Source organism: Oenanthe melanoleuca, chromosome 4 (genome assembly GCF_029582105.1).
Source record: "Oenanthe melanoleuca isolate GR-GAL-2019-014 chromosome 4, OMel1.0, whole genome shotgun sequence".
Classification (NCBI taxonomy): domain Eukaryota; kingdom Metazoa; phylum Chordata; class Aves; order Passeriformes; family Muscicapidae; genus Oenanthe; species Oenanthe melanoleuca.
The window spans coordinates 46994926-47238718 of NC_079337.1; the positions used below are offsets into that span (position 1 = coordinate 46994926).

General features: G+C 40.2%; 2 protein-coding genes across 6 annotated transcripts; one reads left to right on the plus strand and one right to left on the minus strand.

Annotated features, from left to right (window-relative positions):
- Window positions 1-38389: 38389 nt before the first annotated feature.
- PHOX2B (paired like homeobox 2B) lies at window positions 38390-40750 on the plus strand. Its single transcript, XM_056489950.1, has 3 exons — window positions 38390-38921; window positions 39825-40012; window positions 40177-40750. The coding sequence occupies exons 1-3, from the start codon at window positions 38681-38683 to the stop codon at window positions 40630-40632; spliced, it is 885 nt and encodes a 294-aa protein (XP_056345925.1). The 5' UTR covers window positions 38390-38680; the 3' UTR covers window positions 40633-40750.
- A 19725-nt stretch (window positions 40751-60475) lies between these two features.
- On the minus strand, window positions 60476-233489 carry LIMCH1 (LIM and calponin homology domains 1). Of its 5 annotated transcripts, XM_056489811.1 has the most exons (34): window positions 233069-233488; window positions 170264-170334; window positions 159081-159150; window positions 133828-133934; window positions 130916-130946; window positions 127848-127958; window positions 123191-123386; window positions 118563-118812; window positions 117630-117902; window positions 112824-113114; window positions 111303-111548; window positions 109665-110009; window positions 108655-108981; window positions 107860-108093; window positions 106673-106915; window positions 105500-105535; window positions 100801-100927; window positions 97867-98021; window positions 97293-97692; window positions 93952-94173; window positions 84597-84690; window positions 82050-82216; window positions 81290-81395; window positions 78933-78961; window positions 77845-77928; window positions 76160-76252; window positions 75112-75216; window positions 73647-73783; window positions 72739-72869; window positions 70897-71020; window positions 69595-69672; window positions 66957-67065; window positions 65973-66075; window positions 60476-63555 (listed from the first exon to the last, which is right to left on the minus strand). In XM_056489811.1, exons 1-34 carry the CDS (start codon window positions 233162-233164, stop codon window positions 63530-63532), a joined length of 5217 nt encoding a protein of 1738 aa, XP_056345786.1. In that variant the 5' UTR covers window positions 233165-233488; the 3' UTR covers window positions 60476-63529. The 5 variants fall into 5 exon arrangements, with proteins under 5 accessions (XP_056345786.1, XP_056345787.1, XP_056345789.1 ...); XM_056489812.1 differs by lacking the exon at window positions 93952-94173 and having other exon boundaries at window positions 233069-233489; XM_056489814.1 differs by lacking the exon at window positions 233069-233488 and having other exon boundaries at window positions 170268-170286.
- Window positions 233490-243793: the final 10304 nt, after the last annotated feature.

Consider the following 243793-nt stretch of genomic DNA (forward strand, 5'->3'; position numbering starts at 1 on the left):
ACACCTCTTAGGACCAGCCATAAATAGATGTTTTAAGGGTGTCCAAGGTTGGGGTAGTCTGCTGGAATCAAGGTGGCCTCCCCATCTCTGCAAGTACCTGCAAGTCACTAACAGCTATCTACTCACAGTGGTGTCCTTGTAGATAGCACAATGCCTTGTTATCATGTGCTTGTGACAGCATCTGGTGGGTCTGCCAGCAGGGATGGAGCCCTTTCTGCCCAGGTGCTGTCCCAAGGCAGACAGAGGAAACTCACCTGAGATCACTGAAGTGTCTGTCCCAAGCACTGTCCATCCAACAAACAGTGCAGCCTATCCAGCTTCCACTGAGAGACTGAATACAGAGCAAAAGCCAGATGAGGAGAAGTCTTCTCACATAAGCAGATGATTTGATGAAGTAACAGGGAAACATAAGGAGCAGAAAGCTGGATATATCACAAAACATATCTAATATTCTGGGATGGGATGTTTTCTGATCAGCATACTCTTGACTAACATTGTGAATGATATCTTTTAGTGAGTTCTTAAAATAATCCGTTGACTAGAAAAAATCCTTTCTGTCTGAAAAATTCCTCTAATTATCTTCTGGAGAAGTAATGAAAAAGGAATGGGTCAAAATGACAAATGCACGTCTTCAATAATGCATCACCACAATGATTTACAATACTGAGGGGAAGAAGAATGGACATGTTAACATGTGCTATTCTCCATCTTCTATAGATAAGAAAAAGCAAAAGGGTGCTCCACCAAAGACTTTCACAGTCACAGAATAACAGAATCATAGAATTAATAATTTGGGTTGGAAGGGACCTTAAATATTACCTTGTTTCAACCCTTCCTGCACACAACATCACCCCCTAGACTAGGTGGTCAGATCCCTATCCCACCTGGCCTTGAACACTTCCAGACAGTCAGCCAATGCCCCATACCTCTCCCAAAGGCTGCAGCTGCAAGTACCTGGACTGAAAGGACTTACAGGCAACTGTGCCCATGCTGGAGCAGCTTCTTCCTGAGCTCTGAGCAGGCTTCTGTCAAAACCTGAGGAGTGACCCTGAGAGCAGGACACTGGACAGCTGAGCAGAGGGGGCTCAGAGTTAATGTGTGTGGGCACTTGTAGCTCATTAAACTGAGCTCTGCTTTCTTTGCTGCAGTGCTTTGTAAGAGTTCTCAAACCTAATTCTATCTCAAGAAAATAAAAGTACCACTCCTAAATGCAGTTGTCTATAAAAACCAGGCTGTGTGAGATCTAATCACACTGTGAGACTTGTCTTGGTCCTTAATAACCTAACTGAATAATGAGAGTATTTAGGTGAACACCATGAATAAACCAGTCCTGCCCTCTGTTTTCCTATAGCTTTTGGTCTGTGAAGGTTGAAACAGATTTTTGTGAGAAGTTCATACAAATAATAACAAGAGGGAAGCTCCAGTGCTGGGATAGATCAGAAATAAGTTAAAGGATGTTTATATAATGAGTTACAAAAGACAATTAAAAAGTTTTATATGACCAAACCTTTATATGGGGACCTGAGAATATTTACAATAGAATTTTTCTTAAAACAGAGAGAAAAATGGTCATACTTAAAATTAAATCCTTCAAGCTCACTGGAAGTAATACAGTAATACTCTCTTCCTTGTTGGACAGGGATTCTCAGAAGGGCCAGGAATTTTAGATACTTAACACTGTCAGTGATCAAAAAGCCTAAAATGGTCTCAGTGGTACTTTGGCCTACTTCTCTGTAGCAACTCCTATCTGTAGGAACAATTTCACATGATTCTGGTCTCCCTGATGAGGTAATCCAAAGGGACAGTTTCACACAGGATTTGCCACTTGTAAAATCATTTTACCAATGAATATTTCTAATGTTAAAAAACCATAAAGTTGTGATATCAGCAGCCTAGTAACAAGGTTAAGCAACAAGAAAATATTAGTATTGAGCACATAATTTAACTCATAATCCTAACTAAGTCAAAATTTGCCTGAGATCAAAGAAGTGAGGACTTCAGAATATGTCCCATCACTGCCCCTTCCATTTTCTTGCATGCCAGTGCTTACTCACAATCTCAGCACACAGGAGAGGGGGGAGGTGTGCTGGATGTGAGCACAACAGGGACAGAGACAGCATGTTTGCTGCAGAATGTAATTTAAAGTACATAATAACTGTAGATGTCTCACATGTGGCCAGACCATACACAAATTACATGTGCACAGTCAAAAGTTCTAATTGTGATTGCTGCAAAGAGCAGGCTCTGAGTCACTGGGAAGTGAGCTGGCTTTTGTAGATGTCTCTTTTGAGAATGTAAATGCATCTCCTAAAAAACCATCTTCAGGAAATAGCCTACATATACACACATCTATATAAATATATAGATATGTATATCCTACTTACTACATAAATGCAGTTGTTTGAAATAAGGAGGATTTTCAGTAATGCTGTAATATTTGTATATCTACACAGTCACTATCTATTCCATATACACAAACATCCGCCTACCCAGAAAATAATTGTGGATAATTCAATGTTCAGATTCGATAATGGATGCTCAAATAAATATGAGAATTCCAAGCAAATTTGTGCAAATGAAAAAAGATTTCCTCTGACATAATGGCATGGTGCAAGGCTGTCTGTAATGAGCTGTAATTTGTCTGGAAGAGCATTTTAAAGGGGTTGATCCATCCACTGGAAGACCAGCAACTGCTCTGAGACTAGAAGCAATGAGCCAGCCTGCCTCGTCTCAGAGGAAATTACACCACAAGCAGGCCAAATTTCTGACAACTTCCATAAATTATTTCAGATTTTCATATTTCAAATTTCATCTGCATTCATCATGTGAGTTTGACTGGGGAAAAATGTCTAGGAGGAGCTCTGCTAGCATTCAGTGCAGCAGTCCCAGGAGCCTGCCCTGGGACTAGATAATTGAATTTAGTTTTGATTAGATTATTCTTGCTGCAGTCTACTGCCAATCTGAAGTATTGTGCCTTCTCTTCTACTTAACCTTCCTGCCCCATGCCTGCTCCAGCCTGCATGCAGCTCTCTGTATTGCAGAATATATTTGAACAATCAAACTTAGGAGTTATTATTTTGCTTTCCATTGTCCATCCTTATAAAAGCACACATCTTTCACTGGGTTCCCTCTTCCCTGAAATCAGATTACTTCTTTTTTTTAAGTTTGTAATATTGTTTACCATTTTCAGTGGAAAGTGCCCTGTAATTTAGGTGGAAAATCTAAAATCATTACTACATCTCTGGATGATGCAACATACCATAAATAAGGATCATTTCTAAAACAGCTATAATCATCACTAGGCAATACACATGAGAATCAGAACAGGTAAATAATGAATTCATTCATCTATTTAACTAAAAATCTATTGTTAACCAAAGTTATTAATCAAACCTTTAGCTAGTGGTCAATAGAAAAACAAACAAAACACAACACCACCCCCACCCCCAAACTAGCTCCACAGTATTTCTTTGAAAGTAATCCATTAGAAACTCAAAACATGAACTTTGAGCAAAAGAAAAACCCAAGAACCATGAACCACAACAGCCCCTAAAAATGAAAAGCGTTTATGAAACTAGTGTGGCAGGAATCCAACAAAAGCCCCTCATATGAATGCAGCTAAATAGATATAACAATGTTACTAGCAGTAACAACACTCAATAAATGCTTCTTAATGTGTAGGCATTATTTTTCCCCATTTACAGAATATGACTGAAATTATACTTATTTCAGGAGCAAAATACTTGTAAGTCTCAAAGTCATAGTCTGGATTATTAGAAACACAGATAAGGTAAACAAAGTTAATGCTGTTCTTTAAGTAATATCTATCACTTCCCTGTTATTGAGTTATTTCTTTTAACAATATAGGTGTTTTTGATGCTATGTGTCTGAACTGAAGACTTTAGATTCTTTATTGTTCTCCATTTTGATGAAAAAAATTGAATTTGGGTCTGTTATATTGAGTTTTGTTCCGTAAATATACTGAAATCATATTTTTGTTAGAAACTATCAATAAATCCAGTATAAGAAAAGTAATAAGATACAAATATGAGCAGGACCTTTGCAAAGGAAATATTGCAAAGAGAGTGTGCCCATAAAATATATTAGGGAGTGTGCTTTCTCCCTTGTGTTTGAAGAAAATACAGAAGGAATTTCAGGGAATTGTGCTATTTTTAATACAGATACAACACATGGAATTGGATGACTGTAACTGCTGGGGGAAAATGTTCTAGCAAATAATCAAAAATTAAGTGCTAATGTATAGATTGTCTTAAAAGGTCATTATTTATTGGTTAGAAAATTTGTTTCTCATTGACACAATTTACCAATGCAAGGCATCTCACTCCAAAAAATGACTGTATGTGCACACATACAGCTCTACACACCCTCCACATGTGTGTACGGAGTCTTAGGTGTAAATGAACATGTGCACACACATGGTTATCTTGTGTGCACAAATGAACATCATTGCACAGGTGGGTTTGTATTTTTGTGTGATTCCTGTTAATCTACAGAAAGATTCTCCACCACAAGATCTGGGTAAAACAAGTGCTGATGAGAGGGAGGAAACATTAAAGACAGCAAATGAAGTGTGGAATGCCCCACAAAGTGCAGTTAAAGCAGAAAGAAAATAGCCGTGCTTGCTGCCTGTGAGTCCCACTCCACAGACCTATTATGCTGCATTTTTATAGTTGTAGCTGTGCTGTAAATAAGGAATTTGGTGTGCAAGAAAGGGCCCGTGGACTCCAGTGTACAGCAGCAATGGGCATGAGAAACCCAGAGTGGTTCCCAAAATGTCTGTGCCTCTTGCCGTTTGCTGAACCATCTCCAGGGTGGCACAGGGGAGGAATTCTTCTGACATCATCTGGTTTTGTCTACATTTTATCAAAAAACAATTTACATTCAGCAATGGGAGCTGCCTTAAAGACCTATTGTTTTGCCTTGTTTCGAGCAGCATCAATGGCTCGCTGCTGCTCTTGGTGAGCTGGGCGCCCTCGGCTCCAGCTTTGTGCGGCAGCTCAGGGCTGGGGGAACGTGCAGGGCTGCACTCAGAGCTGCACCTGACACGGACACCACACAGGGCAGCAGCAGCACTCACCCATTTCAGACACCCGCAGCAGTGCAGCCTTTGGAGCATTATTGTTGTTTATGGTTTTGTTTTACACATGGCACATATGAGCCTCGTTACACAGACAGCCCTTTTTCGTTATGGGGTGGATGAAAAAGTCAGTGTGTTCCCTTGAAAGAAGTATTCAGAAGTAGTATTTGCAAGATAGCCTTAAATATGTGACATATAACATATTTGTAACATCACTTGTTCTGTATGTGAATTACTGGTGGGAATATACATTATTGTTTAGAACCACATAGAATTTAATCTTTTCTATAATGCAAGAGAATGTTGTAGTGAGCATATTTAACTAAGAAGAGTGGTGACTAAGTTCAGGTAATTCTAATATAATTTATAGGTATTAAAATGATTAGGTTGTTTATTGTTTTTATGTTGTACACAATTTCAATTCCATTACAGGTTTGATCCGTGCCCTGCTGCTGATAAGGGACATTTCTGCCTCCCCTCTCTGCTGCCACTCTCTTCCTTTCCCCTTCTGCCCTTTTTTCCAGTGTCCAGATTCAGGTCAGTCTCCATCTGCTTTGCATTTTTTGCTTGATAACAGAATTAGGAACTTAAAGGTCTTCTTTCAATTTTCTAGTGTAGATGCACTGTTCTTGCTTTTTATTTATTTTCTTTATTTTATTTTTTTTGGGGGGGTGGGGGGCAGAGCAATGTGTGGGTTTTTTGTTCAAGATTTCTAGCTTCTTGAGAAAAGTTTCCTTTGAGTTCTTAACTCATGGTAAATTAAAAAAAATTGGGAGAGAGAAAAAGATCTGTAATGGCATGTGCTCACATTGCAGGTAGAAAAGATCACAACTTCACTTTGACTTATTGGGCCATGAAGAACATTGACCAAAGGAATGATTTAAAGCATTTTGTCTGTCCATGATACTGAGACACCTTAGAAAGAGAGATGGGCTGTGCCAGTGCAGGGCTTTCTTCGGGGTCTCCCAAACATGAACCTACAAGCAAGAGCCAGGTATTCAGGAAGAGTTGCCTTGTAGGGGAAAAAAAATAACCAAAAAAAACCCCACAGTAGCCAGTAGAAAAGATTGATAAAGCTAGGTTTTAAAGGGGTTTTTTGGCAATTGGTTGTAATTGTAACAGACATTTTTACTGAAGGGCACAACTTTGATTCCTGCACAGATTTGCATCATAATATTTATTTCCAAAAAGTCTAATGAGAAAAGGGTGACCAAAAGTACACTTTCCAAAGATACAAGCTTATACAAGTTTTTAACTATTTTTACTGTTAAAAGAAACAATACCTTTCCCCTTAAGACCTTGCCCCTTGTGATATGTGATGAATAAGTAATTTGATTAGTGGGATTTTTAAAAAGAATTATCCTTTATTAAGGGATGTCAAATAAAACAAAGACTCCAAGGATAACACATGTAACACTTGGGTAACAGATGTGATTTTCTGTGATAAATGTAAAACTCTGGAAAGAAGAAATGTAGCTTGAAATTTCAGAAGATAGGGTGATTTTTAAACCTAGAGTGAGTTTTTTTCAATATATGGAGAAAAACATGGGAGGAGATCTATTTAGAGATAATTTATTGTGAAAGCAGTGTATCCCAAAAAGTATCACCAACACTCCTACATCAGACATACATTGCCAATAATCCAGCTTCTCCCTAGATTACAGCCAACATCACCTGAGGAGAGCAAAGGGTTTCTGAGTAACTAGACACGGACAAGCACTTCTCTTCCTCCTGGTTAAGATATATAGCATAAGCAAATAGGATAGAAAACAGCTCAGGTTTTCCCTGTTTTAGGCTTATTTCTCTCAGAGGTTAGGAAAGGACCCTCAGCCAGTTGTGCCTGGGGCACAGGGCACCACAGGGAGAGCAGCTGGTGCCCGGGATGCTGCTCCTCTCTCTGCAGAGCCCGAGCCCTGCAGCAGCTCTGGCTCCTCAGAGCAGCTCTGCAAATGCTTCGGCTTTCCTGGTGCCAGAGCAGCTTGGAAATGAGGGAGCTGTAAATTATTTCCTAAATCTGACTTCTCTTTCTCCTCCCAGCAGGTCTTGGCTGAACGATTTGACCAGCTTTAACCATTTTGCAGATTGGCAGTCACTCCAATTTGTAAATTACTTTATATTTAGTATTACAGTTTTTCATCAGAGTGTGCAGCTGATTCCATTCTTTCCGAAAAGAAAGAGTCCCAAATCACACTGAAATCAAAGTAATATCAACATTTGTGCCCCTTCCTCAGAATTTCAGTTATGATTTTGAAAAAAATTAACTTGGACTGAAGCCAGCTTTTGCAGATTTCTAGAACTAAACAAATGGTGAAATCTTACGGCAAGTTTTGGATTGTTTAGTTTTTGTGGGACTTTTTGTTTGGTTGTTTGGTTTGATTTGGTGCAGTTTCTTCTGAATAAAAATGTGTATCTACATACAGACATCTGAATTTACTCAGTGACTGGAAGCAAAACAGATCTAACAACATGGGAAGGCTCATCTTAGTATCTTGTACCTTACTGGAAATTGAGAAAAGGACATCTCACACCAATGGAAAAAAAAGTCTTTACTAATTAGATTTCCACTTAAATTTTGCACTCTGAAGAGCATCTTGTTTTTCAGACATAAATCCAAACTTTGAAGTTCTGCATCTCCTTTCCTATCCATAATGTCAACCCACAATTCTGGAAGAGCAGATTCAACATCTCTAAGGCAGTGGCCTTCCTCCTTGATCTTCTTAGCTTAAACACTGAAATAGTGTTTAATAGTAGTGAGGCAGCTGTGTTGTCTGCCCAGCACAGATTATTAACTCTTCCAGCACCCAGAATCCTAAAATGTCTCTTTAGTGTCTTACCCTCCAGTCACAAAAAATGTCCCCAGCACTGAGTGGCAAACGAGCCCATCAGGGTCTGCACAGGTGAGCACACCAGCAATCTCTGTGCTCTGCATATTCACCACAATGGGATGCTAGCAGGAAATTTCCAACCATTTTTGTTCTAATGGTTTTTGGTTTCATTATTATGTATTAAAAAAATACAGTAAGCCTTCTAAGCAAAGTGACTTCAAAGCCTTCAAAGCTTTTCCACAGGCCAGTGGCTGACATCAAAAGCAATATGTGTGCAGATACAGCTATGGATCTGGATTCAGGAGCAGGAGTGCAGGCTCCAGTGATGTCCCAATGGCATGTAAAGGCAGCTCAGTATAGGGGTAATTAGGAGAAATCCATTGCTTCACTGGTAAAAAGGATGTTAGTGTTAAGTTGTATCACTGTATGCTGAGCTTTTATTTCAGACTTTGTGCATCCATTTTTTTTTCTGCTTGCCTAAGAAAATATCCACAAAGGTTCCAAAACTCAATCCAGGGGAGCTCTGTAACATGGAGGACTGATAATATTAAACGTTTTCTACTGGCTGGGTTTGAAAGGCTTCTGCAAAAAACATGGACAAACTGTCCTGCACGGTTCTAAGTATATTGTATAGTTTGGATACATGATTGATGAGCAGCAGGCAAATGATCCTGTTGATGTGCAAAGGCTGAGACAGTTTGATAGGAGCAGCATCCCTCCATGCATTTCACCTGTGAGTGGCCCTTCAAGGCTGGTGGGCTGCAGCAGGCAGCCAAAATCTGGCACAGGAGCACAACAGACATTGATTGAGGTGTTCTGCCCAAGGCTGCCTGACAAGAGAATTGCACCCTGTGTGCTGCATAAGGGATCTTGTGTTTCCCAGTTCAAGGGACTGCCCCTGTGTACAGCCTGCTTTCATTCTCTCCTCATACAGCTATGCTCTCAGGAAAACCCTTTGTTGTGGGAAAGAAAGTCCAAAGCTAATCAGCAGAGCTAACCACAAGAGGAGGTGTAATGCATATGATGATCAGTGCTTGGATGGCCCTTTGCTGCCCAGGAAGGAACTCTGCTGAAGGACTGAACAAAACATAGAATTAAGGCAACCTCTGTTCAGCTTATCCCTCAGGATTATCCTTACCTTTCAGTGCAGGTCAAGTCCCAGTAGCTGGTGTGCACTGCTGACAGCCTGGGTAGGCATCCTCCCTCTGCTTCTCTGCCTCTCTACCCATGCTGTCCTGCCATGCATCTGGGGGCCACAGTTCACAAAGTGTTTGATGGATGTTAAGCAATTAAATTCAATCTCTGACATGGGACACAGACTGTTGAATGCTCTATCATCAGGTCTCGAATTCTGAAAAAACATTGGACTCCTTTGACATAGACAATAAAGGCAATAATGACACATAATCTGGGAAATGTTTGTTGGTTGTTTTTTTTTTTAATACAGTAGCAGATGCAGGGCTGACTCAAGTCTTCCCAGTAAGCACAGGCAAAATTCAATTTTTCAGTCACAGCAGAGCAGTTCCTTGGCACCAGCCCTCTTGGATGACTCAGAGCACACGGCTGAATGTATTCCCATGGCTGCAATCTGCACATCCATCCCTACACTCCACCACACTTTCCTCCTACCCTATTTCCCATTTGCATCAGCTTCCATCCAGGGGCAACACAGTGCATGGGGGACAAGAAACATGGACATCTCCCAGCCCCACCTCTGACACCCTCAGCTGGCTGAGGAGCTTGCTTTGTGCAGCAGCCCCTCTGCCCAGGAGCACAGGCTATCCAAAACTCATGTGTGAGCAATATGAGCCAGCCAGACTCATGGCTCCAGGCTCCTCACATGGGCCTGGGGCTTTGCAAGCCCCTTCAGACCCTGGCCCTAGGTGAAAAGCTTGATTTACTCACTCCTGAAATCCATCTGGCTTCTCTTTTACTTGTAAGCCTTGCAGGCTTAGAAGGAGATGCTTCTGTCACTGCAGGTCTGAGAAAACTTTCTGCTTTATATACATCCACGATGGCATTATCATTAGTAATCACCCAGATAAAACTCACAGCCACAGTGCTCTACATCAGAGCCATCTTCTAGGAACTCTGATGCCCCTGGGGCAGCTGCCTGATCTTTAAATCAGTTTTTTGGGATTGTAGGTCTGCTTGCTCTTGGGAAAGGAGAGGCGAGGGGTACCTCAGCTCCAGACAGGAGATGGGAGAAGGTCTATTGTTCAGTGGCTCCAGAAGGGCAGGAAAACTGAGCTTCAGTAATTACTCAGTCTGGGCTGTACCACTTCCTGCAAGAACCTATTTCTTCCAGCAAAGACTATTAAGTTTTATTCCCAAGCAGTTTAGCAAAATGAGGGTTATTTTAAGCCTGAAACAGTGTTTCCAGATTTGATTCGCTGAAATTTATTAAAAAAATATGAAAGGTTAAATAGCTGATTATGTTTCCTCTCCTGAGATGGAAATGCTGCACACACAAGTGAATGCGTCACCATCATTGTTCCTGCCTGTGTGTTTTTCAGGGACCACAAGAAACACCTACTAAATGTCACCAGACATTGATCTCTGCAGGAAGGGCCAAGATAGATGCTGCACTTGTTTTCTTTCCTGTTCCTCCCCATTCCTTCCCTTCCCTCCTACATGTGCAATCAGTCATGGGCTGAGCTGATGGGGGTGGGTGGGTGGCCCCACTCTGCTATGCAGGTAATCCTGTGGGTGTTCCCCATGGCCTTTCTGGGGTAACTGCAGGGAGGGCAGCAGAGGGATGGAGGACTTAATGGTCTCCTTAGCTCCCTTCTTGCCTCCCAGGGAAATCTTTTTTCCTTCCAGCTGAATTTTTTCCTTCCAGTTTGGGAATGTAGGTCTCATTAATGAGATTAATGGGAGCTGACTGTATGTACAAAGAGGACAATAGGTCCCTAAGAAGAACCATGCCTCCTTTGGGGAATGTCAATACAAATGGGAAAGACATGGATTTGTTGTGTCTTTTTAGATGCCAGAACAACAGCATAGTGTGGAGGTTGCTGGCAGCCCTTGTAGTGGGAAATAATTATTGATGGTCAAGGAGCTGTGCAAATGTCTGAGTAAAGGTTGGTGTCCCTGTGGCTACCCAGTTAATAACACATCTGCAGGTAAGAAATTTGCTCTATGAACGCCATGTTCATAATCAGAAGGTAAAAACAGAGCTGGGACAATTTTTATGGGTAGATTGAGTAGGCAGGTTGGATTCAAACCTCTTTTTCTGTTTTGTTTTGTTTGTTTGTTTGTTTTTTTAAATTTAAAAAAAAAAAAAAAAATTGTTGTCCTGTCCAGAGAAAGAACTGCCTTAGTAAGACACAGCTGGTGGATTTTTCTCAAGATTCCTCAAAACCAACAGAGAATCCTGCCACAGTATGACGTAACAAAACCCCAAACAAACCTCTTGTTGTCTTCATGAGTCCCAAATTTTATCCCAAGATTTTCAATCTGGTCTTCCTTCCCAGCTCTCCTGGTTGCCATCTCACTTTGGAGCTGTCTGGAGGATCCCACTCCCCAAAGCTGGCTGTCCAGTATTTCACTAAAAAAAATTCTGCCACTAATGCAACACAAAACTGATCACTTTGATTGGCTTTTACAGCATCCAAATACACCTGTCCTAGCCAGAATATCAAATAAGGCCTGCCTTTGGTTAGCTTCATGTTTAAAGAAATGTCATTTTCTACTAAAGATGAAGTGAAATTTTGTCATTTCAGGCTTATACCAAGCTGCCTTTATTAGAAAATGAAGTCTACATTTGAATGAGAACCTATTACTTCTATTAGTCCCTGCTGAGCCATTGCAAGTAAATATTATATACATTATTGGAAGAGATGAGGAGACCAGACAGATTGGCTTCTTGATCAAGGTTATGCTGTACTCATTATGCATCAGCACATCTGGAATGGTCCAGTAGTACCATGAGAATTCCTAATGCATTAATAAGACTTACACCTCCTATAATTGCATTTGGCTGATTAACTTTCGTCCAGCTGGTCTTAGCTGCATAAAAAGGTATTTTATAAGCTTGTTACACGGAAGTAAATTCTGAACATCTTTGGCTTATATCTTGCCAACTTTTATTCTGACCTGAATAACTCACTTTCTGGCAGCTTTTAGCACAGATGAATTTAAAATATCCATCACAAGCATTAGCCCCCCTGAGCCTGAAACTTCCAGATGTAGAGCCATGACCATATGCCACAAAGAACTACTCCTTATCATTTTTGTATTAGTTATTTTAATATTCAGCCCTAGCTATCTTTCCCTACTTTTACTGAAAGTTCAACATTTACAAGAGTATAAAATTTGCAAAGCTAGATCTGTGGCTTTCTAAGGGCTGTGTTTTTAGTTTAGATGCTTTTGTTCCTGCAGCTGAATGCTTTCCAGATTGCAGCAGAGTGTGTTTGCTCTTTGAGGAGGGGGAAAGAATCCACACATTCCCCACCAGTTTAAAAAGAGACACCCCCCTCTTTGTTGCACAGCAAACAAGGCAGCTGGGGGGGTCAGCTCTGCTTCTCCTGCCATTAGGTGTCACTGCAGTAAATGGAAATTACTAGCAAGCTGTTTGAAAAGAGGAACCATTGCCAAAGACTATTCTGTGAAAAAAGAAAGAAATATATTAACAAAATAAATGATGGCTATATTCTAGAACAAGGCTTCATTGCAAGTTTTCTCAGAAAAACCCAGTTTTATTTTTTTTTTCTTTGTAGTCACCTAAATGGTTTAATAGTACAAATACCCTAAACACTTCCAGAAATTATTTAAAGATTTTGTTGCAAAGGCATAACCAATGTAATTCCAAATGTATAAACAGTTCTTTTATCTGTTTCATGTAATTCAGTTGTTTTGAAACTGTAAAAATTGCAAATTACAAAGAGCTCATCTGGATATACAGTCTGTACTCCCAAGTCTGCAGATAGGAAAAGAAAGAGCACATAAAGCAGTCAAAGTATTTCAGTCTAGTTCTCCAACTTCACTTTTAACAAATTATTTCCTTTTACTTTCACCCAGAGATTTTTAACATTTTTGATCAAAGTACCAGAAAACCCTGTAACATACTGTTGATTTTTTTTTAAGATTTGCAAAATACTGCTAACACAATCACCTTAATTCATTTTATATTTCCATAGCCATAATTCACACTGAGTGTATCTACTGTTGTTGTTAGGAGCAGATATTTATGCTTTTAACAGTGTCTTTGTTTTACTGATGATTCCCTCTTATGTGGGCTGATTTTACCCCATGTCTTAAACTCCAATCTGTGCAAAATCCATGTTTTCCTCCCCTCCTCATCTTACTCCCACTTTGAAGCACAGACCCAGATCCCACCCAGCATGACTTTTGATCTGCATGCAAGGATCAGGCTGCAGGCAGTGTCAGGGAAAACTTTTGGATTCCTGAAGAGCACTGAATCTGGTGATGATTGCTAAGCCACTTGTCAGTAAACACAACCATTGTAGCTCTGAAGAGCCAAAATGAGGAGTTTTCAAATAATTTCATTTTATTTAGGCTTTCTAATTGCAATGAAGTATGGTATCCTGTGCTTACACTATTAAATACATTTTATCAATTGAAGTAGTTAGTCCTGAAAGTAATATGTTGGTAAACAACCCTCTTCCCTCATTTACCCACCCTCCATGCAAAAAGATCATGCAATGGAAACATCTGGAGTATTGCTCAGGGCAGACCATCCTCTGCTGGCTCTGCTCATAGGAACACACCAAACTTGTCCATTGGACTGTCCAGGTTCATTTTAATCACCACAGCCTTTTGCAGCTCTATACCCAGTTATTTAATTTGTTTGCCCAAGGTTCTTACGTAGTAAGGAAGCCCATGTATATGCATTAAATAATGGTTTTACTTTTGGACCTAAGGGATGAAAGAGAATGCAGAAGTCTGTGGTTCATTCTCTGTATTTTTCTGAAACTGCAACAGGATTGATTTTCATAACCTGCTTCCTCCTGATCCAAATCAGTGTCTGGAAAGTTTCACAAGTCCTGAAATATTTTTTTTTCTTGCAAAGAGTCCCAGTAAGGACCTAATGTTAAAAACCAAAAAAAGGCAGATTTGTAAAAAAGTCAAAATATGAAATATTTTTGTAACATAATGACATATTTTTATTTTATATGCATACATGTGTGTATATATATACAAATATGTGTATATATGCATTATATATATTTTACATCTATTTTAAAATATGCACACTTTATACATATATACACATGCATATTTATGTATGTTCATGCATGTATGTGCTTTGCACCTGATGCTAAGTTTACTTTTGCATTAAATAATTTAACTACTCTCCTATTGTAATGGCTTACATTTTGGAAGATGAAGACAAACTGCTTAGACCTTGAAAAACACATGGGCTACTCAGATAGATGGCATCTGGGAGGACTCTGAACTCCCTCAACATTCTATAGGGAAAAACAGAGCCAGGTGCATTTCTTCCTAAATCAAATTAGCTGGAAGATGCCACATCCAATTGTAGTAAATTGATGTGAGAGTTTGTGATGTCTATAGCAGATCTTACAACAAAGGTCAATGTGCAGAGACATAGACAACAGGCTGGTATACAGCAACTTGTAGTGGGGCTGTTCTAACAAAAGCAAAGAAGATGTAAAATGCAATCAATTTTTTAATGTAGGAAAAATACAGTTTTAATGATATATTTTAATTAGTCCAATTCAATAATTTATGTTGTTAAAAATGTTAATATAAAACGGTGTTTGATAGAGGTATTTTGAGACACATGATTAGAAGATAATTTTTGCTTTAAAAAATAACAATATATTTAATGTAATCAAGCTAGAGAATGAAATAAACATGAATTATATAGAGAGGGAAGGCTGGAAAAGAAAACAGGTGTGGTTATCTAGTACATAAACTTATGGAAAAAATACTGACATATGTCAAATTTACCTATCATTGTCATAATTTTTAAACATTCTGCTTGACATCAACAAGTTTATATCGTGCTTTATGACACTTAATTATCCCTAAATTTATCTAATTAACTTCACAAGACATCTAAAGCAATTCAAATGTTTTCTTAAATAAATTACAAGAAAGCAGCAGCTAAAGGGAGGATACATGCATATTCTACTCAGAAAATTACAATAGCAGGTATGGTGAGGTAACAAAGGCAAACACTTAAATACTTATGTAAAAGCTGCCTGTGCAACTGTAAACAAAATCTTAAATTGAAAGAGAGAGACAGAAAGAGCTTTTTTTTTAACTTAATCATGCAGGTTTTCTCCAAAGATTTCTTGCCTGATGCAATGAACAATATAAATACTTATTAAAAACTTGCTGGTTTATATATCTTAATCCCCAAGCATTATTTATCACATATTGTTCAAAATCTGAACTGAAGATGTTTGTTTCTTCATGATTGCTTTTATATAGCCTTCATCTCAGTGCCTCAGTGGTTAAAAAATATGGATTTCTTTGCTATATCTAAAAACCCCTCAGATGATATCATTATTTCTATCTTGCAAATGACAACTGAGACTGGAGTCAAAATTGCTAAACCTGGGTGCCCAAGCTGAAACTTTTTGCAGGGTTTTTTAGCACTTGAAATGCACACTGTCCAAATCCACTCTGATTCCATATTATCTGTGATTTATCCACAAATTTCATGCCACTCTTTGGGTACTTTGACATGCCAAAACCAGGACAAGGTGTGTCAGAGTGTGCATGTGCAGTTTGTGACTCTTCTCTGTAGTAGAAATCCATGGTCTGCCTTCAGGGCTCACTCATTTGGGGGGTGCAGCATGGTCAGGTGAGACACCCCAAGGAACCAACCTGCTCTTCCCACCCACTGACATCAATAACATTGTGGATTCACTGTTTCTTGATAACTCCAAAGCAGGTCAAAGAAACCCAAATAAAACCACAAATACTGAGTATAATGAAAAACTCAACAGCCCATTACAGCAATTCCTTGGCTAGAGCAAGGGAGGAGCTGCCAGCAATGGTCAGAGCAGCACAGCCCTTTTGGGCCATGGGTACCCCCTTTTAGCTCACCACCACTACATAACCAGGTCAGTATTTTTTCAGTAATTTTGGGGTCAGGCTGTGGGAGACTGGGACTTCACACATATTTTTAACTTGTGGATTTGAATAGTTTAGCTGTGTTTGTGTTTTAAATAATGCTGCTACAGCAAAGATGAGAGAACTGCACTTTGCATTTCAAAACACCTTTCAGGGAACTGGATGACTCAGAGAATCGGGAACAGGCTCCGTGTCCTTTCACCCCTTCCCTGCCAGTTCTAATTCAGGCAGGCCAGTAGTGGACAAAAAGTCACTCTGGGTGTCACCACAGCAGGGTGAAGTGCTCTGGGGACTCCATCCTTCCCCCTAATGGCCACACACTCCTATCATACCCCGTTCCCTCCCACACCCACAGCCATTATATTCAGAACAACACCACAGAGGCCAAGAGGTGAATGAGCCTGAGTTAAATTACCTCTCAGCTACAGAGGGTAATTCCCCTAGACAAGAGGGAATGCACTGATGCAACAATAACACTGCAAGCTCTCCCTGCTCCTGGTTATCATCCTAAAGGCAGATACTCCCTTGTTTTTCTTTTTACTGTAGGAGATGTGTCATCTGCTGACTTGAGTACAGCACTGACCGCAAATAAGATGGTGAGGGGCCTGAATCTGCCAAGAAATGAAAATGTAAAAGCCCCAGTTTCTGTGTAATGGATGGTCTATTAGATGTGAGCAAAACCTAGGTGAATGGAAAAGTTCATGGGTGTAATGGGACCAGACCTGCAGGCAGCTTCTTCAAGCCTGTGGTGCAGTCCCACTGCTCATCCACAAAATGAGAGCCTGTCCTGAGAATCTGGGAGCCATGCGTGGACTTGGGTGCTCTGAAAAATCAAATTTCCTTGTAAGAGAGCCAGAGGAGTCTGAAGCAGCTGGGAAGAGGCTCCTGCTGGCACCAACAACCTGACACCAATGTGCACCCTGAATAAAGGCATGGCCATTGCCCACCAGGTGTGGTGGGGTAACCAGGAGCTGCCAGCAGCCAGCACTGTCATCACTAGGTTCTCACCTACCCAGATTAAGTAAAAAATAATTCTAAATGCTACAAGAATTTTTAGTAAATCCTATGTATTTTTATTTCAGTAGAATCTCTGCAGCAAACTTTGATACCAATGGCCATATTTTGCAGAAAACATGGGTCAAAAGTACATATAGAGAGAAAGAGCCAACAGTCCTGCACAGTGCTGGGAGCCCTGGCTTGCAGCACAGCATCTTCCTGGCATGAGAACACCACCCATACACTGGGCTGGTTTATCAGGGGGTTATTAAGACTGTTTTAGAAACAGATTGCAGCAGCTGTGGAAGTCAAACTGGTTGCCTTGCAGCAGATGTTTTGCCCTGACAGCTCATGCACATACTAATAATGCTGTCCTTATGCATGCTGAGGAGGAGCTGTGATGTTGAGGGGGAATGGTCTTGAGCAGCACACTGGAATTTCTTCCACATGACAGCAGAGCCTCAGTGTTACTTGCAATTGTTATGCATTAGTGTTCTGATATCTCTGTCTATACAAAATTAAACCCTGTGGAAAAATAACTTTTCTGCCTGGCTTCCTGAAGAAATGAAGTTCATTGCAGTAATGTTGCTGGCATGTCCATCTGGGTCCTTCTTTTTCCTTTCTATAGTAACTTCTGAGACCTTTGCCTGATTTCAACCAAGTTTGATCTATAACAGACTCAGTAGTAATTCTGTTTCCACATATTGGATGAAAATAGACAGGTAAAAAACCCAAGTTATCCCTGCCCCTTAGAAAAAGGCTTTAGCTTGAATTCACACTGGAAAATCCATGTCTAAAGAAATACCATGCCAATGTCCAACAGTGGAAAAAGGTTTAGTGAGACACTATGCCTTCCTAGAAAGAAAAGAAGCTCCTGGCAGAGCAGGGGGAAGAGGGAGAGGTGAACTGGGGGAAGATGGGATGTGGCTGTGGCAGAGTGAGTGAGTTGTTAGGTAGGCTCAGCCGAAGAGTATCGACAGCAGTAATTGCGTGTGCTGCACTAATTGCAGAAACACAAAATAACCAGCTGTGAATGAGACTGTTCCACACTGACTCCTCTGCATTTATTAGATTGTGCATGGAAATGAGCAGGTTGGTTTTTAACAGCGTGGAGATTCAAGCCATGACACAATGGGACAATAAGAGACCCTGAGGTGACATCTTCCTGGAGGTGACTTCCCCCCAGGCAGTGACATTCAGGTGCAAGAGGGGACACGATTTCTTTGATGCCTTTCTGGGACCTGGACTAAAACTGAATTAGTCTGTCTATGTTTAACAGTTATGAGAGTTGAAATATATTCCATGATGGTTAAACCATGCTCAGGGAGAGCACAGCTGTATAAAAGACCTCCTGAAGAGCTCACATAAAGAGCAGAAGAGTAAAAAAAGGAAGCAAGAATTCTTCTTATGCTGATACACACTGCAGTTCTTACACAAACCTGTGTTTAGTGCCCTTTTACAGCACTGAATATGCATGAGTCTCCCAAAAATATTTGTGCTAGGGCAAGCACTTATTGTCGACTACTTGGAACTACACACCTACTAAATATAATCAAATCAGTATTTCAGAGAGATTTCAGGCTAATGGTAAGCATTTTATAGCAGCATTTTGCAATCACACAAACTGTAGTCATTAAAAAGAGACACTTCAGTCAAAATGCCACCCACAAATTCTTCATGCTTTTATATATCTTCTAATGAAAAAAATCAGGATTTTTGGAAATCAAAACTATTCACTTGGTGAATGGTTCACTTTGGCATTTGTCAAAAATTATGGAGAAAAACAATAAGGAGGTCTTGTCCACTTGTCTGCCCAGAAATGTTTTTTTAAACAAAACTTGTGATTGTTTCTAGCTTCAAATTTTAACTGTATATAGATTTTGTCTAAGAGTCAGATGTGGATATTCAGTTATATTGCTGAGCCCTGAAATCAAGATAAATAAAAAAAAAAAAAAAATACAACCCATAACTTAGCAATTGCTTGTGGTCAGACCAAGAAACCAAACAAAACCTTTCATGAATCTATTATCTATTATTCTGAATGTCGCTTACTGAGGTGGAATTCTGATTTTTTTTTTTTTTCAGGATTTAGACAAATCCATTCTAGGAGAGGATTAAAGATTTTTTTCCCTCTGAGGTCAATGACAAAACTTCAGTGGCAAATCAGATGCTGGACCTGAATCAATACAGGAGCCAAGCACCATTTTCAGGTTATTAAAGGAGTTGTGAATTTTCCATCTTACAATTTTACTGTAGGAACTTTTCCTTTCTGCATTTTTTAAAAAAATGTGATCAATTCTGCTCCCCCTTGAAAATTCAGATGCATTTAGTGAAGCATTGTGCTGAAACAGAGCATATTTATTGACAATGAAATGAGAGCAGTACACTTCCAAGCAATTTAAAAATAACTCCCTTCGATTATTTTCAATGCAAGGATGATAGCACAGAGGATTATTTTTCTGTTGTAGTAAATTATTTATGTGAAAGTTGTTTTCCTTTTAACAAGTAAATCTTCCTAGACACAATTGCATTAGGTCTCTTGAATTTCATAATGGGGTTATCCACGAATGCACACAGAGTTTCAAGGTAAGCCCCAAGTGCAGATATGTTCCTGCAGTGTAGGAAATCAGCTGCAATATTTCTATGGGCACAGAGCTCTTCCTTGTCCCTTCCCCAGTGGGAGAGTGAAAATCAGAGCCTGGGTTTTGGTTTGGGCTTGTGTGTGTTTGGGTTTGTCACTTCCCTTTGTGGGAAATGTTTGGTCGAGCTGTGGGAGCACATTGCAGCCTTGCAGGGAGATCAGCACAAGAGACTTCACTGGGGCTCTGTTGGGAGCTGCATGTGCCAGGAGCCCTTTGCCTGGAGACTTCACCCATATCACTGCATCTCCCAAGCCTAAAGATTCTGCCAGGACATGATGGAATTGGACAGGGGGAGCCCCATCTCCCAGGTTCCACACCAAACCCCAACCTTCAGGTGTTCTGGTCCCTCAGGAGACAGCTGACAGCCTCTGCATCAACTATCAATATATTTGTACTTAATTCAGCACTGCTGTTTATCCTGTACAGCAGGAATTTCAATATTCTGGGTTTATTGGCACATTAAAAAAAATTTAAAAATTATGTATTTCTTCTAATGTCCCTTTCATCTTTTTAAGAATTAATGAATGATACAGGGGTAGCAGCCCCCCACTAGTCCTCTGTGAGCTATGTACCAATATATGACATTGGAAGCACCAGGTACTCTGCAGGCCAATTATTCAGATGATGCAAAGTCAGGCACAGTTTATTTTCATATCTTCCCCTGACATTTTTACATGCATGTGAGCTCTCTGAACAGTGCCAGGAATTAACTGAAATCTGTCCAATTTATGTGGCACTTGTGCAACTCCTGCTTCTTCCTACATAAAATAATATGACATCACAAGCAAACAGATAATATACACATCAAGCAAGAGACTTGTCTAATTCTAAACATTGGGGGCCTATTAAAGGATACTCAGGGAAGCGTGAACCCCAGACTGGCTACAGGGAAGACTGGGGAGAGTTTTGACTGCATTTGCTTTACAAATCAGCCATGAAGAAAAATCAGACTCCTTGATAAGGGAGAGCACTTTTCTGGCCATGTGATCAGAGAAAAATTATGCCCTTCAGAGATGAGAACAGGAGGAAAAAGGCCAGCAAAACCCCAGAGTGTGCTTTGAGGACCAGTTTGCCATCCAAGGGAGCCCAACAGCCTGTGCAGGTAGGGACCATGAGCAAAGAGAGAGGACAATGTCAGGGAGCCCCAGAATAGGAAATCCCAGCTGCTATAGTTGAGCAATGCCCAGGTAGAAAACCATACAGAGCCAGGACCTGCTCTGACATTCATATGGACTTCGTGAGCATACTGGGTTGTCTTGGTCACTGTTCCCATGCATATCCACCAAATATCTTGGTATCTACCACAGCAGAATAAATTCCCCCTTCTGTTCCTGACTGTTGCTTACTTCCCCACTTTAAGTGGAGCCTTGAGATGGCTGAAGAGACCCCAATTCTGCCATTTCTCAGGAAGCAGACAACTTCATGTGGGGGGGACAGGTGAGGGAACCCTGAGTGGACCCTGAGAAGATGTTCAAGTGATAGCCCAAGCAATGCCAGACCCCATTCCCTGGCAGGGTCCAGGAAATTCCCATTCCCCCAGAGTGTCCTGGCAAGGAGCAAGAGAAAACGCCAGGCATGCAGATGCAGGCATGACCATGCAAGCAGCCACATCCAAGAGCATGACATCTCACAAGCCAAGTGATAGCACTTTGGTAAATGCAGCTTAGCTGTTTTCCACTTGGAAAATACCTGAGCCCGTTTTCTGTATGGATCTTGCCCTTTTTCTGGCTGTGAACAACATAACCTTCTGCTGAGCAAGAAAAGCATAGCCCAGCTGTTTTTCTATTCTACTGCAAAGAGGTTCTTGAAGTGGGAGGGGAGTGCTTGTACCTAGTTTGCAAGTACAGAAAGCACCACACCAATTAGCTGAATCAGCAGGTATTTTTTTCAGTTCTGCAGTGTCAATGAACTAAGAAGGCAGCCTGAAGTGAGTGCTCTGGCCATTTGCAAAACATTCTGTATTTTCTCTTCTGAGGTACTCACTTCAGAAACACCTACCAAATATTTGAAACAGCACTTTATTTTGTAGGAGGGAATATCTTAACCTCAAAAAATATTTAATGATCCCCCATAAATAACAAGGGGTAAGTCAGATTTTGGGCAGTGTTTGTCTATGATGTTCTCTCTGTGGGGCTCATGAGGAAGATGAATATTTTAGTGGCAGGCAGAGCTCTTGCTGACCTTCCTGCTGCTGTTGCTGTGTGGTGATGCCCAGAATTTTGCTCCAGCAGTGCAGGAGGAGCACAGGGAGCAGCACCTGGCCCCCAGGGCAGCTGTGTTACAACACCACAGACCTCTGACTCTGCTGCACTGAAAACAGCAATTCTAGTAAATTTCCAGATCAGAGCTTTTCTCAGGACCTGGGGTGTTTGGTGAACTCTCTAAACTGCCAACACAATATATATGTCTATCAAAAATATTGGCTTGATAAAAGTAGACGGTGACATACTCTGCCCACAAGTGCTTCTCCAAATTTACCCTTGAGAATTTGAACTTTCAGATAATCACCCTTGAGAGTGTAACTCTTCTGAACACAACCATGGTTTGCATTTTTAACCTTTGATGGAGTATTTAGAGGCATCTTCCCTTTCTCTGCTCAAATATAAGCCAGAAATTGCATTCAGTACATTAATTTAGACTATTTAATCTCTTTTGCAGCTATGTATGTATTGTTTTTTTTTTCTTTTATGAAAGCCCAGCTTCATTTTTGACTGTTTTAAAGCTGTTTACAAAAGAAAAAATAAATTAAACAAACTAAAAAGAAAATAGAATTAAATAATGAAAAGGCTGAATACAAGTTAACATATTATACATGGTTCTATTGTGGTTTAGTAATAAACATGTTAATGCAATTAAACAAATTACTTTCTGTCATTCATAGAGATTCCCGTAATGAGATGATGTGTTAGGGCAAGAGAGAAGTTTGAACATTGTTTTTTTAATTATCTGAGCACAAAGTTTAGGAGCTTAAGAAGACCATATAAGATCCTTGTATTTTTTGAGTCATGACTTGGAGAAATGTTCTGTTTTCTTTCCTAAAGAAAAATAAATAATAAGTATTTATATATCACAGATCACCAAGAATTAGTGAAATGTTTGTGCCAAGAGATACTGATCTTTCTACACTATTTTTTCAGCAATATTTGCTTAACAGTCTACACTTGGGATGGAGCTGATCTAAATTACAGATGGGCCAAAACTGCTTCCCAGGGTCAAATTTGGCCTGATTTTAAAAAGCTTCTTATTGATTGAAAGTGGATCTGAAACCAGGCAGAGCTAGATGAGGCCCAGTTATCAGCAGGTCCATTATGTGGTGCAGAGGGAGCTGCAGCCGGAGCTCTGCGCGGCCCCTGGAGCTAAGCACACGCTTTAGTGCTTTGCAGGACTCGTGCCAGAGATCCCCATCCTTTACAGGATGGACTTACCAAGCTGATGGACATTTTCCAAAACAGGACAGAAAAAGTAGCAGAAGAGAAGCCTGAACTGAAGGCTTATTTTCTCCTGAATGGCCAAGAACAGAGTGGTCCTCCCAAAAGCACCCATGATTAAGATAGAGGGGATTGCAGCCACTGTCACTCAGAGCTGCCTCATGCAGTGCATCCTTTCTATTCTAAGAGAAACGAGATTTGAAATGCTGATAGACTTTACTAATTGATATGTGCTGCAGGTAGACTATTGCAGAGGAAAAAAAGCCCTTCTCTTATAACAGTCATGGCTGCCACAGCTTATAAAATAAGAATATATGAAGATCTTTCTGAGGAGAAAATAAAATCTTTATTTTCTGAGGAGAAAATAAAAATTAATAAAGAAGTAACCATAGATTGTTTCAAAACTAAGAATGTTAGACCTGTGAGGGTTCAAGGGTGACAAAGAGGACACAAACATGCAATGCCAGCTCAGCCCTGGAAATCCTTGTAACAGATTCTGATTTGCTCATTTCTCCTGCTTTCATTTTTCTCCTGTCTCGGGTGAAGGGTTTGTGTTTAATAACATCATTTGCATCAGTGTGTCCCAACAGACCAAAGTACCAGGGCTGGGAGAGATTAGCATGGTAATCTCATTCTGATGGATAAAATTAGCAAAGATATTCCCCTGAACAGAGGGCTGCCATTGGTGAGCTGCTGTGCTTAGAATCAATTACTAAATTACTTTGAGCTCTAAGTCGACAGTAACAGAAAAAAATTGGCATCGACCGAAGTGAAATAAGATAAAAAATACGCGATCATTAAATCTCTCGCTACTATTCGCGAATGTGACTCACAAGAACTGCACAAAAAATAAGGCAGAATTTAATTTTTAACAGTGGTCCCTGTCATCATTTCAACCAGAGCTGCTCAGTGCATGGGAGCACAGCTCAGCCTGGCTGCTGGAAGGAAGAGCTGGCAGCTCCCACCCTGTGCAGGGCACGGCGCCCTGTGGGGTCTGAGAGCCAGAGGAGTGGCCTCTGTGTGTGCAGGCACAGCAGGGTGGAGAAAGGCTGTGCCAAGGCACAAAACCTTCCTTCCTTCATCCTGGAGTTACCTGCTCTCTGTGCAAGCACAGCAGAGGTGCTTAGTGCTTTACAAACATAGAGAAGGGTAGATCCCTGCCTTAGAAGGCACAATCTGGAGGCTTTTCTGTGCATGCACACAGTGCACAAAATTCATAGCAGTATATTGAGCCTTATGTACTCAGCTTGCTGGCTGCAGCACAAAATTAAAAAAATTAAATAAATTCTAGTATTATTGCAAAATATCTCAAGAGCAACATGATAATGTTTATAGCATAGCCAGAGGGTTGTTCAGGGTTAAAATTGGCCAAAGTGCCTGATCTTCACTGTGCACAGACCATCACTACCAATTTGGGAAGGGCAGAAGTGCTCTGCAGTGACAGAGATGGCACCAGCACTTGCATTGTTACGACTGTGCCTTTGGAAGTACCTACATACTCCAGATTGCTGAGTTTTAGATGTTCCAGCTGAGAGCAATGACACACAGGTCTGTTTTTAAGCAGTGCAAGACTTTTGAATATTCTCCAGTTGAATACATACACTTAGAGACCTCTTAGATCACTAGCTGCTTTTACAGACCTTCTAGACTGAAGTCACAGCAGCTGTAAATAGATACCCAGCCCATCTTTTCTGGAATAAAGCAAATGTGAAAGAGAAAACTGAAATAATAGTGACCGTGTTGCTCAGAATGTAGGGTGTGACATCCTTGCTACCTTTGCTACAGTTATGGAATAAATGGGCTTCAGAATGAAAAATGCCCAGCTAGCACGCGATCAGTGGGGTAGCAGGGATGCAGAAAAAAAGACACGTGAAAGAACCTTTTATGAGCTTTACACACTGGGAATCACAGTAGCATAAGTAATTGATAATATTATTAGCACAGTATACATATCAGCTGTCGGGATGTTATGAGGACTGAATCCAATCTCTGTTGAGGGAGTCAGGGTCAACATCATTAACTATAGATCCTGTCCTGGTTTACATATAGAGCCCTCAGGCCAAGTGTCTGCCAGATACATCTCTATAGATGTGCATAGCTATAGGACATACAGGGGGCTAATCACACACATCAGTAATAGACAACAAGCTTTTGTTTATCTGAAGGTTTACTGGAATTAACTGATTAGTGTCAACTTGACACAATAACTTTTGTCTACAATGTAGTAGATCATTTTGATGGTTTTATTGATGGAGTGTTGACTAATGTAAATTGTAAGGGTAGTTGAATGAAGTAGGAAACATTTAAGTTAAACAGAAATTGAAAAAGCCACTAGCAAACATATCTTTAAAATGTCACATTCTGCAGCCTTACAGATGATATGATAATGATAACAACAACAGTAAATAGGGAGAATTGAAAACAAAAACAGACACCACCTATTCATAAATGTATCTCTTAACTTAATCTTCAGATGATATCCTGAGGTTAAAACTAACATAAGATAAATTTGGCATATGTCTTTCTGAAAATTAAATCAGTCTAGTAAAAGAAAATAGAAAATTAAGGAAAAAAATTATTTACCTAAAATCTATAGTGGTTCAATTTAAAACGAAAATATGAAAAATATTTAAGAAAAAAGTCTGTTGGGATAAAAATTCTTTGCATAAATTCATTAGGTTCCTAACATTACTTTCTGTTTCTTGTTAGGTATAATTATTTTCTCCCATGGTTAAAATGGAACACACTGTTTTCCTCTGCTGGGTGTCAAACAGCCTTTATGTACTAGCCTAGGCTTTCTGTTCTCATGTTTTCACAGTGTGGTTAGGAGTTCACTATTTAAAACTACACATGATCTTATTCATCAACAAACATAAATAACAATAGACTTCTTTTCTGGTTTAGCTATTGGATTATTTAGTGCAACTGTTGGGCAATCTCCTTTGAAAGTAAGTTCAGGATATACAATGATTATGTTGTGAACGCTTCAAAAAACAGAAAGATACTATATGTTCTACTAAATTTGTATTCTACTATAAGTATATAAAATATTTTATATATTTTTTTTCTTATATATATATATATATAACAAAAATAATTTACATTCTTTTGTAACTTCAAAATCACCTTCCTTCCCTTTCCAGGCAAAAACTATTCTCCTCACAACAGCAAGTCAAAGCCATTAAGCAGAGACAAGGGGGATACTGTGTGTCACAAAAAGAAGTAATTAAATTTAGGCAGTATTATCAATGATGCCCAATTCCAACCGTCCAAGCTGCTGTTAGTAACCCCGTCTGTCCCTCCATCAAAAAGCTATTTATTCTTCATTACTGGCCATCCCTGGGTTACAGGGATTCATTGTCATTTTAGTAACTTAGAGGAAGAACAGTTAGTGCAATGATATTATGGAAATAGCCATTTCATAGCTCATGGGCACAAAAAGTATCGAGTCACAGCTTTCCAGCAGTTGTCAGCAATGGTGAAATCTTGTCTGTATCATCACCCCTGAGAATTCATTACATTTGTTTGGATTATATCAATGTAACAGAGAGGGAAATCGTGTCACTGGAGAAAGGCACCCCAGCGTAGAGATCCCATCCATGCAATTCCTGCAGGAGTCTGTATGCAAGGTCTGCAAAACTGGGGACAGAGCGTGCTGCACCTTGGGGACACAGCCTGCCCAGTTTGGATTAGAAACCCCAAACCAACAGGGTTCCATCGGGCCATAGCAAAAGTGCAGTTGTGCATTCCTCTTGATCTGCATCAGAGCTGCTCCTGCCTCCTCACCAGACACCAGAACATGTCTGAGAGAGCCTAAATTCCAGTGCTGACATTGCAAAAGGTTTTCTCTCACATCTCTCACATCTGAGGGTGTGCAAAGTAACAAGAGCTTATGATGTGGAAGGCAATGAAAGTAAATGGATATTTAGATAGGTTGTGCCTTTTTTAAAGAAACACAAATTAAATTTATTAATTTTGGGTGTTTTTTACCAAAGAGGATATTGATGCATCCAAGAAATCATGGTCCTTCTCCAGCAACATCTAATTTAGCAGTTTTCTCCTCCATTCAAAAATGAATTTAAAACCCTAAAGTTTGATCAGAGCTTAGTGATACTTGGCTGTTTATTAGATATAAACATATTCAAATCCGTGTTTGTTTGAAACTGGTAATATGCATTTATAAATATAAATGACTCCTTACTAGAAAAAATAACTTTAAATATTTGGATATCTGGGGGTTTTTAAAGCTAGGAGAAAAGGCCTCAATTTTGGAAAGCAAAATGTTTCAGGTGGTTAACTCTAGCCTTAAAAATTTGCTTGAGCCTTACAAACAAAAGAAAGATGTAATTTTTATCCCACTTTATAAAGTAGGTCCCAGCCAAAGATACATTAGCTTTCTTAAATATTTTGGTTCATTTTAAACAGGAGATTAAAATATTTAGCTGTTGTTTTTCTGAGGATTTTATGTGCAGTTATTTATATTATAAATGTAGTATTATAAGATCAAGTCAGAAGCAGTTGATGAGATGCAAAACTAATAGAGTGCAACTTACTCTTGTGGAACAGCTTTTATGGGAAATGTAAAATAACATTTTACATGGAACTTTACACTTTCAAACACGATTCTCAATTGTGCAAGTAGTTCTTGGTTAAGCAGAAGTATGAAAAGAAATAAAAAACCCATTTGTAGTCTGTACAATGACCAGGCACAGCACACTATAGCTGTGGCATGGAGCAGGACACTGGCAGAGGGTGACATCACTTTTCCTGATGGTGCCTGGGAAAGGTGGGGTTTGTGAGGCTCTGATTCATTCCTGGCAGTGCCCAAATATCAGACATCTTTAGAAGATGCAGATGATGCTCTGTCGATGCAGGAACATGCCTTAAATGTGCAACTGAGACAGGTATCACATGCATACACCCAAATTGCATTTATCAATTTGTTGCTATTTCTATAGTGGAAAGAAGAAATCCATTTAGAGTTCATGCCATGAGACGTTTCACCACAAACTTCAGCACAACATCCTTTTTCTACAGGAAATCTCCCAGCTTCTACACAGTCTGCAGGGAGAGGAAAGCATTTGAGTTCTAGGGTCTTACATGAGAGAGAATTTATTTTTCCACTGATACTTCCTCCTCAACCCGATTTTGAATGCAGCATCCTCATAATGTCCTTCACTGGTTTTCATCCCTTTAGCAACTTGTTCTTTCTTCTGCCCTCTGCTGCCTCCTTGTTTCTTTTCCTCTGCATCTGTGATTTACAAGAGATGTCTGAGCACACAGCTCTCTCCTGCATACTTTTTGTTCTGCCTTAACTTTTTCTTCAAAATTGCTTTTGCTGTCTCTTTTCTCATTTCGCCAGCAACATAGTTCTTGACAGCTAAAGTCCATATTCTGATTGTTGAGTACCTTGTTTCCAAACACCACTGAAGAATCCTCTTGCACTTTCTCCTGTCATCCTGCTAGAGCACTGAAAAAGATGGGATATGTAATAATGGAAGATATTTCTTCCAAATTGTCAGTGATCTTACTGTGTGGAAGAAATACAAAGCAACTTTGTGTCCAGTATAAGTGTAGCTAGTGCAAAAGTTCAGCATACTAAATAATGTGAAAGTCACAGGTGATACCTCATTTAAATATGGAACAGTTATCTTGATCAAAAAATATTCTGCAATCATTAAGACCAAACGACAAATCTGAGTAAAAAACATTTAATGCACATGATTCTGTATTGAATAACAATCTTAAATAAGAATAACAAATTAAAAGGAAAGTGTCAAAATTGCAAATAGCTGTGAATTTAAAAGACTATTTATCATCATGATTGAATGACTTTTGTGGTTGGCATAAATAGAGAACTAATGATGAGAAACATGTCTTGCATCTCAGTGTAATATAAAAGATGCATATTATATAAAATGAGGAGGAACAAAAAGTTTTGCTCATCCCATGACTATAATAGTTGCCAAAATTTCTCATTGGTTTAAATACAAAGAACTTCATTCAGTAGCTAACAAGGCCTTCTTCAAGCAAATTCCTCTTGGTCTCATCATTTTGTCTACAGTTTTCACAGTGTTACAGGCAAATCACAGCTGCACAATAGCAAAATTCATCCATCATGATATACTATTAGATATACATTCAAAACCTTTGTAAGTATGTGGGGGAGTGTGCCTGTGATGTAATGATGTGTAAAATGCAGAATACACATCATTTAAAATATAAGATGAAAATGCTATTTCAATCACTGCTAATCTGCATTTCATATTCCCAAAACATCGTAATACTATTATAAGGTATTGATCCAAGCATGACCATTTGATTTCACATCAATACTAATATGACTTTTCTGTGATCTGTTGACATGTGGGATTTTCTGAGTGAAATACATACATACCAATATCCAGCTATTTTCACTAGTAAAGGTGGATTCAGTTGTTCTGTGTGAAAAACTGTTGGTAAAAATGCAAATTTTGTTTTTGTTTTTGTTCCAAAATTTGAATTAGATTTTACTGGTAGACTTAGATTTATGTTCTTACATCTTTCCCAAATCTCTTTCATTTACCTCTTTGCATAGTGGTGTCTTTCTGATACTGTTTTTTGGCTGGTGCTGTATTCAGTATCCTAAGCACAAAGTATGGGTAGCAAAAGCAGTTATGCCATTTAGGAGCAGGGGTCCCTCAAAATCTCATTCTCATCCTCACTGTGGTTGTTCAGGACCTGTCAGACATACTACTGCAGTAACAGCCTTCCACTGAACCTCTCTGAATTATGTAAACAATATAGTTAATTGTGAAACAGTTTTTTGTGGTTTTGCTCTGATGATTTTTGCATACAGATGCCAAAATCATATAGGTCCCATCCCCATAAGATTTCTTCTCTCCCATTAGACAGGCAAACTGAATGATACACAAATAGCCTTCAATCTTCTCAGCCATGCTGGGGCACTTCTTCCTACTAAATCCCTGTTTTCAACATTACCCAAGAGCTTCAGCTGACAACATTCTGTTGGATTTTCCTGGTGGTTGCCAGCTTGAAACTTAGCCAGGATCAAGGGTAATCATAGAATAGTTTGGGTTGGAAGGGGATCTTGAAGAATACCCATCTTCTCTGCAGATATCCATGACAGGAATTCCTTTCCTCACCTGTACACACACAGATGCCCACAGAGCCAACACAGTCTGTGCTAAAGACAATGCAACATCTCCATCCATTCACCTGGAGCACACTTGGATTGTAATGGCATGGAAAATCTGAAGGGAATAATGCAGCATGTCTGGGGAGAGTGCTATGTCCTGAGGATTTTCAGGCACCTTGCTATCACATAAATCAGCACATAGAATGCAATTCCTTTTGTGTCACCTGACTATCTACAGAATCTGAGTAAAAACTAGCAAAAAATTGATTTATCACAGATTTGTCCCAAAATGAGCCATCCCAGTTTCCAGGCAGAAGCCAAAGGACCTGAGGAACACACAGAGATTGTAATTTGTCTCAGGTGAGATGTGCTTCTTTCTCATCACCTGCCAAGACCTGGAAATGGTTTACAACTCAAAATCCAGCTAGAACCTTCTCTGCTTCAGCTCTGCAGGGTTACTGATGGGGAATTTTCTGCCTTTTGTTACATATGGCAGAGCTGTGACCTTTCTTGCCCACATGTTGAAGACTACCAAGAAGATGAAGTAAGGGTCCAGTTCCTGCAAGGGACAGGTCAATATGGTCATGACATTTACCTTCAATTCCAGGCACCATTTTCCTCCACATTTTCAGATGGAGTCCACATCACAGGAAGATAAAGCCCAAAGAAACTTCAGGCTCATCTGACTTCAAAACTTCCTTCCAGCCTCACTGGCCCTCTAAAGCAAACCTGGAGTATCAGAAATAATCAAAGCAAAACTAAATCCAATGAGTTTCCATTTCATATAAGCAATATTTTTGTACCCCCTCCCTCCCCGACCCTCCCCCAATTATTAGGGAAAAATTTAATCAAGGCTTCAGAGCTAATAGGAGACAAATTCTAATAGCTGACCCTCAGTAATTTAAATTACATTGTGAGTTAGTTAGAACCTTAGCATCTCCTGTTTTCTTCCCTAAATACACTGTGTATTAACATGATACATATTGGTGTGTGTCCTACTATCTGCTTATTTTCACACATCACTTTATCTACTTTTGAAGATACCAGCATGTTTTAGTATACAATTACAGAACCTGAAAACTCAAGTAATGTACTATTTACCTGAGTATTAACTAAAACAATGTATATAAATCCACTAGAAAAAATTTACTTACAGATTGTAAATGAATTCTGAAGAACTGACTCAGTCCTAATCTTTTCTGCACCTGTCTGGATATAGGCAATTATTTTAGTTAATGGCCCAACTCAAGGTCCCAGAGTACACATATAAACCCACACTTTCCAAGAGAAATTCAAGCAGGGATTACATAAAAAGTTTTAGTAAAAACTGCAGTTTTGTTCTCATTACGAATTATTATTAATTCATTTTTTCTGTGAATGTAAACATATAATTTACCCTTCTTTTAAGACCCCTTCTCATCAAACATAATAGCTTATGGAAGATATGTAGCCAGCATAAATAAAAAGAGACAGTTTATGTCTTACAGCTGCTTTTCATATGAGTTCAGCTTTGCCTCTACTTGTCTCCAACTAATGAAAACTTCTATATTGCCTTCCCTCTTCAGTAGTACTTGTCAGGTGCTTTTCCCCCTTTTCAGACATTCTGTTAAAAGGAGTCTATGTTTGACCACTGAGGATAAAAATGTCCCTCAACACCCTTCTTTCCATTCCTTAGCAAAAGATGGACCTTATATAACTTGAATTTCAATGAAGAAGGCTGTGAACTCATTTTGACTGCAATAAGATGAAAAGCCTGTTGATTATCAGGAAGGCATAGGTACAATTTCCACATTAGGACTTGTGGCTAACTAGTAATAATTTGGTTGATTGATTGATTGATTGATTGATTGAAATAATTTTTACTGGGAGGCTAAAAATGACCGGTATCAATATTATATCACTTTTATGTAGGAGCCTGTTGCCATCCACCAGGAATCATTTGCAAACTGGAATCCCACTTGGAAAAAAAAAAAACAACTAAGCAGAGGAAATGCAGTCAAGCTTTGATAAGGTGTCTAACAGAAATAATACAGCTGATACAATCAAAATAAGCAGAATAGTCACAGAGTGATGTAGCCAGGGCTGGATCCACAGTGGTGACACCCCAGACAAGAGCACTGGTGTAGCTGTGGCCCCAGTAACATCAGCTGATAGGTACCCAGGAATTGTCAGTGGGAATGGAGCTCTGACTTTTAGCCTGAGCAAACTCTTGCTATTTGAATAATGAAGGAAAACATCCCAGCCCATTTGACTTGGTGTTTCTTGCTCATCATTTAAGGCCAATTACCATTAGTCTCTAAGGCATGCAGCATTGCTCTGACCTGCTGCTCCTGACAGCCCAACAGGGCACATTTCAGTTATATCTGGGAGCTGCTCTTATGCTCCAGTTAGCCAACATGGAGACCTTTGATTAAACAGCTTAACAGTATTTCCTTCTGCTAACCCATTCCCTTGTGTGGGAGCTGGAAGTACCTTGCCTGAAGGCACAGTGCATCCCCACAGGCAGGAATTCAGGATTGTCTAACCCTGCCTCCCTGTCACTGGCTTCTTATTCTGAGAAGAGAGGCCTTTTAAACTTTCCAATGACCTCTTGACTTAGACATCGTTATCCTTCACTGTGGGAAGAACATACCTTTCCATCTTTTTTACTGTCTTGTTCAACCTCATTGGATTCATTGACAGAAACAGGCATAGATACATAAAATTGCTGTAATTGGGTCAGGCCATAGGTCTGATAGTGGCCAGTGATGATTGCCTAGAGAAAGAAAAGGATCAGTGCACAAATAGAAGGACCCTTCCCTTTGACAAATCTTCTCTGCTACCAGCAGTTTCAAGGCCATCAGAGAGCTGGAGTTTGCATCCAGACAATCAACTTATAATGCAAATAATATGGTACCAAATAACAACTAATACAAAACCCATTACTTTTTTTGAACTCACAGATATGTTTTTCATTAAACAACACAAATGTGTATATATCTGCAATTGTATGTGACACAGATTCTTCTGTGTGAGTCATCAATGTGTTTTGCTGTTCTTCTGTATTTGCAAGGAGAAAGATGGACTAGTCTTTTTTTTTTCCCATAATAAGCACACAAAGTATTTTTTTTTATCAACAGGATTTCCCTAATTATCTTTTAAGCTATTTCCATTGCACTCTCTCTCCCCCATCCTATTCTGCTTTTTATCAGAGGCCTCTCAATTTCTGTAATCCAACCCTCTTGTTCCTCAGCCTCATTACTGACAAAGGTGTCACATACACACTCCCTACCTTTGTAACAAAGATCAGCTTGCACAGGCAGGCTGCAGTCCTGCAAGATGTTCAGCACTGTGGACCTCTTCTGCACTCTGCTGAAATCACAGCCTAGTCTTTAAAAGGTTCTGTAGGGTTTGACCAACTTCATCAAGCTTAGAGGTAGGGCACTATGAGAGGCATTACTAAATCCACCCCAGTGCACAGCACATCACACTCTGCAACTTGCTGGTTTTGCAAGACAGTACATTTCTTCTACCCTTTGAAATATAATTCAGTCCTATTTCTTCTGTATGTTGCTCTGCAAGAGCATCAAGTATGGCTAGAGATAAATGTTCTAGGACTTTAAAAAAAGTAAAGCATGATATTCAATATCAGTATTCACGTAAATGGGAAAAGCATTGCTTGCAAAACAAATCATATCATTTGAAATGTGGGAGGTGTTTTCTTGCTAACCAGTGAATGCTGGTGCAGGTGAAGTCTCAGCTGGGTGCAGGTGGTTGGACAAGCACAACAAAACAGTGCTTGTGCTTTACCAAACATTCCCAAATTTAAACTTGTGGTTGTGAGTTCTGGTTTTTGTTTGCTTTGGCTTTTGTTTCATAATTAAGGGAACCAAAATCAGACAGCTGATAAGGCAAGCAAAGGCAAGGCTTCCTATATCCTTACTTTTGAGTATACCAACCTCCCTGTATTTATTCCATCAGGGAACAAAGAAAAGAGGTGTCCAGATCTGGGTCTCTGCCTAGCTGGTCAGCAGCAGTGGGAGGGCGTCTCTGCTGGTGCCCGAGTCCCCTCGGTACTCTGCTGCTCGCAGTGACAGAAAGCTTTGACCCGGCCACATCTCTGCTTCTGCAGGGAAAAGCAAAGCCTTCTCTTAGGGCTATTTCAGCTCCCAGGACCCTTGTGCTGCCCCGAATGTCCAAGCAGCTGCCCAACGAGCATTTCTGTCTTTCACAAGCTCTTCCCCTGCTTACACAATCTGCAGCTAGTATTTTCCTTTTCTCTTTTTCTCTTTTTTTTTTTTTTTTTTTTTTTTTTCCCTAATCGCAGAAAGGCCTCCCCGACTAATCTAATTCCCACTCCTTTGTCACAAGCAGATGTCACTTTTACATCTGTGCGTCTGCTCAATCGCTCCGTCTCCTCCAGCCCAGCAGATGTTGCCGCCGCCGCGGCCGCCGAGACCGAGGGGAAAAGCAAAGAGCAGATCCCTCTGCTGGCCGCCACCCGAACGCCACGGGGCTCGGGCCTGGAAAGGGACAGAGCAATAAGAAAGGATTGCTGCTGCTGCTGCTACTACTACTACTATTATTATTATTATTATTATTATTATTATTATTATTATTATTATTATTATTATACTATTACTATTATTATTATTATTATTACTACTACTAGTCCTTCTTCACTTCTTCCTCACCATCATCATTACTATTGCAAATCCCCCATCCCAACTGGGTAGGCAACAGCAGACCAGCCAGGAACGCTTCCTGCCTGGCATCCTAAACTAGGCGGAGAGGGAGGCCAGCCTGAGCAGCCACTGCGAGCGGGGCAGCAGGGACACAAAAAAAATGGGAATTATTTCCTCCCGGGAGCGGCAGGTAGCGCCGAGAGGCGTCGGGAAGAGGAATGTGTCCCCGCACTGTCCCTATGTGGCCGGGGGACAGCCAACACCTGTCCCCGTCCTGCCGAGACCCGCACTCCGGTGCGGACGATGCTCTGGCCGCTCCTTCCGAATAAAGCAACGCCCAAGAAACCCTCGTCCGTGTTTAACATTTTATTCCGGCGGGTAGGATGCTCGTGGCGCGGTCGGAGCGGGCCGGGGAAGCGCGTTCCCATGGTCGGCGGCGGCCGTACAAAGGCGCGCTGTTCCCTGTTTTGTTCCGCTGCCTCCGAGCATTCCTCCCGCAGCCCGAGGGGAGCGGACCGGGCCTCTCTCAGTGCTCAAGGAGGGGAAAGAAAAGTGGCTTTTATATACTCAGAGTGTTTTTCTCCGGCACCCGGCCTCGTCGCGCCTCCAGCCGCCGCGCATCCCGCGCATCCCGCGCACTCCGCGCATCTCTCACATCCAGCGCATCCCGAGCTGCCCGGCTGGGGCACAGTTTACTATAGAGACAAAAGGGCTCTTCTGGAAGGAGAGAAAGAAAAGAGGGGGTGAAGCAAACGGGAGGCTTTAATTCTATTTGTGTCGCCTGGAAATCAGAAGGGGTTTTTCCACACTTCGCCTTGATTTGATTATTCCTTGGAGATGGTTTCTCTGCCCCCAGCCAGACGCGTGGGGGAAGGCCGCTGAGGCAGTTGGCCTATAGTGGGAATAATCAAATTACCCATTTGCTGCAAGTTTTTCGGCAGAACCGCTCGCGTGTGGAAAGAACAACTGGAGCCCAAATCCCTCGGAGGGGGAGCGGGTGAAATCCCGGCGGAAAGGGGACGGGAGGGGCGAGGGGTGAGGCAAACCATCCCCCGCGGCAGTGCGGAGCCGGCCCCGCCGGGGCCAGCGGGGCAGCCGGGGTGGAGAGGCCGGGGACAGGACAAGAGAGGACAGGAGAGGACAGGACAGGAGAGGACAGGACAGGACAGGACGGGACAGGTGCGGGGCTGGGCAGCGGCGCTGCCGGCGCGGGTCGGTACCGAGCGGACCCCTGGTCCGGGCGGGGAAGACAGCGGCACAAAAGGTGCTCCCCAGAGGAAACGCATTCCACCTTTTTATTTTTTCTTTTTTCCTTTTTTTTTTTTTTTTTTTTTAAATGCCCTGTGTTGTTTGAGAGGGGTGAAGGCACCTCCTTGCCCCAAACACGTATTCATATTCATGAGAGCGCGGGTAAATAAAGACAAATCCCTGCTGTAGTAACACTTAGATTCACATCATTCTTTGGTGCCCTTTAGATTTGGGGGACGGAAGACAGATGTTTGCAGCGCTTTTCTCTTCTTGTCTGCTGACCATAAAGGGACAACCATTTAGAGCTCGCAATTTGTTTTCATCCTCGCACTAAAACCGTGTTCGCATTTATTTTCATTTCGACGGTGCACAAAAAAGTGTCCACGGGCCATCAAAGGCCGTTCTTTATCAAATACACATTGTACAACATGCAACTGCAATAAAACTATCAGACCTCGCCATAAAACTATCACCCGGATCCTCAGCGGCTCAAGAATCTTCTGCTTTGTTTTATTACCCACCGGTAACTCATAGTGACATGTCCTCCCTTCCCCACCCCATCGCCCCCCTCCGCCGCAAAAAAATAAAAGGAAACCTCAGTCATTGGTGTAATTAAGTACCGCTTTGGAGCGTTTTTAATGTATAATAAACCACCTCAAAGCGCAGGAGCCTGTAGATTCCCCGTGCTTATCCGCTGGCTTTGAATTAAACTACTTAGTCTGGCAAATAGTGTGGAAGCCTAAATGCCCCTATAAAGACTTTGTGAGTTTGTTACTTTAATTGTCGACTTGTTACAGAGCACATAAAGGGGGTAATGAATGCAATAAAACTAATTATCTACACATTGAAATCATAAAATACCCACTGTTTGTTTACACAACAGTGAGATACCACTCAGCATTTCCTATGCTGCCCACCCAGAGGAGAGATTTAATGAAATAGGACTAACGAAAGGAAAATTACATCATCGGCAAGAAAACTCGGCGGAGATGCCTGGCGCTCCGCTGCCCCTCTCCGCGGCCGGCGGCGGCAGCGCGGAGCCTGCGCGGGTGCGGAGCTGCCCGCGGCAAGAAGCGGTCGCGGCTCCCGAGGCTAGCGGAGGAAAACGCCGGAGCCAGGCGAGATCTTCCTCTCCAGCTTCGGGAGCTGCATCTGCCACGTCGTGTTTGGAAACAGGTTTCCAGAAACCCCCCGTCCCCACCGCCTATTTTAAGTGTGGCTTAGGTTTGCATCTTCTCCCCGCTCGCTTCTTTCCCTCTCGGAGGAAGAAAAAATAGGTACAAAATTGAATGTGCTTCATCGCACACACATCCCCCATACACCCTTCTCGATTCGCCTTTCCCATTCCAATATAAACGATAATAACGATCAATAACAATAACGACAATTTAATCCAAGCCTTACGTGTGGGCGAACAAATAAAACCGGGGACACCAAGCCCAACGAACGCATCTGTTTAGCATCCAGATGTTTTGCATTCGAGGGCTTTATTCGTTGTCTTGTGCCGAAAAAGAAAAAAAATCCCAGCACCTGGAGTGTCCGTCCAGATACCCTAGGAGAGAACACAAACAACGAAACCTGGTACTCCAGCCTTCGAGGAGAAATGCGATTTATAAGTTGCTGGATTTTTACCCTTGAACCAGGTGTATAGTAAAGAAACACTCTCTCTCTTCCAATTAGAAAAAAAAAAAAAAAAAAAAAAAAAAAAAAAAAGGCAGCCCACTGGCCGACTTACTCTATTTTACAGTGTGCCTGAGTCGGCTAATGTCCCAGTCCTTTATAGCATTTCATGCACTTCGGGGGGTAGACTTGTTGTTAAATTGAGCGTGTAACGCTCTTACAAAACAGGTTTCTCGATGACATCAAGGTTTCTCTCCCTAACCAAGTGCGCACACACAATAATAAATAAATAAAATAAAAAAAAAAAAAAAAAAAAAAAAAAAAGGAAGAAAAAAAGAGATGGGGGAAAAAAAGAAAAAAAAAAAAAAAAAGATCAGAGAGGGGTTGGGGGACTGTGGGGAACCACGCTATCTCAATTTATGCCTAAGGTATATGATCAGTTAAAAAGGCTTAAAAGCAGGGGCAAATTGGATCAGGGAGAATCGTCACCCAACTTTCATTATTTCCAAGTAGTGTGATTGAATTAAAGGGCAGGGAGCTGGTTAGAAGGGAGGATCGAGGGGCTCGGTGCGTAATGGTGTGGTATTAAATTCTAATTAGAGATGCAGGAATCAGCGATAGGGAGGTTGGACAGCTCGGTCCCCCAGTGCCAGCCCAATAGACTGATGAGTTATTGTCATGTAAAAAGCGCCAGCAATAAGACCAACCGCTTTGCTATTGTCCAAGTGGAAAGAGCCAAGTTTATTATGAGGACTATATGCTCTAGAGACCTCAGGCAAGGCATCTCATAGGAGGCTTTTTCATAAAACTAGGCTCTGCTGGTAGTAAGGAGGCCACTCTCGAAGCAGGCGTTGAGCTGTGCACATCTCCCCACCACAGGCACCTTCTCCATATATCCAGCTTTTATTTCATTTTTTCCACTTGGCTGAGCCATCCAGAGCCTTTTCAATGTATAAAATGGAATATTCTTACCTCAATTCCTCTGCCTACGAGTCCTGTATGGCTGGGATGGACACTTCGAGCCTGGCTTCAGCTTATGCTGACTTCAGTTCCTGCAGCCAAGCCAGTGGCTTTCAATATAACCCTATAAGGACCACTTTTGGGGCCACCTCTGGCTGCCCATCCCTCACTCCAGGATCCTGCAGTCTCGGCTCTCTTAGGGACCACCAGAGCAGTCCATACGCAGCAGGTAAGGACCTCCAGCTTTCTTAGCCCCGGCAGCCGCCTCGCTGCTGGTATATAGGAAGCCTTGATTGCATTTGAAAATGGAAATGTGTTTAGTATTTACCAAACGAAATTTGCTTACACAAATGAAAGAATTTATCACGTTAGAAGCGATTGCAGGGAGGGGTAATTCACTTACAGGGTTACACTATCCTAGTCACACCCGAACCGCCAACAAAATTATCTTAAGCTGCCAAAATGATAGGCATAATTTATTTACTTTGCGATGAGACGTAAAGCTTAGAAAATAATTAAATAACCAAAGAGTAAAGCTCATTACCGACACTGTCTTAAAAAAAAGGAAACCCAACCCAACAACAGCAGCAGCAGTGCAGATCTATTTTTCGTCGGTCATTATTTTTACAGCACTTTTTACCGAAACCTCTTTGAACAGGATCAGCTGGTAAAGACTAGAGAAATCCAAATAAATATAGAAGCAGTTTGGTAATATCATTACTGAGTGACAGCTAGCAAGCAGCCTGATGTTTCCTTCAATGCTTTCTGGCACTTTCAATCATTTTTCCCTTCTCCTATTGAATCTTTGGCTTTGAACAGGACCAGCCCGTGCTTTGCGGCTGGGTTCCGGTATTTTAACACTCTTAACACATCCTCACATTCAGCCTTTAGCGTACATATTTAGTGTTAAACTTCGCTCTCTCTCTCCCATATTTAACCCCCTCATCGTTTTCTCTCCTCAACGACTACTGGACTCCTCCGGTTATTCGGGCGTTTTAGGATCCCTCAGAAGGATGCGGCAGTTTTTTAAAGCACCGTTCGTCTTTCCGGAAAAATATCTTTGGGAAAGTCACCAGAGATTCACAGACTTTTTTTCCCCTTCTTCCTCTTTTTCCCTCTTTTCCTTCTTCAGTTCCTTACAAACTGTTCACCGACCACGGGGGTTTAAACGAGAAGAGAAAACAGAGGCGGATCAGAACTACGTTCACCAGCGCCCAGCTCAAGGAACTGGAGAGGGTGTTTGCAGAGACTCATTACCCTGATATATACACCCGGGAGGAGCTGGCACTCAAGATAGACCTCACCGAGGCGAGAGTGCAGGTATGTGCGGGCTGCGGGTGACGAGAAGGGGGTGGCGGCTGCGGAGGGAGCGCACCGAGGGTCGCGCCGCTGCGGGCCGGCGGCGGGGCCGGGGCGGGGGTCGCTCTGCGGGAGGCGGCGGCGGGGATGCCGCCGTGCTGCCCGCCCCTTGCTCCCCCTCCCAGGTCTGGTTCCAGAACCGCCGCGCCAAATTCCGCAAGCAGGAGAGGGCGGCGGCGGCGGCGGCGGCGGCCGCCAAGAACGGGGCGGCGGGCAAGAAATCCGACGCCTCCCGCGACGACGAGAGCAAGGAGGCCAAGAGCACCGACCCCGACAGCACCGGCGGCCCCGGCCCCAACCCCAACCCCGCTCCCAGCTGCGGCGGGGGCGGCGGCGGCGGCCCCAGCCCCGCTGCCGGGCAGGGGGCGGCGGGGCCCGGCGGGCCGGGGGGCGAGCCGGGCAAGGGGGCGGCGGGGCCGGGCGGGCTGGCGGCGGCGGGGCCGGGGCAGGGCTGGGCGCCGGGGCCCGGGCCCATCACCTCCATTCCCGACTCGTTAGGCGGCCCCTTCGCCAGCGTCCTCTCCTCGCTGCAGCGGCCCGGGGGCACCAAAGGCAGCCTCGTCAAGAGCGGCATGTTCTGAGCGGCGGCGGCGGCGGCGGCGGCCCCTCCCGCTCATTAGTATCCGCCGCCCGCCCATAGCGATGACCGGGGGCCCGGGCAGCGCCGGGCTCCGCGGGGCAGGGACCCCGCGCCCCCATGGGGGGCTCCCCTCGCCCCGGGCCGGCGGCGGGGCCGGCCCCGCATCCCCGGCCGGGGCGGGCGGGGCAGGGCGGCCGGCGGGGAGCGCCGCGCTGCCGGGGAGCGGCGGCACCGGGGACTGCGCCCGGCGGTGCGGGGGGCACCCTGCTCGCCCGCGGGGGTTTTTAAGTTCCTTTTCGCGGTCAGCCGGAGGGACAAAGTGTCTTCTTCCCCTCCTCCCCTGCTCCTCCGCCACCCTCCCGCCGACCGCGCCCGGGTGTGGTCCTCCCTCCGCCGTCCCGTGTCACTGTCCCTCCGTTGGGTCTCGGGTCTCTCCGTCGCCGCCGCCGCCGCCGGCGCCCCGCTGGGTTCAGCTCTGACCCGGCGGCCGCCGCCGCTTCCTGTACCGCGGATCCTGCAGGGCCCGCGCTCCTCGCGGCGGGCGGCCTGTATTTATTATTAATTAATTATTATTAATTATTATTATTACACGGTCTACGCAGTTTTTAGGCATCTCCGTTAGGGTTTTCTAATTTTATTTTAAAAGGCACAAACTATAGCTCTTAGTTGAATGTCGCCAGGTATGCTTTCTCTTTTTCCGTGTCTTTCTACAACTGTGTTCTGTGACTCAACTGTATAGTGTTAATATCAGTACAGACTTGTCTAGTTGACCGTATAAATAATGTTTTCCCTTCTCGTAGTCTCTATGGCGTGTCTTTATGGAGAAATAAGGTTCTCACGGGTTCGGTTCCCTTTGCGTTTAGAGAGACCAGGTTCAGGCAATTATATCTATTTTTATTATTGGTTGCATGTCGTCTCATTTTTTTCTTTTCCCTACCTGTTGGAATATGTTTGTGAGCATAATGGTCATAAATTATGTTCAGGGTTTCCAGATTTATTTATATGTGGTTAAAATGAATGCTTCTATTTAAAAGGGGAAATATTTCTACATGTGCATATAGTTTTCCAAGAGTGTACCATTAATTGATTGTTGATAATAAAAGCTAAAAGCAAACTTAGTTATGGTGGTCTTTCGACTTCTTGTTAGGGCTTTATTTGGGGGGAGGTCTCGGGGTTATTTCTGATAGAGACAAGGCGCATGTCGCATAACCTGAACTGTGTCATACAAAGATTTGCTCAGTAGCATCAATCTCCGTTACCATCAGGAAGACCATAACTGCCCGTCCCATCATTACTGTCTAATTGTGCCCTTATTAATTATTTGCAAACGGGCTGACTGGGAGGAGGAAGATGTGCCAGATTTGACCTTTTGTCACTACCTCGGAAACTGGAGATGGAAAATATCAAGCGATATCCGTTAAAGGGAAAACAAAAAGAGCAAAACCACCGGTTTGTCAGTGGGCTCAGCGTCTCGGAGAGCCTTCGCCTGGCACTCCACCAGCGCTTCTGCTGAATCCCCCTGCGACAGCGAGGGCAGAGAGCGGGGACTGCGCGGCCGCGGGCTCGGCTTCCACCAGGGCCAGGAGCCACCCGGCGGCCTCAGGCCGGGACTGGGTTGCGCTCAGCGCCCGGCCCGGCCCGACCCTGCCCGGCTGCGGTGCTTGTCCTGTTTGCGGTGCTTGCCCCGTTGCGCTCCTACCCCAATGAGCTCCTTGCCCCATTGCGCTCCTTGCCCCGGTGGTTCCCCCGCAGCCCAGCCGTGCCCGATGTGCCGGCCCCGGAGGGACACCGGGGAGCTGAAAACACCCAAGGCGAGCAGGCAGCCGGTTCCGCCGAAAGCTCTCAGGCAAGGACAGGCTCCCTCCCGGGAAGAGCCGGGGTCGCCGCCCGGCCCGGTGCCCCCCGCCGGGGCAGCTGCTGCAGCCGGGCACCCGCGGGTTCGCCGAAAGGACGGCGGGGCGATGAACTCTGTCTGACTCTGGCACAGACCGTGGAAAAAAAGAAAAAAAAAAAAAAAAAGGAAAAAATGTCTGTTTGTCGGTTTGGCAGAGATGCAAACTTTGCAAGGGCCTTGTCATCTGCAGTGTGCATCATCTGCACGGCTTGGGGGGGCTGGGGAAAGCACGATTAAAAACGTGGCAAATGGAGCAAGTGCTGTTTCACTACTAAAGTACTTGAATCATCAGGTTTAAAATGCTACAATAAAGTATGCAGTGTATTTTCTGGAGGAAAACCACTTGAATTCATTTTTTGAATATGTGGTTTTTTTTTAATGTGGGCAGATTTTGCCATTCTACTTTTTCTTCCAAAAGTGATTCAGTGATCTAAGAATATCTTTGTTAAAACAGACTGACTCTAGGAATTACCCAGTCGTGGACTGCAGAGCAGTTCTGCTAACAGTGATCTGTATGTAGAGGTTTTCCTGCTGGAGAAGCTGCAGTGCTTAGTCTGCTTTACCATGGCTGAATCAACCCCTGAGCTTCTAGAGAAGGTGAGACCTGTATTTCCAGTAAAGCAACCAACCAGCCGGGGGTGATTTCAAAATATTTCTCCTGGTCAGGCCTTGCTGTGTGAAGATGATGATGAGGTTAGATTTTATGGCATGCAGTTGTGATTTGGAAACATCAAGGGATGACAAGACACTACTGTTTTTTTGGCCAAGATCACTATTTTTTCTGCTAAAAATTGGGCTTTATTTGTAGTACAAAGGCTTCAGTTTCCTACAGTGGATCTAGCTGCCTATCTGCTAGACCTCTCTTTTCTCACACTGTAAACTGGTTTGCATTTTGATCTATCTTCTCCCTGGTAAGTTAGATGTGCTGTGTTCTTTATGTCTCCCACAACCCCTAAGGCTCAAACTTCTACAAATTTTTCAGATGTGGAACCACTTCTGTTTCTGAAGATGCTATGCAGAAGGGATACTAGGATAGTGCCAAACAGTGCAGTGCCTCTCTCATAAATGGTCCATACAGAGCTAAGATCACATCTGTATTTCTCACCACAATTTTCCACTTAGGTGTCTAAACTTATCATTAGTCCTTTTTGGAAACTTCTGTTCTGTCACTGACCCATAAATCCTTTCCCAAGCCACTGCTTTCTATATTTTGGTCACCCCCACAGCAAGGAGAGCCTGAGGCATATGGCACTTCTCATTTGTAAGGACCTGTGGGCCTGTGGCAGACCAGTTGGAATGGTTCATTCATCAACCTTCATGATTGCTCAGTCAGGTAGAAAGGGATGGTTTGAAAATATACCAAGTTTACTTCTCCTGCCTGTCTGAAAAGGCAAGGGTTTGAAAAGGAGTATCAGTTAAATAAATAACCTAAGGGCTGCTGCTAGAGGAAGGCCATGGGGTATGCAGCAGGAGCCCAGGCAGGATGAGGATGCCAAAAGGCTGCTTACCAGTGGTACCTGTGAGAGCTGAACAGGCAAGAGCATCCTTAACACTAAGAGGTGCTCTGGGGCTCACAAGGCAAAGAAGTCTGGACAAAAGGACCTAAGAAGTCAAAAGATGTTCCAGTAAAGAAATGAATTTAGGGGTTTTTGTGTTTCTTGGGTTTACTTCTCCATATTGTTCAAGTAAAGGATAATTCATTATGCAATCCAGCTCCAATTCAATATGAACATATTGCAGTTTGAAGAGTTCAGAGGTAAATTCACATTGTGTGTTTGGAGCAACTTGAGTGTTTCATTGTTTGCTCTTCTAAACACCAAAAGTTAGAATTCAGGTCTAATATTGAATTTGACTCTTGCACACACTCTCACTTCCTTCTCTCCAATACTTGAACAGAAAAATTAATTCCTGATTGCAGTATGAATCTCTTTGATGCATGCATGACAATGCAAACATTAATTTTGCTACTAAGGAATATGAGGCCAGCATACAGGAAAACTACAATTACTAAAAACAATCCCTATCAATCGTAAGTAAGTGTGTCTAAATAGTTTAATCCTTATTTATTTACACTGATTTAATAGAATTATCAAACTGTTACCAACCAGTAGGAAAAGGAGATATCATGAAAAGTGCCTATAGTCCAGCAGAATATATTTTTAAATACTCTTTTCTTCCCACCTTTTTTTGACACTGTTGAAGTGTACCTGGCAGGAATTCCCTGGATGAGCCTGACTCCAGTCAAGGCTGTCAGCTCACTGTTGTGGTCTGAAACATGCATGAAACATGAGCTCCTTCTGAAGTCAAAATCTGGGGTTTCTTTGCATGGAAAGCATCCCCACTGTACAGAGGGGGAATGGGACACAAAATACACTTTTAATTCCTTGGCACCTATGAAACTATTACCTGTGAGTAACTCTTGATGCACATTTAGCATGAATCATTAAGAGTCAAAAAACATGAATGTATAGATTAGTCTCATCATCTGTAAGGCAGATCAGCACTGTGAAGGCTACACATCAATTGGAGATGAAGCTTTCTTTTTCTGCCACCAATTAAATTTGTTTTTTTGCAAGTTATCATCCAACAACTGCTGTGAAATAAACTGGTGGCTTCATTCCAGGTGCTACCAAAATCTGGTTCCATCTTAGAAAAACACCTTTGTCCCTTGTGCTTCACACAAGAGCTCATCATATACACCAAGGAATTATTTAAGAGGAAAAGCATTTTTTAATTTGTGGGAAATTCATCCAGAAACAGCTCAAGAAATTTTAGCCATGAAAATAAAACTCACACTTTCATATTTTAGGATGAAAATTTCCTTTGGAGAGAGGAAACACTCTTTCGGGCTGATTCTTGTCATGACATATCAACAGGAAATAAAAATATTGCACTTCAAAATAAGCATTATTTCATACTAGTATGACAGGCTAAGGCCTATTTATTCCCATTTATTTCTGAAAGAGAGGTGGTAAGGGAATGCCAGTGACATCTCTTGGTGCTTCAAAGAGTGCTTAAATTACATTTGAAGTCCATCAACAGAATTAGATAAAAGTTCAAACCGTCTTGGAAAGTGAAAGTGGGCAAAACTATGCCTTTCCAGCAGTCTGAAATCCAATGTCAGCACTGAGGGCTCTATCATCAGGCTTAACACATGGATGGGGTCTTCAGAAGCACTCACTTCAGTATTGTTTCACAGAAAGATGTTTATACAGATAGAATCTCCTCTAAGAATAGCATAGCATAGCATAGCATAGCATAGCATAGCATAGCATAGCATAGAATAGAATAGAATAGAATAGAATAGAATAGAATAGAATAGAATAGAATAGAATAGAATAGAATAGAATATAGAATTTTCTCTAAGAGGAAAGCCTATCCTGGGAACAAAGCACACATTTCATGAATTTCTGTGGTTATTCATTAAAGGAAAGAAGTGAAGATTTTGAAACCTGTGGCTGAGAGACCTGGTCATCTAGCATGGACATGGTATTTGGGAAAGCTTGGGTTGGGTTGCTCCTTTCAGAGGCATGCATCACCCAGAACACCCAGATGGAATTTGGATACTCAATGCCTTTGGAAGATAATTCTCTTCCTGAAACATCCTGAGAGAGTGCCCGCAGCAGTCCTGCCCAAGGACATGGCCACAAACACTGTGCTTTCGGGGCTGTTCCATCCCTCCTATGGCTTGGAGAGCAAAGGATGGGGCTCATCCCCCTGGAGCCATTGCAGGGAGCAGCAGGGGGTTCCTGCAGCTCAGCAGCCCCAGCTCTGCCCCTTCCCAACCCACTGCCTTTTGTCCTGATGACAAGGGAGCTGAGCTACCTGCAGCCAGCTGTGGCACACAGCACTTACATTCTGGGGTTCATTTCCAAGAGAGACAGGAATTATTTCTTCCCTCCCCCTGCTTCTTTGTGAGTAACCATGGACAGGCTGGACTGGGCTCAGCTTTGGCCTGTGTTCCTTCTGTGATGCTCTGTGCAGCTTCCCACCACTGTGGCTTCCTGGGGCTTATAGGACTCTCTTCCAGAGAACCAAGAACAAAATTCAGCTCCAGTGAGTCCTTGTGTTCTTGCCTCAGCTTTCAGATGGGGAGCACAGCAGAGTTGGGACAAGGTAGAAACTTTCATTTTCATTGAGGTTTATCATAACAGTGTTAGTGGAGTTCAATGCAAGGTACAGATCACAGATACACTCCACAGGCTGCCACAAGCTGCAGGTTATTCCTACCTTTTTTCAACTTAAAAAGTCTGACATTACAGTTTGAAACAATCTCCAAACAATGTTGTCAGGAGAATTCAGAAGCTCTTGGCCCTGTATTTATTTCACAATATCAAACTGTTTCTAGGAAGAGCTACGAAAATATTTGTGCTGTATTATCTTTAAAAAGGTTACCAAAAGGGGTGAACTCTGAAAATAAGCAGTTCAGGAATCTCCATAGATAATATTGCAAACAAAATGCTGCCACAACCAGCATGCAAATATCTGAGGAACTCACTTTAATGAAAAAGTTATACATTTCATTTAAAAACTGTGTGTCTCTTCATTTTTAATAACAAAATCTCCTTACATCTGGAGGAAGAGGTAGTTAAAACTCTATCTGATGCTACTGCATGCACTTGTAATGCATTATGTGACAGCCTATCTTAGGGCAGTGATGCTTTAAACATCCCAATCTAATTATCACTAGGACTATCTCTATGGAGACAAAAAGTTAGATAAACATGGTGTGGGTGGTTTTGTCCTGCTGCAGGAAAAGAGGATGCTCTAGATGGATGTCTAAACCCATCACTCCTGTCATGATCTATTACCACTGGAAATGTAGCACTCCTGAAGTATTTCTGGCCTGATTCACTGACTGTCAAACCTGGTGCCATTCACAGAAAAGTGGTAAAAAGGATCAAGGGCACATATAATTCAAGAGAAGTGGAGAAGTTATTTGTATTTATAATTTCTATTACTCAGAGCTGTACTGTACAATACTAAGTATGAATATTGGAACACTGTAAAGACTGGAGAAATTAGACCAGACCCTTCAGGTGTTTACTGATTTCATCTCACCTTTCAGTGACTGCATCACTTGACTTCCTTCCTAAGCTGGTTAGGAGAAAAAAAGTAGGCTAATACATAACCGTGTGATTGTTTGATTCCTGACTTGACTTAGCTTAGAACCAGGAAAAGAGGAGACTCCCAGTCACTGGATAGCCAAACCGAGACTCATTGCCACAGGATTGGGTCGATGTGAAGATTTTAACTCAATTCTGAAAAAGCCTGAACTCTTAAGTAAGAATATCTGGGCAGTACAGCTTCAATTAATAAAATATTCTGAAATACTTCTGCTATAAACCCTCCCATTTCAGGGTGGAAGCCAATCTCCACTTCCTGAAGGTGAGATTTTAATGAAAATTTTTCACCAGCAAATTTCTTGTGTGTTCTTCTAAATCAACTGTTGCTGTTCAAATATAGAAATAGATTTAGGAACAGTAGATCACAAGTCTTAGGATGTATTCCACTCCTTATTTCAATATTCTAATAGCAGGTTAAAGTGTGCCCTCCCAGCTTTCCCTCATTTACATGTCTTTATCTTTTTGTTTGGTAATAGTCCCTGTTATATTCACAGGGTCAACTTCAGTCTTGGCCACAGCACATTCCACAGCTGAAGTCAAATAAATCTTCAAAAGTGATTAATTTTTCCTACTATTGCTGATTACTTTCACTGATCAATACTTTCACTGGTGTATACCACTAATACATTTAAATGTCAATGTAGGAATCAATTAACCTCAATTATTTCCTTTCAAAGATCATGACATTTTGTTGTTGTTGAGATTTTAGGATATATACAAACCTATGGCTACATTTGTCTTTAAAATCGTCCAGAATGATATGTACAAAACCTCATAAGTATAAAATGCTTTTAAAGAATTCTTACAAAATATTTAAAAGGAATAAAAGTGAAAATATTTAAACACATAAAAATAGGCAAGTTAAACCCCTTGTTAAACCCAGTCATATGTAAATTCTGAACAAAAAGGGGTTTCTCTAACTAATGAAAAATATTAATGATACAAGAGAAGATTCAATTATATTACGCTGTATTGTAATTCTTTATGATTTATAAAAGTCAAAATTCAGATATGCTACACAATAAATTATCATTATGGTGCGACTACAGTTTGGTCTAATAGAATCCCATTATTTAGAAATGGAAAAAGAAACCCCATTAGATTATGGGCTTAATTCCCTGCCAGTGCTGAGGTCACTGCTCTTTCAGGCTTGTCTATGTAAAAGCTGCTGGTACAGCTGAAGAATCTTCTTGAGCAGGCAGACGTACAGACAGGCAAGAACTCTGTGTTGATGTTAGCAGCCCCATGAAGGAATAAAAACAGCTCTAGTGGGTAAATCACCCCAATCAATAATTATAAAGAAGAAAACTCTGTTAAGATCTGGGGGACAAATATCCCAAAATGGCAATACACACCAGTATTGTCAGTAAATGAGGATTAAGGGTCAAGCCACAATAGTGCTCTGAAATGAAAGCAGTCCTGGCACAGCATGAAGAGCCTTGTAACACACCTAAGTGCATGAGATTTTTCTGGACCTACAGCTGTTGAGAAGTTTCAGCCAATACTGGTTTCAATGGGATCTACTCAGCATAACTTTTAAGAATAAAACCACACATTTGGAATCATTGGGAATCTTAGTTTTATCTCAAAGCTGAAATGAAGTAGGAGAAGAAAAGCTCTCTTGTAGGCATTTAATTGGGGTAGCAGAGATGAGAGATAGATACAACAGATGGATTCCCCAAAACTCCCCAGGAAAATTATAGCTGCTGTGGGCAGAACAGGTGAGAGACCTTTGAAGACTCTCCTTTCTTCAGGCAGAGGAGAAGGTCAGGGGGAGACGTGCTGCTATGTGTGTCTAGAGAACTGTGATCCCACTGAAACTCAGGTGTGCCAAAACCTTCACAGCCTGCAAGTGCAGGCTCAGAAACTCCTCTGTGTGTCTCTTTGCATTTCCCAGATCAGCTTAGGGTCTGTGATCTCCTTCCTTTCCCAGTGATAAATTAGCCACAAGGGGTGTGTTTTCTGAAGAGGCTTTTTCAGCACAGTAGTTTCAGGCAGAGGAGAACTCAGATTTCAGCTGGGAGTGTCCTGCTACCCAGGGGAGAGTTGTGTCTCCCAGACTGTTCTGCACAGAGGTAAAAGACAAGACGTGTCTTTACAAGTGTGTTTTTTTTTTTTTTTCCTCTTACAGGGGACAGGTGCACTAGAAATGTAATTTATTCTCCTCCATAATAACAACTTCTTCTGTCACAGCCATCACAGTCTCCACCCACCCACAAATAGCAGCAGGGCTTCAAACCTGCTTTCACTTGTCACTTTTTGCTCCTTGAGGCTGTGAATTGTCCCCAAACAGTTTTTCTTCCTGAAAGCCATTCATTTCTCTTTTCCATGAGCACCTGGACCCTCCCTTTCCCCCGGGAACCAGACTGCCACCCACTTCATGCTTCAAGGAGCTGTGAAAGAAAACTTTGCTTTTAGCAGGACTTCTATTTGTGCATCATTAAAGGGGATTTCTGACTTTAACAAACTGGGTATTAACCATGCTGCTGGCTTTTGAACAAAGATCTGAAAATTATTGCTTACTATCAGTGGCAAAGCTGTTGAGAGATAAGTTTTCTGTTACTATGTGAGGAGGCACAAATTGCTTAATCACTTGTGTTGTTGAGTGAGACTAACATTAGTTATAAAAACATATCAGATACTGCTAATCAGTGCAGCTCCATGAGCATACAGTATTCCAAAACTCACACCAATTTCATGCTCTAAGAAAATAGCTTCAAAATGCTTTTTTTTTTTTTTTATTTAGTTGTCAGAGTGTATTTTTTAATTTCTAAATTCCTGGGCTGAGTAGTTGACTCACTAGCACACAAACAAATGAGATATCACTGATGGAAAAGAAGATTTGAACAATTATTCAGAACAGATAAGCCATTAGCTTCTCCCAGGACCTAATGATGAGCTCTGCAGGATCATTCAGGCTACAGCCATAATTAAAACTTGCTCTGAGTCATCGTGTTGCAGCAGAAAACATTAACAAAAAGGGAATCTTTGGCAACCTGCATGCAAGGGAGGACTAGGATGAGACTGGTGTCTGACACAAGTGGGACAAATATTTTTGAAATACAAAGCTAAAAGAAAGAATTGGCATTTCATTACTATATTATTTAACAAGTTACAGTTTGGAAGCATAATCACAGCTGAATAAAGACTTGACAATATTTTTCTATCTCGTGTCACCTGTGGGAACCATTATTCAATTATGCTAAATGTGTTTTATTATTCTATTTATTCCATGCTTAAATTACTCAGCTGTTTCAACCACACTCTTTCATCCTGTTGCTTTAATTAGTTGATATAGGACATTTCTGTATTTGACCTCCTCTTGAGGAAGACACTGACAGCTGCATTTTAGCATTGGTTTCTTTTTTCCAATGGAGAAACATGATTTTGTGGTACATGAAGTGTGAATCCCATTCCACGTGGGCAGTTTGTTCAATCCATCTCAAAAGCTCCTTGGGAAATAAGAGCTGCTAGGTCTGTGCTGCCAAAAGGAAACATTTAGATTGTTTATTGCTGTCCTGGGCCACTTTACAATTACAAACACAATTGCTTTTAAACATTCCAATTCAGAAAGAATAGGCATACATGCAAAGGTGTTCCTAGCTCTAGGCTCATTGGTATTTAACAATCCCAACCACAGCCCTCCAAGCAGGCTGGCCACACCAGTATTCTCAGGAAACAGCTCAGTTCTACTGGTAGAACATTACACATAGACTTAATTGAGCTGCCCCCTGTTTTTGCCCTATTGGTCAGAGCTTTGCCTTCAAATTTTCTGTGTTCTGTCCAAAATTTCATCCTGAATTACCTTCCCAATGGCTTACCTCTGTGAAACATCTTCTTTATGTACAGTATTATGTAAATTTCACTGCTGTGGCCAGAGTTAAGAAAAACATGATTTTTTATGCCATTTTTCCTGTGTTTTGCCAAATCAAATATTTAACTAATTAACAGCATCTGTTAACATGCTAATAACTGGATAAATAAACCTAATGAAGGCTAAACATATTCTGTAATCCAGAGTACTCCTGAGGGACTTTCTGCTATCTTTAAAAGTGAGGAGGGGAGCATAAGGAAAAAACAAACATGAAATGGGCCCACCTAATGGAATGGTCCCTGGTCTAAGATATACTTTTGAAAGATAATATTTTTTAAATACTTAGATGAAAATATATGTTTCATTTCATTCTACTTGAAATAATTCAACTGGTAATCCTTTTTCGGAAAGAAAATTATTGTTGCTGCCTCACAGCTCAAATTATTACCCAAAGTAATAAGCTTGGCAAAAAAGCCTATTATTTCAATTCTTGAATAAGGACTCCGTTCACATGTCTAATGCCCTGTGTAAGAGAATTAGCAGAAACTCATCTCAATGTGGTCTCAAAAGAGGAAACTAAGCAGACAGCCTTGTTAATTTAGCATATAGACTTGGAATAAAGTACAACATCCATCATCTCTTGAAATTCAATTAAAAATTGGTCTTGTGTCCAAGGAGAAGGAGCCAATTTTCTGCTGGAAGCAGTGTCTTGGAAGATGACTAAAGCCCTTAATGGTTCTTTCATTGTGGGAGCCAATATGAAAGAAAAACCAGTTGGGGAGTTCAAATTACCCCTCACATTAAATGCTACAACATGTGCAATCTTCAGCTTGGGCCTGTTGCTGTTGATGCAATGCTTTCTGTCACCCTGGACACACAGGGAATTCCAGCTGTGCACCTCTCCTGGTCCTTAAACCCTTCCCAGGTGCTGCTGGATGCTGCAGCAGTGCTGAGGAGGTTTTGCATGCAGGGTGAAATGCCCATCCTTACCATATGTCGTGTATGGTTCTTGCTCTCTCACAGTAGGTTTCTATGTGTGATAAAAAGATCCTCACAAACACAGTGAGATTTAATATCTGGGGAAAGGGAAGCCTGAAAATATGTTAACAAGATTTTCAGCATTAAACACAATTTTGTTTCAGATTTCAGCTGTTAAACATCTTAATTTGTTTTGCTTTTTACTCCAGTAGCATAATGCTAATACACTCTGACAGCTTGTGACTCCACGCCGAGGAGGTTTCACAAACCAATCTCTTTACTTGAAATTTGATTTACAAAGTGCCTTAGTCCTTTAGCTGTGTGGCAGCAGTCACCCTCACAACACTTGTCATGACTTTAAGTAGGAGCATGATCTGGGCAGGTTTTCTTTGTTTATTTTGTCCTAGTGAAGGATTCACTGACATGAAAGAATCCTTTTAACTATTTAATGTTCTCACCCATCATTCTGCCATGCAATGTATGGCTAAGTCCAAAGGAAAAGTTGGATTTGTTTTTTTTTTTTTTGTTTTGAAACATATATTAAACTCCTGGTGCAAGTAGCATCTATGCAGTTTATTTTTACAATATTTATTTTGGATGAGTTGATCTAACAGTTAATGCACAAATCTTTTGGGTTCCATGTTCTCCTTCCAGCCCAACCTAGCTTTGGCTGCTGCTCTCCAGGAGAAGCTCAGGTTACATTCAGGGTGCATATCCTGCATACAGCTGCAGTCACTGCTGAGCCAACAGGATCACTTGTTCAGCTACTGGCCAGCCCCAGCCTCGTGTGGGCCATCAATTTTCTGGGAAATCAGGTTTTTAACATGTGAGGAGTACATGAAGTGGCACATCAAATCACAAATCCCTGCAGAACAGGCAACAAAAACAATAGAGGACCACAAACATTTTCTCTCAGAGGCAGCCCCCCAGGGTGCTGCCTGCCCTTGGCAGGGGTAGTCTGCCACGTGCATGTGACTTGTATGGAGCATATCCTGTCACATCCCAGCATCCTGGCAGGTGTGCTACACAGCAACCACCTCCAGAGGATAAACACCACGTGGACTATTCCTTTAAGTCATTTTATAATCAGCTGGAGAAGCTGATTTGGCACCAAAACTTAGGGAAATACTTTTCTTCATCTCTTCTCCAGCAAATAAATTTTTAGATTTAAAAAAAAATTATTTTACTAAGATAAAATATCTGTTACTGTGCAGGCAGAAGGTTAAGGGAACAGCAGTGTGGATGTTTCCATCTCTCCTTCTCCAGATGAGACATATGAATCCAAGGTAACATCATCCAGCTGAGAAGTCAGTCTTGTAAAGAAGACCAGAAAACAAACCAGAGTTGCTGCCCCACTATGGCCCCACACGACTTGCTTACAGCTTTTAAATCTCCTTTCTTCCAGAAAAGGAAGACCTTTTGCCAGGTTTTCTCTCAGAAGGTGCAGCTTGCCCCCCTGAGCTCTGGGCACAGGGAGGGATCTGCCAGCAGCTCCAGGTCTGTGCTCCCTGCAGAGCTCTGCTGGCTCCAGCCCAGCCTGCTGCTCCCAGTGCTTGGGTGCAGGCAGGGCAATCTCTGCTGCTGCTGCTGCTTTGTGTGCTGTGTTTCTAGACAGACTGTCTCCACACTGATGCCTTCTGGTGTTTCTTGCTGCAGTGCTCAGCCTGGTCCTTCTGAGCCCCACAGTCACTGTGCTGCAGTCACAGTAGCTGGTAAATGCATGCAAAGTGGTTTGGTTGGGTTTTCCTCTGAGTTTCAAGCACATTCTTTGTCAGGTTTTCGGTCAAATCAAATTCACTAGTGAAGACATTCTTTCTCTGCACAAATTAAACAGATCTGTGACCCATGTATCCATTTATAAATGCAGGTAAATAGTATTTTTCTGTCTCACAGTGGTGTTTTTAAATCTGATTCAACTAACAATTGAAAAGGGCATCACTGTTTTCTGGTGTTGATGAGCTCTAAAACCCCGAAAAGCCAAGGTTAGGTTCCTATGCTCTCAGGTAAGACCAGTGGCTCTGTACCTGACTTGGGACCTGATAATGATGTCTGCATATCTGGGAGCATGCATCAGATATCCTTGAAAATCCAGCTGTCTCCAAGTCTCTGACATTTTGTACTCATGCATTGTGGCATTCAAAACTGTTCAAAATCTAGTCCAAGTTATTTTACATTACTGCTATAATAAGGAAGTAAGTGATATTTGTATTTAAGCTGCAGCTCAGTACTGTCAAAAGAGACACATATTGTCTTAAAACTGTAAATAAATAAAACTGTATTTATTCCTTGAAAAAAAGTACTATGGCAGATTGTAGAGAGACATATCTTCTTACATTTGCCTTGCTAGCCACAAGGTTTTCATAAAGTCTCAGTGCAGCATGCACACATCTTTGCCACACTTGGGCTGCTCCAAGCATCCTCTTATGCACCCATTTCTGTCAGAGCCCTCCCCCAGCAGGCAGTGCTGCCCTGTTTGCAGGAGTCTTTCCAAAGCCCACCAAGAAGCAAGGTTGGTTATGTTACAGCCCTTTGTGCTGACTGCACATGCACAGGAAGCAGCTGGGAAATGCTGTATTGATCAACTGAGAAAATCTCTTGCTTAGAAAATCGAAATCCCCAGCATCTGAAGGAAAAAACCTGAAACTGTCTGTAGTAGATGCACTGCAAAGGTGCAGGGAGAGCAAAGGGGCACTGAGCCCAGTGGGGCTATGCTGTGCAGAGCTGGCTACAGCCAAACAAACCTCCTGGGAAGCTGGGATGTGCCATGGGGACACAGCTGGATTTAACTGGTGTGCACAACAAGGCTGAGAAACTGGTTATTTCCTAGGCTGAGAACAAGAGGGGAGAAGTGCTACAACTCCACCATTTAACTTTTGAGAGCTTGATCCTCATTGAAGTAGTTTTCCCAAGACAGATACACAATTCCTGGAAGTTAGGATGCATGCCTCCTCTGCATCCAATGCTTTATTTGTCTTTTCATCTTATTTTGCCTATATCTGGTAGAAATTAAAATTGATCACTTTTTGCATCAAAGTTTACCAAGTACAATATAAGTCTTCAGCTCCTGGGGCAACAACACATGAGCATTATTGTCAACTGGAAGTGTGTGAAAACAGCCACATGCTTGAAGACCCTTGATGCAGTATAGAGAAACATATCTACCTGTTTAACTGTATTCATGCTGTAAGCAGATTTTAAGCATTCAAGATAGAGATGTTGAGATAACCAAGTATCAAATGACTATATTCACCTATACCTTGTTCAGTTATTTAACTATTAACACACAGCCCCATGTGGAAAGATACAGCTTTGAAGTTATTGTACCATTTACATCAGTTTGAAGAAATTTAATGGCTATAAATGTCACTATACATAATCATGCAGGCTTTTTTCCCAGCTATAAACCCAACTGGATGAACAACTTGCAGTTTGTGCAAGTGAAAAGCTTTCTCCTTCCCCTTCATCCCCCACAATGAAAAGAATCACTGCAAAGGCACTGCCACCACCTGAGCTCCTTGAAGTTTGTTTTTTCCAAAGGTTTCTCAGAAGTCCATTGCCTGAAAAGATGATTTAATGAGGCAAGCCTTGCAATGAACTACAAGCACCATCCTTTTCTGTATAAAATGGAGCCCAGTGAGGGTATCAGTTGGCTGTGATGGTTTGGATTCACCACTGTGCATTGCCACCAGGTGGGATGTGCTGGCTCCCATGTTGAAGAATATTGTGGTAGATGGGCTGCCACCACAGGCAGAAAAGTCCATTTTTTTTTTTTTTTTTTTTTTTTTTTGATAGGTACTTTTAAGTTTTGATTATAAAACCAAATGTAATTACACTGGACAGTATAAATATTATTTTACTCAGAGAAAAAAAACCTTAAAATTACCGTTTGCTAATGACAAAAGGATATAAAAATACCAATCAACAGTTCCAGGAGGAATATAAGAAGAAAGCTACCAGAAAAGATTTTCAGGAAATAAAAACTTCTATTTCTCTAAAAAAATATTAGGAAGATGCAGCTGTTTTTCCACAAGGTAAACACAGCTGATTCTTCAGCAGAATCTTCCTATGACTTTCCACATTGCTGTGGGCAAAAGCACATTAGTCACTACTTTTGCAAGAGATAATGGCTTTTCAACTGCTGTGTGTCCCAGTGTATCTGTGACAAATGCTCTGAGAGATAACAGCTTTGGCAGAAGCAAAGTGGAGGGGATGAGGGTTCAGGATGGTTGATTGGCCTCTGCCACTGCTTCCCAGCATTGCCATTGTCAAGCAGATGCATGCTGGACATGTAGGTGGCATTCCAACAGAAATGGTTGAAAGTGGGTTTGTGAGGCTGCAAGTTAATTTTAAAATTCAGCTTTAGTCAACTGGAACAGATTAGAAATTATATCAGTTAATGGCATAGATCCCCTCTTCATGTAATCTGACCTGTTTAAAAATAATAAGATCAAAACACATTTAGGAGTATGGGTAAGATATGTGTTAACTGGCTTCTTTTTTAGAGTGCTGTCCTTTTACCCATCCATTTTAAACTCAGCTGAAGATCTGTGAGTACTCATAACAAGAAGACAGAATCCATTTCATAGTCTGTCCAACACTGCTGTTTAACCCATCTAAAGCCTAACTGGGACATGGCTGGGCACAGAGGGTTTGCAGGAGTCATGGCTTCAGTGCAAGGCTTTCCCCCTCCAGACTCTGTGAGCAATGTCTTTCACTCCCCAGAGACCATGGCAAACCATGACCACTTCCCTCTGTCCAAGAGTGGTTCTAGTATAAATCCATGGAACCAAGCAGGGCACCAAAAAACATCAAATATGAGTCAAGACAAATGAAAACCTCCAGAACATCAGTTCATGAAACAGTTCAGAGAGTTTCACCCTCAGGCTGGAAATGATCTGAGTGTTATCAGTGTATATCAGTCAAGAAAAACTTTCAGACCTGCATAATTGCACAAAGTCCAACATAGAAAGCCCATGCTGCAATATAGTCCACTTCAATGCATTAATATTAATTAATACACCACACAGATGCCAAATCACTCACTGGAATTCATTTTTTCCTAAGAAAAATTTGTAAATAGATTTAAGAAAAACCAACCCCTACATTTAACATCTTTTGGAAAAACAGCCACTGTGTTCTCACCTGGCAATGTTAAGATGTGGTCCCAGGAAAGTACATTTAGAGGTGACATCTTCAATTTGAATGATAGGGACATATTGCTATATTGAGGATTATTGTAACACCTCCTTTGAGCTGTGCACACTCACACAGTTTTATGACCATCCCAGAGACGACCAAAGACCACTTGGCCACTGAAAAAAGGGGACAGACACTGCAAACCCCCACGCCAGGTCCCTGGAACAGCAGTTCTACTGCATTACTACATGTAGTTTCCAGAGATGTGGATAGCATGTCTCTGTTTCTGTGCTTGTAATTGGAGTGGTTTTGTGTATAATCAGATGTAACAGAAAAAAGGACTTTTTTGAAATCTCACTTTCTTTTCCTGTTTGATAAATTCTGTTATTTCAAGGAAAGATTTGCAGTTTGGTTAGTTTTGATTCAGTTTCTAGACCCATGACTGGCTTCTGCAGGCTTTAACCAGGTCATCTGCTTAGGAAAGAATATATCTGTGGACTATGGATGTGGTATTAGCTAAGAGAATTTACAGTGCATCATCTGCAGTGAAGCAGATGGACTCTGTGGATGAGTTAACAGTGACTTGTAAGATTATCTTAAATAATAGAGGGTTTTTTTCCTAAATGACTTAAAATCCCATATGCTTTGGGGTTTACCTAGCTTCACTACCTATTCTTGCAGAGCATGGGCCTTTTAATGACACCTATAGAGCAGCAGCTCCCTCTTGTATGTTTAGCTCATGCTACATTTTATAAAAAACATGAACTAGAAAATAGACATCCCTCCAACCCCTCAAATAATAACCCCCCTCTGTACTGTGGAAGAGTCACATCCTGTCCTGTACCTTCTATCTCTTTTTTTGGGCTCTTATTACTTGAAAAACTTGAGCAGCTTCCAGTTTAGTCATTTCCCCTTATCAGGAAATTCAGATGAAATTACATTCCTACCGGAGGCTTTTAAAACTATATAGGAGACCTGTTAGCCTTTACAGGAGATATGTTTTACTGACATTTTTGTTTCCCCATCTAAGTGGTGGTCATGTGCTCATTTTGAGCATTCACTACCCCTTCTGATTTTCACTGCAGATGAGTCTCAGTCATCTTGTCATTTTGTCATCTTGTCATTTTGTACCCCAGTTACCCAATCTGGTAAAGGGGAGAAAAGGACAGGCTTCCACTCTGTAAATTTTATTGAGTAACTATTTGACCAGCCTTTCATTACCAGGAAGAGGTCATATCAAGAACTGTACCTAAAGCTAATTTTCTAAACAAAGTGGTAGCAACCTGCTTTTAATTATGCTCCAGAAGATATTTCTGGATCAGAATCAATGCTCACAAGGTAAGCAAGATACTGATGTTCATCACCTGTGCCTAGAGCCTCCTGCAGCTACCAGCACCTGTCTGTGCTCACTGATGACCTCTGCACCAAAACATCTGCTAAGGAGAGAAAAAAAAAGAGCAAAACAAAGCAGGTTGGATGGAGGATACTGAGCACTGGTCCCAACAGGCTGCAATGGGGGAAAGGAGAGGGAGGGAGTCATTGCAACTGGGCAGGATGTAGAGGAGGCACAAAGCTCTCCTGGGGGGTCATGCACACAAAACTCTTTGCATGTCCTCTGCTCCAGTGTTTGAACCTCAGCTGTAACACCCACCCCTCTCTCCCATCACTTCCAATTCCTCCCATATGCCCTCAGCTTCGTTCAACTGCTCAACAAGCCAGTGTCCCCTCCTGGGGCATGCCAAGGCCCTCTTAGCACCGTGGCTTCTCTAGAGGCCCTCCAGGCAGCCTTTGCTACCTGCAGGTGAACGTCCTGGGCAGTGACCAGGTGACACAACTTCCCATTTATAAGGTATTCAAAATATTTTTGTCCAGTGGTTCCCTTTCTAGGATCATAAATGACTGCACAAGTTACATTCACTAGAAAATAGTATTAATAAAAATATTACAAAAAATCATACCAGGATTGCACCCATTTTCCCTGGCTCATAAGGGTCACAAACAGTGTTTTGTCTGTGTGCCAAGCAGCCTTGGTGCAGAGTTGCTAGAGCAGGAACAGCTGCCTGACTGCTTCAATCCAGGCTGAGAGCAACCTCCAGTGGCAGCGAGCTGTTCCCGCAGACAGGGCACGGACGGCTCTGCCGGGAATCCCACCGTGCCTCTGCCAGCAGAGAGAATGCTGGCTCATGGACATGCAGGGACCATGTATGACCACCACACTGCCACTTGGGCACCAGGATAAAAACAAACGAATGAATGAATGAATGAATGAATGAATGAATGAATGAAATAAAAATTAAATTGTACATCCCCATGACTCATCCAACAGCCGAGATCTTCTACTGGCACAAACCCCAACTCATCATCCACTTAAGACCCAATTAAAAAGTAGAAAAAGGGGCTGTTATTAGTTTAAAATTTTGAGTGAACTTTCTGCTGGTGACTGGACAAGCCACACACTTGTTGCAATTCAAGAATTAGTGAGATACCCCAGCACATTCAAAACTAAGCACAGACTCCAGGATCTTTGCTACGTGGAAGTGGAATTAACCAAGCACATATTTGCACTGTCATATATAAAGTGCTTTGTTGAGTGAAGGTCTGAACCACAGCCCACCAACACTTATGAAAGATCTGAGGACTCTGGGTTTGCTTCTCTACAAAAAACCTCTTTTGTTCATCTTTTACCACAACAGGCACACATGCTCTTGTGAATAGAGGGGTACAGCTTACAGTGGCAATCCACATCTCAGCTATGTCTTTTTTTATCGTCATCTCATATACTAAGTCCTGGGGAACATAGCTTGGCTCAGCCAAACCCAACCAAGCAGAAGCCTCTACTCTGCAATCCAGGTTCACATAATAGAAATTAGTTAGAACAAGTAAAATCAACACCACCAAAGGTAATCAACATTTTATTTATAAACATACATTTACTATAAAAGCTGTTGAGTTTTAGACAAGTTTTCCTAATTTCCAGAGGCATTTTAGAATAAATAAAATAAAGGGAAGATTAGAATAATTGGTATTCAACATTAGCCCCAGCTAGGAGAGCAACCCTTGTCCCTGAATGGACATGCAGATAAGGATGGTCTCCTTCTGGTTCACCAACCCTTACGACATTCACTGGAAACTACAGGTGTACTGCATCAATAACACTACATAGCAAGAGTAAGAAAAAAATACACCATGAAAATGGGCTTGTAAAATACAGATGGGTTATGACATCTGCTCAGGTTCTCTGAAGTAGTAAGAGGCTAAACAAATTCCAAAATATCTAAAACTCATTACATATATTGTACTTGCTCAGTAATAATAAATCATTTTTTGCAACAAATACATTTACATTGCAGTTCAAATGTAAGAAAGCATTATTTTTTTTCTGTGCTCAAAGTTCCTGATTAGAAATGTATCATCTCAATGTGTTTAAACTGGAAAAAAAAAAAAACAACGAAAAAAAATCTTAGCCTGAATGAATTTGCTATGTAAAATTCCAGAGGGAATATAAAATCAAACATAAGAAGTTGGCAAGTACAATTTAGAAAACTGTTGAAAATTATGCTGTGCTGGTGAATAGATGTTCATTGGGGAAAAAATCATCATCGTCGAGCGCTGCTTCATTTCACTTCACATACAATCAACTTTGCTAAAACATGCATATACAAAACTATCTGAGAGACACTGGGATCAATTTCTAAGCAGCTCCAGAGACCCAGTGATGTGTCTGCAGTGCGATGAAATATCCCTCCCCCCTCGTTCATGCACTTTATCCCAGCCATGCTCCTGAGCCCTTTGGGCACTTACCCCTACATGAATGAGAAGCAGACCTGACCTCTGAGACAACCAACCCTTAGATACACTTGGGGACTGATTTACACATCTACTCTATCACATGGGTGAAGCAGTGCTAGAGACTCGTATCAAATAGATGCACAAGCATGCACAGTCTCATTTAAAAATTAGGTTCAGACATCATATATTTACATATCCTTAAAGCAGCGCATGGAGTTACACAGATGTACCACATCAGTTATGAAATCTGCTTTTTGAATTTCCATGTTGCACATTCTTCTTGGGAAAATGTTACAACAACCACAAGCAAAGAGTAAGTATCCTGGTTATCAAAACCCCTTAACAGCAAATCATGCAGGTGGTTGATTTAAATATAGGATATCACTTTTAGTTCCAAAACATTTGTCTGATTTATTTTATTTTTACTTAAAAATATTCCCCAGGTGAAGTCCATGAAGGACTTCAGCTTTTTGGATTTATTGCATCCATAAGTCATTGCTGACTGTGTGCAACAGCTTTGCATTTTCTAAGGCACAATATTTCAGAAGTAACATGTAACTTCCCAGCAGATAGTCACAATGTCCTCCAACGACATCACGTGTGTGTTTGATGACCCACAGTTTTGCATGGTTATGAAACTCACATGCAAGCAACTGTCTAGCGTTTCAATAAATAATTGCTACCTAGAGAACAACCCTGAATTATTGCTTCCCTAATAACCACTTCACTTCTATTTACTAATACATCAAAAGATGACAGATATGCACATAGATAGAAGAAATCTCTATACATTTAATTTTATAGTGGTTTTAAGGCAGAAAAAGATTTTTCCCCTCCATTTGAAGATATTTCCAGTAACTGTTTACCAAAAAGTGCTAGGATATTTTGCAGTTGCAACACATTCCCTAACTTTGTCTGTGTATTGTAGATACCTGCTGAACCTCTGCTTCAATGAGCTGCTGGATCACTTTAGTAAGGAGCACATGCTTAATCAAAGAGCATAAATGAGAACTGTCCCAAACACAGGCAAGGTGGTTTTTCTGCCTATGGCTCCAGCCTCCTCCCTGCCCATCCTCCACACTTCTGGGTTTTGCTGACTATTTTTGGGTAGTGGATGGAGGAACACAGGCTCAAGGCTGTCTAATTCTTTACCCTGGGGAGTACCCAAACCACACGAGTTTCTCTGCATGAGAGTTCAACCAAGTGTAATGTTTGCAAGTGAACGAGCAGATGTCCAACCCACTCAAATGGATTGGCAAGTTACATGCAAAGAGAAAAGCTTCACTGCAGCATCAAACTGCAGCTCAGAGACTCACAACTCTGCTGGGTCTGCCTGCTTGGCTGCCTCTTCCCCACATCACCTTTCATTGAGCTTAATAACAATACAGGCTGCTGAACTTACAAAGAAGGATTGATCTTGATGGGAATTTCTCCATTGTTAATGGTATGCAGTCTTTAGGTTTAATGAAGAAATCTTTATTTCAGAGAATATTAAGCTATAGACATGAACATTACTTGAGGTACACAAACAAAAAATCCTATGACTAAAGGTGCAATAATTTATTTGTTTAACTTCTACCCTCCATTGAAGGTAATATAAGCACAAAATGCTTCAGAATTACAGGATGTATTACCAAACTAGTCTCTGTATAAAAAAAGTTATAGCTTCAGTTATAACAGAGAAGTCGTGCTGTGATGTTTAGTTTTTCAAATGCACTGATTAGATACTATCTCAAAATTACTTCTCAGCTCAAGTTGGCATATTCTATAAAGGTTCTGTAAACTTAAACTTTTTAATTGCTAGAAATATTAAAACAAAACAGCTTTATTGCATGTTTATTCTCTTATTACTTTCAAAAGAACAAGGTAACAGACTGGGTATCATAAGCATACCTGAAAGTGGTTTTGTTTTTATTTATAGTACTTAGGCTTTGCCTTTCCCAAACATGGTCATACATATTTTGCAAATTTCTTAAGGAAGCAAAAACCAACATATTGCATTTCAATAAAGGAGCAGGTGCAGCTTTTTTGTGAGTTTTTAAAAACGAGATGAGAGCCATCATGTCCATGGATTCAAGCTTTTACAAGTGATTGTCTGGAGGCAGCCGATACATATGAGAAGAGAGTTCCTTCTTGAAAGTTATTAGGACTGTAAGTCATGTCACAATGTGGTTGGCTGTCCAGCAGCTAGGTAAAACAAAACCAAAACAAGTAATAGGTTACAAATTTTAACAAATACCGACTTTTCTTTACATGATCTCCACAATTAAAAAAAATGCATCTGGAGCTATAAATATTTGTGCCCTGTTTTTCCTTTCTCCTGCAAAGCTGGGTCACCAGCTACTACAAAGAGGATTCAGCATAATTCCAGTGGAAATACGTTTTCCTTGCCACATGCTGAATGCATTCTTCATGAAGTTTTGTCTTGTTTTATGGCCAAAGTACTTGTGTGTATATTTATTCCAGGCTCTGCACCAGCAAAATAGTAAAGCAAAGGACTGCTGAATGTTCTTCAGCTGTGCCTAGTTTGTGCTACCTGGGACTACAGACTCCTTGTGCTATTTGGCCATATAGGGAATCTCTTCTCACCTTTGACTTCGACACTCATCAACCTGTGACCATTCCTTGTGTTTGACATTGAATAGAGAATTTCCCTCCTTGTGAGGTTTTTTTGTACAGAAACAACCTACTGATAAAAACTGCATCCACTTTCGTCTGAAAACCAGAAATACTTTGGACCCTGGAGCACTACACAATCCTTAATGCTAGTCATCTTTTTTTATGATTTATTTTGAAACAGAATCATCTGTTTTTTCAGATAAGCTGCTGGGAACCAAAATATTTCATCAATATGTCCATACAGGTCTCCAAACTATACTGACTAAGCCCACGTTAGTCAGAGACTGTCACTTCTGCCCACTGTTGCACAGGTTTCAGATGCAGCCATGGGGGCAGGAAGCTACAAGCCATACAACCAAACACCTGATTTGGCATTTTGCACCATTATTCCCAGAATTGAAAGGCAAAACACTAACATTGCACCAGTTTATTCTTAATTTCAGGTGTGCAATGCATCAAATTTTAGTTAAAAATTAGCAACTAGCAATATTTGCAGTCCTATCAAAACCAGTCCCTTTGAGTTGCCAATAACAGTTACTGTAGCTTAAAGTCAGCTAACTGAATTTTGAGATTTTACATTCTTCATGAGTCATACATCTTCTCAAAACCTATTTCCTCTGTCATGGACTTGGTTACTATTCTGCTGGGTATGTACAAATGCAAAACATTATTACATGAAACACTGCACACAGCTATGTAATGCATTTTCTAATAACATTGCTGTAGAAATGATAATGAAGAGAGTGATTTCTACAGCATATAAGCTGATTATTTATTTGAGCCTTTATCTATCCTCAAGGGACATCAATTTTTATATAAGCAAAAAGGACTAAGAAAAAAAAGGAAATTATGATTTTATACCTGCCTCTCTTTTGTGTAAAGATGGATGTGCAAATCTGCATTTTAAGGGTCAGGACCTCATCCACATGAGGAAGGTTTATTGTATCAAGCATGAAGGGGAAAAAGATATTTCTAAATATTTCAGGTTACATAAAAAGTAAAAAGAATTTAAGGAAAAAATCGCCAAAAAACTGGTTATACAATAGCACCCTCTAGCTCTGCTGATGGAGAAGTATCTCCTTCCTGAAGCATCAGAGCAAAAGTACCCATTTTTCTTTTGGCAGAGGTAGGGAGGTTCCTTTCCTGCTCCTGGATTTCTACAGCCAGTGCTTTTGAGAGAGGACAAGAGAAATGGCAAGCAAAAAGAGCTCTAGATGTCCACTTACAGTTGGAAATGTAGGCAGTGAATATAACAAATAATATTTAAACAGGAAGACAACAATTACTCCTTTTGTTTTGCATCTTACTGTTTTCCACAAGGTGGAAACCAGCATGAGCACTGACCATCATGGGTGACAAGGGGGTGAAGCTAAAATGTTCAGTAATTTGGTATCAGTCACAGAAATCCAGGACTTGGAAAAACATTTAGAGGACCTGCTTTAAGGCAGCAAAATCATGAAGTTTTCTTTCTGACATGCAATTGTCTTGTTCATTCCTCAAAATTTATGGCAAGCAACACTATTTAGCACATATCTGGGGATACCACCACAAGGATTCAGTATGAGCTACAGAATGTTCTTAATATTCTACACGACCATTTTGTCCACAAAAGGGAGGCCTAGAGTTTTAAAAAATGGGAAATTCTCCAAACATGGCTCAGGGTCCTGGACCAGCTAAAATTATCTACATTGTCTCATGTGATGTGAGAGGTCCAAGCCTCCAGGTCATGCAATTTGAGTGCACAGTATAGGAGTTTATGTTTATGTACAAAAACAGCCTTTAAGTCTAATAGTGCTGAGCAGAGATCCTCTGGGCAAAATTTAATGGGCTTGGAAATCTCTTCTGATAGGAGAAAATAATTAAAAAACACATGGGAAGATTCCTCTTCCCATGGTGAAGCTATGCCTGAGTGTCAGAGCCAGACAAACCTGCCAGTTAAAATCATGGCCAGGGGATTGTTAGAGCTCCCAGTATTTGGTACTTACTTCTGGATCGGATATAACAATCGTTGCAGTTAAGGAGACCATTTCTAATCCTGACATCTGTGCCACTCGCTGCATCTCCCAGCTGGCCCTTGCAAACACCACACTGTCAGATGAAGAACAGAGAAAATCAGAGAGACCATGCCCTACTATCTGTCATAACTCTTCCCAAATTTTTCCCTTTGTTTAAGTAGTTCTTGGAACAGTGAGAAAAATACCCCTAAAACCCAGCCCATACTCCTGAGGAACGCTGCAAATCAGTAAGAGGGTTTTTATAGTCAAAAGTGTTTAGGACAAGATTTCAGCAGCCTCCACTTAGCCAGAAGTGAAGTCTAATTATTGTATGGAACATCTGACTTTGAGGCTGCATTCTGGAGGCACGTCAGTTGTGATGGATAAAGCTTAAAGAGGCCAGAGATTTAGTCCAGGTAAATGTTCAAATTCAAAAAAGGCTTCACAAACATATAATATCAGTTGAGTCAGAGATAATGGAAACAAATACTTTCTGAGTTCTCTAGAAAACACTTCGGGTTATTTCCAAGCTGAAACACTCAAGAACAGTCAGGAAATATTTCTGGTAAAAGCCAGAACACACCATTCATTCTATAGTCAAAGCTTTCCAATCATGGGGCAGATCAAAGATGGCTTTGAGACTGATTATGATTTTGGAAGGAAAAAAAAAATCACACACTTAAAAAAAACACAAGGTGAATAATGTTATACTTAAAAAGCAATGAGAACAATAGAGAAGTTATATGATGCTTTCTCCCACCCCCATAAGTACAGAAGACAAGTTTCTTGCTTGATCACAGGTTCTAGTCCAATTAATGTGTCTGACTGCAAAATAAGACATTATCTTTACAAATAAACACATACAGACATAACAACCATGTAAATCCCCTGGTCCTCTCATTTTCAGTTTCACATCTACTCTCTACTTGCACTGTGTATGACTTGAGATTTTTCTTAATAAAACAAGAACCATACCCTGAAGCACTGAATATGGAAATAAAGACCGAGTGTTTCAATAATCATGGCAGCTCCTTTTCCAAGAGGGAGACCACAGGTAGAACAAAGCTTCTTCCCACTGACAGACCTAGGAGACAAACATGGCTGTAAGAACACAGCAACTGATGCTAAAATGAAGGCAAATATTTAGACAGGTTTATCAAGAGAGACAGAAGGGGAAGAAGGAGCACTGGAGGAGTTTACATAAACACACATTGACCCTTCAGCCATGTTAGTGAATCAACCTGCATGTCTGCCTTCCAGATAAGCAAGCAAAGGGCTTAAAATGCTTAAATGCACAGCAACTCAAACACATTTCCCTGCCAGTCTGCTGTGCTAGATCAAGAGAGATGCAAGCCTCTTAACAGAGGCCTGGATGACATGGAACCATGCCTGCAGATTCACAGAATCACAGCATGGTTAGGGTTGGAAGGGACCTCAAAGATTATGTGGCTCAAATACCCCTGCCATAAGCAGGGAATCTTCCACTAGACCAGGTTATTCAGAGCCCCATCCAACCCAGCCTTTCATGCCTTTAGGGATGGGAAGTCCAAAGTCTCTCTGGGCAGTCTGCTCCAGTGCCACTCTTATAGCTAAGGTTACTTACACCTTAGTGTGTATGCCACAGCATATTCACAAAAATTACCTGAATCAGTCTCTCATCCAGGAAATTTTTCAATTTGTTTACAAATGGACTTGCTCACTGCAAGCCAGAAAACAGGGATGCTATTCTTGCACCCAATCAAGCTGGTGAAGTCAAGAGTGACAGCATAAGTACAGTAGCACAGACCAGGCACTGGCTGACTCATTTCAGTCTGTGCTGCTGCAGCCACTTAATACTATAACTGATCAGAGAAAACCTGAAATTGGACCTCCATCTGCAATGCAGAAAATATTTCAATTTGCTCCTGCAGCAGTCCTGAAGGACTGTCTAAACCTCTCTCAAATCTGCTGCAGGATGGCAGGTGGGTGAAAGCTCAGAGCCCCAGTAATAACTGGTGCCCTTTTTCATAATGGTTACAACAGCAGAGCAATTGCCCACTTCTATGGGTCTCATGCTCTTCACTTCTCTCCTGCCTGTCAGCCTGCCAGAACTGATGCTTGGCCTAGTGAGATGAACCTGAGACCAAAAGGTTGTTCTGTGTCATCCATGCTTTTTTCAGCCAGGGCTGAAACCAGGAGAGAAACTTTGTGATACTTCATAAGTTTTGAAAAGACAATTTGATGAAATCCTACTCAGATAAGCAAGTTTACAATCTCTTGCTTTAAGGTTTTGGTGCAGCAGCATAATAAGGCACCAATAGAGACAGATCTAGACTGCAGGATGACAAAACAGCCATTTTGGAAAAAAAAAAAAAAAAAAAAAAAAGCAACACAGAGAAAGACAGACAGAAGCATCAGAAAAACTCATCATTATTAGAAAATTGTCCTTGCTTCCTACTCAAGCCCACCACGTACACAGGCACACACACACATTACTGTCTTGTTGTTTCATTATCATTATCCCTTTTAGAATAACTTTGATGGGTTTTTTCCCCTCCTACAGCCTTAACCCTTCTGTTTCTATGTTATTCCTGAGTTCACCTTTGTTTTTTTACTTCTTCTCCACAATCAGAAATTACTACAAGAGCAAGTCAAAATCTTGAATCTCGGGAAATTTTTAAGAGTTTTCTAATGTTTTAGTGCAAAAATTAATTACATCCTACCTATTGTTTACAAAACTATGATTTATTTCAGGAAAAGATTGCAGATCTAGGGAGCTAAAAAAAGATTCTCAGATAAAACATATAGCTGCTAAATAATATGAAGTAGCTATCACAACTAGTGACCTGTAGCAAGGAAATGATCTGCAATCACATCAAAACTGCAACTATGGTTAGGAAAACATAATAAATTGTTCAAGTAAAAAATTTCCAATAGTTTAATGTTAATGCAAGTGACATCTGAAGGAGGGTTTAATGTGATTTAAAGAAACTTTCTGTGTTCTGTGTTGTATTAAGTTACTCTATTTAATAAGCCAACTGATTTTAATATGCCCCAAATTATCAGTGATTTAATCAGGCTACAGTTAACATTTATTTAGAGTTGGTACACATAACTCATTGAAAAATGTACAGATTGCTTGAGAGAACCAAATCTCTAGGAGATTAGCATGATTGTGGGCAAATTAAAAATCAGCAAAAAAGCAAAATACATTTTTAGTTTGGAAATTAAAAGGAAAATACTATTTTAAAATCAGCAAGTGACAATGTCTAGAATGGATTTTACTCCTGAGCATGTGACTATTCACAATGAAGACATCCTTTGGTTTGAGTGCTCTGAGCTCACACTTAGACTGAGGTTTATACTGACCCATTTCAATTTTATTGAAACTTCAATGATCAAGCAGAGTTCTAGAGCTGCTTTCTGAACTGTGTTATTTGAAAACATAACAGTACCACTGGAGCAGGCAAGAAATGTGGGAGAGGGAGCTACATGTTTATCCCATGGACGAATTGCAACATTTAGCAGACTTAATAGTGCATCCACATAATACTAATGGGATTTTCACTCTGGCAGTTCACCAGCAACTACAAGATGTGTTTGGTCTGCAAAATTCTTTATTGACCTTTAGTACCTGTTGGGTGACTGACTCAGAGCAGCAGGAGAGCAGGGGGATGATGGCCCAGATCGGAAGTTCTCATGGTAGCCAACCCTAAAACACAGCAGAGAAGATGCATTACTGCAGCAGAACAACAAATAAAACCAGGTTTAGTATGGAGAAATTCCAGTTAGTGAATTTCTGGATTTTTGGTTCTTAGTCTGCTCGCTGGTGCTCAATCAGGTACCTCACAAGGAAATCAGCCATATGGAGACTCCTGCCCACCCCACCAATCCATCGTAGCTCCCACCATGATGAAGGAAGGTTAAGTCAAGTCGCAGCATACCACACTACACTACACTCTCTGTTGGCCCTTTACTGAGTAAAAAGGAAGCTACCAGCACCAAAAGGTGGTTTATTTGGTTAATGGTTAATTTGTATCCGTGCTACTCTGAAAGAGTTTGGTGAGCAAACCTATGTATGGTTTTTGTTATCAGAAATCAGGACTGATACAAACTCTAACTGCTTAAAACAGTTTGCAGATTAAATAACGATTTTCTCAAACACATACACAAGCAGTTTATAATGAGGAATAGGTACTCAATATCAATCTACTTTAGTTTTGTCTGAATACAACCTTAAGAAGTAACAGGTTCTGCAGAAGACTGTGTTCATATATATGCTAATGAAAACAGATGTTCCTTTCTTGTTGCATATCTTCTTTTTTCAAATATAAGGCAAAGAGATCTCTTACTTACCAAAAAGAACTGGTGTTACCATTCAGTAAGGCTTACTCAAAAGCACAGACAAAGCAGCAAAGAAAAAAGATCTCACCGAAATTTACAGCAGAAAGAAAATACTACTCTATATGTATCTTCTTTTAAAAGATATAATCTTTAAAGGACTAGAAAGTAACAATATATATATGTTTGGAAGATGGCAATGAAGCTTTTGGATACCAGCTTCAAAGAGGCAGATATAACCTGACATTCTCACCCTCATATTTAGGTACTTAGTAGCTATAAATGTTTGTCTCAAGCACTTAAAACAAATTAAGCACTTGAAAAGTTATGCAGATATGTGCTAGAAGGGCAACAGAGAAAGAAGAGAGAGGCATGCAGAGGGTGTGCTCCCTCCTGAAATTAGTAACTGTGGTGCCTGTAATGAGAAACTAAGTAAATAAACGTTAGCAGTCTGGGTGGGAAAGCCGGACACTAAGGGTGTCTTCACACTGCAGGACTAACCAAACCCAAGCAATAGAGGATGCTGAGGAGGAATAAGAGGGAGAACAGAGCAAGTAGGACTTCTCAATCTCTTCAGTAACCTTGATGTTCTCACCTCCTTGCTTCCCCTGTGGAGTTTGGTTGCTGTCCCACAGTCTGGCCAAGGAATGGTCTCTGCCGAATGTCCTCGGTGCACTGCGGAGATCGCTTTGTCAGCAGCTGCTGATTCCAGGAGACATCTACAGCAAGAGGTGGGAAAAACCCAGTATTTGAGGCAAAATGCTTTTGCCAATATTTACATATCATCATAGACAGATTGTGGGCACACCACAAAGGAGGGAGATGTACTGCTCCTTAAAACAAACTTCTCAGAAACACTCCATGAAGTCAGAGAAAGGTTTTGCTACATCGGAAGACCTCCATGGAACATCCTTTTGCATGACCTTCACATACACATGATGTACCCTGCTGCTGAATGTATTTCTGAAAGGGGAACCAGAGACTGAAACTTGGTTCTGGAGGATCCAAACTTCTCAATAGCAAGAGTTAAGGAGATGGTGGTATAGTCACTGCTCTCCATAAACCTACTGATGAACAGTAACTCCTTTGTAATTTTCTTCTGTGCTTCAGATGTCTCAGTGACAATAAGTCTCACAGCAAAAAGCAATGATCTGTGAGATGCCCAGGCAGCCAACCATCCCATCTCTAATTACCTGGACCCTGCAAGATTAGTTTTGTGGCTCACAGGCTGGGGGAAGCCTCACCCTGCCGTGTGCCAACCATCTGGTTTAGAGAATGAAAACTCTGCTGTGGCCTATGAGAGGCCTGTTATCTATTTTGATATCAAGACAATAAACCCACACACGATTATTTAAGGGCTTAAGGAGGGAGCAGGATGGGATGCTTGAAGAGATAAGAAAAAAGCTGTCAGAATACTCACAGAGGACCAAACTTTTGAAAACAACCTAGGAAAATCCTGAAGCAGGGCTATTAGCAAACATAGTTTAAAACTGTCGGACCTGTTAAGTTTGCTTAATCACTACTACAAACCCTCAAGGCTGTATTGCTGGATAACATATATTCTGCTTTCTTTCTTTGTGCAACTTTTATCAAAGCACTAAGAATACAATAAAACTGAGACAAAGAAAGCAAACCTACTAAGTGTAACAGACCAAATTTGCATTAGAGGAAGTCATAACACTGAAAACTTTTCCATCCATAGATAACTTGTTTTTTAGAATAATAGATTTTTATGCTGAACTGAAAACAAAAATCTAAAATTTGATTTCAAAATTTGCATTCACTTTCTGTCTTTAGTCCTACTTATTTACTTTCCACTGTTTGCTTGTACTAGATAGATAATGATGCTAAATTCATGCATTTGCCTTTTTTTTAGGGTGATCCTCATGACAGAAATTCTTTGGGGAAATTTCTTCCTTCAAAAACATCAATACTTATTGGAGCTAAAAAATAAATTAACTTTAAATGTCATTAGACATTGCTAGTGACAAAATTGAGGCAGGTGTCGCTTCAGGCTTGGCTTGAAAAGGTTACATATCACATGTAATGATTTTTTCTGGACTGAAATGGACATGAAGAATCTAATTAGCTATATAAACACAAAATAAGTGTTGGAAATATGCTCTCTGTATCAAGGCAAATCCTGTATGTATGTATGATTATGTAAAAGAATTGAAGATAACCATTTTAACTTCTACTGTGAACATGCAGACCTATAAATGAGATACCTGCTGCAGAAACTCTCATCTCTGATGTAAACGAGAAGAGTTTAAATTTCACCTTAGTATACTTACCTTTGTTAACATAAAATAAATTTTTAGTCTGAGACATTCCAGTTTTGAAGATACATGTGTACTGTCAATTTCCAAAAATGTTTGAGCTAGATTTCTGCCTGATTTCCATCAGGAGCAGAACACATGCATAGGAAGAGTCTTACTCTCATCCTGAGTCAGTGGCAGATTCAGTCTGGCAGGTGAGCTGCGCTCCATCACTGGCACGTGGTGCTCCTGTTCACTTCCTCCTTTCAAGACACCAGTCTCTGGGTATCCTGAGAGCACTTTATTTCCACTGCCAATTAAAAAAAGGGTAACATTGTATAAATAAAGCCAGGAAAATTGTCACCTAATGGCAAAAATCAGACTTCCTAATCAGTCTATTTAAAAAAAAAAATTGTCATTGTGTCAATTTTGCAATGACAAAGCAATGAGAAAACTTTAATGAATTAACAAGTTACTCTCCAAATAGTCCAATTTTTTCTGCTTACCTCAAACTGCCACTTAGATGTGCTGAAGATCATTTTGGATTTGTGGAAAAGGGCTTCTTTGACAGAAAAAAAGCTTTTATGCATGTTCTCTATACACTGCTCAGCATCATCAGATGCCTCTTCTGTTTTGTGAAACCTGTTAATTAGCAGCTGAGCAAAGTCCAGGACTTTAAGCACTACACGGCAAGATTTGATATGGCATTTCTGAGATAGTCAGGCAATTTCACACAGGTTCTGAGTGAAAACTGCTACTGCTCCTTCAGTTCTTCAGATGGCTTGTGAAACGTACACAAGCACAGTGCAGTACACAGATGTCTGAGCTGTCTAAGGCCTGGTTGCTGTGACAGGCTCTTGGCAAAGCCATGCAAGGAAAAGCCAAGCCTTCTGATATGCCCAGCTAGCACCGTGCACTGCCACACGTGCATCTGTCTGCTGGGCCAGTGAGTATTGATCAGGATATATTGTATCGAGGCCACCAAGTGCTGATGTTCCAACATCAATTGTGGGCACATGTGATATCCCAGAAGCCAACAAAACACAAAGCTCCACAGGGTTATGAAATGCTTAGAGTTAATACATACCTCCTCTTTTCTTGCCAGAGTTCACTTTCCTTGCTTTTCAGAGATGACATACTGTCCTGCTCCCAGAGCAGCTTTTTCTGCTTTGCAACTTCTTTTTGTTTGCCTTCCCCTGGACAGCTGTTTGAATCAGTTGAGTTCTAGAAGACAGATGAAGAGGAACAAGGAGCTCCCTTTGAATTTGGCATTGGTGCACACATCAGAAAAACACAGGCTGCCCCCAGAGATATTGTGTTGACATACCTTTTTATCAAAAAGAGCATCTCACATTTATACAGTAGAACCATCTGAGTCTGGTAAGGCTAACTTAAGATTTAATTAAGATGTCAGCTGAAACAACAATCAGTCAGAATAAGCTGAGCACAAAGTAAGTTAAGTACCAATTACGGTGCTAAGGACAGCAAATTAAAACTTTCCATTACATATTCTTGGGCAGAAATCCTCGAATTACTTTGAGAGTCTAGACAGTCTCCCATTGGACTTGTGAGGACTTTGTGAGTGACCTCAGCTTGTTGTCACTGCCTAGGAGCACAGTACTATTCACATGCCCTGGGCATCCTCAAAGGGCAACACCAGTCCTACTTCCAAAGCAGTACAGGAGTGATTCGTACCTGACTTGTGGAGCTTGAGTAAGCAATGCATGAGATCCTTCACTTCTGGGTGCAGGCAGGGTCCTCACTGCCATAAGCAACTCCACCAAGGAAGTTACTGCTACACAGCCATGTGGAAAATTGCCCATGGCTGATGGCTTTGCACAGGGATGAGTGAGAACAGCAGGGCAGGAAAAGTGAGAGGAGAACCAAATGATACACTACTCCTAATCCTGAAGTTGAATGGAAAATGGCAGATGACTGGGTGCAGGTGCCTTAGGCAAGAGAAAATTATGTCTGTGAATCCCACATTTACTTGACTGTGGTCTCACCTGGGGTGTCATTCCCTGGTCTCTGCAAACACTAATTTAAGCAGATGCTAGATGCATTGAATTAAACATTCTGTGCTGCATGAGTCAAAAATCCCCAAACATAAAGAGTAAACATTCCTCTGTTTGTTTAGCTGCTTTCTAGGAGGGATGATGGGAGAGAAAAGGAGGAGAACTGGGGAGGAAGGATTCAGTCTCATCTGAGATATATATAAAAAGTACTATTTTACACTCGAGATTTTGGATTCAGAGAAACCACTCAAGATTCTGCTGGCTTTGGAAGATAATTAAAATTTCACAGCACTGGTTAAAGAACAGATGTGGCTGCAGAAAGAATCATTCTCTGCCCTACTTGAAAATAAGACGGTAGAAGCTTGTCTGGAAGTACAGCTGTTCAGTTGTGAAAATCTGCAAGTTACAGCACTCTGAGGTATCACTAGCTAGAGAAGGGACCCAGGGAATACTTTTACTGCTCCCAGACTTTGGCAGCCTTTAGCAAAGGATTCAACTTTACACTAAAGATGGCTTACTCTTCAGTGCCTTACTCACCACTGTCTTGTTTCCTTCAGTGGTAGAGGAAGAAGAGGAGAGGAGCTCAGCAGAGTTTGAAGAAACAATGAATGGAACTACAGTGTCCTCAATTATCTTGCGCTCCTAAAGAAAGAGGATCAGGAGAGAGTGGGGGTTAAAAATACAGAATGTAAACTATGAGTTTATGAAACACATAAGAAAAATAAGATTTGGCTACATGTCATATTTAGATGGCTAGATAAGAACTTGTGGTACCAAGAATAATGGCAACACCTCAATTTTTAATTTGCTTCAAAGTTTTGCACTTCCATTCTTTTTACCACTGAGACAGAATTTCCAAAACAGGGAAGAATATTTCACTTGCATGGAACCACGGTTTTGTAGAGCACCAGCATATTAAGTTTAATATAAAAGTATGAAACTACCCTTGGTACATGAGAAACTTATTCTGAAAGTTAAAAAAAATTCTTGTTTAGACCACAAGTATGTCCCTCAAGCACAGATGAGAAACATCCATTTACATAATGCATAGAAAAACATATAAATATTTTCAAGTTTCCTGCAATAATGACCAACATACAACAGAAGAAAACCACTATCTTAGAGATTGTTAATATTCCAAAACTGCAAGCTTTAAACATTTGTGGATTTTTTTTAAAATTCCAGTTACAAAATACCTCCATGATCAAACCCAAGGCAGACAACAATTTCATCTGGAGTTCTACCAAGTCTAGGCACCATGCATATGCCAAAATACACAAGGTTCTGCCCCCACAGGGATGTCTGAGCAAGCCCAGACACAGCTGTACTGACTCAGCCAGGCTTGCACAGCAATTAGACACCTCCACCTATGCGGAGGTGCTGCGGATTCCTGTCCAAATATTTAAATATTTTTCCTCAACATTTATGGCTGTGTTTAAGAGAAACAATCCTCCTCAGAATTCAGCCTTGAAGAGAATTTTCATTAATTAATCTAGATATAGGATTTTTTTTTTGTTACATAAGTGGGTGCATTTAAACACAAAAAAAACCCCCAAAAAACAACCTCCTCCTTTGAGCCTTATACCTCCTCATAGTATCTACGCTCCTCCTCTTCAACTTCTCTCTGGGCCTTTTCCCATTCCTCTTTCAGCTTGCACTGCTCCTTCTGATACTTCTCCTGTACATGGATACAAATGCAGGCAAATTCAGAGCATTCAGCATTAAAAGTAAATTCTGTAGTATCTCCACAGCAAGAATGAATTTGCTAAGAGTGGTTTAATCAGAAATAGGATTAAATAAAAGGATAAAAATTGGAAACATCCATGGGTGCCAAAAACAAGCTTCTTTTTCACTTTGCCCATTTTTTTCTAGGACTTACATTTAACACCTTCAAACTTCAAGGAACTTTTGACACATTAGAAGACATTTAATTTCTTAGGATTTTTAAAATCTTTAGTCAGAAATTAGGCTTATGCTCAAAAATGTGAATAATTCCTTGTTTATCTTACTGTATTAAGTTTCAAAAATATTTCACAAACACTGAGACAATGGTTGTACATAAAAAACTTCAGCAAAGTAGCATATAAATAAGCAGATTTTGCTTGTACTAATTTATGAGACATGCCAATACAATTTAATTAATGATGAATAACTCTGCAAGTTTAAAAGAAGAGTATGTAAAGGTTTGAAGAGAATAAGATTATAATTAGCTAAATAGCTTATTTTCTTCCTTGAAGGGATGATTTCTTAAGAATTGTTTTCACAGAGTTTTGCACAAAAAATTATCTCAAGGAGGTGTTAAAATTGTTTGCCAGAACTGGTCTGAATATGGAGAGGAACGGAGTTCCATTTCCCTCTTACACCAATTCCAACATCTGTTCAGATTGGTAACCACATCTGCCTAATCCAGAAGAGAAGCATTTACTATTGAGAGAGCACCCACATGTGCCAGAAAAACAATTACACCATTTTAAGAGGTGCAAAATAAGATGATCACAAGAAAGCGTAGAGATACACAAGCCCTTCTTAAAGGATTAAAAGACCCCATTTTATTATTGTTCATCCTTTGAAAGTTGTTTGCTTTTCTGTTACACAGAACAAAGATATGATTACTTTAGGATCAAAGCTAGTCACAGTTTCAAAAGACATTCCTGACTGACTGGGAAATTCATGTTCTTATGTCCATTGCATTTCTTCCAATTAGAACACAAATATAGAACTTTTAGAGTTTACTCTACCACTAGGCAAAACTAATGGTTGCCTTGAAGATATTTCCCTCTCTCACAAAACCCCCTTAAACCCAAGTCTTTTCATATCCAAATTTAGCTTGATATTTTCCAAGAAGAACCTGTGAACAAACCTGAACTCTACAATAAGCTATTAAGACTGTAATTTTAAAAAACAGTTGCATAGGCATCAGGGTTAGCCATTTGTCAGTTTTGACAAAGAGGCTCCAAGTAATTAAGTGTTTTGCAGTCTATGCTCAGTACAATTTAAATATAATTGAGGACCTACACAATTGGTTTAACTCTGCACTGGATTGCAAGACCAAGTTCCTTTGGTCTTTCCATGGAGTGGGGAGGGGAGACATGAGAGTGCCTAAATCGCAGAGAAGATGTGTGTGTGCTCATTTATCGCTCAACTGCCACAGAATTTCCTTAAGCGTCCACAGAGAACGTGGAAAACACGACAGAAAATTCCCAACTTTTGTCCAAAGGGACAATTCAACAGCTGACCCACACAGTGGAAGACATACATTTTCTCCCCTACCTGAAGCAAGCGCTCCTGCTCATGCTGCCACCTTTCCTGGCGCTTTCGCTCTTCTTCTGGATCCCAGGCCCAAAAATTGAAACGCTTACGTGAAGGAAAACCAAGCTATTAGACTGTGACACTACACTTCACATGGCTACCAGACAAAACTGCACTGTGCCTCATTAAGCCCTGCTGATGATGTTACAGAGGGAAACTGAGAACTGGATAAGGGTTCTCTCAGTTAGCAGACAATATTCTTAGCTTCACTGACACTTGGGATTGCCCATTTGTAGCTACATGATAAAAAATCATTTGGTTTGCAAAGAAAGTCTTGGGAAACTTCAGCTGAAGTAGGGGGGGCAAAGGTTTTAAAGAAAGCTCTAAGAATCACTGAACAGAGCCACCTCCAGGGACTCAGATTTAAAGAACAAACGTATTTTGATTCTCTGTAATCTTCTATACAACATGAAAAGAAATTTTAGGTTGTAAAAAATATTCTTTCATTTTATATCTGCCAGCACAACAGCCTATAGCCTTGCTTTGAATTTTTATCCATAATTAAATATATCCTCAGGCTTCACTAAGGATCCTATTACACGATATGTTTAAAATCCTTATAATCAAGGGCAAGCTTAGATACTTGCTGTCATATCCCTTTCCACTACAAGTAGTATTTGAATCTCATAGGAAGAGAGTATGTCTATTTCTATATGACAAACAGAATGTGAAACACTGTGTACTTCAGAGTAGCATTGTGGTGTGTTGGTTTTTTTGTTTCATTGATGAAACAGTAGAATTGTGAAATCCTTTCATTCCTATGTATTTAAAATACAATGGATAATTTAGAACTACATAGTATTTCGAGATTGTGAAGCTTTAGTGGCTCCAGCAACCAAATACAGTATAGCTAGGTCCAGATAAGAGGAGAATGCATGAATTCCAGATTCAGACAATGCCTTGATTTGGGTTGTACTTTTCCTCTCACATGTCCATAAGAAAAAATTCTCATACTGATTTAGGGATGTTACAAGACAGTTTGCATAAAAAATTATTTTCTGCTAAACAGAAATGGCTAAAACAAACAATAATATAAAAGAGGTACTCACATTTGATTTATCACCAGCATCAGAATCAGCTATTAAAAAAAACCCAGAACAATGAAAGATTAAATTTAACATAGCAAAATTTCCTTAGCCTGTAAATAAATCTGCATTGTATCTCTATAAGAGCTTCATGTTAGTTTCCTATTTATTCCCGCAACCAAATGCAAGGACTAATTGCAAGCAAATAAATCAGAAAACCAGATTATACCCATCACCAACAAAACTACTTTTTTTTCTGGGTATAGAGGAGCACAATATTAACTAACATCAGGTTCTACTCTACCACTAGCTAATGCCATCTACTTCTGGCCACAGATGTTAGCAGTGTTCAGACACTGAGTCTTACCTACCTTGATCTACTTTTCCCTTCGTGATTCAATGCAAGGAAGGAAAAAGTATAGCAAATGCTAAAAGGATGGGACTACGCTATTCAAGAGCCACAGTTACGAAGAGAACCATTGCCATTCACTATCCAAATGTCTTTGACAATTAGACTGATTTAAAGAAATTCAGAAAAAATGTATTTATAGGCAAGGGATTTCTTTTGGGTGCCTGAAACCAGAGCATCACAACAATGTGCAACCCAACAGCTCTTTGTCAACTGTGCAGCAGGAATAGATATTTTCTACAAAAGCAAGAGGTAGAACAAGTGCCCGTGATCATCAGCTTTCCGAAGACACCTGTGGCTGGAGCAGCAGAAGGGCTGGAGCTGCTCTCAGCGCCGCATTTACCTGACTGCGAGAAAAACTGTGAGCGCCGCCAGTTGTTGCGGACCCTAAGCGGAACCGTGGCCCCGCGGGGCGGCTCTGCAGGCAAGGGCACGGAGACAAAACAAGAAACAGTGTGGTGAAAAGGTGATGACAGACTCTCAGACCTGAGCCACCTTGGCCATCAGAGGGATTTGTCTACAGTTGTTTCGGCCTGCAGCAACTAATTGACAATGGACCTGAAAATCACATGGACTGTCTGTATTTAAATGCGACTTTTGCAATTACTTTTGCAACTTTTTACTTTTTTGTTTCATGGCACCTGAACTTACATGAGAGCTCTAGCACACTGATGCAAGGGCAGCCACCCTTTCGAGTCTTTGCAAGGTGCTTCCATTCATTCCTATTGCAGATACAGGTTTTAAAGGATTTTGTGAGCCTTTCGGTGCTCTATATGCTGTGAACACTAGAGTGCAGCCAAGTGTTTCAGCACCAGTCAGAAAACTGACAGGACAAGAGACCTACAACTTGTTATTTGATATTTGGTTTGATTTCCTTAACATAAAATGATACTGTTCACAAAGTTTGCTTGGGTAGCACATACCCACTAAAAAAAAGTGAGAACTCCATTCCTTTTTAGACAATCATAGAGTGGTTTGGGTTGGGTTGGAATGAACCCAAAAGATCATCTTAAAGATCATCTAGTTTCAATTCCCCCTGCCATGAACTAGGATAGTTTCCACTGGATCAGATTGTTCAAAGTTCCATCCAGACCAGCTTTGAATGCTTCCAGGGATGGAGCAACCACAACTTCTCTGTGCAACCTGTTCCAGTGCTTCACCACACTCATGGTAAAGAATTTCTTCCTAATATCTAATCTAAATCTACTCTTTCAGGTTAAAGTTTTTATTCCTTGTCCTATTACTACATGGCTTCATAAAAAGTCCCTCTTCATTTTTTTCAAAGTGGATCACCTTCACTAGTTTTTACCTTGAAAACATTAGGCTATTCACTGTATTACCTTTAGTTTAACAACCTAGGAAGTTCTTATGGAAAAAAAAAACTCAGTTGATTTTTTTCTCTTTCTTCCACAATACCAACATACTTGCATATTTAAAATAAATATAAAATGAAACTATCAATCATTATTAGTCTCAAGGAAAACTCTGTCAAAAAAGCAAGGGAAAAAAAGGCTCTGCATTGCAAGAACTTGTGTTGGGCAGTGGTCAAATTCAAGGATGTGGCCAGATATTTGTATTGTTCATCCACAAAAAGGAGCTCCACAAGTGTGAGTGCAGAATTTATCTCCAGAAAATTTTATTGTGAGATAAAGCCAATTGCTAAGTCATTTTCATCTGTGACCAGCAGTATTAAATACTCATTGATATAATACAGCCTTTACTGCTAGGCCAGTTAAATGCAAGATAGGGCTCTCCCTCTGCTGTGCCAATTTCTGCTATTGTGTTTAAGGGTAATAGCCAGAAGAGTCCTTATCATCACAGAAGCCACACTACCAATATCAGTCAATGAAACTAGAAAATAACTGTTTTAGCTCCAAAACTGTCCAAGTCGTGGATTAGGCACATCTCCCTGAACACCACATGCCCATACTCAACTACTGTCTGCTGAGTTTTCCAAATGCTTTTTTCTCACCTTGTAAACCAGAGTTATGCAGAGTAACTTGGCTGGTTTCAGGTAGTTTCTTTAAAAATGGCAGCACTACACTCCCCTTTTCTTCCACAGCTTTTGCTTTAATCACCTGTTCAAACATTTGGGAGCAGAAAACAGCATTAAAAAAGCAACAGATACAATCAAAGGTTCTACTTATTTTCTGAAATAACATTATCAAAGATGAAGCCTCTATCTCCAGAATGACAACAGGGAGTTGCAGTATTGAAGACCTGCAAGTAACTGGTTTCCTGGTGACATTCACACTGCCCAGCACAGCAAAGTCAATTCTCTAACAACATCTAACAAACCAACATCTAACTTACCCAAAAGAGCAGTACAGTCACAAGCATTTGTTACTTCTGCCACCACAAACACTTGTTCAGCACTTCAAGAGGATAAGCTCCACTGTCTAGACTTTCTGGATACTCCATCCTCCCAACAGGTGGTGGGACTGTAGTTTGAGGGCTAAATTCTCATTTCTAGTCTCATCAGTTTACAGGTTTAAACTCTACAAGCAGACCCTGTGGAGTTCATTTTGAGCAGGAACTCTCTGATGACCATAGGATTTGGCAGATGAAACAGTCCTTCAGGGCCATGTTTTGAATGAACTTCTAAAGTGATATTTAATGGAGAAAAATACCAATTTGCACAATAGACATTCCTGTGTAAGATCTTTCTACTTTTTTTTTTGTTGTTTGTTATTTTTTGTATTCCACTCCCTTTTTTTCTTGCCTGTACATACCTCCTGTGTAGGAGGGAGCGCTGCTTCCTTCTGTTGCTCTGTTTCAGCTTTGTTCACATCTTTCTTGCTTGAAGCAGTTTCCTCTGAAGGGACAGGACTGGGGAGAAATTCTAATCTCTTCAAAACAGGGCTGGCACAAGCTGCAGTTGACTTGAATTGCTTTTGATCTAAACCAAATCCCCACAAATAAGAGATAATGTTGCAAAGTTAAGGTGAATTTTCAAATAAAACAGATACACCTATTTCTTACAGTCCCATTTCTTACTGGATATACTATGAGTGCATTTACTGGATACCTTGAAAATATAAAATATTTTCTTCAACATATATAAAAATAATCTCTCAGAGCAGACAAGACTCAAAGACTGAAATTCACCAATCAAAATTTATGTGCTTACACTTGACTTGGGCATCATGGGGCATCCTTCATGGTCAAAAAAAAAGAAGAGAAGAAGCCCTTTGGAAAGAGTCACATGAACTTCTATTTCAGGCTCTATCCTCTGGCTGAGATGAGCTGCAACCTACAATGGGCTTACTGAGCTAAGATCTCTTTACTGCACTTATGTGAAAAAACTTACCCTAAAATGTTACAAAGATAAGTATATGAGACCATATGACACTAGAGGATATTTCAGCTTGCCTATTTTCACTAAACCTACCACTTCCACTGACAATGAGTTAAGCATCAGCAACAAACTGCTAACAGGCAGCCTTGGACTGGAATAAACTAGTTGTCATCTAATTCTTAAAGAAAACCAACAAGATGATGCTGGTTCCTGGAAGAAGAGGCTAGAAGCACACAGGTATACAGCTGACTGTGACAGCTGGACTGCTGATAGCTGATACCACCACTGGAAGCAGAGCAGTCACCAGCACCTCAGGCACTGAATAAGCACCCAGACATCTGTCTGTCCAACCTCCCAAAGCAGAAACTTCAAATCCTGTCCCCTTTCCAACCACAGCAGCATTGGCAGCTTCTGAATATACCTCTTTGACAGGCTGGGAGATTAAGCTAAGAAAGAGATGCACCCTACAACTCCACTAAGAATGTGGGCACGAGCAGAGACAAGAGCTGCTGCTGCCAAGGCAGATGCACACTCCTCTGGAGCTGTTCCCCAGCATTACAGGCACAGGGGCCACAGCATGGAAGTGTTTGGCTTGTACTGAACAGCAGAGGAGGTTATTTACTCTACAAGAAGTTCACAGAGTTTGGACCCCGTCTATCCCTCCAAAGCAGATATAATGAAAACTCCATGTTACTTCATAATTTCGATTTTTGTAATGTTATCTTAGTTTCCCTTGCCAGACAATATTAAAATTTGCTGTCAATACTTAAGGTTTAGCATTTCTGACAGCTGAGGAGTTGAAGCCAAGATGGCTTTGGCATTATAGACAGCACCAGCTCATCACTGTTGACTCTTGAGAGAATTAGGTCATTTCATTACAAGATTGCACCTTCTACATCAACTGCCAGATGCAATTCAAAATTTTTAAACTATGTACTTTGGCATCTAGGAACCAAAGTAATTAAGGCAGCTAATGAGCCCTTGCTAACAGCTCATATGCTTCTAATCTTTGGGGAATGGTACCACACTGATGTTTGAGGGCAAAGCTCAATTGTTTAAGACATACTTATCCCCAACAAATAGGAGCATTATGCTTACATATCAACTACAGCCAGAGATCTCATTTACACACCTACTTGACATAGCACTTTTTACTTACCCATACCAAGCTGAACTTTGATAGACCCATTTAAAAAAATGAACAACAAAAAAATACCACAAACTTAGTATAATAGCATACAGCAAATAAAAGTGTCACTCAAAGACAGTGTTTCAGAAACACACTTTTGAGGAAAACAGCTTAAAATTCTACCAGCAAATTCCTTTCCTCAGATTAGGAATCATGCAAAAAGGCTTTAAGGCAGAAAATTAGGAGTCTGCACAATACTGTCCATTTAAAGCCCATATGGGGACTGAAGTGCCCCTTCTTACTATTTCTCCCCATTCCTTAATGTCTTGGGGGAAAAAATGTGTCAAACAGAAACTATTACTGACTGGTAGCTTCTGCCCTTTCTGGTTACAGGATGCTGTGGCACTGGCACAAATAGCCAAGTGGACAACTCAGGTGCATCATTTCACCCACAGAATGACAGAACAGCCCAGGCTGGAAAGGACCCCAGCAGACCATCTAGTCCTGCCTTTTGTGGGAAAGGGAGCCTAGAGGCGATTCTATAGCACTCTGTGCAGCTGCACCTGAAAAACCTCCTGCCACAGGGGCTCTAACACATCCCTTGGGAGGCTGCTACAGTGAATGACTGTTCTGACAGCACACAATTTCATTCTGTGTCAAGATTACTGACATTTGCTGCATTTTCTAATGAGCCCTGTTGGTGCTGCTGCTGCTGATGCTCCTAAGGGATTCCTGCCACAGGGTGTGCCTCAACCCAGGCCCATCACTGAGGAAGGGCAAGGGCAGGGTGAGGGCAGCAGCACGTCCACCCGGGGACAAGCAGGGGCAGGGTGAGGGCAGCAGCACACCCACCTGGGGATGGGCACTCCAGGGGGGAAGGTGCCTCACTGCTGGGGCTGGGCTCGGCTTGCAGGCTGTCAGCTCCATCCAGTTCCACCGGGGAGGCCTGGAGAGAGGAACACAGCGTGGAGTGAGTACGGTGGGAATGAAAGTGTGTGCTAGCTCCTCAAGGCAGTGCTTGCTGCTCTTTTGTAGTGTGTTCAAACCACATCAGTGTGGAGCTCAGCAGGGCGTTGGGGAGAATGTTTCAGAGCAATATGTGCCCGTTTGGGTATTGAATGGCTGTTCTTTAATCTCCTTTTCAAATCGCTCATCATCAGGCATTAATGTGGTTGGTTTGGAATAGCTCCTACAAGCTTTTAAAACTGTAGGATATCTTGGATTGTGTTAGCTGGAGATAAGCATACATTTCACCCCTAGTTTCCCCTTCCAGAATAACACAAAAACATATGCATTAGTGAATAGATAGCACATACTAGGGTTTGGAAAGTGGCAAAGTAATTAAATACTTCCTTTATTTCACGGTTGTCTAAACAATCTGTTATCTGAAGGGAAAAGCCAGAGTCAGTATTAAAAGTAATGGAATACTTGAAACACTATTAAGAGAGGACTGAAAAAATATGGTGACTGTATCAAGCCAATAATTTAAATGCCTTTGAAAAGCAAGCTTCCTGACATGGATAGGGCTGCTGCAGAGTTAAAACCACACTGTCAAAACAAGGGTAACACTTCAGCTTATCTATTCAGCAGATTCCACCATAAACCTGTTTTTCCAAAAGGTAAATCAAGAAAAATCTGCAGCAAAGCTATCAGCCATTGCCGATAGCTAGTGCTTCTAATCTAATTCAAGATCTAGAAAATGGCACATTTAAGAGAGGAAAATAAAAAATGCAGACTACTTTTAGAAATAAAAAGTAACATATTTCAGAAATAGTCTATTGTAGACTCTCTTTCCTGTCCTCCTCCCACTCCTCCATCTTCTTAACAGCTGCGAAGCAGGAAATCTGATGAAATTTCCTCTTTTCTGCAGGCAGGAATCAGACCTCCACCTTCTGTATGGATCCTGTTTCCTATCCATGCAGGCCCACGTGAGCCCCTTATCTGAATGTGCCCCATGAAAAACAGACCTGGGTTCTCACAGCTCCATAACTGGAGTCATCTGCTGGCAATGCCAGCAGGATGTCAGCACCTGTGGACACACCACAAAGCTCCAGGGAACTTTACTTCTGACAAAGCTTGTGAATCCCTGCTTCATCTCCTCTCTGGAAGGAGACATGCTCTCAAGAGGGGCAGGAACATGTCTAGGAAGATGCCCTGCAAGGAGATGGTGCAGACTGATGTGGGGCCATGGCTAGGGCCAGGGACCCAGGCAAGCCTAGCAGGCAGCCAGCAGTGCTGGGAACAAGAGAAGAGGCCTGCAGCTGCCAAGGGCTGTGCTGCCACCTCTCAGCAGGACAGGCACCAGGATCACAGCCACGAGTCTCCAGAAGCAGTTTGCAGGGCTGGCTGCTTGCCATCCTCGCCACTGCTGCCACTTCCCAGGGCACCCTCACCTCTGCCACCCCCAGCCTCTGCCCCAGGCAAGTCATGGAGACACATCTCCCACCTGCCCAAAAGCAGTTCTTGAACTGGATGCGGCAGAAAGCGAAACTGAGTCTCTACAAAGGTAACATGGAAAGTTTCAGGACTTCATCTCTACTGTGTCCATCTGGGAATGAATGCATCTATACCAAGAGTGGGGCACAGATCTCTCCCTCCGTGTCTCACACACTCCCAGGAGGGATGGTCACTGGAGATGGGGCACAGGCTAAAACACAGCCCCAGTGAAATGCTCCAAAGACTGCAAGTCCTGTGCCCCACAAGGTTACCTCTTGCCACTTAATTGCTCTTTTCTTCATATAACCCACCTTTCTCTCCCCCAGTTCATCTGGATACCAGCCTGGTGTGTCACTGAGAGTTTTCATTGCAAAAGCCCCAGAAGAATTCCTTCAGACTCAGTTCTGGCTCCTGATACAACAGCAGGGAGGGGAGTAGCTACAGGAAATCCTTCCCAATCTTGCTTAAAGCAGAAATACACATTTCTTTTCTGCATGAGGACAGGCAGGCCAGTGCAACAGGCTAGCCAGAAAGGTCATGCCATATCTGTCCTCAGGGGTTTTCAAATTTGAATGATGGAGCCCTTAGTAACCTGTTCTGATCTCAAGTCTGATCCTGTTTTAAGCAGCAGACTCAGCTAGAGACCTACAACCTGAATTATCCAATGTCATTCTACAACCTATAAAACTCTGTTAAACCTAAACAAATGGCTATTACTGAGAGCTCAGGATTTGCCCTAAACAAGGTAGTTTTCACATGGAAAAGCAGGAGGCTCCACACCCACTGGTCCAAACCACAAGCCTCCCAAAGAAAACTGTTGTAGATTCAATTATTTGTATTTAGATTGATAACATTTTTGGTAAAACAATTGAATCCACCCTTCACTATCAAAAAGGAACTGTCCAAATTGGAAAACTGAAATAAATAAATATATTCAACTTTAATTTAAACCTCAGGGGCTTTAAAGCTATAAACTGTTATATTCCCAAGGCCAACAGAGGAAGTGTTAAACTGTTATACCCATGAAAGTAAATTGCTGATGTCAGCTGCTGCTGGAGAAAGGGCACAGCCACAATGGCCTCTCAAAGGGGATAAAATTCACTGTTGCTCAGTGAATGCTGCAGTGATGCACAGACATGATGCACTTGTATCACCTCTAGATCTAGAGTTACCTCAGGAACCCCAACACAGTGCTGTCATGCAGCTGTCCTTCACAAGCACAAAAACTAAAACCTACCCATAACCTATATCCAGAAGATTGAAGCAGGTATAGACATAAATGTTATTTATAGAAAAAAAGAGCTACTACTTGCTGCAGGAAAATTGACTTTCCAATGGCATGCTGCAGAAGTTCTGTTCCTGCTCACGAGACTTGACTCTTTCTCCTCCCTCTGCTGAGCAATTAAATGCTAGTGACATAGAGCTAAAAATATAAAACTGATTAATAACTAATTTATAAAAAAATTAAGTCAACTTCACTGGGGAACTCTCTTATTTCCACTAAATTTAATTCTATTTATAATACGAAGTTAATGTACTTTTTCCTAGTACTTTATCCACAGGTATATGATACACTTAAGAAAATTCTTGTGCTGATACTATTGTTAAAATATCTTCTCCACCACAGACTATCATACTTCACATTTTATAAATATTTGTAATCAAATGATGATGTCATCACTGAGCATAAAAAAAAAAAGGCATACATTTCATTACACCTAAGAGGACTGTATTTTGGCTGAAAGACTCAGTAACCTAGTGAGTGACATTTCTGAGGTGCTTCAGTTCTGTGAGATCTCATGCCTTGGGATGAAGGACTGATGTAACCTCTCAACACCCTTCTGACACGTGTTTGTGTGGGGAGAGGTCTCCTTCTGCATGGCACAGAGGCATTCCAAGCATAGGCTCTGCAGCAGGTCACACAACACCACCACAGGCAATGGAGCCTTCAAGAGGAGTATGAAAAACCTCAGTGCACGGGGGCTGTGATTATCTCTGCCCATGCATCAGGCTGGTGTCAAGACTGTCCTATTAAACGTCTATAAACTGAAGAACTGTCTACTTGGATAGGTGTTTTTATTACCCCATGCATCTGGATGCCCAGGAGTTAAAGCAAGCTTCCCCATTTATGATTTAGCCTTAATTCATGATGGAAAGTTGTGGCAGTTGTGGTTATGAGCACATCAGCAGGGAGGACAAAGCAACAATGGTGTTCTGCTAAACAAAGCATCCATTTAACAAAGACACAAGCACAAGCATATAGCGTTCCCAAAAAAATATTAGGCATGAAAATAAATTAGTTCAGTTTTTGCAGAGGATTTTATCACATAAAATAGGATATCAGTCCAAGTATTTTTTAAGATCATACAAGCCAGAAATGGCCGTATTGGCTACTGCTGTGGCAGAACTTTACACCCATAATAAAACCCTAAAAATACAATAACAAAAAATACCTAACACACAAAGTATCACAACTTCTACAAAAATACAAAATCCAAAGGAATTTACAGTACAACTTTATTAATCCTTCTTGTAAATTAAATCAAAACATAGCTCAGTTAACACGGCTTGCACACAAAATCATGTGAAATATTGTTATTGTACTTTCTATGAAAACAGGACAAAACAAGCTGTCTAGAAACAGTGAGAATGCAGAAGAAAGAATTAGATTAAAACTACAGTTTAAATTCTGTAAAGCCATTCAGAAATTAAATTGGTTGCAACATCAATAGCCACATGCAGAAATTGTCTGACAAATCACAAAACTTCTGTGATTCGAATTCTACACAAATCATTGACTTCAAAACTCTTGTACAAGGATTTCCTCATCAAATTAATGTTGGCAGCTGACGTGAGTGATAATGATGGCATAATCTTGGGCTGCCACAGCTTAGTTTCTTGCATACTATGCCAGATACAGTACTACAGCCAGAACACTACTTCAACAGGTTAAATCATCTGCCAGCTACACAATGCTATACTCAGGCCAGCTATTTACAACAAAAGATCAGGGTAATCAGTAACTGACAGAGAAGTCTTGAAAATGTTGCAAGGAAGTGTGAAGTATTCCTGATAGTCATTGGAGTTATTACTGCTTAATTGAGGTGTAAAATTATTATCTTTCACTGACAGGCACTGAAACGTTCATGGCTGTCTGAAGGACAGGAGACAGGCATGTTATGTTCATAACCAAGTGCAGAGCAGAGTTCCCTCCTAGCTGCTTTGAAGCTTTGCTGCTTGCACTTCTCATCCCACACCTTTTTCCCTTCAGGTAGTCCAGCCCTCCGTGCATCTTTTCATGTGTGGTTCAAGGCAAAGCTGTCAATCTGGAACAGACAGACTTACACTACGAGTGTTTCTCGTAATGAATCAAAGAACAAAGACTTGTCTTACCGGATATGTACAAACCAGGGTTTCAGCCCTGCTCTCCTGTAGCTTGGCCAACAATCCTCAACCACAAGAAAGCTTATACTTTAATCTCAGTTCAATCAGTGAATTTTTCAACATGAAGGAGAGTGTTACTTGGATACAGCAAACAAGCGCATTTTGTGCCAAGCATGCAATGAGTAGAAATGGACAAGTATAAGCTAGCTAGAGAAAAATTAAAAGAAAACTGTCTCTCCCCACCACTGCCACCTCACCCTGATCTTTTTTAGGTTGCTGTCTATATTTATTTTTTCTAGTTGATCAGAGCAAAGTTATAATTAGAGCTATAGGAAGCCAATAATTTCTAAGTGCTCATATAAAGACTGGTTAAAATAAAGTGATGTTACTTACTCACTGACAAATTAATTCCACTACACTAAAATCTGTCCAAACACTGTTCTAAAACAAAACATTTACTTTGCCAACTTCTGATTCAAAGAGCTAGTGGATACAACTTCTCAACATTTGTAGTGTCCACCACTATTCTGTATAATGGGAAGAAAACACAGCCTAAATGGCTGACAGGTAGGAACAGGATGAAGAGATGATTTTCACTTTGTCGCTGGTATTGCCATGGCTGATCAGTCTTCGGATTTGTGCCCCAGTTTTTCCAACTGCATTGAGAGGTATAGGTACCTTTACCTATCACTCCTATCAGCACCACATTGCTCCACAAACACCAGTGGAATGTTTTCCTCCTGTTTATAGGCCAAGTTTATAATTTTTAGCCTTTAATCATAGGCAAAATTTCATAACCTACTTTAAGCTAAGGTAAGTCTCTTGTAAAATCACTTATACACTACCTATACTCTACCTAATACTCTAACTATATACTCTATAGATATATTTTTTGATAATATTTTTCTTTACTGTCCTGCCTTCCTGCTGCAGCTTTTTGCATCTCATTTAATAGTAGATTTAGGCAGGATGTACCAGTATTTCCCAGTCTCTGACTGCTGAACATTATTTGATTCATATATAGATGGGGTTCTTCTCTTGTCAAAAAGACAACTGACACTGAGGTCTCACTCACAGAAAATGATCTCTGCACTTCCCTAGCTCCCCAAAAGCCCCAATGGTATTAGTGTTTTAAGTGGTGCAACTTAAATAAACTTCAGGCCAAAAGCACTGTTGGAGTACAGTTGCACAGCATCTTCCCCTGTTGCAGACAATGCCTAAGGGCAGCTAGACATATTCAAACTAGGACTACAGAAGGGACTTCAAAGGGAAGCTGCCAGGCTGAGAGAAGACAGAACTGGTTCATTTGACAGATGAACTGAAAGAGCAGGGGAGCAGCCCTGTGAGGGATGGAGGAGGAGGAGGAGGAAGGGACATGTAAAGAACAGGAAGAGAATCAAAAGGGAAGGACAGGAGTGCCATAGGTAAGGTACGTATGAAAAGAAATATATATTTCACAAAAGAGACCTGGAGCAGAAAATGAATGAATAAGATATAAAACCAACCCAAATATACATGCAACAAGAGGGGGGGGAAAACAAACCCTTGACTCAGCATTTCTTATCAGAGGAACTATTGCCTGTGAATCTTATTTAAAGCCTTGGAAGGACATAGCTAACAAGAACTGAATCAATAAAACATACAAGCACAATGAAAGCAAGTTTAGAAATGGCTTTGAAGATATGCTTAATTTGTAGAAGTTTTCTCAAGGCAAAAGAGCTTTAGTAATTTCTTCCACTCTAGACAGCTCTTCTTCATCTCAGCTGCTTTTTTATGCCTGTTTCTGTCGTTTTCTCCTCCTCTTCTAGAATGTCAGAAGGGTTAAGCATCAGCAGAAACCTACAGCCCTGTTTTTTCATTGTGGGAGGTAATAGTGGAGGCTTTCAGAAGGCTTCCTTACTTCTAAGAATGTGTAGATTGGAAGTTCCATCCCTGGAGTAAACATCAAACCTTTTTTTCCCTTCTGGAATTCTGACAGTGACTGCTAGATGCAGTATCCTGCTGAGAAAGATGTCTCATTTTATAGGGAGTGGGACATTCCCAGGATGATCTTATCTTTCCTAACCTGGATTCCCAACCTTCCTAGAAGGGGTTATATACTTCAGTGAGCAATTTAGCTTTCAGGGTCTGCAGATGAGGCTGACATCGTTGTGTTAGTTGTCCAAAGTCCGAAGCAAAATAAGTACAGGGAGAAGGCTGAGTGAAGTGAGTCCAGTGTAGCTGCCCTGTTCTTGCAGATAAGGCTCCAGACAAATTACATCCATATCAGGCTGTCTATAGAAGTGCTTTTCTGTGTCCCTTAGTGAAGAAGCCAAGCATCAGAACCATGCCCCATCTCTGTAATCTGGCATCTACGCCCTTTCCCTCAACAAATCAAGTTGTTGCTGGTGTTGTCCTCTGTATGCTCAATAGCTAAGTTACTGCCCATGCCTTTATATGAGGTATGGAGACCTGAAGTCTTCAGAACCTGAAGTCTTATTTTAGGCTGCCAAATTTCCTTCCAGCCACAGGCAGATCTCTTCTCTCTCATCACATTCAGTGCATTCCACCTGTTTTTCCATGGAAGAGCCCATTCAAAGCTCTGCCCTTGACATGCTTAATACACACACCTTTGCTTGAAGCTGATGCACCAGGAGTAATTACGATGATTTGCACTACCAAGTCACATTGCTGATGGAATTGTGAGGCTAGTGATACAAAAGTAGTAGTTAGAGCACAGACACTCTGTCACTAGCACCATTTTGGCACACACTCATTCTCTCTTGTAGGCTTCATCATTAAGTGCATTCAAGCTTACAAACCAGGAGCTGTTCTGTAAATGTCAAGAGTCACACGGAATCTGAGGAGTCAAACTCTTCTGCCTCCTTTGCAGTATCACCACAAGAGCTAAGAATTGGAAGGAAAAACCAGACACACAGAAAAATTTGCATTCAGCTGGCCATATCATCCTCAAAGCTGTAGAAAGGGGAGGATGAGAGGACATCAAACAGATACAAGCACACTCAAGAACTGACAGTGACTTCTGCTGCTGAGTTTCTTCATAATTCTTACTAGGCCTGAAAATCCTAAAAAAGGAGATATTAACACTTTCACTAGGCCACTTTTCTGATTGTCATTGGGTTTCAAATCTCCAGCAAGCTGAGGTTCTTTTCTATTTGCCAAACACTCCCATTACCTACTCTTCTGCAACAGATGCAATGTTTACCTGGCTTTTCCTTCACAGCCAAATCACTGTGACAGGAGCAGCCTCAGCTCTGCCTTCCCTGCAAATCATTCACTTTTGACTCAATTCCAGATCCCTCTGACAGGATCAACTCTGTGTTCACGGCACACCCCAGGCTCCATGGTTTGGCTGTCCATAGCTGGAGAATGGCATTAAGCAGGGGAGTAAAACATAAACCCTTTCTCATGAATGAGCCATCATGCCCCAGGACAGATCTTTGCCTGCTCCCTTTTATCCATCTGGCCAATGCTTGCATGAAATCTGAGATGAAAGAAAAAAATATCATACTCCAACTCTCACCACATCTACAATTCTCTTTGTTGTTACACAGAAAAAAATGGTGAGAATTCCCTCTCCTGCCACTTGCTTGCAGCCTTTTTACAAGTTCTCTTTGCAATCCTCTCCTTATTTCTTGTTTTGTTTTTACTATCTAGTTTTATTACAGTTTTGTAGCATCTAGATGCCTGCTGTGATGTGCTCTAATTTTACTCCTGCCTTTTTCTCTGGGGAAGAGGGGGAAAGAAAGATGAAAAGGTAAAATTAATTTGTTTCTCTGATAAGGCAGTTAAGAAGCATGTTGGCCCCTCTGAGCATTTCAATAGCTTATCCCCTTTTCTAATGTTTCTGAGAGGGGAATGAAAACCAAATGTTCAAAACTGCCAGCACATCCACATCCTCTTTTGAAAACTGAAAACTGAGACTAATTATAATGGCTCACACAGTCCAATTATGTTGCTGATCTAATCAGCTTACATTAGGAGAAGTGCTGAATAAACCTGCACAATGGCTGGGACACTGAATCAATTTCTCCCTGGCCCAGCACATTTAAAGCATGCTTATCAGCTGCATGACATCTGGAAAAAAAACCCAAAACAACAATAAAAAAGAAAAAGACAAAAAAAGAGAAATCCCCCCAAAAGCCCCAGTGGCTGCAAAAAGGTTTTTTAATCTTACCCTCCTATTTCTCTGCCCACATACAAAAGGAAGAAGCCTTTAATTTACAAAGGATTTGGGGTTTTGTTTATAGTTTTTTCCAGCTCTGGACACACCCTTTTGAAATAAGGCAAACATAGGCACTTGGGTATCATTAGTTAGTGATTAAACACATCATGAGACAGAAAATTGGCAAAGAAAGTAAGGCTGTTTTGTTCGTGTTGGTCTTACTGTTGGCTCTTTGTGCACACTCTGAGTGGCAGGCCTCTGTAAACTGAGCTCAACACTTGGGGGGTCCTTCTTCAACTCTACTGGGGGCTTGTCCCCTCTGGCTACTCCATCAAATTTCAGAGATCTGGTTGGTGAAGGAGTAAATATTACTGTTGTACATTCTTTATCCTTTTCTTCCATGCCGTTGACATTTTCTCCATTCATGCTGACTTTTCCATCTACCTGCAGAATACAGTTAAATAAATATGCTGAGACAAGTAGCATTCAAAGGAATTTAGGAAATTAGGAGTTCAGCATGATACTACAACCATTTATACAGTCTGTGTTATCAGTGTGGGATGAATCCAAGCACATATTTCATTCAACAGGCCAAAACAGAAGAAGAACCTACGACCCTAGGGGTCTCATAAACAAAACACAGACACAAGGAAATAATTTTTCTGGATTTCCTGGTTTCCCACATTCCATTCTCCCAGCAACATACAGACACCCTTTGTGTGCATCACAGATCAAAGGATGTTTTAAAAAGATCAATTTTTATGTTAAATTTAGACTAAAACTGCTGAGTTTTACATTGCCTTATGCAAGAGCCAAGCAGGTTCTCCAGGACTAATTATGCTGATGAACTGCTTATGTACCTCAATGACCTCACCACAGTACTAGCAGTCTGTGCTTTTTTTGAAGCACTGTCATGTGAACTTTGAAGGGACAGGAGCAGCAGAGTTCATTCACTTGTTTCTTTATTGTTCATAATAGGGAATCAAGGCACCAATAAACAAAGCTGGCCATTCCATTCTCTCTGTAAGGCAACCAAATAGATTAGGTGTTTTCCCAAAAGATTACTATAGGCAATCTCCTCGAAAATTAGGCAATCTCCTTGAAATTGAGAGTGTGGAAACAGTTTAACTACCTTTTTTTCTCAGGCTCAAGCTGGCTTCTTCCTCTGCACTGATACAACTTCTTGGCACTTTTATACTGGAATTTCAGAATGGAAGTGGCATGCAAAGACTCCCTTCAATTTGAAGGGCTCCTTGTAGAAGGATACAGGAGAACTCTTGCTACAGAGAACTCACTAGCCATTCACCTTAAGAGGGCCCAGGTGGAGAGAGACCAGGAGAGGACCAGGTCTCAGTACCACCACATTGCTCATGCCTGGCCACAGCACAGATGTTTACAGGCTTGTCAGCAGGCATGAGGAGTAAGGAGGGCTTTGCTAATCTCTGCACAGAGATCCTTCCTGCCTCACTGAGTGTACAGCTTGGATACCTCAAGAGTAGCACTCCAGCTTAGTATATATCATCAGTACCAAACTGAGGGCAAACTCCTTCTATTGACTTCTCGTACAGGTGCATCCAGAGGCTTGTTCTTTATGAGCAACTAAGAGGCCATCTCTGAGGTGCTGGGCATCCATAGCTCCTCCAGATGTGCAGGAAGGCAGAAGCAGTTAGCCCTTGCACAATCAGCTCCACCACCTGTTTTCACCCCTTCTGAGTGTTTTTCAGATGAAAATGTTCCCTCCCTTTCTATACTGACATCATCCACTTAACATAGTACCTCTCTTAGAGTTTATTTCCAAACCCAAGTGTGTGCAGGAACTGAGCCCCAAGTCATCTGGGAGAGGCAGGTTATGAAAGATCTCAAAAATAAAAAGGCCAGGAAAACCTGGCAGGCTGCACCATCCATTTCAGTATTTCTGTTTAGACTAAGACATTTCTCTATTTATATTAAGGAGGAAAACCAAATTTTCGAATGAGCAGGACAGATGCCCTGGCTGCAAAGTTAAACAAACATACTCCTTTCCTTCTGATCTGGAGGAAGTCAACACATTATCACCAGAGCCAAGAATCATTGACAGACCTGTGTTTCAAAGGAAAATAATGCTACAGCTGTATGTACTAGGGAATAATTCCTACTGAGATAAATCACATTTTTTCACATCATGTGAACAAGATTCAGACAGATTTTTTTGTGGTGGCTCACGGGGCATAGGAGCCTTCATGGGTTAGTTTCTTCCCACATATGTGAATTAGTTATGCAGTAACATTACGGTGAAACACACACATATCTTGGTGAAAAAGATCAAGGATCAGAAAAAAAACAAAGATCCAAAAAGTAAACTTGAGGCAAATTAACTGACATATGGTAGTGGGGCGTGGTTTCCACAAGAGCTGGGACAGACTTCACTAAATTATACATCACAGCATTCTTTTTTCAATAGCTGTAAGAAGCTGACTTATTTTTTAGAACGTAAACAACCTGAATATACATGGTAGCAATGCTACTGGGATATCAGCAGGGACATCAGCAAGTGAATGCCACTTGCAAAGTATGAGCAATGGCAGACAGAAGAACACTGCTCACAACATGACTACTATGAGACTTGGGTAAGCTCCAATTTTGGTACAGGCACTGTGAACAGCAGGTGTTTTCAAACTTGACTTATTCTGATATGTTCTTTTTAATACATCACAGTTCTTTGCTTTTTCCATCATTGATTCAGTATCTTAATCCCATTTTCCACAATCACCCAGTCAAAAGACACACTCCTCAGATTCCATATTCTGGTTTCAGAATATTGTTTCCTCTTCTTCTCCTATCCTCCTCTCCCACAAATCTCATAGCTAACTTCTTCCCAGAAGCCTTGCTTTCATCCAATTTCTCTTACTTCTTTTACTCTCATGATTCTTGCATAGTTCTTGTGATCCAATGGAGCCTCTCTCACCATCAATCTCCAGTTACTCTGCTACCCCACTACCAACCTGTTTCACTGAACTTCCATGTACAACCTAAATCCTCTCTTTATGCCAATGAAGCAGCTTTCCCCATTCATCCTTGTTGAGAAGCATGTTTAAGACAGAGCACATCTTTGGGCAAGCTGACTCCTGGCTCTGAAGGAGTAGGGACATCCTTGTTTGGGTATGGCAAAAATCAGACCCCTGACACAAAAGTCATCTCAGGTCTTGCCTCAAAAGTCAGGGTCTCCACACTCCTTGCATCTTCCATTTTGTTCAGAAACAAAAAACATGACCACATACTCTTTTCTAAAAACTTTCTGAGGAAAAGCCTTGCTTTTTTTTTAAATTCCCCTTTTCACCAAACAAATACAGCCTGAGGAAAAATGACCAGAGCAAATACTTCAGTCTGAAGAGGTCAAGATTCTAGGAAGACTGGTAAACATGAAGAAACCACTAAACCAGGCAGCATGGAGCATGAAGCTGAAGTTTATATCAGAATGCTGTCACCATTTTCTACAGAATTGCATTAAACATTTATATGTTCAGATGACTTAATCATGATCTCTTTGCCTCCTGGTTGCCTTTGGGGCATGTGATGTGTCCTACCTTAAAGTTCTTTAAAACTTCCTGTGTATTTTTGGGTTGTGAGTAAGGCTTGGGTGTCAGCATAGGCACAGCCTTGGAGACACTTTTGCTGGGAGATGTGCGTCCTGTTGAACTGCTGGGCTCTAGTTCAGTGGTGGGAACAATGGTTGCTTCAATTGTGGCAGTGAATTTTGGAGCAGGAAGTGACTGTTGCCTTAAATATCTCAGAGGATTTGGGTCTTTCAGTGGGGAATTTGGTTCCACTGAATGGCTTCTTTCCAGAATTTTTGGCATCTGCAGACGCTCAAGGACAGCTTCACTGATAGTGAATCTTTCAGTGTACTGCTGGAGGATGCTCTCAGCCTCCTCCTGTGTCTTTGCATTCTTGTATGCCTCGTGAAGCTCCCGCTCCCTTCTCTCTCTGCAAGGAAGACAACACGAGAGAAACCATCACATTAACACTGGAAATCACCCCCATTTCCTCTGCTCCATCAACATCCTCCCCTCTCCCTCACTCAGGCTTGCAGGCATGGCTGCCCACAGTTACCTATCACCTATGGAGCACACAGAATTTTCAGACATGAAAACAACGTACTTCTCCTCCACGATTTCTCGGTAGGTTTTGATGCTTTTTCTGCGCTCACTCGTTCCATCTCCAGCCAATAACCTCTCCATTTTCTTTCTCTCAGCCTCCTTTTTAATCAAATCCTGTGAAGCACTCCTTCGACGACTCTTCCACCGAGCCAAGTCCTGTGAGAGAAGGAAGGCACCTGAATGCCGAGTTGCAAACAACTAAAAAGTGGCCCCAGGTTACAACAATCCCAACCAGCCGGTTACAGTACTTGTTCTTGCCTGTGGACTAGGCTCCCATCACCTGCAGGCAGCATTGTTTATTTCAATGACAAAAGGAGATCATGCCACAAATAAAGATGTTGCCTAAATTTCTGATAACAGCAGAATATAGTAAGGATTTCTTAAGGATTTCATTTCACAGCTTACTTTGCTTTTCAAAATTTGGCCTAAAAGGAACAGTCAGGGCACTCGTTTTCACTTGGGCCAACACTAGGAACAGAATCCAATTCCCCAGAAAAATTAAGTTAGGTGAAGAATTTTAATAATCATATATATGGGAAGCAGGGGCTCATTGGAAGAATGGATGCTATTTCACCATGAGCTACAGCTGCACCGATAGTCTGCCTTGGAGAGCCGATAGTTCCATACTTTGCCCATGCTATCAGTAAGCTATAAGCAAATATGGTTGACCCATGATGTTGAGGATTTTTGATAGAATAATCCAGTGCAGCATCCAAATTTGAGTTCTTCATCACAGCCACCCTGCAGTATTTTGGATCCAGATGTGCGCAAGAGAGGTTAGGGAGTGATGTGGCTCATACCTGGCTGGTGTGAGAGATGACAGAGTAAAAAACCTATCGTTTGTGTCCAGCTATAAAGAGATGGCCTTGTTGAAGTAACAATCTCAGTCTTTTTGGAAACTGCCTGCCTGAAATTGTGCAGAAGATTGACTGAATCTCATTCTCTGCCTTTTCTGAAAAACTAGCCTGACACTAAACCAGAGAATCATAGGAAGAACCTGTCATGGGCCCCTATGATGTCTTGCATCCTTTATGAATTCACAAATTGTGGAGGATACAGAAGCAAGATCTTTTTCACAGTACAAGTATTACAGTAAAGAATTTTCCAAACTGTAGAATATCTTTGCAGCCAACTAGCAAAGGAACAAGATTTTACATGTAAGAAGCAACCACTGCAGAACTTCTGCAAAGAAAAATAACTTCCTAGGAAACTGGAAGGAAACGTTTGTCATTAACTTTTCAACATCAGGAGATGAGTATACAGATTATATTTCACGCACTCTAACAAATTCTGGTGTTAATAAAACCCAGATATTCATAACACATACTCAATTCAATGGCTATTTCATTAATTATTTTGTTTCCCAAATGTTTTAATTTCATTTTTATTGCTAAACAGCAGAAGGTACTGCAAGTATAACTTACTTTATTAAAATCAGGAAAAAACATCGTTACATTTAATTTAGCTTAAAACCATAAATTATTGATGTTACACTTAAGGGAATGTTCATTAAAGTACTTCTTCACATGACCTACATATATCAGCCTATAACCCCCCTTCATGAAACATTAGCCTAATCATTTTCCTCAGTTACTAATTATTGTCATTGAAGCACCAAAGCATTTCTTTATTCAGCTACTTCCACTATTGTCTACTGTTTGGAAATTAGTTTTTCATTATCAAATTTTCTAACATAAGCTCTCCTTCTCTTTTCATAATTAAAATTCAGACATTTATCTTTTCCAATTCTGATCCTTTAGAATAACAATAATTTTTAAAAGCCATGAAACTCTTAATTCTTGGCAAATTTATAGCATGGACATCTAAAATATCAGGCCATGACAACTGTCTTTATAAAGCCCTCAGAATTCCAAGGACATTCTAATAAAGGCATTTTCAGTACACCTTCAGAACTTTTAGTTAATGGTAAAACGTGCTGAGGGCCTGGAAAATGTAGAAATTTTAGCTCAGAGGATTTTCAATTCAACAGCAGAATCTTCAAACTTCTTGAATGACTCTGGATTTATTCTTATCTCTGCCAGGAAATCATGACTTCCCACATATAAAGAACTTTCAGCTGAAGTCCTTCATTGTTCTACTATAAAAAGACACTTCTTAGCTGTATATGCAATTTGTTTTTACGTTTTCCTTAAATTTTCTACCAAAAACCTTTCCAACATGTTTCACAGAAGCTTTCCTTGTAATGAGAAACTACCATACTTGAAGAGATGTGTTTTATTGTGTTCTGGTTTTTTCTAATTAAAAAATTATCCTAAATTCCTCATTTAAAACCAGTCTTTAGGAATGAACAGAATTGAAACTAAAGCTCCTTATACTAACTTACCTGCAGATCATGTTTTTTCTGTCCTTACTAATTTGCTGCAGACAATACCAAATGCCTGGACAGCTTAACAAAACACATCAAGGAAAGAGGGTTTGGAAAGGCCTTGTAAACCAAGCAGGGTGCAGCTAACAAGAAGTGTCATTTGTTTGCCGGGACAAGATGGAAAACATTACCATTTTCTGTTTCTATGCAAATTTATTAAAGAAAAGGCCGACCTATTTATTCCCTGTCCTACTTAGTCTTGTATTTTGTCACTTTGGACATTGACTAATTAGAAAAGTTAGAGAAGTCAGCAGTTAGAAGTTGTTCTTCCATTTTTTAACCTAATCACAGGTTTTTTTACATTTTTTAAAAAAGCAAAAATACCTGGTGAACAGGCAGAGGGACTGGAAGATCTTGTATTCTTTGATTTACATCAAATTATGGACTATGCTTTTAGCAACAATCCACAAAAAAAAAAAAAAAAAAAAAAAGCTCTCCTGATTATTTTAAGCACTTGACAGAAAGTTCACATTTAGCAGGTTGTCCTGTTTTTGCCTAGCTGGCTGGCCTCAGTGCCTGCCAGCACTGCAGACAATGTTCTATACTCACATCTTGCCATCTTGTCTCGTCCTCTTTCAGCTGGTTGTGTATATTTTGCAGCTTCTCATGGCGAGCTTTGCTATGAGGCTGAGCCACAGCTTCTTCTTCACATCTCATGTCAAACATACTCACACTCCTAAAAGGGGAAAATAACAACAGGCCCAGTCTTATTTAGAGGCTTATATTCCATCAGCTTGTAAGAGCTGAAGCCACATGAGGGTGCTACAGCAGAATCAGACACCTGCTCCGTTACAAAGCTCCCAAAAGCAGCAGTCCCCAAGACAGGCTTGTTAGCATCCCTATGGCTCCCACACAGTACTTCAGGTATTACACTCCTCAACTTCCCATTTTGTTAATCTACCACAACTTTGTCTCTCACTAAGAAGCACTACTAACTTTACATTTTCATCAATAGCTCTTATTAAAATCATTCTATCATTCAGAACATTTTACTTTCTGAAGATTTGTGCCCAACAGGTTTCCAAGATCACTTTGATCAACACCACAGATGGAAGTTCCCATTTCAGGGTAAAAGAAGGCTTGAGAAGTACATCAGGGGCAGCATGGCCAGCTAAATGCTACTGCTACAAGCCCAGACAAGTACACTCAGTTCAAACTGGCTGGTATTTTCTCCTCTCCCCTTTCCTCCCCTCCCTGCCTTGAAGAAATCCAATACTACTACCAGCACCAATTTATTAATACTGCTAACCTAACAAGGAAAAGATAACGTCCAGGGAAAAAAAAAAAATAAAAGGCTTTTTTTCTATTTATGTCTCTGACCTTTGGAGAGTTAAAGGAAAAAAAAGGTTGTGGTTTGATGTTATATATCTCCTCCTATTGTATAAAGATCTTCACACAAAGATAACATGCTTACTACTCCACCTCTACCACCTATTATAAGTAAAACATGACCTCAGTTGTGCCATTCAAAGCAAAAAAAAATTTTTGCAGAAGAAAGCCATGCAGTTCCACATGAAGTGATTTCACAGCAGTTCTCAAACAATCACCTGCAGCTTTACGTGAGCCAATGAGCCAACTATCAGGAGAAGCACCCAATGAAGATAAAACTGTGGGCAACTGTGTCCACAGTAATCAAAGTGAATAGTCACAGAAAGCTGTGCATATATTTATGAGCCAGCATTTGCATTCAGGCAAGCAAAGACAAGAATGCCACTCTCAAGGAAAAACTTGAAAAGTCTGGACAGTGTATGTAAAAGGACATGCACAAATTCCATCCTGCTAAGTAGGTATTTACTCAGAAATGAAGGACAGAATAAGCATTCTATTGCCTTTAAGCAATACAGTGAAGTTTACATATTACTGTGCTTCACACCTTAAACAGAGTGATGAGGGTTACACTAATTTGGGTTTTTCTGTGGGTAGTTTAAAAGTTGCATTGCTCAGGATTGGATTGGAACACTCCTAAATAACAGAATCTAAAGAGATGGCAAGTGGTGTTGCTTCGTAAAACTTAAATATTAGTCATATTTGGCAGACTGGTGAGGTAGGTTGGGAGATTTATAACTTGCAATAAAGTCACTCTTATAGGGTTTATTCCAGTTTAAGGGCTTTTGAAATTCCCACTAAGAAAGCCTTCAGTGTTCAGTATTTGATACCTTGTACCTACTGGGTCAAACTGCTTGTGTAGGTCCTCTCTTGTACTCTCTCCTCATGTCAAATAATTTTCCATTCATATGCAGTAGGAGAAAATGTAAGACCTAAAATGGTCTTACTGGTTCCAGTAGAGTGCATAAGTACACACTCTCTGTCATCTGGGATGAAATAATCTTGCCTTTCTAGCAGGATTACCTGGATTTCCTAAGTAAGTCTAATGTATGCTCCCTGAATTCATGCAGGTCTCACAGGCTGCACAAAGACAACAGCAGGTTTTATAACTATTAACAGTGCAGTAAAAAAGGTTCTCTGGAAAAGGCTTTAGCCTTGGCTAGGAGTAGAACTATACACTACAACCCCAGATGCACCTCCTACTCCAGCAGTCACCTTTTTTGTCATGGGTAAGCAACTGGGTGGGTTCAAACTTCAACTCTGCAGCATCATGTTATTCCACAACAGTATCTTCCCAAGACAGCAATCTGAAGGAGTCCCATCTCAAAGCACTGTGCTCCTCTCTGACCAACATGTAGTAATCATTAAGGAGAAAAACCTCCTTTCGGGGGTACATGGATAAGGCCAACTGGAAGGTCTACATCAACTTCTCTGCCTGACAAGTTCATCCTTAGAAAAGACTCAAAGAGGCCAATACTCTGAGCTTCTATCAAAAGACACTTTTCATTAGGAGTCTCACATAATTTCCTCCTATTTCTGTCTCGTATAATCAACAAATGGCTCCAGACAATCACTAACACCTCCATGAACAGAACTAGATTTACTTCTTCCTTCAACCACATGCTGAGCCAGCAGGCATGTAGCACAAAAATAGACAGGGAATATGTAATTGCACCAACAACACTTGAACTATTTTCAAGTTCATTAACTTTCTGCCATTAGCGCGGCTCTAGAGACTATGTACAAACTCTGACCTGAAGCAAGAGGCCTTTCTGCTGACCAGTGTACCAGACCTGCAGTTCTAGCAATGAAAAAGGAAAAAGCACTGTGCAGACTGTGTATTTGGGATCTTGGGATTTTCAAGCTACACTGCTTTATTACCACAAGTTACAGTTGTTCTTGTCAGTGATATCATGCAGTAATTTCTTTTTTTTTTAACACATCTAAATAAATTTTGGATTAAAAAAATCCTGAAACGTTTAATTAATTTAAAAGGGAGAGAGAAGATAAAAAACCTTTTCATGAGAAGATGTTAACAATCTTTATGTAAGGTATTTATCATGTTGCTGCATTACCATTTTACAGTCATACTAAGACCTAAGAAACTCCAACAAAACATAAAAGGGGACAGACTGGCTCAAAATCAGTCTCTAGCAAAGAAATACTCAAGAATGTCAGCTCACTATGAGTCTAAACTCACATTGGACTATCATGGTACCACCAGAATTCTCCTCTTTGGGAGATGGGAATGGGTCTGATCAGCAGCAACACACTAAGTATTGCCTTTTCTGAACCCCGAGACAGACCAGGGCTGATGACAATATCTAGTTTTCCCCTAACTAGCAAAGGGAACTTCAACAGCCTAATAAAAGAGTCCTTAGTTTTGCTGCTGGAATAAAGAACTTCTAGTTGAAGACTGAATTCAAGCTACACTTTTCAGTGGGGACTTGTCAAACATTTAAAAAGCATTTCAAGTGTCAGTTCAATTTATTTTTTCTACTTGAGAGCCAAGTTTTACTGGAGTCTTCATAAATACTTTGTCTTCAGAAGGGAAAACACGGTCTTTTATAATAACTTAATAGACAGTATAAGAAAATAATTGCTCTGTAAAGTGTAGCACATCTGGAAAGGATGACAATGCAATTTGAACATTAATTGTTTTGCCTTTTAAAACAAAATCAGAATCAGTATGGAATAAGCAATATGATCTGTTGATCATTGCTACTCTCACATTATACCACCGAGCCTGTTGCACCGCCTCTTTGAAGGCATCTCCATGTACCTTCTCTCATGATTGCATTTAATACAGTTGCACAGATGAAAAAATCTATCATATAAGCAGGCTTTCTGAAAAAGCTGGAACGTCTCCATTGTTAAAAATAGCACTTCTATGTTATATTGCTCTTTTTATCTCATCCCTTCATTTCACTGGACAGATTCCTGCTGCTTGAAAATGATCATGTTTACCCTATAGTCAGAGAACAGAGATCTTTTTCAGCATAAAGGTATTACAGAACTTGTAGATAACACTCAGTTCGTGATTCTAAGCTTTATCATTAGACAGAAGGGTGAAAAACTGCATGTATACTCATTATAAAACTCCCACAACTCTCCATACTGTTTCTATTTTAGGATTTAAACTGGGAAACAGAGAAGGTAATTTGCATTTCTGTAAACAGAAGGACATTAAGGATATTATTCTGTGGGTAGTTCCCAACTATTTCTCTTCTAAATAGCTAACGCTTCCAAAGAGCTTTCCAAATGACATTGCATACTATTCTGTACTAAAGTTTGCGTGCATACTTGAACAATTAAAATTTTTGAGTGCAATAAATACCAGTTCTACTCCTTCAATGAAAAGTGATGCATGAAAGTGAAGAGCTTAAAAATTGTACATTACAGTACATTATTAAGCCTAACCTGGAAGGGATTGAATATAAAGTTTTTAAAAGAGAATAAAGGCTCAGCTAAAGATGCATCTTCCTGTTAATTATTCTGAAGATCACAATGATATTATTTTGCTTTGGGATTTGTTTATTTCTTCCTGTTCCTCCTCCTACTTAATTTTTTTTCTTCAACACCCAGATTCAACCCAACTCTCTTTACCTGTAGCTGATTAGAGGCAATGGAAATTCAGAAGAAAACCAAGACAAAATAAAAGAAAAAAAGAGGAAACAATACTTCAAGCAAAAGCTGGACATTAGTATTACATTTAGTTTTTATGGGCTTTTATATAGAAATATTTTTAACTGCAATGTAAGCCATATCACATTCCATTTTTCAGTGCTGTCTGAAAAATTTATTGCCAAAACACTGCAAAACAATAATGATGCATCAACTGCATTTTAAATTAGTAGAAAGATGGGAAAGCATGCAGTGTAAGTTGTTTAAAACAGAATCTTGTGAACACAAGACAACTTACTCTGCGTCATCAGACACAGCAGTTCTGGGGCCGAATCTACAAGACCAAATATAAAATTAGATTGTGGATAAATACATTAAGTAGTAATTGCAATTGGACCCCTATAATTTGTAAAACTGTCACTTCTACTAATGAAGCTGATCGAAATAGAACCATACTGTTCAGGGATTATGTATTCATCAAACAAGACTTACCTGGATCATCCTGAGGTCAAACTACATGAGAACACCACCCATCCCTCCTTAAACACATACTTATGCCCCACATTATAAAAATCTGTTGAAGTATACCTAAAATGTGTGTAGAAAATAGTTACTGAAAATAGACAATGTCTTAGCATTTACATTGTGCCATACATGTAGTGAATAGAGACAAAACTTAAAGGTTACATTCCACAGCGGTGCTTAGTACCACTATTACTGATGCATGAAAGAGGCAAATATTATAGTGAGAAAGTGACTCACAGGATATCCTTTTTCTTTTTGTAGGTATTGTTTTTGTGTTTGGGGATTTTTTTTAATGTGTTTTTTCTTTTGTTTGTTTGTTTTGGTTTGAGTGGGGGTTTTTGAGTTACGTTGGTTGGTTGGTTGGTTGGTTGGTTGGAAGGTTTGTTTGTTTTTGTTTTGTTTGTTTTTGTTTTGTTTTTTTTTGCTTTTTGGTTGTTTTTTTTAATGAGTTGGTTTTGGTTTTCTTTCTTCAAGACAGAAGAGTATAGGTGAAAAAAGTTACCAATAATACACAAAGCAGTGGCATTCACTAGAATTATGGTCTTGTTTGCAGCTATGCAAACCACATATTTATATCTAGGATTTATGATAAAAGAGCATAAAGTGCAGAAGTCAATAATACTATCACATTTTTAATCACGAGAGAAATAGAATAAACATCTCTCAATGAGCAGAGTCCATTTTAGCATGTCCCCTTCATAAACTCTTCTTGCAATTGAACATATATACTGTAATCAAACATTCCTTTCACTTAGCTTTCAATTCAATATTTTAAAAAATCAAAATAAAATGCATTACACAACCATTCTTTTTGTTTCTAAAATGTGTATTAGTGACATACAGTGTTTTAGTCTGGACTGAAAACACACCAGGCAATGCACAATCTGAACTCTGAAATGTGCACACAGGGGTGTACAAGCTGCGTGATTCACACCAGAAAGCTCACGTTTGCAGATGCTCATCCTTGGATGAAAGTGCTTCCATTTTTTTTTCCTCAGGAGCCTCCTGAAGCTTAGATGTTTGACCAAGGTGGACTTCATTGTGGCCACCTTCAGCCACTTGGGCAGTACTAATAATCTCATCTTGTCCTGTACGTGGGAGACTGTCCTGCCCTTGCTGCTGCTCTTGTGGTGGTTCTACTGCAGGTTTTCCAGAGCTATTAGTGTAGACTTGTGGACATTTTTCAGGCCTGAGTGAGCCAAAGGCAGTAGTGCAAAGGGATGTATTAAGCAATATTTCAAAAATCACACATACATAATGAAAAGCATAACTGTAAGTTAACAAAATAACAGCCCTTAGAAACCCAAATAGCTAACACAAGACAAGCTAAGTGAGGCAGGAGTAAAAATCATAATTTTAAGTCAAATGCTTGTACCATTTTCTAAAGTCAGAAAATAAGCTATCTAGAACACCATTGAAAATTAAAATATAAAGTCTTTTCAATACCAAGTCACTGCTAAATAGTAGATGACAGGTTTTTTTCTCCTGGCTAAGACGCAAGCTAGTTTTTCATCCATGTCTGTACAGGTGCATGCATATCCTTCTCCTCAAGTACTCTGAAGAAGCTGATGAGTAAGAACCTTTTCATTCTTGCTTGCATGTGGCTCAATCACCAAATGATAAATCTGTTCAAAGGCTTCAACACTCACCCAGCCTCAAACATCTGAACAAAAGTGCTTAGAAAGACATTGAGCAGTATCAGGAAGAATCTCGGGATCTCTAGATTTCCTGTTAGGAAGTCACTGGCACTAGTTAAGCCATAGACAATCATCTAACCTACCACATCCAACATCTCCATTTCTAGTTAGAAACATTTGTAATGATTACCTTATATTAACCAGAAACCTCTGCAAATGTAATGTAATTGTAATTAATGTAATTGCTACATAGATCTGTTTCCATACGTTGCTAGAATTTTGCGTCTGGTAGAGCTCTGGTCTGAGTCTCCACATGGCTCTTCTAAAAGGGCCAGAAGCTTTCTACTGCCTTCTACTGAGCAGAAAGAATTAGCAGAGAACTGAGGACAAGCATGAAAATAACTACAACTGAGCCATCAAATCTTCCTCATAAAGAGTTCTTGACAAACAGCCCACAGGGCTAGCTAAAAGGGACGGAGAAAAACAACTTTCTTACCTCGTGGCTTTCTTCTCAAGTTCTGTAGCTGCGCCCTGCTTATTCTGCTGCTTTGAAAATGGCATGGGAAGGAACTGCTTAACACTGGGCTCAGGCTGTTTAAGAAAAGCTCCAGTTCTTCTGGCTAACATGTCATCTCTTTGTGGGTCTGGGAATTTCATGTTGTTTTCTGTTCCATCATTCTGCAACTGAGGGATTTCAAGCTGTTCTTGGCTCTCTTCTTGTCTGATAGTACTGCTCAGAGAGACAAGTGACACTGTTCCATGATAATGCTCACTTGTACAGCAAGTGGCTGCTCAGGCAATGCGAGGTACAGTTACTCTAAACAAAGCTGAGAACAATAGACAACTAGGCAAACTATGCAACTTTAGCCACAGCACAGGGAGTGAGAGGAAATTATGTTGAACCCCACACTTATGTAGGTGATTTGTTAGAAGTTGGGAATTGCATACAAATCTATGTGATGACTTATTCACTTGGAAACTGGCATAAAAGTCTAGATTAAGCACCATGGTTTGCAAAAGAAACCCCCCCCCCCCCAAAAGATGAAAGACTATTTTCATGCTGAACAACAATCAACAACTAAAGTACTAAAATATTATGAAAGAAAACAGGCTGTTTTATACTCCTGGGATACATTCCTGTAAGTAGTTTTACAAAACAGAACACATGCCATGACGAATAAGAAAAACACATCCTTAAAGCCCATGTGAAGAATAGGGCAACACTGCTGACTGATCCAAACTAACACCACACACAAACCAGGCTCAGAGGGACCTGCTTCTGTTCTCTGACCTTTCTCCTTCCTGCAGAGTCTTCAAATCCTTTTCCTGAGCTACAACCTCCTCTTTCTGCTGCTGCAACAGATAAGGAGCTACTGACAGGGGAGGACAATTTATGGGAATGGAGCTTGTGGCACGCCTCGAAAAAGTTCCCATCCTTCTAACCAACATATCATCTCTCTCAATATCTGGTAACTTCCTGTCACATTCTTCCTTGGTGCTTTCTTGCTGTTTGCTCAGACTCCATGGGGTTTGTTTTTCAGAGATGACATCAGAAGCCGGTACAGGTGATGGAATTCTCTTGCAAGAGTCATCTGTACCTGACTTGACACCCCCATCACTAGTGATGAGAATGAAAGGAGGGGTGAGACAGATAAAACATTCTCAGGTCAAATGAAAGGTAAGAAAAGGAGTCATCTAACTCCAATTGCAAATGTTTTATGAACACACAAACTTAGCTGAATGAATTGCTTGCTAAAAGCATTCATTAAAAATTTCTTGCTGCAGTCACAGACTAAGTGATTAAAAAAAGCCAAAGAAATATAAGATCTGTTAATGTGTTAATGACCCAGAAAATTCCTCATCAGATAAATGCCAGAAACACAGAGCAGCAGTACACCATCTTCAACAAGAAAGTAAATCCATGAGGTTTGAAAAAACAGTTTCTGAAGATCAGTAAGGCCAGCAAGCTGAATGACAAATTCCTAATGTGCTGAAAGCAGGCAAAGCAAAGCGGCTGGAATTCAAGAAGCAGAAAAATCATGAAAGCCCAGCCTCTGAGATACCAGTGACTTCACTGCCCATGAGAAATTTTGAGCTAGTGTTTGGAAGATCTGTGCACAGCGTTTTGCACAATCCTACACATGTTAAGATATTGTGAAGACATCAGATGTCTTCTGAACAAGGGCGTGCGCAGAAACAGCTCTTGGGTTTATGCTTCAGTTCACTCCCATGCAGATCAGCACCTGGCAAGAACAGACCTCATTTACAGCTCAGTAGCACGTCCTAAACCACACCAAATACCTGTACTCATTTTCTGGCTCAGATACTTCACTGCTGTGTTCAGCAAACCTGAGACTGCCAGCAGTGGTTGAAGGAGAGCTTTCAACACCAGAGAGACTTTCCACACCGTCTTTCTTGCTTTCCTCTTCTGTTCCACTCTTTGAAGAAGCTCTGCCAATAACAAGCTTGTCCCATTTCTGTTGATCAATCTCAGTTACTGGCCCAAAATGCACAAACTTCTGCTTGGGGCTACCAGTCTTTTTGTTTGCTCTGGTTTTGCGGACAGCAAAATCATCTTGTGCCGACACTTTCACTGTGGTATCAGTTGGTGACAGAGTGTTGCTGGAACATCTGAAATCTTCTTCACTGGTCATAATGAGGAATAAAAGAATGCCTCAACATGAGACCCTCAGAATAAAATGAATTAAATGCTCGTAAGGTTTTGAAGGGGTTTTATTTTAAAATTTGAGGACACAGGTATAAACAGCTGGGGCATACTGAGTCCCAAATGACATATAAAATGCAAAGACACTGCAGACCTGTGGGGAAAACTCAGGGAGTACATCCATGGAAGTACTTCCTAAGGGCAAGGAATGTAGCATGTGGCCTGTTCCAAATTCAGTTCTTCACTCTAACAAAGCCAGAGTTTCCTTATCTGCTCACGTATACCCACGCCACACACTATATGTGACTGTATGGTGGTAGAACTCACTTTGGCACTAGGGAGTTACACTGGCAAGGGCAATTCACTTACCCTAAATTAAGCAGACTGAATCCTGATTTTAACAAATCACCTCAAAAGTAACAGAGAGACTGCTAATATCTTTAGAGTGAAAGATTGATTGAGTTTTGATTTATTAGAGCTAAAATGACATACAATAACCACATTGTTAGAAGAACGCCAGAACAGACAGCCATCTCTAACTGCAAAATGGCATGCACCTAAATAGGAAGGCTAGGAGTTGTTATCCTTTCCTACTGGAGTCACAAATCACCTGCCTATGTTATAGTCCATCTCCATAGGGAAACAGCTTAGAATAACTGCTTTATACTGGCTCCCTTTGTAGAGCTTCTGTTAATAACAAGAGCATACAGACACCATACAATGAGGCTCCTGAAAGCCCTGCTGCAGTGAGAAACCGTGCTGGTGTACTTACACAGCACTGGAGTACAATGCTATGCTGATGTATCAGCTCAGGTCTCAAAATAGCACAGAGATGTTAATGCAAAAATGCTGATCCTCAGGTAATACTCCCAAGGTATAAAACACCCCAAGTCCTGAAGACAGCTTGGTAAGGAGCAATGTAATTGCTAGTGTATTAGTGGTATCATTTGGAAATTTGTGCTGTTCAACTTCAAGCAGCTTCAAAGCAAATTCAGCCATGTGACAAGAGGGACCTTTCTAATACTGTATTAAGAGTACCTGCAAGAAAAGGGACTGTGAAACTACTACAGTGCTCTAAATGATGGACACTTTCATTTCATGATGGACAGCATATATGTACAGAGTTTTGGACTCCTCCTGAAAACCAAAATAGGTAAGGACTGGTTGTTAACAAGGCATTCTTCAAGTATAAAATCACAAGCACACACAGCAGATTGTGGCAAACTAAACATGCTTCCCAGGGTGCCAATCCTGTCCACAGGCAGAAACCATACCTGGGCTCCCCTGACAGTTTCAATCTTTTCCAGGTCTCCAGATCTGCTTTTGTTATAGAAGAAAGCACATCTTCTTGCAGCTGAGGAAGGACCCTTTGAGATTTCTGCTTTGCCAAATCATCTCTTTCATTATCAAGCTCTTTCACCTGCTGTTCTTCCTCTGACTCAGTCTTCTCATTTTGCAGAAGTGGGTTCTCTTTGCTTGTAACTATTTGCCTTACTGATGCCATGTGCACCCGTCTTCGTCTAATTTAATGCACGTTCCAGTTCAGCAAGAAAGATATTTTGAGGAAGTAATTATAAATCAGTGTCAAAAGAAGAGGTTCAGATCTCAAGAAGATAAAACTGAATTTATAATATTAGTTTCACACTAATTTTAGGAAGTAAACATGGAATGAATCATTTGAAGTTCAAACCTCTCAGCTATGCTACCCCACTCATGCACTACTGAGACCACTTCTTCACATGAATGCCTATTTCCAGCTCAAGTAAGAAAAATCTTTATGTTATTACTGCATTAAGCATTTCTGCAAGAAATAAGTTTTCTGTTAAATAGTTACAAATATCTCATTTGCATATTCTTCACAGTGAATGTAGGTTTTGGTCTCAAACATACTACAGAATTTCTTTGATCTTAAAGTCATGTCAATAGTATGGACTCCTTGGAATATTAAAATTTGGTTAAGTGCTCCTCAGATGTCCTGCCAAACTATTCATTAGAAAATGTTAATATAATCAAATTACCAGGAACTGAACAAGACATTTGACACTTGAAAATTAAAAGAGCTCCTAAATATTAGAAGTTTTCTGAACATATCAGTTGTTAGTCAAGGTTACCCACTATATGCATATAGTGGTTTTATCTAGAATCACATCTGTTTGCACAAATAAAACAAATATACTTGTTTCCTGAAAAAGATCTCTACCTAGCAAATATTTGTGTTCAGCAACTTCTTAAAGATCTGTATCACTGAACTGAAGAAAGAAGAGATTTTCTAGGTTGAAGCCCTGTAACCCCTGATCTGTTTCCCAAACTAATGCTGCATAACACACATTAGGACCAGGTGCAACATAATTCAGAGTAGTGTAGCAGGCATATATATATTCAGTGCCTTAACTAAAGATTCATCTGGTCCGTGTTTTATGCAGGGCATTAAATGAGCATGAGATGAAAGAAATCCATGGAAAAATGTGCACTGAAAGTGACCGGAAAAAGAGCTGAGATGCAAAACATATTTTCTAAATCTATTGTCTACTATTCAGGCTCATGACCTGTCTCATGAGCTTAGACAAGAAAAGTGTCCTGCCTTTATCTTATTTACACTCAGAGTCAATTAAAACTTCTCCTCACACTCTAACAAAAAATTAGTTTGGTTCACTTTATGATAAAGTATTAGCATTTACTTTAACCTGTATGGGTTTTTTTTGTAGCCAAGATAGCTTTAGGCCTATATATATACAGCAATATATCATGGTGAAATTAAGTATTGTAATTGAAAGAATAAGACCATGAATGCACACCTTGCATGTTCCTTTTTTTCCATCTGCAATGGCTTTTTAACATCTTCCAGTTTACCTTTCTCTTTACTTGTATAGGGTCCGACTAAAAAGGAGTTAAATGGAACTATGTGTTTGGGTTGATTCATTCTGGCTCTCCTGGTGGCAAAGTCATCCTTTTCTAAATCAGGAACTCTGCTGGCTGCTTCATCTTCTGAACCAGAATCCTTTCCTTGATAATGTGTCATGAATGGGTTGTCCTTGCGTAGGATGATGTCTGGGATGCTTCCACTGTCTTCACATATTGGCTTTTTACTGACACAGAGCAAAATTAAATAAAGCCGTTGATGCACCAGGGGAGGAGAGGGCAGAGCAGCACTCATCTCCAGGTCAAAAAACAAGCACAGTTAATCAAATATGCTCCCAGCTGTTGTTAGATTGCACAAAGCCTAGCTAGAAATAAAACTTATCACATACAAATAGCAAATCCACGAAAAATTCATGTTGGACCTTTTCTTATTTTAGCTATAACTGGAAGAATGAGTCAGAACAAATTTTAGCATATGAGATGCAGTGAATGTAGTACCATAACTGGCAGTATTAAACTTCTTGAAAACTTCAAACAAAAGAAGAAATGTGATACAAATACCTGATCCCTGGAAAACATTGCTGAGCCCTTAAATAACATATTTGACATTTTTCTTAACAGCTCTATTCAAAAAAACCCCATCTGAGTAATCATTGAGGCTCTCTACCCTAGTATGCTTAACTGCTCTCTTCTCACATGCACCATGATTGATTCTTTTCCTAATTAACCTTTCTTTTCCCACAGAATAAGCCCTCTATGCCAATGCTGACATACAGTAGCTGCAATGATAGCATACCAGTGACATTGGCATGCTGAAAAACATTGCCACCTGCCTTCGTCAGAAACTCAACTGTTATCAACACAGCTTTGCTGTTACTGAAGATTACGACAATAAAGACACTTGACAGCTGGTATCCATAAAGATTAAGCTTATTTTAACTTGCAAGGGTCAATACTCTTAGGCGAACTGAAAAAACAGATGGCAGGGAGCTAGGCTACTCTCACATTAAAAAATCTACTTGTTCATATTGATATTTTAGGAAGTTGGGCAGCAAGGAGTATTCCATGCAATATTTTTGTAGGCACTTGTTCTGTCATGTAGCACACCTTGCTATACAAAGTGAAACAGAGGGGATCACAAAGGATTAAACAGACTGGCATTAAGAAAGTGAATGTAAATAGCTCAGGGGTTGTTATGAGTTTCTCTGCTATCTTAGAGTGCTCTTTAAAAGCATTTAAAACATTTTAAATCCCTGTAAGCCCACTACGTACACCACTTATTTTATGTTCTCAGCTGCCCTTTCAAAGTACTGCTCCACAAAGTTGCTGGAGAAACTTATGGGGAAGCCATAAACCACCCCTGACAGACTAGCCTGGCTCAGGCTCAAAGGATATATGAAACTGTCTGCCTTTGCCTTCTCATGCTGCAAAACACAGGATCCCCTGTGAGTGATGTGGAGAGTATGGTCTCAAATAGTTAAAGGCAACGTTTTTTTCCTTAGATCTCTCTGAAGGATCAAGATTTCACTTAAGGCAGCAGAACAACACTGGCCAATAGCATTCCAAATGGGAACTGCTGTCCCTTTTCCTCATGAATATTTGTGTTCACAACAGCTTCAGAAACAGCTGGCTCACCAAGTGATTATTTAGTAAAAACTCCTGGACTTTTCAGTCTCATGTCTACCAATGCTACTGAAGCTTCAGAGCATCAAATGTAGCATTTCTGAGAGCAGTGTTTTTGCAACAAAGAAATATTGAGTTATAGTACTCAAAAGTGCAACTATGAGACATTGCAACGAGAAACTTACAGCTTTTAGTATGTAACTAGACTTCAGTAATCAGTTTTTGGGTTGAGAATATTTTCCATTAATTTACTTTTTTTTTTTTTCCTAGAATCAAAGATTAGCTGTGACATTTTGGGGTCTCTTGAAACAGTTTATGATGGTCTCAAAAGTATTTTTTAAGATCAGTTTACCATGGTACAGATAGCAAAGACTTAATAATAGATTTAACTGCAAACTGCTCTTGCACACCCAGCCCCAGCTGTGGCAGAAACAGTAAATGGGTTAATGCTGGTACAGCAGGTGCTTCCAAAGTGACTGCAGGCATTTGCACTCCCTGAAGCAAGGTCTTATATAGGCTTTTGGTTCCCTTTATTGCATTTCAGAACAATGGAAAGGTTTTGGATCCCTATGCTCTGTTCAAGAGAAGAGTCCAAGTTATTTTTCAATGAACTTATCATAAATGCTTGCTCTTATTTCTCTCTTAAATTCTCCTCTCCATCATCTCTTTAAACACACTTAAGAATTCTCTTTTTAGGGTGTCTCAATGAATTTGATACTTACCTTTCATATACAATATAGTAATTAAGAGACAGATGTGCAGGCAATAAGCAAGCAAGGAGTATCGCATATCAATACAACATGCAACAGAGACAATTCACTGTTTTGGAAAGGGGAATTATTTTTTGGCATGCATTTCTATAGCATCTAATTCAGCTAACTAAAGCAGCTCTTTCCTAGAACATGCTACAGCAATGGAGACAAGCACTTAGACTCCAAGCAAAAAATACATTTGCATACAAGTTCAAATCCTTCCTGTTCAGGACTCAGAAGAATCCCCCACTGAGTTTAAGCTTTAGAAACAATCAGATGTCTTGTAGAACTCAAAAGTCACAGTGGGTGTCCTCCAGAGGTCAGTAAGTTGAGTGGAAACAGCCTGTAAACAACTCTAAGGAGCTAAAATAAAACTGACAACCTCAGGTGATAAAAAAAAATAAAAATAAATAAAAAAAAAGAGAGACGCTGGTATCAGAGAAAGATGAGGGAATAAGAGGGGTAAACCAAAAAAAAACAGAATACAGAAACAAGAGGGACTGAGAATTTCTGGGTGCCATTAGTGCATGGAAAATTGAACTTGATGCCAATAAGAGGTATAAAATGGAAATGTTTAGAGAAGAAGAATAAGACTTTAAGAAATATGATTAAACGCTCCCCTGTATCCTAAACTGTCCTTCTACTGACCCACTATTCTTCCACTTTCACATACAAAGAATTTTCCTTACACCCCCTGTGCTTTTTCTGCTGTGTCTTCCTACAATCCCCAGAAGCAGGCTCCTACTTTACTACAGTGACACTTGGTTTACAAAGCTCTGCCCTTTGACCCTTAGCTGGAACAGAAAACTATCATCTCCTCCTTCTTCCAGCTACCAAATTCCACAAGTCGCTTCCACTGAGAGCAAGAAAGAAAAATTACTTGGTGTTTCTCCTCTCTTCTCTGTAAGGCCTGTAAGGACAACAGATTGTCCAAGGAAAGAGCCACATGTGTTCACACATCCTTCCTTTTTGGACATCAAAACAGTAGATCAAGCGTAGAGTTGGAAGAAGGTCTCCCAACATGGTGAGCATCCTCCAAATGCAAACAGAGCCATTTGTTATGCACTGCACTGCTAAACACAAGCAATGACTACATTTTACTACATATTACCACATTACTACCATTAATACTACAGCCTTGGACTTGGAATAGGATTATGCTAATACCCCTCTGGTTTATGAATTCCCAACCAACTAGCACACTAACTGAGGCTGAAGAACTATTTTATGGCATATAGCTCCTCATCATTAGTAGTGGGCTTTGTCAAAAGTAATACCCCACATCAGACATAAACACTGGTTCAGTACAGCTCAACAACAGTGAAGTAGACCTGAGAAGAGGACACGTGACAGCATATATTCTGACTATTTCATCTGCACATGGCACATCTGTACGTGGCCACACCCCAACTTCACTGTACCTATGAATAAACTGTATCACATACAAGATGCATTTCTTCCTACTACATTTAAAAGCCCAGACTGTAGGCCAGCATCTGCTAAACTACTCACTGTTAGTATTTCACCCCACAACCCATAATAAAATGTTTTGGACAGAAGGACATACGGACACTTACCCTTTAGCCAAACCATTTTGATCATTTATAAGTGCCTAATTTTGTGACATGTTAGGTAAAGCTCTACTTTGCAGATCATCCCCATGAGTAGAAGAGACAGATGATGGAAAGGCATGGGCTGTGAATCTAGCTGTCATTCAGCTCTCAAGTTAAAGAATAGGAAATATCCAAATTGAACAACATCCAAAGATAAGCAACACAGGTAATAAGTGAATAACTACATCTATTCCATTCTAAAGTCAGTCAAATTATGTGTGCTGAACCATGCCTCCATACTTTAACTGGTACATGTGTTAACAAGCACTGTGCTTTTATAGTTCCTGCCATTAAAAAGAAATGGATCATTAATTAACACAGCAAAAAATATCAACCACCTAAAAAGTGTGGTTAAGTAAACTAAACCATCCCACCACCAACAAGTAATGTAAGTTTCTGAAACTTTTACCTAGACTAGGCACTTTTAATGTAGATTTCTAAACATTATTATTTAATTCAAGAGAGTATTAAGTGGAAGGTGACAAGTAGTCTGTGTAGTAGTTTTCCTGGAGTCTGTTTACACTACGCTGTAAGACAATACAATTTCTCAACACAAATGCAGTTAGGATCATACAACTTTGCAATCCACAGGTGCCACATCAAAAGCTTTTTCAGACCAAGACCTTCACTAGTGATTGTGAGTGCTTAGCAGACTGGATTTTTGTTAGGAGATGTGAAATTGCAGCGGATCAAGGAAGCCCACACTTCAGCCAAATCGTGAAGCGTGCATGATTTCCCACACCGCTGGGCTAACCTGCCATAGCGCTGGGCTGCTGACATGACCTTAATACCAGCTTGTTCAAGTCTTCTTAACTTTTTGATCTCTTCCACATCTTTCCCCTTGGGTGCTGGTGTTTCTTTTGCACTACATGAAGGATTCTGGTCTATGGAGCTTTCTTCACTCTGATTCACACCTAATTGATTTTTAAGGGAGCTTGCTTCAGGAGCCATGGATCCCACTTTCTCCTTTTCACACAGTCCTGATGTTTCATTCAGTTCTTCTTCTATGGTTTCAGGGTGGGGCTTGCTATTGAATTATACAAGGTAGTTTAATATAGGATATGCCTAAAACATACACACTTATAAGCACATTTTGCTGAAATCAAGATGCCAAAGAATGAATTCTGATGAATAATCAGGAAAGATAATTATGCTCTTTAAAGGAAGCTGCTTCTTAGTCCAAATCAAAAGTGAAGTATTAGTTGACAAAACCAACATGCAGAGTCACACACAGTGTCGCAGCTATATGAACCATACTGGTGTATTAAATACAACATACAAATAAATTTATTTTACAAAAAGCCATAGCAAAAATATTATTTATTTTGATTAAAAATATAAAACATTACTTTTTTAAGTATCATTTGTCAGTAGTTGTCTTGAAAACTGAAACAGATTGTCCAGAACAGTTTTTTTCAGCCTTGGGTTTGAGTCAACATCCACAATACTTAGATTAACCAACATCTTGTCAAACACAAGCTGTACACTGGATTGTATGGTAAACAGTGACGTCACAACAATGATTTTCCACTTGTTGCTTTTCTATTAGTTGCTAAAAACTACTTATCAGTACCACACCAGCAAGAGATTTATTACAGTACCATACACCTTGTGAAAAGAAGGAGAATTGGGAAAGTGTCAAAGCATCACCAGTGAGGAAAGGAGAAGGTGGCCAGGCCAGGCTTACCTGAAAGGTCTGTCTCCTAGTGGTGAAGTGGCTGTGCTCCAGCTCTTTCGGTACTCCTCTCGTTCAGCTTTCTTTTTCCGAAGCGGAGCAGGTACATAGAAAGTCTGATTACTCTTGTTTGGGAGGTACTGGTTAAAAGGCACAGCTGATTTAGGTTCACCGTGGGAGGTCCGCCTCGCCAACATATCATCTTTTTTCACATCTGGCATCTTTCTGTGTGGCAGGTCAGTTTCCGAGTCACTTCCTCTCCCTAGTAAGGAAGGAGAAAAAAAGTCCTTTTTATTTTGACTTTCATCCAGTTGTTTGGGTTATTTTTAAACTATAAATCAGAAGACACCACCAAAAAATTACATTTAGCTACTTTTACCCATATTTGCATTTTAAAATCAGTCACTCATGTTAGCAGCCATAACATCTGCACAGACAGTGGACTTTTTCATCGTTCTCTGAAAAATTAATCTTCAGCCATAGGCCACATCAAAAAACCTTTGGTTAAAACTAAGCCAGACTTCTCAATCACATAGGACAGAAGTTTACCTAAAACCCAGATGACTCCTAGCTGTACATAAGGCCATGTCTAACTTGATTCACAGTCTTGAACCTAGACTAACACGTGCCTAGCTCAAGCACAAGCAAAGAAAGGTTCCATGTTGTATAGCTACAGAATGGAATACGGAATATGTGGATGTTTCTATACACACATTAACACAGCAATTCGAACACAGAATCAGCTTTGGTTAAGACCTGAGAATAGCAACAGCAGCTTTGAACCAGAAGGCTCAATGGTCTCTTTCCAGTCTCACTGGTTGCCTAGTCAGTCAGTCTAGCACACTGCAAAATAGATAGAGACTTGATCCCCGGATGGAAAAGTGTAAGCAGAGAGGGAAGTGATCTCAGGATTTAGATGTTAGATCAGTACAGTGAAGAAATAAAGTGGCAGAGAAAAATCAAGAGCTGGAAAGAATAAGGTTCAAGATTAGCAGAGCTAGGTGACCACTTCATTTTGTTCAAATGAACATTTGATTTTCTTCAAATGAACTAAGCTTTCTGATATTTACAACCCATTTAAAACATTTAAACTTAGGCAAGTTTCTGACTTGAAACTCCCAAATTTTAGGAATGTAGCAGAAACACCCTAAAGAGCACTTGAAATGGGGAACTGCTCTCACACCCATTTTGGAAGCCACTTCATAGACATTCACTAGATTCCCTGCACCGTCATGAGCCTTTTAAAATAATTCACAAAGAAGTTATGCAAATAGTTTTCTCCCAGCAGTGTAACCTTACCATGGGCCCTGGTTTGAAGAGTGAAATGGAATGTGTTCAGCCATTTGTCCCATCAGCATTTGTATATTCTCCAAGCTTTGGAGAGTTGGATGTCTCTGGTCCTTGGCCCCTTTGTAGCACTTGCATATGCAATTAGTTGTTATTACGCATATGCAATGTTCCCCTTTTTAGGGTGAAGGGCAGCCACTCAGGTTGTGTCCTCTTGTTAATTCAAAACACTAGTAAATTAATAGCTAATTCACTGTGCTATGTACTGAACAACTGAAAACAATGAAGTCATAAAAATCACAAGTAGCTTGTGTATAATTCAAAGTGGGGGAAGAAAAAGAGGTCTAACTATGCTAGGAATGTTACTCGCAAAGAGCTTTTGCAGTAGATTGAGTTATTAATGATTTGCTTGGAGAGACGAAGAATGAAAAAGAACAGTAGGAAAAGACATGACACAATGGAAATGAATGTTAGACAAAAAAAACAATGCACTTTTTTGTCAGTAATCTTTTGCTTGAACAATTTTTGTAAAGAACTTATGACAACTGGCACCACAATTGGTACCCTGAATCTATGTCTAAATAAAAAGTGCAGATACCATCATAGAATTATGGGTGTCTGAGGATAGCTGAGGTTTGAAGGGCTGTAGTTAGACAGAGTTAGACAGAGAAGGGCACAGAGTAAGTAAATGATAAGAAAAAGATCCCTTACTATTATTTGCTATTCTGATTGCTTTTGACTTTGCTCTGGTGTCTATTTTCACATGAAAACCAATCTTGAACTGGCAGACAGAAATGCTGAAATAGATAACCACGGTAGTAGAGGAATTAGAACACATTCCTCTCCCTCATTACTGATGTGCCTGCCAGCATCCCCAAGCTGAGTACTTCAAAGAAAAAAAGCTTGTTTAATTATTCATATCTTACTCATGAAATTATTTTCAGATCAAATTTGAAAAAAAAAAGTACTTGAAGTCAAAGTACCAAATGGAAGATGCAGCTGTGCTCTACATTTATAACTTTAAGTTTGCTGTTCTGCATTTCCAAGTAGAAGCACCAGCAGTTTCCTACTATAGCAACTAGTAACAAGCAACTATACACTACAGACATGCAAAGATCCTTCTTAAAAGGATCCATGCACAACTGCTGGCCAAGCAGAGGATTTTATTCACTGGCAACTCTAAAGGCAGTTCAGTCTGCAATTCTACTGTGTTTTAAATAACCATTCTACTCCAGCACTGGTTTTGTCTGTCTTTTGCTAAGGGACAGGCTCCTCATGGGACACCAGAGCAGTTCCTCACAGTGAGACTAATTACAGATGGCATTTGTGAAGGTAGTATTACCTACTGCTTCCACCTAAACTAATGACATTAGGATCACTTAAATAACATCCATTTGGGCTTTTATTTTTCTTCTAGGAGTGGAAGGATTCATAGTTTTAGTTCACAATAATATTATTTGGTTTATAAAGCTCCTATTTGAATGGAGAAAGAAGTAATGAAAACAAAGTGTTTTCCTCCATCCAGCTTTGCATATAGAATCATAGAATTGTTTAGGTTGGAAAAGACCTCTAAGATCATCGAGTCCAATATACTGTTTCTATCAAAAACTACTCACAGCTGAGTAAAACACTGGCCTGCTGGGACCACAGGAAAAGGTTCAACATAAAAGAGGTCAGCCAAGTTACACCTCACCTGCAACTGTTGGAGGAGACAGCTGTGAAGTTATGGCAGCAGTAAGCAGGGAAAATAGGACACATTAGAAAGTGTTGGCCGGACAAGTCGTACATGTGCACACAGCATCTGCACGCACCCTGGTTAAAGACTAATTCTTCTTTGAAAAAAAACAAAGAACAAGCTTTGTGTGCTTTCATCTTATTTTGTGTTTGTTACAGACTCAGGAATGTGACAAGATAGTACATCTTAGCATACAATCTGTGGCAAACAATCACAAAACCTTTCTGACACTGATAATACAGCAGAAGTTGACAGGAATCATCTACAGGACATATGTAACTGGCTGCCTACCAGCCCCATGCAAGAAGGGACACTGGACATCCATTGAGCACCCAGGATAGAGGCAACACTTTTCAATTAGGACATGTGAGGTGTTCCTATTTGCCAACACCATGCTTGTCTCACTTGAGAAGCCAGAAAAACATTTTATGGAGCCTGGGCTCTGCTCAGTGTCCGAGGGTTCATGAGGCTGTTTCAGGGGATCAGCCCCAGTAGCTGCATCTGGATGGTCAACCAGTAGCAGCCCAAACTCCACAGGGCACTCAGCAGCAGAGCAGATCTTAGCTCTGATTTTCCCACAGCTCTTTCATAATTCTACTGTGATACCAGTTTTCCCTGCCAGCTTTCCAGTTCTAAGGAGTTCCCCATCACCTCAGGAAATCTCTCATGTGTCCGGTTATGATTAGTACCAGTTTCTTTCACACTGCCAAAAGCATTATGAACATCTGGTTCCTACCAAAAAGTCTTCCTGCCTTTCCTTTTTAAATTAAATAAACAACATTACTAAGGAGAAGTGATTCATGTGTGCAACATAACTCCATCTGATGATGAAGTTCGACTTTTTCATCTGTTTATCAGGAATGTAACTGCACAGAAAGAGCCTCAATCATGCATCCTTTTGTCCTAAATCAGAATCGTGCTCATGACAGGTAACCTAAGTGCATGGTCCACACCTACTCCTAGCAAATCCTTCTTCATCCAGCATGCTGTGTTTACAAGCCTCTGAAAACTTACTGGATCTGAAAAGAAAGGCAGAGAAGCAGCAGACCTTCTGTATGCCTAGAGTGCCTGTCCTCCCTCAAATGTGTGCAAAGCTCCGATGTTGGGAGGTATTAATTTAACCAGTTCTCTAAATGCCATAAAAACATATATGACATTTGATAAAGTGCTGTACATCAGACTTCAAAGCTCTGCCAACTATCAGACATTTTCAAGATATTTCTATGTCATTTATTTGCCTTGCATTTACTTAAGCAAACATTTTATTCACTACAATTCACTACACCCTGTTCCTGTAATTTTATTTCTTGCTTCAGCCTAATTTTTAAGTTAAAATGAGTCTGCATAACATCCTCTTACACCAAAACCCAGAAAAGCATTCTTCCCATCATAAAATTACACTGCAATGATGTAACTCATTTCCCACTGCTATCTTGAGACAAACTTCAGGTAAGCTGTTGGCAAAGTCATCTACACCTCAGGGAGCACAGATCAGCATTCATAGAGAAGTTCTCCCATCGGCTTTGCCCAATTCAGAGGCTGTGTGCACATGAATGGCACATTTATTCCAGAAATGCTGCTTCTATGTCCCAGTGCTCTGCATGTGGCGGGTACTTACCATCACTACTGCCTCTGAGCACTACATCTGGAGATGGTGTCTGCTGCGAGCGGGAGCCAAAGGAGTCCAGACTGTCAAAGGAATCATCTCTGCCGTGGCGAGGCGGGGAGAGGGAATCACTGCGCTCAGAGTCCCAGCAGTCTATGTAGCCGCTGTCACGAATGCTGCGCTTGGGGCTCTCTATATCCTCTGTTTCCTACATGGAAATACAGCAGGAACGTCTTCAGAAAGAAGGCACTGACATACTCGTGAGATGCATTACACATCAGAAAACAAAGCATCTTCCCAAATACTAAAAATCTCCTCCCCAAAAAAGGGTTTCCTTGGTTTTTTTGCCCTGTCTTCCCTTCAAAACAAAGTGCAAGCTTGCAATAAACAAGTTTTATGCTGTTTAAGAAGAAACTACTCTCAACTACTCTCATTAGATTAGTACAATGAACAGAGAAAAAGTTCCAACAGACCAGTTAACAAACTGATCAAAAGTGAAAGTAACCTGAAACTTGACTTGCCATCCACAGTCCATAGCAAAGCCAAAGGCACTACAATTTTAACATCCTGCCTGCATCAGGTTTAAGTCTGCTGCTTTCCAAAAGATCCCCCTCCCTCTCCTTGCCCATCTATTCTATCTGGCCAGGACTCCAGCAGACAGCATTTGTTGTTGCTGCTTCAGCTCGGCAAAATAATAAAGCAGTGTGCCCCAGCCTCCGTCTACCTTGAAGAGAAATTCCTGTTATGAAAGAGGGATGTCTTTCTCAAGCAATCAGCAATGAAAAATATGCAAAATGCTTTTCCCGATGCCTCAGAAGAATTCAGTTGTGCTCTTTACTCTTTGCCAGCTCCTGGCTCTGGGGGATATGAAAGCACTTGTAGCTGACCCACATGTTCAGAGCAGAGAGAACAATGGTTGTCTTTGACAGCCCTGTGATTATAAATTCTTTCCAGTGCAAGCAGCACATACTAAAACACTGAAACTCCAGCAGAGGGAAAGGTCAATAGAAGCCATCCTCACCCTTGCATTATAATAAATCCCTTGTTTTAGAGAGTGTCTTAACATTAATTGCAATCGCACAGACAGAGAAAAAACAGAAATAACTAAGTTTGTTCAGAGATAAATCTGCTTTTTTCTTCCCCAACAGTAAGTAAAGTCAGAGATGTGGGTGCCATTATCAGACTGACATTTTGTGACCCAAAGAGGCTGGAATGTGATTTTTTTTTCCCCAGAAGCATTTGAATATTAATTCCTAATTAAGAAGCACCCCCTGCTTACCACTAGCCGAAGCACAATGGCTATACTGAGCAGAGCTCCCACTGTCCCTGACTGCTAAGGTTTTACCCGTCCCTGGTATTGCCAATGTGAAGATCAATCAGGAATATCACAGTATGCTACGGCGGGCCGCCTCCACAAAAAGTGTGTTTGTCGGAAAAGTGATGGACAGTAATACACCAACAAGAGGGAGGCTTGAAGTGGGACTGAGACATCAGACCAAATGCCCTGCAAACTTTTCAGGAAGAAGGCCTAATTAGTGCCACTCACTACTAATCTGCCAAAATACCACATTAAGGGCAGCAGCAAAGGTCACCTAAGGCCAAGCTAAACTGGTAATGCCATTAAGTAACCTCACAGTAAATAGAAGTGAAAATATATTCTAAAAACAGATAAAATGCATCTAAAATGCTGTAAGGAATCCTATGCAATTTCATTTCCCAGTTCTGCTTAGTGAACTAAAATATTGATAGAAACAATAACAACAAAAATCTGTCTCCCTGAAATCTGCATGAATTACCCACAGCCAAGAACAAATCTACAAATCCTATCAAAATCCCGTTTGTGACACGATCCAAAAATCTTTTAAAAAATCCAAATTCCTTAAATCCGCTCATCTCTTCATACCAATCAGCTATTCTCAATCGTTAGGCACACTTCCATTTTCCTAAATTACTGTATTTGAATGGCACAGAACTGCTCAGCAGCTACAGGGACTTCAACTGGGCAAAAAGCCCCATCCCACATTCACTATCTCCCAAGAGTTTGAAAACAGTCCAATTGTGAACTAATGAGTTCTGCAGAACCTTCTTTCAATGGCCTGTTTATGTTAATTTTGCTGCTCACTAAGAATTAGGAGGCAGGCACCAGGACAGGACCCTAGACTTCTGTAAACATGTTCTTTACAGCTTTCCCCTTGGCAAAGACACTCTCTCAACACAATGCCGTCACACAGACGGGTGCTTGTCCTGCCTCGAACAAACGTCATCTCCCAAATGCTATCAGTGGGAATGTGCTTATCTGTGGGACCGATAACACCACGACATGACACACAACAGCACGTTAGTCTTTCATATTATCTAATTAAAAACATAGTATGTCACCGAGCTGCAGTTAAAGTGTGATTGCCAAATACAAGATGTATTTGTCCAGGAAGTTCCAATCACTGAATATAATCAAAAAGCCATGGATATTTTGTCATTGGGAATTTCTAGTTTAAAAGTAAAGAAGAATGTGCACACAAATAGTTAATTAAATTAAAAACAGGGTAGCATGAATAAAATTAGAAATTAATATCCCCTTCAGCATGAGAAGTAGAAAAAGATGAGTCCATGACAACTTACACCAGAGCTTTCTTTTGATTTGCTTATTAAAAAAAGGAGGGTAGAGAGGATTTACAACAAAGAAACTAAACCACACTAAATTTATGGTCGATTTAGTTATTAAATTCTGTGGAAAAAACGCCAGTAGAGAATGTGATAAAGTGTCTTTTCATCACCCGAGCTCAGCTATAAAGAACATCAGAGTGTAGCACAGCATGATTAACATGTTATATTTTACAACCAAATCCTCTTCAAATGCAGTAACATACAAACCCACAATTGCCAGTGGGAAATACTTCGGGGGTACAAGAGAAGGGACGTGATAAAAGAAGTTGCCAGCAGCCCTCACAGCAGCATCACCCTAAATAAGACTTTTCAGGACTGCAAAATGCTCTGTTTATGCATTAAAGCATATACAGCTTTCAGCTTTTATGAGACCTCTACTCTTCTCCCAGCTCCAACATTTGCAACAAATCAAGTACCAACTTTTGTCCTTAATTTGCAGCATTCCACAATGCCTACCTAGGCCCTTCATGAACACCAGCTCCCTGCAGAATGCTTCCTTTTTGCCCCTAGTCTATTTCATCCCACAAAAGGGTTGAAGATAGGACCCCCAAAATACTCTGATGATTAGTTTCATGGGTAAATATCACCTGGAAAAAGAAGAGCCTCGTGGTGTGAGATTAAACATTAAAAAAAAATCATGATACCATGCAGCATTAACATTGTGACAATCTGTACTTTGGCAATTTTTCTGAGCTAGTTCCCTTTTTTGGGTTTGTTTCACCTTTCAGCCCTTTGGATTGCGAACTGCTCCTTCCCCACATCTTCTACTTACAAACAACTCAACTACTAACTTCATCTTTTTATTACTTAGGCTCAGTCATATCGCTCATGAGTACCAAAGTCCCGAGCACAGGTCATTAAAATGAAGACTAAAATAGCTCTCTTTTCCTCTCCATTTTCACCTATTTGTTCAGAGGAACTGGGGTCACAAACAGGAATCTTACCCATCTAGTTCAGGTTCTCTGGTCACACCAGGGTGTAGGAACTGCTATCAGTCAGACCACTCTCCAGTGGTGCCAGCCCTGTGAGACCCCAGGATGAAGAGCTGCAGCTGGCACCATCGCAGCAGCACAGAGCTGAAGCAGAATTTAAGATCAGAGCCTCCCATGGTCCCCAAACCCTACTGCCTGTGATGCCTTGGCCATTACATGAGGTGGGGAAGGAATAGCAGGCAGAAGGCTCTTTCCGGACTGCAGAACTCTGTAACTGCACAGCCTTTCTTGAGCAGTATGTCTAACACATGCAGTGTCAGCACATGGTGCAGCCAATCTTCTTCCACACCTGCTGCTTGCCCCTTCCATCCCAAAGAATGGCAGGTTTGGTTATTGATTCACATTAGCATTAACCATGAGGTTAAATGTTGGACGTTGAGGTTCAGGGTATGCTAGAATGCTCAACAAAAAATCCCCAAACCACCCTGCAGCAATCACAATTTTTCCCTTCCAACAGAGATCAGCTCATCATAAACCACCAAATATGATTTCAGCCAGAATTTAGAGCTTGGCAAAAACAGATTTATCCTTAACTATGCCCTTGGTGAAACATAATCTCCTTCTCCTCCACTTCAGCTTTATTTAGATCCTTTGGTTTGATGCTTTATGTTGCAACACAAAACCAAAAAAAGCTGCTCATGAGACTGAATGTTTTAAAGAAGAAAAAACTATGCTCTTGTGAGTCTCACCATGTTACTTTTGAATCTCAGCTCTTCTAGCTGAAACTCGGTGTCATAAATGAAAATAAGTCAAAGCAAAACACATGGAAATTAAGATGAAAGAGCCACATGACAATTCTAAAGCCCTATTTGACATCACTTGCTGCATCACTGATACCACCACAAAGCTGGCTGCCAAAGCAGTTTTCAGAGTTTGGTAGAATCAGAAACATTTTTGATGTAGAGGTTTACTAAGGAATTTGCACTCCAGCCCCCTCCTCTCATACTTAGCAAGAAACTTTGGAGTAAAAATCTGAAGTAAATTTCCATTCCCAAAACATAAAAGAAGGATACCTTTCTCATTTGTGCCAAGAAGCCTTCAAACTCCTTCAGGTTCAGGGTTGATCCACTATATGACGTGCAGCTGTTTGCTGCTTTCCCTAGCCAATAAATGGTGACTAATACCTGCAGAAGTTAATAAGAATTAATTTAAGCAATCTACACAGTCCTGCAGCTAAATTTACTTCCCTGCAACATCCCTCATTTATTCTAAACTGCACAGTGGCACATGATTTTGTTATAAATCAGAACTGAAAGGGAAGTGTCTGTCAAAGGTTGAACATAAATACATTAGGCAACTATGAAAATTTAAACAGTCCTACAAAATATGCAACTTAACATATTACATCCCTGGTATTTTTAATAAAAATAATAGAAGTGTTATGTCTGCCTGGAAAATAAACAGAAAAGATAGATCTGAGTAGAAAAACTAGACAAATAGATTTGAGACTTCTAGAAAATACACATAAATATATTTGTTCATAAATTCAATAAAAAAAAAAATATCCCTAAACGGTACTAATATAAGTAATCATTAATGAAAACCATTAAGACCAAGGTAATAAACAAAGTACCTAGGATGTCTGCTTGCCTAAAAGCATCTCAAATATGTGCCTATTTCAAGGACAGAAAAGAGAGTCCCATTTTTAATCACTTTAATGTAAGTAACCAGATCATACAGGAACATTTATTTCCAGGCTTCTGCTAGTTTAAGAATTGCTTAGCCCAAGATTAATCAAAAGCCTTGAGCATCTTGTCAGTTCTATCAGACTACAGTGTAAAAGTTGGTGATTTCATTCAAGTTCTGACTTGGTACCTCTCCATAACTCAAAAATTCCTTCAGAACTGGTGAGGGAAAAGGACCAAGAATTGCTCTTGCAAGTAGCAAAGATACCTGACCTGACACTGCTGGTGTTGCACTTGTTTTAGAAAATGAAAAATTAAGATGCTTAGGATGGTCAAATCCAATACATCCAAAAATGCTGACATTTATACCATAAATGCAAGGAAAAGCCTTTTCTGCACCCACATATGTTTCCACTTAGAGCAATGCCTTTAATGATACCTGTGCAACAGCTATTTGAACTGGAAACTGCTCATCAAAGGCAATTCAATTTAGAGTTTTGCACTGATTCAAAATGACAAACCATCACCCTAGAACTTAGGACTTTTTTCATTAATTTCAGCATATTCCATGACATTGCAAAGTATTTAACTGCAGAATGAACAGGAAATATTTTGATGTGGAAAAGAGATGCAACCAATAATAAATAATAGTTGCCATTAACTGTATTAAAAAATATTCATAAACTGAAATATAGTATTTTATGTTTTGATGGGACAGGGCCATATACTTCATGCTATATAGTGAACTAAAGGAAACAAGACTAGCAGAAATCCCAAAGTGGGATTTCACTGGGAACAGACATCTCTTAGACTCTTCTTCCCTAAAACATGCATCCACATTCCTTCTCAGCAACATACTAGACATTTCTTATCAACTTGCTCTAGCATCTCCATTTTTAATTTAAGTGTAATGTCCAAAATTATACAGCACTGCAGCTGTAGAAAAGGATACAGCATCATACAGACCTTCTGTTTAAAAACAACTGTGGTACATAACGTAGAATATGTATTTTATATATAGAGAGAGTTTATATTTTTCTTCCGTTTACAAGTAGTATACATGTCATGAAATAATTGAGTAACATTTTTGATAAAGTTCTAAAAGTTTCCCCTTTTAAAAAATTACTTCCAAATCAATATTACTGTGCTGAATGAAAGGAGCTGGTGTTGGTAGTACTGATTTTTGTCATGAAACAATGTTTATCTGAATGTTTTCCTTCAACCAACACCACTTGATAAATTTAATGCAAAAAAGTCTTACAGTGTATGTTCTCAAGTTAGATGAAAATATTTGCAAATAACAGTATTTCTAGCAACTAGGAAATGGTCCAATTCATTTTACTATTCAGTTCATTGATGAAGGCTATGTTTTTTTTGGTAATTTTATTTATTTCTGCTAGTATTTTATCACTTTCTTCTTCCTTTCTTTATTAAAAAAAAAAAAAAGGCAGAAAATTTCACATTTGCAAGCAATTCTGGCTGGCTGCCAGCTGAGGCTGCAGCATCATGCACCTGGAAAGCATATATTGCCTACAAGCACATTATGGAGGATACTTTTGAAACTTCACCTTTAAAGCAATACATCTGTACAAAGATGTTTAGCCAGTGCTCATAAAGAATGTTAAAATACTAAAGCTGAATCCTTCCCCTAAAACCCTGTGCACAGAGTACAGAAGACACTATTCTACTGATGATGGAAAAGACAGGATGAAACAATCTGGGGGAGAAGGTTTTTCTGGTGTTTGGGGTTTTTTTTACCTCCAGTCATGGCAGTTATGATTAGTGGCTTTCAAAGTTATTATAAAATATCTTGGCATTTCCTATCAGGATATAGGGACGTGAGCCAAATAAAAATTATACCAGTTCACAGCTATCTAAGGGCAGACAGCTAGGCTTTAAACTGAGACCAGCAAAGTTTAGACACTTTCTTTTCTAGTTAACAAGTACAGGATCCATTGCCCTTTGTTTAAATTAACAGGAAAATGGAGTTAGATGGAAATAGTCCTTCTGGGGGAATACTAATTTATTTGGAAGAACAACGAGAAAGGTAGCAAAACTGATAATAAGGTCTTGCATCCCAATTTAATGGTCATTTTGCTTCATTTAAAATACTTTGTGCAACTGTACTCTATGCCTATACACTTGTGAAAGGCTACAAAAGTGTGGCTTCATGGTTGAATCAAGACTGTTCCCACAAACACCATACTGGACAGCACAGAAATCACTTTGTTTATCATTCATCTAAGAGTATCTAAGAAGAGACAAATGTTCTCCATTTTATTTCTGTTGTAAGGCTGCTTTGCCATAACAGCTCTAGCATCCAGCAGAACCCAGTGAGGTTTTTATTCAGAAGGGCTTTCAGCAACACTCATGTGTACTCGGTTTTTACTGATATAATTCTTGATCAGGCCAATGATTAACCAGACAAAAAGAAAAACTCCAAGTGATGTACTTACATTTTTCAGCTTCCTACTATAGTCAATGTTCCTGGTTGCACAAACACATAAAAAGATAAAAAAAAATAAAATCAGAAAGTAGACATGCTTTCCAAGAGGCTGCATGCAGCAGATCACATCTTCCCTAACAAAAGCCTGCTGAATGCTTCTGCTGTCTGGAAACACATGAAAGTTAAGAAGATGTAGTTCACACATTCATTTATTCATAACATGGGAGTATTTTGTCACCATTATTTCAATCATTAAATTACAATTCTGGAAGTACAAAAAGAAAATGTGTTTATAATGGTCCCACAGTAAAGTAGGACAATGCCAAAAATATTTCCTTTAAACAGAGTTGCTGATTTCTTGAAAAAGGAAGACAAAAGTCCTCACTGCTAAAATATATTCTGGAGTTATCCAACAGTCAGATTCTGCTCCACAACCCATACAGATTCTGGAAGCAACTGAACAAGCATAAAAGGCATCACCAAATATGAAGGAAATATTGCGAGTGCTTCTGTGGAAACAAACATTACAAAGAGCAAAATGAATGGACAAAGAAACAAAGACCCTGCCATGTAAAACAGAACGTGCCCTGGAAAACATTTGTTTTTAAAATATATACTTGAGCACTCAGACTCAATATTGGCATCATCCTTCTCAATTTATTTTTTTCTCTTATGTTCATGGAAGAGTGGCAGTTTATGTTAAAAACAACAAGGTGCAAACATAAACATTTCAAAATCCAGCAAAGACAAAAGGAATTACGTATCATATTTAGGTGATGAAAACTAAATAAGACTACTTGAGATTTAGTAAAGACTGTATCCTGATCATTTATAGTGGAGATGTCTTCTACTATAACAGTAGGACCACTCCAGCATTAAAGATTATCTGACAAAACCAAAAATAAATGTACTCAAATCTGTTAGAACAACAAAAGCCTAAATAGAGGCAATGGTAAACAAAGTATTTTGGATAACATCTTTTTAAGCCAAAATTTTGTCCACTAATACCCACACAATAAGAAAAATAGAACAGTCCTGTTTTTTTCTTTGTAAAATAACAGTGGAAAAGAGACTTGTTCAAAAAGTCACAAAAAAATTCCTCACAGCATTAGCTCATAAGTTTTATAAGCAGAGTGATCCAAAAAATAGATCTAATGCATGCCTCAATTAACATCTATATGGAAAAAAATTGTTAAAATGTCATTATCTTAAACATATGCAATAATGTCATACTCATCCTTTACCACAGAACAAATAATATTTTTACCACGTTTAAAAAAATCACCCAAAAAGTCTTCAAAGAGGGAAAAAATCACCTTCATGCTTTGGGAACTAGCTAGCAGAAGACAGCCTTCAGCATATTTCTCTAAAACAGTCATGGACTTGGCTTGTACACCTCAACTCAGTTACTCAGCGTGAACTTGGACGGTGCTAGGAAAACATTTGGCTCATTTCCACAGCTGCTTTCTCTGAAGCCCTCATATGCAGCAGAGGGCCAGGCCAGCTCTGGGGAGTTTACAATGCCAGGTTTAACTTGGTGACATACTGAACAGCTCTGCTTCAAGCTCCACCCTTCTCAACCTGCCTCTACCAAGGTACTCCATCCATCCTCAGTGCAAAAGATGAAGGTTTTTACCAGAAAGACTCTTCCTCTCTGGTTTCATATGGAGATTAGGGGTTTATATGAAGATTACAGGCTGTTTTGCAACTCTCTGCAGTCAGTTGTAATGATTTGAATGTATTTCATTGAAGTATTATCAGATTTAGAAAAAATACATGGTATAGCCCCCACTCATTGCCATGTAGAGGGCAAAAAGAACCTCATGTTAGATTCAGAAACTTGGGAAAGAGCAAAAAATTACATTCCTGAAAACAAGGAAACTGGCCAATTTGATTTTCAGAGCCTTTGAATTTTCCCAGACAATGCCTGAACACTGTGAAAACTTGCCCAGCTTCCACTGCTAGAAAGGAATAAAAAAATGCTACTGAAATTTAGTAAATTGTTTCCATATACTTTTCTAAAATGGATATGGACCAGGACTTCATTAGTGATCTTTTTGACCAAATGAAATTAGACCATTCAATCAACTCAGCAGCATTTGCTTGTCTGTAGAGCAATAACTCCTGTTTTAACTGTAATATTACATGATAGACCCAAAACTTTAAGGAAAACTTCTAAATAACTACCAATTATAAATTTGTTTGATTTTATGAAAGTGTGGGGTGCTTTTGCTTTTAAAAGGTTGGCGTGCAACTTGTATGAGAATGTGGGTTTTGTGAAAAACTATCTAAATTGTGGCATTTACAGTTCACACAGACTTCCTTAGCCCAATTATCGTGTGTCTCAAGCTATAGCTCTTGCAGGAAAGTGACCTTGCTTATGTCTGCATCTCACAGAACCTGAGAAGCCTCAAAATGTCCTATATTGCACCATCAGAATAGCTGAATCTGAAATAACAGAGCTGTGACTTCTTGTCCCCCAGACTACAATATTTTATTAGTTGGGCAGACAAAGAATGCCATCAATTTAGATTAGGAAAACCCCTAAATCCATCAGAATTTCATTGCCTAACTAAGACAGTATTTTCACAAAATCACAGAATAAACTGAGTTGGAAGAGACCCACAAGGATCAAGTCCAATTCCTAGCTCTGCACAGGATATCCCCAAGAGTCACACCACAGACTTGAGAGCATTCTTCAAATCCTATTTTACAGAGCTGTGGTTGATATCTCTGGGACAAAATCTGTTAAAAAGAGCAATCTATTCATCCCAACTCTGAAAGTTTCCCAAACCTCTGCTTCCTATTTGCCTTACACTAATTACAGTTCTATAGCCTTTTTGCTCATTCTTGAATATTTACTATTGCATCACATGTACCTGAGGCTGTAACATGCTAGTCACAGACTGCTGCTGTACTTACTTGATGGTTACTCTGTTTGATGTGTCCTGCAGATCACCAGGATCAAAAAGCTGAGATTCTTTAAGTCCCAGTTCTTTGCAGCCTCTTAAGAATAATATGATATTATCCTGAAAAGAGACAAAAAGCATAAAAACTTTAAACTCTCTTTAACTGAAAAAATATCTTACCAAACCAACTTCTAATTTAGTAACTGCTCATGAACAGCCAAACCATTAGCTAAATGAAGAATCAAATACATTTCCAGTCACAAACTTTAAGAAGCCAGTGTAGATTTTGTTTGAAAACCAGATACGTATGAAACTTTTTTCTTTTTCTTTTTTTTCTTCCAATATATATAACTACCACAAGCTTGTTGGTTTGCTTCTTTTTAAACACAGACACTGGTAACTTTTTTAACTGGAAAAGTTAAAAATTTCTCCACCTACTGCTGGAGGCTGCCACACAACCTCCGCATGTTAAGGAGTAGAAAAAGTGTGATTTTTGCAGAGAGCAGGAAGAGTAGATATGAAAAAGCCTGCCACCATTTAAGCAAGCAATTTGTTCAGAAAACACTTTGTATGTCAGATTTGAGCAATCCAGTTAACACAACTGTTCTCCTGCCTCTCCAAATGTAACCAGTCAGAAGCCACTGAGAAAAGAGATAGGTGCTTTCTCCTGAAATAAAACCTTGAATCTACACCACAAGGCCATGTCTCTAAGAAGAAACAACACCAATTTTGTAACACTTCTTATGGAGGACTTATTTTTTCAAAGTGTAAAAGTGTAAAAGTTAGCAGTCAATAACTAAGAGAGGCTAAGTAACAACTGATATAAGTCTCTTTCAAACCAAGTCCAAGCAATGACACTATGGTTTGCACCAAGGAGATGAATCTGCATGGGTGCATATGCAGTTCATACAGGTTTTATACATATGCATGTACACCACTCCCCTGTTACAGAACCAGCTAACATGTTTTACATGGATAAATCTTGCAGTAGAGAATAGGGTTTTAGATATATACGTTTCTAGATCAGCAACTGCAGTGGTAGATGTGTTGACAAGATACAATGTACAGCTGGATATACTTTAAAGAGTCTCATCTCAAACCTAAAGCTAAACTCTGCACATAATGAAGTTACAGAGGAGCTGTTTTCATAAAAGCTGGGAAGCAGGGGAGCCTGGCAGTGTTCAGCTCTTACCCACTCTGCATGACAGAGCAGGATTGGTGAGCAGGGCTCTCCCCACATCTGCTCCCAGGCCTCTCCTGGGGCTCAGGGAGAGCCTTGTCTGTTCTGCAAGCAGCATGCTAATGGCCATGGCCCTCGGCATGCCAACACTCTCGCACACAAAGCTCGCCAGCCACACCACAGAAAACACAGGCTTGGAAATTCAGAGGAGTTCAAATCTCCCTTTCTTCCCTGGCTGCAACTTAACAGCTCTGGAGGGGAGCCAGCGGGGGGAAGGAACAGCAGTTGAGAGAGCAGAGAGCCCATAACCCAGAGAGACAGCATCATTCACGACATGAAAAGATGCCTGTAAAATTTTCCATCTGGCTTACTGTTTGCATTATAATTTTTCCAACTGCATCATGAATAACTCTTATGTTTACTCTTTGATGCAGGACAGTCCTGGTCACTCTCAAATGGTTGGTGGAGCAATGTGTAAATCTAACACATTGAACAAAAATGCAAAAGCATTAAAAAAAAATTCCTAACAATATTTCCAAATTTAACAAAAATATACAGGACACTGAGGTCATAGTAACCTAATAGACTTAGAAAACAATCAAAGGAGGAAGAATGCTGAAGATAACTAATTGCACCCATCTTTATGCCAGAAATTCAAATCTGAGTTATAATAAGCAGTAACAAAAATACCAGTTATTTGGCAGCCACGTAGTTTGGAAACTCAGTTCCTCTGATGAACAAATGCCTACTTCTCAAAAAAAACCAGCATCACCTACTCCAGTCTGGCTACATGCTTTTATTTTGATGGTCATCATATGAATAATGTTTGCCAACAGTCACTAACACTATCACCCAAACAATTCCTCAGACAGCTGGTATCTTGTATGGGCACAAATAACCACATGTGCCAACAAGATGCAATCAGTGAGAAGTTTCTGCTTTTGTTAACAATCTCATAATTATTACTTCCCAATGGTCCTAAAAATGGCATTTTTAAAAAAAGCATTGAAGAAAAATCCAACAAAGAAAATGCTTTCAAATTATATATTTACTCCAGGACACCTGCCTAGGCTGCCTAACCCCAAGCCAAAAATGTATCTCATACTACTGCAAAACTAAACTTTTCCTGGTTTGTTCTAGTACAGATGAAATTCACATTTTTTTAGTTCCATTGAGTCACTGGAGAAAAGCACTCCTAAGCCACTAAAGTTAAGACCCAGCTCCCAGTAAAATTTCTCTCAGGATTACTACACCTTGCATTGACCAGGTTCTGATTTCTTCAATTCTCAGAAAAATTTGCTTTTATCTTTCAAGAGAATTTATTGTTCAGTGTCTGTTAACTGCAACTATGCATTTTTGTAGCCCTCTAAAATGACACTATCATTGCTGAAGAAATTAAAGAAAGCAGAAAAAACAGGTTTACAAGTAAAGAAATATAAAAACCATGCTTACTTTAAACAGGTAACTGAAAGACACATTTAATGTGCCTGCCCAGCTCCTTACAACTTGGCAGAGTTAAATAGGTCATGCAAATGGGTCACACTGCAGTGGCAAGGATTTCAGGGTGGCCAGCTGCTGTGCCTCAGCTAACAGAGCAGTATCTTTTACAGTGGTCTCAGAAGACACATGACCAGAATTTGGTCCCTCTGGCAGCCCCCACGAGGCACTATCACACAATTTCCTCAATATACTAAATGGAGATGATATTGCTTTTCTCTCAGCCATTACTTTCTGCAGTTGCAGTGTTGGAGTAGACAGAGAATTGGTCACATCATTTCCTACAGCCCCAGAGGACCTGCAAGTGTCTCTTGCTGGCTCCTCTTGGTTTCATCCCACATCACCATACAATCAAAAATCTTCTTCTGGCTTTTGTCCTTCATAGACACAGAGGAAGAACAAGCAGATAGGTTACAGCCTAAATTTATTTTGTAGATTTTCTGTAATCTACAGATATCACAGATATCTATACAATTTTATTTATGCTTAATCTCTAAAATGACAGAAAGTCTAAATAGGCTGCATAGAGAAGACAAATGCTTCAGGGTGGTGACAGATCCAGGACACAAACACAAGATACACTGAGAGGTTAAATCCTAACTCTTTTCTGCTTGTCTCAGCAGAGTCCTGACAGTCACTCCAAGCAATGTCATTTAATTGTAAGTATATAAAATCAAAAAATATTAATGTAAATGTTTCACTATCCTGAATTTCAGAAAAAAAAATTAATCAACATAGAAAACTGCCAACTCGAGGGCAAAGCCAGGCATGAACCAGTAAGAAGGGTCATGGACTTAAGGGTGCAGAGCACTGACTCCCTGAGAACTTAGTCAGAAGGATGCATGGGAAGGAAGGGGAAAACCTTCCTGCTCTCACAGCTGCATTTCAACACCATCACCTTTTCATCCTTTCTGATGTGTCATCTGGCAGACTCACCTCTACAAAATCACTTTGCCAGGACAATTATCTGAAGATAATGCAGACAGAGTAGGTGATGGTGAGGTTATACCTTCATGAACGTGAAGGGAGAGAATAAGGGAGGGGTGGAGAAGATAACATACTACTCCCTTCTAGTATTTTTTTTGTTTTGTTTTGTTTTAACCTGTGTGTTATAAATATGAAAAAAATTGTTCACTGTATTGCATTAAGTAATTTTCCTCACGCATAGAGTGGAGCAGAAAATCCTGAACCCTGTAAAAAAGCCTCCAGAAATTGGCAGTTGAGCAGGACAGACACCCTGGAAAGTCACCACAAATTCACACAGTAGCACTGCCAACACACAAGATAGTTCAAGCTAGCGAGAATCAAATATTCACAGCAGGCAAATTCTCTCCATAGGATCTGCTGATCAGATGCAATGGCAAACAGCTTGAATTTGGCCCACTTCCATTCCTTTCATCTGCCACAATACATACAAAACAGTCTCACTGTATTCGCACTGCAAATCGGTCCTACAGCTTAGCACTGTGGAGCCATCGTTCGTCAGATGCGCTACTGCACGGCCCGGATGAGATATTCAGATAAACTTGGGGAAAATAAAAGCAAGTCAAGCTTTATGTCTGCACAGAACACTGAATAAAATGCCAAATACATGCCACTTCTGCAAGCTGGAGATATTATTAGCTGCCAGTAGCGCTGCTCTGTTTTGCAGGACAGCTGCAGACAAACAGGTGGCCTTTTTCATTTCTGGAATGCTGATATTTTCCCTGCTCCAGAATAAATTAGAAAATCTCTAAAATAAAATTTAAAAAAAAAAAATCCAAATTGCTTTTCTGAGTAGTTTCCAATAGACTCTTAAAAGCCTTTTGTTTGGTCTCAACATTTCTTCCTAATTCCCTTACTTTTCCATTTTATGTAAGAAATTAGTGGTAATAATTTATCTACATAAAAGCAGTGGATCTCGTCTGATTCACAGGTTCATAGAAATACTGAAAAATTCAGTTCATGTTCATCAGGAAAAAACTTCTATAAGAAAGGCTGAGAACTTTACATACATATAGATATATATATACACACACATATATATACTCATGTATATACATATATATGTGTATACATATATATGTATGTATACATATACACATATATACATATATATACACATATATCTATATATGTATTACTATTTCTCTAATATGCTTTTCTGTGTATGTTTATATACATATGTTTAATAATATATATGTGCATGTGTGTGCATGTGTATGTTTTACTGTTCCTCCAATATGCTTAGCTGTATATATAATAAAACTACATAAAAGATTGTTTTCTGTGGCAAACTCCAAATCAGTAGATTTGGAAGGACATGGATCATAGTTAGCACACATTCACTTAGAAGCTGAGGATGGTTAATTTCCAGAAGAAGGCTGAGAACTGAAGGCACCTCCCAGAATAGCAAAGGGGAGACAGGGCGGCTTACACCCCGAAAGGACTGCGGCACACAGTAGCCTCACCCACGAAAATAAAACGCTAGTGGGAACAAACGCAGAAAGACGTGATCCCTGGGAGCAGGGAGGGGAAGCAGGACTTACCAGCCCGCCAGCCGGACCGATCCTCGCCTCCCGGGGCCGCGACCCCGCGGCGGGGCGGCAGCGGGGCCGGGGCAGCCGCAGCGGGGCCGGGGCAGCCGCAGCCCCCGGACTCCACCCACGGCAGCGGCGCTTCCCGGCACCCGCCCGGGCCCGCGGGGGGACGGCACGGGGCGGGAGGCAGCGGGGCGCGGACCGTGCGAGCCGAAAGGCGAGAGGCAGGTCCAGGGAGCAAACAGCGCGATGATCGGATTGAAGCAGGAGGAGCAGGGCTCACCGGGCGGGCGCGGCACCGCCCGGCTTCACAGGTGGAGCCTTGCAGCGCGCCCCTGAGAACCTGGCGAAAGCTGCCTTTGCCAAGAAAGCCCAGCGTTTTTCCACTTCATTTCGGGCAGTCAAGAAGGCAAAGATGTGTCTCCTCCAACAACAGTCCTGCTTTCTTGTCAGAAAGGCAAAAAAACACCTTTAAAATGGTGTGAAGAAACGGGCCAGTTGGTACTGTACTTCAACTGCACAAAACACACTAGAAACCCCAAACGTGGCTCTAAGTGACTTTCAGGTAATATTTAAGTCTGCCTGAAGATAAAAATCATATAATCATAAAGTCATCAAAGTTGGAAAAGATCTTCAAGATCATCCAGTGCAACCATCCACTCAGCACTACCCCTGCAACCCCTAAACCATATCACCCAGTGCCAGATCCAGATGTGCCTTGACCACCTGCAGAGATGTGTCTCCACCACATCCATGGGCAATCTATTTCAAGGCCTGGTCATCCTACAAAGAATTTTTTCTATTACTCAATCTGAATTTCCCGTCTCATTTTAAAGTCATGTCCTTTAGTCCTCTCACTGTAGGCACAGCAGAAGATACCAACCCCCACCTCACTACCACCTCCTTTTGTGAATTTGTAAAGAGCAATGAGGTGCACCCTAAGCCTCCTCTTCTCCAGGCTAAACAACCCCAACTCCCTTTGAGTGTCCCAGTATCTGACTCCAAAGATAACTTGGCTGGAAGTGCCAAGGGGTTTAGACTCTGCTGCTCCCAACCAGGCCCGCTGGGGCAAAAACTGGCAAGTGCCTAGAGCAAGAAGAAGTGCACAACTCTGATGCTGCTATTGATTGTATAAAAACTTACAATTTTTCGATAATGTGAATGGAAGCTGAGCAAAGGAGGGAACATGAGCAAGAGCAGACTTCAACCTAACAGGCAGAAGCAAACCACGGGGGGGTAGGAGGGGTGCACACAGCGTGAGCACAAGGCTGATGCTATGACTTCACTAGTTAAGTAGGTCCTGATATTACCCCTTTCTACATCAGGTCATTATCCCTGAAGGCACAAATAAAACATTTAAACAACTGGGGGCTCAGTAAACTTCTATGTCTTTGGGGGAGAGAGCAGATGATGATCAGATGATGTGAACTCCCTCAGATTTGCCAAACTCAAGATACACCCTAAGATGGCTTTGTTTACAGCACTGAAAACAGAACATAGGCAGGCAGGGAAAAAAACTGAAAATATTTCCAGGCTATTCACTGGCTCTGATGCTGATGAAATCACAGCCAGATGACAAACAGATGTTAGACTTAGCCAGGTCTTGAAGAGGGGATACCTATCTGATGCCATGTTCTATGGTGACAGCCATGCTATGGCCAAGGAAGAGGATATTTCCTTTCCATCCCTTCTCTGCAGCTCAGTCTCTCAGCTTTTTAGTACCAGATGACAGTGCTTGGCTTATGAGGGATTTGGTATCTGTTCAATGACTTCTTCTGTTACCCACCTTTCACATTTATTTTTTTTTTACCATTTTTGTGAATAAAGTTCACAAAGACAAGGGTTAAAAACAAGCTCTCATACAGTGAATTGTAGCCAAGCATTCCTAGAAGCCACCGGGAATTCACCTTGCAAATCCAGAACCAGATGGGTTAAAGCACAAAACCAGCAAAAATGTGAGGCATGGTTCCTTTTGCTGTGATGGAAAGGACTGTTATTTATCTCACTCTGCCTTCTCGGTGGGTCTGTGAAGTGGGTCAATACAAAAGTTATGTCAGAGTGGGTTGGGAAAAGAGCTACAAAAGAGACAAGAATGAAAGAAGCATCACAACATCATGCTCTGAGGGCAACCTGAGCTCCCTTCTGTGGCAGCTACTTCTTACCCATCCTCCTGGCAATAGTTGCACTGTCTGTCTGAAGGAGAGGAAGAAAGGTCCTGAAGACAAATTTGACCTTTATTTTCACTCACATTATGTGTGCAGGAGTATGACTAACTTAAACACAGATCACAAGGGTTTCAACCCTGAAACCACAGCTAGTGTCACAATGGTTCCCTCTGGATATCCTCTGGGGAAACTGGGCACTTTCCTTTCTCAGCACATCCCTGCATCTGTTGTCCCCAAAAATGAGCTCTACAGCAAAATATAAAAATGGGCAAGAAATTCACAACCAAGGAGAAATTGCTGTTTCCTAAGTTTGGGTTATTTGTGTGTTATTATCCAGACCCAAAATACCAAGAAAAGTACAGACTCTGCCTATGGCTTTATAAGTACTCAAAAGACAGCCATCCCAAACAAACTGCTTTAAAAAACCAAAAATACTTAAGATTTAAATCTAATGTTTTAATTCATAAGAACCACTACATCAGATATCGTGAAAACAAAATTTAAGTAAAGGAGACCACTAAAGAAACTAACCTGAGCATTAAATGTTGGAGAGTATTTTTTTTTTGCGAGACATAGTGTTAAAGCTTATCACTCTTCATACAAAAAACAAACAAACAAACAAACAAACAAAACCACAGATAAATAAATTTGAATTACCTCTTGAGCAGTATATCCAAAAGATACAGCCCTAGGGTAGTCCAAAGGAGCACCACAAATAGCTTAATCTCCAACATAAGTAAGTCTTTCATGTGTTAGGTATAGTCATCAGTTAAACAGTGCTGAATAAACCTGTGCCTTTCCAGACTGCTGTCAGGCCAATTGTGTGTTAAGCCATGGCACTGCAGATACTTTAAAAAAACTATTTATGCATTACTGCTAAGAGGTGTACTTTGGTGATAAAAATGATTACCTGTGCAAAGCAAATGTATGTGCTAAGATTTACTCCATGTTTTCCTCAATTATACTAGCAAGTCTACAAAAGAAAATACCATTTTCTAACATAACCTGGCTTCTTTTCTCTGCCTGCAGAGTCCAAGCTTCGTGGGATCCCTTTGATCACATTTGATATCCCAGGGCACTGATACCCAACACCTGCTTTCTATATTTTGACTTGACTGTAGAGAAAATGACCTTGTTTTCCAGGAAAAGCAGTGTTGACTATTCAAGGGACCCAGCTCCAGGAAACCATCAGATTCGACTTGCAAAAATACCTTAGGGATGGAGTGGGTCTTGAAGAGAAGAAAATGAGGAAAATTTCTGTGCATCATGAGCCTGTCCATCTGAAAAGATGTTTCTGATTGTATTATAAATTATCTGACCAGCATCATCTATTATAAACCAGTACATGTAACACAAAGTATGATCAGGGCATCTGCATGCAGCTTCAGAGATTATTATCTGCAAAAATACTTCTCAATCTGTCATCACTACTGACTGCTTTTATTTTTTCTCTGTCACTACATACAGAGCAGATGACAAGGACCAAAAAAAATGAAGGAAACAAAAAAGAGCAATAGTGAGAATTATATATAATGCTTTTCTGGTATACAATAACTTGATTAATTAGAGACACAAAACTGCATTAGAGATATAGCCTTAATTCTTACCTTCCCCATGTAATCATTAGCTGTCTTCCCAATTAGGCACAGAAGTAGATTTCATCACAATTGTATAATCCCCAAAATACAGGGTTTTAATGAAAATATGTGCATGATGAACATAATCTGAAGTTTTTGTGACATCCCAGCTGTATTGGACCAGCTGAGCGTTCAGGGGCAGAGAACAGCTGAAATTTTCTACAGTTTATTTTTAAGGTCTGAAACTGTGACGGTACAAAAGAAATTGGTACCTATAATTAAAATATTGCTTCAAACTGCTAAAACTGAATATATGACCACCACCTGGCAGCCTCATAACACTTTTTCTAATTGCAGTAACTACTCCCTTCTAGTATGACTTTACTTTCTTGCCCCTTTTCTTTTACATGGTATATTCCCTTTTGCTTGGTATATTAAGTAAAGCTATTTTCCATTTAAGGCAGAAAATTGTAACATGTCAATACTTGGACTTCTCTCAGTAGACAGCAATCTACCTCAGGGATCAGGACACTTTGCATCCTGAGCTGTTGGAGGGCCTCTTCATCACTCTGTCCAAGTACAACTGCTGTAGGTGGGCCTCAAAAGATGCAAGAAAGCTGCTTGTGGGGGCCGGGGGCCTGGCAGTAGCTGTTAAAATCAGACCAAATCTCTATTCCCCAAGGCAAACAGCAAAATAGTGAAACCGCCAAGGAGAACTCATTCCTGTTCAGTTCATGACCTCTGCAAAAAAAGAAACAAATTCCACTTCTCCTTTCAAACTAAACATCTACTCTTTATTGCCAAGGAATATGTTTTAATAATCTGTGGTGTTCAAGGTTTGATAAACATCAGAAATCTTTCTGCTGCTGTTACACGATACCTGACATACATTATCCCCCCACTCACAGCTTTGCATTTTCATGCCAACACTACATAAAACCAACTGGACTTCTTAAATGTACAGGTTGGGGTCTCCTTAAAACACTTCTAAAAGAAGCTGTTCAAGTCCAAAAACCACAATTTTTTTTTAATTGGCTATTTCTACTGAATGAAGTTCCAGCACATTCCCTATGAAAAACCTACCTTATTGTTTTTACTTCCACTAAAAAATAAATAGAAAGCTTTCGTATTTAGGTGTCTAGAATTACTTTGGTGAGGAAAAGGAAGGGGAAGAAAATGAGTAATTTTCAATTTTCTGCAAGTGAATTTTACAGACAATAAAAATATCTGTGCAAAAATATGCTCAGTACATCAGTGTCCATTTGTGACTTTGACCCTATACAGTACAACAGCCTGAATTATTGAATACTCCAATACTATATCCATGTATCTGTTGCTTTTCCAGATATGAAATAATATTAATATATAATAAATAATATATAATAATAAATAAATATTTGGTGTCTAGATGGCATAATTATCAGTGATCTTGAATATCTCCAGTTTTGGTGGGATTTTTTATGGTAAATATTCATGACAAAATGAGCTCCCCAATAGTCTGGCAGCAATTTCTTTTCCATTTCTTTTCAATCATCAGTAAGCAGTCTCTAGATTCAAGACATAGCATGACTATTCCTGAAGCTATTGTAGCTGTAAACCTAGATTGACTACACAGAATAGCCTACTTAAATTACTTAAATTGCTAAGTTTGCAGTGGTCATGCAAGCATGCCTTTGAAGAGCCATTTGGAAATCAGGATTCATGGATTACATCTGGATGCCAGTGTAACTTGCAGTTGTGAAGACTAAGCTTTCAGGACAAGTAAAATGTAGTACAATAATGTAATGTATTTAAGAAGCAGAATTTCCCTAAATTAATGGAACAAAATCAATGATTAAAGCAAAAGAGAAGGAACAGAAAACTTCTTTAATATGGTGCATTCCTATTGCAAAGCATTTTCCCAGCTCTTTCACGATGTCTTTGTTTCAGTTCCTCTGGACATCAGAACAGAGGATGGGAAAGGATGTGTCCTCTTACAGGACTGATACCCCTGTTGTTCAGTTTTCTTCAACACATTAGAGGTGTACTATTGCAACACCCTCTCTTCCCTCAGAATACACTAAGAAACAAGGGTAGGAAGATGTGTTCATAACATGGATCACACCAGGTTTAGAAACAGGACCAAAACAGTGAAGATGGCAGAAATAGCTTGTCTTTTTTGCTGGTGAAGGGGACAGAAAAAGAAAACAAATCAGCTATCACTGATAATTCATTCTTAAAACTTCAGTTAATACACTACCCTCTGTCCTTGCCAGACCTGAGATAAACTTTTGTTTGTTAGAAGAAAAGAGCCAATCATAATTCAGCTTACCTGAGTATAACCAGTGTCTCCTGCTCACAACAGTCACAAATAAGGCCAGCAGAAATGTTCATGTGCTATCAAATAACAAGCTTCCAACTCCTCACCTGCTACTTCTGAAAACTGTTTCAATTTAAAGCCACATTAAAAAAGTAAGAAAACTTAGCTGATGAGACTTTATAAAGGAAAACTGTAAATTTTACATAAATATGATTTTTTTCCTTTCCTCAACAAAGAGCCAGGACTCAGAGTTGATCAGAGGTATATCTAGACAGCAGAACCAGTACAGTCTAGCAAGATTATTAGGCCAGGCATCAAAGACCATGAAAGCTGCTGTACTAGCTCCAGCAACAATAAGAAGCTGCCAACAAATTAGCTGATTTAAAGCACTGCAGAGTCCCAGTCACTAGCCAGCTCACGTCTCCAAACCACTCCCATAGGTGCAGACTTCTGGAGAATGCAAATGTTACACATGGCTACCCAAAATGAGCTCAGGGCCAGCAGGACTTATTGGCTTTGGCAAGCACTTCTACAGTGTCCTTCCTGGCTACTGGAGAATACATTCATCAGACACAGGACTGCCTTGCTTGAATGTACTGACCCAGCTGACAGTCACCACTGTGCTGAAGCCAATCAGCCCTTAAGTGTGGAGACCCTACTAAGGGCTACCTGGGGTTTACAAGGTCAAGAGATATCCATCCAAATACAGGGGCTACAGAGCTATGCAACCACTTTAGGTGATGCAGGAGCACTGCCCAAACTGCAGCACAGGAGCCCACCTATCCAAGAGGCACCAGACCCTGGTCACACATGTTCTGCATACTCTTTGTACATGCCAGCAAGCTCAGAGCTGCACAGGGGCTTCAGCATGCTTTTGACTGCAGAGACAGTGGAGAGTCAGCAGCACCCACTTTCTGGGGCTTTTTGGCTACCTAGAAATCCCTAAATGTGCTGTGCTGCACTGCTAAGGCCATTTGGACCATTTGCCCTCAAATGGGAAAGGCTCTGGCATCAAGCTGCTCTCCTGCAAGAGCTGATGTAGCTGTCCTGAGCAAGGGTGAGGGCTGTCAAACCCAAGTAGACTGCTTAGTGAGCTGCCCACACCCAAACCACAGAGGTTATCCAGGGTTCTGCATTCTCTGGCATATCCTAAGCTCCACCTTCCATTATCCTGAATAGAGTAGTTGACTGTTTTTCCTCTTATTTACTTCCCATTCTCAGTCTGGCATTTTTATTTCTCCAACTTTCAAAGTTATAGAAGACAAGAATATTTCTATGCTGCTTTAAAAAGTGAATAATTTGTGTTGGAAGCTGTGATGGAGAACACTGACCACAATCTTTGAAGTTCTCGGTGTGCAATTACTTACATAATAGTTTGTATTAAGGCTTAGGTGCTGGATTTCTAGTATTGCTCATAAATTTTAGCCAGATGAAAAAGAATAAGCAAGGCAAACTACTCTTGGGAAGATAAACTATCTATCTGCAAGAATTTTTGATGCAAGTGTGAGAATACCAAGAACTCTCAGTTCTTAAAAAATTTGTAGAGGTCTGGAATTCCAGGAGTTTCAGTTCTCTAGGATCATAATTTAGAAAGTAAATTTTAATCAGGATTGGGTGGCTCAAGAGATTGGGTAATAGTATTTTAAAAAGCAAGTGATTAATCTCTGATCAACCAGAGGGTAAAGACTAAAGAGCATTTAAGGTCTCAAACACCCCTGGGAACTAGCCAACTTAGTCTAATACTGTGAGTGCTGACCCAAGGCAGATTTTGGATTTTCTCACACACAGTCCTCCTGCTTATGAGTAGTCTCCTCTAAATTTCATTAGAACTATTCCATCATTCCCCCCAAAATTCTGCATTAGTTATGCCTTTGAAATGCCAATGGCAGATATATACTGAGTTTGCTGATAACACTGTGCTGACAAATACCTCTCTGTCCCTTTTCACTACAGCTATGTGTTTTTTCTTAATTACAGACTCCTGAAGGCATCAGATTGAGGTGCCATATAGCGTAATAGGGAAGAGGAGATTCATATCAGCAATTTGATACTTTTCAGGAAAACGGATTTTGGTCAGCGCTGACTCTGTCATTTAAAGATCTGAGATTCACAAAAATGGAGGCCAGGCAGGTCTGAAGATACAGCTCCTGAGCTCTATTCAAACTAATCACAATATTGGATTGAATTTTACTCTTTGTGTTGTTTCAGATAGAATGAAAGAACAAGGAAAAACTGCTGCAATATTGCTGAAGATAAAGCATTACCCATTCTAAAATATTCTGCTAATACCTTGTTTACTCAAATATTTGTGGGACTGCAGCAGTTGTCCAAGAGGATGCAATTATCTCGCTTTTTCTTTGTCTAAAATTCTAGTCCACTGACATATCAGATTCTACCCAGTCACTCTTCAGTAGTGTAAAAATAAAATACAGGCACGTACACTAAGGGAGATGATCAGTCTAGCCTGACTTCTCAAAACATACAGAGCAAAACAAAACCTCCTCTGACAAACTTTATGTCATGCTACTTTTTTACATTAGTCTGTCACTAAACACTGTATTTAGTTATGAATTTTATGTGCTCTTTTGGCCCACAACATATACTTATGTACTTCTCTTTACCTCTACAGAGGCTTTTGTAAGAGCTCTGACAGCACTCCTTGGGAACCATTCTGTTTTATTTACCAGTTTGCAACTAGTTTTGCCAATGATTGCTGCAATTCCTACATTTGTTCATAATTTATTTTCTGAAATATCAGAAAATACATTGTTTCCAATATACAGTATCAAGCCTGTAGTAGTTATTAATTTTTTTAAATCTGCTTGTGTTTTCTTTGAAAAGAAACAAACAGTACAGCAGAAACAGTGTATCTGTGTCTGGTGCATGTGGCACTCTCAGAATATTTCAAGTTTTCCTTTTCATGCAGTTGCTATAGTTTAAGAAGCAACTACTATCTGACCTCCTTAGGGGTAACAGGAGAAACTTAATGAAAGAAAACATCCAGGAGTTGTACGAAAATAAAGGGGTTTTTTTTCTACCTCTGCAGATGTCAAGTGAAAGTCGCATGAAATATTTTTCTAAATCAAAAGCTGAGATATTTTATTAGCTGGTGCTACTGACCTGTGCAGACAGTCTTTTGGCACAATTTTCACAACTTGTTTACAGTATCACCTCAGTTATCTAGAACTGTGTGTTATCCCCACAAGGGTCAAATTCCTGACATGTATTAATTACACTGAAAATTGCCCTGGATTACTTGAAACCTCAAATAACTGAACCTATCCACTATCCTCCCTTTTAAATAACTGAGGGTGTACTGTATAGGGGTGCTAATGCTTTGTGGCTGATCCCTGTAACTCCAGAAATTAATACATGAACGTCACACTTCTTATCTAGCAGGTCTGCCAGCTTTGGTCTGAGAACCAGGCTTGAGAGGCAGAGAGCATTTTTAGCATGGTCCTATTCACTGCTGTGGGCTGCAGGACAGGAGGAGATAGGAAGGACAGGAAGGTTATAACCAAAAAACCACTGACCAGCATTCCTGGTCCATGCACTGCTAGCCAAGGAAACAGACCTGCTTCACAGTTCAGCTCTCTTTAGTTGCCACAATGACCTTGGATCTATCCTGTAGTCAGCCAAAGACTGGGTGCTGCCTGCACAGTAAGTCTGTGTCCCACTGTTACTTCAGCTTTTTATTGTGCTGCATCTTCTTGTGCCCATTGCCAGCAAGTCAGGCCTGCAGCTTCTCCCTGAAGGTACTCACCAAGCAGCTTCACAGGAACCTCTATAACTTAATTTATATCAGGGTTTGAATGTAAAGATGTCAATTCAATGACCTACTGACAACTTAGGTAATTTAGCCAACAGCAGGCATTGGCTCTAAGATCCCTAATGCTGTTGCTAGGCAAAAGTGGTAAAGTTAGGATTGGTTTTGGAAAAACCAGGGAGCCTCTTTCCAACCAAACTAGAAATAGTATTCGAAGAACAGCAACGAGGCAGCTTTCATTAAGAAAAGGTATGAGAAATATCCAGGAACACTTGGTAACACCCATAGGATTTGCTGGCTGTGCAGCCAAGCTCAAGCTACACAGCATCCATCCAACCCAACAGTTATAAATGGCAAGCAGCAAGAGCATCAGCAGCCTAGGCTGTCAGCTTAAGGCTTGAAATTTGTTGCCCCACAACAGGTGCAAGGGTGAGTGTCACAATCTGGCACTCAGTCCAACATGCCTCCCAACACACCAACACTACTTTGCAATATATTAAGTCAAGTAACATCTCTTTAGCAATAAAAGAAGACCAAATAATACAACATTATGATTAAAAAAGAAGAGAAAGGGGAAACAGGAAAATCATTCATGTTTACCATTGGCTTTATGGGGTTCTAAACTTGGTTCTAAATTGTGCATGAAAACTGCTACAATTCAAAGGAGAAAAGCTGAGGTAATGAAATAGCATAACAGAATGGACTGAAAAAAGCTGAGCTGAACTCAGTACACACTTGGATGCATGCACACATTTAGTGAGTTCAATACTCTCCCCTTATTGAAAAGCCTGAAAGGAAAACTCCCTTTCACACATCATGCAGTAATAAATCAGCATGTACTATTGCTCCAAAGAAAAAGAGACTTTTGCCATCTAAGTAATAGTGCTTCCCACATAAAGATGAGGAGGCAGAAACAAACAAATACAGGCAGTAGTGAGAACTTTAATAGAAGGACACCATGCCAAAGAGCTGAGGATTGCCTCTGCAATAGCAATACTAATTTTCTAGACCATTAGTTATAGAGCTTGTCCATAAATGAATGTGCAATTCTCCAACTAAGATGTGAGGCAGATTTGCACATGATATCACAAGGTTTTTCAGCTTTCAAAAGGTTAATGGTTAATGGTTTTGATGACCCTCAGTAAGATAGTTCAGCCTATCACTGTATTTTCCATAAGCAATTAACTAAGCTGTTTCCTCTGCTGCATTAATTTTAACAGGTTTACAATAGTAGCATTAGACCTCTGGACATTTAAGAGGAAACGCATTACAATTGGAAAGTACCATGCCAAGCAGGAAGCAAGTGGCTTTAATCCAGGAGCAGTGAGGAATGCAGAGACAAGGAGAAATCAGTGTCAGGTATTTCAGTCTCTATGAACTCTTGACCACAGCACCAAACTACAGGATTTTACTAGGTTCTTAAAGTAAAGAAATCATTTTGCACGGATCTTTAAGGCACCAGTTTTCCATTAGTTTGCCTTTTTGCTTGTTTGCTTTAAGTCAGGGAAAAAACTGCAATGTGATCTTTGGAGCAAGACACGTCCCATCATCTGCATTCAGCACATAGGCTCCTGCTAGCAACATCCACATCATTTAAAATAAATCCACTTGAGAGTGCCCGGAAAGGTTTTCAGCATAGAAACAGTACGAACAGTTGCTAGCAGACATTAACTGCAATAGATTTCACCAAGTTGATTTGCAGCCAGGGAGGGGATTAGAGGCAGCATTCTTCTGCCACCATCTTCAGCCCAAGGGCTGGGGTCACAACAGGCTGTTGCTTGCTCTCTTTTCACAAGAGAAGGTCAAGGAAGCTTGAGCTTCCCTGGACTGTTTTGAGGTGGCTGATCTGTTGGTCTGACTACACTGTGAAAACTTTTCCTGCTTGACACCCAAGGGCTTCTCAGGTTAAGAGCTTTTGGATACCCTCCCTTTTCACATTTCCAGAGGTGCTGTTGTCTGGTTATCAACATTGATCTAGCTGTTCCCTGCAGCAGAGGCTACGTGTTACTGAAAAAGACTGTTGGGGATCAGAGATGGTATTTATAGTGCAGACCTACAGACTCCAACCTGTGAGATGCTTTCCAAAATTAGGGAGTGAGAATAATACTAAGTATAATTTTAAACACAGACAACCTTTAAATGAAGGATTTAATACTGAGACTTTCCTGGGTTCCTGTGTCCTTTGCTTTTGGCCTATACCTTAAGGAATACATCTAAGTTTAAACTTGGTAGTTGCACTTTCATAACTATTTTAAACTGATGGAATGACACCTCTTTTCCCAACTTTGTGAGCCTCTTCCTTCCCTCCTGCCTGCATTCTGTTCATGTTGTGAGATGATGGGTATTTTTTAGACAGATCAGTTGCCCACTCCAGCTAATATGAAGGCCAGTGCTGTCATTTGTAGGAATGCCAATTTCAGACTAGCTGAAAGCAACCATAACGTGAGATCTAGTTTTCCTTGCTAAGGACAAAAACTGACACTTAGCTTCAAGACATGGATAGTTGTAGCTCTGCATATTTTATGTGTATTGGGCTAAACACTTGGAGTACACCAGCTCAGTGCTTCTATTTATATCCTCATTGCAAACTAATAAATTTTGCAACAGAAGACACACAAAAATTGCAGGTGCCTGGATACAACTGCAAGAGTGCCACATTCCCCACAGGACTCAGGCAACACATTCACAGACTCAGGGCATCCAACTCCTTCACTGAAAACTGCTGAATATGCTACATGTCTCCAGAGCACGTGGTATTTGCCCAGCTATTAAGAGAAGTTGTAAGTTTGGGGTTTGTTTTGAAGAGTAGAAATCATTGATCAGGAAGCTCTTCATTTCAAAGATAACAGCTCAAGAAAGGCACTGATCCTTCACTTCATTAAGTGCAAATTTAAGCTACGTGGCAAATGGCATTTGTTGTTAAACTATTATTTTTTTCTAATACTTACAGATACTTAGAGATTATTCTTCAAAAGCTTGCCATTTCTGAAATACTCACTCAACTCAGTGTCATTAAACCAATGTAATGCAAGTCATGGCTGAACTTGCAGCAGGACTCCAGCATTTGAAAGCAAATCTAACAGTTATTCCAGTGGGCAAGGTCTTCCTGGAACCCAGCTTCCCTCCCTAAACCAAGGAAAGACTCTGTAATTTATAGTAAAGCTTAATGCCATGATAAGGGCAAGTTTTCAGCTGCCTAGCATTAGTGTTTCAGCAGTAGCAACGTTTTTCTTTTTGCCATTTTCAAATATTATCCCTGGAATCCTTGAGTTTACTAAACTTCCTATGAAAAAAAATCCCCAAAACAATCATTACAATATTTTCAAAATAGGAAATCCTCTGTAGTGACCATCCTCTCTTGGTTTTATCATAGAAAAGGTTCCCCTTGCCTCCAAATTTGCATATTAACATTCTAAATTATTCGGTGTGAATAAAGCTAATTATAAACTACTGATTAAACTCACAGCTGTTGGGAGAGCAGTCTAAAATGAGACTGTGAATGACATAAGGAATGCTTGTGATATTTTTGTAACTGTTATTTATTATTTGTATTAACGTACTGTCTAGGAGTCCTGGCCATGGAGCAGGACTCATGGGGTGAGGTGTTAGGCAAAAACAGACTAACAGATGATCCTTGCCACAAAGAGCTTATAAGTATTATTAGCATTTGGCCAAACCAAGTCCTGACATTCTCAGCAGCAGAGCCCTGCAGGCTGAGGGCACAGCTTAAGCTGACTGTGAAAATGCTGCACCTTTGAATCCTAACCAGAGGTCTCAACAACATGACAAAGTTTGCATACGCCCACAGCAGCTATGGATCACAGTAATCCTTCACATGTGCCCAGCAAATATTTACCCATCTTGGCTGGTGCTGTTCTGAACCAACAAGGAAACTGTTCAAGGCGCCCTGGGTACTGAGAGACTCCATCTTTTAACAAGGGACAAGCTCCTGGACACTGGCAGAAAGGGCCAGTATCCTTAGTATGACAAGGAGTGGCCCCTGCCAACAAACAGCTTAACTTATTGAGTGCACTGGAAGCACTCCAGCCAAGGAAGCATCCAGAAGATGGGACTTTAGGGCCAGCAGTGAGGCTGGTCTGCCAGTTCTGGATGAGTTCTGGCTGGGGCCAGTGGTACAGGAAGCACACAAAACCCCCTGAGGGATCAATAACAGGCAATTTGAAAACAAACAAGGTTTTTCACTTCAAGTTTCACCTCCAGCCATCATAAACACAACACTGCAGCTGGTAGCTGAGAAAAGAAGTGATCACCCATGGATGTTAGGGACAACTCATGAGCCATACAGAGGTGGTGAACATGAAGACTACAAGGAGTTGGCTGAACTCACTTCTCTGAGAGTGTTTGTTACAGCTAAATGCAGCTTGGATCATGACAAACAAATAAATAAGGTGGGGTCATTTACCTCCCTTTGCTTTATTTGTTTGCTTTTCTATAGTACATGCCTTTTATTAATTTCCTATTATTTCAGCCTCTCTTGCATGCATACATCAGACTATAGTACAACTTGGAAGCCAGGCAACACAGACTGAACACAAGTGCAGCAGTGGAATATGTCTTCAGTACATTTGCTGTCAGATCAATTATTAGTTTCCAGCATCAAATGTTTGAGAATTGTAGAACCAAACCCAACACAACAGAGTAAGCACAGCCATTTTAATCAATAAAATATTAAATGAGATGCTAGCATTCTATTTTGCATTTGTATTACTAGTTTAAATGGCAGGAGAGCAATGCTTTCTGGACAGCATTTGTATGGTTAATTGGAAGCAATAAAAACCTTCAATCCGGTTTAAAAAGAAAAATAGATCAATTTCCATATAAACTTTTAGTTTTTATTTGTTTGTGTCTCATTTCCTCCCCCCCCAAGACTGCTTTCTCTGTGCTCCTTGCCAAATTTGAACTGGTGGCTGTTTTCCTCTTCTGCGATGAATTAACTACAGCTTCACTGGAGGTTCCATACAGAATCTGTTTACAAATGATGTGGTTAACAAACACCTGTTACTTTGCTTTTATATTCTTTGTGTAACTTAGAAATGTTTATGAATACGATATACAGCTAAATTAATTAAACAGGAATTTTATAAGGTAATTCTGTCCAGCTCAGATGACACCCAAGGCAAGAAAATCTAAATGAAAAATCAATTTGAATGCAGTCTAAAAAGCTAGGGGAGTAAAAAGCCCAAACACAAGCAATAGTAACCATTAATTTTTTTTAAGGATACTCTTGCTTTAGTGAAGAGATTCATTATATATCACAGTATGTGATGAGTCAAAGCACACACAACTTTCAACTTTCAACTACTGGCCAGACCCTAAATATTGCATTCAGATTTCAGAACTGAAAGCAGGCACAAGAGATGTAGAGAAACCACCTACTCTTTAGCAAGGAAGATCCACAGAAAACATGTCAGAATGGTTTGCACAGTATTTTGCTATGCTGTTGACACTTTGATTTCCGTCAACATTCACAAAAATGCTTTTGGAATGTGAGTGCCAAGAACTTATTGTTTTTAGATAGTCAGGAAATTTTGCTTCTGTTTACTTCACATGTACCACAACATACACAGCAAGACTTTTTTATGAATACAATTGTGCTGGGAAATGAATATGGTCAGCAGAGAATAGTAGTACAAAACAAGGAAACAGAAATTATCATATATTATGAATTGATATATTACAATAGAAGCAGGCTTTTTCCAGAAAGTACTAGAATTAAAGGGAGAGTGACAAATTTAAAAAAAAACCAAGAAGATAATTTTAAAAGAAAAAAATTAGTAACAAGGAGGTATGAATGAAAAGGGTGATAAAAATAATGTCAAAGTTTTGTGGTTTTCTCTATCTTTGCTAATTATTTTAACTGTGTGAAATACACTGTACTTTACTTGGGTCTTGTAATTTTATTTTAAGGTTCATACCTGAATGAAGAAACAAGATCTCATTTGCTGAATTTAGTAGTGCAAGCTCCTGAAAGCTTACAATGATGACATTTCTTTGAAATAACATATAAGATAGAAAAAACCCAAAATTAAAATCTGTGCAATACTGCAGCATAAGAATAAACTACCAGCACCAGCAGACAGATAGCTGTTCTCAATAAGAGTAATAGCAAGCTCTCAGAGAACACTTTGCCAAAAGAAACTTCCTGGGAAAATAATGAGGGAAAAAAACCCAACTTTGCTTTCAAAGGAACAAGCTTTCTTAAGCAGGATGATATGGCTCTGTTCATCTTGGTGCAGTAACCATGCAACCAGGTGACTTCTGCAGCTCTATTTTTTCCAGTGCTCTATCATACATATGTCACAAAGTTAAGGACCGTAATCAAACTAAACACTGAATGCCACTGCAACCAGATTTTTATTCAGTAGTGCTGGAACATGAGCCAAGATCCAAGCTAAAGTTCATCTCTCCATCTTTGTCTTGACTACTTCCTCCTATTATATGTGAGAATCGTTCACACAGCCTCTGAAGTAAGTGTCTGAGCTCCTGTGGGGATTGTTCAAGGAACTGAAGTAATGCTATAAACTCCCTCAAATCCTGTCGAACAAAAGATAAGGCATAAACCTTTTATTTTCTCACAGAGTGACATTATTCAGGGACAGGAAGCAAAAGCTGGAATCTTTTTAAGGAAAAAAGAAAGTCAACATGCAGTGATTAGTATTATAGAGCAAAGCTTATCTATGGTGATGCTGGTAATTTTTATAGAATAGGTAATAATGTATAGAGGTACAAAACTGCATTTAGTAGAAACCTTAAAAATTAGTTGTATTTACTATGCATGCCATACAAAATGAAAGAAACCAACTGAAAAAAATACTGGTTTCGTCAAAGTTGCTTAGTTATATTCATTGTACTCTAATACATCTTTGCAAGCCTTCTGCAGCTCCAGATGTTTTTTTTTTAATTAATAATTCAGCCAAAACACTTCTCCAGCCTTCTACAATTAAATACATGAAATGATGGTGCTAGAAACCTGACGGTCTCAGAACAAAGATGCTCAGTATCAATTTCTCACATGAGAAAATTTCTTCTGGCAACAAGGCTTTTAGTTAAGCCTGTTATTCCTACCTAGGCCTAATATGTCCTTTGAATGTTTTGTGAATTTGCTTTTTGGGGGGAGTATTAGCTTTCAGGATTAATGGATACTGAACAAGAATGAGAAAATACTTCATCAGATTTAATGCTGGAAGTCTGAATACCAAAGCAGTGGTCCTACATTTTCTTTCATTAAAGCAATGTATCATTTCTGATGTGATAACAGAAGCAGTCGGCACTTCTGGAGATCAAAGCAAATTACAAACAAGCCTGCCAAGCTGAACATATGTAATTCTATATGTAATGCTGCATACAATCCACATCCTGACTTGAAACTAGACAAAGATAATCTTTATGTATTTATATGGCATGTGCTAAGTATGGTGGTGTTCAGATCCTTGAGTTCTTACTTTAACACCCCAGCACTATAACTAATAAATTCTACTTAAATGAGTGATGTTCTGGTATGCAAGATCTGCAAATAAATCATTCCCTCTTAAAATACATGAGCAAGTCACGGTGAGAATTTCAGAGTAACTGCAGATTCATCTAGTTTTAAATACCAGGAAAAGTTTGAAGAATTCAGTCTGTCAATATTGAACCAGTTATGCATAATACTTACAGAAGTGTTGAGGGAACTCATTCAAACAAGCAATATAGGCAAAATTTTTACACCTGATAATACTTTCAAGTGAACACCTCAGCATGTGTCTGATAGGGGCTTCAAGTTCACTGCTATTTTCCTTTAATAAAGGACACTTCCTTCCTAATTTTTCCTTATCATAACAAAGGAGAAAAATAGACTATCATCTGGACAATTAGACTCAAGCAGGCATTTTGCAGAGCTATATAATATATAACTGCTTGTGTCTCTAGAGGTTAAAGATGAAACAAAAGGCACTTTAAATACTCCACAATTACTCATAAGTTTTAGCTCCTACTGTGTATGAAAGAAAACATAACTATTATCTCTCCTAGCAAAATAAATACTTATTCTATCAGCTGCAGGAAATAAATTAATTCTGTTATGTTATTAAGTTACACTTTTTAGGTAGAAGCAATATGTAGGATTTTAAAGCACATATCTCATGCAAGGAAAAATAGGTACTGAAGCTTTCACAGCAGTAGAAACTTGTACTTGAGGAAATCACACTTACTGGGGCAAAATAACTGGAAAGAAGTAACTATTTAGTATGTCAAACCAACCAAAACTAAGATAATAAAGAAAAACTGGCAACTAATAAAAGAATGTTTCTCATATAGGGTCAACTACCTAGGAGGTATAACTGCTTCTGACTATAGTGTCAATATTTTAATTTTCTTTTTTCAGACACATAGGCATGGTACAGGTAAGTGAAAAGAAAAAGATACAGCCTGTGCTCAAACATACCCCTGATGGCTGTACTTTTAAATAATACACCATAAATAAGTGTAACAGACTAGCTAGAACACTTGATCATTTATATTCACATGCAATCCTTAAAGCAGCCACTTACTCACCACTGTAACTACAAATGGCAACAAAAGTCAGCAGGTATGGAACCAGATATCTTGGAAAGCAAGGGGAAATTTTGATAGTTTCTTTTGTTGGGAGAAATTTAATCACAGAACAGTAGATTAAAACATCCACTGGTAATGTTTAAGAACTCAGAAACAGTGAACTTTTAAAATAGACTAATTATTTATTAGTAAAACTATTTAGAAAAGTAGTTACTAAAGAAAATCAGAGGACACTGGTACAGAGGTAATAAAGTCACCTTACAACATAAAAAAAGATCTTCTATATCATTAGTAGCCTGAAAACTTATTTTTTCATAATGCTTTGAAGATCCACATCTTGCAAGATGGCTTTATCTCAAGGAATGAGAAAAATACACACACATAATGACTTTTTTCTATGTCCTTCCTACTATAACCACCTTACCGTTGGGATTTTACATATGAATAAGGAAAAAAACCAATGTAATTCAATACCATCTTCTTAAAACAGTCATAACAAAAATTGAGTCTTTCCTGAAAGCAAGCCAAGGAAAAGAAAACTGCACTACTGGTACTTTTTTCAGCTGTTTATATCAAATATTCCTTTCAAAAAAGAGTGCAAAGAAATAGAACTAGATGGGTTTTAGAGGCAAAAGAAAGGCACTCAAGCAAACTTTAGAGAAAGAGTTATGGGGACCAAAAATAAGATTCTAAAACCAGGCAGTATTCATGCAGAAATATCATTGTCAATCTACAAATTTGAAAGGCTCAAAGGCTATAACAACATTATAGAACATTACATTACATTATAATGTAAAAACATTATAGAACTAATTTAACAGCAAATGTAATATGGTTTCCAATACACTGAAATTTTTTATGCCCTTTATACAAAGGAATGTTAACTTCAGCTATCAACAAGTAATATATTCTGAATCTTGTATAAGCCACAATGAGAACAGTGCCAGAAGACAAAGGAACCATGCATATATATGAAGAGTCTAAATTGAGGGTGACCACCTTCCACATGCTCAAGGACCCTTTTATTCCCAATTACTACTGGAGGTAAAATCAATGCAGCCATATTGCTATGTGGCTAATCCTGTTGGACCCAATAAGAACTCACACCCCCATTTTCTGCCCCAGCAGCAAGCACAGGTCTGTGCCACCCCTTGAGGTGACCCCCTGAGCACCCAGCGCTCCACACAGCCCATGAGCTGTCAGCACATCCTCTGTGGTCTTCCTTGCTTGCAACAGAGTATGGCCAAGTTTTGCTCTGCCCTTAAAGTCAACATGAAACAGTTCCCCAGATAGTCCACAATGAATGTTATCTGCAGACTCTGGTATTTTGAGGAAAGGAAAAATGAGACAAAATATACAAGTACAGTTTTCTTCCTTTCCAAAAACTATCTTTTTGTGGTGGTGGCTTCTAATGCATGCATTCCAGTTTTTCTAAAGCTAGTGCCACAACTGAGAGGTGATATATAACCAAGAAGATCATTTTCCTCTAAAAATATACCCTGCCACTTGAATACTGCCTGCTTCTGGAAAAAAAAAAGACTGAAAGGTCTTAAGGTGACTACACAGAGCATTCCAGTTTAGGAGGGACTGTCTGAGTTTACTAGGCTAGAGGAACTCAAATTACAAAAATAATTGCTATCTGAATCACATTGTCAATGTCAAGGTGCAAAAAGCAGCACTAAGATACTTTCCTCCATTTGATATACTCACCAAACCTGCAATGGGGGTCGGCAGTCTATTGATCTTTTTTACCAATCCTGGCTTTATCGCATTCAGCAACCTGTTAGGAGAAAGGAGTATTTTATGAGTGGTAAGTCACAAAATCCAAATTATCAAATACTCTTCCTAGCACGTAAGGATTTCAGCGTGACTGAAAAAAAAAGAATCTAGCCTTTCTCCCTTCTGAAGACATACATGGACACCCAAATTCCATCACTGAAAAGAAGAAAGACTAGGATGAATATCCAAAGCACAGTAACTCAGCAGTATTTATTTTAAATTCAAAATTGATCCAGACCACATCAGTGACCCAGGCAGATTCTGCCACACAGATCCTTGACACATCAGTCTGCCTTACTTGTGTACAGGCACATCATGCCTGGAAGGGCCTGAGAGCAGAAACCCAGAAGGCATCCAGATCTGGCAGTTTCTGCACTGCAAGAAAGTGAGAAAGGATGTACACTTCATGGGTGGCCTGTCTATTTTTTTCATCTTAACTTGAAATTAAATGCCATCCTTCCTTATATTGTGTTGAATGGAGGGCCCCATAAATCATAACTGGAAGAAGACAAATAAAAAGGGAATCCATAATCCCTCCATCTCATCATGAAAACACCATTAGGCCAGTGATACCACAGCTGAACACTGTTCAGTGTCCAAAGTTTAGCAGCCCCCCAAACCCAAGTTCCTCACCACCCATAAGCATGCTATGAGATGTGCTGACATGGCTCATTGTTAGAATACTCAAAGAAATTACCAAGCCTCTAAAAGTGGGGAATTTTAATTGTAAAATCCTGTTGCAACAAACAGTGTGTCTTCACCACCCTTCCCCCAAGAGGAAATCATAATGCCTTTTATCCAAAGGAAAATTCAACCGGTTCAATCCACTGGGAAGAAAATCATCAGATCAAGATATGGACTTAAAATTCAAGATCTTTGAAGAGAAAAAACGATGTCTGCTTTAATTTAAAACTCTCTGAAAATTAGAATAGTTCTATGGAAGAGAGGAACCTCATTTTGTGCTGACATGTTCTCCAAGACCATACTTCTCTGATCACAGCATATTGTGGTGATAAAATTACTCATTTTTAATATTTGAGAGGTCTGGCTGAGAATTTAATCAAAATGGAAAGAATATTCCTTTCAACTAAAAGCTAACTGTCTGCAATGATTTCCAGTTCCCTACCTCTGAGTAAGGACAACAGGCTGTGTGTCACTGCTCAAAGCACCACCAAGAGCCATCTCTCCATAGTGGCACATTATTTGTTGCTTGATTCCTTCAGACTGTGGCAGTTTGCAAGCTCATGAAGGCATTCATCCCTCCTGGAGTGAACATCTGGCTTTATGAACATTGAAATGATCACTTTTCCTCACCTCTTTCCCTTTGTGTCTCCCTGAAACAGTATATAGGTCGGGTATCTGCTATCACTTAGACAGAACAAGGAAGCAGAGTGGGAGATGCTATTCTCAGTTTTCTATGATCATAGTTAGTAAAGCTTCTGTTCCACTTGTCCTAAATTGTACAAATATTATTACATTCTTGATGTTCCCACATCTCCAACACCATCATGTATTGGGAGTAGCATCAAAACCAATATAAAAGATACTTTTGGCAGTTGGAGGTATTTTTTAAAATATTCTTGAAGTTTAAAACTCTGTAACTCAAGCTCATACAGACAGCTGTACTATTCCTCTTCTGCTTAAGGTAGAATCTAACAGTAATGTCCTAAAAGCAAATTAATTAATATACTTCTATTCACAAAAAAATCACTTTTCTCCATTAAATGAAGAGAACTGCAATAAAAGAACTGCCTATCTTCTAGAACCATTATTTTATTTCACAGATGGAAAAGAAAATTATTTCTTTTCCTCCTAAAAGATACTATGGTACTTTTTAACCTTACACAGCAGCAACTTTGTAAAACTACTATTTTCCATTTAGCTGCTACACCAGGCAATTTAAGATATCTCTTTTTTGCCAGAGGACTTCTTTCCAAATACTGTAGCTCTCTTGTGATTTCAATCCTCAGTCTGCCTATTCTGTCTCAGGAAAAAAAGAATATATTAGCTAAAGCATCCAATTTTCTTTATTACTCAAATGTGAATGCGTCAGCACCATAACCAATATTGCAGGTGCAGATTAAAAGTCATAGGCAATAACAGAAGGCAAAATAAAGAGTTCTTATTGGAAACTTCAAACGCCAAAACCCATTCTAAATAAATCTTCAAAATGGTTTGTACAGAATTCCCTGTGAAATACAGGAGTAAGGTAAATTGAGAGGAAGGCAAGAAGAAGGGAACAAACAACATTTTAGGTCACCATTTGGAGGCTGAAGAGAGAGGAAATGCAAGATGGAAAACCCTGAGGAAGAAATTAAAATTGCTATTAAAAATTTTGTCTCCTGTTGGAAACATTTCTAAGCAGTCTGGCACCAAATCCCCCCGGACTTGCTTGCTGCAGAATATGTCAAAAGGAGGTTTCTTCCAGAGCAGACCAACTGCTTCTGAATTATTGCCTCATCTAGAGCAACAATCCAGATGCCAAAACATGAGTGGTTTAAACTTGCTCTGCTACCAAGCCAGCTGAAAAGTCGTGCTGTTTGTGCAGTATCTCAATGGTCGCCTTCAGTCTCACAGTTACTGCCCATCCCCGCTTCTCAAAAATCCACTAACTATACGTCTTCTGACATAGGCCTGTATACACAAACTAAATTTTCTGTGCCAATTTAGACTTTCATAGAGCATGTGCCTTGATATGTAAAGTTTTACCAGCTCTGGTAGGTTTCTGAAGATCAATCACCATTTTGCATTGGGGACTTGGCACAAGATCTTTGGCCATGGCCCAAGGGAAAGACTGCAGGTGAGAGAAAACACCAACCCACACGATCTCCTAGAAGCCCCTGACAATTAGAGCCCCAAGTTTTCTTGCCCCACCAATCCTAACCAAAGGACTTGGCTGCCCTAGGCCTCCTGTCCCCAGCCATGTCCTGGCCTAAAGAGTTTTCAGGAGAGAAAACGTGCACCACGTCTTCTTCTGGCAGCCCCAACTGCATCTGCATCTCCAGCCTGTGCCCTCTCCCCAGTCCTAATCCCAACCCTTGGCTCATTTTGAGTGATCCCAAGAATCCCACCAAACACCCAAAAGACAATAACCCAAACCAGGATACAACTAAAAATTTTCAGGCTCCATCCACAAAACCTGAGTCTCTACACACACGTGACCTACTGCTCAGACCCTTCAAGCTCTCTGTGGGGATTTCTGCCCACCACCCCTAGCATTTATGCACCTGTCCTGAGTCAGAGCAATCATCTGCTCTTCTCAGAGTTCTCTTGTAACATAGAGTAATCAAGGCTGGAAAAGACCTCAAAGATCACCAAGTCCAACTGTTAGCCTGGCACTGCTGGGGTTGGTAATTCAATCACTTTCCTGGGCAGAGTGTTCCAATGCCTTACAACCCTTTTGGTGAGAAAATTTTTTCTAATATCCGATCTAAATCTCCCCTGGAGCAACCCGACACTCATCCTTCCTTTTCCCCTGTGCCAGGTGCTGGCTTGGACTCTCCAGTAGCTACCTGTTAATTGAAGCACAGTAAGACACTGCATAGAAGCTAAAATCTTAGACCTGTCTTACCTTATAGAAACAAAAGGGCATGATGGAAGTGGAAAGCTGCTCTAGTCCCACACATAGGGAGAAGCTAGGTCACTTCCTTTCCCCTGATAAAAAACAGCTCTCATAGGTATGGGAAGAATCAATTGCTCTACTCATGCTGTCCCTAAAGCTGGGCATTCCAGGAGATAAAGTATCTCCAAAGCTGAGAGACAAGCTGAAATCAGTGCTAGCCACTGTGTGATTAACTTATTAGGCCTTCCTGGGGTTTTTTATCATGAGTCAAGAATTTGAAAAACTTCTGCCAGGAAGAGAAGGCGTTTCAGGCAACAGTTGATAAAAGATCTAATGAAAAGCGCCAATAAACTGCCCATGAAATTCTTGCAAGAAAGCGTCAGTTAAGAAAATATTCGGAGGATGGCTGCCAAAACCCAGCCTCCAAAAAGACCTTCATTCTAGGAGGAAATGGAAGAGAAGCATTTTCAGAGAATAAACTTCAGAAACTGAGAAAAGAAATATTGAAGTGACGTGTTTTTGCAGATCAATCCAGGCTGAACGGAGAGGTATCCAACAGAACTCTTTGCTCAAGTAACAGATCACATTCTCAATATGAAGAGCTGACTAATGATCTGATTCTGAAAGTTAAAGGGCATTTCATATTTGAGAATTCAGGAAATTCTATCCATAGTAAACCTTCACAGAGACATTTCTCTCTTTAAATTAAGTTTTACAGACTTATGTTCAAACAAGCAGCCTTTCAGCACTTGATAATTATTAGCCTAGACAGCTTCAGTATCCACATATTTTTAACTTACGCTCTAGTGGTAGCTCCAAAAGGCCTCCAAATATTAGAAAAGGACAGAAAAATCCACTACTAGTCTTAAAGATGGACAAATCACCTTGAAACAGTGAACAATGAAAAGTCAAAATATTTTGTTGCAAAAGACATGGCTAAGGAGATTCAAAATATAAACATGTTCCTGGGGTCACAAAAATATTTTTGGGAAAACATTCTTGAGTGATTGCTAATGATGCCCCTGACATCATTTGTTTGGAATCAGATGAACAAGGTGCTTTTTTAACATGCAGGACAGAACTGACTTTGTCCTAAATAGGGCTCACAGTCCAGTCTAATATGGACAAAGTGAATAAAGACCTATGCAAATATGTAGTATTGAGAAAACAATATTCCAAACACAGGACTGCATGAGTCTTGCTCTGCCAAAAACTGAAAATATGAACAAAATAGAGGCCTTGCAAACATCTCAAGAAAGGCAACAGGGAAGATTGTAACTTACTTCACAAGCTATTTATACAGAACCTACGATCACAATGATTGATGATGTGAAGAGCATCTCATGCACCTATAAATTTACAATTCATGCATACCTTTTTTACACTGGGTGTCAATGGCCATGGATATGCTTTCTAAAAATTGCTAAATATGCTTTCTTGAACATACACTCTTGAAAATCTGAAACTTCTCACAGGATTACCTTGCCTTGCATTTGAGCAACACTCCTTTTGAGTGGGTCAGTGTTCCAGTCTCCTGCCCTGTCAGTAACCAAGCATCAGTGAAACTATTTAGTCTGCCAAAATGAATTTTTAAGAAAACATAAATGCAAAGACAAGTCATTCTGTCTGTATTCAAGTATGCCACCCACTGGCTATTCCCTTCTTCTCATCATGGGCTTAGCATTAGGGTTTATGTTACCTTTGGCCCCTTACCTGAACCATATTATTAAATAGCTCTTCATTATGAAACAGCAGCGAAACTTACAGATTAAGGACTCTGTATTCATATAAAACTGTTTCAAATGTCCTCACATGAACCTAAATCTTAATGCTTAATGAGCCTTGGGGCCCATCTCTCAAACCTGGAGATGTGCCAAATTCACAATGCTGATAATGTTTTGGCTTTACAGCACAGAGCCTGAAAACCACAGGAGAGCACCAATTCCTTCTCACCTCAAAGCATTGGTGGCATTCAAAACTTTAAATACACCTGTGAAACTCAAACTTCTTAGCTTCCAAGAATAGGAAAGTCAAGCAAAATACTAATTAAGCATAGGAGCTGGTCATCTACTGACTTCTCCACTGTTTGCTACACAGCCAAATGCTGAACTGAGGCCCATAACACTAACAGACAATTAGAATGACATATCTGAAAAGTCCTATAATCTACAAAGACTATTTGTTTTCCCCTACCAGATGACATAAGTGTCATTAACTTGCAAGAATAACAACTGAAACACCATATATACAGCAAAGGCTGTTCTTCATACCTCACAGTATCACTGACTCAGAGCACAAAAGTTTTATTATTCCACAGCATTACACTTGTACTGATCTGGCACGCAGCCAGCCCTTGTTGAAAACTGCATTCATGCCAGCCCAAAGCTTGGTCAGATGTACTAGAACCAGGATGCACATCCAAAGAAACTGCTCTTTGAGAAAATGCAGCTCATTCATTACCAACAATGTGAAGAACACAAGCTAAGGAGATTTCTTACTTAAAGAAGAAAATCATTCTCACGACAGAATAAAAGATAAATTCCATTAAGTAATTATGGGCTATAATCACTTTCACTTTGCTCAGATTTGTAGCCACTCTTCACATTTTCTTTAAACACTATTAAAATATTCTACGTGCATGACTAATTTCTCATCTATTTTATTTAAAAGTAAAACCTTAAAAATTTCTCGTACTTTTTCAGAGCATATATTCCAAGTATGCACAGCAGAAGAGAACTGCCTTTCCTATATATTGTCCTACAGGAGAAAAAGTAGAAAACTTTTTCTTTAGTTCACTGTACATATGAAATTTTACCAAGATGACTTAAAAACAGTAAAACATCTTTGTATCTCCTCTTTCAAAAACAATAAAAAAATTTACAGAGTCAGAGTCCCAGTTTCAAAGAATAAGCATAGTTTCTGCACATTTTACTAAGTTACATAATGCCATGTGCTAATAGTTAAGATAACTCTCTAAAAATCAAAGAAGACCTTGGAAAAGTGCTCATAAGTTGGTATCCAGAACTGCACAGGAAAGTGACATCCATCTTTAACCACATACAGTCAGTCTTCTTTCACTTTCATATATGTAGGCCATTACTTCTCAAGATATGCAGTTAAATATTTGTTAGAACTTTCACGCTTTCATGAAAAATCAGATTTATGATGCCTACCTGTACTGCTATAAATAGATTTTAATACTTATGTAAACCAGACATGCAGCTAAACTGTTCTACATACAGAACTCAAGGTATTACACACAATCATGAAGTTGTTGGACTCTACTGCAAAGCCAAATAATTTCTGCTAATATTCAACTGGATTCAGTTTTAGTTCATTGTTTAAGGTCTTTTGCCCAGGATCCATATCCCAACTGCTGTTGTTTAGAAGAAGAAATTCTTCTTTATGGTCTGGTCCTGTTCCTGATATTAGAATCTCATCACTATTAATATAAACTTTCAGGGTGATTGGACTGCTTGATTCCAGAGAAAGCTGGAGAGAAAATACGATCCAAATTGCACGTCAGACGTTCTTAGAGATACATTGGATATATATCCTGTTTGGATAATTATTACAAAGCAAGCAATTAACTCAGATTTTTGAAGCCTCTCATCCCTACAGAGACCTCTTTAACTATGAAGGCCCATTGTGAAGGAAGAAATCCTACAGTAGCAGAGCTCAGCAAGGGGAGGTGGGCAGCAAGGAGAAGGGCAGAATATTTGGAAATACATTTGCAAGGATGTTAAAGAAGTAACATCTGGACAAGGTTGCAGCAAGACATGCATTTTTTCTTCTTGTAATAATTTTTAAGCTCATTAATAGCAATTGTTGCATCGTTAGAAATAAAAGCAACCTTGACTTCCTTACCTGCTGTGTCAAAAAAATGCAAAAGAACCACCCAAACCAGCAGGGCAGACAGAGATACAGGATATGTAGTTTTTTTGGCAGTCAATCTTCATTCAGATGCCTGAATCCATAGAATAGGAAAGCCTAAGCATTGCAACAACCAGATCTAATTTATTTCTGATTAATCCTCTAGCTTCTTATTATATCTGGGTCAAATCTGAACATTAAATCTATGAAATAAGGGAGAAAAAAAAATGAAGATGTGCTGGAGCAGCAATAGGGGAATTCCAGAGGTATTTCCTGTTACTGGTGTTGCGTTCCTGCATCATATAGCTTTCAACCATGACCCCAGGAAGGCACATTTGCCCACCCATGCAGAAGCTCTTCAGTCCTTTCATGCAAGAATTTAATGCACAAAGCATGAACAGAGCAAGAACTGCCTCTGCCTATATAGCTATTATATCCCTGCTGAAATCACCATCTGCACTGATGTCAGACAGCTATGCTAAAAAAACATGAACTCATTTCAGACAAACAGAAGTTGTAGTCACTGGCTTCTCAGCACAGCTGGGTGAACAATTAGAGTCACCACTGTCTGGGCAACTGCACAAGTGGGCTTTCAAACAGGCAGAGAGAAGAAAGGGCTTGTGTTGCTCTCGTCTGTCGACTTGTTGCTTTATGGTGTCCTGCATTGTTTAAATATGCCCCTCAGCTCCTTAGCTCCTCAGTTAAATGCATCAAGCTATAAAGTTCGTACTGAGGCCAGATTGAAATGCCAGCCACAGCACAAACGCTACCAGAGGGGCAGGTGCAAGGCTTGTGTGTTCCTGTGGCAGGAAAACATCCAGACTGCTCTGCTAGTCAGGATGGTGCTCCTCAACACATTCGTCCCAAGAGCCTGAGGTTTTGGCATTGCACAGTTGCATTCATTTTCATTTATTAAAATATGTGGATTGTTCCTAGATATGAATGAATCATTTATAACCAGTGTAGTGATGTCTGCTTGTGTCTGTAGGCTGTCTAGGACATTGAGATTGGGATCAAGTGGAGGCGGGCCTGGTATTACTGTGTATAAGGATCAAACAAGAGATTCCCCCTGCATCCTTTTGCACAGACCAGTCTCTTTGGGGAATGGACTCTGGCATGGTAACTTCCCCATTCACTTCTGCAAAACACCTGCAAAGCCAGAAGGTAACTTGAGACATGTTTGGGACATTCAAGGTGTGCTGACTGTGTCCCCACTCCTGACAGCAGTTTCCAGTCCTCTAGCTGCTCAGATCCCTCAGGGCCCAAGCATGCTTTGTGAGTCTTCCTCACAAAATACAACAGGTGAGGAAAACCCTAAACCAGTCATGTGGAAGTTAGCACAGCTATTCCATATTAACATGCACATCATGCACACAAGTGTCTGGCTATGAGTTGCCCGTTAATGCCACTTGCAGAGAGTACTGTCCTGTGGATAAAACCAGAAGTAAGTTTGCTTTTCCCTAAAACTTCCACAAATAAGATAAAACCTGTCCAAAAGCAATAAATTCTTCCATGTTCAGAAACCAAGATAATTTTTTTCTTGTCTTCAGAAGTTGTTAGAGACTTAAGTTTTCATCTATATGCTGAGGTCAGCTACAATGAAAGCACAACAGACTGGATGGGAGTTAAGAGAAAGTTTGTATACTACCACGTTTTATTCATTAGGTACCTTGGTAATTTTCCAATATGTCACAGAAAACCTGTCTAGAAAGGCAATATTGCTTGTTGCAGCTTTACAGTGCTTCTTCACTGAGTAACAGATAAAAAATTAACTATCAGTGCTTCACTTGCCAAAGTACTTTTTGAAGATACTCTTAAAGTTCTCAGTGTTAGACCCAAAAATTTCTGTTGAGTTCTGTTGAGTGTTTTACAGTGGACTTGGAAACAGTGAGGAGTACACTTCTATTGCTGGTGCTATAGTTTGTTTGTCATCAAGAAACTAAACTTGAAGGTCGATTTGGTGTCTTTCTTGTTAATGCTCTGTAGCCTAATAGAGCTTTACATACTAGCTACAGCTTGCTAACCACGAGCAAGATGCAATACAAACTTCATGGCTTTTAAGACTTGAGGCTGAGGAGACAGATTCCTTCAGGCTGATTTGCACTGATCCACGAGTGGTAAATGAGTACAAACAATTTGCCCAATATCACAGAACAGTTACGTAGTATAACCAAGTGCTGTCCCTTGACCTGATTATTACTGGAGCTCACAACCTTCTAAGAAATACATATTTAGTAGTCTCATTAGCAAAACATTAGTTAGTTAAGCCTTCCATCCTAAATCAGCATTTAAATCAGACTACCTCTGCTTACTTGCAGATAAGATTACAATCTAATCTTGAAATACACAGCCCTTGCTTTTCATGCAACACAATTCAACCTTAACATTTAAAGAACACTGTGAAGTGATTCAGCACACATCACTTCCCTTCAACACACAGAGGAGAGAGATTTTGTGTGAGGCAGCCCTTAAATACAAAGAGGGTACACTCCTTCTAAGTTACAAAACTTTTGATCAACAATAACAACTACTTCCCTCCTCCCAAAGCCACTCCTTAGCAAAGACACGCAACTACAATCAAAATAGATCACATCATTTCCTTTCTATTTTTTCACCTTTAAAAAATGAAGTTCAAGCTGTCTGATTAATGACACCAGTGAGACATAGAATAGTATTTACACAAGTAGTTTTCGGATCTATGGTAAGCTACCTGGAGCTGAGTTACAGGATATTAGCTCAACTCTACTGCTGAAAACACCTTCCAAGTTCCAGTACCTGGAATAGTATAAAACTTTACCAAGAGCTGCAATTGTCCAGCTGCACATCTCAGATCTCCTTTATAAGTATGGATTCAGTTTTGCACAAGCTTCATCATTGTGGTGTGCAAAGACAACTTTTATCAACTTCAGTGACAATCCTGCATATCCAGGGAAAGAAATTGGACCATACACGCAATTCAGATCAGCAGATTCTCACAAATGCCTGACAACATGATTTGCAAAGGACTAAGGGCATTAGGGCACATTTTCAAATTGCTCTTAGAAGTCACCATCTTTGGCATGTAAACCTATAACAAAGTTTTGGAAGACTCTTCCTAAAAACTAGGCATTAGAAGTACAGAGAGAAATGTGCAAAAGCTAATTTGTGTCTCTCATCCAAAAATTACAAAACACGTCATTGAAACACACCTTTAGGCAAAATATAGAGGATGTCTAACCTTTACAGAATCTATTAAAGCAGCTGTGTATTGATGGTATTCAGATGGCTAACTCCTGACAGCACTCAGACTTGGAGTTGGTTCAAAACACCTCATTGTAGCAGATATGTCCACAGGCAGGTGTGGAACACTGTTTGCCAATCTGTGGTTAACAGCCTTAAATAAAAGGAAACAAAAAAACAAACATTTTTTTTTGTGTGTGTGTGTTTTTTTTGTTGCATAACTCAGCTAAGGAGCTGGGGTGGAGTGAGAGAAGCACTTCATAAAACCTGTTTTCTTTAAGCCACTTTTCAACCCTCACCATAACAATAGCTTTGGCATTGAAATGATACTGCAGTGAAATACCACTGTGCATAATGTCAAAACTCTCAAAAGGAAGTCAACAATGGACATACTAGCAAAGGTTATATTCCACTTTAGTCAAGATTGTATTCAAGGCTCAAAACTGTAAGCATTACTTACTCACACAGAAGAATGCCGTTTTCTAATCCAGAACGAAAATCTTTCTCACCAAAACTTCTGCCCGTCACTTGCTGCAAAAGAGTAGAGGGAAACAAAAGAGTGTCATCTATTAGAAAGTGACCTTTACAAGTGCAATTCATAATATTCATCTGCTGTGTAAGGAACATTTGAGCTTTACAGGCCTTGCAAAGAACTAAGTCATGTCCATTTCTCCTTCCCATTTCATCAAGCCATTTAACAATTGGGACAAAGTATTTGCTCTGGCCAGTGCAATTGCAGATTATAAAAGAATTGTTTTCTAGCAGTAAAAAGAACCAAAAATGACAAAATAAAAACTACAATGTAATCTTCAGAATATTTTAGAAGTTTTATTTTATAGTGCTTTGAAATTTAAAACAATTGCATTTAGACAAATTATGTATTTTTATTGCTTTTTTTGCAGCACATTTAACATTTTGTACTGGCCTTGAGCTTTAGTCCTTCACTTACCATCTTTATAGAATAAGCAAAGACAATTGAAAGCACTGGCCTGAGTTATAACCCCTCAGACACATGCCTCAATACTCATGGTCATATTAAAAGATACCACATCAGCATCATGAGTGGTAAGAGAATACAAACTCAGTGAAAGCTAAGGGTCCCTCAGGTACACTAGGACCAGGAGGGACACTTTGCCTCACAAGCTCTTAAGTCAGTCTTGCTGCTTAGGGATGGACCGTCTAGAAACCTTCCAGGAATCCCAATCTTGCCTGAGGGTCCTGGATGCTACAAGCATGACTAAACCTCCATTTATAACTCACTACTGTGTTGACAATGTCTTGCCATTCATCCTCATATCATTCTCAACAGATGATATGTTCAGTTAAAAGTAAAGAATACTTTTTATTATCATCACAAAAGATATAAAAATAGTTACTATGTTTAGAAAGCACCGAACAGAAACAATACAAAGAAAAAAAAACATTTTAATTGTGCTACAGGAGGTCTTCTCTTTACTCAGGCAAAACATTTACCGGATGCTTATAGAGTTCTCATGGCTTGCATCCAATCTTTTAGCAAGACCCTTTCTCTGTCTGTTGCTTCCACCACAGAGAACGGTGACTTGGGGACACAACTGTCATTATGTCCCTGTTTTCTCCTTGCTGTTAGATTCAGATATAAGACCCTTGCCCTTCTAGTTTCCTGTCATAAAGACAGCAATTTATAAAAACTGACAAGTTTGGCACTATCCCATGGGATTAGCGAATGCATCAGTTTCAGAAATGCTGGTTTATAGCTGTGCAGTCTTGGACAGAGAGCAAGACTTTTTAAATTCAAATGCAAATGTGAAGCCTAAAATCTAATCCTTCACTAAATTATAAACATATTGTTTTGTTCAGTGTGAAGGAAGTTCTTTCATTCTCTGAAAAATGTATCATAAAGGCATCAGTAGACAATCATATCTTATGCAAATGCATAAAGTAGAACAAGGCACTGTGTTGCTCTCATATCTCTGAAGAAACCACATGTAATTTGTAGTAAATGACCTTTAACCATTTGAATTATATGTAGTCATAGTAAATCATCTCTAATCTTGATCTGCTGGGACATGGGGAAATCATGACAAAAAAGCCATTAGCATTTAGGATTAATTATAGGTGGAGCATATCAAAACTGACTTGTTTCATGCACAAGATATAGTACAGAAAGGAGTAGGAAGAGCTACTTCATAGCAGTCTGACTTCAAGTGATTTTTCATCTATGAAAAAATTAAAGAAAAATTATAGTCATCCTATTTTACTCCTTAACACCAAATGTTCCAGATATGGAGATCAGTCTTCTTATGGATTTGCTGAAGACACTTATTTAGCAGGGAGCAGTACTGAAACTGTTACCACAATTCAGGTAGGAATCTACCTGCCAAAAGCTGTCACATGAGTATTGCTGTTATTACTGATGTAGGAAGGTTTCATACATAACTTCTGTATGCACAAATAAAATCATGAAATACAGATGCACAGCTGGCACACAAATTCATCCAGTGAGAGGTACAACACACACTGACAGGAGGTGAGGAAAGACAGGAAGGTCCAGGAACAGTGCATGTCTGTTTGAAAAGGAACTGGAAGTAAATGAGGCATGGCAAGGTTTATGCCTGTTCTAGACGATGCAGCTGCAGAGGGAAAACATTAATCACCTACAGGTCTCCTGATTTAGTCAATTAAAATGTAAAAGCAGTCCAACAGAGAAGGGCTAGAAACTAAAAATAAGCACTAAGATGACATTATAAATGACAAAGATAAACTCAAAATGGGACTTAGAGGAGCATGAAGCTGAATCCACCTTCTCCAGAGGAAATGAGAGCTCAGTTGCTTGGTGTACACAGAGACATACACCTCCCTCTCTCCAGGGGCCACTTTGGGCCATGCCCTCATGAAAAACTGCTGCAGGCCCACAGGCCAACCTGGTGCACATTGCTGAGATAGACTCTGCTCAGCATATCCAGAGCAGGAGGAGACAAAGGGACTTCAAGCAAAAGGATTGGCGCTCTCATATTTGCACACAAAAATCTCACAGAAAAATGCATACTTTATCCAAACTGCAGCAAAAATGAAAGCTCATACATTAGCCACAATATCACAAAAATACTGTATGCATCACAGAACTGTGTTCATGTTATTGATATAAGCAGTGGTCTCTTTTACTAGCTTATCTTCCATCTCTGGAAAGAAAAGCCTCCAGTTTGCTGGATGAAACTTTGAAAACACTGACACACAAGGACTAAAGCATTTCCAGTGCTTCTACTGAGCTTCACTGGAAAAAAGGAAATTGTTCATCTGCAACCAGGTGCAGAAAAATGCAAAATGGAAGAAAAATCTTTAGCCCGTTAGCTTTCATAGAGAACTAGTGTTCAGAACAGAACCTGCACAAAACCAGTCATGATGCAAGGCACTCTGTATCCTGGACTGCTGTCTTCATGAAAGGAAAAAAGTACAGTAACACCAAACCCAAGATGTTAACTGAGACAACTTTTGAGAACTGGCCTTTCTTTGCAAGTCCAGGTTTCCTGACCGCCACATCTTATGCTTTGGAGACACAACTCCATCTTCCACCTTGCACTCTTCCCACCTCACTGTTCCTGTGCTGGTATAGACCAGCACACTTAGGCAGTGAAGGAGGAAGCAGGATAGATGGAAGAGTTCCCTATCCACTCTGCAATGGCAGCATACTGTAATTCTTGCAGTGCCAGGGTGCCAAAGTTAGAACAAAGTACCTTAAAGACAAAACACAAACTGTATCTTTGCAAATGATTAGCAGAAAAGCCTCCCACTTCTTTAATAAGTTCACTGAAGTTGAGTGGACAAGAGCTGCATTTCCCTGTCATACTGGAAATTAAAAATAGAGAACAGAAGCAAAACAGTACCATTTATTACTGTGTGTTTCATTTATGTGAGGAGGCATTATTTTTATTCATCATCTGGATGATATTTTCTTCTCTGTAAAGAGCTAGAAGTGTTGCAAGCAGGGCAATTATTTGTGTGTCGGGTGCATTTCTCAGTTTTCCTGTCACTTAACAACAGAAAATGAACCAAAAATGAGCAATAAAACTTTTTCATGGCAACAACCGTAATACATATTTGCATACAGTAATACTTGGTATATATCGTATTGTTGCTGATGAACTGTTTTGTTCTTTGCAGTTACACATGCTACGAAATTTATATCATCAAGGATGGCTGTCATCCAGCCACTAACCATCGCCATATTGTATAATTTTATTTTCCCAAAGCTTCGGTTTATATTATTTTCCTTGCATTTTATATTGCTGCTGGTGCTTCCTGAAATGGAGCTTGCAAAGCCTATCATGTTAAAACAGCTTAGGGGCATGAAAAAGAAAAGGTGACAAATTAGTGAGCAGATGCTGGCCTCAGGTGAAATTTATCTAGGCCAACAAGATATAAGTAGTTGAATAAACACTTGGTCATCAGGGATAACACGCTGAAAACACTTAGTTTCATTTTCTATGTGCACATCTGAAAATATTGTGTTGTGCAGTGAAAAAATTAGAGACACAGCAAAAAGAGGTCTTTGTTTCTCATTACGTGTTTTTGAGAGCTTATGAAGCATGACAGTAAAGAGACGAAGATTTTCAAAGAGCTGTTGATTTCTTTTTATGTGAGTATGTTGCCTTTCTATTTTATGCAACCATTATTTTCCCCTAAATGATTTTTTTCTTAAATGAAAAAGTCAGGCCCTGCTACTTAAGCAGGAAGATATTAAAGTAAGGCTTAAACTGTAATAATCAGGTATGTACATCGAAAGCATTGGATTGTACAAGCAACAGGGAACACAAACCACCAAAAGAAGCATGAAAGCTTTTAGGGAATCAAGATTTGGCACGTCTAGAGTAATGAATTCCTACTTTCCTGTTTCTGAGTTATAATCTGAGCTAATAAGATGAATATGCAGGTTAAATTTCATTTTCATATAGCATAGGCAGGGGATTTCTGTACTAAACAACCCTGACCGGTTAAAGCCAGCTTCACCTTTGCAGCCCAGAATTGCACCACATTGCTGTGACGGTGCTACAGAGCCTGGAGACCCTTCACTGGCTCCTGGTTCAGCCACCTATCGATCATGCAATCTCTGCAGAAGAGATCAACACATCATCTAAGCATGAGTTCCCTCTCTCTTACCTCACAGAGGCATTTAAATTGCTAAAATCATAGTAACATGAACCAGTCCCAAACAGCTTTATTACAAATACCAGGAAGCTATTTGATTAGGTACAGAGAAACTTGAAAATTGCATGAATGGCGTTTTCCAGGGGCAGCAACTGCTGGTCTAACATACCAATCTTCCAGGAAAGCTGAATTATGACAAGCACTCTGCTCAAAGCCTTCCATGGCTTTACAGGATTGAGGTAATTTGTCATTGAAATCAGTAAAAGAACAAACAAATATCTATAGTGTGTAATTCTACTCTCAGGGACAAAACCAGCAGGAGCTCAGAATGACTAATGTGGCCAGCAATGAATCACCTGAAATTCTGTGATACAGAACTTGAAAATTTAAAGAATATATGGGAGAATGACGGGAGATTTCACACTTGGGAGAACAAGATTAATCTGCAAAGAAAGCCCTTAACATTATTTTTAGGTCTTCCACTTCTTGGTCACTTAAGTTTAACTACAATTTGCAAAGTTAACTACCTGTGCTGAAGTCCCTTTTTTCTTTTCCTCTGATTATTCACTCTCCTATTATTCATTAATGAGACAAAAAGCTGACTCGCTCTTTTTATACTTCGTATAATCTTCACTTTTTCTAGCAGCAATAGAATAAAATAGCCTATTCTCCCCTATTTGCTTTAAATTTACTTCTACCACACTGCTGATCAGGTTAGCTGACAGTTTGGTGTCAACATACAGCATGGAAAAACCATATTCACTGATACAAACACACTCCCCTTTGGTGGGCCCAATTCTAAAGGAATTATATTCCTCACTAAAGAAATAATTTATTTACTATGTGTTATTAGTAACTGCCTTTTGTTTTCCATGAAGGGAGAAACAACTGAAAAAATCACAACAGCTGGGTTTTTTTCTGATCCTTTGCATAGATTAATGAGGACATGGTCCTATGAATGGCCACCTATATTTAAAGTGTAAATTAAACTGGGTCAGTTAGCATGTTGTTTAGGAGACATGACAAAAGAAATACAGGAAGAGTATTACATACCACCAGCAGCAGCAGTTTTACCCTACCTAAGGCTTTAAATCTAAGTCTGGGAAGATTTTGTCCTTGCTAAATCCTGCCCACCACCAAAGCTTTCCACACTGAAATTCTGCACTTCTAACAGTGGTATTAAACATGCAGGGTTGCCATACATTGCTTGGATTTATGATCTTGCAGAGCTGTGAGCATTTCTGCCAGGACATCTGGTAGTATAATCCCGTTTGGCTGGCAAGCTGCTAGGGAGTGTTAAAATTTAATGACAGAGTAAAATCAGCTTCCTTTTCATCTCCCCTCCCTAATGCTGTTTGTATACATTTCCAGGAGCATTGCCAGATACTGCAGTCTTCCCTTTGGGGTGGGGTGGGGCAGAAAGCATTTCAATCAAGGTCGAACATTTTGTGAAGAAAGAGAGCAAAGAGCAGGAAGGGAACTTAAAAGTGACTTCTGTCAGATTTCTCCTCACTGCAGCACATGCCCTGAAAGCTTCACCTAGCATCAGGTCATCTGTTACATCCAATTTGTATTTAACAGTCAGTAGATTGGCATTTCATTGTTTTATGGACAACCAGACTCTTATCTCTGGTGTTATCAAAATTAGGTACAACAGACATGACAGACCACCCTAGGGTGTTTTTAATCAATTGTTCAATTTAAGGTTCTTTTTATTGCTAAAAAAAAAAATAAATTAAAAAAGTAATCCCTTATTTCCTATCCTGTGGGATCCATCATCTCTTTCTTAGTTTTAATGGGAATTAAAGAAGGGGAGAATTGTAGGATTTTGCCACAGATTTATCAGTAAAGTGTTTGTCCTAATTCTTGAGTGAGGAGAAAATGAAGCACTGTTTCAGGAAAACAACTTGTATTTGGTGGAAGGTGCGTCTTACCATAATGATACATTCTTTAGCTGTTTGCTCTTTTCTGTGAAAACAATACTCCATGCAGAGATCCGAGGACCACAAATGATGTGAGGTCAACAGGTACAAGAGACTAGAAGACAAGCATGCACCTCCTCAATCCAAGGCCCTCATTTAATCTAGTCCTGTCTGTCTGGAGAGTCTGGCCTTACTCCCTACACTGCCTGGAGAAAGTTCCCTGTTCTGCTGTCCTTTTAACTACTGCATAAAGTATCCTGCTTCGGGGTGAACTAGTACACAATGGCAGTTCCTGCATCTTTGGAGGGAAGAGGAGCAGATGACTAGTAATTACTATCATGAACATCCTTTCCCAAGGTCTTACTTTCTTACCCAACCAGGCTAAAGAAGCAGTCTGCTCACTGACAAATTAAAGGTTAATTAAAGTTATCATGAATTTGTTTTTTGTGTCATTCTCTGGGGCTTTTCATGGACAGACAAGCATTCACACTGCCTTTTATTGTATATTGTCTTCAGTTACGTATGGAAAAAAGTCTATGCAGGGAACTTGTCTCAAAAGCAGATTCAGCTGTTGATTCAGCTCTTATTTTTTTCCTAACTAATCCTTCTTGAAGCTGGAATCAGTACTGATAGAGGGAAATTACTCAAGCTCTGGCTACTGAACACAGAGTAGCTGCCCCACAAATATCTATTTGTCTCACATTTTATCACCAAGTCAAAGATGTTTTTTAGCAAAGGACAGGAAAAATTTTTTCCTTTGTCTCAGGTTGATTACATTAGCAACTGTCCAGCAGAACAGGAAACTTGCTTTCTGGCCATCTCTAAAAGAGCAAAGAATTAAACCAGACATTTTTTTTTTTATCCTTTGATTCCTTTTTCTAGGTCTAGTATCCCACGTTCTTGAAAAACTGCTCCTCCAAGGTTTATGCTATACTGTATCATCTATATGTTGAAACTGAAGCATATGTTAATAAAGCCCTCTATTTTCTCTCCTCCAACTTTAGAAAGTTTAGACAATCCTGAATCAGAAGTGTTTGAAGCTGTCAGTTACAGCTGTAGAGGCAGAGGAAAACACAACACAGACAGCAGACTCCTCGTGAACTCAACATCTTGTCTCACCCTCAAAGCAATGAAGAGATCAACAGCTCTGTAGGAGATGATAGGATCACTGCAGTAGCTAGATTTGCTAATCCCCACTTTACACTGCTTTAACCTATTTTACATTAATCGCAGCATTTATATTTTACGAGACCATTGCACTATCTTGGACAAGCAGTTTTTGACACCAGTGTGTTGCTTTCTGCCAGGAAATGCATCTTGGCAGACAACTTTAAAACTGCACACATTTAAAGCTGCACAGAGACAGGAATACAAACATACGAGATGTTCCAAGTTAGAGAGGCCCAGCACTAGAAGCACTTCAGCCTGTCATTAACCACTGTCAGAGAGACTACCGAAGCTCAGTACTATTACTGAGATTTTGCAATGAAAAACGTCTGGTAGGAGACACCAGCTTCCCTTTTTGAAGAAATTAAGTGTTCACTTGAGCATTAATAAATTTAACCATCCATTTAAAGATGACATTCAATGTCTTAGGTCTCAGTGAAGCCTCTGAAATGCCAATGATGAGCATCAGTAGGCACCAGTCTACCTTGACGCTTTTAAATTTAATACCATCAAGTCGTTTCAAGACAAGTCCACATGTAAAGTGTCCCATTTACAGTCTGTGCAATTTAAATCTCTCTCTCTCTCTCTCTCTCTCTCTCTCTCTGTAAGAGTATAGCTCAGCAAGGCATTTAAGACTTGATTTTCCAGACAATAAGCCTGGATGCCTAGAGCAAGCAAAGCAGGAAACTGTCCATGGGGAATAGAGACGTGTCATACAAACACTGCTGAAAGGTGTAATTCTATCTGCTATCAATACAGCTCCACAAAACTTTGCTCCTTTCAAATAAAAGGGAAGAGGTAAACCACAGTGCTTTTGAGAATAATATCTGAGCTTCTTGGATGCTTCTTCTGTACTCTGGGTCCTCCCTTGGCACATTCTCCGGCAGGAGCAGGGCTGCGTGCCATGGTTTTGCAGCCGCTTGTACACAAACTGCAGAATTACCAGCAGGTAGTTCTAAACAGCAAAAACAGTGCATTTCAAAAATCACAGATTGAAGAAAAATTATCCACTTTCCTGCAGAAAGGAGGCTAACCTTAATTCAGTCATATACTTCTGAGACCTTTATTAATAACTCTTGGAAAGCTGATCTACTTTGTCCCTGCTTCTGTAGAGACAGAGTTAAGGAAAAGCATTCCCATTCTAAATGCTTTTCCAGCTAAGCCAGTTTTAAACATTTGGCTAACAAGCATGGATAAAACTAGACTCACAAGAATTTAGGAGGGCATACAGTCAGAACAGCTGATCCCAATTGACCCAAGGGATATCCCATACCATATGGATCATGCTCAGCAACAGAACCAGAGGAAAGGTCGGTGGGGAAGCTGCTGCTGGGGGACTGTCTGGGCATTGGCAGGTTGTTGGTGAGAAATTGCCTTCTATTGCAACACTTGCCTTTCTTGGGTTTTATTTATCACTCTTTGTTATTTTCCTATTCATTACAAGGTAGGATTATTTTATTTCAATCATTAAATTATTCTTATTTCAGCCCATGAGTTTTTTCACTTTTACCTTTCCAATTCTCTTCTCCTCATCTTCCTGGAGGGGAGAAGTGACTGAGCAGCTGTGTGGTGCTTAGTTGCCAGCTGGTATTAAAACACAGCACAGCCACAAAGACAATGCTGCCATAAGCAAATAAAACCACCAGAAACTAAATAGGAAGGTATGGTGAAACAGAACAACTATTTCTCTCTAATTATGATGACATTACAAGCAGATAGAAAAGCCACTGCAGCCTTTACTAAAATAAATCGATTTTCTGTTCTCCCCAACTCTTCTCCATGGATCCTTTGATCCGGATCCTGAAGGATGGACAATAGCCCTGCAAAAGGGAATCATGACTGCCAAATACTTCAGACAAGAGAAACACTGTAGAATATCTAGAATCAACTGATGTCTTAGAGATCTTGGACAAGAGATGTTGGTAGATTTGACTGCCTATAAATAGAAAAGAAAGTACTTTAAGATTTCAAACCACAGCTTACTCTTGAAAAGACAGTTCCAAGAGTTGTTAGCATCTTAAGCAGAAGAACCTCTATTTATTTCTCTGTCCTCCTCCTCCTTCTCCCAAAAATTACAGTTTTTCCAATTAAAGAATGTTTAGACCTACCTTTCATCAGATTGCTCCCACAGGAGCTAGGGATCTTGCAGTGCATTATGAGTACTAGGTTGAAAGCCATTTTTCATTCATCTGATGTAGCTGGAATAGGGCAGTTACAAATAACAGTAACCGTAACCAGTAAGAGTTTCCTGCTAAATGGAGTTCATTAATCAATACTGTTTTCCCCTGCAATGATACACATGCCATTCACAGATCCCGAGCATCAAATCAAGACCTATTTACTAGATTGCCCCTGAGACAAAACCCAGCAATGGTAAATTGTTGCTCTTTTCTCCCCTGTTGCTGCAGGTATAGGGAGCCTTTGTTTGGAGGACACAGAAAGCAGAAGGAGAAAGGGAGGAGGATTGATGATGCATACAACAATAATAAGCACTGCTCTTTTCTCTTACTAGAGCACCTGTTGCCTACATCAGTTCAGCTCATCCATTATGCAGCACACCAGCCTGACAGTTCCAGAAGCACCAGCTCTAAAGACATGACAGACCTGACCAGGAAGCAAGATACAGAATGAGCACCTCTCATTATCAGATCAACGAGCTGTACTGGTGCTTATTCTCTGCCCTGTTTATTGTTGGGTGAAACAAATACTAGGAACAATTATAGTTCAAATATAGTCAGAGCAATAAAACAAGTTTGCCTTCTATAAAATTTAACAATTTAGCATTCTAGAAATTATATTCCTGAAGAGAAAAAGAAACCCCTGACAATTATTTTAACTACTGTTACTTTTATTTTTACTTGTAGTGGAAATGATGTAAGGTCTAAAATGGATTGAAAGGAATGTAATTATTTCACTATAATGCTTTGATAGTAGAAAAGGAGACTATTAAAAATAAGCTTAACATTTCCAATCTAAACAATAATAACTGCAAGTTCCAAAACATTTTCTACATTTCTACAATTCCAAAAAATCTTTTCAGTTGGCCACTTCCCTGACAGAATCAGACCTGTCCCAAGGACATTTTTATTCTTTCTTACCATTCCAGAGTACCCCACTCATGTCAAGAGGGCAACTCAAATGCCACATTAAACATGAAGCTCTGGCAGGAATCAACATTGAAAAGCATATTTAAATATCATCAGAGTTGGATTGCAAAGCACTTTTAAGAATTAGTTAATTTACAGTTTTCAGGTGTCAAAATGAGAGAAAAAGGTATGATTGACTGAAGCCCTTTATCAGCACATTGGTTTTACATGTACCTCCTGACACTCAATGTACGCTCAGCAACCTCCTTCTAACTTGAAATAAAAAAAATCCAGAGATCTTGAAACTCATCATTAATTAATGGTACAACTATATAAAAAAGGGAAATATTTTCTTTAAGTTACTTTACTAAATAGATTGTTTTCAAATTTCACATATTCAGAGAGATTAAATTAAAGGCAAATAAGTATCACCAACTTTCTCTGCTCATTTTTAAAAGCATATAGTACTGACAATGTTACGTAGCACTCATCGGTAATATTGTACGTGCATCCATGGACGAATATTGCTGTCATACAAACAGGAAAATGAACCACAACTGTCAGAACAAGAATACCTGCCTAATCTACAAGCAAAATTATACACAAAGGGGGAAAAAAAATCAAACAAACCCTACAATTTATTTAAATAATCCAGATATTCTGTGTATCAACCACAATACTCTTTTGAGAAGACATTCACTTACAGGAATTGCATTTCTCTCCTGTTGTTTTTAATGTGACAAAGTGTCTGCATAACAACAGCAGCTTTGTTGTTGAGTTCACATGCTCAAACAGTTTTTCAATCCTGTCTGTCTGCAAGTACACCAAAGCCATATTAAAACCTGATATAACCCCTGTGATGTTTTAAAAGGGAAAGCTCAGGAAGAACCCAAAGCTTCTTTCTCTGGCTAAAATTAAGAGTATCTCTTGCAATCAGCTGACTTTATTAGGTGCAAATTCTAAACCTCTCATGCTAAATATTGCCCAGCTCAGGCTGGAAGAAGCAGGCACCTACAGCAAGCTACCAGGAACAGCTGCTTGATAACAACCTGTCATCTGGAATTAAGGGCAAGCGTTTAAGACTTCCCATGAGAAGGGGAAAAAGAAAAATAACAAGCAAACAAAAAAAAGAAACTGATGCAGGTTTATTTGCTATGGCAGCATCATTGACACCTCCCTGAAATTTGGACAGTTTCACCTTAACAGTCAATCCAGTTTCTTAATGTTTGCTTATTTTTCACTCCATGACTAGGGGCTCAGCAGAATATGAAAACATTTATATAGGATTGGAGAGGTTGCTGGAAACTCAGTATTATTTTGCCAAGACTGATCTGCTGAGACATTTGCAACCACCACATGATTTAACTATGCTGATTAATCTGTCTTAAAGCTAATTTGTCTTCTGGTATCAAGCCCGCTATTGCTGGTTTTGTACATGATGAGAGGCACCAGGTATCTGAGCATGAGCTGTCTCATTTCAGCCAAAACAGGAATATCACCAGCACACTCTCCAACCATCTGTTTTTACCAAACCCTGCAAAGTTGGCCAAACAATTTTAAGTCCAGTATTTTTGTAGTATTTTGCATACTCTGCACTCTAACACCACATTTTAAAAAACTGTTAGAAAATTTCTCCCAATTAGCTTGAAATCATACTATTTGTATTTGTCATTCTCTACCTTTCAAAACATCACTGATTTTCACCTCTTAGCAATAAAACAAAATATTTTTACATTAAAAGAAAGTTAATTTTCCTGCTGCCTCAACACTTGGTGGGTGACAGAGGCAAGGGAGCAGAAGAAACAGCACTAGATGCCTTAATGTCAAAGTATTGAATCCTATAAATTCTGTGCATTTCACTTGCAGATGAAGTCTTATTCATTTCTCTGGTTTCTTAAAGTTCTGACTGGGGCAAAAATAAGAGAAGACACATGAGGATAAAAATAAAGTTGCAGACAGAAAGTACTTTATGCATTAGGAGTTACACATAAGTCTGTTTGATGCAAGTTAACTCCTACAGAAAAGCACAGCTGCTGTCTCCAAGAGTTAGAAATCCCACATTCATACAAACACTAGCAACATAAGAAGAAGCCTCACATCATTCACTCAAGTGATTTCATTTTTATTTTGATGAGCTGACACCACATAATGCAAAGGCATTTGCATTAGTACAAAATTATGAAGTTAAATAAACTATGTCTCAAGAGCTAATTGTCTCTTACTGCCTGTCTGAAGAATCATTATATAATGGAACAAAATTGGATGAAAAAAACAGATTTGACATCAGAAAAAATAACACTATTTTTTTATGCTTCACATCCAAACCACAAACCAGCAAGGATTCGAATTTTTTCCAAGACTAATAAAAGTTAAATTACTTTGCGGTCTTTGGTTACTGGGTTAAAACCAGATATGCTGCTTTAAAACTTTGTCTTTACGTAGCAGGGTTTACAATTTAAACCAGACAGCAAATGCAAATGAACATTGAGACATTTGAAGTTGGGTTTTGAACGCTGTTAAGCACCCCTCTACCTAGGTCTGAACTGTCTCTTGAACCATTTCACAAAAGCACATTCTCTTCATGATTCAGTTATGCCATTTTGTCCTGTTCTCTCTCCAGCTTAATTCCATCCAACAAGACACATTTTGGCCACTTGTTAGAACAACTGAAGCAGGATTCTCTAGAGACAAGCATCAGATTAAATGATCTGGTTTTTTTCTCAGTTTAGTGGCTTTCTTTTGTGCTTCGGATAGCAGGGGAAGATGGATTGACTCTATAAAATCAAACAGGCAAATTAAATAATAAATACACTGTCCCTTGCTACATCATCAACAGACAGTGATGTCTTTTGCAGACTTTGTGTGCAGAAGCAAGCCACTCCATCTAGATGCACAAACCTGCATTTTTGTGTCTTCTTTAACATTTTGCAAGGTAACCTTTGCAGAACTGAGATAAAAAGCAAGGTTCAGACTTGTTCAGGGAAAGTCAGTGACCCATGTGATCACACAGCACCCATTACTCTTGTGATTTATTCTTATGAAATAAACTCCACGTGGATAATGAGAAAAAAACCCAGCAAACAGAAAGACTAAAAATGCAAACTGATACATTTAGATGAGTTGTCATAACACTGTGTGGAGGAGATAAAACCAAAACTGAAAATACAAAGCTTGTTTCAAACTATTCCTAATGCTAACTCATGATCCCTTTACCAACATTGCCATGACCCTCTTCAAACAGCTCTGGTTTACTTTGCCCTGCATACACCATTATTAATTATTTCACTCTTTCTATTATAGTCACAGTAATGCGTTCCTTCTAGTTTATCCAGTTTTCTACACTAAGAAAAGAAGTATTTCCACTTAGGAGAGAAAACGACCATCTAGATAAATATCCCTCAAGCTTCTATTCTGGTTTCTCATTAATTTTGAGTTAGGCATGTGGTATTTGATCTAAGGTAATAACAACTATCCCAACTTCTATTAAGATTAACAAAAACCAAGCCTTTCAATTCTCAACAGGGAGCTAACTGTGCCTTGACCAGTTCAGCTATTTGCAAACCATTTCTGTATCAGGGTTAGAGAAGGTGCTACCTCTGCAGCTAATAACCCCCACGCAGGGCAAGAAGGTTGAGACTTGCTGCTTCTTTCAAATGCCTTAAAATAAACAAACCTCTTTGTTCCTTCCCCTTGTAGTAACAGAAGTGACCAGATGGGAAAAATCAAACAAAGGTTTTCCTGATTATATCCATTTTATTATAAACAGCTGTTTTTCTCCAAGTCATTGTTAGATCTTACACAATTTCTTGATGGTGTTATGCACAAAAGTCTACCAACAATCATTTTTGTATCTATGTATATAAAAGGCTTTTAGGTCTTCATATTGTTGATTTGCATTCATTCATCAGCTAAATACAACTAACAATTTAGCAGACAAGATGATCTCTACAGCTAACACATTTTACAGGTTTTATCAGTTTGCAAATTCACAGAGCAGCCTCCCAGGGACCAACACTTACATGTCTCATAATCAAAACAAACAACATCTGCAGCTCTCAGAAGATACTTAGTAAACAAAACAAGGTGTGTGCTGACTGCAGCATTAGGATAAACAAATACCACTAAAATAATTTTTTCCCATACTTTAGAAGTCAGAATTATATCCAGATTCTCAGGTACAAAACACAACCTGCATGTCTGCTCAAAGTCACCTTAATGCTGGGAGATAAGCCCCTAAAAAAGGAATTTGAACCAGTACCTTTCAGAATTAACAAAACCCAGCAATTTGACATGATAACCAAACAAGATACTAATAAAGCTGTTTGCAATTAGCTTGGAAAAAAGAAACATCAGCAACAAACCTGCCAGATCTTAGCCTGACTACAACCCCAGAGAGTAGGAGAGAGCTGAGAAATATTGGCAGAGCCTCCCAGCATAAAGCCGGAGGGTGTGAGAAAGGAGAGGAAGTGGAAAGCGAAAGGGTGATGGTTTCCCAGCCCCTTCCAAGATTTTTGTCTGCAGAGTATCTGTACGTGTTAGCAAAGCCCCGAGGATACACTGCTGACAAACAGTGTGTGGCTCGTGTCCATGAGTGCCATGTGTGTGACTGAACAGGCCCTGATGCTCCGGCCGGGCAGCTGACTCGAATCACAAACTTCAGCCTCACCAGTACCACTGCTTGCCACATCTGAGCTGTGTTAAGTAAATTACAAACTTTTAATTCTATTTTTATATTCACTAAATCTTTAAAAACCAAGTAGCAAATTTAAAAAGTCGGAAGAACTTAACTTGGTTTTGAACATTGAACATAACCTATACTGAAGATTTTTGAAGGAAGCTGCAAAATAAAAACAAACTTACATTTTAAAAATGTGTTTGGAAACATTTCAGCTGCTTTTCTTTCTAGTATTTCACATGTAACTATTTGTGGTTTAGCTAGGAATTTTTTAATATTTATTTGATTCAATGAACAGATGCCAAAGCTTCATCTTAAAATTCTCTGTAAGAGTTTAATTTATTTTTGAAAAGGGGGTAATAGGTTTTAAACATCTAACTCTTCTTCAGAAAAAAAGCCCAGAAACAAAACTCATCCAAAGGGCAGGCTTATTAAACACATATATCTATGAAATTCAGATCAAAACACTGCTTCCTGCAAGTAAAACATTTGCCATGTTTACCACTGGGCTTAAAATTTGGTCCTTTTGCTATTGAGACAGAGGGCAAAAATGAACTATTTTCTAAAACTAATAGTTTAGAAACATCCAGCTGTGCAACTTCTGAACTACACAGAGCCACACCAAATATATGCGTGCTCTGGAGAGGTCACCCTCCTTGTTACTCATATGACCAAGGGATGAGATAAAAACAGTTATCTGATCCAAAAGGCAGGAAATGCAAACCCACATTCCAGCAGCTCCCTCAGCCACTGCTGGACCAGCCCAGCACCACCCAGAGCACTGCTGAGACCTTCCTGAGCCCCTGCCATGCCAGCTCTCCTGTCACCATCAGCTCCTGCCAGTGCTCCCCGTCCCAATGCCACCACCAAATGCTGAAAGGAACTTTGCAGCCACTCCCAGCCTGACTGTGAGGTCGTTAAGGAATCCTAGAAAAAAGTGGAACTCAGCAGGAGGAGGAGAAATATTACATTACATTACATTACATTACATTACATTACATTACATTACATTACATTACAGCCAAAACAAGTTCCCCTGGAGTTATGATGCCTAAGACACAGGTGTCCAGGTCCAGTTTGCATCTCAGCCACAAGTTACTTGGCTAGACAAAAATCTCAACGTACCTATTGCATTATACAAACCCAGCTTCTTGGCCAGGATTTTCAATCTCTCTTTGCATGGGGACATCTTTTTGTTGTTGTTTTTTAATATTATATTTGAGGTTAGCTATTTAGTCAGCATATTGCTTAACAAAATAACACACCTCTCACCAGCTTTTAAAATCTAATTCTTTTTCTGGACCAGCCTCTCATGTAGTACAGTTACTTTACAGAAATCAGGCCACCCAATCTGCAGGTATAAGCACTTATATATTAGAAATCGAGGTACTCTTGCAAAAAAAAACCCCATTCAAATCTGTCAGACTAAGCAGGACACACAAAGAAAGGAATGTAGGAACCTTAGACTAATAGTTCTGTAAAAACAAATGCTAAATCTGCTCAAATGTGTTATTAATTAAAAATAAGTCCCTTCTGAAAAGTGAGTTTTTATTTGGAAGTTCCCTAAAACTACAGAAACAAATAGAAAGCTTTCTCTACAGTTAAAAGTTAAAATTCCTTTCCCTACACAGAATACAGTGATCATTTTATTTTAAGAAATTAATCTATTATTCAAAACAAGCTACTCTTACTTCCTGAGGCTTTTATTAGCTGTGCAGCTAAAAAAACAAGCATGCAAACAGCACAAAATACATTTCATGTACCAATTTGCATTTACCACCTCAGTTACTCTCTCTGGAGATGAGCTTTTCTCTGCTTCTCAAATCAGAGACACCAGTAACCATCTTTTTTCCCTCACATTTTTCTTTCTCTCTCCTCTCAGAAAAATTCTCACCTTTAGCAACAGCACTTTTCAGTCCTTCAGAAAACTATACAGAATTCAACTCAGTAGATTCTTTGATTGAGTCACAGATGATTGTAGCATCTTATTTACCCTAGTGTGTCTGAATACAGAAAATATTCTGGTTAAACTGTAACACAAAATGCAGCAAACTGGAACCAAGAGATGTAATGGAAATCCACACATTACCTTTTACAGTAAATGCTGCTCCAAGGAGTAAAAAAGAACATTAATATAAGTGTTTCCTCCTATACTATCATGGCAATATTGCTTTATCTTGTGTTATTCCCAGATGGCCACTTGTGTCATTTAGAGCCTCTACTGGAAAAAATCCCTCAAGTTTGCAAAGGCCCTTAGAGGCCAAATAATTTCCCCTCTCAAAGTTGAATTAAACATCTCAAATTCAAAATATCTGAAGTTTATTTAATATCAAATTCCATGATATTAAAATATTTTTACATTAACCATTGCCAAGAACACCCCTCAATAGCGGTGGACATTCTTCCTTTAGTAAATCCAAAGAAAAGCACTCCAAAAATAATAGTTCAAAATATAAATAAATAAGCAACTTTTTCTGTAATTCTGCTCCAAGCTTCTGTACTCTCAGGGAACTAAATTTGACATATATTGACACTTTATTATATTAACCTAAAAACCTAAAACAAACAGTTACACTGATGCAGAATGCCTGAAATCACTTTACACTGCCTTTGAAGGAGACCACAGAAGGATGAATAGCAAGCACAGAACACTGAAGACCACGATTCCTTGCTTGTTCAATGGCAAGAAAACCAATAAACAGCCTCTTTCCTATCAGCATTAGAAATGGATTTATCACTGACTCTGTTAAGAATTGGCTTCTATTCTATTTGAAAATGTCACACTGAACTAAATGAGCTTTTAAATAAAAAATTACTTTATGCAACAAATAATTTAGTCTGCTCTATATGTGAATTAAAGCTAGTAGCCATCTAAACCAAGCGTTGCATGCAAAGATGGCTACCAGCAAAATTCCAAGGCCACAAAGCCACAGGTTCAAAACACACATTTCAACTACAGCATGAAAAAATGCTCCCAAAACTCCTTGAGCTTTGAAATGTTACAAATGAATAGATGATACAGCAGAATGCATAACGTATGGAAGTCCATTTGCATAGCACAGGACTTAGCGGGTTAAAAAAAACCAACAATGTAGCACCAACTAACCACCCAAATCCAACAACCCAAAAAACCCCAAAGTATGAAAATGTAGGTGGTCCAGAGGATTACACACCCTTGAATTCGCTCGTGGTGATGAAAATCATGCTGCCATCACCAGCAAAGAGGCCGCATGCCTGGTGCTGCCTTCGCAGCGCGGCGGTTCTGGCCTGTTGGGCCCGTCACCAACAGCGACACAGCAGAGGGCCCAGAATGTGAGAACCCCAGGGCTGCTCACAACTCACTGATGGTCAGCTGCTGGCAATGAAGGAAAGCAACCTTGAGAGCCAGGAAGAGACTGCTTTAAGTTGGCAGCAAGACAAGGAACAGTAAAAGGCGCTTGATGGGGCATAGGAAAGTAACACACCACAGGTACACAGGCCTGGGGCTGCAGGCTGAAGGACAAGGCCCGTCTCCAGGCTCCACATCTAATGAAAGGACAGCATCTCCAGGCCAAGTGGGAGATGAAGGAGGTGTCCTGCAGCTCCTGCTTCCCCCCAGCCACGAGGAGCTGTCTGTCCCTGTGTGCTCAGAGAGGCTCCCCTGCCCTTCCCCTGCTCCAGGACACAGCAACGCTCCGCCATCCACAGGAGTGTGGGTGTGCGCTCCTCAAAAGCCCAGCTGGAGATAACCACCTACTTGTTCAGAATGGCATCTAAAATGGTCCTGCTGCAAACAGATTTTGAAAACTGAGGTACATGCAAGTTGCTGTCCCTTTCTGCCTGTCCCTTGTACACCTTTAGAAGTTGAATTTAACTAGTCTGTGTTTCCAGCTGGAGTAATAAAAACCGTGTGCTGCAAACTCCTGTGGTAAGGGAGAACAGTTCTTATAGTTGAATATACTCTGCCAGTTTCATTGCAAAAGACAAATAAAAATAGGAACCAAAAAAAAAAAAAAAAAAACCCAAAAAAAAAAAAAAAAAAAACCCCAAAAAACCAAAAAAAAAGTTGCTCTTTTTGTATCTCATGCAATTTTTATTTCTCCCTCAATTTCTTTGATAACCAATGAGCTCTGCACAAAGTTCTAGTGGCTACTTCACCCTTCGATTCAAGCCCATAACTTGCAATTTACTAAAGCAGTTATAATTAGCTTTGGGAGATAGGAAGTGTTTACCATGTGTATCTGAATGACTTGCTATTTGTCCCAGGGAAAGAACAGTAATAGAGCAGAATTACTTAATGCAGTACAAATGAAAATGGAAGAATATCTGTTTAGCAGTCAAGTACATCAGAGATCCATGTTTTTCACATTACAATCTTGGTCCAAAGTAGATTATTTAAAAAACCCCAACAACAAACAAATCTATGTACTTTTCCCTTTTACTTACCCTTCAGAAAATATTTGCTAAAGCATTCTGTTTATTCCATGTCAGACAAAATCCAAGCACATAAAGACAAATACCTACATTTTCATTTCCTACGTTCATGAAAATCTTATTATTTTATTCATCCCAAATAGATACTTAATTCCTCTGCCTAAAAGATAAAATAATTTATATTCATTCAAGTGTTCTCAGTCCTATTCTCTCCATCCTAAACAATGCATTTAAATTTTTTATTTAATCTTTTTCTCACCAATATTTTTTCACACAGTTATGATACCCTAAATATTACCTGAAGCCAAACCAGCATTTACTTCACTCCCATTCATTTAGTGGTAGCTTTCCCAAATTCATGAAGGTGGCTGTCTGATAAAACAGACAAGGCTCCTTAACAGAGACCCACCAAGCATTCAGCTGTAAACCATGGAAGTCATAGGGAAATTTCCAATGCCAAGCCAAAAAGAAATATATTTTCATCCTCTTGCCAAATGATCAAGTTAGATTGCATATTTTGCTAACAAATTTACAGAATTAGTATGTCACCAGCATGCTTTTGTTCTATTACTTGAGGGGCAGTACAAAAGATTTCTAAATTTCTACTGTCCAGCAGTATCTCAGCCTGGCTAGGCACATCCCAGGTGTGTCTCATATAGAAGGCTATGTTGGAAAATGTGCTCTGTCACCTTCAGCCTACTTTTCACACTACAGAGCAACACTAAAAGGATTAGAGGATTTTACCAGGATGCAGGGATGTTTACCTAGGAATCAGCAGCAGCAGTATGAAAAGACTAAAGCTGTGCTCTGTGTGTCTGTGTGTTTTTCATCCTTCTGAGCCTCCTTTATTTATGAAATTAATCATCCCTAATAGTGACTTACTAGTGAATGCAAGCTGCTCCTGACAACATGGGAAAGCTAGTGTCTTACTCTTAAGAATCTGTGATACTCCATACTAAGTGGATGCCCTTTTAATAATGACTAACTCTTCCCTTCACCAAACAGACTGGGGGTGGAGGGAGGAGTGTGTTGCTCTTTTCTTCTGCATCCAGGCAGTTCTGCTGGAGGAAAGCTGAAGAAACACCATCCTTCTCATCAAGCTCTCAGTCACATTGTTCTCTCAGGTAAAGTCAATTGTCTGCACCTGCTTTAGCTTGCAAAATAAACATTAAACATCTCTCAGGTAAGGATGTCATCTAAAACTAGTAGTCTCTGTAAATAATGGAATTGATTCTGAGTATTAGCTATTATTAACTTCCTTTTGTATCACACCTGTACACTACCACTCTGTTGATGCATCTAAAGGACAAGGTATACTTCCTGTATAAAATATGTCATTTGGAATGTAGCATCAACTACTTCATTCAGTTTTCTCCAATTGAAATGTTACTCTCCATCCAGCTAAAAGAACAGAATATGTTTTGTTTATGGACCAGTCTAGCACACCAAACAAATTTTTTTGTGATCAGTGAGAAGATTTACAAAAAATGCATTGAGCATAATATTTTGCATAATGTGTGAAATACCAGATCATTAACCTTTTAAGAAGCAAGTCTTCCACACAGCTTCCCTGGACAGAGCTTCAGACAGGTCTTTCTTATCCACACTAAGAGTAAATTGGATCATCATCTCAGGAAGCAGCCTACCTACTAGGAAAACAAGTTGTCAAACACATAGGAGCATCAGCCTATTAATAGATAAAACCACAGCTGCAAGGCAATAAATACTGTTCTTTACAATCCATGCTGATTACAAGTAAACAGAAAAGAAAAAACAACTTCACCTCCCAACAGCCAGTTCATTGGCTGTTGAAAAGTCTTGATGTATGAAGAGTCAGGAAATGAAGGGGTTGGTATCCACAAGCAAGATAAACTGAGAAGCAAGTAGCCATGAAATATAATTTCAGAAGAAATGAAAATTATATTCAGAATTGGAAATGGGTAAGTAATCAATTTTTTACATATACATGAAGTCTTTAATAGCAGTATATTTTCAATTATATTTCAGGGATGACCTATTTCTGGTTTCCCCTTAGAACCTGTGTTAATAATTCTCCAGTGGCCTGGGGCCGAGACACCACCTCTTCCTACACTGTAATAATTATACATACACTCATGAGTTCTGGTTTTTTACTCTTTTTTTTTTTTTTCCATTCTTTATCAAAAGATTCCCAAGGCAGGACTAACTGCTAGCTCACCCAGAGAAATTGTTTCCACTCTAAACTCATTCAATCTCCTGTTCATGAGACTGTTGAGCTGCATGAACCAGGAGAGTTTTAATTCAAAGGACAGCACTGACACAGGAATAGGCACAGTTGTAGATGCAGTCACTGATATATGTTTAAAATATATGTTGAGCTTTTCATCCTCTCTAGTCTTGCATAATGAGGTATCTTCATAAAAATTATCCTATGAGAGCAGCCAAGATTTTGACCACATCCATATACAGCAAGTTTCCTCTCACGACTACTGTAGACCCATGAATTTGTGCAGTGCTTTTCTGTGTGCCTATGCAAACTCTGAACTGTAACACACTGGTTTTTTGGTGGTAGTATCTCAAGTCTGAAATTCAGAAGTGAATGAAGATGCAATTGTGCTTTAGGTGTGAAGCACAGTCAACCCCACTGCAGAGGAAGGTCTAACAAGTTAAAGCTAAGAACAGGACCAATACAAGGCAAGTAGTTATTTTTCTCCTATCTGAACTCACATAATTGCTCAGGTGTACTGAAATATAATAAAAAAGACAAGGATGAAAACTCAAAACAATAAATTAACAAAGCTGTTTTGAGCAACATGTTTAGATATTATGCAATAATCTTAGAGTGAATACACTCACCAAATAAAGGCCAATACTGACTAGCTGCTCTAGAAGAGAGCCTATGAATATGTAGGTAAAGATCAAAATTTGTGCTGCATCTTAGAAGTAAGACCAGAGAGGCAGACTAAATATTAACACCAGCTTTTGAGTGGTTACCTTCAAATTCACTCTACTTTTTTTACTACTTCAACGCAATTTATGCAGAAATATTAAATATAAATTTAAAGACCTCTTATGAATGTAACACCCATATTAGAATGTTCATTAGAAGTTAATATTGGTAGATCTTTTTTGAACCATGGCAGAATTTGCACACAGAAATCTGAAGTATTCAATAAGCCCTAAAAACTGCAAGAGATTCAATAAGCCCTAAAACCTGCAAGCTAAATTAGGCAAATGATTAATTCTTTGTAGGTCCTTTGAGAGCAACTCCTACATACAAACACATAGCCTCCCAAATTATTTCTGTATGAAGTGCTTGCAATTCTAAGAAAAAAATGTTTGAAATAAGTACACATTTCTGTTTTGGTGTTTATTCACAGCAGAGAGAAGTGGAGAATCACAACCTCTAGAAAATTTTAGCATGAAGATGATTGCATAGAAAAAAGGTCCTGACCAAGCAGGCCAATGTAGTTGGACAATCAAAAGTCTGTTGGAAAGCTCCACAATCCAGCTCACACAAGGACTCTTGGCCTCATCTCTCAGATTCTGAAGCTGACAGACTGAATGCCCTGCTCTGCAGTCAGGAGACTTAAGAAAATCTTGCATTTTCACTAGTTCATTCTTTTGCACTAGTCATCATCCAACATGTGCAGCAGCTGGATAAACAGAGGTTTGCACTGAACAGAAAGATTTCTTTTGATTTGCAATGAAAACCATTACTGGCCATCACAGCTCACCTGATATGGAACCAATAATAGTTTTAAATGTCAGGCATCAAAGGAGTCTTAAGCACAGAATCCAGCCTGAGTTCTGGCATTTATGCCTCTTAAGACACATATCCAACAGAGAAATACTTCCCACTTTTGCACATGTAAGACTTCTCATATCTGTGTTGCAGTGCTGATTAAAACAGGATCCAAAAACAGCACTAGGCCTAAACAAAGATTTAGGGAGGGTTTTTTTGTTTTGTTTGGGTTTTTCCACGAGGAAGCAATAATCCTCGTTAAGAAGAATGCATTCTCTTCCCATTTCCTTTTTTCTGGGGCTTGATTACATACCTAATGGACAACTATGGGGACTTGACATCTTCAGCCACCTCATTCTCAATTAAAGGCCTAAAAGCTGCTTGTGGACAGAAGCCAGAGAAATCATGTTCTGGTCTTTATGGTCTTTCTTATCATCCCTTTCTGCCTCACAAAATAGGTGTCCCTAACAGAACCAAGATGTGTAAAATAGCTGTGAACCTATACAAGCCCAGCTAATGAAAACTACATAAAGTCAGTGACAGAAGTGGGTTGGGATGGCTTTCTGTATAGCATGGCACAAACAATCAGATTTATTATGTACATCTTCCTCTGCATTTAAACAACAACAAAAAAAAATTAAATCATACCAAACAACCAAAATGAGCTCAGCAAAACACAATAGGTCCTGTCAGTGTGTATAAGGACTAAAATGCAATGTAAGGCCAGTGCAAAGCAAAGGGCTGTGGAAACCTGTAAGATGTACAGTGAAGCAGAAAGGAAAATTCAGAGCACTAGCATGGTTCATGTAAAGAAAGCTGGGTAACTGCCAGCAATAGGAAGGGAAGAAGAGCAAGCATGGGATTTCAGATAAAAACAATGTCAAGCATAGTTGTATGTGGCTGGATGAATACTGAATACTGAAGTCTGCAGACTTCCTGACAGAAAGCTACATAGCCATGAATCTAGGCAGATGCCTACAGAAAGACACAAAGAATGGAAGGACCAGCCTTGGTCACAGTCTGCATCTGCTAAAGAACACCAGTAGTAAGTGGCCACCAACCAAACTAAACTGTTACTAAGCAGTGGTCTTTCTGTCCAGTCTGTTTTCCACCTATCCAGCAGACTTCAGTAAATTGCTTTCTAACTTGTCTTAAAGAACACTATGGGAGGCAACATCAAAAATCAAGGAAAAGGACATTCGCTGCACTGCCCTCAGCCACTGAAACAGTTATCTCACCACATAAGGCAAGCAAGTCAGCCAAAATTTACCTGAGCAAATTCAAGCTGACTATTTTTAATCACCTCCTTGTTCTTCATATAGCCTCAAACAGCTTCCAAGATAACCTATTCTGCCATAATCTTCCTGCAGACAAAGGTTAGGCCAGTCCTCCTGTGTCACTCTCCTTCACATCTGCCTCTTACAGGATCACTCCTACCAGTTTCCTGAGCAAGCTGAAGTCTGCTCTCCTGAACTCCAGTTGGTTCCATTATTATCTTTCTTTTCACCAACAATTTTAAATATCATCATTTCACAGCTGCAGCTGCCAAATCTGTCATCAACCCAAAATCCATTCTTAATTACTCAGGAGTAGTGGGTCTGACAGAACAGCTCTGCTAGTCAGTTTGTTCAGCACCAGTGTCAAAAGACTCAAAACCAATCACTAGGGAAATGAGTTGCAGCTTCCAGTCAACAGTGTCATCATATGGAAAACCATTTTTTTTTGCATAAGATGTGGTGAGTTGACAGTCAGAAAGCACAGCACTCTGGCTTTGCTCTTCTCTCATGGTGCACAGAGGAACCATCTTTATGGAATAGAGAATTCAAGACAGAATATTTCCTGGACATAACTTCAGCATGACTTCTACAAAGGTCCAATACAATTTTAGCAACCATCTGAATTCTCTGGAGGCTGAAAACTTTAAATGCATCAGGACTATGCACTTACATCAGCCTAGCTTTTCAGTATTCTTAAGAAAATGGAAAGAGAAGAAATGAAAGAGGCAGTCATGGAATTTGACAACATAGCCTTTGTTTATCCTTTTGAGAATCTCAATCGCTGGCACACACAGAACTTTCAGAAGGATTTGACTGTCACAGAGAGAAACAGGGTCCAGATATCCACTACTCAAATAACAGAGTCAGTGTAGACTTGTTGGGGAGACAGAGTGAAAGAAATCTGGTATATTTATGTTCTGAGTATTAAAATATGATTGTCTAATGAGAAAGAGAATAAATGTCCGGATTTTGTCAACAGAAAGACGACTCTGAAAAACTGGAGACTACTAAAAACTACACTATGTCTAGACAAATGTTCAAGCACTTTTTTATTTAAGGTCAAGTGTAGATCAAGCAAGGATAAAATATGGAGGTCATCTTCCATAAGAAGGTCTTCATCAGGAATCCTTCCCTCAGGGTATTCAAGGGGCAGAGTTCTGAAATCACTCAGTAGGCCATCCCCTATGCTTGGATGGACACTCCTACTACCATGGGTCACACAATCATGTTTAAATATCCTGCAGAAAGCTGCAGCATTTTACATAGTTAGCTGATTTGGGCCTTTGTGGATAACTTGTTTCAACTTCATAGGGTTTCTGTCCCTGCAAAACAGTCTTATCATTAGCTAGGAGCCAACTATCAGGAGACATGCACACTCCTTTTCCAAAGTGGCTTCATGTCTGCTCCTTTGATAGTCTACAGTTCAGATCATTCAGCTGAAGAGAGAGGTTTGCCAGTATTATTTTTCAGTCAATACCTTTCCCAACTAAATGCTGGTAGCCCTAGCCATACTTTGAGCTTACCTTACAGCAAGAGAGCTGTATGAAAGTCAAAGGTGAGAAATGAAACTTCATACCATACTCAGTATGAAACACTGTATGTAAACACTGAATCATCCAGTTTGAAGAAAAAGACCCAACAGACACATGCACACCTCCAAGAGGACTTCAGGAGCAGCTATGCACAGAAATACTCTTTAGTATTTCCCAAGCTACCTTCCTGCTATTACAAGTCACTCCACACTTAAGATCCAAGTCGGAAGTTCAAAGCAGATGGCACAGATATCAGCAACAATTGCTGAGAATTTCAAGAATGCATAATCTTTATAGACACCTGGCAAAATAGTTGTTAATGCTAAGACCTAGAAATCCTTGCCAAAGAGGCTTAAAAATAAATAAATAAGGAACTTCAGTCATCTGACATGTATTTGCAAAATTGCTGTGGAAATTGTTGTCCCTGTGTTCTGTCCTCACAGTGAATTCTATAGCATTGTAAGAGTTGTATCAGGCCCACAGAACCACTACAGTTTGGGTGCAGCTCTGGAAAAGGAGTATAAGAAGGAAAACCACTGAATGAACAGAAGGAAGGACTGGAAAGCTTAATGATAACTCCCAATAATTCAGCTAGGTTGTAGCAGAGCACTGCATCAACATAATTATGAGCAGAGCTGGCAATATTTTTCATACACACACCTTACCTGACCCCCAGCATGTGATAACAGTTCTACATTCTCCTGGTCTTTTCTATGTAGAGCAAATAACACTTTCCTTAAGGACAGAGTAAGTTTAATTCATACTCCCCCTTCCCCTTCCCCTTCCTATACTGCACATATTTGTTCATTAAAGTCATAGATTATCAGAGATAATGGTCAGTACATCTGTAATCATGAGGACACAATTCTATTCAAAAGATATGTAACACCCTCATGCACTTTTCCTCAACAGCACCCCTTCACAATGAGGGATAGAAAGACATGGGCTTACTTCTACCCAGTGACTGTCCTTCATCCCTTATCTCACACAATCACCTCTATCATGCACTATTAGCAAACGTTTTTGAAACTTTCCAGATCCATTTACAAGCATAAATATGCTTAATAAATACTTACAAATGTGTGGTCATAAAACTCACAGAGAATGTGGTTAAGGAGTTGAAACAAAGGCATTAAAACAAGTTGAAAGGCTACCAAATATAAAGGAACTTGAGAAAAAAGTTTCCTTTCATGCAAAAATAAGGAGGACTTTTGCAACTGTTGTTATCGCTAACTACTGAAAGGCAAATAAATAATGTATTTAATGGTATTTCATCTTTAAAATTACATTCTATCTGCTCAACTTCATCTGAATTTATCCTGTAGTATTAAACCAGTTGTAGGTTTGAGTCAGTGTTCATAAACCTGAGAAAGAACCAGCTCTATTTAAACTACACAATGTTGAAAATGCCTTCCACTATTGTGGAAAACCTAGTAGGACTTGAGATCTTTAAAACAAGAAACAGGAAATAGAATAGAATTTTCTGAAACCATCTTTTCAACTTAGTTATGACTGTAACATTTTCCTGGCTTATATAGGTGTTCTGATATCTGTATTTTTATTTAGTTAAAACCAATCAAAATATCTTTTGGTTGTTACATTACCAAATTCCCACATGGCAAAGGAGAAGGCTTCCTGTGTATACATTAAGATGACAAAAAAAATAATTAATGCTTTAGAAATTCATGCAATACCATTCAGAAACTAAAAATCTAAATCTTCTAGTTACTATGCCATCAGTACAGGAGACAAAAATAAAAGACCATAGCTCAAATACAGTTTGAATGCAGCACCTGAGAACTATCTCAGCTCTACCCATTAAATTACATAATCTATATAGGGAAAATGTTGTTAAAATATTTTGATGGCTAGTTAACAATACAATGTATCTGTCTCATAGACACAGCAACTTCTATAAAATGGCAGAAACAAGCTATGCCAACATCGGCCCAACTTTAAACAGCCTAAGTCAAAGGAAAGTCAAAATAGAACATATTTATTTGGATTTAGTAGGACAAGACTAAAATATCTACTTTACAGTGAAACACAGTTCCTTATTTTTAAGGAAATGAAATATGTAAAATGTAAAATTGAAAATGTGAAAATGTAAGACGACTCCAAAAAGCCCCAAACCCAAAATTGCTGTCAAGGAGGTCTTTGCTCCCCTGTCCTTTCTGCTTCTGCTATGCTTAAGACACAAGTCTTTCACAACATTATGCATGCAGCCTGATGGATTCCAGAAAACTGACCTCTTCAAAAAATTCTTCCAGGAAATGTATTTGGCATGCTAGTGATAATTTCCTTTTCTTGACAAGCGCTCCCTACCCAACAAAAACTCTTGTTTGGCACACAACTCCAGAGAACACCTGTGCTTTTTGCTCCATTCAGCAGATCCAACATTGCAATCAGCCTCACTGATCCAGATACCCAAGCTGTACTCAGATGACAAAACAGCTGTTCCATTATTTTCTTCCACGTTACTTCAGGTAAAATACACCCAAGAATCAGCAAGTGTGCATTGCAGATTAAAAAACTCAATAAAGGATTTCTAATGAATCTCCAATATCCCTACTGCCCAAAAAATAGGGCATTCTACTGAATTTAAGACAAGTACTAGGCATGTCTGCTGTCTCAACCTTAAAACTAGATTTAGGATTAACAAACCATACATTTCAAAAAACGTCTGACACCAAAACACAGGATTCAAGTGTGGATAAAGGCTTGCCTCTATCATGATCCAAAAACAATGAGCAAGCTGCAGAGAAAAGAGGTTTGCCTCAGTGATGTTGTAACCTTCACAAAATTAACAACAAAATGAAAATGTTTCAGTTTGACCAAGACTTCCTGATGCCCATATAACAGTCTCAGTTCATGCTAGCTCAAAGCTGAGAGACTTGAAGACATACTACACACCAAGACATATGTGAACTGAGACTTCATAAAGTTTTTCATTGTTTATACAGTTGGTAACCATTTACTGCTAAAGGCAATATGCAGTAAAGGGTTTTTTGTTGAGGTTTTCCTTTTTATTTTTTTTATGAGTTGATACCACATGTTTTCACAGACAAAAGAAAAAAATTCTTTAAAAGCCAAAGCAGCCAGATTCATTTTGGAACGAAGCTTGCAAAACCCAATGAACCACATCTGCAGAGTAACTGCAGCAATGACATAAAGTGAATCTCACTCGTTCATAGTTCTGTGTACTAATGTAAAAGTTTATCCCTTTGTTTTAACACAGCACTGTCTCTGAAAAAAGACTCTTCCTGCCTTGGATACCATCTAATTAGTTTACTCCATACCCTGCTAAAACTGGTTAAACATTTCCACTGCATCCACCAAACCAGAGCCTACATCCCATGAGATTGTCTGTTGACACCTCTACAAAATTTAGTAACTCATATGAAACTGGGGCAGGCAAATGAATCACGAATAACCTGTAACTCTTGCAGCAAATTTCACTGGCTTGGAAAATTAAGTATCTTGGACTTAAACAGTTCCACAATGGCTTGAAGGAGTTGCACAAAAGTGCAACTGACTCCATCTCCCAGCTCTGAGCAGTTAAGCTGTCTCATTTCAAAGAAATTCCACAAGCTGGCTCTAGCTCTAAGCATTCCACATTTTAAGAAGTGTTGGGGTTTTTTAACACAAGCCTGCAATAGGAAGCCACACATATTCAGAAAGTGAACTCTGAAAGCAAGTCACAGACTTGACCACAGACTACTCTGAACCAAAACATGGAAGTTTGACAGGAAAGCACAGTCTATCCCTACAAAAGAAGGGCTTCAGTGTCTTACCAAAGAAATCTCTTGGGAAATCCAAGAAGCCTGTTTTGTCTCTCACTTCATCTGTTCATTGTAGGGGGGAAAATTCCATCTGTGCATAGAAAGTTCTCAAATCCAGCACTACAGACTGCATGCTGTTAAATTAGTGCATTCATTAGTAGTGTTTTGGAAATGTGCCTATATATTGTGTGGGGAGGAGGATGGATCTTTCGTTTTTTAAAAAATAGGGAGAGACAGAGAAAAATTGCCCCAAGCTGGTCTATCCTAACATCTCAGCACCACCAAAAAATATCATAGAACTTCCCCTTATGAACTTTTACAGAAAACATACTATCTCAGGTATCAGAGTTACTGGTAGCACAGTTACAACTTGATCATAGGGGTACATCTCCTAAAAAAAGAGTATGCACTATACATCTTTGGCTTCTTTGTTGACTTCTTTGCTTTCCTTTGAAATCTTTATTTAGCCTGGCACAAGTGTGGACAGCTGTTCCTGCACACAGCCATGGATACATCACAAAGAATAAAGCTAGCTAGCTTTTACATTTTCAAAGGCAGCACAAGAAAGCCCCTTTCTCTGCCATAGGTACCTGACCCTAGTTACCTTTCCTATTTCATTTCACCTACTGTCAGAAACTTCTACACTTATTTGAGTATGATCATCTGGCATAAGAAGTCACTTCCCCACTTTTATCCATACTTATGAACAATTACTGGTTACTTTCTTATACAGCCACTTAAAATAATTAGTGAACTTGGGTTTTGCCATCCTGGGGGTTGCATCCTCTTAGTGTTGACTATACTGGCTGTGCTTTGACATTTGGCAAGAAAGGTGATTCCTTCCAACTAACTTTGCCACCTAACCTTAAAGAGGTTTCCATCAGGAGCTCAATGTAAGGAGCCCAACTCCACTGGCTTACAGGCTCCTAGGAAAACAAATATTTCCTTTTCTTAATGCACAGTATAACTTAAGGCATCTAAGCTTTCATTCTTCTCTCCCCAGCTTTAAGACCTGACAATATTGATGGTCATATTTCTATATGCATAAATATGCTCAAGATCTACTTTTACATTATTTGTATGTCAGCCTCTGCCTATCCCATAACTTTAAAAGTCCTGCCTACATGTCTTCCATCTGTGCATCTGAATTTAAAGAAGATGAAGACCATCAGCAAAGTACTACTCAACCCTCAATCTGAAGCACTAAAGCACATCAGCAGTTTTCCACATGGAGATAGAAGTCCTCCAAGTGCAGCAGAACTACTCGGGTGTGTAAAGTTCTTATATACTTAAGCACTTTAGGATCTGTCCTCAGTTTCTAAAGCAAGTTTTCTGCCAAAATGGCAAGGAGTTCCACAACGATCAGCAGTTCTTGGGAGATTTCCTCTTCTTGTTCTAAATCTTATAAGAACAGCTGTTTTGGAGAAAACTTGGCCATATCTGAATGTCCACACAGGCTCCAAAACCACAGGTACAGGCTCCAAGCCAGGGATGCATATGTTAAGTCTTTCTGAAATTCAATGAGATTCAGGTTTTCTCCTTTCTCCAAGTACAAAGGCACCCACCACAGAAGGCACAGTGATCAGCAGTAAAGCTTCAGCAAAGGACATATATTTGCTGCTCACATGGTACAGCCAACACTATTAATGAGATTTAGAGTGAGACAGTTTAGCAAGACTTTTTGCACTGTTCTCACTACTGACTGGTGCTGCTGTAATAAGTTTAGAGTGTTTTAGTACTGCAGGTCAGTAGGGAAACAAGAAAATAGACCATGTGTTGTGTGGGCAGGGTCCTCGAGGGCAGAGGGCTACCTTGCTATATCAGTAGAAAAGGCATTTGTTCACAGCATGATCACAGTATTCCACACACTGTAACAAGCAAACACTGGCTGGAGCAGCCCTGAGAGTAATTCCTACTGAAGGTTTTGCTCTTTGTAAGCTTTACCAGTTAGAGCTAGACACGAAGCAGACACTCCACTGACATTAAGGTAATTCATAAGACCTCAACAGCTTTCTCAGTTAAAAAACTTGGCTCTATAGAAAAGATGAGCTCTCACCTACATTGTGGTACCATTTCCTAGCATGCCTGTCTTTGATCTCCTCCAACAGAAAGTTTGCAGTTAGTGAAACTTTTAATAAGCCAGACATTTTCCTCCTGTCATCTACCACTGAGAGAAAATCTGGATGGAGTTCTTTAAATCCTTCTTCATTCATTTATATTAATTTGACAAAAAGCATATTAATTTGTTCATATTACCCTATTAATGAGTTGTAAGACTTGAAACCACATATTTAGTTACTTGAGTCTTGTACCATACACACCTTCTCTAGAAATCACCACAAACATATGTACATAGTCACGATCTAGGAAGTGGAAAAGTTGAAACAATTTTGGATACTAAAGTTTACATTATGATATTACTGGCTCTGTGGCTAAATTGTTCATTTAAACAGTTTTTGCTCAGTCAGCTCAAGACCAAATTTGCATTTATATTTTACAAGACCTCTCAACTGTGTTCATAATACTACACATCACCAACCGTGTTTTATTAAAGGCTAAAAGAATATTCTATTTTATGCAATATAGCTCAAGTCCAACAAACAGAAAATATCAAAATGGCTTCATTTAAAACAACCATTAAAAAATCAACCCTGAAAAATTGTTTATTCAAAACTTGAAATAGTCAGGATTGGAGAAAGACAGGAAAAAACCTCGAATTGATCAGAAAAAATAAATTAAAAATACTCTCTAAATCACATTCCAACAGCTACAGATTATTCACTCCTACACACAAATCATTTTGAACTCCCAGGTAGCACCAAACTCCAGTACTACAACAGTGCTGTCTTCACAACATGAGAAACAATTCCTAGAATTATGCAGCTTATGAGGCGCAGGTGGAAAACATAAAGTGGTCTCCAATGCTCAAACATCCACTTTAAATTCCTTGTCTGTTGTTTGCTTGTTGGAAGAGTTCAGTAATCTCTAAAGGAACAACTTCAGTTAGGATCAAAACAGAACAAGGAAAACCTGTGATAGTTTTTCCTGCTCTTATTTGTACTTTGTCTCCCTTAAGGTGCAAATTAAACTGTATTATATGATTATTAATAGTCAAGAGAAAACAAGTTTTCGACTCTCTAGAGCTAAGGGGTTAAAACAAAAGCTCAGGATTCATGGATCACCATAGAAGCAGCAGATAAATGCATAAATGCATTTACTGACACCTCTATCCCTTGATAGCTCCCAGTCAATGGTGCCTGGCAATGGACAGCAGTTTTGTGCTATATATGGCTGGATTTGTCATATCTAATTGCAGTGGGTTTCTCCTGACATCTTGTAGGTGGGAGCTAGTGAGGAGACCCTAGATAGGATGACCAGTTAAATTAAAAGGTGTCCAAATAGCCAAACCATTTGTCTTGGCCATTACCCACAGAAAAGTCCCAAGCTGAATTTCAATCAGTATTTTCTTGGCTTGCAGTTTTCTTTCTCTGCTTCACATTGGAGGCACTGATAATGGCAAAGAGCACAATCCACACAGCATGAGACTAGTACAGATACTGCAGGTGGGAAAGCAGGGCAAAACCTACTTCCTTTCTAAAGGATACACCTTTCTAAAAGTGTGGGGGTGTATTTCTAACAAAACCTTCACCATAAAACTGACATGGACTTGAGAACTTTGGAAGAACTACAGGAGCAGGTTAGAAAACAAAAGCCAAGAAAGAAGCTTGGTTTTCCTCTCTTTTCTGAACAGGAGAGCACAGTTTGCTATCCCAACACAGACCCAAATAATTTTGTCAATAGGAAGAGCATTACATAAAGGATAAATCTGATGGAAATAAATGATACAGAAGATGATGTCATCTTTAAGCTTTACTGCCAGGGAGGCTGATTTTGTTTCCATGCATAGCTCCAACCACTCCACTCTTTCAGAACATTAATTCCAAGTATTTGTCTGCTTTAGTCTTCCATGTCAGAAACAAAACAATGCCACCCACCAAAACTTAGGCACTGGTCTCATTCTAGACCACAATGAAATGCTGTGGAGAGGCAATGCTAACGGGATGAAAATCAGTCAGCATCTTTCATAATTTTGGAGGGAAAATAAAAAATGCAGACAGAATTGCACTAAACTTTTTTAAGACTTGCAAAACTTAAAAAATATGTTCATTCTAGCATTCCCAAAAGTCATCCCGGTATGTCTTTTGTTTAAATACAAGTAATATTGGAGAAGGAGAGAGCAGAAAGGAAAGTGGTCATACCATATGCATATATCTACAAGTGGCAACACTCCCAAACCTGCCATATAGATTTATTGCATCATCTGTGGCTCAGTCAAAATTCATTAGCTCCATATGACCGTATGTGAGTATGGGAGAGTGAGCGTATTCACACATCTGCTTTCAATCGCTGCACTGAGGAAATCCTACACAGTAGACACATGAAATGTCTTTACAACCTGTACCAAAGTGTGAAAGAGACAGAAAGAATGTAAGAGATGGAGAAATTTTTTTTCTCCCAAAAGGAGGACTGAGCTGCAAAAATGAGTCACTGCATACCAAGATTGTTTCACATTTCTACTAAAGCATCATTAAAATTTTGTTTGTGGGACTGAAAGCAGTATGTTAGGATGAGGTATACAAAAGGTAGGTGGGTTTTTTTGTAGGAATTAGCAGCTACTATCATACTTCTTGAGAAACAACTCAAAAAAGCTCAGTTCAGTTCAAGCCTTCAGTGAAGACAAGTGTGACATGTGATGCTACATTCAATTGCAATAAGCAAGAAGATTCTCTTTTCTATATCCTGCTCTGACTATGATAAGCAAACAGAAGGTGTAAGGGAGTGGGAGAAGCCAAATACGTTGCTCAAAATTTTAAGACCTACAAAAGGCTCCAAAGTACTCTGCACTCACTATTCACTGAATCTTGTGCCATGTAATGGGCCAACTCAAGTTCAAGTGTCAGGTATCCCAAGGACCTAATGAAGACAGCAGTTCCCAGCTCCAATCCACTTGCCAGGGCTCTCTTTACATGAAGCTCCACCAGAGCTACTAAGTCATTCTGATTAAAAGAACTGTTAAATGAACAAGGCCAAAATTCCTACAAATGTTCTTTTCCCCCAGACTGCAAAAGAAATAACTACCTTGATCACAAGCAACCTGCAAGTCAGAGACAGTCTTTAACTTCAGTCCCAACGTTGGTGGCAAGGGCATCCTACCTACAATTCTTACAAAAGAGTTTGGGCAGACAAACTGAAAGACAGCCACTTTCATCTATCTAGAAGTCCTATAAAAGGAAGGACTCCTCCCTAGGTATAAGTCTCCACACAATGTAATGTTGTAGTTAGTAAGAGATTGGAGAGCTGTCCTAGCCCTTTGTACATTTAACAAACTTTTGAATTTCTGCCCCAGTTCTGGTTTTGAAGCAACACATAAAGGTCTGAAGAAGAATACAACATATGCAAGTGGTATTTTATGCAATTTTATTTGGAAAAAAAAAAAAGAAAAAAGTTTTAAAGGACAAATAGTATTCTAAAACATGGTAGCTTGTATCTCTGGTTATCCATGGGTCTCTTTGCTGATTGTTCCTTGCATTAACTGTGTATTTAGCATTGCCAAATCTTTTCAAATTTGCCATTCTTTTTGGAGAGTTTCTATGCCAAATCAGTTTGAAGATTGACATCATAAACTACTTGGGAGGGAATTTTTAAATGAAACCAAGTAAGAAACAGTAGACATTTTCAAAGCTACTAGAATTCTACAGAACAATATTCATACAAACATCTCCTCAGTCATTTGGTCTTGTGAAACAGCTGCAATTATTAAAATTTTCCTGGCAGAAAAACACTCCTCTAGATGTTTTCTTGTCTCATGTAAGTCTTTTAGGGCAGTAACTACAACTCTGAATAATCAGTGTATACTAAATTCTAGGAGTCAGGTGATTATTCTAGTTATTTGTCACTGTGTTTTCTTTTGTATCTTTCCAAACACTTTTCAATGTCATGCAGAGATACATTTTCATACAGAGCACTTAAAATACTGAAGAAGAAACATAGTAAAGCTACTGAAAACTGAATACATACTAATATCTTTGTCACACACTGTTAGTAGTACCAGACAGAGATACTGCCATCTGAAAAATGTTATCCTAACAATAAGAAGCTGTCACATTTTTCCATATCACAATGTTTTGTTTAGCACCGTTAAAAATTTCTTTGATTTTTATTTCCATTTATTCTTTGAAGATGCTAATCAATATTCCAAACAGGGAAGAGAGAAAAAAATCTATACATTTGTATATATCTACTGTATTACAGGTATTTTAGAAGTGTGCAAATAAGAGTGATTTTTATAGCAAGGAAGAGGAAATGGGCAATTTTAATCTACCACTTGAAAGGTTCTCCCACAAAAAACTCAACAGGGAAGTAATTTTGCTTGACTACTCCAAATGGGATATTCTTGTCCAGGTCCTCTATCATAACACCATTCAACACAAAACAAAGGCTACCTTTCCAATCCTGATACTTGTCAACCAAAACTTAGGCCAAAATCACTTTTATCAGCAGTGCCATTTTTCCTGTTCAATGTAATTTCCTGTCTCTCTCCTAAACCTTCCTGCCAACATGTACTCTGACCTGTAGAGGTGAGGAAAACTAATATACAAGCATAAATTTGCTGATGGAATTTCACAGCAGCCATTAAAAAATGGAGTATCCAAGTACATAAGGCCTCCAAATTATTTATCAGAGGATTTAAATCTTTGTGTTACAGCTGATCAGAAATGCTGGTAAGATACTGACAAGACAAGATTTATGGAAAGTCAAACATCAGCACTACTGCAAATTTAAAAATTTGTTTTAATTTATAGTCAGAGGCCAAATATAAATCTACCCCTTATTGTTTGGCTGCCCCTTCCCCAGCAGGAGACTGCACAGTGCCCTGCAAGAGACCATTCATAGTAGGGCCATGCAGAGCAGCAGAGCATTTTTAATTTTTTTTTTTTTTTTAATGAAAAAGAAAGACAGATCCATAAGATTTTGCAGGAGCTATTTGCAGAACATCCATTCTCAAACTGTGCCTTCTCCTTGCTCTTGACAGGGCAGATGTGTCTGATGGAGAATAGTTACTTTCCAATGAATTTCCAGTGTCTCCTTCCCTTAGAGTCTAGTGACTTTGTTGCATATTTGGAATATGCAAAGTTTTCTTGGGAAAAGTATTTCTTTGATGTTAGATCTTCATGTGCTTTCAAGTCTTATCAACTGGAAGGAAGACTTAACCCTTGAAACAGAGAGCAGGTAACAAGCAATCTTTAAGTGTTGCCTGGGTGTTAGAAAAACAAAATACTTGTTGGTAGAATTGCCTTATTGAGGTTAAAGGCTTCATGTTTCAGTGATTTCAGACCAAGGCAGAGGTGAACAAAGCTTGGGAGGAAGGATGCCCTCACATGATGGACACAAAGAACTCACAGGCCTCAAGGATATTTGTCAGGACTCCCAAGATAAGGAAGAAACTAATAAAGCCAACTCAGAAACTGTGCTGAAATCAGCTCTGACTTGGTAAAAGATAATTCTGGCAGGGGGAGATTGTCACCACAGGGTTGTGACCACCAGCCCAAGAAACTCACTGACTCAAAAAAAGGGAAAGACTGAGCATGGGGACTAAATATCATGAGAAGCAAGTAGCGAGGGAACACTAATTCCTGTGTTTGCTAAAATGTAGAAGTTGGCATGCTTGATTTGTGGATTACCCAGGCTTGCACAACTCTGATAGAAATAACCAAAGTCTCTCTCAAGTGTGTAATTATTGACTTGTTGTACACCAGGTAACAAATCTGGTTTTTGTGGACACTACTTTGAAAAGCCACTCAAAGCCTTCCCTTGTGTTAGCACACACTGCTTCTCAAATCAACCACCCCTCTACCTGCTGCTGGCTTACTGCACTGTCTTTGGTCACTGTAATGCAGGACAGAAGTCACCATGGTCCATATGCGGCAGCTGGCAACACCAGGACTCGGGGTCTGCCTGGGGGTGCCACATGTGGGCTGGGTCACCTGCTCAATGCTCATCTGTACAGTGGGACTCAGTGCCAAGGGCAAGGCTGCTAGGTAGAATCTGCTCAATTAATACAGCAACCTTCAGCTTTAAAAAAAATGAGAAAATTCTACAGCAACAGTGCTGTCCCAAAGCCCAGCCAACCTTCATTATTAATCCAAATGCATTGATGTTATGGTTAGAAAAAATATAGTGAAATTTGGTTGCTAGGAATACACTTTAATTGATGAGCCATGTAAAACTGAGTGGGAAAACTACAGTTTTGAATTTAGTCTATTACCAATTTCTAAATTAATCAGTGGCAGCTCTTGTGTGAGACCGCTGGCACCTGTATTTCCTATGGATATAAGTTAGAAGCACTCTTCCAATAAACTACTAATACTGAACAGTCAAGAAAAAAATAAAAGAATTCTTTGGTCAGTAAATCTTTGAACAAGAGCTTTTATTTCCCCCTTCCTTAAGTAACAAGAGTGAGAAAGCAAAAGGATCACAGCATCAGTCACAGAGAGGAAAACTGCATAGCAATGAAAGCTTTCAACATCCCACAAGCAAGCAAGCCATAAGAACACAGGAAGGTTTAAGTAACAGCAGCTTAAGAGTGCTTTTTCACATCACAGACTCAACAAAAATGCTCTCTAAGAATGCCACTTAGGTCCCAAAACCTGACTTGCAGCCAGACTTTTTGAATTTCTGAAGGATTTGATTTTTTTCTTTTCTTTTTGCTAATAAAAACTTTAGCATCATAATGCTGCAAATAGGGAATTTTTGCTATCTCAGTCTTTCAGGACAGTATGTGCATGATTTTGTTGTTTTTAGGAACTGGCACAATATTAAACCACTAGGCAGATCTATAGCAGTGAGGGGATTGAAAAACAGAGAGAAAAATTGGAGGGTGTAGCTTTCCATATATCAAATGGTATCAAATATATCATTGTCCAGCCATTTGTTCCCAGTTCTCTTGCATGCCACAAGCTACAAGCAACATGATAGCAGTTTCTAAATTTGTCCAAAAACCAGGAGCTATTTGGACTTGTTGCAAAAGCTTAAGGATAGAGGACAGAAAAAAAAAGCTCCAAACAATAGAGTTGAGACCTGAACTGACTTGAAGACCTCCCTGGTAAAAGATAAACAATACCCTTTGCTACCAGATTAATTCCACAACCAGTTAAGACAGCTCAGCCCAGCAGCTGTAAGCAATGCCACAAGAGCACACCACAGCACTCAGCACAAGGCAGGACCTCAGCTGTCTTCCCTGGCACTGACAAAGCAGTTTAGTGAACATACATATATTTCCCAACAAGCAATAGACATTTGAGATACACTTATTTTATCCCCCAGAAATTCGAAGACAAGAAAAGCTGGGGTTATTTTCAGTAAATTTAGGCAAAGTGCTACAGGAACACTAACCAACCCTTCTTCTTTGCCATTCATGATGGGAATGAACCACACACATCAACTGCATATAAGAATGCCTAGAAATGCCAAGAATTTAATATCTGCCCGTTAAAGAGGGGGAAATGAATGCAGAAGAAGGGGAAAAGGAAGGAAGGAAGGAAGGAAGGAAGGAAGGAAGGAAGGAAGGAAGGAAGGAAGGAAGGAAGGAAGGAAGGAAGGAAGGAAGGAAGGAAGGAAGGAAGGAAGGAAGGAAGGAAGGAAGGAAGGAAGGAAGGAAGAGAGAGAGAAAGAAAAGAAAAAAGAAAAGAAAAGGAAAGGAAAGGAAAGGAAAGGAAAGGAAAGGAAAGGAAAGGAAAGGAAAGGAAAGGAAAGGAAAGGAAAGGAAAGGAAAGGAAAGGAAAGGAAAGGAAAGGAAAGGAAAGGAAAGGAAAGGAAAGGAAAGGAAAGGAAAGGAAAGGAAAGGAAAGGAAAGGAAAGGAAAGGAAAGGAAAGGAAAGGAAAGGAAAGGAAAGGAAAGGAAAGGAAAGGAAAGGAAAGGAAAGGAAAGGAAAGGAAAGGAAAGGAAAGGAAAGGAAAGGAAAGGAAAGAAAAGAAAAGAAAAGAAAAGAAAAGAAAAGAAAAGAAAAGAAAAGAAAAGAAAAGAAAAGAAAAGAAAAGAAAAGAAAAGAAAAGAAAAGAAAAGAAAAGAAAAGAAAAGAAAAGAAAAGGAAAAGAAAAGAAAAGAAAAGAAAAGAAAGAAAGAAAGAAAGAAAGAAAGAAAGAAAGAAAGAAAGAAAGAAAGAAAGAAAGAAAGAAAGAAAGAAAGAAAGAAAGAAAGAAAGAAAGAAAGAAAGAAAGAAAAGAAAAAAGAAAAGAAAAGGAAAGAAAGAAAGAAAGAAAGAAAGAAAGAAAGAAAGAAAGAAAGAAAGAAAGAAAGAAAGAAAGAAAGAAAGAAAGAAAGAAAGAAAGAAAAGAAAGCCACATGCAAACATAACTTGAGAAAGCCATATATAAATACAGATTCCAGAGGGGACAGTGTAGATTAAGAAACATAGAAAAATACAAGACCAAACTCAAGAATTCCAAAATGCACTGACCCTGTAGAGTGTCTCTTGAGCCCATTACAGGAGCTCTCACTTCATAGCAAAATTTGATTTCCTGAATATATATCCCCTCTAAATGACTGATGTGCAGAAGAAAAGGATGGAGACATCTTTACCTTCCCTGAGAGAACATTGGGTTGTTTTGTCAAGACAAAGCTGTAGTCCTCTAGCTATGTTTTCCTTAAAATATGTGTATGTCAATCATCATCCTGCAGTCCTTGAAGTTCTGGGTTTGTGTTTTATTTTTCCCACACAGTTAATTTTTTTCTCATCTTTGAACTTAACAGAAAACTCCCAACAGAGATGAGCACCACAGTTGTGCTGAGGTGAACCTCAGGCACTGGAAGGCTGGGCTGGAGCAGCAGCTGACAGCTCATTTGAGAGCAGCCAGTTCTTCTAACCAGACTGCCACTGCAGCACAGCCTTCACCTCACAGCTCTGAGAACAGCAAGGACACATCTGGCTTATCTTAAACACAAAACTTTAAAAATACAAATGTATGTGCCCTTTCTTTAAGTCCATTACCTCTGAGAAACCTAGAGGCTTGGTCAATAATCCTGTCCACCATGTTCCTTCCTTGATGGATGTCATTACAGCAGTGGAAACAATCAACCAAATATCAGTTGCAATGGAATTAGGCATTAAATACACATTCAGGTGTATTTTGACTTATTACATGACCTATCACATTTCCAGGTGGCACTTTTTCAATGATAAAGCCCTGCCTGGAGGGTGTTGCAGGGCCTGCTTATCATTTGAATGGATCAGCCAATCTCTAGGATGGGTTTTGGCTGGGCTAAAAAGGTACTGAAGAGAGCAAGCCATCTCCATGGCATTGATTCTGATGGTAGTGTGGTCATCACTTAAAAACAAATCTCATGGTCAGGAAGAGTGGCTGGCACCAGGTCTTTTTTGAGGCCAGCAAACAATTTGAGTGAGACAGAGGAGGAGGGAGAGAGTCAGGATCTGGGTAGAGAGGGAGGAGGAGGGAATTCCAGGAACAGTTGGACGTGACAGGGTATTTGGTTTCAGTGTATGTTTTAGAAAAGGAATGGCATGCTTGAAGATGGCCACAGGCGTCACTCAAGCTGTGCTCTCAATATAGCCATCCCCTCCAGAGTGATACAGCTGCATGAGCCTTGTCACCAAACTGGAAGGCCAGGATCTGCACTGCAGGCACTCAAATGTCCCCATATATCACAGAACATTTTCTGGGCACCAAAGCTGGCTAACAATATCCTGCCTCACCTCAGATATCCTAGTTCAGAAGGCACATTCCTAAGTCCAGCTGGAGACAATACCCATTTACCTGTGTGCCTACCCCAGAGGCAGATTATACACAGAATGCTGCAGAAGTACAGCTGTTCCCATATATGCTGTTAGTGCTGTTTGGACAATGCCAACTAGGTACAAGTGTTTCATATTATGTGGTTAGATTCTGTGTACATACACCATGGGGTAACAGTTATCGAGAACTAAAGGGCTCATCTACTTAGCTGTACACTAGATCCTGTTTCCACTCTAATATGAGCTAAAATCTACAAAGCAAGAGATAAGGAAAGAGGGGTGATTCTCACACCAGAGAAAATTACCTCCCAGAGGAGCCTGCCTAATAACATTCTTAGGGGTCAAAGTTGCAAGTCCCAGAAGCTGACAGAATGGAAGTAGAGAAATACTGCTGAGGGGCTCAGTGGCTTGGGTGGAAGAGCTGCATGCAAAAGATATCCTTAACCTCACTGAAGCATCAAGGCTCCTAAATTTGCTGTGCAAAAACAGCACCTGGGGGCCTTTTGAAAGGCAAGTTAGGTCAGAAATCTGGCAGATGCCCCCATCAGAAGCTAAGCATGTTCCCAGGTTCAGCAATGATGAGGAGGATCTCTGCTGCAGAGAGTTAAAAAAGAAAATCCACAAACAGACTATTTTCCAGGATGCCAGCCAAGTACAATGGAAAAGGATGCTGGCTGTGCTCAGACAGCCTCACCTCACAGCAAAGGCCATCTCTGAGGTCAGCCCTCAGAGAGACAGGTGGTATTTTGGCTGAGTTGAGGGCCAGCCTGCATCAGGTGGCAGGAGCTGCCTCCAGCTGTGTGAAGCTGGTCACCATCCTCATTCCTTTAACCACAAGCCCTTAACTGAATGTAAGGAGGAGGGATTAAATGGGCAGGAGGCTACACCTACATATATTCAGTATTGTATACATGGCTAGATGGAATAAACCCAGCTGAAGACTGACAACCAAAATCCTACTTCAGTCCCTGTGTGTCATCCTGACTCATAAATGCATGTGAACAGTTGTAGAACGAGCTTCAACTCAGTTTGTCATAACATTGTTATGCTGAAATTCATTTTCCCCTGAAATAGAGATGGTGCTGCTCCTCGTGCTGGCAGTCACAATAATCTCCACAGGAACTGAATTTACAGAACAAATTTAAACTTCAACACCATTTTGCCCAGTCAAAAATTAACATGCCAAGCAAATAGTTTACATAAAGCTCAGATATTCAGCTCATGTGAGGCAACAACATAGTTTTTGACAAAGCCAATGAAGAAAAATTCTAGCTTTACAATTTTCATTCACTGCCTTTCCTTAAATACTGGAAAAAAAACTCATCAAGTTCTTTAAGAGGTGGTAATGTATTGCAATGTTCTGAATCAACTTTGTTTATTCAAATCTATCCCTAAGAGTTTCTTAGCAATTTTTTTTTTCATGTGTATATGTCTGCTTATTTCCTCCCAATTTATATTTGTTTTCAGAATTTGGAATCTCAGTAGCATCTAATGAGTGAATTCAGTATCAGTAAAAAACAGATTTTTTTACTCAAAATGCTTGATGTTGTCCTAATACAACATTAAACCAAACCACAACAGGACTTACAAGAGTCATAAGACTCAGACAAATGCTGTGAAACCCTATTCAGAGAAATCAAAGGAAAAAAGCTATGAATGGATCTCCAAAAACATATTCTACTGTCCCAAGCCCTCAAATTTTAGAGCAACTAGATAAACATTGGTGAATTGTGGCTGTCTTCCATAAGTTTCTCTGCCAGGGTACCCAAGAAAGCACTTGGGGAATTAGCCAGCTGCCTACTCCCACCTTTTGCAGAATACACAGCCTGATTTTCAAAGATGGCAAACTGATGGTGCTCACACATAATCAAAGAATAGGATAAACAAAAAAAGCTCCAGATACAATGATCATACTCTTCCAACAGAATATAAGTACCTTCTTCACTTTATTTGAGGCTTTGTCTAGAGACCCACAGGATAATGTCTGGTTCAAATTAGTGCAGCAGGCACAATCCAGATTCAAAAATCCTCCTATGGATTCATTCTGCCAGCTCCTCCCCCTACTTAATGGTCAAGCTACTTTGGAAAAAATGTGTATTTTCAGTTTTTCAGAAGCTGTCTGGACCTACAGGATTTAACATCAAAAGGCATTTTGCTTGGTGCCTGATTATCAAGTGTCTGCCATGCAACTTTCCACATTCTCTTTGCCATCAACAGAAACCTGCACAAAGCTACCTTGTGCTAGAATCTCAAGTTTCTTCTCTTTTTCCACAAGAGACACTAGCTGCAAGCATTTTCCCAGGGTTCCAGCCAAAACTTTTATTCTGCTTACCTGTGTCCCCACTGGGGAGCCTATCCTCCACTTCTACCCACTGTGCAAGTATTGTTCTGAGAGGTGATTTCATGCCAACACACCAAAAGAGACTTGTATGATGTAGACCCTGTGCTTCAAAGAAAGACAGGTAAGGTTTCCTTTCTGATCAACACTTATCTTGTAAAATGGTAATAGGAGTCTTACAAATGGCATCCTAAAACTTAACTTAAATGTATAGCTTTGTGATTCCCTGGAGCCTATTTTATCAGACAAACCTCTTCATGTTGAGTGACAGCACAAAACCAGAAGCAAATTCCAAGCTTTTATCATAACATTTAAAGGGTCACCATGTCTTTTGCAAACAGACAATTTTTTAAAAACCTGAAGGGTCTCCAAGGCATGAATGATTTCACCAAGATGAGCCAGAAATTTCCCCTATACCTGTTAGAACAGTCCCAAACCTTAGGATTCAACAGCACCCACCACACTGCTCCTTCACTTTGGCTGGTGCTAAGTTCAAAGCACACAGTCCAGTGAGGTATGAGAGTGAGGGAAGTGAGAAGACAGGAGAAAAGGAAACTGCCTGAGGATGATTAAGAATAAAGAACTGGTATTAAAACAAGACTAAATTATTATGTTGTTTATATCACAGAAGACAGAGACTGAAAGCCTTAGAGACCAGCATTTCAGGCAAGGACAATAATATTTCATTGCCTTGTATAATTTGCATGTAGGCAGCAAAAGCAGGGAAGAATTGCAGGGAGTTGAAAAGATGATATTATATTTCAGCCAGTACACACTTGATCTGAGATCTGAGCCTTGGCTTGTGCCACTGCACTCATTGGTGTCACCAGTGCAATCAGTGACACCAAGATTTGATAGCTGATTAGTAGTCACACACTGCTCATTTGCTATGAGTGCCTGGCATCCCAGCACAGGAAGAGAGCCATAGCTCTGCCTCTATAATGCTACAGAATGCTAAGTACATGGCAAAGAATACAAGGTCTTGAGAGTCTCAAATTAGCATACAGTCTTGAATCAATTTCTCTGTAGCACAATTCTGGTACTTACAGTGAAGGCATGAAATAAGGCTCATGTTTGCACAGAACTTTTTTTGCAAAGATACTTTAGTGATGAGCACCACAAAAGTCTGAGAAAATAATTCCATCCTTGGAATTTGGTTTGAGCTGCAAACAAAGAACATGGCATAGGACTGCATGTTGAACAGTGAGGAGAAAGTGAAACACTGAATAGCTGTTCATTGAGAGCTGAGCTATTCATTCTGTGCACTAAAGAGATACTCAGGAGAAACACAGCAGTGACCATGTATTTAATATGCATGCCCATGAGGAGAACTGAGCTTGCAGAGACAACACTATTGTGTTATTTTAGCAGGCCTGACCTTGCAAATTTCATCACGTTCTCCAAGACTGAAGACAGAAACATACTACTGAGATAATTCTTATTTCACTTGCATTCAGCCTTCTTCAGCAAGATCAGGCTCTGAGGTGCTGGGTACCATACGAGGGGGGCAAAAAGCTGCCTGTTTTGCAAAGGAGAATACAGCACACCTCTTGATAATTTAACATGTTTAAGTTTGTACATGCAATTCACTCTAACAAACGCTGCAAGCAAAGGTCAAGAGATGAGGTGCCAAAAGAGTGAACAGTTAGACAAAGTATATGTTCAAATGAAAAGTAGCAGTAATAAAACAATTTAAAGGCCCAGTGGAAGAAGGTTTGTTGTACTCCTCTGAAGTCAAACAGTTTGCCTGTGCTCTAGTGGAGGCTAAACCTTCAGCATTAGCCCAAAAATATCCTACATATACAGGAAACCATCATTCACATTAGTATTCTCTTGTCCTCTTACAAGCTCTGCTGTTCATGGGGGTGTGAAGCTGGATTTTCCAGTACTGGTGTAGAAAGTAAGGTACTCTTGGAGGAATGCACAGAGCCTTCCTCAACCCTCTGCAAAATTATACCAATCGAGTTCTGTGGTATTGGAAGCTATCATAATGGATTTTTAAAAAATCATAAATGTACTTAAAAATGTAAATAATTTTGTTTCCCATTTGGATGACGAAATTTACTTCTGCTACAACAGAATAGAAAACTGACTAATGCCAAGTTACTCTTAGCACATTAAATTTCTAATACAGAATTATAAGTTTCCTGTAAAAATTTAAGTATGTTATCTTATGGTAACAACAACTACCAAAAATACCAGGACTCACTCTATCTAGAGTTACAAAACTTACCCTAAAATCAGAGGGCTAGAAAACAAAACTACTAAACATCTGGACTCAATAAGGAAATGAGACAATATCACCAAGAGTGAAAATATAAAAATATGGTCTTTCAAGACACACAATTATGAAATCTCCCAACCAGGAAAGAAACAACAAGATCATCTTGAGCTACAATCTCAACTCCAGTCTGGGCCACTTTCAAAGGCTGTCAAATTCAAAGCAGTATTTCTGTACAAGTATTACATCGTAATCTCTGTAGTCTGCTTTATAAAAATGAAAATGGAAGCTGGCTGATGGGGCTTTGGGGCACTAATGGGCTTTGGCTTTGTAGGACAGGGCTGGCAGTTTTTACTTTAACTGCAAAAATAACAAATGTCCAGAAAGTTCTGTTCCACTCCCAACAAGCTTAGCTGAATCATCTGCTTGGTCTGCAATGTGACCCTAAACCTATCCTTGGGATAGCAAAAGTACAACACAGAACAAAGAGAAGGAATGGGATTTAAATTATTTGGTCTTTGATAGAAGGATGGCTACACAGATTGATTCTCTCATTTACAAAAAAAAAAAAAAAAAAAAAAAAAAAAAAAAGACATTTGTCAGTACTTATCTAGTAAATGTTTCTGCTGATGATATTCAAGGAAGCAGGTCATTTTTGACAGTCTTAAGATGAACCTTCTGGTAACAGACATGATATAAGTAACTTTATACTTTTTTAGTACTATTTAACACTGTTCTATCTTTCTAGAGACAGAATTCTGTTGTGCCAGTTCATACTCATGAGCACACTTGGTTTTCCAAAGCTTTTCAAATAAAATTGGGCTGGTATTTAAAATTAATAGTCTTAAACCAAAGTAAGTTAAGTCTAAAAATATAACACACATCAGCCTAACAGAGTGTTAGAAATTTGTCTCCAGCTGAAAGTGACATCAATCCTTTTGCCCTTTTATTGAAGACTTTGTTCTTTTCAATAATAAAAACCTTTTTTTGTTTTCCTTTCATGCCCATGGTTAGCCCACAAGAGTACTCTCACCAGAAGCATACCAAATTCATTCAATGCCCTTTGGTAGCAGGACAAATTTATAAGCCAAGGGAAAGGGTAGATATGATAAAAAATAAGGGGTTATCACAATTCTTTCTGGAATTACACCAAACATTATAGATTCAATGTGTGAGTAGGTGGCACTACAGCTGAAATTGGATGCAGACCATGAGAGAGTAACACACAGGCTTAACATATTCTTCATTATGCAATAGATCCAAGGCCAGTAAGAAACATATTAGTAAAGAAACAGATGTTCTGAGAACATGCAACCCAGACAGAGTTCTTCCTTTTACCTGCTTAGCAGCAGTAAAGAAGCCTGCAGAGGGAAACAGTTTTTCCATCCAGTCTGGGCCAGTGCCAGGATAAATTAAGCTACAGATCCTAAAGAGAACTGATCCTTGATTTTAATTACAGGAAGACTGCTTACACTTTAGCTTAAAACTAACTCTCAAAGCATAAGACAAGTTACTATCAGGTGCCTGCCAAGGAGCAGAGAAGTGAGAAAAATGAACATTCAAGCACCAAGTTATCCACAAAACACAAAGAATTCTCCTCTAGCTACACCCAGCCCAGCTGTGCTGGCAAGAGCCACTTTGCTACCTCCCTGAGAGCTGAGGAATCAGGGTGAAGGGACACCACCTGCTACCAGCAGCACTGGCAGAAGGAGGCAGCACCAGTGTCATCACCACCACCATTACAAGAACTCTCCTCCCAGGATCTTGCTATCCATAGGACCAAACCTGGAAACAACAGTAATCACCTTCAGAGAGTGAACACTGCAAAAAAATGCTGTTACCTTTTTGTTGCTCATGGACTCCACTGAGTATTCAAGGAACAGCTGTATACAGAGTCCCAACCCCACACATTGTACCTGTGTTATCCCAGGGAAAAGCAACCCTCACCAGAACCTGGCTTTTAAAGTTCTGGCTTGAAAATATTGTGCGTAAGGGGAACAGGTAAAAAATGAGTGTATTTATAGTAAATTTTTATTCTTTGCCCACAGAGCAATTAAGCTGAAACTCCAAATACGAAGAATGTAGGGCAAATTTAAACTTTTAAGCGCTGTAGAATTACTGGTTAAATGGTCTGCCAAATGACAGCCCAGTCCCAGCAAAGAGTTCTGGCTGCAGAAAGCCCTTAATCCCAATGAATAACTAACTGGGAATAATGTCAGCAAAACAGCTGTCAGGATGAAATGCTGTTCAAGTCGACTAGAGGAACAACTGCCTAGAGCTGGAAAGCAATATGTTCAGCCCAACCTCAAAGCAAAACCAGGAGCTCACACCACAGTTTAACTAAAATCTGCCTCCACCACCTTCTATCTTAAAAACAGGGTTTATGGACAAAGACAGAAGCAGTAAAGGAAAGAAGCAACTCTTCAGAAACAGAGCAGGGTCAATTTGGAATTAATTTGAGAGGTGAGTTCAAGTGTCTTCCAAAGAGATGATCTGGCAAATTGGTATCTGTTTGTACTCATGATTCTCACTTTCTACTGTGATAGAAGGAAACACTAAATGCAAAACTCTTGAAGACACAACTTCAGAGAAACAATGTACCAGGGAATCTCTATTAAGCCCTGCTGAGCAACTCACTCTAGTCAGAATTGCTATCAAATATTTCCAGTAGGAAGAGCTACATTTTGCCTGCAACATGATCAGAGCCTGAGATCCCCACTCCAACCAGGACTTCTTGGGGAAATGGAGATTTTGCAGTGGATTAGACATGCCTGATCTAGCTTATATTCTCTAAAGTGCTTGTTACAGGCTGTGTTCTGTTGAAGCTCTTTATCCAGACCCTGCTAATTCTCATTTCTTCCCATCTCTCAACTAAATTTCTTAAATTTATTTATGTCTGTGCAAGTTTAGAAGAAAATCCCTGAAGTTATATGCCCCAGGATATGAAGATACAAGGGGCATGGATGACCAACTGCACATGAATTACTCGAGTAAGCTTGCAATAACCATTACCCTATATAAAGATATTTTAAGCCCTTAATGCGCATGGGAGGCAGAGAGCTGGCAGAATCCATGTGACAAATGCATCAAGTGAGTGCCTTTTGCCACCCATATTTCTGTGCATTAACAGACGGATTACTGGGCAGTCATTTACAGACCAAAAATCCCCCAACATTGCCCACACAAGCAGCAAGTAAAATGGTCCAAAGCCCTTCTGTCAAAAGCCATATTTTAAGTTAGATGGGCTGCTGATGAGCAAAAAAGCACATTTCGCTTTACTAGTGAGAACAAAGTTGTAATTCTCCTAACTTGTTTTAGTTCAAATGTTCTGTCACTGCACTGGGAGTGAAAGAGCTATAGTTACTGCAGCCCAGAAATTCCCAAACGAGCTCTTTCCCTCCAACAGCCTCATTAGACTTCTGGCAGGAAGAAATCATGGCTCTGAGGAGTAGGACAAGTGCACAGGCCAACACACTTGGCTTCAAGCTCAGTCATTTACAAGACATTTTCATGGCAATCTCTAAATGCAATTGGTTGTGGAAGACTTGTCAGACAGCAGCTCTTTTCATCTCTTGCCATTGTCCTAAGGAATTCTGCTGTGTTACACCTCTGGACAGCAAAGAACCAGTGTGCACATTTGAAGGGACCTTCTGTCCCTGCCAGCAGCTTTCTACATTGTAGCAGAGCCATTTCTCTGACTTGCTTTTTGTTGAAGAAATATCCTCAACAGAGTAGCAGCGAGAGTTTTTGGAATCTTGGAAGCATCTCAGCTTTGTTGACTCTATCACATCTGTTTTACCAACCATCCATAGCTTTCATGCTGTTGCATTTCTAAGTTTAAAACACTCTCCCTCCCCACCATACACAAAAATAGGAGCTTATGTTTTGCTCTCTTCATATGTTTTTGTGTACAAGATGCTTATGTTTTCCCTCTCAATCCTAAAAGAAAACTTCAACCTGGTTGAAAATCAGCACCTTCCAGTCACACAGCCCTGCACCCCAAGCATGAAATGAGGAATGCAACTCCCCTTTCCCTACACAGAGACCCCCCTCACGGTCTTCCTTCTCTTGGGAGATACCAAGAGACAGGAAAAAGGCAGAAAACAAAAGCTTTCGACACAGTTTGAAATTGCACCATTTCCAGCAAGTCTGCTCTGGCTTTGATCTATTGATTTCAAGGCCCTTAATGTGGGAAGCTGAAATGCAAGTTTTTTCCACACAATTTATTAAAAAAAAAAAGAAAAGAAAAAAAAAAAAAGAAAAAGTATGGCAATGGAGAACTAAGCATTGCACTGAAAAGCTAACAAATATTGAGGATGGATGTTAAAACCACAAGTATCAGATCTGCCTATAACCAGAATATGCACTCAAGAGTCTTGGTTGAAATCCAAAAATAAAAACTACGGAATCAAAGCTATTATTCAGCAGTACAATATCAGAGACACTAGTGCACTACAATGAAGAGAAATTGTTGGATAAAATCCTGCAAGCACTGGTAGACAATATCTTACTGGAATGTCACACATAGAATTTCATTAAATTGTCCCATAGATATCTTTAACAGCTTTGCTTGCTTTCTCCCCCAAAGCTACTAACACAAAGCAAAATGAGTGAAAGGAATAAAGTTACAAAGCATTTATTACTAAGATGCATTTTTAAATAAAAATACACATTTTTCCTGTTTAGGGTGCTCCAAGAAGGTTCTGCCACCAATTGCAGTGCATCCTTCATAAACTGCATATCCTTGACAGATCCAGTTTGATGCTTGTAGTTGGAGGGCACCCATAGCAAGTGAACATCTGCAAATCTAACTGAGGACTGCTTCCTGGGAGAAAAAAATTATTGAAAGATAAACAAGGGAGGTAAAATTACTGTGATGTTGGAACCCTGAAGCCTGGAACTTTTGAACTTTCTGTGCCTTCTGGCACTAACCCCCAACAGAGCACTGCTTTTGGCTTGAGCCTTGGACAAGGCTTCCAAATTTAAGCGATGGAGTTAGAATCACTGGTGTGTAGTTTGAATAGAAGCATGCAGTATCACATGGTGAAGGGTTTGGAATTTGGGGTTTTAGAATATAGTAATGGGTATGGGACAAGATGGACATTCTGGGGTGTTGGCTCGTCTTCTTCTTCTTGGTTTTAAGTAGTAGTTTTTGATTGGATAGTTTTTGGTTGGCACTGCAGGTCACAGGTGTTTGGTCATTAGGTCAAAAGTATAAATAATAAAGTATAAATAATAATATAAATAATTTATATAAATAAATTATATAAATAATATAAATGTTAGCTCTTAATTGGACTACTTGCCTTTAAAAGACCTTGTAACAATTAAAATATATGTCTATTTTACAATTTTTAGCTTATTAGCTGGAAGTGCTGTAGCACTCATTGTACAATAGATAAGAATTAATAAACTACTGAGTCCAAATACAAAAATCATGTCTCTTGTACTTCAATCCCAACTCTGACTGAAGACAAAAGAAAAAATAAGCTAGCCACTAATACTGCAACTTCACCAGCCTTATTTTTAACACTCTGTGCTCCCTTTGTGCTCATCTCCTCACAGGGCATATCTCACCCTTTGCTGTGCTGTGCCAATCTATCTGTGAGAGTCTCTGGATGTCAGGGGCAGCAATGTCACAGCTGCCTGTGCTGGAGCCGCTGCTGGAGCCACCACACAAGAGCCAGCAGCTCCCCTGCAGCAGTGGCCATGCCCCTGGGCCATCCTGAGAGACCAGCACTGCCTGCAGCCCTCACCACCAGCAGCCACAAGGACCTGCCTTGGCAGAAAGAGCTCCTGAGCACCCTCAGCAGAGCAGTGACATGGGCAGAGTGGCTCTGGTCTGAGGGAAGGACAAGACAAAGTCCCAGCAAGACTGAAGATCTGCATGTTCATGATTGAAATGTTTAGAGGGTACTTCTTCTTCCCTTTGGAAGCGGCAAGATGTTTCTAATAAAGGATCATTTGAGTCAATTAAACTTTGTTGATTTTTGGTTTTTTAACATGTTATTCCAAAACTGAAGCCCCCTTGTTAAAATAAAAATTAGTTTTGGGAGGGGTAGGATATTAGGCTAATGTTTTTTATAATTTCTCTGAACTCTGGCAAGACTCACATTTGTGACTTACTGATTATGACACCTTCTTTTCCTAGCAAGGAAAATTTTTTCTGGAAAATAAATTATTTTCTTACCTATCTCTGACTGATCCAAACATTGTCAGAAGACAGACACTGCCCATGAGTACTCCTAAATTCATAGCTTCCTTCTTCCAAACCACAACTTTAAAAAGCAACTCATCAGAATCAGAAAAAGGACAACAACAAAAAAAGAATACTTACATAGTTACTATTTTTTTATTTATTTTTTTTTTTTTCTGTTTAGATTACATAGTTACATTTATGCCTCTGGACTGAAAAGATTTCCAGAGTTGTTTTTCTTGCAACAATATATGAGTTAGCCCACTGAAACGAATCACAGCAATCGCACAGAAACAAAGCCAAGGGATTCATGGCTGAACACCCTGGCACACTGGGCATCCCTGCCTGCCCCAGCCTGGCACAGACAAGGCAGCCACTCCTGCCTCTTCCCATCCCTCCCCCTTTCCCAAACACAGCCAGAAAATGCTCACTGACAAGTGGCAGACTTCAGCTAACACACCATGACTCTTTTTAAATTGGAAAAAAAATGGAAAATACAAGCAGAAATTGCCATCAAAGGCATGAAGTTAATATTCAAAATTAGAAATTCATGAAAAAAAATTGCAGAGGAAGACTTCAGTGCTTTTTCTCAGACACAAAAGCTTCCCTTCTCTGACAGCAGTCTTAAAAAAATCTCTTACTTAAGAATTTTCTGGATTAGTAAACTAGATATTTGGACAAAAGATTTCCAGTATTTCTTGGAAAAGAATTGAAATGGAGTGTCCAATACACCAATATCAGATATAAAATTTGCAGAAGAAATTAAATCATTATGAATTCCATAATTTCCTTGAATATTTATATGCAGGTGAAGACTAAAGTTAGATGTTTGGATTTGGGAGTTACATTTGCTTTAAGACACATAGCAAGACCTCTAACCTCCACCAGAGCCACAATCTGCTGTGATACAACAGCATAACTTTGTGCATTGCATGGAGAACAGTGCTGGCAAAGCCCCACAAAGAGATTTTTCACCTCAGCTCCCTGTTCTCTGTAGCCATGCAGGCATTCTGCTCCCACTTGAAATCAGTTATCTATGGGCATCACCCTCTGCTTTTGCAAAAGCAAGGTTGTGCTTCTCAACTCAGAGCAACAGTTAAAATTTCTGTGTGCCAGTCTGTGACCTGACACTGAGCTATAAATTCCTTTGAGTTCCTTGGCCTTCTGGTTTTGGTGGAAAGATCATTCAGAGTTTTTCCTGCTGCTCTGGAAATGCAGAGGTCCCAAAATGGAAGACCATACTTTTCTTCATCCTCAGTTCAACTTCTCCTTCCAAGAGCCCCATCCCATGTGAAGGAATTCAGATGATGCAGTTCTATCAAGCACTATCAACACATTATGTAAAGCCCTTGACCAGCATTTTGATGAATGTATGTATCAGAGCTAAAATAAATTTTTGGAACTCTCATATATTAATCTTTCCATAGATTTTTTGCTTTCAGGTGAGAAAGACCTGAAACACAGCAATGTATGTCTGAGGGACTGCAGGTAGCAGCTTAATTTATTTTTTAAATTATATTGTAATCCACCCAGACATTTGACTGCTCCTGACTGCAACACTCCAGGGAGATCTACCAACACCAGGAGGAAAGGAAACTGGAGGGAATGCATTTACAGTATCAGGATGAGGTCTCGTGGGTTTTGTACATTACACAAAGTATGTGCAGCCACTTTCCATATAACTTGCAGATAACTGAAGACCTGGGATTCATCTGAAGACTGTGGAAAAGTCAAATGGAGGTAGAGAGAATTTGGATGTTGGAACAGCATAAGGAAAAAGCCATTACAGAGAACTTTGACATTCTTCCTGAAACTCACAGTGGGATCACACATTGCAAAATCCCTGTCTTATTTCCATCATGAACCAGGGATCATGCAGAACACTCTGAGAAGGAGCAATTAATGAAGAGCATTTCTCTCTTACCTTGCTCATCCATCCATTCAGAGCAGAATTAAAGAATTGCTTCCTCTGCCTCCACCATGCTGCTCCTCAGCCTGTGAAGTGCTCTGTGAATCATTGACAATGATGCCAAAGCCAAGAAGCCACAGCAGTGTTATTTTTCAGAATCTTAGCTTGTCAAAGTTGATTTCAAAATCAAGCTGTCTTTGGTGCTAGGCATGAGACCTCTGAACAGCCAAAAGCAGCAAAATAGGGTTTCTCTTCAAATGAGCAAATGAAGAGGACTTTCCTCTTTCCTCATCAATCAAAAATTCAGGAGACTACTTTTAATCAATTTTAATATCAGATGCTCTATTATTAACTCTATTGTTGAGCTAGACATTTTTCTAAGGTAAGGATTGCTGGCACTAATCATCATATATGCATATAACTAAAGAAAAACCCTAGTTAACAGTAGCAAGTTATACTGGGACTGGGCAGAGTGACTATCAAGGTAAAGGATTCTTCTAAACAACTAATACCACAAACAAAAAGCCTCTTAAGGATTTAGCATTTGAATTCTCAAGAATTAAGCCTGCATGTCATCTTCTCAAGATCTGGAAAGGAAAGGAAATTTAAATTCCTTAATGGTCAATTATAGCAGCGCACAATGAATTAAATAACAACCAAAAAAAAATTCAAGCCAAGTCAAGGAAATTGGTAATTTTTACAGTTTCCTATAATAAAACAGGTTTAGTAAAAAGTTAGATTAGAAGCCAAACATATTTCACACTGCCTTGATGAGTTTCTACAAAGAAAACTCAGCAGCATACCCTGAAGATGCCTGCCATAAGCCTTATGAATTTTGCTTTTGTATAAAAAAGGATCTTGCTTATATAAACAGGCTCTTCACTACAATAACACAAGTGGCCTATAAAGTAGCATTAAAAATAAAATTAAGTGATGCTTATTGACCCACTGAGTTATAGATGCACAGAATAACCACCCTGGTAGGGACCTCAGAAGAACTCTAGTCCAACCTCCTGCTATGTGCAAGGGCAGCTCTTGGGTCTGGCCAGGCCATTCCCAGATTTGTCCACTCAGGAGTGAAGCATTCCAGGGATAGTGTTCTCCCAATATCTCTGGTCAACCTGCACAAATGTTCATCTGGCTCATGGTGAAAAAATTCTCCCTGTATCAAGGGATAGTCTTTCCTATTTTAATTTATGACAAGTATCTCATTTTCTTGTCACACACCTCTGTGAAGTGCCTGAATCTGTCTTCCCAAAAACCTGCTCACAGGTATAGGGATGCTGCTGCCATGTCCACACAAAGCCACCTCTCCTGAAGAAGCCTAGCTCCATCACCCTTTCTCTTATGGCAAGTATCCCAGCCCAACTCAGCCTGGGGGCTCCCTGCTCCATTTCCTCCAGCTTATCAATGTCCCTCCCACACTCTGGGCTCCAAAACTGGATGCAGTATTCCAAGAGTGGCCTAGCAAGTGCCAAACAGGAGCAAACAGCCCCTTCCATCACTACTGAAGATCCAGAAGAGCATGAAGGGGTAGCCTCTCCTGCTGCCAAAACCCCACAGGGCTGTGCCCAGCCTGTTTCCCCACAGGTTCCCCCAGTCCTTTCCATCAGAGCTGCTGCCCCAGCCGCCAGTCCCCACCCTGCCCCAGGTACAGGAAGTGCATTTATGCTGTTTATAAAATGAAAGGCAGTAATAAACAGGGATTTCTTCATTTCAAGCTGTGGTACATTACTGCTCTTCACATTCTGACAAGGCTGTCTCAAGGGCACAGGCCACCACCCTTTCACCAAGGACAGTGATTAACACAGCTGGGAGAAGTTTCAGCTATCAATTTTAATGTCATGGTCCTGGTGCCATAGTATCTGTACTCATTGTGCTCTAAGGGCCTGAGGCAAGTCTTTGTCCTTTAAGTGATAATACTGGAAGGAGAAGGAGAAGAGAAGGAGAAGGAGAAGGAGAAGGAGAAGGAGAAGGAGAAGGAGAAGGAGAAGGAGAAGGAGAAGGAGAAGGAGAAGGAGAAGGAGAAGGAGAAGGAGAAGGAGAAGGAGAAGGAGAAGGAGAAGGAGAAGGAGAAGGAGAAGGAGAAGGAGAAGGAGAAGGAGAAGGAGGGAAAGCTTAGATCTTCATGGAGTGCTCGCCAGTGTTCATATCTTTCCCCATGCAGCTGTCCTTTTAAGTGACACTTTCACCCCAGAAATGGCTTTTTCATTAAAAAACTGTTTTTTGAATGTTTGCAGAGAATGAATGCACAAAGTTTTTCATCCATGGATGGGAAGCTCCTTGACTGCTAGATTTTCCAAACAAAATATGTTTTTATAACCTGATAAGCCAAAACATTTTAGAAGGTAGAAAATTCTGCTGTATCCACTATTTAAACTGCATCTTTGAAAAAATTTCACCTTCCTTTCTAGAGGACTAAAGCTTGCCTTAAAAAAATAATTTTAAAAATGTAGTTACTAGCAGAACAAGCACAGGACCTTACATAGCTGTGCTAACTGGTCTCCACCACCAACTGCACAATGGCATCCCAGACTGGTGTTAAGGTCAGATCTTTCACCTATTTTCAAATTTCAATACTGAAAGTAGAAATTAATTCAGGTTTGAGACAATTAAGAGTTCAGTCCTGCATTTCCTGACATTATCCCTGCATCAATGGTATTGTTGTTCTGATTATTTTCCCCCCTGTGCCAAGCACTACTTGTAACATGGCTTAAACAGATCTCATGACAAGGGAACTGGGTTCATGTATGCAGCACAGAAGGTCAGCTGCCAGGCAACTGGAGAGGGGAAAATTTCTAGAAGGTGGTAGTCTGACAGGGTCAGAGAGTTTGGGTGGGTTCTTCTACCCCCATTAAATCAATTCAGCTCTCATTCCATGGAATGACTAACTGAGCCAGAATGAAGAGCATCCCATCTGTCTTGCCTGCAGTCCCTAAACGCTGCCCAGGAGGAGATGTAGAGATAGCAGAGAAGAATTCCTCTCCAAGTCCAGTCACTGTAACCACAGTAAAGTTACCCTGCATTCATATACATCTAGGGCCAGATATCAGTCACACACCTATTCATGGTTACCTTGCACTGTGGGAAGGATTCTTCTGGCCTATACTTCAGCTTGTCCACATATCAGGCAACTTGTCTAACACATTTGCATAGGTTTCTTCTAGTCTGAGGATACACTTTCTCACTTTAATAAATTAATTCCCATAAAATATATCAGTAAGACACTTGTCCAGCAGAAGAAAAAGGGCTTAAAAGAAAGAAAGGCTAAAGACTGAGAAATTTGACCTGCAAGCACTGCTTGGAGGCTCATTCAACAATTATTCTATAATATTTGATTAATAAAACCATTCAGTTTTAGAGCTCTACACTTAAGTGGTTGTATTGAAATACTCTAGTAAAGTAGTTAAACTGAATTCTCTGGAAATGCTTGCTAGAGGAGATGTCTGTTGGATTTAATGCATTCCTACCCAAATAATGGCATGACTGTAGTGGCACCCAAAGGTCCCAGTTTGACTACAGGCACCACTGTTCTAGGAACTGTGTCAATGTTCAGAGGAACTGAGTCCTTATTCGAGGATCTTAGAATCAGCTTCACAGATGAGTAGATGTCTACACATGTTTGGAAACAGAAACACTCCTGCAGGTCACTCATATTCTCAGTGAATCAGTCAGCTTCCCCAACACATTTCACCAAAAGAGCTTTATCTCTGATGCTCCTCAAAGGTCATTCTGCATCTCTAAGATCATATAAACAAACTTGCATATTGCTCAAGTTCCAGGTCACCACTGCAGATACTCCAAACAAGTCCATCACCATCAGGAAAGATTTGCTCAATGAACTTCCTTCAACTCCTTTTAAGTTACATTTTTGTAGCAGGAACCACAGCTCCCGGACTGAAAGAGACACCTTTTAGAAACCTTGTTTCTAGACTCCCAGCTCAAGAAAACGACATGAAATGTATTTGCCTGAGTCACTTCCCTGAATTTATGAGGCATATAATTCTCATACTCTTCCACAGAGAAGGTAGTGCAGGAGTGGCCTGCCTATGCTGCTTCATTATGTGACACATCCAGAGGAACTAGGGAATGAACATGGACTTAGCTTCTCCTAGAAGCAGCACCACTGTTACCAACTTAAAACACCACCTCAAATACAAAAACCTAAAAAGTGTTTTTCTAGAAGGCAAAAATATGTCACAAAACACCCAGCAAATTTCTCAGGCTGGCAAATTTCTCCACAACACAAGAATCCTCGTGGGGAATGTATATAGGAAAAAGCAGCAGATTATTAGAAGTTGACAGGGTTTAGCCCACACACATCTAGAGGGATAAAGTCAAGCACCGGTCACAAGGGGCAGAAAAACACGAGCTGTTTATTATTGTCACACAACTGTAAAGGAAGCATTCTTATCAGCTGGCAAAGTTTCTAAGGAATACAAATCTATGGAAAAGCCATCCCTAATTGAACCAAGTCTCAGCAATGAGGAGAGAGCATATTAATGAGGCAAGGCTAGGAGGCATGATGAGGAGATAACAATACCCCTAGGAGTTATACCAGTATTAAATGTGACTTTATTACCGTATTATTCTCCTATGAGTCTTTACAGCAAGAATAACTCTGTTTATACAGATGTTCTTTCAACCACTAGCTATTCTAGACTAGGCATGCATAAGGAGAACCTTGATATTTTAAGATTACAGACCACTAGATTAAATTAGATTTGTTATTTTGCTGCAGTATGCCACTAGGCTTTACAAGGTTGATATATTCTTTCAGTGAAACTGAGACAGGTTACTTGAAATGAGATACACCTTTAATAATGCAGACTGTTGTAGCTCTCTCACAGGGTTTTTCATTCAGTGCCTTTATTTTTAATTCCTCTGAGTGCTACTAATAAGGTGCATTTCATCATTTACAGGGCATTCTTCACTTAAGTAGTACATGCCAAGCTAAACTAAAATAATAGATTAGTTTGCTGTTACAAGAGGGATGCACAGTTGATATTTTTGCAAAATTAAACAAGCCTGAACTCTGGTTTCCTACCCAAAGGGACTAATGACCAAAACTCCACAGAATTCCTAAATCTCACCTTCTGCAACACAGAGAAGAGACCAAACCTATCACTTGAAATACTCTCTTACAAAGCACAGATTATTAAATATGTAAGCAGCCTTGGCAGTAGGTCAGAGCTCTGGCCTTTTTCCCTGCTAAGGTGAACACCTCAGTGCTACTGGGTCAGAGCTCCAGGGAGAGGAAAGAGCATTAGTACAAGAATCCACCAAAACTTCAGTGTAGTTTAGACCACCCTACACTGCAGCATCCAGATTAAAGTAATGCTGGCAGAGAAAAATGAAGGCTTCTGGCACACAGAAGCCCATCTCTGGTGAAAGGTGGCAGACCCAAGGAGCAAAGACAAGACCCCTAAGACCTCTGGAGCAGTGGAACAGAAGGTCCTTGATCCTTTCAGACCTAAACATTCATCACTTAATGTCTTGGATGCCCACCCACAAGAAGAGAAGAAGCCTCCGCTTCCAGTCCCACCGGAGGAGAAATATACTGCAGACCACAGGGTGGATTTCTGCAGCCCTACAACAATAGTGACAGCAAAAATCCTCACAAGAGGATTTAAACCAGATGAGCATGGAGCAAGCAAGTCACAAAACTTAATTGTTAGGAACAAAACTGCACAGTAAGCTGGGAGAGTTTTCAGTCTGTCCATTTCTACTTTAATTTCCTTGCATGGTACTATTTTACGGGCTATGACAGGTTTTAAGCTGTCTTGCACTGCCAACATTTTCACTAGTTTGCCTGCCCTGTACTACAGGTTCAACAGCTCTCCTTGCAATCATTTCTTCTATTTTCATTTGAGAGAGCTACTTCAAATGGTCAGAAGGAAGTTGGAAGACACAACACACTGGACATTTGCTAACATCTCTAGGCCAGAGAATAAACTGGTGAGAGACAAGTACAGAGCCAGATGAAGCAGATGGATTTAGTAGCCAGGCACAGCATGACCCCTATTTCTGCTTTTCATGCAAATTGATAGGGCTTGGCACACTGCATGTCAATACCTTATCATTTCCTATTTTTTTAAAATTTTATTTCTTTTTAAGACTGACATTTCTTTTCAATAACTTCGCAGTAGCATACCAAATTCCACATAATTCAGTCAGTTCAAATCATCCAGTTTTAGAAGACTGAATGCTGACCAGATTTTTGGAAGAGGTAATAACCCTCATGCTCCAGAGCTTAAGCCAAACTGGGATTAAAAGGAAATATAATGTGTTAGGCAAATTAAGCCACATTTGCTTCACTGGCAGCTTCTTCCTTCTTTCTCTTAGTGGGAGCATCAACTCCAGGCACTACTGGAAAGGGAGATGCTTCCCTCTCACACCACAGCCATGGCAATGCTCCAGGCTCCTGACACATTCCCCTCAGGCAGGAGGATGGTTGCAAAATTAACAGTACATTACAGTTCTGTCATTCATGCATCCAGCAGATGATGCTTTATAAAGTGGAGGAAGCACAAGAAGTTATTGACAGCTTCCCCTGTTCACATGGAACTCTTGGACTTGCATGGAGGACGAAGAACTTAGAGAGCCCTCCTGCTCTGCTCACCAGGGCCTGTGTAGCACAAGAGACAGGCATGAGATCTCCTGCCACAGTGAAACGTGGAATAAACTGCCCAAGAGAAAAGTTTCTGCCTGACCACAAGATTCTGCTCTAATAAAGGAAGACTTACATTCCCTTAATTATTATCATGCCTGGAGTGGCTGATGACAGCTTTGTTATCTGTAAAGAGCTGCTTCACCATTGAGTTCTTGGCTTCATTAGCAGTCAGCAGGACCCATGGTCACAAGGTATTTTTATACCATATGTATGATGGAATCACGTGCCTCTCTCCCCTGGTCCTCTGTCATTAAGAAGGCTATACAGAAACTGACATACCCATCTTCCCAAGACAAATGGTGTTTATGTGCATTTCACTTTTCCAAGCTTCATGCTCACCTTTCCTTGGCAAAAAAGCCCTTCCTTTCACATTCATTGTGGTTCCTCTGCCTCTGGTCCTACACCAGCCAGATTCACATCGTGTCAGGGCCAATTCCCTGAAGACTGACACAGCATTACTTTTCCAATTGACACTGGAGTAAAACATCACAGTCTGAAATTCCCAGGGCTTCACAGAATCTTAAAGTCACAACGATTTTTACAACCTTTTGCCTAGTCACTTTCAGAGAAGAGAATCCACTGAGGCTTTCTACAAGCTGCAGATTACATTCAAAGCCCACAGCTGAAGGGAGCAGCTAGCCTGGCATCTGGGTTTATGGAACCTTCACGCATGTGCTGTACCGGAAATCAGATGGAGAGCTATTTTAAGCGTCTATTGGCACATGCCAAAATATTTAACTATTAAATTTGACCCACCACCTGCCCATCTTTCCGTTTTACGAGGCGAGCAAACAGCAAGCACATCTATTTTTTTCCGCCTTGCTTGAGCAGCCAGACTAAATATCTCTCCTTGGCGGCTGAGGGACGGGAGCAGGGGCAGCAGGGCTGTCGGCCCGCCCCTCCGCGCACTGCGGAGCGCTACCTGTGCGGCCGCCGCCTCCGAGCCCGCCGCGGGCGCTTCCCGGCGCTTCCCGGCGGGGCCGGGCCGGACGATTCCCGGCGGAACCGGGGCCCCGCGGGGGACGGGGAAGCATCCGCGTCCGCTCCGCGGCTCCGCACCTGCCCGGCTCATGTTTACAGCAGTCCCGTTCATCCCAGCGCCGGGGGCGGGGAGGGGAAATGCGATTAGCAGATTAAGTTTGGAAGAGACGGAAGGGGGGCGGGGGCCCATCCAAAGGCGCGCACCCTACGCGGGGGATGAGAGGTGGCTCGGCCAGCCCCGGCTGCTTTCCCCGCAGTGATGGAAGCTGGGGAGAGCGGCGGGGAGGCCGAGATAGAGATCAGCGTGGAATAAAATGCCCACAGTCCCCGGGGGGACAGCGACCGGGTGGGGGGGAAGGGAAGGACACCGAGTTGTCCCGCGGGGTGTCCCCGATGGGGTCGGGCGCCCGCACCCCTGCCCTCCCGCGGGCTTACCTCGATCCACTTCTGAGCCTCGGTGAAGGCCAGCTCAGGCTGGGGGGGCTCGGGAGGAGGCTGAACCTCTCCCAGCTCCAGCCCAGCGCTGGCCATCTGCAGGGCCCCGGCGCGCCGCGGCTGCGGCGGGGGAGAAGCCAGGCACCGAGCCGCCAGGCACCGAGCCGCGGCCGCAGCGAGGGAGCGCCGGAGGCCGTGCCCGTCCCTCGCCGCCTCTCGCTGCCGGTCCCTGCTCGCAGCCGGCGGGGCGGGAGCCGGGGGCGGCGGCGCTCCGCAGCCCGGCTGGCTGCAGCCCTCCTGCGGTAACCTCGCTCCGCCGGTGCCCGCCCGGCTCGGTCCTCCCTCGCTGCCGCCCCGCCCGCCCCGCCGGCGGAGCGGAGCCGCGCTGCTGTGCTGTCCTGAGCTGCCAGCTAAAAATAAAACAGACGGGCGAAGCCGCTTTGCCTCCAGCCCATGCAAATGCCCGCGCCGCCGCCTCCCGCCGCGAGCATCGCATCGCGGGCGGCGCTGCGGCCGGGGGAGGGCGGGCGGGGGACTCGGCACTCCGCCGGGGGGACGGGGACGGGGATGGGGATGGAGAGGCTCCCCCTGCTTGGGGAAGAGCCGCTGCCTTCACCCCGCTCTCCCGGGGAGGGGGCACTCGATGGCACGGCACCCCCCGCTTTGGGGGCAGCCAGTCCCCCACCCTCAGCGCTCGGGGGGCACCCAGCCGCGCACGGTGAGCTGCTGTTTGCGGCTGCTGCCTGGAACCCCTCACTGATGGATGTCGCGGGGCACCCGAGAATCTCCATCCCCGCTGCTCCCGGCCCGTCCCTCACCCACCTGCCCGGGCCGGGGGCTCCTGCGGCCGGAGCGCAGCGCGGCAGGTGCCTCTGCGGAACGGGAACATCTCGGGATGCTGAGGGGCCGCACTGGCCTTGGGGGACGCCTGAGGGTCAGCACAGGGCCGGGCTGCCTTTGAAAAGCAGAGCAGGCATCAAGGTGTGCTTAAAAATATACACCATGGGTGGATGCTTCCCACCTTTCGCTTCATGCAGAGGAAGAAATCCAACTCTGTCCCACATGCCAAACTTACACCGTCCTCCCTCAAAGCAGATGCTTTTTGACCTAAGGTTAAGCCCAGGAGTTTCTAGAAACAGAAGGAAATTTTCTTCACCGGGCATTTTGAAAGACAAGTCCTAAAAATCTTCTCTCACGAGTGTTCAAAAGCTGAGCCAAAGTTACTTGCTTGTATTTCTGCAAGCGTAGAAATGTATCTGTGTGCTGGAAATGCAGGTGTGCGACCCTTAACCCCTACTACTAAGGATTTTTTGAAAGGGGTCATAACTGGCCACTTTTTCAGCTTGTGATAGGTGTCAAAAATTTTTGACAAGCAGCAAACTGTAGGTTCTACTTTTCAATATGCCCTTAGTTTGGGCCTTATTTCCCCTCAGTTCAATAGCTGGGATTTTGAATCTTGTTTATTTTGATAGTCAGCAAAAATTACCAACTCCTAAAACATAAATATGCCACAAAAGTGCATCTATTTAACTCTGTTTCCATTCTAGGAATTTGTCTTTATTGTTTGCTACCTTTATTTTCGGTCTTTGTTTATTGCTTCAAATATGCTGGAGTAACAAAGGGCCTAAAAACAGGATATAAGGTTTATAGGGATTTTTCTGAGAACTGCAGCTAGACAAGAACTGGACAAATGGGTAATCTAATCTCAAATATTTAAAGGTAAATAATAAGTGTATTTTGAAATACTTATGCTAACAATCTATTTTCTGATTCTTGTAATATTTAAATAACATTGATGTTTATCAGACAACAATTAGATTTGTTCTCCTGGGGCAATGAAAGACTAACAATTTAAAATAATTATCCTACCTCTTTTTTTATTATTATTATTATTACTGTGCAATATCAAATGCATGATTTTCCTGTCTGGTGATCTAAACATCACTTCTTGGAGAACTAGAAGAGCTGGCTTGGGCTGGGGTAAGCACCATACCAACACAGAGCAGCATTCAAGACAAAGACTGCCACCCCAGATCTTGTCTAGAAGTGAGGGGTGGACATTCATTTCCCATTTATGCAGTCAATTTTCATGGATCATTAAAGAAAATGGGCTCTGATACACACTTCTATTTATATGCTCACAGTCAAGCACACACAACTTTTTAAATTTATTAAATCCTCACAGCAGCACATGGATGTCGAGTTAGTGCAGCCTTTAAAGAGCCCTGTTATGTATTTAGGAGTTTAAAAGACTCTTTGACTGGCAGTAGGAATCTGGCCACTTCTTTTCTAATCCTAATCCTGAACCAGCTTCTCATTTGGTCAAGTACGAGGCAGCATCCCTACCTCCCTGTTCCCATGGAAACGCACTTCTAGCATCAGCCCAGCTTGCTTTTTGTTTTTTTTTTAAATCACCATCTGCCTGGGGAGTTGCAGGGCTTGCTCTAAGCCCCTTGAATACCAGTCACAGGTTTTTCAATGATTCTCCTTTCCGTATTACAACCACCCTGGCAACTGCAGAAGACAAAATATGAAAACTAGAGAGTTAGAAACTCCAGCAAGGTTTTCCCAAGGTCACTCAGTTGCTACTTACCAGAAACATTGCTGGAAACTTAGTGGTGGAATTCATTTTTCTTGAAGTTCTTTTCAAAATCATCTCATTTAAAAGCAAGTGCTTCAGTTTAACTTCTTTTTTCTTTCCAGAAAAAAAAACTCAAGCCAGCACTTCAACAATCCTTATCAACACACTCATCTATATTTATTAGACTGGTGAAAACCTGTGGGGGTGCAGGTATTAAACTGCATAGTTTTGTCCAGGTTCAGTTGCCCTTCCCAAAAGCAGACTGTGCCTATGCATAAGTAAAGTAACTGTGGGAAAATGAATAATATAATGGTTATGGGAGAAAGCAGAAACAGACGAAAAGTGTCTGGGAAGAGGAACTCTCCTGTTTCTTTTTTGTCTTCAACTAACATCTAAAATTGTTAAGCCTCTTGAGTAGCAGGAGCAGAGGTTTAATAAGGCCTGACTGCTGTTGTGGCAGGCCTGATCTTATCCCATGGCAGCAAGGAGCAACTTACTTCAAGGAAGCTGTGTCCTGAGCAGCTTCTGCCACTATGACCTGTCTCCCTCAATGAACTGGTCTGGTGCCCAAGACCAAAAAGCAAAACTGCTCCTAGATGGCATCTTTGTGCTCTTGCTGCTCTTTCTGGTTGTATCAGCCTGACAACAAGCCTTTTTCTTCAAAGCCAATTTGTCACAAATGCTTCCAGCAACATGCATTAACTCCATGTGACAAACATTTCTTTTACCAAAAGCATAACACAGAGAACAAATGGGTGAAACACCCAAGGATCATATATTTCTAATCTATTTTATCTTTCTCATTAATCTTTTCTTTGTGAGCTTTTACCAATGTGCCTTAAACCAGCAAGGCCCCTGGGCTATTTAAGAAAGGAGGCTATCCTGCTGGCATCAGGGCTTTTCTGCCTCCTCTCCTTCACAATCTGCCACTCCAGGCTGAAATTCTCTGAGCAGCACCTCTTTTTTCTCCAGACCATAATGGTGATATTTTGGGATGTTGCACAGTCCTGGGCCAGATCTCCCAGAAATCTGAGCTGAATCATAAGCATACTGTTCTGGCTAAGTATCTTCCCTGTTTGCTCAAGGACTTCTATACATTCCTTTGGTTTTCTTGTCCTTTTTGTGCCTTTAAGAAATCGCTGAATATCATGCAGAAAACTTGAAATTGTATGGCATTTATTGTAAAAATTCTGCTTGGAATTCCTTCATTTTCTAAAGCATAAGCCAGGGGTAGGCACACCCAGCACACCTCTGTTTAACCTCCACATAATTTCTGAGCTGCCATGGGTCTCACTGCTGCAAAGAGCAGCGTGGCTGCCTGGTGATGCTGCAGGAGCTGGAGAGCTCTGGCATAAAGATGTTGGTATTAATGCTTCTCAACAGGTACTAACCCTGCCAGAGAGTATTTGGAGATTTTTTTTTTTTTTCTGACTTAACTGATTTGACTTTACAGCCTTTACTGACAAAGCCAGGTTGTGCATTTTCACAGCCTGTCCTGTGTGGAAGGGTGAGTTGAGAAGTGAGCTGAGTGAGCAGATGAGAAGAGCCCTTAAAGCAGCATCTAGCAAGGTAGAGGAGGATGGTAGAGGAGATGGTTACCAGGAGTTTAGAATTCTCTTCCTTGATAAAACTAGATTCAAAGACAGTTCTACTCTCAATGACATGCAAGCTAGGTTGGAGAGAAGGCTGGTAATAATATCCACTTGGAAGCAAGACATAGAAAATCCCTGCTTTTGAAAAATGACTCTTTAAATGAGCTTTAGTTATTTTTAATTCTCATGAAAAATCAATGAATCTGTGGCCATGAGAACATGTTGATTTTTCCCAACCACTCAGGCAAATGTTGTGACTTCACATTTTATTTAATCAGGGCATCTGCTGTGGTGTATTTGCAGTGCTCAGCATTTGGCTGACAGCATCTGTTTGTTTATCCCGGCCATGCTGTCTTCTATCACAGCCACTTTCTCTCTGGTACCACTCATTCAGCAGCATATTGCCAGGCTTGGCATCGATGTTCTCTGTCATTCTGGGAATTACAGGAGTAGATGGATCATCCGAATTTGCTCTTTCCTGGGAGAAAAGCAGCATTATCCCTTCTCGCACTGATCTGGAAGAAGGTGAAACCCTTTTGTGAAGCAGTTTTTCTCTATTCTGGACTTTTATATTGATTTTTGAAAGATATTGTAGCCAATTGTCATCTAGTAGCTGAGCACCATTTGGTATTTTCCTATTTTTCTGTCTTTGCATTTAATTAATTTTTTAGATTTTAAAAGCTGTTGAAATTCTGGGGTTGGATATACCACATGTTGCTATTTAATGAGCTTTAAACCCAATGAATCAGAGTGTAGGAGATTCAAAATGAGAGCTCATGTGGACAAATCCATGTAAATATTCCATGTCATTTACATGCAGTAATTTTGAGGGGCTTCACCATCCTCCCTGTTCCCTGCCTAAGAAATCCCTTATTAATATCTCTTTGTTTTAAATGCTGCTTTGCCTTTAGTTGTTTTCCTGCCTGGCTTTCCTTTCTGGCTTTGAGACTTGCTTCTGCCTCTCCTGCAGGCCTCCAGATCCCAGGCTGACAGCTCTGCTAATGGCACAGAGCCTGGCTTAGCTTCTCCTTTCATCCACAGCCATGGTCAATTCTCCTACTCACCCAAACAACCATTTCCTTCCTTCTTTTTTATTGTTCTCATCAAGGGCTGCCTTTCCTCTGGTATAGGAAATTCCTATATCCAGCCTCCTCTTTAACAAGCATCTTTTTTTTTCCCTGTGAGCCTGCTTTCTTTTGTCCCAGCTTGCCATAATCTTGTGTCTTTCACCTCCAGTATGTATCTCAGGTACTTTTCACTTCCTCTTCTTCATATGTAGTGTGTGGATGGAAAACCCAAGGCATGAAAACCATGAAAAACACTGGGAAAGAAAAGAAAAGAGAAGGCCTGTGAAAGGAGAAATATCACAAATAAGTGATAACAAGTTACACAAGGTTAAAAAGACATAAACTGGGTTGACTAGAAAGGAGTAATATAAAAAAGAAGTGGAGGAGTGGTGAAAAGGAAGCGAAGCAATCAGAAATAAATAGGTACCAAGGTAAAGGGAAGAATAAATGTGAGCATAGAACCAGTGAACTTGTCAGAGTATCCTTTCATTCTGCATTCACAGCTACCAAGCATCACAAGGTCCATGTATGTTCTTTCCAGATCCTCTCATAAAATATATGCCAGATTACAAGAGGAGAAAGTGCACATGCCCAGACCAGCAACTGAAAGGGTACTCTGAAGGAATGTGTGGCTCTTCCACCCTGCTCTCTGCTCCCAGAGCTGCATAGCTCTACCCTCTTGACAGGTCAAGCCTGGAAAAGGATGTGGCAGGACAATGGGTCTTTCACCAGCTCTTATCAAGGATCTTTTCAACCCATTAAAACAAAAGTGCATTGATGGGGAGGGGATGTTCATAGGTTTGAGTACCTGCCAATATGACATCCTGTTTCTTTAATGTAAAGACAACAAACAGCCTTCACTTCTCTGCTGAAATGGAAGTGACACAGGAGCTCAGAACAGTATTTCTTCTCCATATTCTTTCAATTTTGACTGCTTTTCAGCTACTTTCTTAAAATCTACTTCATTCAAGACTGGAAGTGGAAGTAGAGGTGTTCTTCCAAACCCAGTTTGGTCCAGAGCAGGACTCTCCACTTCCATGACGTATCTGCAATAACTTTCATTTGATTTTGCACTCTGCTCATTCAAATGCAGGACCTTCCCTTTCTGTCACACACCCAGTATACAAATTACCTGCTCCCTTTTTACCATCCAGAGTAAATTGACAAGCACAGGGAGCTACTCAGAATTTTCTCAGCGACAAATGTGGTTAGAGGGGTTTTAGTACCCTCAGAGAGATGCTCCTCAACATATCTTTCATACTGCCACCACCAAGGAAGGGGGTCTTTTAAGTCAGCTAACATACTCAGAGAGCACATGCCAGCTTCAAGTTCCATAAGTGCAGCTGAGTCTGACTAGGCTCAGTCAGATAAAGAAAGATAAGAAGCCAAAGCAGGTGGTTCAGGGGTCTGCAAACCTCTGCAGCAAGCTGTGGCTTCATACAAGTGCTACAGAGTTGTGGTATTTGGTGGAAGAGAGGGGTGTCATGTATGAGACAGCATGCAAAGAATGCAGTCAGAAACTTTTGCCAAACTGGTAAAAAAACATGCTGAAAATCAAAAACTGTATGTGGAAAAATGAAAAAAATGTGATTTGTAAAACCAAGTCCTAGCTTCCAAAGTAAATTCCTGGGTTCTTATACTCATTTTGTTAATGTACAATAAATTTTATGTAGTGGTGACATAAACATGCAGTTCATCAAACCACATTGTTTTTATCAAATGAGCAAAAAGAATAGCACTCTCACTGGTGTTAGAGCAGCTATTTGCTAGGTAAGCTGCTTGTGAAAGTCTGAGAAATGTGGGAAAATCCACATCACATTCAGCCTTTAATTTTAGCAGTGACTTTTATCATTCAGAAAGAACTGGTGAATAATATCTTCCCTCTCCTTTTGTTTGTAAATATTTCCTGTGGAGAAGATCAAAAGGGAAAACCTGTACCTGAAATTAACACTGGGCTTTATCCAAATTTGTTTGGAGTTTAGCTGGTTCAGAGTAAATTGGAATATTCATTTACTCAAGATAAAGAAATGGGCAAACAAAAGTGGAAAATGGAAGGGAAAGAGAGAAAAAAGGAAAAGAAATAAAAGACTTGCCTGCATGCAGTAGGACAACAATACATCTTATTTAGCAACAGTATGATTTAGTTCCATGACACAAGAATATTAGGGATGGGTTTTTTCTCCTTTGAAAAATTAAAGGACAGAATGTAGCAGAGGATTGTGTTCAACTAGCAGCAAGAAAAGGCAGTGCAGTGTAGGATACAGGTGATTTTTTTCCCTGTAAGCAGGCTCTCTTGCTCAGTGATCTCTGTAAAGACAATCCTTGCAGAACAAGACACTCATCAAAGCCTGTGAAGGTGCTTTTGTACCTCAGGTACCATTTCTGGGACAGATGGGATCTGCTGTGCCATCACAGACATGGATTGTCACATATTCATAAGTCAGGGCGTCAAAATCAGCCATCAGTCTAAACTCTATTATGTTTTCTTTATTATGTTTTCTTTGTTTTGTTCTACTCATCATTTCAAAGGATAGAGTATAATTTATAACACTGCACAAATTACTACTGTGAGCTGTGAGATAATTTCACCACTTAGACACACATACCAGCTAAAAACTCATTCACCAGAGATACTGGTGGTGGAAAAGGTAAATCTAAGTCTGACTGCAGGTACAGAATGCTTCTTGATAAAAATGTCTTACACTTACTGTTAAGGAAACAGGGAGTACTGTTAATATCTGTTGGACCTCCCTAATACCTTTCAGTGCTCTAAGTGAGTAAGTTCCTCTGCTTTCTTCTGGACCTCTTGGGGATGGTACTGGACTTCACTGAACTCCACAGAAGTTTTCCTGAGTCCAAAGACCTATCCTGCAAGAGTATGGATCCCTCACAGCCTTCCACACCTCTCAGTGCTGGAAGGGATCATGTAAGTTTTCCACTTTGCTCTTCTGAGCCCAGCCATAAGATGACTCTGCTCCCAGCTGGCCAGATGTGAGCCACCTCCAAACCAGTAGCTCCAGTCAGAACCACTGACTCTGCCTTAAAAAACTGGGTTTATATGCTTGTGCTTAAACCCAAGCACAATGGAGCAGATTTTGGAGCAGTTTGCTCTTTTCCAGCCTGCTTTAGGACTGGATGTGATGATGTAGGTCTGCCTGTTGGGGCATAGTCCATGCTGACAAATTTTCAGGCAAAAGAAAGATATTACACTGTTGAATCATTGTCTGAGCTGCTAAATGATTTATTATATGAAGGCTGCCCACCCATATAAAAGTGGAGCTAACAAGATTGCCAAGAAAACACTACTGTTGAGTACAGCCAAAAAGAATGATGAGCATGGTCCTTAAAATAGAAAAATTGAAAGGGGCAGGGGGGTGGAAGGATTCCTTTAAAGCAATTTTCATAGCTTTCTTTTATTATTACCTCTGTAATTATGTATTTCTCTTCAGGTAGGAAAAGGGCCTGAAGATTTTCCCCAGTTTGGAGGCCCCAGAGCTCTTCTGTGGACATTCACAAGAAGCCCAAAGGTCAGGAAAATCTCAAACGATCACTCAAGGGAACATAAAATGCTTTCTGATAATTGATAATCTACATTACTGAAATGCTTGCAGATACCTGTTGACTCTTTCTCAGGCACTTTTTGACTTCAGGTGGGACTGTCTATTGCAGGAGCTCCTGCTCTAGCCAGAAGAAAGGACAGACAATCCACAGGTTGCAGAACTGTCATAGTTGTGGCTGAGCCAAGCTACATTTTTTCATTAATCATTGCTTTTTTAAAAGGGCCATATATACTGAGATATTTTTCTTCTTGAAATATAGTACTCATTGTATGTATTCTCATGGGTCCCTTCACTTCAGGGTTGGACTTGATGCTCCTTGTGGGTCCCTTTCAACACATGATATTCTGTGAACTGTGACTATGTTGATGAACCATGTCCAGAAAACTGGATAGGGATTTTGATAAGATGTTAAAGGAGTTAGATGCTCAAATCTCAAAAATTAATGGGGTCAAGCCCCTAAGTACCATTCAGTTAAAGAATTCCAGTCCTAAGACACCAGACTGTGGAAGATCAGGAATGGGGCTGCAGCCTCATCCCTATCGGGGTGCAGCTGTATAAGACTGAAAGCATTGAAGGAGAAGCATAGAATGTTACTGTGTATTGACCAACCACATAAGAGTAAAAGGGCACACAGAAAAGGTGACAGAAAAGGTATCAAGGGTTAGGAAGAGAGAGGTGGTGTTTTTGGAATTAGCAGGTTGTGATGTGAGAGGAAGTAGTCAGTGTTGTGGTGCTGTTCCTCACGGGATTGCAACAGGGAAAAGGCAAGAAGGCTTTGACAAACTGCTGGTGCTTGCAACTGTCTTTGGTGCCAGCATTTTGAGCCCACAGTCAATCAGGGGAAAGGTATGAAAGTTCTTAGATAAGGAACTGATGCCTGTGTCAGTTGTGAGTCCACTGTCAATTCAGTTAGAGTCCTGTGTAAAGAGTGAGCTACACGCTAGTAGGTGAGCAGAAGGTCAAAATGAGGGTGTATCTCTGAGTGACTGGAGTGTTACTGCTAAGGAAACATTTTAGAAGGAGGCTGAAGGTTCAGATCAGATAGCACAGGGAGCACTAGAGTAATTAATCATTTGGCAGACTTCAGAATCAAGGTTTTCTATGGCACAAGGGGCCTTCACATAACTTTAGACAGTGTGCAGAAAGATGTTTCTCTGAGAATTACTACTTAAATCAGGTTTCTGAGCTGAATTAGAATATGCCAAATTTGTATCTGTAAACTACTTCCAGACTACTTCCAGCTTGATTTTCAATCAAGATTCACTGCAAATGTTTCTCTGTATAGACCACTGTGCAACCACAGTGTAGCAAAGACTGTTGTGCAGGAAGAGATGATCAGCCTCTGGAGCACCTGGTGAGACTGGTCAGCATCTTACATGCCTCAGTGAAACTGGGAAATCATGAGCCCCTCAGGAATAAACTCAAACCTTTTTGGCAATCAGGACCTGTGGGATCTTCATCCCTGTGTGTAAGGGAAGTCATGCAAGTGGTTCCACAGAGTAGAAGATTTTCCAGCCATGCAGAGGGACTGGGCTATCAGCTGTGGGAGCTCTTGTAACATGAAACTAATTCTACTTTGAGGTGGCTGGTGTGAGCATAGCACTCAAGTTTTCATGATCTAAACCTAGAGGAGGGAGACACAAGGAAAATGGAGTCTCATATGTGGAATGTATGACATCTTAGAGGAACAATGAATGGTTCTCCAAGGCACGTCCTATGCTAGTCTGTGGGTAGGTCCCAGCATCATCAGGTGGCTATAGTCTTCCCTTCCACTTTCTACAGTAGTTAATTTCTTCTGAAATGCTGTGAAAAAATTTGAGTACAGAGCACTGAAATTGGCCTAATAGCAGAAGCCAGCTGGAAACCATCATAGTGTGCATAATGACATGCTGGGGGTGCTGTGCGGAAGAGTAAGAGCTGTTCAT

Bases quoted from the DNA above. Each gene is read 5' to 3' on its own strand.
- LIMCH1 (XM_056489811.1), bottom strand. From the start codon at position 233,164: ATGGCCAGCGCTGGGCTGGAGCTGGGAGAGGTTCAGCCTCCTCCCGAG. The intron at 98,022-100,800 runs GTGAGTATAGAA...CTTCTCTCACAG, and splicing joins ACGAGACAAGATGGCAAGAT to GACTTGGCTCGGTGGAAGAG. The intron at 63,556-65,972 runs GTAAGTACCAAA...TGTTTTACCTAG, and splicing joins TTGTTATATCCGATCCAGAA to CTGCTGGACAGCCAACCACA.
- PHOX2B (XM_056489950.1), top strand. From the start codon at position 38,681: ATGTATAAAATGGAATATTCTTACCTCAATTCCTCTGCCTACGAGTCC. The intron at 38,922-39,824 runs GTAAGGACCTCC...TTCCTTCTTCAG, and splicing joins GAGCAGTCCATACGCAGCAG to TTCCTTACAAACTGTTCACC. The intron at 40,013-40,176 runs GTATGTGCGGGC...TCCCCCTCCCAG, and splicing joins TCACCGAGGCGAGAGTGCAG to GTCTGGTTCCAGAACCGCCG.